The 288,358-nt window shown below is 28.9% G+C and overlaps 1 protein-coding gene and 3 long non-coding RNA genes across 7 annotated transcripts; 3 read left to right on the forward strand and 1 right to left on the reverse strand.

The window, feature by feature from the left end:
• Positions 1–22,848: 22,848 nt before the first annotated feature.
• Positions 22,849–208,291, reverse strand: LOC121129210 (patched domain-containing protein 3). 4 transcript variants are annotated; one of them, XM_040724912.2, is made up of 17 exons: positions 207,948–208,291; positions 202,077–202,149; positions 178,858–178,950; positions 173,148–173,307; positions 165,454–165,527; positions 164,982–165,167; positions 164,808–164,900; positions 164,490–164,747; positions 163,886–164,327; positions 98,663–98,920; positions 72,892–73,159; positions 72,619–72,827; positions 72,404–72,529; positions 48,104–48,256; positions 47,902–48,034; positions 44,865–44,998; positions 22,849–23,095 (listed from the first exon to the last, which is right to left on the reverse strand). In XM_040724912.2, exons 2-17 carry the CDS (start codon positions 202,139–202,141, stop codon positions 22,907–22,909), a joined length of 2,841 nt encoding a protein of 946 aa, XP_040580846.1. In that variant the 5' UTR covers positions 202,142–202,149; positions 207,948–208,291; the 3' UTR covers positions 22,849–22,906. The 4 variants fall into 4 exon arrangements, 3 of the variants coding, with proteins under 3 accessions (XP_040580846.1, XP_040580845.1, XP_040580847.1); XM_040724911.2 differs by having other exon boundaries at positions 164,808–165,167; XM_040724913.2 differs by lacking the exon at positions 98,663–98,920 and having other exon boundaries at positions 164,808–165,167.
• Positions 143,082–144,684, forward strand: LOC139907148 (uncharacterized). The gene is made up of 2 exons (XR_011783551.1): positions 143,082–143,240; positions 143,306–144,684. It is a non-coding gene; the product is annotated as an uncharacterized lncRNA (long non-coding RNA).
• On the forward strand, positions 146,860–151,073 carry LOC121129212 (uncharacterized). Its single transcript, XR_005868369.2, has 3 exons — positions 146,860–150,131; positions 150,185–150,646; positions 150,700–151,073. It is a non-coding gene; the product is annotated as an uncharacterized lncRNA (long non-coding RNA).
• Positions 208,292–209,609: 1,318 nt separating the features above from the next.
• Positions 209,610–211,441, forward strand: LOC121129211 (uncharacterized). Its single transcript, XR_005868368.1, has 2 exons — positions 209,610–209,926; positions 211,259–211,441. It is a non-coding gene; the product is annotated as an uncharacterized lncRNA (long non-coding RNA).
• Positions 211,442–288,358: the final 76,917 nt, after the last annotated feature.

A 288,358-nucleotide genomic window follows, 5' to 3' on the forward strand; every position in this document is an offset into this window, starting at 1 on the left:
ATATTCATATATAAAAAAATCGTAGAGGTTTTTTTTTGCTTCCATTTTCTTCTTATTTCATTAATACTATTACTAATACAGTTAATGATGTGATATTGTGGTGTACATTACTAGAAGTGAAGGGAATCAAGTTCGAACCACGCTTGTCGTTTGTATTTTTCTACTATATTTATATTTAGTACAAATTTAGGTACTTAGGTAAAATACGTATATAAGGGGATGCGAAGATGGGTCCAAAAACCTCACTAACCAGAGTGATGAGATTATTGATCTAGATGTTCACATAAAGGAAAATGTACAAGAAAATACTTGTCAAGAGGACTGTGACGGTTCATTCGATGAGTTCCAAAATACAATGACTGAAATCTACACTGTTATGAAAAAGGCGTAGAGAAAAAGGTTGAGACAAAACCCTGATTCTCAGAGGTGGTTGGGAGGAATAGAAATGAAAAAAAGTCATTATTCATTTAAACGTGATGGAAAGGATATGCAAAACTTGAAAAATAATTTGTTGAAGTTCTTGTTATTCGTGCAAATGAGTCTGGATAATGTTGCCTGTATAGCTAGAGATACATTAGGTGTTAATTTAATTGAGGTAAGATCTGTTACTTGTGAAATGCCCTATATACCTGAAATAACTTTGATGAAACCTCAACTGCTGAATACGCTATGAGAGAGAATAAAATTTTCCTCTATTCATTGATCTGAAGAATTTGTAAAATAATTCTTTCCTAGTAATAGTCGAATGTAGATAATTCTTGGACCGTTTAAGTAGAGACAGAAAATTCCGTATATGTCTAAAAATGTGTGGGGCTCAGTGACTTATGATGAAGTGGCAGACCAACTATCCCAATTCATAAAAGTAGAAAGTATTAAAGTGGCCCAACCTAAGTTCATGAATAACGAAGTTATGATAAATCCCCTTTTTTCCAACAATTTATCTATCTTTTATAGCAGCCCAGTACTTCTTTAAATATTATGTCAAAAGGAACCCCTAAAAATGTACCTTCATTTCTTCCTATAAATGGGGCTATTTATGAATTCAAATTTGATAGGGCGATAAAACAATTTTCTAAATGCTTTGAATTTAGACATAATTGAACCTAATCCAGTCAATTAGCTAAGGGACCAAAGGCATAGTCCCATGGATTAAAAGTAAGCTTCGGCGCCAGGCAAATGGTCACAACATACATTTCATAGAGAAGGTCAACTCCAAGGAATCGCAGACAAGATAAAGTTAATGAAACACCAAAGGAATCTACAAAACAGCACAATGAGAATGCCACTGAAAAGGAGGAGGCGATCCCACAAGATAAAATAAATAAAGCTGCAGACGATACAACTAGAGAGACTCAAGTCTGCTCTGGAAAAGAGAGGTGGAAGGACCCCTCCAATGAATTTGGGGAAGAATGTCTAAAGAGGAAGGAGAAGAGAACTGAGTAACGAAGGTGACTATCATCATACGAATTCAGGTGACAAAAGTAGAGAAAGTGATAAAGAGGAGGGGTTTGAGAAGGACAAAGATAGCACTGGGGCTGTAGATATACAAGGGAGACCTAGGAGTAAGAAAATAACCAAAAATATCTTAAACCTTGATTCACTTTCATAAAAAAAGATCAGAGTTTGTGTCTTCTATTATAGATAGTGGGTCCAAGCCTAAGATATAATTGTAATTGTACCAGTACTAAGTACACGCTGTTATTGTAGAAGTTTAATAATGTCTATCAAAGTAGGGGAAAAATTCGAACTCTTTATTATTAGAATTGTCTCACTCAATATACTGGGATGAAGAAGCAGGGAAATTATTCACGCTCTTATGAAGAAGTTGCTTTTCAAAAATGTTAGGTCTTCTGTGTCATCTTGAAAAGAAGTGTGTGATGGTGCTTACCAAAAATTATTGCAATTTCTTCAACAGAGATGGTTTAAGTATTGGTATCTAAAAAAAATTGGTGTTTCGTCTTCTAAAAAAGAATTGCGTCGTCACGGGCGTCAGTGATTGACATATGATTAATATCTCTCAAGTGGGCGATTGAATAAAAATGCTTACTCTCCTTCCAGACTATGATGAAAATACAAAAGTACTCCTTTATTATTAACGTGAGATCTGAATTTAGATTCGAAAAAAGTTAGAGAACCAAAGTCCTAACTATAAGATTCTTCAAAAAATGATTGTAGAGCTTAACCAACATTTTTAAAATGAGGAGGCCAGATGACAATATATCCTGGAGATCAAGACACAAAACATCAAGAATTGATCTTGCATTACTTTCCTTGGGCGTGTTTTTTAGGATATTGGGCGTGAATATCGACCCGAACCCTCCTCAGATCACAAATTAATGGTGATAAATTTCAGATACCAGAAATAAATTTAAAGTGCTTTATGGGTTATAAACGGCAGGATATTTGATCAATTCCTATGCCGACGGCTAAAAAACCACTTCAATTCGTACGATTGCATTTGAAGAACTGGTCTTACAATAAACAAGAAGAAAACTTCCATTCTTCGTTTGGGTTCATGGAGACAATCGGCAAAATCGTATATGGGCGGTTTTATTAATCAAAGAGCTTAAATACTCAGATTATAATTGATCAGAAATGTAGTTTCCGACGAAAATTAGTCCAAATTGAAAGGATAGATTTTGATAAAAATACATGATGGGAGATATTTGATTTTCGAAAAGCGTATATACCTTTACATTATCCTTGTATTTCCTTTAGCACTATATATAGCAGCATCGAATCCAAAATTGAGGGAAATAATTTTAAACGAAGAACAGTCTTGGTTTAAAAAACTTTTTCATGTTAGATATATCCCTTCTCTAAAACGACAGAAGAAGTACCAAGGAGGTGGCCTAGTTTTGTTGACAAAAAATGTGGCAAAAATGTATTCATTGATCTCACAAAAAGTCAAGATGCTGAATGGAAAGCACATATCTCTTCAAAAGGGGGCCTTAAGTGGATTTTGTTTGGTACAACTTTATCAAGCTATCATGTTAGGGGTATATCATTACCATTGTATATAGAAGGGAGAATTAGTTGGTGAGGTTCTCCAGTGTATGATTCGAGTACCACAGTTGACATCATCCACCAAAATTATAAAATATAGTTCTTCTTCAATCAACAGGAAGATTCAGCAATTTCGGAGTAGGAAACAGTGGAGAAGAATATTATCTCTGTCTATATTATCGTCTGCTTTCTCAGACGATAGTTTCTCAAAGGGGAAGTTATTATATCTGTTAATAAGAAGCTCCAAGTGGAACCAAGCTCATGGACCTTGGCCAGTGAAACTTAAATATTGTGAAATCACATTAGACGAACTAAAATTCCCACAAAGACGAATACTAAGATCCGTATTTGGAATCTTGGATGGTCGTAAATTTACGGCTTAGTTACAGATATCCGGAGGAGGTATTTTCTTTTATGAACAGTCTAAAGACTGTGGAAAAATTTATAACTCGGTCATCCACGCAATTGCTGAGTTCCCCCGTCTGGAAATACTATTTGTATCATGAAGAGTCTCATAAATACAAAGTCAAGTTATCAATCAGCCATTATTCTTTTTGGATTATCTGTGAGAAGGAATTCGCCTCCAAAAGCTAAGGCACTGTACTGTGGACTTTTAAATTTCAAAGTATATATTGCCAAAAAAACTCGCTTTGAGAGAGCCGATCAGAGTAGAAGATTTTGAAGGTATTTTAATAAATGCCAAAGCAAGATATGTTGCTTTTACTATCAAAATCAATGGAAAGTTATGGATGGGACTTTGCCTCTGACATAAGGTGGTTCATTACCTCAGAATCAGAACGTCACTTGAAAAATTTAAAACATATTGTAAATATTTTTTAGGAAGTATCATTGTCCTTCAGATAAGTTATAGCTGTGGAATTTTTTATTACTGTAATTTGTATTATAACTTTTAACGTGTTTTTTTTAGTATTTGTGTCCATTTTTCAATATTTTTATTTTTTTTTCCAATTTTTACTTCCAATACTGTTAAATGAACATTTATATTTTTAAAGAATTTTTAAATTAAGACGCAACAAAAAAGTACAGAGGAATTGGTGTATCTTTGGAGGTCTATTTTTAAACTTAAATATTTATTTATATTGTTATAATACCAGGTATTTAATTTAATTATTAAGTGTAGTAAAATGATGTATTTATTCTATTTCCCTGCCCGGAGATTTCTCTACGAAAAATGTTACTACGGACAGGTAAACAACAAATGTTAATATTACTTAAGATTTTGTTTATTATTATGTATTTTTTGTAAATTATAATTAGCTCTTACATTTTATAAGCAGTACACTGCTTTTGATTATTCATCCTCGTGAGACTTATGTGGTGATTTCTATATGTACAGGGTGTTGCACCCTATCTCATGAAGAATCATCAAATTATATTTACATATATTAGGTTCATAATGAAATACTTTAAAATAAATTTTTAAAAAGAAAACGATATCCCAAAATATACTTATTTTTATCAATTTCTTAAATGAAATATTCATACTAACTAGAAAGAAAAGAAAGGCTTCCGATCCATACTTTATTATTGGTACCTTTTCGTGTATAATTGTAAGGCTGATATAACATGACAGGTTTTATATTATTGTAAGAACTCTGAAATGTATAATCCGGTTTTTTTAGTAAGTTCATTTGATGCGTTCCTTTCTTGATGACCCCGATATCAATTTTAAAATACATGGTCAAAAGATATTTACCCTGACTGTGATTGTCCTGTCATTTCGAGGTGTATTCCTCCCTCTATTCAGAATACTTCGGAAATAAATCATACGATTCAATAGTCCAACATATGACTCCCGAGGTTTTACAAAGAGGATCGTTTGTCCTGGCTTTTCAGGGCAGAGTGCATTGTTAAAGCTATTGGAGTTAAGGACAGTCCAGACAAACTGAATATATTTATATCTGTACTCCCTTTACATAAAATGAGAGATATACCTCCACTTGTTCTTAATTTGTCGAATGAAATTTTAAAATTCAAGAGTCCTGAAGCAATGAGGCATCTCAACTAAAGAACCGGTTAGAAGTGTAAACTTTTATCGCTTATTGGTTAATTCCGACACATTGATTCAAGATCCTGAGGATATCTGCGTTTAGGTACCATATACAAGGCATTATCGCTGTTTACTTCATAATCATTCATTGGGTTTCTGTTTTTTAGCATGAAAGGATTCTAGTCCAGAATGCCCTTTTCAATAATTTCCGAAAAACTTAAATTGTAAATATTGTTATAAGCTTTCTTTACTTCTAGTGAATTTTCCAAAAATGTATCTTGATTGATATCTCCAGTGTTGCTGCTGGATATGTGTGTATGATATTTATGGTTAGATACTGCAGATGTTACCTGGGTATTATCCAATTTCAAAAAAAAAATTCCAGTGATTGATGTGTTAATGCAACGTTAAAAATGGTTTTCTCTCCTTCTGATATTATAATCATGACTAGGAAGTACGTATACAGACTGGACAAGGTAAATCCGGAATAGCTTTAACGGCTAATTATGAGTATTGGAGAGGTTTTGTAATAAAATATCTAATACATGTTACAAGCTAAATGTGTTGGCTTTCGAATTTAATAACAGATTTTTTGGGTATTTCGTCGTTCAAGCATGGAAATATTCAGGATAATTTCCTCATCGAAGCTCGCTGCGCGGGATACTCCGGACAGGAGATAATTTCCTTCTTCAAATATACAAAATCAACAGTTTATGGCCTAATTAAGGCCTATGATGAGGAGGGAAAGACTAAGAGAGCAGCTTATTTAACAAGATCTTATAAAATCCAAACTAAAAAGTTCGTAGCTGGATCAATTGACACTCATCCCGACATTCCAATTGCTAGGGTGAACAGGACTACAACGTGAGCAAAGGGATAATCATTGCCTTCAGGATTAACATGCAGTTCTTGTTTAGGGTCACAGCCTCAAAGCATCTGCTAACAGAGCAGAATAACGCAGATAGAATGAGCAAAAGCAAGATTCTAACTAACCAAATGAAGAGCAAAGGTGGTTATGTCACAATTATAAAAAATTTAAAAGCTATTCCAAATCTACGGAATAATTATTTTCTTTTACTAATCCTGTTATGTTAAATGTTATGAAACTCATTATTATCTTTTATGATTTTTTCCCCATTTTGTGGTTTTGTTTTGTTTGATAATTTATTGTTGTATTTCTCTAAGGGAACATTTTGTTAAGAATGAATTTTTAAATACCGTCATATACAGTAAAATATTTGACTTTTTTTAGTGAATTAATTTTTAAATAGAATGCTTATTTATCTATATATTATGTATGTAACTTCTCTAAATGAATAAAGTCAGTAAAATAAAGTTTTTGCATATTATTTTTAATAATTTATGGGACCTAAGATGTGTTCAATGATTTATCACTTTGCTATTTTATCAAATATAACGTATCAAAATTTAATGCTAGTTGAAAAAATAGCTGTTGTACAAAAAGAAGAAACATTACCTTGTGATATGTTTGATAAAACACGGAATTTACAAATCATTGAACACATCTTATACGTTTTTAATGATTAAAAACAAGATGCACTATTTTTTTAACTGTTAAATTGAATTCCGGAATATCTAATTTAATTTCTTACTTATATCATCATATTTGGGACAGTACAATTATAATTAATTAAGTTAAAATTATAATCGAAAAATACCGATTTTATTCAAACTAAAATGACTTGTACCTGACCAAAAATCGATTAAGAGACCACAAACTAATCTTAAGTCGTATTTTTGATTTTTTTTCAGCAGAAGAGTACGAGGGGTGGGGGAAATAATAACCCAAAAACTACATATAGGCATTTGTATACAGGGTGGACAAGGTAAATCTGGAATATCTTTAACGGCTAATTAGGAGACTTGTATAAGAGATAGAAAGATATTTTTTTTTTACATTTGAAAGCCACATTGAATTTAAAATGAAAATTTCATAATGAAAGCCTTCCTTCTTGATCATGATCTGTACACAGCACCTGAATACCTTCCATTCTTTGCTACCTAGTGCATATCCATGTCTATCATCGTTTTGACGATGGAGGCCTTCAAGACTTCAACTTAGGCATAATTATTCTTCTAGGTGATCATTTCTAATCTACCCCACAGTTAAAACCAACAGGCATTTAGAACCGGGCTGTTGGCTACCCAATAAAATGGAGGTCCAAGATCTGACATATTTTGTACAAAGAGCTCTTGGACAATCTTGGCCTTATGAGCAGTTGATGAGTCTTCTTGGAATATATTGGTTTCCATTAGTGACTTTATTCATCCATGGGATGGGCATGTCCTTGAGAACGTCCTTGTAGACCTCCTTGGTGAGCAAGTTTTCATCCGAAAATGAGGGATAGTATTGTACTAAGTCTCCAGCATTGTTTCACGAAGAATAATACACCCTGGGACATACATAGTCTTGTTAAGAGTAGCTGGAACAATTTGGTAATTAATTTGGATTATTCTTTTTTGGAGATTAAATTTTTTCTATTTATGAATAGAAGAATAATTAAAAAAAATTCGATCGGTCTATTTTGTATAACTTTTTATTCCTTCAATATCGACCCTTTTTTTGATAGAGCAATCAGCTATTTTAATACCTTCAAAAAGTATAATGTGGGAGAATAACTATGTTTGTATTTTTAATCCAAAAACCAAACCTTTTTTAATATTTCTTCAATTAATTCCTACATCAGAGTGTTATTGTCAGCATACGTATCAATAATATGTTTTGACGTTCCAAATCGGCTCTAAAACCTACAAACATTTTTATAATGGAACCTACCAGCAGCAAAAGGAGAGGGCTGAAGGACAAGCCTAGCGACAATAAGTCCCCACCCCTCCAGACATTTTGATATTCCTTTTACCTTTACTTAGCAAATTTATTGATTCGTTTTTGTTATTGAATCCAATTAAGAACGCTTAACTCATTGATTCTTTTTGAATATGTTAACAGTAATTTTTTTCACTTATTGAGATTAATTTGGTTCACATTAATACAACTTCCATTTACATTTTTAAACATTTTTGAAGTCCTGTAATCTAATCTTTATATCTATCAGAAATTTGGAGTAGAAATCCGCTTAGATAGTTCCAAAGTTTGGATTTGTTCCTGCTAATTCATGCTCTTTAAAACCATACAATATGCATTATCATATACGTCAATGTGACTTTGACCTTCAATACTGAAGAACTTTCTTCAAATAAAACAAAAATATTTCCTATTTAAATCTCTTATCCCAGTGAATAAACTTTTTTCATTGACACTTCTACCCTGCCCTTGTTTCATTATTCTAAAATATAGTATACGAGAAGATGAGTGAGATGATTTCTTTGTTGTTTCCTCGTCTGGTGGAATATCAGGCAGGAGCAAAATATACTCAAAATACACGAATTCTGAATAAACAATGACTATGCACTTTATCTTTTTATTATATTACTTTTTAAATATGTCGAAAGAGAACCTATTTCAAAGAAAAATACAATTTTGTGAAGTCTTCAGAAGCTCAAAACTGTCCAAATAAGTCCCTCACATGGAACATGGAACAAATCGATTTTTTAAAAAACCGATGTATTAACACTTTAATTGACACATAAATAATTTTTTCTCCCACCGAAGAAAAAAAATATAAATATATCATACAATATTTTTAACCAACTAACTGAATATTAAAGAAATAAAAATTTCAACTTTTTACAAATAAAATCATATTTTGGGACGGTATGAAAGGCTAAGAAATGGGCAATTCTTATCCAAAAATAAAAAAATTCCAAACTAAAAAGACCGCAAACTTTACCAAAGGCAGCTATTTTATTATCATCGGCAGAAAATATTATTGAGCAAGGGGAAAAAATACAAACCTGAAAACAGGACTGTCTAATTTACTTACATTGCTTATTTTTCCTACTCTTTATTATTTTTAATGCATTAGTTTGGTTTGATAGATGGAGGAAGAAATAACTGAATACTGTTTTTGTAATCAATTCGTACTTGTAAACAACAACAACATCCGATTAGATGTGTATCTCCGTTCTTCATTTATATAATGGAATCATCTCCTCTTTTATTATTGATGAGATGATTTTAACTGAGTATCTATGTTTAGTCAGCTTAAAAAAAACGAAGAGTGCACTTCTAGATACCCCTTCTGGTTTTTCTTAAAATAATAAGATAATGTGGGAAAGAACGGACCTAAAATATATCAAAAAGGGCTTACAAACGAATCAAATTATATTTACAATATATACATACAATGTATTAAGAAATTGACATCATGTTATTTTCTCATTGCCTAGTATTTATTTCATTTTGAGTTTTACCATATTATTAATATAGGATTTTCTTATATTATGGAAACTTTTTTTTCCTTTGTTCTTACCATCATACCAATGGTTAAAACTTCTTCCTTTCCTTTTGCATGCACGCCAACATTTTTTCCTTCTTTTAGAAATATATATATATATATGTTACCCGCCTAAGAAAGGAAAATATTGCAAAAGCTACTCTCGTCCATGGTTTAAAAAAAAAAGAATCTTTATAAGTGTATTTATCCGTTTAAGGAATTAGTAACTAGTATAGGGATTTAGAAAAAAATGCCCAAAACTTATTCTCACTACACAAATTATCCTCAAAAATTGGGGTTTTTATTATGTTTCATAAAGAAATTCCTTAACTTCATTGAAAAATAAAAAAAGGTGTTTTTCTTATAAGAATAAGTAAGGTTTGGTTCTTTTTATTATTTAGTTCGTGCGGAGAGTACATTTTTGTATTGAGAAGTTAAGTATAAGTTTGCTTATGAAAAAGGAAAAGTAACCATGAGGATTTGATGAGTAGTTATGATATCTTCTTTATTATTAAAACAAAATTGGTCTGTTATTCGACGCCTAAATACTCAAGAATAGTATTTAAATGAATTATAAAAACATTTTATTTTTTTGTTCTCACGCCATTCTTCGAATGATGCGTAAAACTACATTTTAAACTTTTTCCAATTTAATCTCTTTTTCTATTTTTTTCTCCTTATTTTACCTGTAAAATCCAGATTATATCCGGAAATATATTTGACACATAAGTAACGACTGACCTATTACTCTATTACATGTCATTTCAAATTATGACGGGCATATAGAATATGAAACTGACGGGAGTATTTCCAAGAACTATTCCAATTGAACATACAGGATTCTTGAGATCGAGAATATCAGAAGACTTTCCTCTCATTATCCAGAATTCCACCATCGAATTAAAAAATGAGGGAAGGACTTTCCTGTATCTTTGATTAATTTTGAGAGAGCTTTTGACTCTGTTTCACATAGTCATATACATCGGTAACTAATCAGAGACTCCTTTTCTCACGGGTTAGTACATATAATTACCACTGTCCTTCCTCAGGCTTCCTGCAAAATATAGAGAGAAGGCTCCTCCTCCTCCTAGTTGCATAGTACAAGAGGCTGTAGACAAGAAGATTGCTTGTACCCTTCCTTATTTTTACTAACAGCCAATAGCCTACACCAAGAATTTTAGAGTAATGACTAGATAATACCGGGCCTATCGTTATTATTTACTCATCTCTATTTTCCAAATTTTGAGAGGTTAAGACTAATATTTTTACATTTTTCCTTCCAGCAATGATATAGAACACATAATTAGCTGTCGATTACTAAGAAAAACATTGTTCTAGTCGCCACCATTAGCAAAAAGTACAAGAAGAGGATTAAGATAGTATTGCTCCCCTAGCGGGACTGTCGTAAAATGCCATCCCCGTGTCTTAAAGTTTTTTTAAAGGCATGGTTTGTCGATTCGAAAATGCAACAAAAAAATTGAAAAATCTGAAAACGAATTATGGTACAAACGGAAAAAGGGAGGACTTGTATTAAAACGAATTAAAAAAAAAGAATAAGGAAGAGGATTGGGGAGTTAGTCTTAGTATGTATCTTCATTATGGTTGAAGGAGGAACATATTTCTTATTATTATGTTGTGCTATCGACAATTTTTACTAAACTCTGGAGTTATTTAAAGCATTAACAAAATATTTTGAATTATAATATAAAGTATGGGTACGTTGTAGTATTTTATATATATCAATCTTAAAATGTCAAGTGTGTCAATAAATGTAGAAATATTATTGATTTTTCTTTAAATGGGATAAAATAAGTTCACTTAGTCATATTCTCCTAATTAAAAACATAAAAAAAATCATTACTTAGCGTATTATTTGCCATTGTTTTTTTAAAGATATACATAATTACAAATATGGCAGAAGATATTTCATTAAACATAAAATCTTACTGTTTATTTTGTATTAAGGTATTTTGTACCCGAAAAGAAGTTATTATCTTTATTGAAATATGTATGTATTACATATGAAAAATAAAACGAACATTCCATCTGAAAAAAATATATATATATCAATTTTTCAACTCATTATTTTATCCCTTAGGTATTATGGTTTATATAACTATAACTTTTGTTTCAACTTGCTATATTTTAAGTTTACATATTTACATAAATTAATTATTTATTCTATAATTGCAATGAAAATGAAAAAAATAAGCTCACAAAATGTAGTAAAAATGAATAAAATCATAAAAGAAGTAATAAAGAATTAGACTAAAAGTATAACTATATGATAAACAAAGGTGAAAATCCAGTGTGGAATGGGCATGTAAAAAGAAAGAAACCGAAAATCAACATGATAACCCTAACAATTCGAAGAAGGTTTTGGAGGAGAGAAAGAATAATACTCATGATGTTTCATTAATCGGCTACAATCACCTGTGACAAGAGAGGAAGGAAGAAAGGATATAAACTACAAACTAGATTTAGTTTTACTCCGATGTCGATCCCCAATTCTACTCTGAGTCCAACAATTATATCTCTGCATCAAATCCTCAGGGGTCTGCTCCGTCTTTGATGAGCACACACGAACATTCAAACAGGTTTTGAATATAATTGAATCTATTTAGGAAAGGAGGTTCACTACTCAGGAATTAAATAATAATGTCAACTGCTTAGAAAAATAAAATTCGTCCTTTATATACTACCAATTATAAATTAACAAGCCAGCTAAAAAAACAACAGATTATCTTGTATGATGATAAGAATATCATTCTTACAAAATCAATCATGATGTAGGAGAAAAAAAATCAAAGCGTTTGATAAACTATCAAAAGAAGAAAAAAACTTATTACTACGTCATAAGTAAAAGTTATCAGTATTTTGTAAAGTCCCCAGAAATATTGATTTTTTTATACAATTTTTTACCTTTAAAAAAAATTCGGAACCTAATGGCATCTGGCAGTGGCAATTATTTCTTTAATTTTGCTGTGAATTGTTTCTATTTTGAAAACATTTTGAGAATTGAGGATGGCTCCTATAAACTGTTTATTTTTATTACTGTAAGTGAACCGAAGTTTAATTGTTATTTTGCCAGGAGGAACAGGTTTTGCTGGTTCCTTCAATATAAGACTTGTTTGTAAATAGAGACGATGTTGTAATTTGATATAACAGATATATACTTTGTGGTAAACGAACACGTAAAAATTGTTGGTACTGAAGAATTGAAATAGTAGGACCCCAAATTAGTGTGAGGTTTGATAAGAAGAACAATTCATTCAAAAAATCAACTTATATAAACTTTATTTAATAGTGCCGCACACAAATTTAATGAAAGCATTATTATACGAATCATCCACAAATTTAAAACTTGATTTCTTTATTTATAATATAATATATACGTTATTAACAATTGATGCAACTAACATTTCAGGGGTAAATCTTAGATAGTATTCCTTTTTCTAGTGCATAGAATATATTAAGCACTTTGCACTAGATCAAGAATCATGATCCCGCTATTTCCGATCTAGAGATAGTTGGTATTGTAGTATCGTTTAACTACAAAATTAATATAATGAAGACAACATCATGAAAGAATGTATCGATGAGAAGTTTATATGTACAAATGTCTGGAACATTCCACATATATTACTCATATCACACAATGTATTTGTTTTTTTATTATAAATATCCCATATAAAGGAGTATATTTTTTAATTTACATTATTATTTTATCAGCCATTGTAAACGTTACTCTTTACAATCAACGTAAATAAACAATACAACTCTGCAAGTTTGCATAATTACTTAGTGTTAAAACCAGGGGTAATAAAGTTAGTCTATCGACTTATAACGAAACATTCTTTTATTTATTCTTCTTAAATAAGATAATTATTACTTTAAGTAAGTCAAATTCCTTCGAACCTTGATATTAAAAACCTGTTCGTAGTAGTATTGATATTAATATTTTTCAAAGTAGAGTAAATATTGAAAGGCCTTCACTAAATCCATATCATACCCACCACACTATAGAATCCAATGCCTTTCTTTACTCAGTACCGTGTAGAACACAGTCAGAAAATGACCTAGGCTGCAACAGTTTGTTGACCAACACTTAAAATAGTAATAGATTATAGAAGATTCAGTTTTCACATGGAATTCGACAGAGTTATGACTGATAGCAAATGATATTGAGTCAATACAAGGAAGAAAGTTATCTACAAATAGTGATGCTCGCGTCTAATTTTTCATTATTTATGTATAAAGGAAACATTGAAGAATGTAGTAAAGGCTGTTTTCAATGAGGTGACGCAGTTCTGGGAGATTGCAAATTTACCTTGTGCTGATTATGGTGATATAAATAAAAAATATAAATTAATATTTAGATAACAGAGGAATATAGAAATCGATAATCAGGGGTTAATAGACAGTTGATATATAGAAAAAAGTTATATTTTCAATGGAATGTCTCGATGAAATATTAATGTTGCATATGCAGCAGCTCTTGAAAAGTTCACAGTAGCTAAAAACGGGAGTTTTTTAAACAATCATCGATAAAAAGGAACACGGGGTTACCTAGCAGCTGTTGATCAAATATTTTATTTTGCCACACAACAGAAACTGATATTTTTTCCGTGGTAGTAGACAACTGATTTTTTAAAGAAAAATAAACAATCTCATTTGTATAAAGGATTTTTTGGAAAGATTTTGTTATTCCAATATTTAAAACCTATTGAGCTTTTTAATTCGAAGAATGATACTTATTCAATTGTTCTTGAAACAACACTGACTGTTGTTGTTTATTCATTAAATTTAAAAGTAATAATTCTTACTATTGAGTTGTATATGTCCATAGTATTAAAATATTTCAACAGTTGGAAAATATGACCTAATTGAATAAATTTTGAAGTATTTTTCTTTTGACAAAATAACTTTTAAGAATACATCATGAAAAGGGTATATTGAATTTGTATTTGTTTTATATAATATTTAGTAAAAATATTTCATTATTTATTTGCAAATGTTTAAGAAAAGAACATGCTTTTGTAACTAATTTTCTAAGATACATAATCCAAACCAGATCATCTTTTACACTATTTCCATTTACTTACAAAAAACAACAGCACAAAATTCAAATATCTCTAAATATTTTATGAAGTTTATCTTATTTAGACATACAACGGCTCTTTTTTTAAAAGTTCATTGAATACTATAGTAATTTTGTAATTTACATTAATGATTAAGAGTGTCTGATTTACTGTGTACCACTAGAAATACAACTATAATATCATAATATTAAGATTATCCTAAGCAAAGCTTGGAATTTAAGGTTCTGTCCTTGTTTGTGGTAATTTCATCATTGAAAAACTGAACATTTGGATACCTACAACTGATTTGATGCTGCAATTATACTAATTGTGACATAAAGATGACTGTAAACTGCACGTTGACGAGTAACTTGCCTAGAATACATTTAAATAATTTCAGCAAAAAGGCATACACTGTCTCATGCACTTGATTGATTTCAACTTGTCTAAATTAAAGTAATGTTTCTCCATGTCAAGTTTCAGAAGCGCCACTGTGAGACACGATAATGGAACACCTTTTATTTGTAATTAGTTTTTTTAGAAGTATAAAGTTTGACAGGACTAACAAAAAAAAGTTTAAGGATCCTCTTATGTCAAATGTTGGCATAATTATATTGGTAATGAAGATATATTTTAACTAGTTTCTTAATCTTATATATATTTATTTTATTTTTACGACTAACTACTATAATTTAATGGTTAATTTTGATTATAAGTATTATCGAACGACTTATAAATGTATATGTAAAACCATTCAGTAGTCATAGGCTTATGATATAACTCAAAACATAAATTTAATACAGACTCATTTAAAATTCGATGTAGAGCAATTTTTTAATATAAAAATCAGTTTTCATTCTATAAACAAAATTAGTAGTTGAACAAATTGGGCTTCTGTTAAATAATGCATCATGTGTACTTCTCGTTATAGAAAATATATTTACTACGGTTATACAATTGAAAGATAAAATACTGTACACTTCCTTTTTCGAAGAATATCCTCCTTTTCCTTGATGCAAGCCTCTACTCGATGGTAGGAGGGCTAGCAAGATTTCTCTATCTCAAACTTTTTCATCCTGGCGAATACCTAATCAATATATCTTTTCAGCCTTCAAATAATGTTATGTCTGTTACTACTAACCTCTTTTCAATTCGTGTCCACCCGTAGTAGTTGATAGATTTTAGATTATGAGATGAGTGTTGCCATATCTCCAAAATTTAGCAAAGAAATAATGCTGACTATTTTGTCTTTGCAGGTGTCCATCTTTCACGCACGCTCAACTAATCACAAAGCTTTCTTATAAGTTATTTAAGTACACAATCTTTTCTTTCTAACACCATCTAGTGTAAACTGATCACACTTATACAACGCAAGATACACATTACTAAAGCTATTTATTGGAAAAATAATGAATTTCCTTTTACTAACTCCATTATATTAAAATATTAACTGATATGAGCGAATTGGGTAGCTATTGAGATATGAAATTAATTTTTTTGTTAAATTATGAAATATATTGTGTGATCTATTCCAATATCAGTATTACGATACAATATTAATTGTTACTTTTCATTTCAAAAAATAAATTTCTAAAATTTATAAAAAAAGGGAAAATATTAATCATTTTTTAGAATAAGAGAAACAAGTATTGGTCGGAAATTGATTAAGATATACCCATAAGAATTTTTTTCCCAAATGTTAAATTTTTTGTTATATTTGTTGTCAAATTTTGTATTGATGAAGTTAGTTAATCAAAATTTATCTTAAATCATGAGTAATAATGTCACCCAAAAAAAAAAAAAAAAAAAATACTGAGCTATTCAACATAAAAAATAAATTTGATAAGTACGCACGTTTTCTTTTTTCTTTTGGAAGTTAAGAAAGATCCACATTATGTAATATAAGTTCCAATTTATTTGATAACTAAATAGGTATCTAACTACCAATTTATTTGATAACTTAGATGTGTATTTAAAATTCATTCTACTCAACGTAAATGAATTATTTATAAATTACATAATTATATCAAAAGACAGTAGTTCTTTTCATTCTTCAATAAAAGTGCTGATCATGGTTAATTTTTAACATAAAATTAGATTAACTTATTAAAGGAAATATTTAAAGAAATAAATTGAAAGTTGATTAAATAATTTGTAATAATATATATATATATCCCAACGAAGCCCAGAAGATTGTATAAATACTATAAGAATTAAATTCCTAACTTCTCGTTAAAAATGGTTGAAATATCGTTTACTAAAAGGTACACTTGAAGCCGTTGACAAGTATTTCAAAGACAAAAGAAATTTATACTTTTTTGCAAATAAATGCCTAAAACGACAGATCACATCATGTGGGAATGCATCTAACTACATTTGACCTACATGGGTATTATACAATTCATTGAAGAGCGACATAGTAAGAAACTTGGAAGGATAGACTTTCTGAAAACCAGTAAAAACGATAATATGGACGCCATGGTACAGTATATTTTATATAAGCTATGAACCTTAGAAGACAATGATTTAAATGGAATAATTCCTATTTTAACTTTATAGTCGAGTACACAAAAATTCCATTTTATTTGAAATATTAATTTAGTTTATTCTCACCACCTAAAAAACATTTAAACCTACAAGAAAAAAGTATTGACTTGGTAAAAAGTTTAATATTTTGGGTTATTTACTATGTAGTAGGATTGGGACAGTACGCTTTACCCAAGGTTCGGTACGACCCTTTACGGTACACGCTTCGGAACGATATAATAGTAATATGTTTTTTGAATAGAATTAATATAGTTTTTCAACTTTTAACGATATTTGATTCTTTAATAATATATTTTTTGTACGAATAAATTAGTTCTAAATATACTTAACTTCAATACAAAACATGTGTTATTCAATACAATTAGTCATGAATTTATTAATATTTCTGCAAAAAAATGAACTTGTCTACATTTTCCAGTAATAAATAAAAACGACTAGCAAGTGTTGAAAAATTGTTGTGAGATGTCGTGAAGCTAAAAATTGTTATTTAAATTAACCTTTCATCATACCACTGGGTTTTCGTAAATCAGGATGTTTTTTATTACTTTTTAAGTCATATTGTATAAAAATACGGATATTATTTGATATAAAAATATGCTTATAGGTTAAAATATTACTTACTATATAAATCTATCAATTAAAAGAATATATACATCTAACCAAAATTTTATAAAATCAAAATTTTTAATATGGGATTAAATATATACATATTAGACTGTACCGTAATAACCAAAGTTGGGAATTTGGTATCGCCTGATATTTTACATTTACATTTTTTCTCTCAAAACAACAAAATAAACATCAAACGTCCGAAAAAATGGTCCTTAATGGACGCATTTTGATTTGCAAATCTGTAAAATGTCGAAAAAAAAATGGAAATTCTGATGTTGTTTCTATAAAATTATCGATTTAGATCAAGTTACAGGATTTTAATTTTATTAAGTATTATGGGTAAAGTATATATTTTTCAACAATAATTTAACAACTTTTCTCTAACTTGCCTCATTATATGAGTATTTTAGTTCTATGTATACTGCTAATATACCAATATTGTCTTTTGGTACCGCGTATTACACGCTTTTATTTTGATATATTCCTTTATTTTTACAACTTAAATCTCGTTGTTTGATACCAAGTGTCAAATATATTAATATCAAAATACTTTCAGTCTTCATTTATGCCAATTAAAACATTCTATAGTACCAATTTTTAATTTTGGACTACAAAAACTCTCTTAATACGAACTTTAATGATCTACATATGATTGATGTCAGTTTTTCAATCACTATTATTGATTGTTTATTAACATAAATAATAACTTTTCAATAATATTGCAATTAACTTTAAAACCTTTGTAATATAAATAAAGGATTAACTGGTAAATATTTAAAACAAAGTATGCGACAAAGAAAAATAAATAACATTTTAGTTAGTAGAAGAATTAGAACATGACGTCTAAAAAGTGCTACACATCTGCTTTTCTTCTGAACTACCGAAATCAGATTTACCAACTCTTCGGACATATTGAAATGCTGTCGGCTACTTCGAAAACGTCATGTAGAACCTGCAAATAAGTACGATACTGCATCCATGATGGCTGACATTCTTCCACTTGACCTTACTACATGGAAACAAGCCAATATTAATCTTATCCCTATACTATCCTTATTATCAAGCTATAAGCAAGAAGATAAAAAATTTGGAATATCAAAAATAAGAGATGGAAGTGTTTTGGGAGATATCAGTGTACACCCATACTGTTCATCTAAACTCAATTGGGATGTTATGCCAATTACTAATATCCAGGATTGGAATAACGCCACTGAGCCTTTTATCACGGCAGTTATTCCTTAAAGTCAACTAATTAGTTTTGTCTCTTCACTGCTTCGACTTCCTAAAATACCATGCCACACACAAAGTTGTGAACGTGCAGTAAAAAAAGTAACTACCACTTCAGCTCTAGTTAATGGAGAAGAGAGACATATACAAAGAGGATATATCAGAGGAAAATTAAAATCGCGTTTGATTTTCCCAATTAATGAAACAAAAAACCATTAGAAGCTATAATTCATTCATAGTGAATAATGAAAAATGTGAAAATTTTAGAATATAAAAATATCAATAAAATAACACTAGACTTATTTTTAAGAGTTTAATCGACAGTTTTCGTAGTCCAAAATTATAAATTGGTACAATAGGGCGTTTTATTTGGCAGAAATAATGAAGACTGAAAGTATATTTGATAATAATAAATTTGACACGTGGTATCAAAAAACGAGGTTTGAGTTGTAAGAATGAAGAAATACATCAAAATAAATGTGCGTAATACGCGATACCAAAACACAATAATGATTTATTAGCAGTATGTTTGGAACTAAAATACTCATATAATGAGGAAAATTAAAGAAAAATTGTTAACTTTTTTTTGAAAAATATATATGTTTTATCTATAATACTTAATAAAATTAAAATCCTGTAACTTGATTCAAATCGATAGTTTCAAAGAAACAACATCAAAATTTCCTTTTTTTTCGACATTTAACAGATTTTCAAATCAAAACGCGTCCATGAAGGACCATTTTTCGGATGCTTGTTGGTTATTTTCTTGTTTAAAGGGCAAAATGCAAGATGAAAATATCAAGTGATACCAAATTCCCAACTTTTGTCATTACGTTACACACTAATATATATAGGTACCGTACAGCAAGAGTCGTACAGAACCGAACAACGGTACAATTAATTATGTCAGAAAATAGATAAAATTAAAAATTCTTAATTACTCTAGCAATCCATTATTAATCAACTCGTTTAAGCCCATATTCACCTACATTTAAAATAAAAAACATATTTTTTCACCTAATGTATCATATAGAAGCTGAATAAGATAAATAGTTCCAAATGATGCATATATCATGTTGAATATGTTGTGCATCAACATATAAACAAATATCAAGAAAAGAAGAATATCCTAATTCATTTGTTTTCTTCTACGACAATTTTGAGTAAATTATAGCTTTGTATTTAAATTTATGAGATGAGTTAAGATATCCCAAAATTTTAGCTATAACTTAAAATCTTTTTTTGATTGAACATAATTATATCGAAGGCGATACGGTCTTTCAAATAAAATCTATTAATTTCTTGTTTTCATATTTTGACAATTAATTTCGCAGAGTGGTTTTTGAAAGCCCCAGCTGATATATTGGTACATATGTCAAAAGCCTACATTATGCAAATTATATAAAAAAACACAAAAAAAAAAATATTATTGGGAAATGATTCTGTAATGGTTTTCTGTTGATTTTATGTTTTATGGTATATGAAATTTCATATTGGTTAACAGTTTAATAATATTACTCAATGAAATTATTCAAAATATAAGATAAATGTAGGTAATAAAATTTTCTCAATTTTTATCAATAAATACAATTTTGAAGACACTCTAGTGACTGATGTGTATCCAAAAATGTATTCATTGCCACGATTTTATCTCATTTACAGGTAATGATTTATCATTTTTTTTTATAAATAATAAATGTTGTGGTTGATTTATATATATAATTTTCAAAATTATGGTCCTTGAATAGTTTTTTAAGCTTAATTAATATATAGTTCGCATAAACAAATCGTACTATTTTTGACATTAAGACTTAAATAAACTTTATCAAGAAGAACATAGTATCTGAAGAATTTTGTAATTATAATTATACCGTATTATATCAACAACTATTTCTCAAAATTTCCTTCTTTTGCTCCAAAACATGGACTCCATTCTGGACCTGAATACTTAACCCACTTTGATGACGTGGTTAACATATCAGCCAACTTTTTATCAATGAAGACCCTCAGTGAATAAAATTATTGTATATTTGTGTAAATTTCTTTATCCATATTCTTCATGATATATGTAAACATGGATTTAAAATAGTATAAAATGTTAGGAAGAATTGCGTTACTAAAAATATACATAATCATTGCAGTTAAAAATTAGACCAACTTGAATAATTCCAATGATTTAATAACAAATATGTCTAAAAATAATATATATTTTCTTACACGGAAATGGTACTGATACTGGTGAAATGGCAACTAATTAACTGGGTCCTATCAGTGTCCCAGAGATCTTTTGAGATTATTTAATAAATATAGTTCTCTCATTTGAGATATATATATATGTATTTCTAAACTACATCCTCAAATTATTTCTAACTATCCTCAATAATATTGATATAATGATTTAAACATCTTTCCTACAGTCTTTACATGGAGAATTGAAATAGAAACAACCCCTGGAAATCTGGAATTGTGATGTAAATTTATTTTTTTCCACTACTCCCCACAGAGATTCCAATAGTTTTAAAGCTTTTATAATTTTTTTGCACATTTTAAATGACTTCCCATTAAATGAATGTGAAAATTTCATTTTCAAGCCCTAAAGGCTGGGATGTTGATTTTCTCTTTTAGATCTTATGGGGAAAACGTAATTTTCCTCCATTTAATCAGGAGTCAAAGTTTTGATGTAGGTAATGCATAGTAAGAATGTTAGGCTTCATTGCTTTAATCTCATGTTCTTGAGATGTTATAGCCTTATGGCCACGTACTGAGTCTTGTTTCCAACAGCAATCCCCTTTGTAGTATTGCTACTGAGCCTCCTGACCTTACGAAGAAGATCTACAATCCCTTACCTTTATGCCTCCATTATTGTTTTTTGTTGACTTATTTTAACTCTGTACAATGTATAAAACTGATAAATTTCTGAACATTTTTAACACAACATCGATTTCAAACAATATGTACTTATTGGATTTGAATTGGCTTGGTACGATTTGATTACACACACTGTATTCCGATACTCCAATAATAACAACATATTTAAGTAAATGCATCAAATATACGTAAAATTTATATATCAGATAAAATATTTAAATTGATTAAATTATTAGAATATTCAAAATTCTAATTCATAAAAATTTCAAAAAAAAAAAAAAATCATTATTATTATTTACTTTGATTTCATACGATTAATACTTTAATTTTACAACAACAGCATGTTAGATTAGTTTATTTGTTTATGTAAGGGGGAAAAATTCTCCCTTTATAGTAACTATTCCTAACTCTTCGAGTGTATCTAGTTGGTCGTAGTATTTACATTCATATAATAGATGGGATTTTGTTTCCTCTTGTTTCTTACAAAAAAACAAATCGTAATAGCTTCAGCTTCAAGTTTCTGGCACTCATATGCTAAGGACCTAAAAATAGATTATGAAAATTCTTACCCTTCAGTTGATCGGTTGTTTCTCCTCTTTAAACATTTTCTTTGTCCTTGAATAGTTAAAAAAACAACTACACAATTATTAAATAAGTTGAAATTACCTTCAATTTAATCATTTGGATTTTCCTAATATTGAAGACAGAAATCAAATAAACATAGGATTTAAAGTCTATTATGGAAATTAAAAACAATATATCAGGGATAAATGCATCCCAAGATTTCTCAATTATCAAAATTTGAACTAGAATAAAAATAAATATGGATATTTGTTTGGAAACATTTAATTATAATATCTCGCCACATATGTATTACTATAGCATTATTATAAATGAAAATATCCTTTAGATACTAAATTGCTTTGTGCAAAATATATACGCCCACATTTTTATAATGTTACTTTTTTAAATTAACAATTTATAAGCCATTGTTAGATAAAAATATACAACACAATATTTTTCCGCCATGAGTTTTATCTTAATTTGCAGTAAAATAAAACAATTTGAAGTTACTATTACACAATAACAATTTTTAAAAAATCTGCATTTTTACTTTTACTCTCGATTAAATGCAAATGAGTTTAGTCCATTATATAATTCAATACTTAAACATTATAAGGATATTTTATTAAAAAGTATTAAGTGTAAGTGTATTGTTCATTGTTCCTCTCCTCTGTAGATGTAGTAGCATTAGATATTTTTGATAGTTCCAGACTTTCCAAATTTTCCCTCATTACTATTTTAGAGCAGCATCCCAGAAGACTAAGTATTATTGGCAAGAGAACCATTCCATGGAAGAGTCCAAATACAACAGTTAAAAAAAAGACCTGAAAAAATAATAATATAAAAAAAAATAACTTATGGAATCGCCTTAGCTCTTAGAAAACGTGCTCGGGAGAAGTTATTCTCTTGAATTCAATGTGCGTTAGTACCCAGGTGATACTAAGAGAAATAAATATACTTTCTGTATATGGATTTTACTTAATCAGTACCACTCCATCTAACCAATTAAACGAACATTTAAAAAAAAGTATATGGACCGGCCAATGAGGCGTATAGAAGTTGCTTTACATCTTGTTTTTGATAGACCATTTATTTAAAAAAAAAAGTATTTTTAAACTACAAAGTGTAATTGAGTAACTCATTAATTCAACTTTAGAAATATACATTTAAATTGACATAATTGTTGGAAGGAGTTTATTATTCCACTTGAATTTATATTGATTCGATTTCTACAAATTTATGCAAATAGTTACCCAAACTTTAGTAAATATAATACTTCAATGACTCACTTTTTAGAACTTTTCGAAGAGTAATTATATAAAAATACATTATATATTAACGTTTAGTTTGAAATATTTGTAAAGGTATATCATAAACACAAAAAAATTTAAAATCACAAATATAGAGTTTTCAAAAGTTACTTTATGTAAAAAGAAGACTTTCAAATCAAAAAAAAAAAAAACCATTACTCGCCGGTTAGCCCTTTGGATTTGGCCTGTAGGTTTCCGTTTAAAGAAAAAAAATTGTTTGCAAGTTATTTTTTTTACAATGATTAAATTTAGATATGTTAAACATATTTTATTTGAGTTTTTGGAAATATTATTAGACTTGTAAACAAAATTAATAATGAGATAAAAATAAATTAATCCCTAAAGTATAAACTTATATAATTAAGGTTCTTGCATTAAAAAAGGTGTAGTATAAAGAAATATATTATTTTTCAATGGATGGCTTTTATATGATATATTATTTCATGTTGTTTAAGTGTGATCGGCTGAGAAAGATAAGATTTCTTACTAAAAAAGCTTACTAAACACTTTTGTGATTGTTTAACTCAGTAGTGTGTGAGCGTGCATCAAATTTAAACACCAACATAGAGACAATAAGCCATATTCTACAGTTTTTATTCGATAAAAGCAAAAAAGTGAGGCAGCTGTCTGAAAATATGAATGGACCTGATACTGTAACAGCCAATTACATGCAATTGTAATTTTGGTTGCTTCAATTCTGTTCCGATAATTTTGATGTCAAAGATGCACTACACTCTGGAAAGCCAATTGTCAAAAGGGTGGATAAAATATTGGAAATCGTCTCCACTGTTTTGATTGCCAAAAAGATAAATATTCAATGGAAAGAAAAAAAATCAAATAAAAAATTCCATTGATATAATGGATTTCATTTAACTACACTTTTTATTAGTATAAACTTCCTGTAGCTGTTCTTTCTCCTAGTTCCGTGTATGGCACCATTACAAATGTATTTTCTGTACAATTAATTTTTAACGTTTGCACGTTAACTATCAATTAGTCTCTTTCATATGAATGCATTTTTTTAATGTTATTAGATATTTACTTGAGGAAAAAAAAACCAACTCGGGGTAAGCAGTAGTCACAAAAAAAAAATTATTTAAAAAGTCAAAATGACTTTTAAAAGCTTTAGATATTTTTCTAAATTTTCTGTCGTTGGCATATCGAAATACTACAAGACAAAATTTTAAAAACATCCCTTTGCAGATTGTTCATTTCAAAAATGATTTCAACGATTTATAAGCCATAAAAATTAGTAAATTTGCGTACATTATTTGTTCAAAGCTTTATAAAAAGGTTTTATGAACATTCAAAATTTCTTTTTTACAAATAATTTTGAATCCACACTTGAATAACGATGGTATAACAACTCCCTTCCTAGACTGTTGATATCAAATATGATCCTGTATGAATTTTAAAGCTATGCTGACTAACATACCGGGCCGTGCAAAATTATTTACCGATGATGTAAATATACTTTTTAAGAGGTTTTGTGGCAACCAATCTGATTGTTTCGTATTTTTACTGTTAAAATAAACAAAAATCCTTCCTGTGAGAGCGTAACAACTTCCACATGTGAGACCGTGTCAATCAGGAAACAAAGAGGATCGAAATTGCAGCCCTCCTCCGAGCGGGAGTGCCTCATAACAACATTAAGGAACAGGTTGGGGCCTCGTTGAAGACAATTTACAACGTTTCCAAGCGCTTGGAGGCTGGGGGTGATCTCAAGCATTCCCCTGGGCTAGCAGGAAGCCCACTGTCTCAACATGGCAAGTAAAGGCAGTGTTCAAGAGGACTCCCAACAGGTCCATTGCCGACATGGCCAGAAAGATGGGAACGTCGAGATCAACTGTTTCAAGGGCATTGAAAAGGGCTGGAGGAAAGTCCCATAGCCGTACTGAACGCCCTCTGCTAACTCAACTTCAGCGAGAAGTCAGACTTGAGCGTGCCAAGAAAATCTTGAATGATATCAAGAGCTCATCTGGACGCATCATCATTTTTTTAGATGAGAAAACTTTTACGGTCGATCCTGTTTTCAACAGGCAAAATGACCGTGTTGTGAGCTTTGGAGATGTTTGGAGATCCAACGGGAAGGCCATGAAGCCGGTATGGTTCCCCACTGGCTCAGATTAACAGCGGAGGATTATGTGAAGATTCTGGCGTCCAAGGTCCTTCCGTGGATCAAATCCATAGTCGGCAACTCTCCTTGGGGTTTTCAACAAGATGGAGCACCCACCCACGCTTCCAAGAAAGCTCAGGAGTGGCTCAAGGACAACATGAACTTTTGGCCAAGGACTACTGGCCCCCTCAGAGCCCAGATCTGAACCCACTAGACTTCCCTATCAAGGCGCACGTGGAGACCAAAGCCTGCAAAAAACGACACAAGAACATAAAAGCCTTAAATGCTGCTGTCAACAAGGCCTGGGCCTCCATGGACGCCGATTACATCCAGCAAGTCTGTGGCAGCTTCAGACGTCGCCTGACCAATGTCATTGAGTCAAATGGTGGCTACATTGATTAAATTTGATCACAAGCTATTTTATTATACTACAAATGTATGAATAAATTGTTTCTCAAGTCATTCAAATGTCATTATTGTCCGCGATATGTTCTGAACAAAAATCGGTAAATAATTCTGCACGGCCCGGTAAATATTATGTTTGAGTATGCTAAGATTAATACCATAGTAACAAAGCAATCATTAACTTGCTTCAAAATATCAAAAGAATGAATTCCAATATGTTTGAGTAGATATTGCTAAACTAAATGAAAATCTGTGGATTCCAAAATGATTCCTCAGAGGTACAATAAATTATTTTAGATTAATTAATGCAGCTATGGGTCAAAACTTTGTGTATACGTTGAAATCACATCCTTTAAAAATATATTTTATTTTAAGATTAGTGTTTGGACATTAGACAATTTGTTATGGCAAAGTCAAAATGGTATCAAAAATATTACCAGCGTCGTTTTAGTGTTAACCTATATTTTATTTCCCACCCGTGTTAACATTCATTTTCTATTTAATTCATTTTTTTATCAATGTTTTAAGAAGGAATCTAACTAAAGGCCATTTATTAAAAAAAATAAAAACTGTGATGTAGGAAACTTATATTTGAAATAATTTTATGTATGTGCAACCTTTTTTTTATTCCATTCGTTACTGCTTTAGTACATGGTGTTACCATTTACAAGTAATATATATATTTTACGATGTATTTTTTTATTGGCTGTTGATGTAGCTGCACATTTCTTTTATTAAAAACATTAATTTTGATCTTTTGAACTCAAAATGAATCTAGTAAAATGGTAAACATATCCTGATCGTCAAATATTTATTAGAGAAACATTTGTAGAGATATACATAAAAAACTGTATATAGTTTGATTTCAGCATTTTTTATTTCTCTTTGTTGAGGGAAATTTAATATTTCATCAAGATCTTCTAGTAGTAGACTATTAACACAAGTAAACGAAAAAAGACTGTGGAGTGCAATGTTAAGTTTTAATACAGGGTAAGGACTCAAAATTTAGAATCCTTTTCCAGGCCGTCTAGCCTCAATTCTAAAAGTGTTTTTTTTTCTAAAAGCCACTTTTCTGAACAGGAGAAATAATTGCTTCTTGGGTGAATCAAGAGCTCAGGTCCAGAGAACCTTCGGAGCTAACACCCAGATCAGGCCATGGTCCTCGTCATCGTAGCTCCGACAGTAGCAAGATGTCTCCCTACTTCTTTAAGGCCAACGAGAAAATCAACACAGACGTCTACTCAAGGTCATCAGGTACCATGCCTTGCTAAGGTAGAAGAGCACGTTTCTCAGAGACAATTATGTGTTTACCCAAGACGGCACCCCACCACACACGTCCAAGAAGGTGCAGCATTTCTGCAAGGAGAACATGGCTGACTTCTGGCAGGAGGATTCTTGCATTAATCTTCACCCGACGTGAACCCTGTAGACTACACTGTTTATTGCGTCTTGGAGGAGAATACAAACAAAACTTCTTACTGGAAAACCGATCCCTTGAAGGCCGTGATCACAGAGAAATAGAAAAATTAATCAAGCAAATTGAGCTTCTGTTTGTCCACGTATTGAATAAAAAATATCGAAAATTGTTGAATTATCAACTTTTGCTTCAAAAGTTGGCTCGAAAAGGGCACAAAATATAAATATGTAGAAGTGAAAACGGCTTTTGAAATTTTGTAATTTTTGAGTACACACCCAGTCGTATTTTTTTTTTTTTTTTTTAATGAATATTTTATCTCTTTTATAGTATTTAGGGCAACCTTCGAGAAAAAAAAATTCATTAACCTACATTAGTTTATTCATTAAAAAAGTGTATGTTATTTTGAAATACAACAATTTAAAGGTTCAAAAACACCTAGAAAAAGATTGAGGCCTCTATGGTTCAATTATTTTTACACAAAAATGAATTTTTGCATAATAAATAATACAAATTTCATTTAAAAAGAGTGTTTTGTTCTTAAAAGTCTAATTTTAGGAGCATAACTTAATTTTCATGTAAATTACTGATTACACTATCCAACAAAATCACACTTCTTTCTTATGAACATGAGCAACATATGCTCAACTTAGTACAGTTTGCTCCTTTGATTACAAATATGGTATTATTATTTCTCTCATAGCCTCGTGGCCTTCAGAAAAAGGGCATACATTTTTTTATTTTTGGCTATGTTTAAGGTTCAAAGCTGTTTTAAGCCCTCAGTGTTGAAGACAAGGATAAATTATGTGAATATATTTTAAAGTTGAATATTCCAAAATTCTAAAACCATTCTTAAAATGTCTGCATCATACTCGAGTTATCTTTGTTTAAAGAGGAAAATAGATGCTTTTTGTTCAAATGATCATAGTTTTAAGACGAATAGAATCAAAAACCTTAAAAGTATTGCATTTGATAAAAGTATGAACTTTAATTTTTAGAAAAGACCCTCTCCAAAAACGCTCAATATCGTTGTCAATTCAAGATATGGCTACGACAATATTCCAAGGAAAAAGCTCATTTTTGAATTCATCTCATGATTAAAGTCCATAAGTATTCGTTTGTCCCAGCTAAAAGAGATAGAAACAAAGACAGAGAGAAGAAGAAAGGATATAGAAACAAAGAGAGAGAAACAGAAAAAGGGGAAAAAGAAAATATATATTATACAATTTACTATAACATTAAGCCTCATGTCTCAAACTGTATTAATGAATTATTTCAAGCTTCATGGAGACAAGAGGACTCGTTGCAAAGTGAGTAAGGGATTCCAAAAAACGGACATTCAAGGGAGTCCTCGGAGCAAATCCTTTTTCTTTTTCTTATTTTCTATTTCTTTTCTTCTTCTCTATCAAAGACTTCCATACTGATTTAATACAAGGGGAGCCAAGGTCCCAATTCCGAACTGAAGCTTCAAGTCTGGTTCGAGAAATACATGGTTTTGAGTTAGCCCGGAAAATACAATCTCTTATCTTAATTATTTCTTGGTTTATGTGACTGGAAAAGTGTGTATATCTTATTAAATGGAAGATCTTTTATAAATTGCTAATTTTCTTCAAAGAAGTTGAAAAATGAAGAGGGTAAAAAATTAAAACAAAAAGCATGTGGGCTAAGACACCCTTAAAATTTGTATCGACCAAAATTTAAGTTAAGGAATCAACCTTTATGCATTTTTTTTCTTAATTGAAACTTACAGATGACCATTAAAAAGTGTGATATCACATAATGGTGAAGGAGCACTCTTTAAGAACCCGAAGCAGCACCATAGGCCAACTTGATGCAGAAAAAGGCAGGTTGAGGTCGTTCGGGACCTTGGTGTTTCTGTACAAACCATTTAAATGTGGTGAAACTGTCACATTTCGAGGGAGAGCCTCGAAAACAAGGGCGGACGTGGAATGAAGAAAAACATTTGAGATTTACAAAAATAACCATAGGCAAAAGTCTTACGAAAAAAGGACAATCCTTCAGGAAATAAGCGACCAGATTGACATCAAATGGTCATTCAGTGTCACACGAGATTTTCAACAAGCACATGAACGAATTGCTGAAGGTCTTGCTGTACAGGCCCCAAATACAACCGAACCTTTAGGAGATTCAAAAGAAAAACCAACTTATTTTTTGTCTGTATAGGGAAAATTGGTCAATGAATGACTGAAGAAGAGTTCTTTTTTCTGACGAGTCTAGCTTTATACTTTTTTTTGGCATTCCAATAGTCAAACTAATCGCGTTAGGGGTCGTAAGAAGGAAGTTATAGTGCCGACTCCGAAAGTAAAGTTTCCCTTCAAAATTCACGTCTGAGGTCTTATGAGCTACCGTACTCTTAGTTAGCTCCATTTTATACATAGAAGACAAACTGTGACGTCTTCATACTATGTGGAGACCATACTCAAGAAGAATCTTACAACTGCGATGCAAAGGAGCCGAGAAAACGGATCGTTTCTGACACGGAAAATGTTACCAGACATGTCAAGAGCCATTTTCCAGCAAGACAGAGCTCCTGTTCATAGCTCTCACGTGACTCAAGCATAGCTTCAGGCTAACTTGGACTCATTTTGGGCAAAGAGTACATGGCTTAGCAACAGTCCGGAATTGTCTCCGAAAGAATATTTATGATTTATTGTTCAAAATAAGATAAAAAAATTCTTGCCGGCAACCAATGAAGAAACTCTGGTCCAAAATGTAAAATTTTCCCGGTAGCAAATTGCAGATGAGACTTTGGGTAAATTAATTGCTTGTATGCCCGAACCTATTAAAAAATTTATAAAATACCACAATTCCTAATTTACTTTCATTTAAGGGATTTTGAAAAAGAGTACATTAATTTTTTGACGTACTGCCTATTTATATCCTATGCTTTCAAAGTTTCATATCGAGTTATTATAAATTGCAACACTTTTTTCCTCAGATTCTACTAGAAATAAGATAAAGTTATCAGCATACAATACCGACTTTAACAGAAATTCTCGATTTGTAGTCCCCCGATTCTATTATTTAGCCTTACTTTATTCAACAAACTATTAATAGCGATAATGAAGAGGGCTGGCGATAACGAATCTTCTTGTTTGACACCTCTGTGTATTGTAAATTTGGAATTTACTCTCGGAATATCAACTCTCGACGTTGTGTTCGTAGAATACCCGAGATGATATATATACAAATTTATCTGGAAAATCATTTATGTATAGCTATTGCTTCATTGTTTTTATTTGAGGAACTGTCTGAAACTTTTTCAAAATCTATTTGGAGAGCTGCAAATTTTGTTCTGCTTGACAAACATAATATTTATCCATTGCATCTTTTATTGACTAGGGAATATCAATCAATTATCTGCCCGACATGAAGCCTTTCTGATCAGGAAAGATGATCTGCGGAAAAACATTATTTATTCTTCTATGTGGAATAACCTGTACGTATCTTGAAAGATGTATTCTGGAGATATATAAGATGGTAGTTCCCAATTTTTAAATTCCAAATGTTTTCCATAGTCTGTTCGACTTGCATAATTCGACTCGAATAACTATGTAATTTGGAATAAAACCTGCACGTTTCTACGGTTATTTCCCATAAAGAAATTTTTATGGGTGCTATTTTTTCTCAGGGAAGTGATTTTTCCAAAATGAACACTCTTCTTTAGACCCTAATATTTTATTCATAATACATAGTGATGCAAATATCATAGCTTATAAGATTTTTTTGAAATATCTATTTAAAAAATTTATGATAGTACTAGTCACTATTTATTATGAATAAGTTATAAGGGTCTAAAGAAGAATTTCGTTTTTCACCCTAAAAACACTTTTAAAAAAAAGTTTTATTTATCCTACTTTTAATTTGGGAATGGGTTTACGGATAAAAAAAGACTGAACAATAATAGTTTCGAATTATTGTAATACCAGATATTTCAGATTTCAAATGACTGAGAAAAAAACTGAAATAAGTTTTAAGTTCTGCGCTTATAGATAAATTTTATCATTGTCCTCAATTTATTCATTCAAAATCCCTCGCTTCTAATTACCTATGTGTTATCAAATGCTATAATTTACAACAAAGATAATGAATAACTCATTCATTGAAATAATAAATATTGATTCGCTAAAAAATTACTTCAACTCTTAAAAATTACTTTTTATCTAATATCTCAAACAAAAGTTAAAAACCACTATTTTTTATTAAAATCATATTGCAAATTGTATTGTAATTATGTGGTAATATTTTTTTGAATCGATACAAAGGGTTTTTTTCACAATATATCTTAATCCATATATTTTTTATAAGAACAAACTGTCGTATTAAACCTAAAGATTTTTTTTATCTTTTTCTACTAATGGATATTCTATGTGGGATGCATTGCTTCCCTAACAAATTATATTTCCTTTTTCTTTAAAAATTTATATAATTATATCTTTTCCTTTTGCATTCTTATTAACAAAGAATATAAATAATGATCAAAAACTTATTGTTAAGGTCTAAACAATTTGACCGATAGATTTGCGTGATATAGCGACTTTAGTTAAGTTTATAAATACTTTGATGCATGTATTGTAGATTATAATAAATTATATTTTTTTTCGATTTTCATGCATAAAGTTATAAAGAATATTAAATTGCATTGTCGTTTGTTTAAATTACAACCATTAGGATGATATGTGATACACGTCAATACATATTAAAATTGTACCTACTAAGAAAAATAAACATCTAGACGATGAAGAATGATGTTTGATATCATTATTCCTTTGTGTAATGTACATTAGAGTTGATCTTAAGATTTTTTTTTTTTTTGAAAAATATTACTTTGAAGGACTTAAAATGTTCCTTCAGATTAAAAAAATAGGTGCTACAAAATTGTGCATCCTCAATAAATATTTAGAGGTAACACAACGACACATATTAACTGATATTTAAATAAAACTTGCTTGTTTCCTTTTAAATATACAAAATATGTAACGATCTTTGAAGAAAGTTTGACAACTAACTCCCTTAAATCAACAATACAATATCTGAACGGTGTAACCAGTTATAGTTTGAGGATGCAGTAAACATTTCTATTAAGCTTGGCATATTTGTAGGATGTTAACTTGTACTATTTGATAGGCGAGAGTAATAAGCAGGATATAATTGCTGTCGATGTAAATTTGTTCAATTATAGAAGGATTCAATGATATTACTATAATACAAATGTGTCACATTTCAAAACGAACTAAGGTTTCATTAATTGGGATTACCTGTCTGTTAGAACAGCATTTTTAATGTATTTACCTGTCCGACAGGAAAATTTGCCTGTTCTGAACGGTGGGGCTAGTGTTAATGTAAAGCCCTTATAAGCATGTAATATTAAAACATAAACGCCATCTTGTTGGCCCTAATGAAAATAAAAGAAAATAAAGATTTGATGGGGGAACTCATTTGGATAATTTGGATCTTCCTTAATGGCACTCTTCCATGTGTAATAATACCCAAAGTCCAAGAGTAATTAACTATGCAATAAATATGATCAAAATAAAATATTTCTTGAAACTGGATGGTTAGAAGTCAGTTTGAACTTTCAAAAACAGAGAAGATAGATACATAAAAAATTGCTATATTTTTATCAATAGTTTTAATAAAATATCAGATTGAGCGTCAGAATTCCTATATAAGCGCAAGAAATGAAATATGTTATCGCAGCGATTTATATGAATACAGTAACACAGAAACTAAATGTCTAAATTAAAAAGAAATCGTTCAATATAATGGTGATTCTTAGAAGAATTAGCCACTTTATGGAAATTTGCCTCACAAGAACTAGCAACCACCAAAAACATAATTCCTACTATCAAAACAAATTATAACAAGGTTAAAAATTTTAATTTAGTAGATTATGTGACATCAAAAACCTTTTTAATAAAATGAAAATTCCAATATTTTTCTATGTGGATCTTTGGAGAAAATAAAAAGCAAAAAATGGAGTAGAAAGCATTGAGGTACCAGTGGAATTACTGAATATAATTTAGCATAATAAATTAACACAATAAATTTATGACAAACAACGACGTAAAATATCGATTCATTCTTCAAAGTGTGTCATACAAACGATATTTGTTCCATATTTCCGTAGATATACATAAGTTGATATAAGCTCTTTTCAAAATTAAGTACTTAAATTAAAAGTTTTATTATAAATAATCAATATTTTTATTTACAATAAATGTCAAAATGTGAGTACATTAAGTAAAAACGTACATTTAACTTTTTATGCCTTTTAAATAATATATATAGAGAATTTAGGGTCGTTGTGCTACCTCTAATTTTTTTTTTGATTATGTTCAAATTTTGTATTATCATTTTTATTTATCTAAAATAATATATTTAGACTTGAAGAGCACTCTTTTCCTCCAAAATTTTTATAAGAACCACTCTAATATAAGTATATACTATATTTATATCTATCCAGAGAATAAGAATTTAATATTTGATATAAAGGAACATCATGACTCAAATATAGGTCACAAATTGAAAAAAAAAAAAAAATGAATAAAAAAATTTAAATAAGAGTCTTTTTCTTTTCTTTAAAATCGACTAAAATAATATTCCCTATCTTTGTAACATTCCAAATACTTTTTGTATCCAAAACATAATTACTTAACATACCCGAAATAAACAGATATTTTCTTAATTAAATTATAAAATTTATTTTTCGATTACTGAACGGGACTTCAGCTCATACAACATTGTTGTGTTAGAAAAAGTTCGAGCACTTCTGGAACAGGTCATGTTGGCTTCCTCCTAGCCTGATTAGACTTCCCTTTCCTTCGTTATGAAGGATAGGTCGAGAGGGATACCAATTCTATCTCCAAACCCACCGAGGATGCGTTAATTGCAGCTTCCGAAACATCATGACAGAAAATATCTGAAGAATTAGTCCGTAAGAGCTGTACTTTGGCCTGTAATTAAGTACAGAAAAAACCAACTTACATAACTTTTTGTAAAAGTAGGTGTTTTTTTTAAATTAACAATTCTAATATGACATACTGTTGATCGTAGGAAAAATTGCTTAAAAACACACAACTGAATATTATTTCTTCAAAAAACAATACTTAATAATGAGATCTTGATAAATTGTAGAAGATACATAAAAACTTGCTAAAACCTCTTACTCTAAGTAGGAGGTTCATCATTGAGTCTATCCGTAGACATAACTAGGATTTCTTTTCCCAAAAAATCTCCAAATGATAAAATTATTTTCCGACCAACTTATCGAGGCCAGTAGGTATCATGAACTAATAACGTGCAGCGTAGAGGGCAAGTATGATTTTTAAAATAATTAGTCCTACTCTGTTGAAGTTTTCATAGGATGGGAATGACATCACTAACTTATTAGTCTGGGAGATCGATGTTCGAGACGAAATCTCCAAGAACACCACAGTCAAACTTACCAAGTGGGTTAATTTTGGAAATTCGTAAATTAAAATGAGCAATTGTTCATCTCCTTATCTTTCAAATATTTATTAGTGAATAATGAAGAAGTTGCCATCATTTAGCGGAAGCCTTTCTCCTTTTGACTTGTAAAAGGGTTTCCAAAGAGTTTTCGACAACAATTTCATGGCAAGATATACAAGATGTTGGAGTCTTCTCTTGTCTAAGTTTGCTGGAGTTTCCTTTATAATGCTTCCATTGATAGATTTAAAAACTTGCTTCAATGGCACAGTATTCAAAGTAATATAAAGGGAGACTGAAGGACAAAGAAAGTAATGATTAAATCTTTTATAATCTTAATAATGGTGTTAAATTGTAAAAACTTCGTTTTGGACTTCTTCTCTGAATCTTTATGCAGTGAGCTGAAGGATGGCAAATATGGCACTATTAAATATTTTTCATATAGGTAGGAGAATCAGATGATGTGCTCTCGATATCGAATTTAAATTGAATAAAGCGCTTAGACCATTTGCCGCTATTAAAATAGGCGCCTCCCTGTTTGCATCCTTGGGAGATGTCGCATCTATTATGACCGTACATGGAGGCCATTTATGAGTATAAATTTCTAATTATAGTTGCAACCATATTGATACTTACTTAATGCCAAAAAGATAAATTTGTGGCTAATGGAGTAGAAGGCATTTTGGAAACCGATAAGGACGGTAGCAAACACTTTGTTTTACTACTAGCATGGTCCATTGCGTCTTGTATTGAGAGAAAAATATCTTGTGCTTTTTTTATTCTTCCTTTTTGTAAATTTTTGTAGTACTATTATTGAAAAATAACTTCAAAAACAATTAGAGGCTAATTTCTAAGTCCAACTAAATATGGACCACCCTTTATACAATTTGTGACTGTTGTTTAACAATTAACATTGAACACCTACTACGGCTGCACATGCGCAGGTAAGACGCTTTTGGTTAATTTGCCGGCTAGTTAGAATTGTTTGGGGTCAATTAAAAAAGTATTCATCAAAGAAATATTTATTCCATAATCGTAGAAAAGGCACTTGAAGTTGTTTTTTTTTTACATTTTTTCTGGAGAGTCATGAAGAAACTGGAAAAGTCTGGAGGTGATTTTTAATCACCTGCCATACGGCAATGCAATGAGACCGTTTAACTGATTGTTACAATTTATTTTTGACTTTGGCGTCACCTGTGTTTAGCCTCTAAGTTCATCAGACCTCAATCCCATGTTCTTCTTTGTGTGGGCAAAGTTGAGTGACACATATCCTCCTTAAACACATAATCCGAGATATCAGGATATCGAAGGAATTCTGATATCTGCCAAAAGAGATTGTCATCAGTTTGATATGTTAGAGTTATTCCTGGCGATCTTGATATTTTATCGATTTGAATCTAACTGTTAATCCTCTAGTTTTGAAGTTCTTAACACTAATATCATTCGCATATATAGATTGGGCAGCAAAACGTTACTCTCCAGCCTCCTGACCTTAATGATCTCTGTCAGAAGATCGCTATGGTCCTCGTGTATGAGGACAATGCCAAGTTACCCTCCATGACCCTCCTGATAGTCCTAGGCACTGAGAAGTTGTTGGCGTAGCGATTCATCGATTTGGTGGGGTCTACGTCGATCTCCTTCTCCAAGCTGTACTTGAATTCCGGATTGCTCTTTAAATTGTGAACTAAACTTATTGCTTTCCTAGAAGGGTCTTCTCCATCATTCTTCATCTTGGCCGCTTTAAAACTAGGCTCCTGGCGCACTTCACAATATCCGAAATCCTTGCAAATTCAACTTCAGAATCTAGGAGATCTGAGATGCCCTACCTTTTGCAATTTTGCTCACTCATAATAACGAAATGAAGAAATATTTATTATAATTTGTTTATATACAAAGGTTGGCTGAACTAGAACGTCAAAAATATTAGTTAGCCTTTTACCAAGGTAAATAGAAATACAAGGTTCGACAATCATGTTTTGGTAGAACTTTCCCTGTGTTTTACCGTACCGACTGCTGGGCAAGAAATACATATTTTGACGTCATAGTGCATAACAACGGTATATTACACCATATAATACTAGAAATTATATGATTAATAGTAATAATATATATATTATATACGCTTTGACGTCCCTATTAAAAAGCGTGGTGGAAGTCAAATATCAGTCGGAAAAGCGTTTTGGTATAACCTTGTATTTCTTTTAACCTTAGTCTTATACAACTCTATTTATCTTGTAGTTTTTATTTATGTGACAATATGAGTTACATGGGGTGCGTGTGTTTGTTAAGGTTCATTTGGTAAAAGGATTTACTTGAGTTTTATTCCTTTTTATATTCCAGATATTAATTATATGTGTTTGAGGAATACAATGTCAGTTTCAGTATTGACTACTACATACCACATAATATTTAAAAGTGAATGTATTATTAATCTGGGAAACAATTTTAAAGGGAGAAAGATAAAAAATGGCTTGTCAATAAATTAAATATTACACCGTTAATAACTTTTTAAAACGAATTTATTTCAATAAAACTTTGGAAAATTAAGCATATACCCTAATGAAAATTTAATAAAAGAAACCCTAAACATCAATCACAGCTTCTTTAAATAAGCGTTTCACTAGGTTATCTCATTAATTGCATAAGTTACTATATTTTTTGGTAAGGTTTTTTTTATTTTTTTTATTGTGTTTTAGAATTTATATATTATACATTGTATTTTTCCAAACAATACAATGTATTACTTCAAGCCTAGGTACTGTATATAGGGTCGTGCACTAAAATTGGAAAGCAATTTTACATGATAAAGTTCCCGTATGAGCAAATAACAGCCGAGTTTTTCTTGCTCATATAAGAGGCTAGTTTACTAATAAAAAAACCTTTCTGCTTTTATTTTTAGTCATTTGTCCAGATAGATAAACATGTTCACTCATCATATTGAGTTTTGCTAATTTATAATTATTGAAATCAAATAATTTTAGTATCAATAATGCTAGAGCGCTATCATTGGTTCCATCTAATCGCCTGTTATTCAAAAAGTCACAAATTAATTTAGTTGGTTCTGATCGAGTAATTGGAATAACTCAAGTTCCAACTATGAAAGGGTAAAACCTTTTCATTATGAAGTAAGATGGTTACAATTGTTTTTACTTTATAGATTAATATAAATGCATATCTTGACTTGTAAGGGTTGAAATAGGAAGAAATGTCAAAAATACAATCGATTTCAAATGGTACTAGACGGTTTTATTAAGTAATTAAATTTCTAATTTTTCATTTTAAGTGTATATTCCTTGCAAAAAATACAAGACAGAGAAGAATGGAAATCGAATCCAGATAATGCAAACTATTTTATATATTGAAAATGTGTTTATTTCAAAAATATACTAATAATAAAACAATGATTAGACTGTAAAATTAAAATAATCAACTCTGTGACAGTTTATGCAAGATTAATATTTGTCTTTCGTGGGAGAATTGTGGAAGTGATTTAAAACTATGGATGCCATTTTAATATGCAATTACCATCTATGCTATTAAATAAAACCTACAACTTTGTTACAATGCATATATTCAGGATCTGGACAGAGTAAAAGTTTATTCTAATAATAGTGAACGATCTTGTTTATAATACTTTTTCACTTTCAACACTGCGAATATTCGAATAAAACACCTTCATTAAATGTATCCACAAATATTTATTGTTCAAAGATCCAAATAGGAATAACTGAAAGTTTTTAGTTGACGCTTACAAAAAATACCAATTTTTGCATCGTTTTTCCGCTAAAGATGCTGCAATAGGAAGTATGTTTGTAACAACTCTGTATTTGAAGCAATACAGAGAAGATGAACAAACTTTAACTTTCTGGTCATTTTATTATGTTTCTAGCTGAATATTTTAACCCCGTTCTTTCACCTTTTCCTTAAAGTTTCTTTAAAAATTGTAATTTAGTATTTTTAAGTAAAATGTTTTTTACATCTTTATTATCAATCTTACTTGAATAATTATAAAAATAATCTTTTTAATTGAAAGCTATTTCCTTTTGAGAATTTTACTAAATTTTATAATACAATATTACTCCTATACAGCCAATTTTGTCTTTTATTAATAAAAGTGGTTTCCTATTATTAAATTAAGAAGGAACTGAACTTAAAATGATATTGTTATAAATAAAAAGGGTTCCTTTGCTCTATATGGAAATTAATGGCGTTTATTTTCAAATTAGTAATTTTTCGAATTTAATTCAAATCATTTCTTGCTTTTGTAATACAATTAATTAAAAAAAAAAATTTAATTTATCTCTACGATGAAAAATATTTATAATAAAACTAAAAAAAAAAAAAAAAAAAAAAACAAAAAAAAAAATATATAATACAAAAATATTTTCTAGTTGATAACAATACCTATATATAACAAAATCATTTAGATAGATTGAGTTGAAATATGTGATTACGATATTAAATATTATTATTCTACCAAATGTTCCAAATTGTGACTCGACCAAAAAACAAATGTATTAATGGTCTGCTGAAAGTGATTTTCAATGTAAGCTTGCTCGAGGAACAGGAGATAAAGAGAGTTTTAAAAGGGATAACGTACTACCTTTCAAGTAGTACATTGGTTGAACCAATGTATAATTTGTTTAATTTCATAAGGGGACTGGGAAATCGACAGATTTGGAGATTATAGTAATTTGAATCTACAAAACCATAATACATGAGATCAATTAACAAGAAAAAGGAAAATAGATCATGTTAAGGAAATATTGCTCCTATAAATATTTAAAAGACTGGAGTTTTCCATGCACTGGTTCATTTACAGAACCTTACCAAATATTTTACGCTTTATAAACATAAATGGAAAACACTGTAGAGAGACGATGGTTTTTTTTTATAAAATTGAAAAATATATCTTGGAAATTTTTTTCTCAAAATGTATGCACACTAAAGGGATAAAGAGATATAGAGTTACATTAAAAACAAATCATTTTCGTTTATCTATATTGGCCCCAATAAAGAGGATATTAATTTCATTATAATAAAAATAGTGTGCGTGCTTCTTTTTTTTTCTTGGCCTAACGACATATTTACAACACATTTTATGCATTTACGTAAGTTATAATTTATAAAACAAATTTAAGAGCATATATCGATATATATTTGAAATTAAACCAATGCAGAACAATTAAAAACACCGTAAAATATTAAAACCCAAAAATGGAAATAATTTAAAAGAGAAAACAAAAATAAAATAAGTCATCTGAGTCACTTTAACACATTGCTATATAATTCTATACAGGGGATAACACCTCGGAGGTTTATGTCTCCTTGGCCCCAATCGTATATGTAATTTGCTGTGTCTTTGTTATGATGGCGTTAAAAAAATATTCTTCTCTTCCACCACTATAATGACCTAAAAACTCATCACCCCCAGTCTTGACCTTAAATGTATACATCAAAAACTGTAAAACTCTGTCATACAGATGCTTCGATATCTCACACTGTCAAAAGAGATGATCCGTCGTTTCACTAGCTAAATTGCAAAAAGGACAAGGCCCCCTCTGATCCTTATAAAACTTTGACCCCACCTCCAGTGTTCCTGAAAGTAGGCGATATTTAAACCATTTTTCAGCCGCTGACAAATATTTGTTTTTTATAGCTTTAATGCTACAGGCCGCATCTCTTTTTATTTCTCTCCTATCCAGGTTTCCAAGAAGAAGGGACATGGAATGTTTTTTTTAAAAATCTTTTAATTTCAGAGGTAGACATCAAGAAGCTCTCATCCGGAAAGGTATAAAAGACACCTCTAAATTTTCCAAATTTTGCATGAAAATTATGTTCCGCCATCTTATTTATTAGGGGTTAGAACCCAGGACATCTACTGCGATTTCTGCAGAGATTTTTTCGACTTTCGTAAGGCTCAGACATTTATTGATGCGTAGCTCCCAACCAAGAGAAAACTCCAGCATCTGGGTCACATCTCTCGCTCCTTTGCATAGATCTTTCATGCGCTTGGAATAGGAAGCTTATAGTTTATATATTCTCCCATAACTGTCACATTGATTTTTTAACAAATAGAAATATTTTTCCTCTAAGAAAATTTCGAGGGTTTCGCAGCAAAACTCTTCACTGTCCCACATTTGCCTTATTCAATAAAAATTCCACATCTCTGAGATACTCAATACAGATAAACCTCCTGTATTTATTGATCCGTGCAGCCTTTCATATATATAATAATATTCTTATTTTTCTTTAGCTGGAAGAAGGAAAAATCTATCTCATTAAATTTTTTTGTTGTTCTCTCATCATATGGAGTGACCTTCACTAAGTGGATTATTGTTAGGATGACGCAAATGTTCCATGCTTTAATTTTGTCCCACACATTTAGGTTCATGCCAATGAAAAAGGCATTCCAATTCGTCCGACAATTTCTTCTTTATTTTTCTGGCATCCTGAATTTCCCACCCAAGATCCAAGTACTTAAAATTTCCGTTCAAGTCCGGAAACTTCACCAGCATTTTCCTAAAATACCCATATAAGAACTCTGTATTTACATCATTAATCCCAATATGAATGAAAAATCTCTTAGAAGTACCATGACCCTTTTTATTCATCTTATAATATCCAAGGGGTTCCACTTAAAACCAATGTTAGATCGTCGGCCTTACAGAGACATTTTGGATGCGCTGTAATAGATGTGAAGCCTATTATTTTGTTGTCCTTCTAAATAGCTTGTATAATTTTTGTCAATACCTATGATGAACAAAATTGTAGACAAAGGGTCACCTTATCTTACTCCTCTCTTATTGATGAAGTAAGCTTTCTGATTTCCTTCATCAATAAGTGTCCTAGACCTTGCAAGAATAATTCCGACTATTCTAATAATTAGATCTCCGAATCCCTTCTTATATAGTATACGAATGATGTATTCGTGAGACACCTTGTCGAACGCTTTAGAGATTTATTAAGCTTGGCATTTTTAATTTTTTCACGTGTCAAATATTTCTCTACTTGGTTTTTATCTTCTTCTCATATTTTAAAATCATTATAAGGTTCTCATCTTAATTCTTCACAAGAAGAGGCTGTGCACATCATGCATCTTCTACATTTGACTAACTTTCGTACGTTCATAACATGAACATAGCTTGGAGTAGAAATTTTTTATCTCTCTACATATGTACTCCAGGTCATTCGATGCTATGCCATTCTTATCCATTAGATAAATATTTTTAACCTTAAATCTGATTTTTTTTCTTGTCGCACAAGAAGATTTGCTCAATTTGCTCGGAAGATCATTTTCTCACGAACATAAATCGTTTTCGTGTTCAACCATAATGATTCCGTTATTTCCCTGTGGTTTTTCGGTTATATTTTCTTTTTTTTTGACACGCCATTCAATAGTTTCTTTAATTTTCTGGTTTAATACAGCTTCATATTCCTTAATTTGTAGTCTTTTTTCGCTGCAGTTGACACAAGCATGTACGAACTCAAAGCAATTTTGACATTGGAGCCGTACAAGAGGATACCTTAAATTCACCAGGCTTCCATTAACTGGTATTATTTGAGGAAGGATATAGGGGTCTGCAATGACTTCAGATATATAGTTTGAAGTTCTCCAAATAGAGTTATAACTCTTGTATTTATCTTTAGCTTCCTGATCTTGTTTCAGGGTAAGAGTCTAGGACGTTGGCAAATTTACCTATCCATGCTTTCAAATCACTTTCCCCAACTCTTTTAAATTGATTGCCTTAATTTTCATTTTTTTCCCCTTGTCAATTTCAAAGTTTTATATCCCTTTATTTTTCATACATATAGTTTTTAATTCTCCATTCAGTCCTTCCACATCTGTGGTGTATTTTGTTAGCCGAGTTCGAATATCAGTGGACTCATTAGTATGTATGGGAGCATATCCATAAACATTCTGTACTTGTTCTCCAGCAATTTCGTCTTCTTTAAAAACAAAATTTAATGCTTTATTATAGACCGTTACATGTTTTAAGTTTATGTTGTTATAAACCCTTCCAAACAAAGTGATGATAAAAAATCCCATTTAAAAGTTGAATTCAAATTAATTTTTTTAAAACATCATTGATGTTTTTCCCTCTTAGTCAATTCTTTAGTGTCCTATATTTCAACCTTGTTATGATGATTGACAAAGAATTCATTTGAATTTTTATATGGAGTACGACTCAATTTCATTTAGAAAATTAAAAAAATGAAAATCAAATCACAAATGACAACAAAGTGCAGGATAATTTACAAGAGAATATAAAAATGAACGAGTTCGGAGACCCATTCAAAAGAATAAAGTCGGAAGAGAGAAATAAAAAAAAAGGGCTTATTCTACCTTATAAAATGAAATCCTTTGTTATAATCCTATGTCAAGGATTTTGGCATTATAGGGCTTCTCTATTATAAATATGATTATTAAAAAATGAACGGTAATCTTACAGCTCCGATGGTGAGAAAAATTTCTTTTTTGAAACCTTTTTAATCAACAGTAATATATTTTTTAACAGAGCGTGTGCGTTTTTAATAAATTTAGAACACCTTACCAGCTGACATTTAATATTTTTTCTATGTGTTAAATTTACAACTTTATGAATTAAAATAAATTAATAATGTAGAATAAGAAGAAAGTTTGAAATTGTATTATCAAATTAGAATAAAGTTGTACCATAGTACAAAAAAAAATGAAAAAAATAAATAGTGCGCTCACAATATGTATCGCTTCAAATCCTTCAAACTCCTTTACCAAGGAACAAAATCATTTTCATAACTTTATTGTAGCCTTTATTATAAAGGTGTTTTACTTCACCTGAAAATATGCTTGGATAAATTACTTCTTTAATTTAATTTTTCACACATTTTCCTTCTTTATAAATTATCGATGATCTTATTGGTTAGTCTTTTCTTAGCTATGACAATGTCAATTAGCATCAAGATACAAAGATGTCATTAGAATATATCCAGTATCAATCAACGTTTTATACCTTTATCCTCAAGAAGAGACAGAAAAAAGGTTCAAAATTAATTGATAGCTCCTCAAATACAACATTATTTCGAATTGTTGATTATTCTTTATTTTACACTATATATATAGCTTGGCAATAAATAAGATGATTTGAACAAATCAACATTCAGAACACAAAAAAGGGACATGAGTGGACAAATTAACAGTGGATCAAAACAGATTTCAGAATCTCTGGAGTATATATATAGCATAAAATATAATTTCATATCATCGGCCAATCACAGTTGGATTAGCAAAACAAACAACAAATGGCGTCGTTTTAAAAATGTAATAATAAATCATTAATTTTTCTAAGCGAAATACAATTCTTAGTTCATAAAGTAGTATTGTTTTAAAATAAAAATTAGTCTTTTTATAAAAAAAAAAATATCTGATAAGGCTTTAAAATTTTACTTGTAGTTTTTTTTTTTTTTTTGCTCAAAAGGATTTAGAAGAAACACTTTTTAGTACTTAAATTAATAATAAATGAAAAATTGTTAGAATCAACATCATATGATTGTACATATATATATATATATGTGAACCTCTTTCACAATTCTCTACTATTTTTTTTTCTTTTTCATTAGATTCTCAGCTTGAAGCATATTTGTTGAACTAGCATATCAATGAAGGGGAGAAATGTAAGTATATCGAAATGTTGGTTAGGTCTATATATATATGTATAACAACTTTCTTGCAGCAAAAACTATAACTATTTTGTTCTCTATTTGTGCATATGCTGACGTATCTAAGTACATATTAGGTATAAACAAAGATGAGTAGGGGACAAAAATCAAAAATAACATGCTTGATAAATCAAAAATGAATATTGGATCATTAAAAAAAAGGATGCAAAAATATTTACCTTGAAAAAAGTAATGAAAATATGAGACTCTGAGAAAATGAGGAGAATGAGTGCCATGAATGTTGTTGTGCCACCATTTATAATTGCAATTCCAATTGATTCCACACTTGATGCAGCTCTTTCAGCAGCATCTCCTATAGTAATAATAATATAAATAAGTTATGCACCTATACATACAAGTTATACAGGTATAAGTGGGAAATAGACAATGTATTTCAAGTTCAAGAAGTGTAGTAAAGTTTTAAGTACAGTGTTAATTTTGTATCTTCCGTATTAGATTTAGTTGCGTATAGGTTTTGTCCAGAAAAAAATATATTTGTTTAAGTTAATATAACATTTAAAAAAATGGTTCCGCCTTCGTCTTGTAATTCTCATGCAAAAACATAACAAATGCAATTAACATTAATATTATATCCCGTTTCAAGTCTTTTTAAATAAGTCGATATTCTTTGATATGTTTGTCAAGTCCTTCAATGAATTTTGAGTTTATTGTAAGTCTATAATTATTTATTTGTGAATTAAAGTTCTAAGAGAGATTTTCACTTTGATTACTCAGGTAAATATATAGAAGGCTGTCATATAATCTAGCCCTTTCATCATAATTTTTAGATTCTATGAATTCAAACAACATTTTGTTTTTGTTTGCCTTTTAAAAGTATTCAAAACTTGTTCTGAATACTTATTTTGTGTTAGAAAAGCTATTTAATGAAGTTAAGTAAACATTTATTTAAAATTTGTTGTTTTTTAAAATAGAAATATTATATATGAGTCTCTAAGATGATGTTGTCTTCAATTATGATGCAATTTGAAAATTTTGAATGGTTGTTTTTTTGTTTACAATAAATAAATTTTTTAGGATCCAAATACTCTTTTGTAAATGAAACATTTATGCTTCAAGTAAATTATTTTTGCCGTAAAAAACACTTAAAAGTGGTCTTATGGTGGTATAAAACTATTATAACCTTATACAATAACACAAATCAACAACAAAAAAAAAAAAAAAAGATTTTGACATTTATTTTTAAATATACTGCATGCCTTTGTAGATTGCGGAGTTGTCAAAATTCTGAAAAGATTCGTTTCCATCAACATCAAGGGTCTAAAAAATGGACGTTTGAATTTAATCAATATACTCTTTAGATTATCTCAAAGGAAGAAGTAGTCTCCAAAGAAGTCTAAAGCTATTGATTTTGCTTTATTAAACTCTGAGTTATTAATTGCTTGAGAGCTTATATCCTATGAGACAATATACCCTTACGAACTCAAAGCAATTTTTGTGGCATCCGCTGCTAGATATACCATCCTTTCCTTTCAAATCTCCAAAGCTGATGACACATCCTAGATCTCGGTAGCAAAAGAAGTGAAATTCTATCCATATCTATCACTCCAAACTAAAAAACTACTAAAGTCAATCCTCAGAAGTTTAAAATTTATAATCCGTACTTTTGATTGTTATTATTCATTTTGCTTTCAACTATTTTTATATAATAACAATTATGGATGTGCTTTGTTAATAACGTTTTTATTATTATTATTGATGTATTTCATTTTTTAAATCAATGGCACTTAAATTCCCCCTCTAGAATACATTGCTTGCATGAAATTCTATTTTGGGTTTTTATTTTTGATCTAGCCTCTTTGATATAAATTTTTGAAAGTCATTATATAAAAGCAATAAGTTTCAACTATAATGTTTATTTATGTATATTTATTTACGTAATTGCTTTGTACATATAAAAGAATAGCGAATAAAAAACAATATGGAATTCAAATATACAATTCTAGTATTACTTCACTAGTTGATAATATTGATAATATTCTATTTTTTTTGTTAATAAAATTTAGTTTTCTAGAATTTCCGATTTGAATTTTTCGAGTATTTTTTACCCTTTTATAGGTGTTCACCAACTTTTGAAGGTAAAAAATTCAATAATTTACATAAAAGATAGTTTATTATGTGCAAAGTTTAATTTTAACTTTAAAAATGTGGTTTATATTTGACATCCAATCTTGAGAATATACAATTTAAAGGTTTAAAAAAAATATAAAAAATAAACCACTGTACTTTAAGAGGGATGTTTAAAAAGAAATAACGTGTTGATTTTTACGCAAAAAGAAGTTATTTAAAGAATAAAAAATACGGGTTTCATTTCCAAAAGAGTACTTCGTTCTAAAAAAATCCAGTTCAGTTGTAATACTGTTTTATTTTCGATTTTGAAAAATCTATAATGCTATTGTTTATTTCGAGCATCAATATTTAGATTTTAATTTACAAAATAATATTTTTCTAAGAAAACTAGTTCAGCAGCAATATTGATTTGATTTGAACTTTTTTGAAGCAAAAATTTTTCAAAGTTAAAAGAAAATAGTTATATCCAATTGTAAAAAGTTCAATAAAGAAGGTTTTAATTTATTATTTTGTTGATAATTCTTAAATTTAAATAGAAACTTCTTGAAAATTAGATTTGATACAAAAAACGAATTATTGATTCGTGTTCAGCATTTCAAACAATAATATAATTATATAGTAATTTAGAATACACTTTTTGTTCACTTCTGTAATTAAATGAAATTATGCTGCTGCATATAATTTGGGAAAAGATTAAGCTTGGAAGTTCGAGATAAATTGAATCAAGCTTTCTGATCCCTATTATAACTAAAATATTGCATGTTGTGTACTCACAGAGTTTTAATAACTCATATAATATGCATGCATTTTACCATAACCCACATACAACAAACTAAACAAAACATGCATAAAAAATAAATAATTATTTTCTTTCTAAGATGAATTTAGTATGTGTAATTAATTTTAAACTTTTCCTGGCTCATTTTTAATAAATTATTTGGTACATTTTAAAATTGAACAATGAAATTTCTAGAAATAAAAATGTATTCATTACAGGAGGCATTTGTTCAATTTTTAAGATACAAATATTGCATATAATTAATTTTAACAAAGGAAAAGGATCCTATGGGAATACTGTTGTAACTTTCTAGATGAGAGAAAAATGTTAATTCATGGTACAATACCTACCTGATGCACATAGAAAGAAATGAGCGATATGTATGGAGTAGTCGACACATAGACCAATAGAAAGTACAATATTAACACATGCAATTGTATCTATAGTTATACCCCAGAAATGGAGAAAGCCCACAATATCAACCTGAAAATTAGAAATAAGTACATTTTTTTATTAATTTATCCTTTAGTATGTAAATGTATTAAAGCTTACAACAGTAATGATGACGTTACATAGTACTAAGAAAGAAACAAGGAGATTAGCGAGGAAAAGAGATAGGATGACAAAGACCACGATACAAGCGATGCCCATATTTCTCCAAAGTTCAAAAACAATTATTTCTTCCGTTTCCCAGATTGAATATATCTGCAATAACATATAGGATGTAAAAAAAGCCTTTAAAATTGTATTCAAATCCGATTATAAAAAAGTACAACAGAATAAAACCAAAATTCGATGACTTTGCAAAGTTACATTTAAACAACCTTTAGAGAAGTGAGTTAATAATGACTCAGCAAATAATTTTGAATGATTTGTATCTAACTTTTAAATAAATAGAAATAGCTAATTATGTTGTAAGGGTTAAAAATTCTACAGCATTTTCAAATGAGTAGGTCTTTCTATAGAAAAAAAATGAAAAGTATGAGTGAACAACTTAGGATAATTGAGTAAAGAGAACTTTAACTCATCAAAAAGTATATTGTATTACTACTTTTTTTTCTGAACTTGGTATTTGTTTAATGATGCATTATACATTATGAATTGTTCTTATAATTTCAGGATTAAAACACAATGACTAGAATAAAGTATTATCATTTTATCTAAAAAAGATGTATCTTATAAAAATAATAATAAATAAATAACATAATTTAAAGTTTTGAGACTTTAATATCACTGATACATTATTTTGCACATCATCTATTTATCGTCCTTTTTTTTTTTTTTGTTAAGAAACGACTTTAATAAAATTTCTTCTTTCTGAAAAAAACAACCATGATACTACCGTTAATCTTTTTTATTTCATAAAAGAAATCCAAAGAAACATTGATCAATTTGATTATGTACTAAAAAGCAGTTGAAGAAAAAAAAAAATTGAGGAGTTCTTAATTAAATTTTCATCCATTTTACATTAATATATACCTATGAATGTTTTTATATACTCTATGTACAAAAAGATGAATTCATATATAAAAAAAGTAATATATTATTATTACAAAAGATTAAATGAATAACGGCAGTCACGTTTTACATGTCACATAAGACATCATATATTTTGGTATCCTATTTTTTTTATACAACTACTTAAATGTAACTCAATACTACCTAATTAACAAATAATTGATTTTTTCAATGGATATCATCATTACGTTTAATATACAGTACATATGTGAACACTTGATTTTTGGAAGCCCATTATTTTTTTAAAGATAAGTTTACTACATACATATTGATTTGAGTCTATTTATAATTATGTTCCTGTTGATTTCTTTATTGCTAATGATTTTTTTTTTCATATTCACTTTATAAATATTATATTTTTGAAGCTTTTTAAAGCATAAGTACATAATTTGATTCTCTTTTGTTGTTTATATTAATTTTGACTACGTATTTCTTCTTTACAACATAAAATTATCAAAAATAAAAAAGACGGAGAAGAAAAAAATATTTTCATTTGAAAGTTAATATTAAGAAATAAATATGATGGTCAAAGAATAAAATTTGCTTAATGAAAAATTATCAATTTTCTATCCACGTTGTTTAATTAGGACTTTAGTTAGACAAGTTTATTTTGTGTCACAAAATTTAGTGGTATATTAAATAAATGAAGTACGAATGCAAACTTTGATTTTTACATATACGAGTCCGTCAGGTGTACATGAAAAGAAGTAAGCATCAGTTACTCATAAATGCTGTTTTGCGTTAGAAATATTTATAAATAATATTTTATAATATATGAACAAAGAGAAAAAAGTTAAATAATAGCTATTAACTGTATAAATTTGAAATGTTTATCAACTACAGACAAGGGTCAGTACTTATATGCTTTTCATGAATCACAGATTGATTTCTCAGAAAGCTACTCCTGTTCCCGGAGAATACTAGCTTTAAGAGACGAAATATTTTTCCCTCAATAAATCCAGATATTCCTAAACGAACTTATCGAGAAAATTTAAATCTGGGCTCAAGGGAGACCAAAAGTGTATTGGGCAAAAATCCATATTTGATTCCAACCGTTTTTGAGTATTTTTTTCGTTATGTCAAGGAAGGAGAGGAGGATTATGAAAAAGGACTAATTATTTTTTTTCTTTTCATGTTCATATTGTTTTATTATAAGTTTGTAAATTTGTTTTTAATGTACCAAGGGAGTACTAGAGGTTCTGAAATCTCGGATCTATGTATAGCGACCCTAATTAAAGTTTAACACCTTTTTGAGGTAAATTAGTGAAATTTTTTAGTCTGGAGATTGAAATTTCTCCCCATGCCAATACTAACGCAGCAAATTTCGATTTCATAATCACTTTTTTTTCAAATGGGGCATCCTTATAGATTATTCTACAATTTTGGCGGTCAAGTTTAAACTTTTTATCATCTGAGAAAATAATATCTATACCTATCGTGACTGATATATTCAAACCAAAAAAATTGATGAGGCGACATAGTTCAAAGAACAAAGCACTCAAGAAAATGTATTCATTTGAACTCAATGTGCGTATGTTGAATTCCCAGTAGTACCATAGAAAGAAATATACCTTTTGTATATAAACTTTAAAGACACTTCTTATATGAGACAATTGTAATACAATAATGTTAATGTACACTTAATCAGTGTAACTCCATCTGACCAATTAAGGGAATATATATGAAAAATAGACCCACATAATTTATTTTTTATTTTTAAAACCATTAAATTCATCACTGAATTTGTGAAAAAAATATTTTTTATCTGCTTTTTTGGTAACATTTGCTATTATTCAAGTGATTCAAAATGGCGCTTGGATGGATGAAAAACTATACTTTAGTCACCCTTAAAAAAATATAATGCTTGCTATTGTTTGTATAACGCAATTCCTCCTTGCATTTTATTTTATTATTACAAATATCTGTATAAATATTTTGTTATTTAAGAAAATAAAGAAAAAAATCAGAAAGCCCTTTCAATTTATTAAATATTAAGTTGTAAGCCTCATTCAGAGCCCTCAATTATTTTACTAGGTCTTACCAAAAACTAAACTTAATTTCTAAATTTGGATTTGCATTCACTAACTTATAGGTTGTTTTTTTGTTGGTAAACATGTCAAAAAGGATTTTATTTTTTGTTTGTTTTTGACATTTAAAAAGGCAAGACTTCTATTGTTGTACTCTGCACTTTTCTACTTTAGAAAAAAAGTGGAAAGAAAAACAATTTAATGGAAAATTACACAAAACAATTTGAAAGATAGTTTATTTTTCAAATACATTTCTTTCTGTTATGTAATATTTCTAAATAATTAACAAATGCCCTGTTTTTATGTCATCAAGGATATCCAAACTACGTCAAAAATATTCATGCAGTTTTATACAGGAGAAATATATGTTGGAATATCTAAGATGTTTGGAGTTCATGTGAGCCCTGTCACCAACATTTAAAAGAAATTTGATGCTACTCGAATCTTTAATAACAGGCAGGAGCAGTAGAAAATCCCGTACATTACATACCAAGGCCAATATCAAGGAAATAAATACAATTTTTTATCATAAATTCTCATTCGGACATCTACCTATACAACTCAGCCAAGAATGCTCTACCAGAATTAAGGTATGTAACTCAGTCCAAACTACCTGACAGTCATGATGTTAGGTTATTTTGGCTCTGAAGAAAAAGTTTTCCCTTTCATATTTATTCACATACAAAAATCTGCCCATCCAATTAGTGATTCCTCTCCTTGGGACTAGCTATTGTGTAAGTAACAATGTTTGGATGCCTGATGGTGCTCCTACACATACCAGCAATACAGTTCAAGCCTAATTGATGAAAAAATTGAATTCAAGTGGATTTTGGACGAAGGAGTTTTGGTCACCATCAAGCCCAAAGCCTGAATTCACTTGACTTCAGTATGTAACTGCATGTGGAGGATAGAGCCTGTCATACTTATCATAATAAACATCCTAAAACTTCTCCATTGCAAAGAAATGGAACAACATGTCGGGCGAGTATATCCGAAAAGTACGCTAGTCCCTTAAACCTAAATTGGATGCTAATATTGCTGTTAGTTGATGAATTTTTTCATAAATAATTGTAGTTATTAAAAAGATAAATAAAAAAACGTTAAAAAATTATTTCGTATGTTTGCCGAATATTTTTATAAGTATCACTCACAAGACATTCTTAAGCATATACTATATTTACGATGAAAAAATTTCAGAACATCAGAATCTTGTCATAGCGATGCCACTGTTGTCAACAAACATTGTAAACATGTGTACAAACATAATAAAAAATAAATTTCAGAATTGAATTTAAAATTAAAAAATAATTGTGTCTATTTGATCTGAGTAGTATGTCTTAATAAAATTTTTAGATATTGATATTACATTAACAAATTTTTTTGGTTCTATAAGTTATTTATTTGTGAGGATGGCATTCATACACAAAAAATAATTTTTTTAATAAAGTTATTCAATAAAACTTGGCATTCAACACACGTTTATATAAAAAATACATTTTACAAAAAGTATATATATTTGAATGAGAAGGTATTGTAGAACTTCTTCACTTTCAAAAATTGTCTCATAAAAATATATGAATATAATCAAAAATCATATTGACGTGATAAAAAAATTAAACTTAGTTAATATTGTCGCAGTATTTTACTTATAAAAATGTTAATTTGAAATTGAAAAATATGAAGATAAAAATTTCAAAATTTTTCCCTCGTCCCAGTATAAAATTTCCAATCCTACATTTGACGTATTGAAATACCTGTGGTGCAGTGAATTAGGTTTTTTTTTTTTCTTTTGGCTTATGTATTAGATCTGATAATTTTTTGTCCTTAATGTTATTCATACAATCATACGGAACAAAATTACAATCATTATTTTTAAAAGTTGGACCAAATATTTGTATATCTCTTCTATGTTATCGTCAGAAACATCAAAATCAATATCCGATCAAGGTACATTATGCTCATTATGTTTATAACGAAATGTATCACCAGAATGTAATTTATATAAATCTATGTTATCTAAGATTGTAGGAACCTCAGAGGGTTTTAAGCTGTAAAAGAAAAAAACTGTACAAAAGAGTAATTTTTGCATAATGGTCAGAAAAACGGGCAGTTCAAATAAAATTAATATAACTTCTGCATGATCTTGTTTTATGAACAGGTTTACTTATATGAGTTAGATTCATTAAAGTTATAAAATACTATTCGATGCACATTTTAATATATTTTACTATGTAGTTAATTATATTGTCTAAAAACTAATCCATGTATATGACCTAAATGATACCATGATGCAAAGCTAAAATATATTACTTAATCATTCGTAAAGTAAAGGAAAAATGCATTTAACGTACTGGTAGTCAATGATTGAAAATAGTTAAAGGTATTAGTTGATTAAAATAAATGTAATATTAATTGAGTAATTATTTTGTTATAGTGTCCAGAAAAGGGGTCACTATTTCTTAGTGGGTTAACTTTATATATCCAATTGCAACATTTGCATCCCTATTTAAGTATTTACTGTCATTTTTTCTGCATTCCAGATACAAATTATGTAAACATTGATGATCAAGCAATTTTTCACTTTAGTCCTGCTAATAAACTCACGTAATCTATAATTGGAGTCGTATGTCAAACAATGCTTAAAAGAGTTGAGCAATTTATTCATTTTTTTAACGAGACTGACAATAAGCTCAATTGAACATAAAGAGAAATGATTTAAGACATCCAAATAAATTTTATTCATTGTTTATCATTTTATCATCCATTTTAGTGCACATTTTTTATATATGAAATAAAATGCAATCTCTTGAAAACTCTAGGCAAAGGACTTCTAGCTGCCGCAGAGTACAGACTTCAACCCCGTAGAGACTATTTCATCTTGGCGTACGTGGAGTTTAAGACCTGTAGCAAATACCAAAACAGCACTTGCTCCCTAAAGACGTCCATCAATAAGGCCTGTCTCTCCATGAGCGCAGAGTACATTTAGAGGGTCTGCAGCAGCTTGCACCACCGCCTGGAGCTCACAATAAATTCTAAAGGAGGATTCAGTGACTAAAAAATATTCTTTGGGTGTCAATTAATAATTAATAGATAATAAACTTGTTTCCAAATTCACTCAGGATCCTGCTCTGGACTTCAATAATTTGTGTGTTAAATGGGTAAATAATAACGGTTGGATCGTTATATGAACTACTTGTGTTATGTACAAGAGCCCTTGTCCCCTAACAAAACAATGATGAACCTTTAAAAATTAAGATACTTTAATTTATAGGGCTTTGCTGATAAATTGGAAATTATTTCTATTACTATTTGTCGGCTCCCACTTTGAATTTCTTACTAAAAATTGTTTCGCTGTGACTTGCTGATTTTTTCTTTCGTATGAGACTATGTTTGCAGAGAAGGCCAAGGATTAATACAGCTGAGTACCTAAGGATCCTGAAGGATGTCTTGATACCCTGGATGGAGGAGAAGTTGAGCCTGAACAATGTGGTACTTGTGAAGAACTCTACTCCGTGCCTTGCCTCCAAGACAAATTAGTCCTTCCTATCTGAGAGGGTCCCGTTTTCCGTGTAGGGTGAAATTTTGATTAGTAATAATCCAGATTTGAACATTCTTGATTACTATCCGTGGATATCTTCAAGAACAGGTCATTAACACTCCCACAACGTTGTTAGCTCCCTAAAGGCTAACCCAAAACTGCAGTATGATCCCAGCCGGCCATCTAGACTGCAGTATATTTACGCCAAATATGACAATAGTTAATGAAACCGGAAGATCTCACATCGAATGAATCAAAACACCGTCAAAACTTGACAAATTTTCATTAGATTTGTATTAATAAATCACCATGCCATTCAATATTATAGTTTTCCAATAATAAATACTCAATTTATTTGTAATGCTCTATAGTTGCATTAGACTAGGTAATAAGCACGAGGCAATGACAAAAAAAAGATAATCTAGAGTTGAGCCCATGGCAAACTGTGACAAAGTTAACCAGTCAATATTCCTATATATTCTATATAGTCACATCATATGGGCTCATTCTATTATATTGTAAATGTCAAAGGAGCCCAAGCTGACATCCATAAAGATAAAATAATCTTTCCATTTGTTCATAAACATTTAATAGTTTTAGTCGAATTAAAAAAAAAAGAAAATTTACTTTTCTAAAATTCTACATAGAGCACTTAAAATACTTTTAGCAAGAGTTTTTTTTTTTTACTCTTGCGCATTAAGTTAAACTTGAGCTTTTATATACTTATGTACTTACACACACAATCATATATTGATGTGAAAAATAAAAGTGTTGTCATATATATATATATCTTTTTTCCCTCGAAATTTACAGTCCATTTATTTGAAATATTATCATAAATGAGGAAGGGGGGAGGAATGCTTTTAGTGAATTTCTTTTCATATTAATGTGGGAAGTCAGGAATAAACTCATACATAAACCCCAGAAATAACCTTATGGCTCATATTAATAATCAAAATGATTAATCAAAGTAGCAATAGAATGTTGCTTAAAACACTTGGAGAGATTTATGCGTACATGCATTGCTTCAGACTTAAGAAAATACAATATGATTATAACCTTCTTGTTAATGATTTAAAAGACATATAAATCTTGTGTAGTAAATTGACATATAATCTCAAATTTGTATGCTAATTCAAAATTTAAGAACCCGGCATCACAATCTGGGTTTATTAATCTAAGCAAACACCCACTATTAATTACTCCAGGGGAGAAACTATTTTATATCCACATAGATTAAAAGATCCTTTATTATTTTAAGATGAATGTTATTTAAAATCACAAATTTGAGCATACAACTCAATTTCAGATAAATTAAAACAGATAAGTATTCATTATTCAATATACCTTGAGTTGTATAACACATATTTCACAAGAAAAAAAGTTGCTAGGAAATTGCTTGTAAATACTCATCATGCGCACCTTCATCCATTGAAAGTAAAAAGACTATTCTGTAATTCTAGATATATATGTATATTGACCAACCAGGAATAAATTGAATCCTGTGCTCAGAAAGGAATTACCTTTTTAAATTTCAAATTATTTACAACTTATCATAATTATAATTAAAATATATATATGTATTTTTTTCTTTTGCCTTACCCGTATCATTAGAAGGTTAAACATTAAAAAAGTAAATCATTTTGTTATTTGTTAATGTAATTCCATTATAACTAATAAAAAATCGTTATTGGAATTGTTCATAAAAGATAGAATCGGAACCGGCATCATCTTAAATTTTGATATCGGTTCATCCAAAATTATTTCCTATCTTTGGTGTAAATTGATTTAAAATTGAATGATAAAATTCATATACGAGTATATGAATTTAAATATATAATTATTATATATTTCCCCTGCCCTAATGTTATTTTAAATGTAGAAGGCTCTCCTTTTTATAGCAGTAATTTATTTTCTCCATACAAATCATATAAAAAGCAGGTGATATTAGCAAGTTTCTTAATTCAATACTACCATATGTCTTGCTCTCTCCTTCTCTTTGCTCTTTTACACAATTCCCATTTCTAGCTATGCCATATCATCACTCAAATATCCTTGTAATATCTAGTATATGTGCCTTATATTTTCATTTCACCTTCTCTGTAATTTGAAAGAATTAATCATATACTTCCCCCATTCAATTTTATGGGAATGACATTTTTAAGTTTCTGAGCTATTATTAAGTTTCTGAATTAATTATCGAAGTTTTCAAGAATATTAGTTCTTAATATTTCTTTGCCTCAAGGATGAGTGTGAAAAGGGAAATGACAGTGTTTGTGTAAAGAACATGTCTTGTATGATTATAATTTATTAATATTCTATACTGTACATTCTACAGAATTTAATACCATTTCTCCAACGACGTGTATTTTAGGTTATGGACTTCCAAGTATAAAATATACGGGTAAAAAGAATTTAACTTGTTTATTAATGTTTATAGTAGCATACACAACAACTATTACTGGGTAAAAAATTAATTTGAATGTTTGAATAATTTAACAGCCTTGGGAAGTACTTGTATCAAGACTTGAAGGGAAGGAATAGAGGATAAAAGCATAAAACTAACCACAGTCATCATATTTAGTGAGTTATTTTTATTAAATCTCAATGTTTTTCGTATAAATATAGTTGACCCACAAAGTCACTGTGTTTTATTTTTTATTAGCAAATTAAAAGAAACATATTAGTCACAAGGTTTGGAGGCACAAAATATAAAGGTTAGTAATACTTATAAATTTTGTTTTCATGTGGTACAAATAGAATTTTGAATTTTCAAATATGAAATGTATATAAAATATCGAATATTGTGAGAGGTCTTTTTACTGAGAGACACTCGGTCACATTGCAAAAATTTCAATCGATTAAAGGACTCTGAGAGGCAAAATATATAACAATGAGAGCGGTGTGAGAGAGAAAATTAAAGGAAAATCTTTTCCACATGAGCTTATAAACGGCTTCAAAGGACCCAGCGAAAACTCTGTTTGTCATCCAAGGTTGTATGTAAACTCCAAACACTTATCTCTGCGGCGCGCTTCAACAATGTTTACCCTTCTGTAACAATAGCGGAAGTAGTCCTCAAAGAGTTTAGATTAACTCAAATACAGCCAATTTCGTGATTATTTTCTTACTTGATTAATAATAGTGTTTTTATTCTTTTTTTATTTGATGAAGAGTTTTTTATTGTTATTCATGTATTTCCTCATTATTATTTTGATGAAATGTAAAAAAAATTACTTTATTTATTGAGATAAATTAAGTTCATTAAATCAACGTTAAAACGTTTATATAAGCAAAACTTTAAAATGAGCTAAATTTAAATTTTCTTAGTGGAATAATACTACATCCTATTTTTATCAAAATATTTTTTTTAAATTGTACTACCTACTTATTTTGTTTCATTTCCTCATAATAATCAATTTTTTCGTAAAAGAAAGTTATCAATTTGATAATAGACAATAGAAAAAATACAAAATCAGTTTCGCTTCATTAACTTTAGGCTTATCTCCCCCTTTCTTGATTAATTTTCAATTTTATGTATTTGTTAAGGATTCTTGGACTAAAATTACTTTTGTCCAATATAATAAAATACTTAATCCACCTTTTAAATTAATCATAGTTATAAATAATAATCAGAAATAGATATACCTTCAATTAATATTAATGATGTTTTACTTTTTGAGATATCATAAATAAGTAAATTTCAATGTTTTTTGTTTTTTCACTGAGAAAAAAAATATATGTTTGTGCATTTAATGGACATATAAAGTTTTTTTTTCATTTACTAATCTACTTATAAATACATATAAACTTATTCCTTTACGTATTTACTTATAAATGAAAGAACCAATTTACTAAATTGGTTATTTTTCAATATATCTCTATATATTAAGAAAGTACATGCACAGAAAGGTAATTCTGGTTATTGAAGTTTTTTAGTGAAGAAAAACCTCACTAATTTTATTTAGATATATATTTCAATCCTACATCTGGTATATAAATATTGTTTTTAACTATTTTTATTACAAAAAGCAAAGACGTGAAGTGTCTACAATTTATTTAGCATATATATTTACAAAAAAAAAAAAATAATAATAATTGATATTCTTTCTAATGCAATTAAAAACAAGAATGGACATTTGGTTTAGCACAAAACTCCATCTTTATCAAATTGAGTTATCATTTTTTCAAAATATTATGGTCGATTCTGCATTTTTTTACGTTTTGTGTCATTTTGTCCTTAACCTTTTCAAAATATAATGGCCTCTTAGTGTGACCATCAATAATTTTTGTACCAAGTTTAATCAACATCGATATAAAACTCTTGCCCTAATCCGTAAGACTAACAAAAAGAAGCAAATCAATAAATAAGGCTTAACTTTATTGGCATAGTTGAAATTATTATTCTTTAAGGCTTCTGTAAATCTGGTTTTTTTTTTTTGTTCAAATCAGAATTCAACATATCCCAGAATATATTGTTGTTTTTTTTTCACTTTTTTCGCCTCATCACATGAGATAATAGTTTTTTACTTGATACACAGTCGATATACACCATTTAAAATTAAACAATATAAATTTGTAATGTTCTTTCATATCTTTTGCATTAGCAAATATTAATTAAAATGTTCAAAAAACTTTTAAAATAAATACTTTCCAAAAATTAACATTTGTAACAGTAAATAAGATTCTAAAAAATATATAATATGTTATTTTTATGCCTAAAAATCATAATATGTGACTCTCATTATCAATTTCTTGTGAATATTCATGATTTTAAATGATTTTTTTTTGTACCAAATATATACCCATCATTTTTAGTGATGCTGTGTGTAATATAAAAAATTGCAGTTAATATTACACTTGTAGTAATATGTACGCTTTGCATAAAAAACCAAAATATACGATTAAATTTTAGAAAATGCATTATTACAACAACAAAAAATTGCATTAATTCTGACAGTACGTTTCATATGCATACTAAAAACTTATGGAAATAAAATTTAGTTTGAATATAATTAGAAACATTTTTATAACTTAGGTTTTTCAAAAATCCCATTTCTCTAACAAGTAGTTATAATAAGAATACATGATATTGGATATATATTCATGTTTGACAAATTAAATGCGAGATACATTTATAAATCTTGGTCATAAAAGTTCATATACCATAACATGGATATTATATTAATTAATTAGGGGGAATAACAGTAGAAAGGGAATTTCAATTAGATTTCTATGATAAAATTATTGAATTAAAAACTGAAAATAGCCTGAAGTGGATCTGTATAATTGAATGTGTATAAAAATAGGTTATCTTAAGGAAGGAATTTTATATATATTTATTCCAAGAGTAGAAAAGGTGTTTACATTGTAAATAGAGCATTAATGTAATTAATGAATTAAAACCATAGCAAAACACTGTACAATAACATAAAGGATAGACAAATAGTATGTTAAAAACAACACTTTGTTCTTATGTGGTTAAAGAAAAGAATCAGAGAAAAATAATATTTTAACTGTTTGAGATATATGTACGTTTTTATACAGAAAGAGTTATTACAAATTATGATATTGTCGAAGGAGTTATGACCACAAAAAAAAATAACTTTTACGGGTTCTGACAGTACTCCTGAATGTTCTTTATATAAATATAGTACACCCCGAAGAAGAAAATAACTTTTTTACGTTTTAGACTCTTAGGAATGATGATATAATCGTTTTTTTTCCGTTTTTTAATACATTTTTTTAACATAGACATATAAAAAGAGTAGATAATGACTAATTGGAGCAAAGTTTACTATGTGGCATATTACTCAGCTTATAAGAGAGAATGATATTTTCACCCATTTTTTAAAGTTAAAAAAATATATGCAACTTTTGGTATCCATTACATGTCATGGTCAATTGTACTTCATCTTTAACATCCTAATATTGGCTTTGTATCAAGTTGGACCACCAACAGGGAAAGTTGGGGGGCTGTTATATTGATAAATAATAGTATTTATTGGTAGAATTAGATTAAATTATACTTTAAACAAAAATTTATGCATATTACATTTTTTTTTTGTACCGAGGTGTAATTTAATTAATATTCAGATCTGGCTGAGCACAGAAAAACGTCAATATGGATATCCTTATTTGAATACATTATACATAGTCGTAAGTAAAATCAAAACAGACATATTAAAATCATCAAAATTAGATTTGGGGATTTTAATATACAACTGTTATACTAAAGATACTTAGGGAGTTTTGAGTATCATTTCTAGATAAGATTGATAAAATATGACATGTGTGATAAACAAAAACTAATTAAACAAAACAACAACAAAAAAAAACTACTTGCATTCCTTTATACTTTTCATCATGTTTATTAAAGTGCCCTCGTTTTTTTCTGGTATGGGAGAATAACTCGGTTTTAAGATTGTTCTGAACTTGTTGAAATAATTATATTACTTGATTTATGTTCTTATTATAATTTTCAACCATTTTTGCACCTAAAGTTCAGGTCCTTCTCTACTCAGTGAAAATTAGAAAAATGAAATATGCTTCATTTTGTTAAATATGTCCCAAATCGTCCTACTAGAGTGCAAAACTTCCCTTAGCTATTACATATCTAATATTTAATATACTAATACCAATTAAGTTAGCTCCACTTAACTTTAAAAATAACCACATGTACTTCAATTTTACAAAATAAAAAGAAATAAACGATTTAAGTTAATACTTACATTTCAGAATTAAAAAAGTTACTCCTAGATTATATATTGAGAAAATGTGTAACAGCATTAGGATTGGATGTATTTGGCACCTTCAAAGAACTAGTGCTTTTTGGAGAATTTAACGAAAAACCTTTTTTGGCGAATTCCATTTTCCAAAACGGACACTTTGATGAATGACCACATTGCACAATTTGGCCAAAAAAATAATAAATATGTTTGATTATGATTGATACTGCAATACTAGGTAATTAACTTTTAGACCAACTTATCTAGATAATTATGGAGTCCAAAATGACCTCATGACAGAGGAATGTTAATCAGTACTTGACCAAAACTAAGGAGCTTAAAGATCCAACGATTGATTCATTCCGATTGTCCATTGAGTCCCACATCCTAATTACTGATTAATTGTTTGACTCCTTCTCTTTTTTGAATAATTTTTTATATTTTTAATTATTTTATTTTTTAGGGAGTTGACATGATTTTTTTTACTATGGTTTTAATAGCTGTTCCAGCAAATTGTTGAAGCCCTTATAAATAAATAAATCACTTATTAATTAATGAACGATTAATTATTACATTTCGTGACTAACAGTACATCTTTTTATCTTTTATAATCAGTGTAACATGAATGGAAATCATAAATACATAGTGTTGCAATATAAATCATCATCAAATATACTTTTTATTTCTTTGGGCAAAGTGTATATCCAGCAAAATGGTTATTCGGTAATGTGTCCGTTCGGCAAAATTGCTTTCGACAAGAAGATTTTCAGCTAATTTACCTTGGAGAGCAACTAGTACAGCACTTATTGTTGGTTTTTGCTTTGAAAGGTGTAGTATATAATATAAAACTTATACAAAATTGAAGTTTAACACTTTACCTTTGTACCAAATCTTCTCGTACACTATTTTGAAATACTAAAGATACAATTAAAGAGATAGAAAACTCAGAACTACGGGGGTGATATTAATGTGAGAAATAGAGTAGCTCTTTTGACGCACTGCTCATAAAGGAATCAAAGGTATTTTATGTAGTATGCGACAATTACATTTATGTATTTTATGATACGATTATAATAAATATCAATACCGGGCCGTGCAGAATTATTTACCGATTTTTGTTCAGAACATATCGCGGACAATAATGACATTTCGAATGACTTGAAAAACAATTATTTTTACATTTTTAGAATAATAAAATAGTTTGAGATCAAATTTAATCAATGTAGCCACCATTTGACTCAATGACACTGGTCAGGCGACGTCTGAAGCTACCACAGACTTGCTGGATGTAATCGGCGTCCATGGAGACCCAAGCCTTGTTTACAGGAGCCTTTAAGGCATTTATGTTCTTGTGTCGTTTTTTGCAGGCCTAGGTCTCCACGTGCGCCTAGATAGAGAAGTCTAGTGGGTTCAGATCTGGGCTCTGAGGGGGCCAGTATTCCTTCGGCCAAAAGTTCATGTTGTCCTTGAGCCACTCCTGATCTTTCTTGGAAGCGTGGGCGGGTGCTCCATCTTGTTGAAAACCCCAAGGAGAGTTGCCAACTATGTATTTGATCCACGGAAGGACCTTGGCTTCATGGCCTTCCTGTTGGAGGCCACGAGACCCAACATCATCACCAAAGCAGGATGCTTTGTTGTTGCCACATAGCGGTGCTTATCTTGCACATCTCCAAAGCTCACAACGCGGTCACTTTGCCTGTTGAAACAGGATCGACCGTAAAATTTTTCTCATCTGAACAAATGATGATGCGTCCAGATGAGCTCTTGATATCATTCAAGATTTTCTGGCACGCTCAAGTCTGACTTCTCGCTGACGTTCAATTAGCATAGGGCGTTCAGTACGCCTCAGGGACTTTCCTCTAGCCCTTTTCAATGCCCTTGAAACAGTTGATCTCGACGTTCCCATCTTTCTGGCCATGTCGGCAATGGACCTGTTGGGAGTCCTCTTGAACACTGCCTTTACTTGCCTTGTTGAGACAGTGGGCTTCCTGCCAGCCCAGGTGGAATGCTTGAGATCACTCCCAGCCTCCAAGGGCTTGGAAACGTTGTAAATTGTCTTCAACGAGGCCCCAACCTGTTCCTTAATGTTGTTATGAGGCACTCCCACTCGGAGGAGGGCTGCAATTTCGATCCTCTTTGTTTCCTGATTGGACATGGTCTCACGTGTGGAAGTTGTTACACTCTCACAGGAAGGATTTTTGTTTATTTTAACAGTAACAATACGAAACAATCAGATTGGTTTCCACCAAACCTCTTAAAAAGTATATTTATACCATCAGTAAATAATTTTGCACGGCCCGGTATGATTAATTATTATAATCCTGTTTTAAAAAAAATGGTTTCTACAAATAATATTTAGGCATGACAAAAAGGAAAAGTTCAGGAAATCATAACTTCTTATAAAGTTTATTCAAATATTACAATATATGAAATTACCAGGAGTAACGAACAAATAAATTTATATAATATTTGGAGATTGATATACTTACGTCAACAAAATACAAGAGACAGATAAAGTTGTTCAAACCATAAAAAGTTATTGTTTTATTTTTTCAAATGAATGTTTTGAAATCAAAAAACTTTCACAAAATCGATGTTATGTTTTACATATTTCATAATATTACTAACAATAAGTTTACACTTCTATTTTTCGATTGGGATTTATATATTTTACAAATAGTTACCTCCGCCGACAAAGTTGGTGTTCTTCCCCCTATTTTTTTTTTTTTTTTTTTTGCCCCCATCAGAATAACAATAAAAGGGACTTATTGGTTTGTATCAACTTGGTACGAAGATTATATATGATCAAAGTAAGGGGCCACAAAATTTTAATATGTCAAGATTAAGGTAATCCAAAATGTAAAAAATGCATAATCAAGCATAACTTTTTGAACAAATTGAGATATATAACTCGAGTTGATTTTTAGCAGGAGTTTTTGTGCTCTACCGAGTTCCCATTCTAGTTATGTATTTTTTTATTTTTCATCAAAAGAAAATAAATCAATAGAATAGACTATTAAACCAATTTTAAAGAAAAAATTACTTTGTGTTAAATACATCTTTTCCATACTTTGTCATTTAAACAACACTCATATCGCACTACTAGACAACATACATACAAAGTGAATAGGGGGATTACATCTAAATACATCAAAAAATTATGGATGGTAAATGTGCCAAAGTTCAATATACTGTTATACCAATAGTAAAAATGCCAAGGGTAAAAAATTTCAAAACTTTATTTATAATTATTCAGTCTTGTTTCTGATAGTAGTGGTGTGGTTGAAATTTTATGTAGCTTCAAAATAGCAGTGCCAAAAAATACATTATACATTAGGGCGGCCATTCAGGATCAATTTTTTTACTCTTCACTTGTCTTACACTTCCATTTTGTTCCCTTAATAATAAAGCTGCCAAGTGCAAAATATTTTTTATTTTAATAAATATTTCAATGTGGCTTTTTAATGTGTTTCTCTACATTGAAATATCAGTTGAAAAAAAAATTGATATCTCCAATTTGTTTGAATAATATAAAGCTATACCACCAACTTTGCTCGTAATTTTAAATTACTTTTTATAATAATAACCTAGCTGCTATACTAGTTTCTATAGTTTCCATATTTAATCTATTTATCATTAATTAGATTATTTAATATTTATTGAATTACAACGTATCTACTTTGTTTACAAAAATAATCATTATTTGATTCACTCTTCTCCTCTCCAAGTGTTTAAATTTATATTTATTCTACTTTTCAAAAAACGTCAGCACATGTTGAGAAATTAACACTTATTGAAAAGGAAAAAAGTGCACCTCTGAATGTCACTCAAAGTTTCAATTTTTTGCAAAGGAATATATTTTTATGATAGAACCAATTTGAAGGATTAGAAAATAAAAACTTGATTTTCATTCGTAAACAATAAGAGCTACCCTAATTGACATAAAATTGCACATTTTAGTAAGAATTGCAACATGTAAAATAGCTTCCTTTTTTTTGTGATGAGTAAACCATCAAAAACTGTTTACTTACATGAAATAATGATTATCCTTTCAACAATGAAATAATTCAGTAGATATTATATATCAGAAAGGTCTATTTCTAACCTTTTTTTTAATGGGGAGCATTAATAGACTTAAAATATGCACCTTGATAAAATATAATCCCTGAAAAAAAAATTTAAAACTTAAAATTTTATAGGTCACCCAAAATTTATTGTTCATTTACACTTCAAAGTCAGATAGATATTATATTTTTATTTACATGAGTAAATTATCTTTAAAAAATGTTTATGTTACTTTTTATTAAAAGATTATCTTTCATTAAAAAAAGATTAGGAGTGAAAGGAAATTTTACAATTATTTTACTCACACTCCGCATTATCGATATTTATTTTATTTTATTTAATAAGTTTAGAGTAGTTTTCTGATATATGATATAATTTATAATATGATTTTTTTTTAGAATTTTTATTTAATCCAAGATCCCTTCCGATGGTACAGGAATACTCGTAGTATTTGTTATTTCTGTTATTCATCATTGGTTATCAAGTATTTAAATTTAAATCCCATCTCCCCAGCTCTATTTATTATTGCCTTAAATCCATAATTAGAGAAAATTAATGCATCAAAATATATATAAAAGGTATTTAAGTGGAAGAGATGGAAAATAAAATTGAAGCTTTCGATGATGAAATTACTATGATTTATTCAGAACGTCTTTTAAGCAGACATTACATATTTTAGAAGATAACGTGAAAAAATCTGGATTAAGGATTAATCTTAAAAAAAACGCATAGAATGGCTGATTTTAATGATTTTTCTAATTTGAACGGTATAATTGTTACACTTAGGAAGAAAATGCTTGGAACATTCATAACTTTGGATGGAAGTGATGTCTTTGAAAACATAAAAATTATTGAGCAAAAGATTAAAAAAACAAACCTCTAAGTACGCAATTTTTCTAAACAAGATTATAGAGGCAAGAATACAAATATGGAATTCACTTATTTTATCTAAAATAACTCATATTTTGAAACTGACACCTTTTTCGGATATATAATGCCAGAAGATTGACAAAATATGTGATAATTTTTTATCACCGGAAGGAAGAAGAAACATATCTTGGACTCGTATTAATTTCCCAAAGATGTTAGGCGGGCTTAGTTTATTAAGATTGAAAGATTTTTGGAAAACGATGATTTTTACTTGGTTTTGCTAAGGATTCAATATGAAATAAAATACTGGAACAAACGTTCCTTGAAAAAATGGGCACTGCATACGAAGGAGAGAAAGGCAACGCACCATGCAAAATTATATGGATAACTAATTATATAAGGCCATTCTAGGGGGGAAATGAAGCAATTAATGGGGGATTGACGAAAAAAGGTTAAAAAAGGTTGAAAAAGAATGGAATGCCAGGAATCAGTTTAGAGAATAGCAGATTTGCATATATATCGGATACGTCAATCAAAAGGAAAATATCGTTCTAGGTAGAGATTTTTAATAAAAATTGTGAATTTACAGCAAATGAGATTTTGGAAAGATAAATAATTTTAAAAAGATTTGTTTTTAAGAGAAGATAAATTGGCCCTAGGGTTAGTTTTTTTAATTTTATGAAAATGATAGAAAACAATAGGCTGAGAATGCTTTTACTGGGTAAATAAAAACAAAATCAATTTTAAGATCAAATAAAGAAGAAGAAAGATAGGGTTGGCTTTATGCCTCGGTGGGGGAGATTATAAGAAGCCTTAATAGGATGACAGACGATTCATTATTTTGGATGAAGTACAGAGTAGTCACTAACTTACTATAATATTGAAGATTACTGTATTTAATATGTTAAAAAATTAAAACTAATGTTTTAAATATTTGCTCATAAATAGTCTCTTTATATATATATATACATATTTATTTATTTTTTACTTTGGAATATTTGATTAATTATGGACCTTTTTGAAATTTTTATTGCTTTGATATTAGTTCGTTTTCTTTATACGATACTTTTGTGTAAAAATTTCCCGAATTTAAATACTTAAGGTTCCTGAAACTTATTTGTTGCAGACTCTAAAATTGTTGTATCTAATATGTTTAACTTTACAGAAATTCAAGATCATGGTGATGTGAAAAGATAATATCAGAAAATGTGAACTAAGCTTTGATACATATTTTTACACTAACTATAGAAAACATCACAAATTCCTCTGGTTACATAAGCATTGAGTTTGAATTGATTACGAAATATATATAAAGAGAGAGAGCATAAAATGTTTTGTTCATTGAATATAGTTCATAGATATTGGAATAATAAAATATATACTCAGAGGAGGATTATCTCCAAGAAAAATATACATAAGCTTTAAGCTTGATTGAAGACCTTCAAGTTGTTTGATAATAAAATCAACACTTTTATTCTTCATATCATAATTAACTTTAAATCATTCCGTCATAATCGTATGTCGGCCATTTAATTGACATTTCTTTGTTTCTACTAGGAATGGTTAAATACTTGAATATCATGATCAGATGATTAAACAAATCAAAAAGAAAATATACAGGCTAAAATCAATTTAAAATTATGATTTTGACCGGGTAAATATTTAATTTTCGTTCTTCCAATTTTGACTTGAACATTGTTCATATACCATTGATCTGACCAGTTTTGGTGGCTGTTGTGACACGACAGAGTACTCTCAACAAATGTTTGATTTATTATTCCTCTAGAAATTTGTAAATAGCCTGAACCTACCCAGTTCCAGAGAATAACTTTAAAAATTTGGAAGCTCTGAATTTAATCAATGAAAACTACAGTGGAACATATATGTCTGTCGGATACTCATCCAAATATAGAGTAAATGTAGATTTAGGCCCAATTTTTTTTTCTAAGTTATTGTAAATTTTTATATTATGTATGCACGTCCTTTGTATCGATGATCTGCTGTTGTTAAAGTCCACAACATTTTTGATGATATACTTAAAAGTTGATACAAGTGGAAGATTGAATTTTGATATCATAACTTTGCTATGCTAACCAATGAGTCAATTCAGGCCAATGTGTCAATTCGGGCATTAAAATAGTTATTTAGTTTTTTTCCCATTTAAGAATGTAATTTATATTCTTTATCTATATCTTCCACAGTATTTTTCTTATTACTTTCATGACAAGTAATCATAATTTTCTTGAGTTCACATTGTAAACTTTTTGTAGTTATAATAACTTTTTAATAAACTATTACAAACCAGAATGAAGAATGAAAGCTGTCTAACAGTGTTGTATAATTTTCTTCCGAAAAATTTACCAATATTGCTATTTTTTAAAAAGTATATAAATAATGGACGCTGTGAATAATATATTTCCATTTTTTTTATCACTCTTATACCGTTAACAATTGATAATAAAACTTAAAAAAAAAACACTAATATTTTTAAAAGATATTTACTCTTGTAAAAATAAATTATAATATTAAATAACAAATATACATATTTTTTTTTTTTTACTAATTTCATATTGTACATTTACATTAAACAGATATAATTCTTATATTTTATCATTTTATAAAGTAAAAAATATCTATTTATTAATTCAAGTCATTAAAATATTTTTTTTAAGTACTTATGTCCATACATATTTTGTACATTTTTAGTAAAAGAAAGAAGACGGGAAAAATAAAAGGAGGAATAGGAGGGGGGAGTAGGCGCACAAACACAAGCCTTGATACCAAATATATTACCTATTCTCTCTTCTCTTTCCCACTCCCACAGACTATTCAGGGAGCGTACTAAAGTACTCCCTCACTCTTCATCTAACACAAGAGATAAACTTATAATTATTAGTTTAAAGGTCCTGGCGAAACCTGGTTTTTCGAGGGGAACTCCGAATCATCAAAGTTTTATGTATTTATCTATACCGCAACCATTTTTGGTGTGAGTCTGTGAAGGGTTCCTCATAATTACTAATGAGTCCATCTGTGCCAGCTTCATATTAAGTCCAATTCCCATCAGTCTTCTCTCTACGATTCGTGTTTGGCCCTTGTGATCCTGCCCCTTCATCAAGCCTCAACGGATATCCGTATATTTTGTAGACTTCTAAAGCTATGTTATTTTACATAACATTTTGTTGCAAGGACTGTCGTCTTAATGGCTCTCAAACACAATATATATTATTTTTATTTTGACTTCCCCCTGGAGCCGACACTGACAAATAGAGGTAATATTATATTCGTTGAGGAACTCGGTCCTACTTTTGATCCCGGCATTAAAGTTGGCAGGATCATTATTTCCCAGTAGAGGAGGAACCACTTTCAAATTCGAGTTCCAATATGATCCCATTTCTTTCCAATAGTGTCGATATTTTTGTATTGTTTTTAATAGTTCCAACGGACCCATGGTAATCCACTCAAAAAAACAACGTCCCGCATCTTTTAGGAACTTTTTTTTAAATGTTCATTGCCCAAAAAACTTTATTGGGAAATATCCTTTTCCTCCAAGTTAAGTTCTCAAGGACTTCCACACTGATTTAATGACAAGGGGAGCTAAGGTCCCTCCCAATCCTGAATTGATGCTTTACTCTGGTTCGTGAAATATATGGTTTAAAGTTACCCCACACTAGACCATCTCTTATCTTGATTATCTCTTGGTTTATTTGACTGTCAAGGAACATCTACCAAATATCTGCCCGACATGAAACATTTCTTATCAGGAGAGATGATGATATAATGTTGTGTTAGGTAGAAAGTTGAAAAAGATGACAAAATTTTCGAGAGAAAAAAATAAAATTTTTGAAAACTTCAACACTATTGAGGGACATCAAAAACATTGTCAAAATTGTTCCAAACTTAATAGCGATCATTTTTTAGCAATATGTATATTTTACGCTTATAAGTGTTCTACATTTTCAAAAAAATTGAAATGTACCAGTCTAGTATATTTACGATTACATATGACTTTTTTTGAAAAGAAAATAAATAATTCATGCTGGAAAGTCCACCACCATACATTCAAATCAAATGCTATTTTGTTTTAATAATTAAACTACGAAAAAAATTGTATAATGGTGAACTACGTACACAAGTCATTTTAAAACCCAAAGAATTTTCAACTTTTGTTGCTCACAAATCATCTTATATTGGAGAAAAATTTATATTTAAACTTTTTATTAATTTTGTATGATACTTATTATCTAATAATGTAGCAAGTAACTGATGAAGTCGCTCACTATTGTTTTCAAAAGACATGTTTTAAAAGACATTATCACTTCATATTTAATGAACATAAACAGAAATTGTATGAATTCTTTATTTATCATTATTAATTTATAAATAAAAAATTAATAAAACAGTCCTTACTTACTCATTACAGATTAGGTGATATACATGTACTTTAATGGGAAATTATAGGAAGTCAAAATCAAAAGTATATTTTCATTAAATTATATTTGTGTTCGATCTGTCTAAACAAAACTAAAAAGACTCCAGTCCCGATTAATTTTGTCAGTCCTTGTCGGTCTTTTATGGTAACTACAAAAGCTGAAATGATGTAAATACTACTGTGATAATTTCAGCTGTTGAAGTTTGATCAAAACTTCTTTCAAAGAGATGGTATACATTGAGTTTAAAGTAGGATATGTGTGGCTAGAACGTATAATAATACTCAATTATTATACTTTATAGAAATTATTAAAAATTTTCTTTCTTTTTCTTTTGTCCTAGTTAGGAGTGAAGAAAATAAAAAAACAGCTAGAACCGTAGTTTGGAAGGGCAGACTAATCCGTTCTTAGGACTGATTAATTTTGAAATAAACTAAACCAATAAGAAAAAATACCTGATTAGTATTGCCGTCTTAGGACCAATCCAACACTAGTTAATATCGATCTCTATTTATATTTAAACACTAAAGATTAATTTAAAAAATAACTAAAAAAACTGAATTCTTAAATTTTTATATATAGAATAGCATTTAGTATTTCATGCCAACCACTAAAATTTTATTGGTTTATGATAAGAAGAAAAAAGTTACAATCAAAAAGACTGTTATTTAATGCTAACTGACTCCAATAAGTAGATTTACTGCTTAAGGGAACCCTTATGATCTAACAAGTTGATTTTAATGGTTGAATATTGCTCAACATTAAGTAAATTTCAACATGAATTAGTAAATAGAGGAATTGCTTAGAATATATTCCAGTGATGTCGTATTTATAACGAATTACGTAATTGATAAGCAAGAAAAAAGAAAGAAATACGAAATAACTTATAATATTAAAGCTTTAAACCAAGTAGCAAACGAGGACCCACGTGACCAATAGCTGAAAAATGTATTGGTGCACCGAAACTTTTTTTCTTCCAAAGAGGTACGGTTTAATTAGTATTTGGAGATATAATTAAGAGTTATGATGTTATTTAATATATTTTACTTTTTAGAAGATGCACATTCAAAGTCCAGAAGACGGATCTAGCTTAACTAGAGAAGATTTTTATAATATGTAGTTATGTTTACCAAATAATTTGTTTATTCTAGTTCAAAGATTATTATGTTTATTCTGCATTATTTTTTCATATATAATTAATGCAAAAATATATTTTTTATATTAAACTATGGAGTCCAAGTCATGTTTCGAGTCCAATTTCTCACCTCTGACAATAATTGGCCATTGTATCTTAAATCCTACATTTATTATAATAATAACAATCAATCATAAATATATAATTGAAAACTCCGGCTTCTTCACTTTAATGGGATATTCAATAAAGGAAAAATCAAAGAATAAAATAATTTCTTCTTTCAAAGCAATTTTAGAGTGAGTTAGGCGTGCTTCATCGATCACTCTCTTTATCACATAACCAAGGCACTGATCCCAGCTTACAAGGTAAAAGATGTCTTTGCTACGTCGTTAGTAAGAAAAATGACAGAGTGACGTTATATGAATTGTGACATCTTGTGGGAAAATGTTAAAACACTTCACCATTGTATTTCCTCAGGCTAACGGTTGCGTTTCGTTACTTGGTTTAAGGTTTTTAATAATATGAGCGTATATAATAAGTTGCTAACCTTTGAATGAGAAAAGGAAACAGTTGAAAAATTAGCTGCCTTAATTGCGTTATCAATTGTTTTCCGAGCTTTGACATGATCTTGGAGACTAGAAAACTTCTTAAAGTCAATGCTTAGTTCCATGGCCTATAATTTAAAAACAAGCAAACTCAAGTTTTAAAAAAATAACTCATTTGCCTGCATTCTACAAGGACTAATGTTAGAGAAAAACTTACATTAATATTAGGTGCAGGTTGGTTACATCTAAGCGGAGTATCAAATCTAAAATTGACTTTATACTGTGCACCAATGCTTGAGTATAAAAAATCGGATAGGTGCACTCGAAATAAAAAAGAATCATTCTTGAAAAGAGTTGATCTCCAATGACTCACATTTTTGTCTCGTAGAATGTAGAGTTTAAAATCTGTCCACCAAACTTCTTTAGCTAAATAAAAATAATGAATTGTATCCGTAATTTATTGTTAATTGTTAGTTATTCAATTACTAACTTATAATATAGTCCTTTGAGTCCAAAAGATCCTGAAGGAATTCATCGACACTGTTCAATTTTGGAATGTCTAAAGGAGGGTCAATCCTCCCTAAATAGATATTGCTTTGCCATCCCTTGGAGACACTGTGCTTCTCTTTGATTTCAAACCATTGCACGAAATAGCTGGATGAAGGCATAAATTTCTTAATATCAAATTCTTGACGAATAGAGAAGGCTCCCCAAACGCCGAATGAGAACAAAATGAGTGATATTATAATCACGATGACCTAAAAGCAATTAAATGTATAACTATAAATTAAATGTTTTGAGAGATGTATTTTTAATCATGTGAGAACTAATATACTTAAATTTACTATAAGAAACAAAGAAGCATCAAATTACGTCTTTTTATTCCCACATTTTGTTTTAGTATAGTGAAACATGATAATTCAGAGCAGAGATAAAGTATGTAGAATGGACTTAAACAAAATGTTTCATGTTGTGTTACATGTATAAATAAGCACTCGTAACTTTGAAACAGAATATTATTCTTAGATAAAAAACCCTTAGAAATAGATAAAAAGAATTTTAAAACGGTATATTAGTCAGTTGTCAAGAAAATACTAGATGAGGTATATCTCACTGAAATTATTGCTGATATTTTTTCTTCTTGTATTAGTTCGTGAAATGAAAGTTCAGTTAAACGTGAATAAATTCAGTACACACCAACCAAAATTATATATTTATTTTTAAGAGCTAACCCATCAAATAAGTTCATAAAATTTACACGTCAAAACTAACAATAAAATAGCCACTCTATTTTTTACGACGTCAATTTTTCTACTTCTCTTCCTTTAAACAATGTTTTTAAAGACGATTGATTGAACTTGAATTAGGGATTGCTACTAGTATGAACGAACTGATTTCCAAACTATTTTTTCTTCCTTTTTTGTGGGTTGGGAGATAAACTAATATAATATAATTATTGTTTGAAAACAAATAATATTTTATTTCAATATTGGCTTAAATAAATGCATCTATAAAAATTAAATATTTCTTTTTTATTTATTTACAAAAAGTTACATATACTCATTAGAGATAAAAAAAATTATTTTATAAAAGTAATTCACACTCTATCACGTTCACACATGTGTCATTCTTTAATTAATTTAAAAGTATACTCAATAATATTATGGCTGATGTATGTTCATTTATTTATTAATATACTACCATCTTTTTTGTAGTACAAAAATGTGATAAAGAACTAAACATATTAAAATATAAATATGTGAAATAAACCAATGTATTCTAGGTACATACGAATTATTGCTATATATCAATTAAATTTCTTTGACGGGAAAAAGATAATTTTTTAATATTAAAATAGAATGCTGACCTCGATACCAATGAAAGTGAATGTGGTTTTAATTTTTGATCTCCAATAAGTATTTTTAATAACAAAGTTTATAAACATTTTTTTCACAGAGATGATTTATTGGACTCATTAGTACAGCTGTAAAAAATCCCATGTCATTTAGACTTGTCAATAATTAAATTAACATACATCGAATTACACTTTTTAAATAATATAAACTCTCTAGACTTTCATAAGATTTTGAATATGATTTTTATAAGGTTGGATCACTAACTTAACTCTTTTGTCATTGTCTATTACTAGAAACTAAAAAATTAATATTATTTGTAAATGATTAGAAGAAATTAAAAAATAAGTTTTTGTTACAATTTGTGATCCAACTTATTTTTACCCTCCAATATTGTTCAATGACAAAAAATGCGTTTTTAATATCATTTTTTACTATTGCTCAATTTGGCAGATATTTAACAGCCTCATTTATTACACAAGTGTACGGAAAAGTATCTTTTAAATTATATATTCAATGCTAATTTGTGACAAAGAGTACTATTTTGTTGCCAAATATATGCTCAATTTGGATTAATGGTGTCAATCCAGGGCTTGAAGACGTCTTGGAGAACCTGAATATTTGCATCAGAGTCTATTCTGGGCCCATTTACAGGAAAAAAGTGAGTGGCATGACTTTATAATCTGATTGGATGACACCCAAAATCATAATTGAGGCTGGAAACTTAGTTTGGGTGACTCCTAACCCTTCCTCAATTGACCCCGCAATACGCTTGTTGATTCTCCCATTGTAAAACAGATCCATAGTTAAATGCTTTTCGTCGTAGAAAACATTTTGCAGTCGACAGGGGAGGTGCTTGAGGATAGTGTTTCGTTGTAAGTACCTTCAAATCCTCTTCTGCTTCATAATGGCAGTTCAAAATTGTATGGGACGACAGACATGGCTTTAAATCTCCAGCCTCTACGATTGCGACCTATGGTCAATTGGACGACGGAAAATTCCGTACTTATAAAGTTAGTTCAAAAACCACCCATTCGGCGATCAATTCATCCCAATCGTCCTGACCAACTCATCAATATCTCTGGGTCTGTACCACAGCTCAATCTTGGGGTTTTATCCGGATTATCCAGTTTCCAGATAGTCCTTTCGATCACTCCAATGATTTCTGCATTTTTTGTGTGTGATAACCCACATCGACATAGAATAAATCAAAAATTCGCTGTCTTTAGTGTTGTTGCTTTGACATCTTAGAAAGCATAAAATGACAGCATTGAATAAGAAGAGTATGAACTGTTTTAGGAGTAAAAAGGAAATTACATAATATGAAAATTTTCTAGCTTTCCTGTATATTAGATAAATGTTGACAAATCGATAATGTTGTTAAGTATCACTTTAGTACTCATTTTCAGATACATTTAGAAGATGTTACATTAAAAAAATGAACATTTGATCTTTGACATCAAGAGACGCCATGACATACTATTTCCTTTCATTACCCTTTAATTTTTTTAAAAGAAAGAAATTATGGCATATAAATAATAAACTTATTAATTTTGTAGTTAGTTTTAGTAGTTGAGTTAAATATGAATATTCTCATAAGTACCTTAGTGGGTAATAGACTCAATTATATTTTTTTAAATTGTTAGTACTTAAATATACATTCAATATTAAATACGTATAGCTATATGTATTTACAAATTTTTCAAGAAAAGATAATATTGAAAAGTTAACAAATGAAAGCTCTTTATTTGTACGAACAGATACAACAGATACTTTTTACTTATTTTGGGTGTCTAAGATCGCAGAAGAGGAAATGTCCAAGAAAGTATACAACGAAAGCAGCCCTATGAAAAAATTCAAAAATGCACTATCTAAAAATGATATTTCAGTAAAAAAAATTATGATGAGAAAGAAAGAACTCGCAAGTCCAAAATTGATACTTTATTTTTTTCATCATCATTTACAAAAAGTTGTTGGTGGCCCTAGAAACAACTTTACCAGAACAAGAAGAGGAGACGATCGGTCTGTGTTTTCCTATAAAAACATTTCAAATTATATTGGGAAATATTATAAAAATGATAAAGCGTAGGGTCCAGATTGCATAAAAAGTAAATTTTTTACTCTTTGTGCCGAAAATGTCATCCCTTGTCTTTTAAATTTTGGAACCAATATGGAAAGGAAGGGTAAGCTTTTCCATCCCTTACCAGGGAAAAATATCCCTTATTCAAAAAAAAAAAAAAAAAATGGGAATGTAACAAAACTCAGCCATTTGGAGACCCTTGATAATTTTGAACAAATCTTATAAGATATTGTATATTGTCAGATGCTATTTCTAAGCAAATAGAACATATTCTAAATGAGAAATTGGGACCTGAGCATAAAGGTTTTCTTAAAAACAGAAACATTGCAGATGTATAGGGAAAAGTACAGTGCAATACATTGCTATTGATTTTAGCAAGGCGTTTTACCCAATTTCCCATTCATTCAGCTGTGAAGAAGTACTTACCTCGACGTTTTTTTAACCCCATACGTGATCTTATTTATAATGGAACATCAACCATATCTATTAATGGAATGCAGAGTAAACCAATTGGGTGGGGAAAGAACTGTAGAAAGGGCTGCCCACTTTCTCCTCTCCTGTTCGTTGCAGCTATGGAATTATTGACATCCAATTTATTACGTAAGTACGGAGGTTTTGGCATCTTCCTTGGTCAGAAACATCATTTAGTGGATTCGTATACTGATGATCTCACCCTCATAGTGGAGGCGAATTCAGAAGCTCAACAAATGAAGAGAATTTATGTTCTCTTTACTTTCTTGAGTACGTTTTCAGTAAAATCAGGATTGAAAATCAATGGGGACAAAACCTCAATTATCCTTTTAGGACAATGGAAACCGTTACCCTCTATGGTTATCAACACATGTAAAGTGAGCAACAATGTGAAAATTTTGGGGATTGTATGGAGCTTTGAAGGACCTTGTCCCTACAAATGGTCGAATTTAATATATTTTGCACAAAGATATTGCTATGAATGGCAAAAATTTAACTTGAAAAAAAGAATCGAACTGTATAATACCAAACTTGTCTCGCAAATAATATATGTTTTGTCCGCCGTCCCATCAGTCTATGAGAAAGCCATGAATGAGAAAGAAGTTTGACTGAATATACTTTTTCATAATAGGTATATTTTCGCATTAAAAAGACCGCGCAATCAATTAGGAGGGGGATTATCTTTAGTGGCCGATATTCTTCGAAATATATATGGGAAGATATTAGTACAAGGCCTCAATTAGAATGGAGAAGATTTGTTACGAAATCGGCAATCTATGATATTCTTATGTTTCCTTTTGTTATCTCCAATGATTCCATCAGTATAATATCTAGTGAATGGGCAGCTGTACAAAGATTTGTTTGTTCTAAGAGTCCGAGATTTGACACTAACAGTACCTTTGACATTATCCAACAGAATCAACATATAATACAATTTTTCAAAAACCTTCTGGGACCTGAAGAGCTGGAGAGGTTTGTCTTGGTTGAAAAGACCCTTAAATTTCACACACTAAAACCTGGTTCCTATTTTAATAGTGGAAGATTCCTTTTTACTCTTCAGAGAACAGCGAAAATTCACCTAACCCTGGTTCCATGGTCTCTGAAATTTCATTATGGGGCTGTGAAGTCTTCCAAATCAAAAGACTGTGTAAAAAGTATATATTGTTGTTAAGCCTGTCGGTATCTTGAGAGAAGTAAATACATTGTCACTCAAATGATGGGAGGAAATTTATTTCACAGTTACAGATCTCTAATTATATTATTGATTTCTTCAAACCATACAAAGACTTTGGAAAAATGTTCAATAATACAGTGTACGTTTTTTATGACTGTCTGGTTCTATTGATTGTCAGGATTTTTTTTGAATTGATTTGAAAGAAAAACAGTTTTATGTCTTCAAAGCTTCTTTGTTATTCGGCATTACCTGTATACAGTTAAATAACAGTGACGAAGAAAAGTACTTGAATGTTGTCATCAGTAGTGTCAAAGCCTATGTGGCACTGAGATTGACGGAAGACAAACTGGTTGAACCATCGGATATTCAAGGAATATTGATCTCTGCAGTAGCGAGGTATTCGATGTTTTCCATCAAGGTTCCACAGATGCAAGGAACAAATTGGGACTTTGCTGCCAATTAAGTGAAATTTTATCAATTGGTCTAAACTTAAGATTTTAAAATCAGACAGTTCAAAAAAACATTACCAAAAATTAAGTCAGACTGTGTAGTTGCTGTTTTAGTATGATCATTTTTTTGTTTTTGTTTTATCATTCTTATGTGTAATGACCCCCTTTTTCATACATTAAACACCTAATTGTTTTGTGTTAGTGGTTTGATTTTATTTGTTGTTATTTTTTTAGGTCCTTTGGAGGAAACAAATTTTTCTACTATAATGTTGAATGATGTTATTTATTTTAACACAATTTTCCTTTGATATATTTATATTTTTATGCGCGGATATATATAAATAAATAAAGATCTTTCTGAAGAGAAAAAAAATAAAATGAAGTTAAAGTTATAAAATGTATGTACCTATATGACAATTTGTATATATATAAAAGAGTATCTGTGTGTGTTGATGTCCTCTACACATTCCCACACCATTGATCCTAGGATGCTGAAGTTTTGCTTGAGTCCCTCTTTTGAGCTGGGACAGGCTACGACTGGGGTGCTTATGCTATACTCAAAACCCAAAAACCGTTATTTCAGCTCAAGGAGACTAAATCGCGGCTGGAGATATTTATCAATAAGGGATTGGCGTTTCGAAAACAACTATATATTACTTACTACGTTTTCTAAATTTATACAAAATTAAAAAAGTTATGGGCTAAAAAAAGAAATTGGTGAAAATTGCAACTTTGTTTATTTAAGTGAAAAAAATGAACTTCCAATGGAATATGGTATTAGTAAATGGAATAAAGTTTGTCTGGAGATTCGTATGCATATAAATTTGCCAAATAAAAATTGATGTTTAATTGAAATATCTGAATAATTTTTCAATTTTTTATTTATTTTTTCTCTCTTTTTCCATTTTTTCATCCAACGTCAATGTTCAGTTTTTTAAGAAAAAATGAAACAAAACAATGCTTTTTGCGCAAAAAGAATGCCGATGCAACGTTCAAACGCAGTATTTTCAATTTCCAGAACATATTATTACATAATTTGCAAAAATGAACCAGTTTTCGAGTGTTATTTTTTCGAAAACATTATTTTTCATAACTTTTATTTTTCTTTGCTAGTACAAATTAATATTGGTAGATTTGTGTTTCTTTTACATTTCCAATATATGTTTTAACTATTTTTTTTTGAAAAATTAGTGCAAAAAGGTTTTTTTCAATTTTTTTCGCGAATTTCGATTTGAGAATTTTTTTAAGTAAATAAAAAATGTACTTATCATCTTTTTTTAGATGCATATATGTTGGTATGTTATTTCAAGTTTATAACATCTTATTTTTTTTTATATTCATAATAATATTACTCAGGTTATAAGGGGCAATAATAACATTCATATTATAATTATTAGTTAATAGAAGTATTTTCTGAATATTTTCTCAATTAATTTGACCATTTTCAATATGATTTCCCTTTCCCTCCTTAGGATGAGCAACGCCGGGTAATCCTTTGCTAGTTATATTATATTATGTATTTTTTTTTTTAAATTATTCATTTTTGTCAATTTTAATTTGAGATATTGGAGGAAAATTTATTTTAAGGTGGACAACATTAAATAACTATTTGCAAAACATTTTTTTTTGTAAAAATACAGTCAGCTTTTCATTGTTTTTACTTTAATTTGTGGTGTGTCAATATAAAAAGAATTTTCAACACAAATCAAGAAAAAAGAAAATCACAATTAACTTTTTTAATTCATACATTTATAATTATATAATATAATACTTCATCTATCTTTAAATATATGTACATAAATACAACCCAATATCTCATAAATATATATGAGTGCATTATGAGTTTTTTATTTAAATTTGAGAGATGAGTCAAGATACATAAGTATTTTTATTATAGCTCAGAAGCTTTATTTACGATTACTACAATTTTAAAATAAAAGTTTTTTTTCTTATTTTGACACAAAGTCAAGAAATAAAAATAAAAATTTGGAGACAATATTTTTTTTCACTCTACATATATAAGTAAAAAAGAAATAAATTTATGTGTGCAAATTTTAGCAACAAAAATGAGAAAATTTATGACTTAAATAAATTAAATATTAGGCAACTGTATGTGATCAAGATAGTTGCTAAGAAATTAAATATAAAATATAATATAATTTATCTGCAAATCAAGTTATAATCATAAGTTTATAAGAAAAATACATATATACAAAATGTCTATTCAAAGAAGGATATTGATAAAACTTTATAAATACATCTAGTTATATACGGCAATAATTGAACAATTAACTATGTCATATACATTTGATAGTGGTCAACATTTTAAAGAACTGTCTGTTCCATTTTGACTCAATTTATTTAAATTGTATTTAAGCAATAAATCTTAAATTAACATATTTTCCATTAAAAAACAACAACATTATTCTGTTACTTTAAAAAAAGCTTATATTTGACATAATTTAATTTTTTAAATATTAAATATCCTTCTTTAAAATAAACTTATAAATGATTTTTTTTTCTCATTCAATTTGATTCTCTGAATACAGAATATGAATTGAAAGGTTTTTAATATCAATATAAATTTATAAAGATATATTTGAATACAATAACAATAATAGGAATCTTAATTTGAATTCCTTTTTTAAATTTTTTTTTTTTTAAATATTTTTAAATATTCCTATTTGTTTTTGCAAAAAATGTTGTTTACAAATATCTTTGGATTAACATCAACAGATATTAAGTAGACCTTTGGTATTAATAAGCTTTGAAGTTGTTTGACTTTATTTCCATAAAATTGTAAAGGAATTGTATAATATTTGTTATTAAATTGTTAAATATTCCATAATAAAACGTTAAAATAAGTAATCAATTTGTTATTTAAGGCATAAAAGAAATTGCAAATATTACACATTAAAACTCTATATATAATTGTCATATTTACTTAATTTTGCATTTTATTTCCTTAAAATTCTAACATAAATACCTTCCTGAGCATTTTAAACACTTGAACACAAGATCTTTCTTATGTGTATTTAAAAAAAGATTTTTTCTAAAATAAAAACATTAAAAAATATTTTATTTGTTTTTTAAATAAATCATGGTGAGTTGAACATTGAATATTAAAAACTGTTAAAATTCTAAGTGCAAGACGGCATAAAAAAAATATTTTAAAAAAGTACTAAAATATCTGTGTTGCCAATTGTAAGTATTTTTCATTTTCTTAAAATAATTTCTTTTATAAATGTTTCAATTATGACTATAACTTGAAGGATGAGTAATTTGGGATTTGAAGAAAAGTAAAAGATCTCAAACAAATTTTGCATTGTTTCATATAGATCGGTTGACATAACTTGATTCTAAAGAATGAAAAATCGGTCTTTTATGGGTGATATTTGATATTCCTAAATATTGGCTCTATGGAAAACATTCCAAAGACTTTAACTATAAAGCCTAACAGAACCAAGATTTATGTAACGAAGGTTACCTTAAATAGATATTCATAAATTCATATAAATTAAGTAAAATTAAACAAAAGATTGTGTGTAACAAAGGCGTTAAAAACTCTGTATTATAGTTTTGCAAATTACTTTGAGCAATGCCAAGTATACCTACTAGTATTTTAATAGTTGCAATTATATAATTCAGAATTGCTTGTGAATTATATATTATAATTGATACTATACATTTATTCCATAAAATTAGACTGCAACAAAATCAATTTCATTTCTAATTAGTTAAACTTATGATAAAAAGTAGTATACGTTTAAAATTTATGATTAATAAAAAGTACAAATATTATACTGGTAACTTCATTTTATGAGTAAATGTAGTAACATGGAGTAATAAGGGGTCAAATAAAATAAAAAATTGGTTGTAATAATATAGAAGACAACAAATCGTTAGTGTTAATCGGCGTTTTTTATTAACACACACATACGTAGCTTTTCAATACTTGAATGTTCTTTTCTCAAGAATGAAAGAATAATAATGACATTTTTATTATAATAATAATTATCCTTTTTGATAACCCAAGAAGTATACTAGTTTCTAAAGCACTACTTGGCTCAGTTCTCAACTCCTATTAAAAATACACTAAAAAATGCAGACATCCTGATGGAAAAACTTTGCTTTATTAATATAGATTTTATAACTGATGCTTAAATGTGATCAAAATCGTTGACATACTTCCTGTGACAGTTAATTATTGACTATATATCCTTGTACGTTCTATATTCACTATAATTAGTAAAATACTAATTGCGATACTTTACAAAAGTCTTGTAGTTTTGGACTCAACAATGTATCTTAATTATGTACTCTGTTAATTCCCTAGGGACGTGTATACACTCCAGAGACATTATTTATAATTTATCATATAAATTATAAATAATGTCTTTATTAATTTATAAATAGTATATTCCCTACTGTCTAAAAAATATTTTTTTTATTCTTCAACTACTATAATATATTTTAAATTTACAGATCTATTATGTAAATATTAAAAAAAAAAATTCAATTTGTTTACTGATGTATAAAGTATCATAGGTAACTACTAATAGGCAAAATAAATTTTTATAATGCTAAAATATCAATTTTAATATTTTATTGACAAAACAAAGAAAGTACTTGTCTTAGGATTTAAAGAGAATAAACAAAGGGTTAACCAAATCTTAAACAAATATTGATGTGTTTCATTGGGATCGATTGAAAGAACTTGATTAAAAAGACTGGATATTTGTTGAAAATATTTGAGACTCTTAAAAATTGACTCTATAGTAAGCTTACAAAATACTCTATATATAAAAACCTGCAAAAACTAGGATATATATAAAATCCATCTTTTGGAGTTTGATCAAATAAACTACACACATCATAAAAGTATGTTTTTTTAAATTATAACTTAGTTTTTCAATCTATTGAAACCTCCTAATCAATGTTTGTCATAAACTGATTAGTTTGAAAAGATACTCGTATCAAGTTTGATGATGATATATCGCTATACCTAGGTAATATTTAAGTTCATAGATAAGTATAAAAATATAATTGTTAAAAAATTAAATGAAGAAAATCAATCACGACAGTAAAATCAAATTCGTATTATAATTCTGTCTATATCTCATGAGATAATGAATTACACATATTTCTTTGAAATAAACAATCATAAATTTATATATGCACAAATAATAGTTTTGTAAGACGGATAACTACACATTTATTAAGAAATCAATACAATTTTATGAAAAAACTACTTCAATATATTGAAATATAATCAATATTTAAATGAGTCTAAATAAGAAAAATCCGGATTAGTTTAAACTTAATTTAAAAACAAGATGAAGGAAAAAGTGCTATAAAATTATCATTAATAAAGAGTAGAGACTTAAAATCATACATTTATTTAATATAATCCGCTCCAGCACCAATTCCTGCGCAATACTCCATCCCCCCTTTGCTGTGGCTAGTGGATTTTTCTTCTTTTTTTTTTGATAATTTAAATTTTTTTATGATACTAAAGAGGACATAACTTTATTATTTTTAATAATGACGTGTGCAACTTTTTCTTCTGTTCATAGAATTCGACTGTGAAAATTAGTTAAAGCTATATTCTTTTAGGTATCATTATTAGTTATAAATATAATATGGGACTCCCTTTGCGAACATAAAAGCTTTGTTTCATATATATTGAGCATGTTATCTTTGTTTTGTCACTTGGTTAATAATATTGGCGTGAGGTAGTTCACAAATTGTACTTCTTTCCTTTTCTGAGTATCACATTTATAGTGCGTGTTTATTAGATATGAGATAACAAATATGCTCTCAAACACATAATCTCATACTTCCAAATAATAAATCTCTCTACTTGCTCATGATAAAGTATATGATAAGATATTTCCGGACTTTATATGTATATTTGTATGTCATCATAAATATATTGTTTATTCTTCTTAATATATACCGGGTGTATAGTTGAAATGTGGACACTTATTAAAAAAGAGGATTAATAAAACACATGAGATGAAATGAAAATTTCTCTTATCAGCTGTCTCGCCAAGAGACAACTGAGTCGAGATTGCTGCTCCACTACGAGTGGAACAGACACCAACATAGATCCGAAACTTGACTAAGGCAAGTAAGCAGATCGGTGATGAGCTTTGGATTTGTTGTGCCCAATGAACTGGTGATGCCACTCATATGGTTAAAAAAAAGGTACAGACTCAACGCTACTGACTAAGTTGACATGTTGAGGACTGACTTGATTTTTCTGTATCAAAGGCTGGATCTGGACAGAAATGTGATATTACAACAAGTTGATACATCAGCACACAAAACAAAGGCTAGATAGTCCTTTCAGATACCAACATTCTGTTCTAGGAAAAAACAATGTGTCCTCTATACTTACCAGATACGAAGTCTCTTGACTTTTTCTTCTAGCAGCATGTCGAGATCAGGGCCTGCCGGAAAAGGGAATCGAATTTCTAAGCTCTCAATGTTTTTTTTTAAATTGAGCATTGGAATTCCATTACCATGAATTAATTATATTATTACTACATGTCAGAGCTTCTGGAGGCAAAATAACACCATTATCAAACTTGATAGAGTCTACATTAAAGATTAAAAATGGCAACACATGTGCCAACATCGGTACAAACTTTAATTAATGTGCCCCGCCTAGTTTCTTAAATAAAACTTTTTAAAATTACAGATTCTAAGAAATTTGAATAACGCACCCGGTACATATGTTTAATATATCTATATATTAAGCATCTTAATAAAAAAATGGAATTCTAAGGAAAATCTTTTGCATTTGTATACAACATAATATGCACATAGATATGTTATATTAAGATTAACTAAATTGGATGCAGTGATGCATTATTAATCCAAGCTCATGTTATAGTCGAAACTTTATTAATAGTATCTCAGTAAAGTATCGAAAATATTTCTGGGTAGTCAGAAAAAAATACGAACAGATTACATTCCATATTTTCTTTTCAACTTTATGCTTTTGTGCTACTAAATTTTTCTGTATTTCATAATGGACTAAATTGAAGGCATAAATAAGTAAGTTTATAGATTGGTCCAGGACTTGAGCTTGACCTTGTTATTTTTTTATTATTTTTTTATAGTGAAGTTGTTTATCGAACTCTAGAAGAGTTTTCTGAAGACAAAATATTACCTTGAAGGAGTTCTAGCCATACATTTATTTTAAGGCTGGGAGAGTGCACTAAACCCTCAGCCACGGTTGGGTACGAACCGCGGTACACTCTTCACGGTATGCAGTTCAGTATGGTATAATAATATATATATAAAGTTTTAATGGAATGGATGTAGTTTTTTAAGTTTTTTCGATATTTTATTTGAGAATAATTTATTTTCTGTAACAAGAAACAATGAATCAAAAAATATTAATAATTTTAAAGACACTAAAACGATTTTTCTCCATATGATATTTATCATCAATTTCAAATCAAGTAAATGAACAAACTTTGTACATACCAGAAATGGAGTCGCAGGGAAAAATATGAATTCTACTTCATAGTTTAATGCCAATTTTGTTCACATAATCTGTGTTACATGAACTATAGGTTAAACTGATATATCGCTAGCCTCTTTTATATTTATCTCAGCAAAGATATTAGGGTGTTTATAATTTTGATGGCTAAACCTTCCACCAATAAATAATGAAAACTAACATACCCCTACTTGAAAGTATTATCACTTCATGCAAATGTCAAAGAGATTTAATCAAATAGATAATACTATATATATATATATCATTTATACAAAATATAAATAATAGATTTTATAATGATGTCTTATAAAGAAAAATAGGCTAGTTCTTGCTCAAAATGTTTATCTCAAATGAAAAAATCCCCAATGTATGGACTACATAATATATATATGTAGAACTGCGATTCAAAAATCAAAGGAATACATTTATGTGTATGTAGGAAATTGAACTACATACTTGTTGTACATAGAGTAGAGAATCAAAGAGGCTACACGAAAATAAATTACATCCAATATGTTGGTATTGAAAGAGAAGTTTATAGATGAATTAAAATATACTCGTATGTTGTTCATCCGTTTCCTGTGTCTTCTCCCCCTCTTTCATTCCTCTGTAATTTTTTCTTTGATATTAAATACTAGTGTTGAGACTCGGGTCTTTTGCTCTCAATTTATGAACTGATCCTCTTCCCTATCCTGATTTATATGAGCTGTAAAAATATCCTTTATATAGCACATTAAACTTCCTGTAACGTTATTGTAGGTCGATGTTCAGAATTTAGAAACATATATAAATGTTTGAGAAAACGGGATCCTGGGAGAAAAACCTAGTCACTGACCTCCCGACCGTCTGGTTTCTGATTGAGAGCAAGTTCATGTTGGTGTGACGGGTACGGACTCAAACGACAAATTCCTCTCTTTTGATTTCCATATTTAACTTAAGAATATTTAAGTTCACCTAAACACCTGAGCTCATTATTGCAGCAAAAAGTTCGAACCGGATGAATTAAAAAAAGTGCATACAAAACCTCTTCAGTTTTGACTTTCAAACACCCGTTAGACGGAATGTTTAATAAGAAGGATTTTTAAATTGAAAATTGGTCCAAACCAAACTTCTTAATAGGAGCACATTTGATCTGTCCATAAAAAATATAAAAGTCTCAGACCGATTTAGAATTTTGTGACGGAACTGTAAGACTAATAAATATATATGTTTGTTAAATTAAATCTCACTTTCTTTCTTCTTTTGATCAAATACATACAAAGGTAGATAGTATACACAAAAAAATGGAAAATTCTTGTTGTTTCTTATTGCACAAGTATTTGTTTTCTTACAAATCATGTTTTAAATTGAATATATGCATTCAAATAGTACTCGTTTTTTTTTTTTTTTTTTTTTTTTTTTGAACTTGTGATAACTACCTATATGCATAAATAAATATTCATAAATAAATGATAAGAAAGTTTGCCAAATGGTTAAAAAAGGGATGTTGAATGCTATTCAGGGATTAAAGGAAAAACGCGGATACGAAAATCAATTATAACTTATTTACATTTTTAATCAATACCATTAATTTGTCAAATGCTTGGTATATTTTCATACTCTATATTCAAATATATAATAGTAATTAGTATAGTTATTGTAAAACAGATACAAAAAACAAAAAAATAATTAAGATGGTTAATAAAATAGCGAAATGAAACAGCAGCAGCTTCAAAAAGACAAACACCTATAGAACCAGGATCTAGGGTTTGAAGACTCCCCAATCTTAAGCTTATTTGAGTAACTACTTGCAACACTTTGATCACCGTAATTGTCGAATCCTTACGGAAAGTAAACACCTATTGACCTATCAGCAAAAATGATATACATAACCTTAATCATGATATAATCTGTTATGAAGTGATTCTTGCAATTCGGGACAGCACAATGAACCGATTCTTAATATGGAATCTTAACCTACCGTAAAATCAGTGAACAGATTCAAAAATTAGTTTTATTTTTTTGACAATTTTCTATGATTCATATGAATTGCATGGACGTGCTCCTTAACAATGTTTAGGTAAAAGACATTGCCTGAGCCTTATCTCGTTTGTATTCACAGATCTGTTAATAACTACAGTAAACTCAGCGTCATTTCTTCAAACTTTCCTAAACTAGTCAAATGCCTTTTGTCAAGGGTTTTAGAGTTCATCGATCCCTATTAATTTACATTATCAAATCTCCTCACAACCCTTTTCATTTTCCAATATTGGACTATTTCCAAAGACATACCGGCTAAACTTAGGACTAATAAATATTCATTATGGATATATAAAACTTTTGAAGCACTGCTTTATGTTTGTAAATAGCCATTATCTTCAGTTTGGAATTACACAACTGAAAATATCTTTGTTATTTGACTTTCCCTATAAAAAATGTTGACAACTCTAATCCTCAAATAACATTGCTACAAATTTACGAGTCAGTTTCAAAATTTAACGAAGGTAATGGAGATCCCAAGCTTGGACTAGGATTTAATTACATTTTTATTCCCACTATTTTTCATTACCAGGTTTCATTACAAAATCAAACAACAACTTTTGTTTTTATCCTATGTCTCTAAGTGTAAAAATGTCGAAGCAACAGCAAAAAAGCAACGAATGCGGGATCTTTTCTACACCAATGTCAGTGCTGAGGAGGCTGCAGATACCCCTGACACCTCCATTTGAAGTCTCTAAAACATCAATAAGTCCATTAAGGAGCTCCCCATCTTGTAAAGTTAAGAAAAGTCAAAACTTCTGTGGTAACAATACGGTTGACTTCTTCCCTGCTTCCATGTGGCCCTCTTCCAGTCTTGAACTCAATCACCTGGACCTGCTGTTTGGGGCATATAGGAGACTTTTTTTTGCATCATCTACCATACAAATTTGAATTCGCTTCGAACTCCCGTCATGACAGCAAGATATAAAATGGACAAAGCCTTCATCGTTAAGAGCTGCCAATTTGTTCGCTGATGTATCAAGGCTATTGTTACTAAGGAAGAAGAATATCTTGAATAAAAATATATCTAGATATAATATTTAAACATATTAAAATTTGATTATTATTTATCCTTAGACGATTCCATAGAAATCACGTTTTTTGTAATTAAGTCACGCTAGTTCAACTTATTCGTCGGACCCCACTCTGTATTCCATGTAATTCACATTTTACTGATTTTCTCCTCTCCCTAACCTAATTGACAAATGTATAAGGACATATCAATAATAAATGTGAATAAGATATTGGTATTTTTTTCCCGAATTGTCAAAATATTTCATTTGTACATACATAAAAAATCAAATGGAAGCATTTTTTTCGTTTATTAATAATTCTCTAGATTATATAAAGAACATTATAAAGATTCAGCGGAAATAAACAAAAATATATATGCATATATATATATATATATGTATTTTTTTTTTTTTTTTTCCAAAAAGCCCTTAATACAAATAACAAATCCCTAGGATATGAAAGAATAAGAATATGTACATACAAACATGTATATTTTTTCCCCTTAAAATTATTTGTTACTTTATTTTATTAAATATCCTTATGAATAAGATGAGAGTGGAGGGGGGAGAGAGAGAGAAGCTTTCAGTTATTGTGATTCATTTCTAATTCGGAAATGAAATTTGTTTTTATCTTTATAAAATTCAAAACAAATATCCATTATATTATAAGATTTCTATTCATATGGTATTATAACCATCCTATAAGCGGAACCAAAAATATCTTGTACATAAATTGATCAATTTTTTATATAATTTAAAAGTTTATTCATGTACCTAGAGGGTGGGGATTTTACATCCGGAGGAAGTTTAGTTACCCAGTGGCATATGTTTATAAAAGTGTACTCTTCAGATTTAGCTGACAAAACTGTAAACGAAAAAATTCAAGATCCTTGAGATGTTCTCCGAATACAAACGTTGTACAGCCATAATTGTGCGCCTCTGTGCTAGGCGCACGCTCAATGAGATTATTGAGTTTACAATGTTGTCAATATTTTTAAGGAGTTTGATGTATCGAAAGTATACTCAAATGAAAACTCATCATCGTTTTGACCTAATATATGTATAATAACTGATTATTAATTAATACAATCTACGATTTTAATAATTGGACATGTGTCCTCACAGGCTCTTTGTAGGCTGCTATTATCGAAGCAGTAAAAATTATTTCCCCATCAAGGTATGTTCGTCACCACGTTGGAGGCTGGAGATGGTTGGTTTGAGTGATTGCCTTCTCTAATGACCCCTTAATGAAGGAGAATAGTTAATGGCTGAATAAATTTAAGTAAATAAATTGTAATATACATTATATATATATATCTTTTTTTGATTGAAGCATTCATTTTTTTATAGGCTTTATTTTACAAAAATATATAACGATCATAACACCATGAAAAAATAAAATTAAGAGGGAATACGAAAATAAAGATGATAAATAAACATTCTAGTTTAAAATTTTCCCCCTCAATTAAAGCCCACCATCCCATTTGTATTCCTTTGAAACATAAAACATCCAAAAATAAATGTATCATAAAAAATATGGAAACCATTGATATAGCTGAAACAAGCACTTATTGATTAAAATTACTTTCCGAAATCAAAAATACGCATACCACCGAGTAACACATACAACTAAAAAAAAAAAAAAAGAACCAAAGAACGTTCATAATAATATTATAAAAAGATAATGTTTATCTCTTTCTTAACTACCCGGAATCTATCTATAGTCTTTGGTTTATGATGATATCTAACCGACCAAGAAGGAAAATATCGAACCAAATCCAAGGCAAATTCAAAATGCAAGGAATTCCCCCAAGGAACACGCAAGGAAAAAGTGACATATCTTGCTGCAGATGCAATAACTATTTTCTTAATTTCCGCTAATCGTAGTTCATTGCCGGATGCAAGTCGACTTGCTATAAAAGCTTTTGAACTTATTAATGCCCAATTTATCTCACAAATTTCCGTACTGGAATTGTTTTGTATGGAAATCTCGAACAAAATATGGACTTTCATATGGTTTGAAGGCAACCCCTCCAAGCCCAACAACTAAGTATTATACCTTATTAAACACAGCAGCTCCAATACCCCTTAACACTCCACGAAAGCATGTAGGACTGTATTGTATACTATACCACAATCCTTGCAAGGTGTACAGAAGGAAATATATACCGTTGAAACTTGGAACTGGGTCATAAATTTCTTCTCTTCTCTGACAATTTTTGTCGATTGCATGAGTCTTTTCTCCCTTATTGGATGGAGATCTAGTAGATCCATATATTTTGAATTGTAAGAATTTCTTTATTTATAATTCAAGATCAATTATTTTATTGTCTGATGATGGTTCTGGAAGCCTCCTTTATCCTGGACAACACGGACAAAGAACCAAAGCTAAATCAATCCTTGATTAAAGTTGCCCACTTCTCCTAGATATTGCAGTGCCTTCATTAATAACTTTTAACGCATCTACCAATTTCCGTTGAAAAATAAGTCAATTGACCATATGCTTGTTTCGATGAATATTTTGCTCTTTGTCCAAATCTACATTTAAATCCCCTATCAATATCATAGGTGTTGCATCCGTTTTCTGGTAGTTAATAAAAAGAAAGGTACATCTCCTTGGGACCATAAATATTTATTATCGCCAAAGTTGACCCGTTATGGGTCACGATGATTTTGTGCAACTCATTAGAACGTGATAATTATTTTTCACAGGTAGAGCTATCTAACTTTTTATATACTAATGATAAAACACCCTCCCCCCCCTCTTTGCTGTCATAGACAGTAAAAAACTAGTTAATGACAAAGGGAGGTAGAAAGAGAAAAAGGAACCACATGTCAGGGACACACGTGACTTAACATCTTGTAAACAGATTATATCTGGTTTCATTGAGAGTAAACGTTTCATTAAAGCATGCCGAGATTTTCGTTCTTTACCCCCTCAAATATGTAAAGAAATCCCTTTTCTAATACCCATATTACTATTGAAATCGTTACAATCAGTGACTACGAAAAAGTCACTGATTTATTATTGATTTCCCAGTTTGCAGAATAAGTTTAAAGTATTATTCATCATCTGAAGGAACCCAGACCGAATTAAACTCTAATTTTCCTCTGTCTTCATTTAAGAGTACTGAGTGAGACAATTCTATTACAATCATTCTGGTGTTTAAAGGAATTATTTTTTAATTACCATATTTTTATTCATAAAGATAGAATTAGAAATACCCCCCTCCCAAAAAAAAAAAACAAGACTATGAAACTTGAATCCCTTGATTGCTTTCCACGCCTTATATGAGAATGACCCGTGTGTCAGGCTTTTTTTAACCTATCAATAGGGAACAAGTGCGATGTTCCAATATCTTTGATAAATTACGATGTGATTTACTAGATTCTTAGGACTAACCCAACTTCTCCTTTTGCATACCTCATCAGAAAGACAAACTGACCTTGAATTGGCACAATTTGGGGGATGGAGGGCGGATCTGTTTATATTTAACAATATAATCGATATTTCTCCAAATTTCACTGTAATTTGAATACTTTACTTGTGTTTTTTTTTATCGGATTATTTTTCGGATAGTGGTTCCCTACATCACCAAATTGCTCCAAGAAGGAGACAATCTTTGATTCAGCAAACTGTTTGAAAGTATTGATAAGTGTAATGATTTTTTTTTTTTTTTTTTTTTTTTTTGTCTTGGGAAAACTTGTCTATTCCTTTCAATTTAAAAAAAAACCCTCCTCCAGTATGCCCCTCCTATTTTTAAGTTTCAACTTTTAAGGATTTTGTTGCTCATTAAGTGTACCTCTAATATCAATTAGGAACCTCGTATATATACAAGTCTGGCCCATTACAAATGTAGGGCTGGTCCCTGCAATTTCGTGTTCAAAATTCAATTAAGTATCTGTACTTTATCAATGCTGTATCTTCGTTTAAGGGACGGTGGTAAATTGCCTTAGTAGAAAGTTCAAGGAGTGATCGTTTTTATCAGGGGATTTGTCTGTTGGTTCATCGGGCACTTAACAAGAAATGAATATGAAGTACAGTTCAAAGTCGTAAGATACAAAAAAAAAACGAGGTCTAACGCACGCTCCTTTTCCAAAAGGAGGAAAAAAATAGTGATATATATCAATTAATTGGTTCCTTAGCTTGGTTCTCGGGATAACAGGGACGAATTCCAAATCACACTCCGAGATGTCCGGGTCTCAATTAAGAAAAAACAATAATTCACCGTAAATGAATAAAACCACACATAATAGTTACTATCCACTAACACTAAATACTATCAATGCAGCAGAAAGGAACACGTCTCCACGAAGTATTTACTTAAACTCTTTTTTTTATATGTTTCAGTGTCTTAAACGCAACACAATATCCGATTTGATGAAAAAAATAATTTTTGATAATTTAAAAAGAATAACAATATGATCTTATCAGGTTTAGCACATTTTGAAACAAAATAAGACTTAAAAGTCCATTCAGAAAACAAACAATTTTGTAATTTTGAATTTTCCATATTTGAATTATTTTCTTCATAAATAATGAATGAACTGTAAATGATCAGTAAAGGTTTTGATAATTTACAGTTCATAAAAAAATAAGTCCCAATGTATACTCAATCTATAACCATGTTCGATACAGAATTTAAAAAATGTAATAGACATATATATATAATTGTTTGTAATTATTTCTTTTTTATGTGCAGGCATTCCAAGACCTTCATTTTCTTGCATAGTGTAATTATTAGCATCCGTACTCCAATTATAAGTTAGTACAGAATGTAAATGTAAAATGCTATTCCACAAGAAAATTTATTAGTGTCTTTGTGGGGAAAATGTATACGAGTTTTTTAAGGGATGAAAATCATCAAGCTAGAAACAATGTCATTTAGCAAATGTTTAAAATATCAATCATCTTATACAATATAATATCTAATTCTATGTGACTAAAACCAATATTGAAAGAAAATATAAATTATTCAAATTTGTGAAAGAAAAATAATACCTTTCTTATGTTATGGAATAAAATTAAAATAATTCAAATATTGTCCAAATATCGCCAAATTTGGAATAACTGTTCTAAAGATTAAACCTCAAGACCAGAACAAAGCCCAATCATATTTTTGTTAAAACACCCTACAAATCAATCATAAGCAAAAAAAAGATGAAGTTATATGTACATTTTTGGATTAACATTGTGGTATCTATGGTGAATATATCTACTTAGTATCCTCACTTTTTATCAAAAAATAATAATACTATTTAGTCTTATTTTTCAAGAGAAAATGAAATAGGTGTAACTTGAAAGTACCTTTCAGACATTCAGTAGTATTGTACTATTTACCATTATTTATATAAAAATTTACTATTTATAACTCCTTAAAGTGTGTATTTTTCTGAAGATGGATTGGTTAAATTTGAATTAATTAAATGAGGTTACAATTCTTTAAAAAAAAAAAAAAAATGATAAACAATTTTGAGCTTTTTTTTTCTGTTTTAAAATATAGTTTGTAATAGTACATTTTCGCAAAAAATATTTTTTTTCTTTAATGCGACTTACAAACCAAATTTTATAGGAACTATAGAGTATTAAGTTTACGGGCTTTTTTAAATGTTAAAAGTACATTGATGGAGTGTTTTTTACCTTTTATTACATTTTTTGAGTCTTTGAAACCTCAGTTTTTAAGAATAAGTGTTTATTTTCTTATTCAATTTGTGCTATTGCTCCTCTTGCAAAATAAATTTCTAACTTAACTTCATTATTCTAGAGGCTATAAAGCAACCAACCTAATTTTTTTACATAATTTTTTTCTTATTTTCCTATTTTAATAAAAAAATAACACTAAATGAAAACTGAATAATAATAACAATATCATTATTGGATATAATCGTCTTTGGCTTCAATAACGGTCTCTACCCGACCTTGGAAACGGAAGTTGGTCTTGATGATATTCTCATTTAGCAAATTTCCGAATTCATCCGCATCCTATACATCAGCTCTGATTTTTTATTGCAGAAGGATCTGTTGGAGTGTTACGTTACAGTACCTCAAACAAAAATGTTTATGGGATTGAGGTCCGGTAAGCTTAGAAGCCAAATACTGTTTATACAAAGTCAAAAAAAAATAAAAATATGACAACCAGGTCAACTTTTCTTCGCAGTTACAAATGGAGAAGAGTCTTGTTCCCAGATTAACTTTCTGATAGCTTTTCAGAATAATTAAGCTCCCTGATAATGGTCCTCATCCATTTGAATGGCTCATCAAGAATAATTTTATAAAATTTGCAATGAAATCCTGATCCCTCTGGCATTCTACCTCATCTTGTGAACAAGCATGATTTTATAGCACAAAACTAAAAATATATGGTACTTAAAATTTCTAAATTTTTTTTATTGTAAATTAACCTTTATATTTACGACATTCTTTAGGCCATTTCAAGGTAATTACAATTATATTCCAATAACACAAACAATTTAAGTTACTTAATATGTTTTTGATCTAACATTAGGATATATCAATAAATCTTTGTTTAGATGGACTAATTATTGCACTAAATGTCTGGATCTACAGGGTTTTTCCTTAAGAGCACTGTAACTTTTTAAAAAATCAAACATAAACTGTTAAAAGATTTTGCCAAATTTAATTTTCTGTAGAAATTATACTCATGAATTCAATTAACTCAATTTTCCACTAATTTTTCCAATAAATTGGCCAATATTGCAGAAATTTTGCGTTTGATTTATATATGAGCACTTCTAACGCCACCGGCTGATTAATGTAAACCAATGACTTCACGTGACCCCCAAAGAAAATAATCTTAAGGCGTTCATCTCGAGGCATCTAATCAACCGGTACATTTTTATAAATAACAACCTCACCAAAATTGTTTTGTAATAAATCACCAGATCTTTCTTTGTACAAAAGATTTAAAGAAAATTTCTAATGATTCATCAAAACTAACTGTCCACATGGAACTGCTGATGAAGAGGTGACCAGCATTTTGAAAGTCATGCGAGATAGTATATTTGAATTTTCAAAGAATATCTTTTTAAAAGTATTCTAGAGATGAAACTATAGAAATATTTGAAATACTAATTATATTTCTTGTCGATATACCTCAACGTAGAGTTAAGTTCATGTGACATGGTACAATGCAAAATGTCTGTTGACTTTCAAAAGTGATATTTTGTCTCAAGATTAGGATATTTCAAACTTAAATAATATACTTTTTCTTTGTCAAAATCATTTATTTATATAATTTATTAAAAAAATCTTGATATTATAAAAATATAGAGATACAGGTTTGCGCGTCTAAAACTGAAAACTCCTTTTAATTTTACGGCGTGAGGGCTTGACGAGGGGTTCTCTTATAGACCTTAAAGCCAAGATCTTTCTTAACTAGCCGGTCCATGGTCCTTCTCCTGACGTTGAACTCCCTGGAGAGGCCGCTGACGATGACCTTGGAAATTTCAGTGAGAGTTTTTCTCCGCGCGGAAAGTTCCAAAATTGCGACTCGACGTCTCTCCATATTATCCGCTGTTACTTCACTGTTGCTATTTAGATTTTGCTGGAGTTTTGTTTATAACTAGTCAAGACCCTTGCCTCAAAGTATAAACCGGTTTCAACTCAATAAAAGCACGAATATGTGCATGGCGTAAAATTTAAAGGAGTGTTCAGTTTTAGACGCGCAAGCCTGTATACTCCTATAAAAGTTATATTTAAAAATTACAGATCCATACAAACATTTACTTCACAATAAGAGGGAAAGTTTTTTTTTTTTTTAAATTTAATAAATACTAATAATATTTTTACACTACACATAAAATATTTTCCTTTTAAGTGGTTTTACATCAATAAAAAAATATAATTACCCTACTGTTCATAGTAGGGTTCACCTTATTTTTGCCAATTAATTGTTTAGATTATAACGATTTTACAAAATTACTTTAATAGGTGGAAAACAAATTATTTACTTTTGGTTTAATTTATTTACTATTAGGTAGGTTCGTAGAATTATCAGTTTTTCTTTCTCTTCAGCAAGGTATTTTTTCCATTTGTTATTATAAAATACATATAATTAAATAGATAGAATGAAGGAAACTTGTGCTGTAAAAACATAAATAAACATTTTAGTTTAAAATTAATTTCCATTTTTATGCCCTCTTTATCCATGTTAAAAAACTTGTACCAGCTTACATAGAAATAAATCTTACTTTTTACTTAAATAATATTATCAAAAACTTAATATTATTCAAAAAACACCTAAGCAACTCAAATTTAAAAAGATATGAAAAGCACTACTCATTCTGTAGTTTATTTCTTACACTTCTTATATCGGTGAATAATTAGCCGAAAAGTACTTTTATACCGATAAAATTAATAAATTCGGAATCAGTTTAAAATAAACTATCCCTCAACTACTACTGCCATCTATATTAGTTCATCAAAGTTTATCTGGATGTATTCCGTAAATAAAATATTATATAAGAATTTTCAATGTATCAACAAATACGTGTAGCTAATCAATAACTTGTCATAATCTAGAAAAAAGCTGTATTGTAATGCTCAACGCGTCATACTAAAAAGGAAAATAAAAAAAGTACATATGTATTATTTAAGCATAGTCAATGGACGCCAAATAACTCCGAGCAATAATATGTACTCTGTCAAGTAATTTTTTTTTTTACTGTATCTGATGTTATTAATGATAAATATGAATGTATTTAATTGAAGAATTTTCGATGTATCTCTATATTTATCGCATGATTCTTTTTAAATGGATTTGTTATGGAATAATTCAGCTTTATCATTAACTAACTAGTTACAACTACTAAGGAGAAATAAAGTATTATATTTAAATTATCAATTTTATTGTTATAATTGCCAAGGACTCCAGGGATGCACTTGTGTTATGTCTATAAAGGTTAATAACAAACTTTTAGGAAGTCATTGAAAAAATAGCTTAGATAAGTTGTTGTTCTATCCTTTTCTTGGTTATATAATGCTAGAAACGTGTCATTGAAGGCTCAAGTTCAACCACTACAAATGGGGTAAAAGAACTGAGGAATTACAAAAATGAAATAAAATAAGTTCATAAGGCCTTTATGAACCATTTACCATATTTTTATGAAAAAAACCCATTTATTAGATTTCAATATGTATTTATACATAAAATAAGAGATCTGTGATATGCTAAATATTGAAATAAAATAATTCGTAAAAACATGTTATTTTATAAATTCCACAGCCGGATTTTTTATATGAGTAAATGTTTGACTATTTAACTGTAATAAGTACTATTTTTTCCATAAAAAATTTACAAATGGCCTTTTCAACTTATGTTATGCCATAGGTGTAATTTCTAAGGACTTCGACCCCATATGTAAGGGGTGCACTTGAGCCTTTGCTTACAGGTTTTTAGTTTTATATGTCTCGATTTTCACAAAAATGTAATTTGATTTTTACTTGTTAAACTGTTGTTATTGTTGAAAAAGTAGGGGGTGATATATCATATTTTAGCATTATAAGAATATATTTTTTGTATCTTTTATGTTTGATGGGTTATCCAAAAAGGATATTAATATGCATGTCAAAGAATTTTAGTGTCATATTAAACAATAAAGATCATATTACAATACATTTAAATCTACCTGGTACTATTTCGAATAAATTTGTATCTCTTTCATACCTGAAACGTCCTATGCATGATTGTCCTTGAGAAAGCGCGAATTAGTTTATTTCCAAATGAAAATTCAAAACATTTCCCATTTTCCCTTTCACTTGTATCCTCATACTGAATACAGCATGGAAAAAATCCACTTTTATTATTCAAAATTCGTTTTTGGTCCAAATAGAACCAAGCAGAGAACCAGGATATTTGGCAGAGAAATACTGCTGCAATACCAATGGCACAAGTGATGCTGAAATGACGTAGTCCTGGCAAGATCTAGAGCAAAAAAAGGGGAAAAATGAAAGAGAGGTAATAAATATATGACCATGTTTATATGTTATATGTTTATACATAGCTATGTTCCATACCATTTGTTAATAAAAAGGGAGATATAGTTTTTCTTCCTTCTAAATTAATGAAGTAGAAGTGCTTTTAATTAAACTTATTTAATTAAATAATTAGATATATGAAGAAATATGTACCCACACCACAAATATTTTTCTAATAGACTTGTGTATATTTGCTCCTTTTTTTTTCTTCCCTCTCTCTTTTATTGTTAATGCACTATAGAACAATTTGTATTGTTCAAGAGTTGAAAAAATATAGAACTTACACATACAAAGTACTTATATATATTATTTGCGCAAAATACTTTATTTTTGTCACGAAAAAAATAAGAACACAAAAATAAAAGGATCCACAAATTATCGGACTATATATTTTTTTTAAATGCGTATGAAAGTACATTAAGGTAATGTAATTTTATCCATATATTTATAAATAGAAACAGTGGTCAAGAAGTAGAGTCCTGTTAAAAAAGATTAAATACATTTAAATTCGGATTTAAGAAAAATATGTCCTTTTACAGTCAACTTTATCTCAAATACCCATTTTTAAATACATTAAGTACTTCTCATAGAAGTAACATTAAGAAATTTTTATGGCAATGAAGAATTCCCACGACGATATTTCTTTTTTATTGGTACAAATCTTAAAACAATCTTGTTATGTATGTTTTTTATAAAATCATTTCAAATTGTCTTTTAATTAATACAAATTACATATCATGAGTACCCCCCGAAATACATTTTTGCCAAAAGAGAGTATATATCTTCGATTATCTGTCAAAAAGAAGGAACTAATCAAACGCTAGTTGCCCCAAAATCAGAAGTTTCAAAATTACTTACTTTTGAAACACAATAATACAAAAATTGTGGTTTTTGTAAATACATCGGATATACGAAAAATCCTGTTATAGATAACTTTTCATCTAAAAAAAAGAACCAGTTTACTTTATCCAGATTTGACAGTAACTAGCTAATGAGAGATTTATTAATAATTTTTAATGTACTTCCATTTCTTTTGTACATATTTGTGTGAGACGCATCGTTACTTACTCAAAATGTAACTTATAATATTTGTTCTTGCCGCCTTGGCAACAGTAATGAAGGAGTCCTTGCTAAACCTGGAAACAACATTGGCTTTTTCGTTGAACACATCATACATAACAAAGTCAAAGAGGCTCAGACCACGAGAAGAATATAGTACATATATCATTATTATACATAAAAAGACTATTAATACATACATTGGATTGTGTAGGTTTGATTTTTTTTTCTTTAAATTGTCAGTCTACTTCGACTAACTAATTTCTCCAAAATATCAAAAACTTTTTTGTCAGTTGTAGATTTGTCTAAAAACTTATGTTTCATAATTATTAGTTTGTTGGACTTAAATTATTCTTTGTTAAGCTGTGTATATCTAATTAAGAAAATTGGATAAAATTTTTACCACGTCGGGTTTTTTTTTTGGAGTTGCCAAACTGAATAGCAAGTTTTCTTATTCTAAGCTGTTCCTAATATTATTTAACTTCTGAGGAGTAAATACCACATTCAGTTATATTCAAAACCTTAATCAAAATTTGTGAGTGCTCATAAAAGACCTTGAGTATTTGTTGCAAAGTTATAATTAAAATCAGAGTAGAATTGATGATCGATATCAGAGTAATTCTTCCTTCAGTTCTTGCTTACTTCCTTCTCCCACTCTTTCTTCGACATTACTGCTCGACATTTAGCTGATCTAATGAAACGTTACGACAGCTAAGCTACTCTCCTCCAAAACATTAGTAAAATGATCAGTTAACATATTGATTTTTTTTTAAATCTACCCAAAATGCTCCCACTGTGTATCCTTACTAGTGTTGCCACGATACCAATACTTTCAAAGATGAGCACACTTTTATAAACAGATATTTTAGTTTTGCCAAGATATTGGGGATTAAATTTATTTGCAAATTTAAAATCCCCACCTTGTACAGGAGCTTACAGAAGCGTCCTGACATAATTTTTATTGAGAGAGAATGTAGCTCAGGTATTCTATTATAAAAACAATTTCAGCTCTTTTTCTGGGTTTATAAAGCAAATTTTGTTTGGGGCTTATGTCATCAACAAATCATTTTTTGTGTGACTTAATGGCACTGCAAGCATCAGTTTCAGGAACAATTTATTATAATACACTCTAAATTGCATGTTTATCTTGCTTTAGTATAGGTATATGAAACAACATTAATTGCTAATAATAAATTGATAACATTTAGATATTAATATAATTACGTAATTGCTTGATTACCAATTAATTTTGAATCTTGACTCTTTCTCATAGATATGAAAAAAAAAATATATATCTATTTTTCAATTATTTGTTAAGACAATAATTAAGGACTCTCTTCTATTTTTTATTTTTTTTCAGGCACACCTTTTTATGTCAAAACTTAATTATTTAACAGTAGTCAGAGAATATTTGTACAAACTTTGATTAAAAATTTCAAAAATAGATACTAAAGAGCTTCTGCTTAAACAATATTTATACTTATGTACTATTAAGTACTATAGTAATATTGTCTGTGATAGCCTATGTTTCTATCAGCTCCAATTTAGCATTGTATTGTTGTATTATTGTGGAAATTTCTATAAAAATTACACAATGAAATCACCCTTCTTCATATTTTGGACCACCAGAAACAAGTATTGCAAGACATTCCAGTGGGGATGTTTCACCAAGAACATCTTTATACGTTTTCTTTCCTAGAGTAGTGTGAAATAATCTGTTGTATTTCCTTTGAAGCGATTTATGTAACTTTGGTAGAAGATTTTGGAGAATAATTATTCTATTTCATCTTGTAAGGGAAGCTGATACAACAAATTCATCAAGATATGCACCTCTTGTACTCAACATAACAGACATCATGTCTCTAATCTGCTTGTTACTGAGTAACAACCTATTTGAATTACAAAAAAATACCTATTTTCACAGGTAAGGACTACACTTGGGAAGTGTAAGCGTATTGTACTTGGTTTTGATGAACATCTTGATGTTGTCTCAGTGAATTCTGAGCCCTCACTAGTACCAAAGCCTTGATTGTTCTCTGAATTTTCATAACTTGAAATTTCTCCAACTTCAACAGCTAGATCATTCACTTATGAGAACATTCTACCTTTACTTGGTTCTTGGAAGCTTTTCTCATACTAGACCCTTAGTCATATGTGCTATGAATGTGATCATCAATTTTAGTTTGAAGTGTAATTGTCATTATACACGTGTATTAAGTTGAACATTTTTGAGATTAAATTATATATAATAAGAAATATGTATGTTTATGAACTTAAAAAATTATATTTCCCCAGGATGTATTTGTATCATAGCCTGCTAAATTTTGGCAATAGTTGTCACTTTTGTTTATTTAAAAAATAAACTAAAAAAATGAAGGAATGAATGAAAATAAATTAGGGAATGCGCATCATAAATTCCCAGAAAACAATGGATGAATGGAAAGAATGTGGGTGGGTTTAAACGGTTCTACGACAGTTTGCCGAAAACCTTATTGCCAAAAGCCACTTTCGCGAATGTTGAATCATTATACAATATAAGATCTTTTCTCACTCTTTGGCCATTTGGCAAACTATCCGATCGGAAATGTGGTCACTCGGTAATGTGTCAACACACGAGCTCAAGCCCGGTAAGGCGGGTACAGTACAGGGTTGTTCCACTGTTTCTGTTTCGAACAAACCTTACGGCGTAGTGCGTATATGTATTATCACATATTAACTATTATAACATTTTGGTTATTTTTTCAAAAATAAAACCTGAAGTAGTCCATTCAACAACACTCCACTCTCCTTGTGAAATAGATGATAGACCTTCGACTGCTAATAAAAACTTTTATGGCAGAAATATTATGGGATACCTACCAATCTGAGTCAAAATAAAGCATTATCCGAAAAACTGAGATAATGACTTATAAATGATAAAATGCATTTAATTTGACAAAAACTAAATGGTATGGTGGAGGGATAATATTTATAAATTTGCCAATGTTTCCAAATTAGCTTCACGATACCTCACAAATACAGGTATATATGTACAAACTGATATAACTTTTTTGACAGCTAATCAGTCTTGTTTATTACCAAAAAAATGTTGACAAGCACGTCTTTTTGTGAAAAAAAAAAGTATTAAAAAAATTATATAACCCGTTTATAATTTATATCAACCTTTATTTCTAAAAGAAGTTATTATATTTAGGAATAATTTATTTGCACAGAAAAAAATTAATTAAAGAATAAAATTTCGAAAAAAACAACTTAAAAAACTACATTAATTCGATTAAAAAAAAACCAATTTACTATTATACCGTACTGGACCGCGTGAAGGGTGTTCCTCTGTTTGTACTACTTAAACTTATATTCTCAGAAATAAATAAAACGTTTTTTTTTAAATTGTGACATGAAATTAACATAAGAAAAAGAAAAATATCCTATGCTGGATACACAGATGTTATATTAACCATTTTTCAATAATAAATTATTTAACCGATAATTGAGTAAAAATATACACAATGCGAAGCTCCTATATTTTAAACCATATAGAAATGAACTATCTGAGAAAAGTTATTTTGTAAATACTTTCTCAAATGAGTTGAAAGATATGTGTTCAAGAGTATACATAGAAATATGCACGTTTTAACTCTTCAAGGATTTTTTGTATATACCTATAATAACTCCATACGTATAGAAATTGTATACGGAGGGATTCCCTTGTGTACAAATTGTACAATGTACATAATGTGATGAGTATATTTTTTATAATTTATGACTTTAACGCATGCATATCTTTTTCCTAGTAGACAATTTGAAATGTGTTGTTTTATTTTCTGAAGTTGTTCTCATAATGATTTAATTTTTGAAGAAAGTAATCACTAGTGTGTGTGCTCATGAGACAAGGAAAGTAATACTGAAGCTTTGTTGAAAAATTAATAATTGTAAGTCTTTCTTGATCTCAGTGTAAAATTGACTATCGACATGGAAGTTAATCCTGTATATGTCCTCGCTAAATACATAGTAAGATGTGTCTTTATTTTCATGAGCTAATCGTAGCTAATCTAATAAAACGTCATTACAGCAAAGCTACTATTTTTACAAGCAATCTTCAAACTGTCAGCATTTAAATATTAGGTTTTTAATTTTACATACAGATAGGCCATATTTTATACGACTCTCTGGATAATGATCGTAGCACCTTGGTAAATGTTTCCAAAGATTTTTTAAACGTCTTCATTCATATTTTTGATATTTCTACACATAGATTTAAAATAAATAATTACGTAATAAAAAGAATAAATAAACATGGTAGTTTAAAATTAGACCAATCGACCAAGACCTAACAATAATAAATGTATCAAAAGTAATTAATTAATTAAAAACACAATGATAATGTGAAATATTATATGAATTATCATTTTTATTATTGACATTTGTATTGACACAAGTAATATAGAGATGTGTTGCTCTACGCTAAACCTACGGTTCGGTACGAACAGAGGAACACCCTTTACGCGGTCCAGTACGGTATAATAGTAAATTGGTTTTTTAAAATCGAATTAATGTATTTGCAATTATCAAACCTATAGCAACTGCCCTTTAGATTCGATCAGTATTAGGGGTTGAGTAACCTACGATTTCTCAAATACATATGTCCACTTTCACCTTTAACAATATAAGACCGAGGATTTTCACGAATAGAATCGATTAATTCCAATAGAATCCCAATCTCCCTTAATAGGATTTCAACTTCACGTATTGGTAAATCCCGAGTAACCATTCAATTCCTGTCCCCATCTACTTTTCTCTCTGCCATCTTAATTATAGAGTCAGATGTTATTCGATATTGTCATTCTTGTGAAGGAATCAAAGTTCGGAGTTTTCTTCCAAATAACCACTCTGCAGGTGATAGACCACCCCACTTTGGTGTATTCCTCCAACCTAGTATTGCCGAATTAAATTTCGACATTTCCATTTCTCAAGCATTTTGTACAAGATCTTTTATTCCTTTGACAGCTGTTTCAGCATGTCCGTTGCTTTTGGGAATAGTACGAACTTGATTTTTCTTGTTGAATTTTAAAATGATTACAGAATATTTTGAATTCTACAGAATTGTATTGAAATTCCCCATCAGTTCCCAAACGGTTTGGAATTCCAAATATCATCATGTGACCTTTTGATGCACTGACCATATTTTTGTATCGGGAGCTTTGTGAGATTGGAAAACAGAGGACCATCCGCTCTATCGATCCACATAAACTTGGAAATATTGGCCTCCATATTTGAGAATATCTGCCGACGTCGCTTCGTACGATCTTTTTACAAATTTCTTCATAATTGTCTCAACAGGTTGACTATTTCAAAATCATTTACATTTTTTACAAGTCTAAATTTTTTGACTAATGTCATTCTGAAAATTTGGTTTAAAAGTAGAGTGTTCTTACTCTTTCTTTCGCTCTTGACATCCCCAAATCGGCTTCATGGAGTCCTTTGAAAACTTTGGGACGGATCTTCCTTGGCACTATATAGCTACAAATGTCCATTAATATTAATCTTCCTCTAGCTTCTTTCTCAACGGATAAACGGTTCCACATTTATATGTAAAGATACGATAGATGGTTTGGTGGTAATTTCCTGACGTCCTTTCCCTCTAGTAATGCCTGAAATACCCTTATATAATCTTTGTCTGCTTCGTCGAACATTCCATCTAAAGCTATGTCTTCTTTAATATTTTATAACAAATGGCTTTGCATTTGTTGGCTATCTCAATTTCTTCTTTTCTTCTTCCACAGGTTTCTCAATTGGAGCTCTGCTCAATGCATCTGCGATAAAATGAGTCTTCCCCTTCGTCCATTCTATGTTGAAGATGTATAGGCTATTTTTTCTATAAATCTCTGTATAAGTGAGTTATTGATTGCTCTCATATCAGTTACATTAATAATACCAATCAACGGTTTATTATCCGTCTTGATTTAAAAATATCTTCCTAAAAGAAAGATTTTGCATTTGTCGATGACCCAAAGTATAGCAATTCATGAGTTGTGTATCTTGATTCAGTCTCACTTATAAAACTGGACCGGCAGAGTACCAATTGTTAACATCCTCCTTCTTCTTGCATAAGTGCGTATCCTAATCCATGTATTCTTGATTCATTGGTCCTTATTGTTACTTACTTCTTTAGATCATAGTGAGTGAGGATTGGTAATGTAAACAACATATTTTTACTTTTTCAAACACCTTTGAGTGTTCAGGTATGTATTGGAATACATTTTTTAACTTCATAATCCCCATAATTTACTCATAGGAAGTACAACATCCTTTGAAAACTGAGTTAATTGGTTTACTAAACCAAAAAAACTTCAAAGCTGTTAAGTATTCTTGGGGTCCGGGAATTTAATTATTGCTTCAATTTACACGGATCCACTTTAACACAGTTTTTTCCTATTATGAGACCCGCAAATTTAAGTTTATATCTTATTTGGATTCAACCTCATCCCATCTTTGTCACATCTCTTTATTACTTTATCCATGAGGTTCTTGACTTCTTCTCATGCCTCTCCATATCCCAACATATCATCGACTATTTTATGAATGTTTTTTAAACCACTCATTTCAGAGTCACCTTGGCGGCAATATTCATCTCCTGAAACGTTTAAACCCATTGGAGCTATTGTGAATTGTTTTTTCCCCAAGAAGTTGGGAATGTGGTTAAAGCTTTATTTTCTTCATCCAAGGGAACTTGCCAGTAGCCTTTAGATGCATCCAGAGTGAAAAGTATCTTTGCATTTGGGGAAATGACATTTGCTACTTGATTTGGTGTAGGAAAAGGGGGAATTGGCCTATCTACAAATTTGTTCAATCCTCTATAACCCACCACAATTATCACATCCCCCAGAGTCTTCTTAGGAACAATATGTATCTGACTTTTCCATTCTGTTGGCTTCTCAACTGATTCAATTATTCCTTGCATTTCCATTTTTCGTAGCTCAGCTAAGTCGCCTCTCTATATGCATATGGAATTAAACGTGTTACCAGAGTTTTAATTGCTTTAATTTCTCAGATATTTTTTCAAATATACATGCCTTTTCTTGCTCTTCATTGATTTTAAATTATCGTCTGTATTAAATACAAGCCGATACTTCTTTTTGATCAATACAATATGATTTTCAAAATATCTTGTATTTATTGATTGTATTGAAAAAATTGACTTTGTTTAATCATATCTGGAAAATCTCCTGGTATTACGCCTAAGTCCCTCAATAAATGCCATGAAAGTAACACTTCGTCGATATTAGGAGACACAAATCCTTTGGTGTTTACCTTGTGACCTTAAAAATTGACCATCATACTCATAGGCTTTGATCTCCTGCTAATATTATCTTGACCATTTGTCTTCAATCTATCTTCAACTTGGCTGCCCTTACAACACTTAATGAAACTAACGTCTCCATTACTCCAGTATCGGGTATTGCATTTACTTCAAATTCTTCACCCAAGGTGTTTGGCACTGGTGCAAAATTATTCGATTTAAAGCCTTAATCTCTCTTTTTTTTTAAATCATACTTCCGGGCGATCCTTTTCGACGTAGAATAGTATCGAAGTGAATCAGATATACGATACCTAATCACATCAAGGACATATTCCTAAGAGCTACCCATCAAGATATTGATTTTTATATAAAAAAGCATATCTCGAAGAGACAGATATAATTATTGCAATTAATTTTACATGCCGGTAGGTCATACTTAATACAAATCTATTATTATGGTCGTAATATATGATATACGATCCCCTATTTAGAATATACATCCTAAATAAAATACTAATTGGAAATATTTGTATGAATTTTAAATAACATAATCACATAGATAGGAAGTTATTTTTCTCCATAAGAGGTTACTACCTAACATATTTATAAGAAATGTACCTACCCACACAACATTTGGATGGAATACACCAAGCTATGTGCAAATAGAGAGTAGTGCAATATGAGCAATGAGACTATGTGTTTGCTTAGTATTTTTAGTATATGTCAGCTTTATCAGTTGTCTGTTATTTGTACTGATATTTCTTGATCATTTTTTAATACTAGCATATAGTCAGTAGTTTTTTGCTCACCATACTCAAACTAATAAATATATAATATATATAATAAACCTCCGTTCAAAAAGATCATATTTTATTTAGCATGAATAATGACGTCAATTTGACGTCAAAATTTTAAATTAAAGTTTATACTATGACTCGAGCAATATGATTTCTTAAGGAAATGGTTGTTAGGTTTTTTTTTTTTTTTTTTTTGCTCATTTTAACACTTGATAATCCATTTTTACATAGCTACAACAGCCATTCTATAGTTTTTCTTATCAGCATATGAAAATAAAACAAAGTTTTTAAAACATATTTCATTTTGTCTCCTAATAATTTTACAGCTCTAAGTACCATATATAGAAGTTATATAGATTGCTGATTGGTCATGTCTCAGATTTGATTCAAGTTGTCTTTCTCTGTAGAAGTAAGTAAATATTATTGTTTCATAATCACAGGGAATTTTTGGAGCAGATTCTCTACTTATCTTATTCTAACAATATACAAATAGCAGATGAGTTGGTAATTCCATCCTTCATAATAAAAGAGTTGTTAATGTTTTTTTTTAAATAAAGACTTCCTTAATTATTAACACAGATCCCGGGATTTTACTCTCAAGATAAATTTACTTTTGTACTTCTTAAGTTCTACTGCCTCTTCATTCTCTATTTGTCTGTTTATCTTTCTCTCTTCCCTTTTCTTCATGTGACCTGCTTATAAATGATCTTATGTTATACAATAAATTCGAAACAAAGCTTTATTCTTAAAACATTGTGATATTCTAATCCCAAATAGTCATTGATATACCTATATGTAGTATTTCCAGAAGAAATTTTTTTTTTTTAAATTAAGTTTTAGACTTTCAACTATGAAATGAGATATTTTACACTTTCTAAGTTTACTCTTCTCTGAGCTCCGAACCTCTAAAGAGAAATAGCCCATTTTCAACTTCGAAAAAAGATAATTTGAGTTCCAAACATGATAAAGATATTTTTATATAGTTTTATAATTTTTCAATGATGAGCTATGAAATTTATAAACTCATTTATCTATATCTTCAACACCAAGTGCTTAAAAAAGGTTGAAAATAAAAAAATAACCAAAATACTAAAAAATGAAGACTTTGAAGATAATAGAGAAAAAATAAGGCCATATTTGGAATCCAGGAATCAAATTTTACAAAAATAAGTGTATCTTGGTATTGTCACGTTTTTTGTATTGAACAGTTTAATTAGTTAATGTTACAATTGTTGGTATTATTATTATTATGTCAATACTGATATGTGTAAATATGATTAGAGTTTTATATTGTCGTTGTCCTTATATATTATCTGTTTCTGTTTATATTAATTCTCTTGTTGCTACCTGGTAGCGTGTATGTATATAATAACTCTTTTGTTTTTGTTGATTAAAGGAAGTCTCCGTACGAACAATTATTCTCCCGATATCTCCTTATATCATTACAATCCAACAACAATTACATGTGATAACAAAAGTCTTAATTATATTGAATATCAGATACAAGAATATAATGGAGAAAGCTTTTGAATCCTCTTTACACAAACTGACCGACATACACAGTTTGTTTCATTTCAATAGATTTGAATTTTCAGAATACTAAAGAATGCATGAAGCCAGAAAATATAATATTGAGGTTATATTGCTCCCATAGTTAGTAAAATAAATTAAGAAAAGAAAAGAAAAACAAGATTGCAATTATCTTAATAGTTCAAATTATTTAATTCCAATTTCGATTTGAAATAGAGCCTATGCCATATAAGTATGAAGTGAATATATAAGACAACAGGGAGAATATAGATTTTTGTGTGGCGATAACATAAAAGCAAGCTACGATACTTTTTATCCATATTGCGACAATATGATCATACGCGACAACATTGATATGAGTACTATAATTTATATTAATTCAAAAAATTGATAACGTCCTGTCCTTAGGAGCCGCGATTTTTACGGTTAACTGAACCTGATAAGAATTGGTTATTTGGTAACACTGATCATAAAAGATACTGAGACGTCATGATGTGAAAATTATTATAAAGCCTCACCAACTGAAATTTATATTATTGATGATATCATCATTCAATTTAAAGTTCAAATTTCGCACAATCAAATTGACTGAACTTGTAAATAATATGTTCATGTAAAAAATTTTAACGAATATCAGTCATATTATTAACTTGTTCGACAGTTGTTGAGTGTTTTAATATTGTATTTGACTCTTCGGTTTTTCATTGAAGTAAAAAACTTATAATGCGTTTTTCTCAGTTTCATCAAAAAAATCCCAGCTTGCTTTTATGTTATAGCCATACAATTTTGTATTGGCGTGAATACTTCTTCCTTTTTTTTATTAAGGGAAGGGGATAAAAAAAGGATAAAAATATAGTAATCATACAGGGGTGCTACCTGTCCGTGCCGAGAAAAGGTGTTTATTCAAAAGCAATTTCCTCTCCAACCATTTATCAGATGAAAAAAATAAAAATAAATCAGGAAGCTTGATCGATTTTAATATATTATACTTAGTAAAATCACATCCAGTCTCTATACAAGGCCAAAAGCACGAGTAGGCCTTTGCAAATTGTTCCCTTGGAAAATCCTGGAATTTCTTCTTCATTCGACTAATAAATTCGTCTTTGAGATTGCAAGGGGCTCGGTTGATTCGTCGTTCGTATCCTACACCAGAAAATCCATCAGATTCCAACGGTTTTGAAGGCCAAATGTCTGGTGAGATGAAGTCATCAAAATTGTCATGATGCCATTTCATACTTTTTTCGTAGTGTGACAAGGAGCTCCTTTAAAACCCCAAATTCCCTCCTAACCTTGTAAACGAACGTCTGACTGAGTCCCGGAGTTCAAACAATAGTAATATTATCGCTCCCAGAACATATGCCAAGTATTTTGAAAAATGAATTCATCATTTGAGTTTATTTTTTCCAACTGGTGCAAGATTGTCCTAAGTACCCGCGTTTGCCCTAGAAAGCGCACTAAAATGGTGGCATAGACAGCATGCGTGCCTTGTATATCGTTAAAATGGTCCCCAAAGAAAAATTTAATTTAAAAATTATTGTCACGTTGGCAGTCAATGCAGTCCCTTCATGAAAAATCTTTTTCAAAAATTATTGTTGCATTAGCATACATTGAAATGTTTTTAATAAATTTAAAGTAAAAAATTTAACACATATAAAACTATTTATTCATCAAAAATATGATTCATTATTATTTGCTCAATATCTAAATCAAGCTCGATTTTTGAACTGGTTCAATAGTCCTTGGTTACATGGACAGTTGAAAAATAGTACAGATCGCATTCAAATGAAATTTGTAAAAAAAATAAAATAAACTACTTAAATTTTCGAGTTTGAAATATATATTAAAAAGTAGCATGCACATAAAGGTATATTGTGCCAAGTTTTAGCGAATTTAAATCAAAACAACTTTGAGGAAATTAATCAAAATAAAAAAAGTTTCAACTATTCACACTTTATACTTCCTTAAATTGTTTATATCTATAACAAATAAGTATATACAAATGCTTGGACGTTGAACAAACTTTTTTTTGGCAAAACATAAATTAATTTTTTTATAAATTGCCATTGATTCCCATTTTCATTATGAAAAAGTTTCTAAAATATTATTGTTTTGGTGTTATATATATATTTTTTTTTCTATTTCAGAATAATGTCAAATGAGAATGAGCATAATCATTGGATGTAACTAAAAATAAATCCATAAAAGCAATTATTAACATTAATCACCTCTAGACACTATAATTTAATATTACTACTAAAATTAATATATTTAAAAAAAAAAAATTGGAATCATTTATTTTTTAAATAAAAAATAAAATTCAAATAAATAAAAACTATAGTCAACTAAGTATGACAATACGCACAAAAGGTACAAGCAAGTATAATAAAGCTTAATAACTTTTTTTTAGGTACATTTTATTCGATAAAAATTCAATCAATGAATATACAATGTTTATTAGACTAGTTATTGATTTATTTATTTTTAAATGTTGCGAGAACATTTGATCAAAACGATTAATATAAAGTATAGTCAATAAAATAATGAGTCATTCCTTTGTCCGCAAAAAATCTAAGAGACTAAAAAGTGAGTTATAATCTCATGAAAAATTTACTGCCCAAAAAGAAATGGGTGAAAAATAACACTAAAAGCATTTGCAGGCTGTGTGATGAGAAAGAAAAGGACTATTTTCATTTATTCTGGAAGTGTCATTATTCATGAAAGGGGAAAAAATGAGACTTAAACAATATTTAGGAATAAGGGGAACTTTTACTGGCTGTCAGACTTAACTAGAGCTTAAATTTTTTGAAGAAATTGGTATCTAAAATTTATAGATTTTTAATAGTTGACAAGATAAAAATGAATGCTCTATTTTAAGTCATAAATTAATTTTGGATATGTCAATATTATATTTTGATATTTTAAAACTTATGATGTTTTAAATATCTGTATTTTAAATGTTAATTTGTTTGTTTTAGGAAGAAATTATAATTTTGTTACTTTTATGTGTTGACTTAAATTAGGACTTTATTAGGATAATAAACCTAATCAATTTTATTAAGTACCAGAATTTGAAATTCTAAATTTCATAATGCTAGAAAAAAGTAATAGCATTTAAAAAAAAATTATATAATAAAAATAAAAGAATTAAAAAAATTATGCAGTTTTTTTTTTTTGTTTTTTTCCTCTCCTTTCGAAAAAAATAATAATATCATAGCTAGTCCACTGCACAGAAATAAATTAAAGTAATTTAGAATTTTAAATGTATACATTTTTATGGTAAGTAACTTTCCTAGATTTCAATAAAAATAACACAAAATGGTAAACACATAACCTTTTTCCTATATTATAATCATCATTTATAATTAAAAATATATCAAAATCTTGATATATGAGTTGCTTCACAAAGGTGATGAAAAAACTATTTAATGGACAAAGTGGGTATAAATAGCCTTTTGTGTATTTTTTTTAATGTATATAAAAGGTTAATGGAAAAAAAAACCATGAACGATAAGTTTAATTTTTTTATATTAAAATAATCCATTGGCTTTCAAAGATTCTTATTGGTAGGTTCTTAATCAAAATGTTTTTAAAGTCATTTTCATTATAAAAATCCCTTCTAGTAAAGTAATTATATACATTAATTTCGATTTAATGTCGTAGTTGACATTAATGAAATTTGACATTTAGAAATCAATCATTTTATTTTTAATGTTTCTTTCTTACAAGTTTTCAAAAACAACAATTCTAGACATACATATAATCCCCTCAATGGAAAAATATGTATCATATAAATCTAGTACAAATGGACTTTAAAAATAAATATCAAACATACATATAAATGAATGCAAAACTTTGTACATAAATAATACACCTGTTAAAAGTAAAATAACTTCCATCCAATTCATTACTGCTGTTGCTGTATCTAAAAAAATTCAAAATGTTAAAAACTCATAGAAATGGTGTAAAATATATTTGTAATAACTATCAAAATGTTACTTAACTTGTAAATTTATACAAATATTAGGAAAATATTTTTTCCCGGTTATAAAAATAATTATAGATTTTTTACTCTATATTTTCCGTTAAATTAAAATTATTAGAAAAAAATAAGACGTTAATTTAATTTAGCTATTATTTTCTTTAATAAGAAAAGAAAGAAAAAGAATCCATATTTTTCTTTGGGAAAAAGATTACTGAGAACTGCTGATAACATAAATAATAATAATACAACACTAAAGTATTGAAATTTGTATTTTAAATTTATATTTATTTCGTTGTAACATTTTTATTAGTTGAAATGTTAATTATTGTTGATTGATTATATAATAAGCGCTGCTTTACATTTATAATGTTTATTTTACGTAAATTTATTTAGGTTAAAAAATAAAAAAAAAGTTACTAAAATGAGGGGAAAAAACCCTACATTTTCTTAAATAGCTTCCTTAATTCGATTTTTTATTATGTACTAAGTATTCATATAGTTACTATTGAAAAAGGTCCCAAGAAAGAGTGAAATATATTTTTGTATACAAAAAATTGTGGTTTTTTTTTCACAAAGTCCAACTAGGAGAATTATTGGTTGTTTTACTCCAAAACTAATCATCAGTTTGTTTTGTATGTTGTAGATATCGTAATTATATCAAATAGCTAATGATAATAGATCACATAAAAAGGAGATGAGAATCTTGATACATAATTAATACAGGGAAAAAAATTACCTTAGTTAAAAATCAACATTTCTCTAGTTTAAATTCTTTTTCTTTTTAATCTCCAGTCTTTAGCAATTAACGTCAAGCATGGTTAAAGCTCACAACAATGACAAAGTAATACGATGGATTTGTATTAAGTTACAAGCTGTCTGAGAGTTGATAATGGAACTAGAGAGCCCTTACAAGTTTAATATTTTTTTTTTTTAAATGATTTTTTTTTAACTTACGAACTCTGGTTTAGGAAAGAATTAAATTCCTCACTTGATATTTTATTATCTCATTATGCTATTATCATTTTATCATAATTTCAATGTCAGCTAAAGGAATTAAGTTAATTCATTCACTTTTTATTGCACCATCAAAATAGAGTTCAATAGAGTTGAATTCATCATTTATCTAGTCGGAATTGCTGATTAAAAATGCTCAAAAAATAAAAAAATGTAACAGCATACATTTTTTCAATCTTCCGTGTATCTTTTCACATCTATGTATTTCTTTTAGTATGTTCCTAACATATTACTTTGTTGCACTAATAGTAAGTAAATAAACAACTTGTGATGTATTTTTATAACTTAAAATAGTTGAAATTTTTTTTTTTTTTCTTTTAAAATTATGAAATAGTATCATAAAATATATTTTAAATACAGAATAAGATATTGATTTATCACTAACAATTTATTGATCTTTCTTCTCTTTTCCCAAACCTACCATTTCCCTTTTCATTTTCATTGTCAAGAAAAATAAATAATATGAACACATAAAAAATATTCTTTGAAATCTCGTTGATTAATTTCACAATTTGTAAATAACTCAGCAAATAAGGAAGAAGTTATATCCCCCTTCTCCAATAATAAATGGTTACAGGAAGTCTGTGATAGATTAAGAGTGTACAAAAAAGTTGGAGCAACAATATGATAAACACAAAATAATACTATGGAATAGTTTGTTATTGACTTTTTAAACATCATTTACTTTCATTATTTTTAACCCATAAAAACCAATAATATAATCAATACTCGTATACTTATATAAATATTAAATATATTATTTACCAATGGAGAGAAACCAAACATTAGTTTATAGCTTTTCTATTATAACCTCGTTAGTAGAAGTAATAGAAAGTATATATGTATTTATAAATAATTCTTTCTTTAAGCTAGGGATACTATAAAGTAAAATTGTTTTAATGATATTTAACATTTACTAAGGGTAAGTAATATTTTCAGTTTTTCGACTAGAATATACAATACATTTACCCTTGATTATTTTTAATCTAAAAATAAATGTTTTTCATACATATCAACTGCATATTTAAACCTCTTTTGTTTTTCTCATGTGGGTTCCTCCACCCCGGGAAAAATATATTTTTAATATCTTGTTTTTACCTTATTTTTGTACCAAATTCTGTTTAAAATATTAGTTTGTCATATATTTTTCTTAATTCAATTTCTTATTTTTTAAATTCTTGAATTTATTATTGAAGTTTAAAATAAGTGCATTCTTATGGTTTATATTTAACATTGATAAATATGGCGAGATTGGTGACACAGTGCTAAAACATGTTATCTGGAAAAAAGCTTGAACTCAGGTATGTAACTTTCAATATTTGGGTAACCATACCTTTACCTTTATTGAAGCTAGGAGATTAAAATTTTGCTATCATCATAAGCATAATCTGTCATTAAATTATATATATCTATATATTAATGTACGTCTCTTATAAATACAAAAATTTTAAAATGCATTTACCAGATAATACTTTTTTGTATGCAATATATCTAAATTCAGCGCTGAACAATTATATCTAGTTTGAATTGTATAATACAGGTTATATTTTAAGTAAGTAAAAATATTTTTTGGAACTAAGACATGATAGATTTTGGTAAAAATATTTTTTTATACGAGTAATTGCAAATATTAAAGTAAAAATTTATGATAATTATATTTGTTAAAAACTAATAATATGGATTGCTCATGATTGCAGCTGATAGTCAAATTAAAATAGTGACAATTTCTTTAATTGAATACATCACTGCATTGAAGATATCATTCTTAAAGGCACAGAACATAATTTTGTACTGAATAAATTTATAGAACATTGACAATGTTGACATTTGGAAATAAAAATTGCAGAATTAAAATCTCCATCTATGGTTATCCAAAAAAAGTTATTAAACTTTTTTTTTTGCCAAAATTCTGTATAGAACATGTCTTGTTTGATATTATTTCTAGAAATAATGGAATAATAATAATATATTCTTAACTGTCTAAAAAATTTAATACATTTTTCAACATCTAAAATTTTCAGACATAAATTTATAAGTATAAAATTTAATTTAAAAAAAAATATTAAACTTATTTATAGATGATTATAGTATCATATGTAACAAATACTAAGAAACCCCCAATTTTTTATTGCTTAACATCTATTTTTATGTTGGGGTTGCTTAGTACACCAGGGACATGCTAGTGTTAGTATATGAAGGTAAGTTCTGAAAGTTACTGAAGAATGGACGGGAATTAAATATTTTATTGGATAATTATTCGTTCACAAACATAAAAAATTATATACCTACGGGTTTTCTAATATCATAAAACTTGACAAGCTAAGTTTAACTCTGTATAAAATATTTATATTGGCATAAATAAGTAATGAATTAAACAAAAGGAATACTGTATGAGCATATGAGTTTATAAAAATTTGCATACATCAAAAACAAATTATAGAAATTTTAATATATTTTCGAATAAAATTTAAAAGTCATTTGGTTGTTGACATTTGAATACTAGAAAAGTATTGATGATTTCATAAAAAATATCGTATAAAGTTTAATGGACAACTCATAAGGTATAAATTTTTATCTAGAACTAAATTTGTTTAGATTTGGTTTACAGTCGCTCTTGGAGAAGAAAATATATATTTTGTATATTGACTTCCAAAGACAATTTTTTAGTCAGATGAAGTAAAACTTACAAATAAAGTAGCAAAACGTCTTAGTGACACTAGGATTGTTGAATATTACTTCATACCCAACATCACATCCTCCATGAATAAGCCATTTTAAACAAGGTAAAATTTGCGTAGGAAGAAATTGTTGGCTACAGAATTAGGAAAAATGACAAAAAAAATGATTATTTTAATTTGTTCAGGTTTACATTTACCTAATTGATCGGTGCAAGACCATTTGTGCAACGTAAAAAAATTATCCAATTAAAATTATTATAGTTATATATTGATGTTCATAGATGACTCAGCAGCTGGTTCTACATTTTATAATTGGTATTGAACTCTATTTATAATGAATAGAAAAATTATTCTAACCAGTACTTTAATCAAAATAAAATAAAATTGTAAATCATATACGTGATTTACACATTTATGATGAGTAATTCATATATTTTAACCTAACTTCTCCTGAAATCCTAATGCAAAATCTGAATAGATGTTTGTTCATCAACCAAACGTATAAAGCCACATTATCATCCTTTTTAAATTTCCTTATAAGGTATTTGGATCAAAGTAAGGGTATCGATTAATAATTTTTGCCATAGAATCTCAGCAATTTTTAGAATAGTAATAAGTTTTTTAAATTTTAAAACTGGGGAAACATGAGCTCATTTCGAAATATTTACAAATTAAATCTAATATCCTTAATCTAATATACATATATCTGATGAAAACCCTTGATATTATTAAGGTTAGGAATGTAACTTTTATTCCTTCAACCCTTGTACATACAGGCCTGAATCTACTGTCACTGTAAAGTAATTTTCTTCCAAAAAACCAATGACCCAAAATTAAAGTGGACAAAATTGCACACACCACTGTCACTTTAGGTGGATACATTGGCATTTCATGTAATTTTCGGGCATTGATATCATCCCAGTAGTTCAGGCATTGTTTGTTTACGCGGATAGTCAAATGAAAATGTAATTTATCACTGAAATTAATACTCGTGTCGTCAGAAACGTTTCCCAATGCGTACCTTCGTGAAATGAGATCACGTTCAGAGAGCTCTTACACAATCGCCATTTTGTCACATCCTTTACAGGATATATAAATATTATTTGGTACAATGCTGACAAGATACCATTATATTCATATTCATTTCGGTACCAAAAAATTTAATAGTTCAGCCCGTCAGTACTATCAAATTAACGGTATTCCGAAAAATACAACAGAAAGTCAATTGGAGAACTCCTCTCTAAAGAAAAGAAATAAATGATCACAATTCACTTAAAAAGTTGTTAATATAATATTTTACCTTTTGATTTAATTAATAAATGAATTATGGGTATCTATGTACAACGTAAGATAGATGAACATAATTCTGTAATTTATTTCATCTGATTTATATTAATAACTTTTTCTTTTTATTTTATAAGTATGAAGCTGTATAAATATATTAATCTACGTACACAATATGTGTAAGACATGATATCCAAATTTGAAAGGCCTGTTCATCCATCAAATAAGATATCTGATTGCATTTGATCACTTTTACTAACAAGAACGAAACTGTAGCTATTTTATACAAAGGTATGAACCAAAAAAAGTACATTTATGTGAATTCATAAGTTGTTTTTTTATGTATTTCTTGAATAACTATATCTTCCTAGCTTTCTAAATAATATATGTAAAAAAAAGGAAATATCTAGAAATACATACAATATGTAGGGCTCTTAAGAATATTTAAAGTTCTTTGATGTCACTAAAAATAAATTTTAGGCATACGTATATATTATATTTTTATAATTAAAATATATGTTTGTGAGTATTGAAACGATTAAAGGTTACATAATACTTTTTTAGCTTTCATTGTATTTTAGGTATTGTGTATAATAGAAATGTATTTCTTTATCAATACAAAAAACAAATTAGTAGATAATGAAAACAGAATATACCAAATAAGAAATGAACATAAATTAATATTGAGAAATAAATCCATTAATGACTAAAAGCAAAGTTTGTTTATCTCTCTCTAGAGGCTTAATTTTTGAGAAGGAGCTTAATATCTTAGAACTGCATGATTACGTATTGTAGAAAATAACAATGTAACAAAATACATGGGTCCCTCTCAGCGGGTCATATAAAAAATTATGGTCAGTTAAACGTTTTATATAAAATTGATAGTAAAAGGATTTTACATACCTTAACCTTCTATGAGAGAGCAACCTTTATATAATGCAGTTAGTGAGCTGGGTAAACAAAAACCAAAAATTGAAATGTATTTAATTACATGATAAATTTTTTTGTATCATATATCATATATTTAATCAATCAAGCCGATAGGTAAATTAATTTACCGCTGCATATAAGCATGAATTTTTAAATCTACATGGAACATTTATTAAATAATTTTTGGTTATTTCTCTGCATTAGTACTTTACTTAATATTAAATAAAAAAAAAATTTACAAGGGCGCCGCATTATTCAAGGGGTTAGTTATAATCGGAAGTGTTTTTCAAATGAAAATTAAAGATTCTGTAATAAAGGAAATATCTCGTGAAAGATAAGGTCTACATATTAAATTTTAAATATATTTTTTTTATCCTTAATCTTGTCCTGGATCAATTTTTAAACACTTCCATTAATTTTTTACAGTGTCATTTCATTTTTGAAATTTGGTTATTAAAAGTATATTAACCTCTCCCCAGTTGCCTGAGAATACTGATTTATATGAATATATTATTTTCATAAAAGTACCTTAATGTTAATAAAATTTTAGAGACAGTTACAAAGATTTTAAGGCAAGAGAGTTGAAAAAAGTATATGAACCTGCCATTTTCTGATAGCATTTCTAATATGAAGAGTTGATCTCTTGGATGTAATAACAGCTGTATATGGAGTGAGGATTAAATGAAGGACCATATATTAAATAAGGTTGTAGTGATTCTACTTTTCAAGACTGACGACTCATGAAAGTTAGAAAATATGGGTATCTGTCTTGTTAATAATTTATCCGCTATTTGGATCCGGTTTCTATTCATTTTTTTAGAGAAGCAGTAAGCAAAAACTTGAAAGTTGACAATGTTCTTCAAAATTAAACAAAATTAACAAATCCTAAAATGTTTAGTTAAATTGAATCCAATAATTTAATAACAAATATGTATCCAATTTAAATATTTCTCCATATATGTAAATGTTACTGATACTAGCGATAGGTTAATTAATTAACTGACTCCTATGGGGGTTCCGGGATTTTTTTTTTTTACAAATATCACCTGTAATATTTTAAATATCAATTACTTTGCTAAAAAGAGTTAATAATTTTATACAATTTCGTGAAAAAAATATATCCTGATATTATCCTATATTTATTGTTTCGATAAAAATTTCTATGAAATATTCTTTACTTTATAACAATTTTGGGAATCAAATTAGTACCAATTTATTTTTAAGAGGTTACGTATATTATTTAGAATAATAGCCACAATATTAGGTATAATTTTGTACACCTTAGTTCTCAAACTGAAAAAAGAAAAATTCAAGATATCAAAAGGAAAAACAAATAAAACTTTTAAGCAAAACAGTTAAATGTATTCACTAAATTCATAGTCTAATAGATAAATAAGAATTACATATAATCAAATTTAATGTTGCCGGAGCAAATTGAAAAGTGTAAAATTTTGATTCAAAGCAAAAAGAAGGAATTTGTATCTATCTTGGAGTTTATAATATCCCAAATTACAAACAGAAAGTTAACACAATGCAGTACTAAAAGTATTATTAAAAAAGAAGTATTTTAGTATTTCTTTTTTAAAGTCTAATTAATTTTCTTAAGAATCACCGGAATTTTGAACGAAATATTTAAATTTAATTCTTTATAAATATAAAAATTTACATAACATAAGCATTGAAATACTTTGTTTTATAAAAAACCGAAAAAACACAAAAGTAAGGAATTCGATATTGCAGGATATTTATTTTTTTCAATTTTATTCATCTAAATAGGAGTTATTCTCCTATTTAGATGAATAAAGCACTTTAAAGCACCTTTTTCATCCGAAAAAGGTGCTTTAAAGTAGTAAGGAAATGTGTAAGAAAGACAAGATAGTTGTATCAGACACAAATTGAAATTCCATTTAATGAAACAAAGGAGAAATAAGAAAAGATTATTTAACTATCACTTTTTTTTTGAAATATGATAAAATTAATTTATATGTCTTGTTCAACAAATTAAAACAGAATATATCAAATTTTGTATTTCTAATAATTTACAAAAGATTGCATAAATAAGCATTATACTTTTTCCTATTTGGCATAAAGGAACTCTGAAAGTAAATTTGAAAATAATAACCATACATATGTGCGTAATAGTTGGTATTATGCGCATATTGATTTACTTGTAACATCTTTAGGACCAAAATAATTATAATGTGAGAAAATTAACAGTTTAACTGTTCAAATATTATGGAAAGCTTTACTAATAATATGTTTAAGTAAAAATATTATATCTCGATTCAATTCCATAATTTTAAAAGGAACAATACATATCTTACAAATTGTTAAATGAATATGCGTGTACAAAAGATCTTTTTTTGACGATTAAAGAAGATTTTCTTGTTTAAATCAATAAAATACCAAACAAAAATTATTCTGATTTACCAATTTCTGAACTTTTAGCAGCACAGCACAGTCTAATATACATACAGAGAGAAAAAATGATATTCATATTTTAACGTTAATAACGAACATTTTTAGCCTTATTTAAAGAAAGACAACATGACTGATTGTGTTTTTATGTTCCATTTATTTTTTTTAAAAATGATGAAGTTAAAAACTGTACAATAAAGAAAAGGAAATTAGGAGTCTTTTGAAAGAGTTATATGTAAAATAAAGTTTTTAGATATTATGTATGTAGACTGTATACTTTATACTTTGATAGGTGTATCATAATTCATTCTTGACTGTAGTTGTGGCTACATTCATAGATTCAAGTCATTCTTATGTTCATACATTATGAACTTTCCTCACAATTTATTTATAAACATGTATTTATGAAATAAAGTGACAAGCTTTCTTTTTTATAAGTTTAACGCCCCTCTTATATAATATATTTTTTTGGGATGCAATGTAGTTTTAATTATGATTTATGTACGCACTTGGTTATTGTCATAAAAAAATATCATATTTTGATGTAATTAGCTATCTTAAAAATCGTTCATCTAATAGGTGATCGAAAAGAAACGCTCATAGGACGAAGGATATCAATAAATTAGCAATCAACATTGTATTCCTTAACTCTTCCTCTTAAAAATAAAAGTTCCACCATCAACTAGTGGTAATTTTATTTACACAAAAATAAACAACAATAATAAAATAACTTTTTTTAAATTATATGTTGTGTGTCAACAGGAAAACAATTCTGATAAAAATTAATGAAAAGAAAATAATCCAATTCATTTTTTAACTTCATATACGTCTACAACCCAATGGTCTTATTTAGATCAATTAGAGGTATTGTAATCAAATTTTCAGCATGAAGTAAGATATCCAAGAGTATTAGCTATACTTTTGAACCTTTATTTTAGTTAAGGTACTAAACTCACCACTATATATACCTTTCAAGTAAAATATATCCATTTCTAAAATTACTTTTGGTGACTAATTTTTGCGTCTTTAAATACAAAAGATAAAAAGAAATGGACTATAATTTGCCAAAAAATACAATGAAATCCACAACCAATTTCGAGAAAAAGTATTCTATCTTACTTTTGTGTTGATGGACCATATATATAAGAGATATATTGATTTCAAAACTTAATCCTATCATTATGAACATTAAAAATAACATTTCAAAGTGTCAATAATCTTCAGTCCAATTTGTGTTTATATTTAAAAAGCAATGCCAAAAAAGAGTAAAAATGACTTTTTAGTGTTAAAAGTGATAAAAGGTTCTTAATCAAATAGTAATCACTACTTACAATAAAAAGACAAACGTACATAATTGTTTTTTAAAATATATATAAAGGCAAAGAAGGCAATGAACAAAAATCTACCAACTCGATATTAAAATTTTTATATAAGATTTGGAAATTATGACAGCACTCCCCTATTTGAACATGATCCGTCAAAAAAAATAGTTAAACTGTCTTGGAAGACGGAAGGTGCAATCATCATTACATGACAAGGATACTTAGGTCTGACTTGAGGAATACATATCACATCTGGATAAATTTTTTAATTAAAGCATGGCGTGATAAGCGATTATTTTCCTCCTTCGTATTTAGCTACATAATCTTTCCAATGCCCATATTTCTTTTAATATCGATATCATTAAAAAATACTATAAGCCGTCACGGTATATGTATACAAAATTCCAATATTTCCTGATAATTATCATGAAACACTCTGAGAATTGATTTTGGATTTGTAATGATTTCATTATGGACAATAATTGTTTCTTGACTTGACTGATTATAAATTTTTCTTATAATGCATCATGGCAAACAAATAAATAATAAAATATTCGACAAAACTCTTATTAATTTTAAGGGTGTTTCTTTAAAGTCAGAATCTATCTTTTTATACATCTATTAATGATTTGAACATAATTTTAAGGCAATGGCGTTCTAGTGGATCTGAATTATTTTTAAGATGTTCTGAACTTTTCTATAAATCAAATTAATTTCTTTTAGATTAGGGTCAATGTAAAAATATATAAAATGTGTTAATTTACTTTAGATACTTTTATTGGCAAATCCACTGTGTATCTCACGTTGTATAAGTGCAGTCACTTTACACCAGATGGCGTTAGAAATATAAGACTTCGTAGAAAAAAACAACTTATAAGACAGTTTAGTGTTTGTTGAACTTAGTGATGATTGTATGCACGCCAAGATGAACACCAACAGAGAGAAAATACGCGGTATTTTACAGTTTTTCTTAAATAAAGGCGAAAATGTAAGCCAGGGGGCTGAAAATTTGAATAGTGATTATTCCTGATACTATAACAGCCAATCACGCCCAATGTTGGTTTTGTCAATTCCGTTCAACTAATTTTGATATCAAAGATGTTCACGCAATTGTCAAACATGTGGCAAAAATAATGGAAATCATTGAGTCTAACCGTCATGTAAGTAATGTTTTAATTGCCAAGAAAAAAAAATGTAACAAAACCCAAAAAAATAAATTATGTATTTATTTTTAATATATGATTACTGCAAACTCTTTTGCAATAATATTTATTTTTAATTTTTTTGTTTTTTTGTAACTAGAAATATACGTGAAGATGCATTTTCTATAAGCTTCGATATGACAATTTTAAATTGAGTTAAATGCAAAAAATATACATTCAATTACATAATATGTAAAACTATTTAGTTGCAAATAACGTCATAATATGCATCAAAAGATTAATGCCATTGATGTTAGACAATATTTATATATTTAATAATAACCACTTTTATTCTTAAAAAAGAACTCATAAATTGAACCTGAAATATATATTACTAAATTTGATTTTTTTTATAAAATACAAAATTTGAACTCAAAAACAAGTTACCTATAAAAAAAGTACTTTACAATTATGCAACCTCGTTACCAATTGATAGTGATACCTCAAATGGGGTTGAGATCAATTTGCTAACCTTTTCGACGTAAGGGTGTTTAATTGAACAGAAGTCCTGCCGAATTTATATTTATTTGGAAATATAATTAATTTAGTTAGGTAAAATATATACATAAATAAACATTTTAGTTTAAAATTAAAGCGGCGAAATAAAATTACATTACAATCCTAGTAAAATTTACATAAAATACTTATAAAAACAACAAAAATTATCCATTTAAAATCAATACAATCAACCGTAAAAAAATATGGCATTCACAATAAAACTAACATAATTCATGGAAATACTATTAAAAAAAAAGCATACCTTTTCGAAAAAATTTACCATTTGTGTACTTTCAATACATTAGATACTTTATCTCAACGCTGTCCCTAATAATTCTACAATGATTTGCTTTTAATTTGCAAAAACAGTACGCGGTCTTTTAAACAATAGATCAGTGGCTCCATAATTATATAGGCCATGGAATATTAGCTCCTACTTTTTAGAACAATAGGCAATAATTATATATTAAAAGTTGCATGATATGAAGTCACTAATACATAATTTATCACCTGCAACTAGATTCTGATTTTGGTTATAGATCATTATGGTCTTCTTATATTTAATATAAGCAATAAGGTTTTAAAAAACTTATAATTTAAGTATTTTTAGATGCTTTTACTCTAATTTGGTGAAAATAGTCAATATTGACATAAGTATTAGCTAGTTAAATGTAGATCATTTATTGTGCAAAATATTAAAACAAACTTTAAAATTATAAATCCCTTTTTACAAACTGAGATTTGTGGACCTAAAATGATTTATCAAAATGGTTTGACAATAACAAACTTGATGGAGTAACTATATAAAAAATACGGAAATATAGTGTACAAAGTAATGTCTAAAATGAAATTACAGCATATTATTAACAGTTGAGACAATCTAAAACACTATAAATAATTCACGATACAAACAGTAGTCAACTAAAAAATATATTTTGTTTAATATTCCAAAATGTACGTCGAGCCGTAATGGGTACTTTTTGTATGTATAATTATTTACTAGCCATGGGTAAACCATTTAACAAAGTATTCCGTAAATTATTAATACTCCTTAGATAAGATTATTCCAAAATTAATCAATTGCATAGATTATACAATATCCAGAACAACAAGGGTTATAAAATTATAGTTTTTTTTAAAGAAAAGTTAAAATATTTACATTAAATGCAGGCTTTTAAGCGTTCCGCTATTTTGGCTTTCCGTTCAATTTTTGTTTCATTCAGCCATTATTTCCGTTCTGTTTCAGATTCCAATCATAAATACACTAGGGCAGGGCGTTATAGGGGGTTAAAACCACTTTTTGGAAATTGATAAATGTCTAGTGATAAAACTTGATACTTTCTGTTAAAAAACAGTTTGCAAAATTATAATTTTTTTATCTGTCGACACTCGATTGAAATTTTCTGTTTTATTTTTGTTAAAATGTTGACTTTTATTATATCAAGAAATATTCCATTGAAAAAAATATAAGTTATTTTTTTATGGGTCATTTCTAATCATATTGATAACTAGTTGCATATAAAGTATTTTCTATGTGAGTAACAAATAGAATTGAGAAAGATAAAGGTTTTAAAGCCAAATAAATCCAAAAAGGAATGTTTTTCTGACTTTATATAGCAATACCTGGATTTGTTTTGAAAACCTTAACTTTAGTTCTTTTTTTAATAATAATTACTAAAGCGAGTGCTGGTTTTAAGGAATACTTATCCTAGGTCACGCTTTGACGTATATAGGACGTAGATAATATAGGAGCCTTGCATTTTATCTTTATTTAGGGGCACACTCAATGCAAAGCCAGACCTGACGACAGACCTTTTCATGAGAATCAATCAAAGTAAACTGATTATTCGAATATTTTTCCCAATATGAAGAATAAAAGTAACTTATCAGTATAAGTACCCCTAATATTTTAAACTTTCTTTAATTCCAATAACACATAAATATATCCAATTCATATAAGTAGATAAAACAATATTTAAATAAACAATTATATTTTCGCAATGTATAAATATTTTATAATGGGGGTGGGAAGTGGGGGATTCAGTCACCTCTCCTGCCAATAATTTCATATTAATAACTGCAATTAAAATTTAAATAAGGTATTTTAAACAATTTAGGGCACGATTTTGAAGGACTAGTTTGAAAAGATGGAAAGTTTTTTTGAATTTCGTTATTTCAACCAAAAGCCATACTCGTCAAATTTAAAATAAATTATAATTATTAGCTTTTTAGATAACCCTCAGGGCCGATGTCACCTATAAGCCTTAAAGGCGATTGGGACCCACTTAATGAATTAAAACACTGAGGCAACCTCGAACTGTATTTATTTAATATTTCATTGAGAGTAATTTCGAAATCTGCTACACAAATTTTTATTGATAATCCGTTCAAATAACTTTTATTATATATTTTACCCTATGAGCCAAGTCGTAGCAAAGTAATAGTTATAGAAATAGCTATTAAATTTCTTTTGAAGACATTTTTTTTTTTTAAATTAATAGTTGTTTCAATGGTTACCCTAATATTGATTATTGGGTTTATTCCTAGTCCTTTTATTTTATGTTTATTAGTCTATCATCCCAAATCATACTAGGTAGAACGTGTTTGAACTTTCTTTTCTTGATTTCTCATCAATTTTATTGTTAGAAATATATGCCTTGCACCATTTTTTACAAGTATAAAAAAAGCTAATAATTCTATCACATAAGCAACGAGCTTATCCAGTATTTGTGGTAATATGTCTTAAATACTTGTTATTGGGTTATACAAAAATGTAAAACCAATTTTAGACGTCTATAGTGGAGTAATTCTCAAATGGGAGACGTGGAGAATCTCCAGGAGGTAAATGAGATTTATAAAAAATATATTTATTAACTAAATACAAAAAAAAAGTTTGTGCAGGGTAGGGAATACGTAGCTGAATGCATATTTCGAAAGGGGTATGTCAAAAAAAAGTTTTGGAAAACCGCCGGTGTATACTTTTGAAACTCTTCTAAGCAAGCTAACAATTTAAAATATTATAATTTATACACGATTACTCTTGAATTTTTCAAATTACTATGCAATCTATGCTAAAAAATGAAGTATAATAAAATAATATGAGACATAATATTTCAATCCCATTTCCTAATACACTGTACGACAACAAATCTCGACTTTGATATTGTCGGATAGGCCTCATTTGGTAACTAGGTTTCAAGATATTTAACACAATAATTCAGTGAATATTGTCGTTCAAATGAGCAACAACTGACTAAAATCGGTTTATTCATTGTCGAGATGGACGCCAAAATACAAAGTATAGCAGATTTTATCGCGCCCAGTACAGTAACTAGATAAGAAAAACTGGACCGTGGACTAGTCGAGAAACTCCAGGAACGACTTTTACCCTGCATACGCGGTAGATGAGGTTCCGTTGCATGTTCCATGGAACATTGTTCAATTTTGCGTTCCGTTCACAAGCCTGTTTCAGTACATCAGACATCAGTTGCAAAAATAATTTACCCCAATCCAAAAGGTTAAGTTTGACACCTAAAAAAGGTTTTTTTTTGTTTAAAAAATAAAAATACTTTCCGTCAACCAGGAGAGTTTTTGGCTTTATGGGCTAGATTTGAATCTTGTTGGAACAAATATATTGTCCATTCAGGGCTTCACCTAACCCCTTATAGCCTTTCAATATGCATCAGTATTCTATTTTTCCTCAGGTTAAAAATAAGGCGATGACATCTATGCTTGTTTTTATGTTGAGAAGATTGCAAAAAATCACAATAATAATATTTCTGAAATATATCACATATAATAATATTTGGGGATTTGTAATAATTTACGGATAAAAATAATTTCGAGGTTGGCGTATTTATTATTGATTTCGATTACATTTATAAGAAAGTGGATAAAATTCTAAAACATTCGTTAGTAAACTGGGATTTGTGTACTCTAAATTTTATATAATTTGTCAAAATAAATTTTATCGTCAGTACATTTTGGTATACTCCGGTTTTTTTAACTTCGGTATACTCTGCTTGTAAAAATGTAATGTGTTGGAATTATTCGAACCTTGCAGTTTTTAATAAATGTTTGGTGAATATGATTGATTTGTTCGCTTTTACGTCGTTCTTTTGCTTTTTTTTGTATTAAATTTAAGTTATACGTGAGGCTACTAATGTCATATCCATTGTGATTCTATAAATCCCAATCAACCTTACCAAAATTAATCAAAACCTTTTCAGTACCGAGAATTCGTTGATATTAATTAATATTTTACATACTTTTTTATTGCAAATGCAATGACAACGTTTTAACTATAATAATCACAAAATGTATCTTATTGATACCCAAAACTAATTATGTTAGGATTAGTTTAAAAAAATATTTATCATTTATCGATGTCTTACAATTATATTCATATAAGTATTTTTAGAATTTTAATTTATATTTACAAGTGCAAAATGGATTTAATAGTTAAAATAATTTTATAAATTCATGTTGCGTAATTATGAGACTATTCGACTGTGCATCATTTTTTAAATTTGTTTAACTTTTGGTAGTAACTTTTAACCTCACTAAAATAAATCATATTAAATAGCAAAAGATTAATTTGAAGGAAGAGTAGAATATTTAATTAATATATAGTACAAAGACAATAAATATCCATTGACAAATAGAGATTTTTAATTTTTTTTAACATTATAGCAATTTGAAAATAAAAACATTATTTTACTTAATAAGATATAACACTAATTACGTCTTAATAAGAAAGTATCTAAATAAATATACATCTACGTATATAGGTAGATGTAATGGAGTAACATAGGCTCCTTTGAAAGTTGTTTTGAATACTATCATGAATATAAGTCTAAAATTACGTTAATGAAGATGAAAATGTTAAGATTTTTATTATAGATAATCTGTACATTTATTGTCTACGAAGCGTTAATTTCCTATTCAATTAAAATTTAACATTAATGATTCCTTATAAGCACAATACCTCCAACAACTATTTGATTAAAAATATTAATAAGAAAAATAAAACCCCTTACATCTTCAAATTTTTAAGCATAATTTGGTTAGTTATTCAGCGGTAGTTTAAATTTCATATGTATTAGATAATGACTTATTTTTAATTCAAGTTTGACGTATTTTGACGTCATGCTTTCACCTTTATAATTTTCATGATGTCACTTATTAGCCAGTCCCTATCATTTATAAATGGGGGAAAAGTAAACGCATAATACATATCACATGGTTGCCTTCATTGTATATCACAGCCTTCCCACCCCTGTAAACAAAGAAGGTTCAAAATCTGTCAGTAGTTAGCCAATAACTATTTCAAACTAAGGAATTATCATTCAATAACACTGTGCAACAGCAATTTCACCCGCTAGAAAAAAAACTCAATTGATTATTTTTATTCAACACGTAGAACACGGAAATGACCATTAAAATTTTCAATAGTAGTTAGTTTGGGCTTTAAGTCTTTTTTTAAATAATATAAAAGTTAAGTCGATTGTTGGACTAATTGTAATAAGTAATTAATATTTTACAAGCAGGAAAATTAACCCAATTTAAATATGCTTCATATCCAATGTATTTGATTAGTAATTATTGATAATATTTAAATAATCTAATTGATATATTTATATTTAATTTCTGAACTCATCCGAATAAAAATCTTCTTTTTACTCAATTTTGCATGATTAAACCCATTTTGTAAGAACTGTATTCAAGATAAATTAATTAGTATTTTATCTTGAGAATGATGGAATGTTTTTTATCTATTAATAGTAATAGATTTGCTTAATAATTAATTTGCTTCTAAATAGTAATTTCATTTCGAAATATGACTAGAAATCGAAATTATACTCTAAAAACATAATTAAAAAAAAAAAAAAACTACTGCAATCAAAAAAATTTAAGATCATTTTTATGTTTTATAGTTTAAATAACAACAATAAATGTGAGTTTTAGCCGGAGTGCATTCCAAGACATGAATTTTATTGTATAGTGTTATTCTTGGGAATTCTTGGAATTGAACCAATCAACGTTGATATCACCGATGAAAGAAAAAGACGTTGACAAAAAATCTACATTACTATTTCATTTTAGTGAAGTAACGCCATAGATAAATAAATAAATAGAGGTGGAAGTTGGAAAATAGCTTGAACTCAATTCTAGCTATTAACAAAGAAGTATGATACTCTATTTGACAATTGGTTTCTTAACAATTTTTCTCCACTTAATTAAGAAATAATGACAAAAGATTAAAAAATCAAATAAGCATACGAAGATTGGTTAAACAAAATTTATGATATATTCTTCTGAAATCTAATTCCTAGCCGAATTTTAAGACAATAAATGTTGTAAATGGGAAATTTTGTCAAATATATTATATTTTATAAATATACTATTTATATGAATAATTCAAATAAAATTTGCATTCCGTTTGTATTGCTTTTCATTTAAAATCATATTCATTTGGTCTAAATAAAAAAAGAGCTATTTTTACAAAGTATATAAATAAAAAAAAAGGTAAGTCCTTCATTATATTTAAATCATTAAGAGCAAAATATGCATAATTCAATTTGAATGATAAATTGCGTATGTGTTTTGTGTTAATCTACATTCCAATTGTTAAGTTAAGGATTTTTTTGGAGAAATAATGTTGAAAAGTGTATCAATTGTACACGTAAAGACAAATAATGCTTACTGAAAGTATGACATTAAGTTATATCAGTTAAATAATCAAATCAAACTGTAGCTTGGAATATAAATTAAAAACAAGTTATGAATTAAATTAGTCTCATCTTAGCTTGTAAGTTTCTTGTCTGGTTGTTTCATTTTTATTCCTTTATATGCACTTTTTATTCTTAACATATAATTAAATTTGTTTATTATTTTTAGAAAATAATGACTATTTTATGTTTGTAAAAATATGCAATAACACTAACAAAGGATACTGTTACCAAACTTTACATTTTAAAAAAATATTGAAAATGTTTATTAGTTACTGGAATTTTATAGCTACTAGTATACAAAGTATTCTAATAATAAAATAAAATTCTTATATCCAGTGGGAAAATAACTAATGTGCACACCTATATTGTCTATCAATCGATAACCCTCCATTAGTGAACTGGGATTTTATACAGCAAAGATTTATAAAAAAAAAATTAAAAAAACATATTACTTCATTATATCCATATTTTAGGCCTACAATTATGAATGTTTAAGCCATCTCCCTTTTTGGGTATCAGAATAATTCCTCCTATAATTTTAGCTTCTGGCAGATATCCCTTCTTTCCAATAAATTTACCAATTTTATAAAGATACAGAATGACCTATCATTTCGTAAAAACATCTTTCCCCTATCCCTATTTGGCACCGAGGCCATACTGTTTTTGATTTTTTTTTTCTAATTTATTCAGATAATATTCCATTAGAAAATAAAAAGGTTATATTCCTTTTACAAAAATTCCTTCTGATAACTTTTCATTTAACTTTTGTAAGGTTTTACAAAATGCCACTGCAATTTCCTCTTTCTTTTCTTAAGTTTTACTCCCATCCTAAACTCTCTTTATTACAGGCGCTAAGTAATTATTTCTCTTAGTAAGGTTTTTAGACCTTCGACGGAGATTACTTAAATTTTCTAGACAGGGCTAAAATTCTGAAGATGTTATAGAACTCATGTTATATTTTTGTTGAATAAGTGAACCCATGTTCAAGGTACGTTCCAAATTATCGTTAAAATCAATAATAACTTTTTTTTCTTACTAATGCATCCTGTGGCAGTACTATGCATTATGCGTATGTATGTAGGAAAAACATAACTTCTTCGCAGAAAATGACGAATTTAACATATTTGATATGTTAGTTTTCATTTTATTTCATGATTTTCTATCATCGATCAAATACAATGAGATTTTCTGGGCTTTAAGAAGTTTCGAATACAAAACTCAACACCACCATTTTGTGATTTGAAGTTAGTTCAGAGTGATAAAAGGCATATATAGTGCTTTTGTAAATCATTTTTGACGCAAGAGCTTAATCAATTTTTGACGTTAACTATCATATAATTAATTACTACTATTTTTTTTGCACAGTTAGCTAACGACGATATTAAAAGGATGTTCACTTACGAAAAGTGAACTAACACTTAAAGAATAAATGATATAATCTTAAAAACGCATCTCCCTTAATGTCCATTAAGAATAATGATACATTATTTAAGTTTATTAGATGTTAAGGACTAAGAACCTCAGTCACTCCCGTTTAACTATATGTAGCCTTTTGCTATCTTTCTTTTATTTATAACTTAAAATGGTTTAGTTTTGAATACAGTAGAATTTGAAGTACAACGACTACTTTCTTCATTTTATATACTTAAATTCATGGGATATATATATGTAAAAAGTACAATATAGCACATTTGTATATAATGTTATTTCATTTTTAAAGAGAAAAGTTAATGAAAATTGGGGATGTAATATTTTCACTGAGTATTCAGTATTTTATCACTGAGTACATATATTAACAAGTATACTTGAATGAACTGGGCGAAATATTTTTAAATGAAATCATCATTATTATGACGCCACTAAATATTAGTTTGGGGAAAAAGTAATTTCATATTGTTCGCTTTATTTCAATGCTTTATAAAAAGTGTTACAATCATCTAATTTAAGCCAAATATGACCCGATCTGTTCAATAATTTGTTGCCAACGAGAATTCAACTTCATAATACCTTTTTCATAGACGCCCTTGTCCCTTTTGCCGAAAAACTCGGACAACCAACTTTTACAAGTCTCTAATGAGATCAAATTTGTAACCCCGAGCACGTTGACCATAGATGGGAACACGTCGTAGCAATTGTTTCCAGGTTCATAATGTAGAGTGACTGCATAAGAGCATCCCATCTGAGCCCCCGAAGCATCTGGTGCGTCATCAAATATGTGTGTGGTAAGGAGTACGTTTTCTTGATGATTTTTGGTTGTCTCCTACTCATCAATGCTGGCTACTTTAGTTAGATTGCCTGCTTCAAACGGTCGAGTTGTTCACATTAGATGGCAGAATTGAACAGGAAAAACATTTGCTGGAACCACTGTTGTGCAACAGGAAACAAAAGAGTATCGGCCCCGTATACATCCCAACTTGAGTGAGTCTAATAATCCACGTTTTAAACTCTCAATAGAGACTGTATCCTTTCGAACTGGAGGAAATTAGATGAGGAAAGTACGAATGTAATAAAAAATTGGGAATAAATGTTATTTTTTTAGAGTTGTCATGAATGAAAGGAAATTTATTGCTCTTTGGACCAAGTTAAATTTGTCTTTTGGTACATCAACCTGATCATTTCGGTAATATGAAAAACGATTTGATCAAAGTTGGGAATAACATTTCAATAATAACCAACTATTCCCACCAACCTACGAAGAGCTTTGGGATCCCCTGGTTTAGGGAAATTTCAGATTGTAGATATTTTTGTATGAGGTTTGATTACTTCGTGGAAATTCAATTTTGACGAAATAAAATTCACATTTTCAGTTGCAAATCTTAGGTTATACTTGGTTAAGAGTACCAAAACTTGGCGAACGTGAAGATTGTATATAGATTCAGATGTACTAAAAATGTGAATATTGCCTAAGTAAATGAATACATACGGCCAGTGACGAAATAAGGTGTCCATGAATCGTTGGAAAGTTGCACTGGCATTTTGCAGCCCAAAAGGCATGTAACGGAATTCAAACAGTCCGAAAAGAGTCGTAATAACTGTTGGTGATCCTTTCTGACGGGAATATTAAAATTTGCTGGATAAAAACCAATATTAGTAAATAATTTCATGATATATAGTTTGTAAGATAGGTGAATGGAAGTGGATATTTATAGGGGACAGCTTTAGAATCAGTCCTTGAAAATCACCTACCATTCTCCACTCGCCAGGCTTCTTTTTTTTAACAAAATGAATAGGCGCCACCCAAGCAGATTTTGAAGGAAGTATTATTTTAGACTCTATTAATGAATTTAATGTTACTTACAGATATCGAGCTTTTCTGGAGACAAACGTCTAACTTTAGAAGACATAGATGGAGCATCTCCTGTATCAATTGAGTGGTGGACGTCTTCATATATATTGATCTGATTATTCACTTGTTCTGCAGAATTCAAAGACAGTTCTAAAAGGTCCTTGACAATAGAAGACACTGAATCTACTTCGCATTTAACAGAATACATTCCCCTACGTTCATAGAGTTATCCCTTAGCTTTTATCTTGTTTTCAGGATCGAAGATCTCTCCAGATTGGCAATCTTTAACAAAGGCATAAAAACTCAGGAAATCCATATCTAGCATAGGTGAAGGTACTAAAACCACTATAAAAGTCAAGGAAATTACTGTCGTAATACTAGAATTGATAAAAAAGTAGTAATTTCAACTAAATACATCAATAGGGATATCATTTGCTGATGTTAGCTTTAGAGGTAAAGTGACGATAAGAGAGTGAGACACCAGACCATGGGGGGATGATTGAGACTGAAGCACCAGCGTCAATTAAAATTTCATTTTTATAAAGTGAGCTTCCAAATGTTAGGACAACTTTAATTAAATGTAAGCTAGACGCTGTTCAACTAACCTGGCCATCTAGTTTTCCGAATACGTGTTAGGTTAAGGGATACTAATATTGGGAGTTAAAGAAGAGCTATGAGGTGATAAGGAACGTGATGATGTTTGGATGTCAGATTTCCAAGAAAGTGACACCATGGTTTGCATTATTTCGCATTTCTTCCAAAGAAAACATGATATCTATATATTTTTGGTCTCTGATTACTATGAAAGGTTCCCAGAGTTTATGGAGACAGCAAAATATATAGAGACAGTTTTGTATCTATATTTTTTCTGTCTCCATATAGTCCGAAAACGTACCATATGGAGAATAGCAGATTATTTAAATACAACAACTAGTTCGAACTCATGGTCATATTCGCTTGCTAGATGAATTATTTAGTTCTAGTGACGCTTTCACCTTGTAACGTGTTTGCCTCGTGACATTTTCACCTTCTACCGTTTTTGTATTGAGACTGTTTAGCCTTGGATAATAATAAAGGGAATATTATTTATAATATGCTTTTTTTTTAAATAATTTTTTTCGTTGTAATTGGAGTTTTTGAGAAAATAGAAACAACAAAAAAGTAGCAAGACATAATTTTTCAAACTTTAATAGGTAGGCTTCAAAGAATATGGACGGAATCACGGATTTACTACTGCTAGGATCCGTTTCGAAGAATCCTCAGCATTCATTTGTCGTTCATTTCTTCAACAAAAGACACCGTGAAAAGATATTGAAATCGTTACTTGCATCAAAGATTGTACTCGTACCAGAGTTATAGTCATTGTTCAAGTAATGGATCTCGTGCATGATTTTTGTATATTATATATCGATTAATTATATTATAAGTGTATTTTGTTTTTGTATGTGTGCACCAACTCTGATCCTTTCAAGACCCTTGACGAGATCTGGGGATATGGCGACTGTGCACATCAAGTCATGAGAAATTAATCTTGGGTCTCTCTTCTATTCGTAGTCTATCTACAACACGAAGTCTATTCCGATTCCAATACGGAATCCGTTAAAACTTCAATCTTTGATTTGAATTGTATAATAATAATTCATATTTCATAATTGTGTTTCTTACTTTTCTTTTCTCATCTTTTTTTTCCTTTTTAGGAAAAAACGGTTCGAACTTCTAATTTTATCAAAAATGTCTCGAAATAGTGAGCAGTAATTTTTAATTGGCGGTCTCCATATAGTCCACTGTCTTCATACAGTCCAGCTACCACTATGAAAAGGTACAAGAGCAAGATGCGGTGATGATAATGTAATTTTATTTGATTCTCCCTGTGATGGAGAGAATTGAAGTGCAAATGCTTCTTTGTCTTCTTTAAATAGTATCATTGGTCAGGTAGATCTCTTAGGTTCCCTAACCAATCAGATGCTCTAGAAATTAAAACAGTAGAAATATCAGAGGAACATGTAGACATACATTTATGGCGGGTCATATCTTCAGGATCCTTCAATCTTTTTGCGATGAATTGCAGTTCCTTTAGGTAGTTTGATGGACGACCAATCATAACATTTGAAGCAATCAGCTCATCGAACATCTGTGCGGACGACGTTTCGTAGTGAGCCAAAACTCTTGAGCTTGTCATATAACTCTCCTTTACGTGTTTCTTTTCCTACTTTCAATACCACGTTAGCTGGTAGCCCAGTTATGGAATGAAATAATATTGTAGAATCTGTAGATATTTGAGAGTATAAATTGGGGCTCAAGGATGTCCAAGAAAACTCCTGGATCAACTACGTCGAATTCAGGAGCCCTCATGCCCACTTTCCTTCTCACTCCTAGGATATAGTTGCCATTAAAATAATCCCCTTATATCAATTCAATCCAGATATATAATTGTAAAATAACGCTTCCACCAATTAAGGATTGCTTAATAATACTAATGAACAATTAAGGGATATTCAGAGTTTTATAATAGATGAATCAATTAATGTAAAAAAGGAAGGCAACTTTTAGGTAAAGTGTAACTTTTGTCTATTTTCTTTCACTTTCTTCGACAAATAAAGTGGTAAATAACAAGTAAAATATATATAGCATTAAGTTTGATTATAAATCGTTGTTTTAGACTACCTAATAATTAAAAAATAAAATATTTGTTGATTTCTAGAGATATCTTGTACAATAACAAAGTCAATTTCTTTTCTTTTTTGTGGATTTCATCATAGTGAAGTAGTTCAAATATTATGGACGGAAGATTAAACTTCCATCTACCTAGACCAGTTACTAGGATTTCTCTGAAAGGGGTGGAGGTACTTTTTTAAGAAAACTTTGACATATAATTTTTTTATTATTTTAACTTTCACTACAGAAAATTATTAATTACAAAAAAACCAAAAAAACAAGCAATTTATTTTCTACAAATTTGACAGAAGCTTTTATTCACGGGATGTAATAACTCCCACAAAAACAGTCACATGCCTCCACCTACCTACTACAAGGAAATAAGATCAACACTTTGTATCATGTCAGTTGGTATATTCGTGAGTCGTAAGTAAGTTTTTACACAAACTCTCGAGGGATCTAGTCTTACATTTGTGAGAATGGGTAACAAAATTTATGAACCTTTGGACGTTTGATGCACCCTAATATATGTACCTATTTTAATCAAAAGAATTTGTTTATTAAACTTAGATTCATCATTGTATTATTTGCACATAACGTCAAATGTAATCTACAAATAAGAACATTTTTATTCAATACTCATATGACGATTGGATAATGTTTATATTACCTATTTTCATAGTTAGAGCTTGTTTTATGAATACTATAAAAATTATTTATGAATGACTTGTCAAAAGTTTGAATTATATTGATAGATTCAATGTAAAATTAAACATAACTTTAATTAATTAATTGGATAAACAAAGTGCAGACGTGATTGGTTATATTATTTTTATGTTATACATATCGTTACTTTTATTGTAGATTGCAACTTTTCCTCTGAAATAAAACATAAAAAAGGTTCGAAATCAGTGAATAATTAGCTAATTTTCCAGAACTATGTAATTATTGTTCATAAAATTTTAGGGAATTGTTCACCGCTTCACAAAAGATAAATCAAATATAACTAATCAACATTCAGAGACTAAAAATAGGTTAAGAAGTAGAAAAGTCGATAACTGACATTAAAATACTGTGTAAACTCTTATCTTAGTGAGATACGGCGGTGTATATATAGATAACATAAATACCAATTGGTTAAACACTCAATTACTGTTAGGGGAGAGTGAGAATACTTTTTACAGAGGAGACATGTTACACTGCCAATAACTTTTAAAATGTTAAGTTATCTAACCACCCTTTTCTTATACAATTGAATGTCTTTCTTTTTTTATCAAATCAGCATATAACCCGGGTTGCCTAATGCTTAAAGTTATAGAGAATTACGAAATTGAAATGTCATAGTCTAGTATGTTGTACAATTAATTAACGTGTTTGTTATATATTATTAGTTTCAATATTCAGTTCACATCAATTATTTTGATTCCAATACTATGGAGGAGACTTGTTACACCCCACTATAAATATATTATATTTAATTATGTTTTGTTTTTTGTTAAACTTCATGTTATACTTTAATTATCAATCACAGAAAATAGTGAAATATATATTTTTTTAAATTTTATTATTAACTATGGTATATTTCTGTAAATATTTTATTTGTTGATCATATAAAACGCTTACACTTTACGTTGATAGGTTTCGAAAACGACGTCATATTTGTTATTGTTTCTTTGACAGCTGTGCTCAGAAATAAATGTAGTTTTATCATAAAGCACTACATACTGGAGCAACGCTTGAAAATTATTAACATGTATTACAAAAGTGGTGAGTCTTTGATCCAAACTTTAAGAGCGTTAATGCCAATAATCGACCTGTAAAATCAACAATTCAACGTTTGGTGAAAAAATTTGAGTCCACATACACACTACATAATGTTCCTGTGCCAGTGAGACAAAGAAATGCACGAAGTGTAAAAAATATTGCTGCCGCAAGCGCAAAATGACCCAAATTTGTCTCTTACGCGCCGTTCTCAATCGTTGGCATCTCTGTGACATCGTTGTAGCGAATTTTGCGAAAAGATCTTGGCATACACCCGTATAAGATCAAGTTGACACAAGAACTGAAGCGGTTTGACCACTTCAAACGTCGGAAATTCGTAAAATGGGCTGAAGGAAAATTCGAAAATGATCCTGATTTTCAACGTAAAATCATCTTTAGCGATGAGGTACATTTTTCGCTCAATGGCTTTGTTAACAAGCAAAATATGCGCTATTGGGCCGGAAAAAACCCACATGTGATTCATGAGGCCCCATTACATCCCCAAAAAATTACTGTTTGGTGTGGATTGCATGCTGGCAGTGTCATTGGGTCGAACTTTTTCGTTGACAATCACAATCGCCACGTTACTGTGAATGGAAATCGTTACTGCGCCATGATAAACGATTTTTTTTGCCTAAATTGGAAGATATGGACTTGGACGATATGTGGTTTACACTTCACTTCACACACCGCAAATGCTACAATCGATTTATTGAAGAGTAAGTTTGGTGAGCGTCTTATCTCCAGAAATGGACCAGTCAATTGGCCGCCTCGCTCGTGCGCTTTAACGCCTCTAGACTATTTTCTTTGGGGTCACGTGATACTCTGGTCTACACCAATAATCCGTCGACGTTAGAAGAGTTCAGACCAAATATTCAACGCCAAACTGCTGCAGTTTTAGCCAATTTATGCGGAAAAGTAGTCAAAAATTGGGTTCAACGAGTGGACTTCATAAAACGTGACGTGGTGGTCATTCAAACGACATCGAATTTTATTCATAAATTAACTTGAATGTATTTTAACGGCAAATAAAGAAATCGTCGATATCTTGAACTGTTTTCGTTTTATTTAAAAAAAAAATGTGAGTGCTGTTAATGAAAAACCCTTTATATATGTAATTATATATATATACTTTATGCTGACAAACTGTAATAAAAAGTAAAATAAATGCTTGAATATAAAAAATACATGTTTCCTCCTATTTTAACATATCTAATCCTAACCTGTACCATGTATCCTCCTATCTTGTATCATGTCTCCTCCTGGTGTATCAATTATCCTACTTTTGGTTAGTTTCGAAACACCAATGAATGGCTATTAATTACTGCACTACATCAAAAAAAACTTTGGAATTATTTGTCTTAGATAACTATGTACCTATGTCATGTTGTCCGGGCGTTGAATTTTCTTTTAAATTGGGAAACTTATAACAGTTTTTTTAAAATTTGATTTTTCGTAACATGTTACCTCACTCTCACCTACTTATTAAAAACTATCATCATACCATCAATTAAGAATATCGTGAACATAATATATATTTTGTTGACAGTAATATGGTGGTTTTTTCTAAGTAAAGATAATTGAGTTTTAACTAATGTTCGTTCTTTCTTGTATTCGCTAGTGATAGGAAGAATGCTATGAATTGTAACATTAATAATTTCATAGAAGTTTTTTCCATAACTATAACATAAAAATGTATAGAGGTTGCGGGTTTTTTTCGTTGTTTTTTGTTGCGTTTTATTTTTATGAAGATTTTGGACTTACTATGCCTAAGGAATTTGTTTAATAAATTACATCCCTAAAGGAATTAAAAGTATTTTTTAAACAAAATATTAATTTGTAAATGGAAGATAATTTATGACTTGAATAAATTTAACATAAAGATGCATAAATTTTGTTAATATGCATATCAAATAGTTTTCAATAGAAATTATTTAGAAAATAATTATAATCATTCCTTAGAAACTGTAACCCATTAGTTTATATAGTATATACATATAAGTATATATAATTCAATAAAAAAATATTCAAAAAAGTAGCTCAAACAGGAAAAGGGTTAAGATGTTAATCTTATTCTATTATTATGCATCTTATAAATAATATAAAAGGATGAGTTAATAATGCATCATTTTTCCACATTATTAAACTTCGAAATGCATTTTTTTCAAATAGAAGTTGAAATGGGACAGTAATAATAATATTTTTGGATAAGAAGAATAATCGATGGAAAATTCATACTTTTTCATGTTTCTACATATATTTTGTTTGAAACATTTTTTTTTATTCCTTTCACATCATTTACTTTGTATGTATATTTGATGGTGTCCCAAGACATATAATGAAAAAATCTTGAAAATCCCCTCCCCACATTTCCTTTAATTGATTTAAGCTCCACATATAGGAATCTTTTTTCTTCTCCATAACAAGGACTTAATTTGCCAACTTGGACTGAAAGTCAATTGATGTCTTAAGGTTACGGTGAAACGGGAAATTTTCATTCAAATGAACCTTACAGATAAAGTACTTATTATAATTAATTTAAAGTCTCACTTTTTGAACAAAGTTTTAAGTTTCTTACCTCAAATTTTTTATTGTGTAATTTAAAATATCTTTAAGTGATTTAATAAAACGTGTTTTAACTCTTTCCAGTCTCAGCGAAGTAAGTAAAAAGTAATGAAGTTGAGTTGTTTAATTTTATTTCATGTTGATACTATTCTAATGTGTATTTTATCATAGAAACTATTTCAACACATACAGAGTAAGATTACATAAGATTGGAATGAAGTTTATTTTAATTTTTTAAATTGATGTTTTACGAAGAAATATTTTAATTTTTTAATGAGGGAGATGCTGAGACTCATTGTGCTTGTTTGATTTTAACTTGCAAGACAATCCTATAGTTAAAGTTCTAAGATAGTCTACAATACTTACAGGTCCCACCCTTTTATACACTCTTTAAATTAATGGACCTCTGATAATGACTAAATTGTCTACCAATTAATGAACAAACAAGTATAAAATAAATTTTATATAAATAGAAGTACAGTAACATCCGTCACAAAAAAAGTTATCTTTTTTTTTATGTACTCTTCAATCTATGGTGGTTTTCTTATAACTAATTAAAATTGTAATCAAACTCAAAATTGTTTCCTCCATAAACAAATATGGATGTTCAATTACTTAATTTAAAAAATTATTTATCTAATTGGTAAACTTATAAAATCAAATAATGGTCTAAAAACTTTTCTCAAATATACAAGTTCTTAGAGTTATATTTTATAACATTAGTGAAACCAATATGTCTATTAGTCAAAGGACTAATTTGTTTATCTGCTAAGAGTAGAAAAGCAAACCAAATCAATTCTAAATTTTATTAAAACACGTATCTATTTATATCAAGTTTGGAGATGCTTACAGAATAATTCAATAAATTAAAGGACATGTATATTCGGAGTCTGGCCGAAGTTCTTAATGAATGGAAATGGTGTTAGATAATGGAATAATTAAGTTTATATAATTTATGTTCTACTAAAATGAAATAACTGACCAGATCTTATATTTGATGACCTTAAATAGATTCAAACTTAGATCAATTTATTTATCATGTGCTCATTGATCTCGTACATCTTCTCCTCCAAACCCCCCATCAAAGGAGGTAGCCTTCCAAAGCATGAACTCGCTTACATTATATTGTTAGGTTATGCTGGTCCTGTTTATAATAAATATTTTTTAGTAATTGTTGATAATCATTTCAAAAACTTAGAAGTGTATCCTACTAAACTCTATTTCGTCTCACTCTTCTACACCATTACTAAACAGAGTATTTATTTACATTTGAATTGCCTACTAGTATTGTGTCTAATAATGATTATTGTTTTACTTCAGAAGAATTTCGGAACTATAAAATTAGGAATGGAATAAAACATATTACTTCGTTCCCTATCATCCTTCTTCTAATGGTCAGGCTGAGAATTATGTTAAACAAATAAAAAAATTATGATGAATTGGTCAAATACGTGGGACAATCGATTCTCATTGTTTAGGATGGAAGGTAATATTCCAGCTATTAGTAGGTAACTGTATATTTATTGCCATCTGTATTCTATATTTCCTTTCCCTACATGCATAATATGCTTTAGCACTACTTATCGGGGCGGACACGGGCGTTTTCCTTTCATATATAATAATTAATAATTCATTTTATATAGGGTCTAAAGCAGGGGGTGGCAACCTTTTGTAGAGTAGAGACCAAACAGTCATGTAGTGTCATGGCAGAGGGCCAAACAGCTATCACTGCGGAGTCATGGTAGAAACCGTGTTATTGAATATATAATTGATTTTCTGAGTGTTAAGAGGAAAAAAGGATTTAATATTATTTTATTTAACCAATACCCTTATTTTTTCAACAGGAATTATAACAAAAGAAATGAAATATCAACACCATTTAAAAGAAAAATCTATATTGTACTAAAAATAAAAGGAAAGTAAGAGAAATACTAAATATTTAATGAGACACTTGTTTCTGCTTATTTTGTGATATTTTCTCTATATCAGGTGAAATATATGTATATTATATAATATTTATGTACAGGAGAAAAAACTTTTATAATGGTAATGTTAAGTTTCTTAGTGCCGTTTAATGATAGTTTCTTTCATTTTGGATTAGTATGACTATATTTAGATGATTATCCATGATATGATGGCGGGCCGGTCAAAATTCAATTGCGAGACAATATGGCCCACGGGCCGGGGTTACCAAACTCTGGTCTAAAGTAAGGAAGGAAACAATGAAGAAATAATTAATACTTTTATGTGTTGTTTTTTATTACAAATATAAAGCATACCAACGAAATACATTTTTAATATATGCTGTGTCACATAATTTCTATATATGTAATTAGTATCTTAGATTTCAGAATTGAGGAGAGTGGGACAGTAGTCTGTTTCAAGAGCCTTTGTCACATATGAAAAATTTCTGATCGCATGGTGTTGTAACATTACGCACGTCGTTGCCTTTATCGCATTTCGCAACCCTTCTTCCAAAAGAAACAAAAAAAAGGAGCTCAAATCATATAGTAATTAGCCAAATCAGTCAATCATACCAACTGCTGTTAATTTCTCATGTATTCCCAGATGACAGCATCATTTTCATATTATTTCTCCACAATTTTTAAAATTAATTATTTCTACATTTATCAGAATATAAAAATCCTGTATAATATTTTATTCCATACAGTATTAAAATATTGCTTAGTAATATTTTATTATGAGCGTAGCTTTACATTTGTAATTTAAAAAAAAAATCATTTAAGTAATTAGATGGGTAGTATAAATATTATGTATATTTATAGGACGTGTGATCAACAAGAAATTGTATTCCTGTCCTTTAGGAAACGCAGCATAACTATACTGTATAACTTATCACATCGTTTATTTATCAAAAAGGATCATTTATTAACTAGCCATGACGTACCACGTGAGACGACAGAATCGACAGCTAACAACAAAATACTTTGCGAGGGAAATAATTCAGGGGGAACATAAATAAATTTAAAAAGTATATTCCTCTCTAAATTATGTTGCTTGCTCCATAGATTCAAATTTGGATTTCCAAATAATAAATTTATATAATTATATATATTATCATTCAGGAAGTTTTATTATATGACCAGAAAACGGTACCTCTCTTAATCGTTTAGTCAACAAACTAATATAAATAAACAATGTTCATGCCAAATTATAAGTAAAAATTATTTTTTTTTACAGACCAAGAAAGCATTTAATTTTCAACTACTTAATTTAAGCCAAATAGGATAAATACTAAAATAATTTAGCATATTTGTTCATAATTAGATCAAAAGCATTTCTTAACTAGACCTAAATGCGCCATTGTATTATAAGGATATAACGTCAAAAATATTCTACAAATTAGACTATTTATTACAGTTGTTGTACATACACCTATAATGTTTATATTATTTTCATCGTTAGAACTCGTTTCATCAATAGTATAAAAAAATATTTATCTTTTTTAAGAATATAATATGAATCATGAATGACAAGTAAAAACTATGAATAACATTTAATGTAAAATAAAACGTAAATTTAATTACTTAATTAGATAAACAAACTCCAGTTGTGATTGGTTATATTTATCTTATAAAAAAAACGTTATTTATAGGGTTGCTTTTATTGTAAATCGTAACTTTTCCTCAGAAAAGAAACATAACGAAGGCTGAAATCAGTTGATAATTAGTTAATTTTTCAGAACTATGTAGTTATGATTAATTAAATCTTAAGAAATTGTTGATAGATTCACAAAAAATAATTCGAAAATAACTAATTAACATTCACAATACTGAAAATAGGGGGAAAAAGTAGGAAAGTTCTTACCTGACTAAAATACTGTCTAAACTTTGATGTTAGTGAAATAAAGAGTGAAATATTGACTATAATACATATAATATTGTAGTTGACTAGGATGTACTCGTATAATATATTTTATTTCCAATTATTTTGTTAATGCTTTAAATAAATAACTCCATCATTTAGTAAAACTTGTCGATGGACAACATAATAATTATAAATATGTTCCTCCTTCAACCATAATTAAGATCCATAGTAAGGCAAACCAGCAAATCCTCTTTCTAATTTCCTTTTTTAGTTCGTATTCAATTCTACATTCTCCCCTGTTTCGTTAGCGAACATACATACATACTAGTGTTGAGACTCGGGCGAGCACTGAATTTTTTTTTTTTCGGTTCGGTCTTATGTGATTTTTTCTAAACCGATTTGGACTGATTTTTCGATCCGACCCGCAATCTTAGAACATGGACCGATTTCTTTCGGTCTCATATATTATGAAAAACCTTTTTTTTTCATAGATCAACAGACATTCATTATTTTAAAAAAAATTTCATAAGTACGCGATAAGTTTATATCAAATACTGTATACATATAAGGGACGGCTGGATAAAAATTAATCCAAGCTATATCTGTTTAAACTTCGTATAATATCATTCTACTTGAAAAAAGATAAGATGTCATGTTATAAACAATTTATCTCTAAAATCGGTGTAGACCGATTTTTTGTGGACCTAACTAGACCGAATTTTTCCTTTGGACCGATCTAAACCGAATTTTTATAGGAGACCGGTGCAGACCGAGCTTTTTTATGTGACCGAACCAAGTCAGTCCAACAAAAAATATAATGTTCTCAGACCAGTCTAGGATTTCCAGACCCAAACCTAACACTAATACATACATACGTCATCACTCATCTACTATATTATGTACGTGGCGAGTTGGCACTTGAGTAAAAATCAAGTTATCGAGAAATTCCCCTTTTATTTATTTACTTAGTAAATATTAACGGCCAAATAGTTTATAGACATATTTTTTTCCATTATGGGATTTATGTTCAAATTTGAGGGATGGGATGATATACTCAATAATATAATTTAGAGCCTTCCATTAATTAATGTACCTCTAATTGGCCCCGTTATGACCTATTGAATATAATTGGTAGTATTTATAGCCTCAAATATTTATTAAAACGGAGTTGTCATAAAAATAAAGCAAGTTAATCTGATTTAGCTTTACTCCCAGAGGAACAATATCATTAATTATTATTATCTCCGTATTATACATATAGAAATCGAGGAGACATTATATAAGGTGTGCCAATAAGAAACTTGCTATGGTTGACACTAGCTGACAACTTTTTGATGACGTAACAGCGGTGCCAATTTCAGTGTTACTCACTACTGGTACGTCAGACAAGTGTTAATTATAGATAAATACTGGAAGCCGAAGGAGAATAAAAAAGTTGTAAACTGTGTGCAAATACATTTAATTCATAGTGATGTGGATGGAGCTTTTGTAAGAATGATTCAAATGTATTAATCCTCATCCACCCATCCTTCTTGTTCCTTGGAATTAATATTTTTCCTATTTGGATATCTAATAGGCTCTCTTCAACTTTATGTTAAAAGGATCTCGCATCTTAGTATTTGTGCCTCCCTCGATGGATATCATCTCCTTTAATGGAATAATCCTGCATTTTGTAAATGCGCTTCACACCAACGTCTATGATAGTGACTTCTAACCTCTTGAATCATTGCCTCTATGCTCAAGAATACATAAATTCCTCCAGATCTTTTTCGATATCATCGTATACTTCTACATATAAGAACTATGGAGTTCTATAAAACGACAGAATAATCTACTGAAATATCCAGCGAAGAACAGGGAGAGTTCTCATCCTCGATTCACTGCTCCTTAATTGAAGTTCTTGAGTCCTTTTCTCCTTAAGTCAACTCTACTTCGTCTTCTACTCTCTGAAAACTATTTCATTGGTTAGTGTCCTTGATGCATATAATGCAGAACTATATGGATAATTATATAATCTGGAAACTTAAAGCCTCGCTAGTGATATCTTTATTACTTTTGAGTCCCTCTTGTGATTGGGAAAGAAATGGAAGATTATTATAGACTATAAAGATAATGTGCCTCTCTTTTCTAGATTGTTTTGCCTGCAAAGCATATTCTATTCTACTATTACATATAAATAGTTATTGAGAACTATTAAGTGATTATGTGTTAAAAAATTTAAGAGGGTTAACTTCTGTAGATTTTATTAGAATATTTGAATGTCGTTGGAATTTCCAAAGTTACTGACTCAGGAATCATCTTCTAAGCGCTAAATTGCTTGTTAGCATATATGAATATTACTCTCTCGAAAATCTGAGATCTTAACAAAAATAAATAAATTATTAAGTGTGTGCCGTACGAACTAATTATAATTTGTTTGATTGAAGACAATAGTTAAAATGTATCAAAATTATATGAAGACTTTTTGAGTATTAATTGACCAAATAAAAATAATTGGAATATAATTCGATATAATTTTCTTCTAAATTTAAAATTCCTATTTATGAGTACTCTATTATTTAATTTTTTTATCTTATTTATTCATTCGGTTTTATTTTAGACAAATGCTATTTCATTATTGAGGTCCTTGTCGGGCGAGTAGATACTTCAAAATCATTCCTATTATTAGTTTAATAACTATTATTGGTCTGTATTACAAACTATTCCATGCTATATAAAAAACTTTATTTCCCTAGTATTATTAAAAAATATATCATGTCCACTCATTTGGGCGTGCATCTTTTTAGCGAGGCCCTTTTCAGCGCGGATCATTTTAGCTTGCTTCTATTTGGCGTAGTATCATTTCGGCGTATCATTTATTTATGTTATATTGGAATTACTTTCAATCAAAAGGTTCATGTCATCACTAGTAGTCCAATAACAATAGAATATATTATCCACATGCTGAAACTAAGCACGCATGGAGTCATCAGATAAGGAGTAGCATTCCATTTACTTAGTATGTGGCATGTAGTATGCCTGCATAGAGTCTTGAAATAGACTCTCCTATTATACCGGAGGAGTCTTACCCAACGCAATGACCAAAAGAGGTGGGTTGAACCAACGTTTTGGAAAAGCGGAAAAGCTTTTGCTCTTATGATGTGCTGAGACTGTTCGAAGTTAAATCTCGCCCAAGATCTTAATAGGAGAAATGGAGTGCAAAGTGAGATGATAGAAGTTGATAATTTGTGGAGGAGATCCTGTTTTAGAGATTAGTCCTGTACGAGAAACAGTCTTTCGATCACTATTTGGCAAGTTGAATAGTGCTGATTTATCACCCTCAGTAGAATAGCTTAGCAAATATTGCATATCCCCATAACTAAGAACCCAAATTCATCAATAGAATAATATTTATTGTTTCTATATCTATCTTCTTCGCTTGTTTGTGGTAAATCTCCTTGTGTGGTGTTGAAGGAATAAAAGAAGTGAACAAGGCTCCATGGTCAACTCCGTGGACTAAGAAGATCCATGACGTCTTCAACTCTTATCTGAATTTAGTTAATCTATGGTGTATTAGAATAAACTCCTATATCATTTTATATACTTTTGTGCTCCGTCTCTAAGGGAGCGAGAGAATTGGCAAGACATAGTGCAATCATTTATCATTCTCACTCTGAAATTTAGTTTATATCAGTTGATCTATTTTCTCAAGTGGCATAGAACATGATTTATCCTCTCTAACGAGGAATACGAATAGAGTGACAGAAGGATGGATTAGAAACCTTCGATTAAGAAGAATGCACACTTCCATAAACTTTTCTTAAAATTGTAATCCAAATTCAAGGTATTTTTCACCTATAGTATGGAATAGGGGCTCCCCGTTATGGAAATTGCATGAAAATTGAGTGTTTATTGATCTTTTCCTCCATGATACTTTTTGTCATTCAAAATTTCTTATTTTTGTTAAATACTCACTGTTGTTGAGCTACAGAGTCATTTCTATTTGTTTATCTTCCTTTTAGATCTAATTTCTTGATTATCCATCTTACAGATTGAAGATATGAACCTCGTACTTCATTCTTTAACTCATGTCTTAAATTATTTCCTCCTTTACTAAACTTATTTAACTTTCTCTGCAATCAACTATATCATTCAGTTTTTACTATGTCTATCATTGACTTAAAGAGTGGCATCGCTAGCCCCAAAAGTTTCTTCGGCACCCCCAAAATTTTATCATATATAAAATAAAACAATTTATATAAGTATTGTATTAAGGTGTTGATAATTTTTGGGGCGAAGTCCCCCAAAGGATGAAAGCTAGGAACACTCCTAAACTTAGGTAAATCATACTTAAACTCTACAATAATCTTTTACTGATTCTGACTCTTCTAGGATTTAGTGTTTGATACAATGTATTGGGGAAAATGGATACTTAAGACTCTTCTTGAATTTGTTTATGACTCGAGAGTAATTATACACAGATTTGTCAAAACATATTCCAAACACAGAGTGTGCTTTTCTTAAGCTTGTTCTTAAAAAAGAAAAGTTTAGTATGGTATTGAAGGGTGAAAGAAGCGAACAAGACTCGATGGTCAACTCCGTAGATTAAGAAGATCCCTGACGTCTTCAACTCTTACCTTAATTTAGTTGATCTATGGTATATTAGAATAAACTCCTATATTATTTTATATACTTCGTGTGCACTGCCTCTAAGGGATGTTACGTTCAAAGATGAGACCCCGTACTTCATTCTTTAACACTAGCCTTATATTATCTTCTCCAACACTAAACTCCTTTAACTTTCTCTTCAGTCAACTGTATCATTCAGTTTTTTCATCTCGATTATTGACTTCGGTATATCATATTTAAACTCTATAATTTTTTTTTTTTCATTCTGACTCTTCTAGGATTTGGTGCTTGATACAATATGGTCGGAAAATTAATGCTTTGAACTCTTGTTGAATTTATTTATAACTCAAGAATACTTATACATAGACTCGTCAAAAGCGTATTCTAATACAGAACAAACTTATTAAACTTGTTCTCTGAAAAAAGTGCTCAAGAGCCTTGCGCTCTTATTGTAAATTTACCTTAAATGCCCCAATATACTTATTAATCTTCCTTAGTATAAAAATGAACTATTCCGAAAATTGTCAATGAAATAAATGGGATTAAATGTATGCTGTGGAATTGTATAGATTTAGAATTACATTTCTAAATTAGAACAGAAGATAATTAACTAAATGAAATTATAGTAACACAAAAATTAATTATATAATGTTATTTGTTCTTGGTAATCCCTGTGCCACTCTATCGTACATATTCCAGAGAGCTGGTGGATGCTTAGCAACTCTTCTGGCTAAACCGTATGGTCTACCTATGTATATTTCTTCAAAATAGTCTGCAACGACTCGCAGTTCGCCAGGAAAAGTATTTGTCAGCTCTTGAAAGGCTCCTGGAACCTGGTCCAGAGGTAAAAAAGCCAAAGAAAGTAGTTTTTTTTGCTTTTAATCGAAAATCCTCGCTAGTTATGTATGTTTGCCTCAGTCCAGAAGTTTGGATATGTCACCAAAGGGATTGCCCCAAATGAAAGAAGCAACCAAGTAATTTTGTTATTGGAAACGCATCCTGTGTTGCTTTTATAGTTGTCTGTTCAAAATCTGTCAGGATGCTTTTAGGATAGAAGACTCGGCCATGACAACTAAGGAAAAGTCCATTCCAGAATCTTCTATAAGTCTCATGGGACTTGTTGGGAAGTAATCCATTGAGACATGGAATTACTGCCCCCATAACAAGTACATGGACAGTGAAAAGTTGGTAAAATATAGTAGGACAGACTTTAAATGTCCCATCCACGAACCAATGCTTATATTTGGTCATTAAGTCCAACTTTTTTGTTGTGCCAAATATTATAATTCGATGTTCATCATGAATCATACAGGAGAAATTGTTCTCCAGCGTTCGTTTTTTGAAATTCCTCTGGATATTTTTGTATCTTATTGATTCCTTCAACTTTATTTTTATAGAAAAATGCTATTTAATTATTGTAATTGTAGACATACGAGTTATCAAAATTATTACTGTTATCAGTTGTAGAACTATTATATGGGTATGTGCATCAAACTGTTCAAACAATATGAATATAGGTATGCTTTAGAAAATTTTATTTCCTGAGTATCATCTAAATATTTGCAAAAATATATATCTCTAAAGAAATAATAGTCAAAATCACAAGGCTTACTTAAGACATCATATTCAGTTATGTTAGCAAAATTATTATATTAAGTTCTATATTTACTATATTCAGCATAAATGACAAATTAAGTTTTCTCCACTATTTTGATGACTTTTTTATCACAAAAATATACCTAGTATTAAAAAATAATATTTATTCCTAACTAAAGAAAATATATTGAAAATATTCATAAATGACGAGGATGCCGTCGATCAAAGTTACATTGTAACTAAAAGTAGACTAACATATTAATAAAAGTTTTTGTAGAATAATCGCGTTATACACAATTTGGTACGTCCAAGGTATTTACCTAGACTAGATCAGATCTATCCCTTCTGAGTGAAGATTAAGAATATTAATGCCATTAATGTATCTGTAGATTTAAAGATATTGTTGTTACATCAATTGAAATTTTTAGTCAAACTCATAATAGAGAATCTTAGAAAATTATATATGAAATATATTATGAATAAAAAACGAAATGCTTGTAGTTATATTTGATAGCCAGTTACAATGGACCTACTCGTTAAATAAGGAATAAATAGCAAGAATACATGTAGTGATATCTTAAGCTCGATTAGTATGGAGAAAATAACGGATAACTCATAAATAGGGAATTAAATTTTGAGGAATATATTTTATGTTTTAATTTATTTGTCCAATCAAATAGTATTATTATTTTGTTACATTTTAACTATTGTCTTCAATACAACACACTATAATTAGTTCTTATGGAAAACATTTAGTTATTATCTATAATAAATTTATTAGTGTGGAGATCCTAGATCTTTGCAAGAGTAATATTCCAATATGGTGAGAAGCTGTTTAGAAAAGGATTCCCGACTTAATAAGTTTGGGAATTGCAACGACATTCAGATATTCCAATTGAAGTATGCGTAATTCACTTATATTTTTTTAAAACACATATTTACTTAAAAGTTCCCAATAACAATTTATATGTAATAATATAACAGAATAGAATTATCTTTCACATGTTTTCCAATGACAAAATAGACTCAAAAGTAATAAAGAAATCAAGGGTGAACTTGAAGTGTTCAGGTTATATAATTAGCCCTAAAGACCGCACATCCCAAACTCCATCTTATAAATTGAATTATATATTTGTGATAGATATGAATGACTTCAGCATTTCAGGACACTGAAGGACTCTTATCAATGAATGTTTTCTTAGAGTAAGAGACGAATCAGAGTTGAATTAAGGAGGAATGGACTCAATAATTTCATTGAATGAGCTGTGGATGGAGGATGATTATTCTGTGTGTATTCCTCACTGAGTTTTTTAGTCGATCATTCTGTCTTTTCATGAAACTCCTTAGTTCTTAAAGAAGTATAAGATGATTCCTTACAAGGAATTGTTGTGTTCTTGAGCATAGAGGCGATGATTCACAAGATCAAAAGTCACTATCAAAGATCTTGATGTGAAGGGATATCTGCACAATAAACGATCCATCCATTAAAGGAGACAAGATCCCTTGAACAGAACATGAAGTTGAAGCAAGGATCAGAAGGCAAAAGACTAGATATCCAAAAATAATTATATTAATTATTAAGAATGGAAACGATGATCCAGTATAACCGAATGCTTCGTAGGAACGATGCAACTAACTTCGTTTGTTTATTTTTCTTTCGATGTTAGGAATACAACGGCAATTACTGCCATTTTCTAGCTAAAATTGGAACAAAATTTGGAATATTTTGACTAGATTTTGGAAATTAAGTAACGTAAAATAGATATAACTTTAGTTAAGGTTATCAATATTGTATTAATGTATTCATCATAAATAAGGAATATTTTGATGGGGTTAAAAAGAGCCATGCGGAAAAGCAGCACGCTGAAAAGAAGCTGTGCTGTAATAAGTGCACCCAAAAGAGCCCTGCTGAAAAAAATCACGCTGAAATATATGACTGTCAAAATATAGCTCTCTCTAGAGAGAATAGTCAAAATCACAAGGCCAAATTGTCTCATTTAAGGCATCATATTCGGTTATTTAAGAAAGATAATTACATTGAACTCTATATTTATTATATTCAAGATAAATTACAAATTAAGATCTTATTGTTAATTTATGTTTTTCAATTGAGCATCCATATTTAGTGCATAATATCCACTTATTATTAATTTATTATTGAATTTCTTCAGCATACTGATGGCTATATTTATTTGAAAATGTATGGTCTGAACTTTTTTTTATATTCACAACAACTTTTAATCTTTTAGCGTAAAACCTCCCCCTGTGGACATTTTTCAATGTGACCTTGATCTTGACCTTTGCCTCTTACTGTGACCATATATAATCTTAGTAGCAAGTTTGATCAAAATCGAGCATTAACTTTAATTATTATATTATATTTTATTAAAATCCATTATACTAAAATTTTGTATCATTTGTAGGGCTTTACCGGAATTCAAATTTTCGTAAAAATTTACGTTTTTCCATAATTAAACTGATTGCTTAAAATAATAAAAAAATGAATATTGAAAGGTATTTTATCATTAAAATCAATGATCCAAAATATAGAAAAATAATATAAGTAAATTATAGATTATAATGCACGACAAAACTCAGAATTTAAACATATTTTTGTGTCCAAAATTTGGCATTTTTGCTCGAGATTGCAATCTATTTCTTATAAAGCCATCTCTAGAACTAACGTTATTTTTACTTTGTGAAGCATCTGTTACCAGTTTAACACATCTTTCCACTGATTGCGTGTGGCAAGGAAAATCAACAATTTCTAATTTCTTATTTTTGCCCATTATTTGAAGGTCCTCATTAGAAATACTTCAAAGAACCGGTGGTGTTGTAACTTGACATTCGTGCCACACAATACACTCGGTGTAGTCCCTTGCAAAAAAGTTTACTTTTGGTGGTTTAAATATTCTGATTTTAGTGCTAATTTCAGTTCCCCTAGCTATTATTATTATTCATAATGCCAACTCCCGAATGTGGTCCCGCTCATCAAACAACATAATGACAAGTAGGTTTTGTGGGTGCACAACAAAAACAACATTTCTTTCAATAACAGGGACAGACCTAAGATTTTCTGGTAAAAATCTAGAGCAAACAATCAGTTCAAAAAATGTTCAGGTCCATCCTTAAAATATGTTTTTTGCTTGATTAGGAACCACTCCGCAGTGTAAATTTTAAGCACGTAGTTGACAAGAACTTGAAAGATTTTTTGATGTATTATGACTACTTGCATAAAGTTTGTGTAAACGATTAGCTGTAATAAGTCATCTTGAGTGTTTTGTGTTGAAACGGATTGACATATTTTATACAGATATTTATGATATGCACTTAATTCATCAACAACATTCTTCGGCAAGTTAGGCGAATTACCAGTCACCGCAGAAAAAGGAACGACAATTTCATTTTCACAGCCAGCCAATCATTTTACAATTGGTCCAAAATATTATTTAGGACACAAAGTACCAACATTTAAACTCAAAAATAAATGACTAAGGGATAAATCATTGCCATAAAAAGGCATCATTGTAACGGTCTCTCTAAATATTGAATCAAGCCACCTTTCCAACCAGTGTTAGTTGAAGTTCCGTTACATCCAACGGAAATTATACAATCTAAATTCCAACCTTGTCCCTCTAATAAATTTGTTATCGAAGTAAAAATGGCCCTACTTATAACACGACTTAGGTCCGGTAAAACTGAGATGTGGTCTTCTATAACTTCTTTGCGATGGTAACGATCCCCTATTATCTTATTTATCTGAGTTTTGTCTTTTTTTCCATCAAAGTAAATACTTTTAATGACAACTCCTTCAAAAGCTTTTGAAGCTTCTATGCAAGCTTTACATACAGCTCTGTGCATTTTGTTTCTATCAATGACCAGAGTTGAATTTTTGACATAAACTAAGACAAAGACAGGGGAAACTGTAAATGCAACAGTAGCAACATATCAAGTCGATAAACCATATTTATCACAGACCTTCGCAACTACTGGCAACGGCAAATAATTTCGATTTGCCGTTGAATTCGATGGTGTTTCTGTCGGGGAAGCCTTTATTATTAGACACGTTTTCGAAAAAATACACTCTCTAAATCATTATGGAAATTTTTGAGACAAAATCCGATCCTTTAGTAAACATAAATGTTTTATCTCTCTCATTGACTATAATCCTGCCTCTGACGTTATATATGGTCACAATAAGAGGCCCTTACATTTTGAAAGGTCAAAGTCGGCGTCCAAGGTTAAGGTAACAGAAAAAATGACCATAAGCGGAGGTTTTGCGCTCTACCGAGTGTCCATTCTTGTTTTAATCCTAAAATAACTCACAAAATTTATTTATGTATTATTTTAGATATACAGTTTAAATATGTGAAGACGTAAATTTTTACGAAACTTTGAAGAGCGGTAGAGCCCTCCAAATGTTGCACAATTATTATTTTTTTTCTAATATTTTCGTAATTTGTGTAAAATTACAGCTTTTTTGATACCTCTTGTGTTTGCATAGCTCAAAAAAATACATTCACGGGACACCCTAATGTACACCTGTTTTATAAATTTTATACTAAAATAAATTGCTAATCGGCGTGACAGACGGACAATCAAACATACAACTATAATATTATAAAGGGTGATTCAAAACGAGCGGTTTTTGGATTGTAGAAATAAAACACATAAAATATTATATTATGGTCAAAACTTTATTATGAACCGAAAAAAGAATCCTTTACAATTATTTCTAGAAAATAATCCCCTTCATATGTTGGCCGCAACTGGCCTTTAAATGGTCCATTCTTTCGCGCCGATTTTCGATGACGCGTTCGAACATTGTGACCGGAATCTCACGAATAACTTGCTCAATATTTGCTTCCAATGCTTCAATCGTCGCTGGTTTATCAACATAGACTTTTGCTTTTACTTAGCCCCAAAGAAAAAAGTCCAAAGGTGTGATTCACCGTACCAAAACGTGAAATTAATTGCTCACCAAAATGATGTCCCAATAAGTCCATTGTTACGCGCACTGTGTGGCAAGTGTCAACGTCTTGTTGGAACCAAATATCGTGGAGACCATGCGCTTCAATTTGAGGTACCAAAAAGTATGTTACTATGGCGTGATAACATTCGCCGTTGACAGTAACGTGTTGGCTACACTCTCGGCTACGGTCGTAACATTTTCTACGCTGCGAGTTGTACGTGGCCTACCAGACGACGGGACATCCCAGCAAGTTGCTGCCCCTTCAAATTTTTCGATTATTCTGCGAATTGTGGAAGGTCGATTATATGGACCATAAGTTGGGCGTAATTTGCGAAAAACTACTTTCACAGAACGCTGATTTTCATAGCACAATTGAACAATTTGTACACGTTGTTGTGGCGTATATCTTTCCATGAAGAAACAATATTGAGTAAAAATGACGTATGAATTTGAAAGAACTCGCGCGGGCCTGTCAAAAAATCCCTACTGGAAAAAACCGCTCGTTTTGAATCACCCTTTACTATAGTAGATGGTGTAAAAAAAATGAAAGGGAAAAAATGTCAAGGAAAAAATGGTAAGGGAAAAAATGGCAAGATAAAAAAAAGGAAAAGTGTTTAAATGGGAAAAATGGCAAGATTCTTTTAAACTGATATAATATCTATCACCAATATAATAAGAGAAAAGAAAAATAAACAAACACGACAGTGGTTCCAACGGAAGGAGTGCTAATCACTTAATTCTCCGTTATTAATTACAATATCATTAGACATGATTGACTATTCATATTGGAAAAGACTCTTAAATTGACGGACAAGCATTTGCAAAATACTAGGTAAGAGTAGCGATTTTCACTTTGTTATGATCCAGGATGTATCAGAAGAAGAGTGGAGCGACAAAACACTGAGAGGATTCGGACAGGTAGTCAAAGGTCGAGTCGTTTAAGAGTGTCAGGAAACTGTAAAGCTCAGTACAGTTGGAGAAATCTGAAATTGCAATAGAACGATGGTCTTCGTCTCTTCATAAACCTTTTTCTTGCCCAAAGAGAACGAAACAGGCTGCATTACGTAGTTATCTAAAGGACTGAATTCTCAAAGTTGTTTATCTAGGACTGTGAATTCATACTTCCAATGTATCAAGCCAAGTATGAGAACCATAAAAAGTGACTTATGGGTTCTTTCAACTAATTTTTAAGTGTATTTTTCTAGTATGATACTATGACATTTGAATATGTAACTACGTTTGTAATAAATAATAATGGTCTTCAGTGATATTTATCAAAGAATATGAATATTATAACTCTATATATTCATTCATTTCAATTTAGAATGAGAATACAGCTCCAACTTCATTAACTTGTAAAACAAATATTAATGTAAATTACTTTGTCAATGTTTAATTCCATCAATTAATTTTTTTTTTGAATAAATGTAAATACATATTTTATGACAACAGAAACGGCTCAAAAAAAATATATTCAACACTCATGTAATTATCTAATTTGGTTAATTTATGTACGTATAGTTAGAACCAACTCTATGGGAAGGTTTCAGGTCCTCAAAGATTTCAGGTACCTTATATTTCCCTTAACTACATTGTATTTTAAAAGTTTGGCATTTGTGAAACTGTTGTGTCTATTTAACTCAGGTTTACCTTTCAATTACAGAGAAATACAATCTTTTTTATTTCTTTTGATAATGTTCAGTATTATTCCACTTCTGGTGATCATAAATACACTAATATTTTTTCAAAGGTCCTTAAGAAGTTCGTATTATAAATAACATATTCATCATCAAATTAGTAATTTCAATCGTTATTTTCGGCTTATGGATGTTTGAAAAATACGTAACTTTCAAGTAATTTAGATCTTATTCCATGGGAAAAAATCATACAAGTTACATCTATCAATTTGTGATAAAATAAATATATTTACTTAGGATTATCACAGCATGAATATGATATATTAGTTATTATTTTAATGCTGAAACATATCAAACATAAAAGATACTAACATTGGATAAGTGAAGCGACACATTTTTAATTTAGAAGTGATCGATCATATGCTTAGATCGATCTTCATTAATTAAAGACAGAAATACTTCCATGTTCTCTAAGAGTTAGTACAAAAGAAGGGATCCGAGATACTTTATCCTCAACAGGAGATGCTTGAATTTCAATTTCTACGGGAACTGTGGTTATGAGGGTGGCTGTTCTCAGGATCACCCATTTCGAAATTTGTAGTCATCCTCCCCTTGCACCAAGATATTCGATGGGCACGTCTCCACCTTATCTTGGATTTCGTAGCTATTTGTTTCGCACTTTTCTAACGACTCGACCTTTGACTACCTGCCCGAATCCTCTCAGTGGTTTGTCGCTCCACTCTTCTTCTGATACATCCTGGATCATAACAAAGTGAAAATCGCTACTCTTGCCTAGTATTTTGCAAATGCTTGTCCGTCAATCTAAGAATCTTGTCCAATATGAATAGTCAATCATGTCTAATGATATTGTAATTAATAACGGAGAATTAAGTAATTACCACTCTTTCCATTGGAACCACTGTCGTGTTTGTGTATTTTTCTTTTCTATTATTATATTGGTGATAGATATTATATCAGTTTAAAAGAATCTTGCCATTTTTTCCATTTAGAACTTATAGTAGATACAAAGAATACTTGCTTATCCGCGTGACATATTATAGTACGTGTACCTAAGTCTGGTTTCATTCTGGTTAGACCAGAATTCCTGGCATCTGTAGGGCAAGTTTGTTTTTTCAGAAATAAAGTGAAATAAAAAAGGGAGAACGTAAATATGTTAAATACGAATTAAAACAGGGAACTATGAAGAGGATTTGAGAGTTTGCCATAGTATGTATTAATAAAATAATTCGAAATAAGATCTATAATACGGGTACATCCTAGTCTACTATAATATAATATTATAGTAACTTGATTTACTAATTTAGTGGAGTTAAAGCACTTGTTATTAAATCACTTAATGACATTTCGAATTGCACAATAAAAACTTTGTGCAAAAAGGGAGTATCACTAAAAAATACTGAAAATAAGTACCTTATTTGTAAGTTTCATTTGAATGAGAATTTCCCGTTCTACTGTACCCTTGTTACATCAATTGCCTTTAATTTCAAGTTGACAAATGAAATTATTGTTCTAGAGAAGAAAAAAGTGTATAGCATAGATAAATTTTTAAAAAAATGGGGGAAGGGTATAATTTTCAATAATTTTTCTTTATTTATCTTGGGACATTTATGAAGAAACATGAAACTGTATGAATTTTCCATGGTTTATTTTTCTAATCCAAAAATATTATTATTGCTTTCCCATATAATCTTCTATATCAAAAATTGCATTTGGAAGTTATATAAAGAGGGAGAAATGATGCATTATTAACTCATTCTTTTCTATTAGCTATAAGTTGCATGATAATAGAATAATATTAACATCTTAACCCTTTTCCTGCTTGAGCTAATTTTCGAATATTTTTTATTGAATTATATTAGCTTATATGTATATAGTATATATAAATTAATGGGTACAGTTCCTAAGGAATTATTATAATTTTTGTGAAAAACTATTTGATTTACATGTTTATTTATATACTTTTCTATTAATACATTATCTTCCTATAAGAAATTAATATTTTTTTTTAGGTAATGACTTTTCATCCCTTTAGGGATGTAATTAAAAAAACCATTCCTTGATTATACGTACAAATAGTGAGTCAAAAATCTTTTTAAAATAAAACGCAACAAAAAATGTGAACAAAAAACAACGCAACCTCGCAATACTTTTTATATATTGGAAAAAGAAAACACTTCTAGAAATTATGAACGTTCTAATTTATAGAATCGTCTATTCACTAGCGAATACCTGAAAAAATGAACATAAGATAAATACTCCATTACTATTACACAGTAAAAACTAATCATAATATCATCAAATAAACATATAATATGTTCACTTTATTCTTTATTGACCGAATTATGATAGTTTTTGATAAGTAAATGTAATTGAGTATTTACCTTGTAAGTATTTTCTTTATCTATTCTTGGACGTACCCGATTTATATATATATATTTCGAATTATTTTATTAATACGTATTAACACAAACTCGCTAATCATCTTCCTGATTCCCTTTTCTAATTCGTATTTAATATATCTACGGTTTTTTTACTTCGTTTTTTAGATTTTTAATTTTTTTGTTGCATTTTCGAATTTACAATCCATACTTAAAGACAACAACTTTGAGACACAGGAATTGATTTTGTTTTATTAAAAAAATATTAACTTATTAGCGAAAAACAAACTTGCCTACCAGAGACGAGGACCACTACCACCACTGGTCCCACCAGAATGAAACATAGCCTCAAGTACGTAAACCAGTATTCTGAACAACTTATATTTTATGTTTAAGACATGTATCTGTCTCTGTTTTTGAAATAAATGCCCAGTTTATGGGTACATACTAACACAATTTAATCAAGTTGAAATGTGTTGCTTTCATTAACAATAAGGATATGCAATTACTTCGTTTAAAAAAAATATATTATCTTAAGGATCAATTTTATCCTCTTTATTTTTATCCCAGCATCTTATCTTTGTTCAGGGGGTAGAGGAAGTGTTTCCATGTTTAGGAGGGGGGGACAGATCCATAAAAATATAATTTGCTCTTTCATTGTTAAGAATAATTATTACCCCTTCAAATTTTGGAAGAATTAAATTGCTGTTCTAAATTATAAGAAAATGAAAATTTCATATTTAATGGAAAAATACAATTTTATTTACTCTTCTTTTCATCAAATTATGAACATTTTATTAAAATTTTTGAAACAACACTACTTGAAATGAAACACTGATACTATTATCATGGTTTTGTTAAATTCATTATAAATAAAAATATAAAAAAAGTTGTTTGTTAAAATAAATGAGTATAACAATTTTTTTTAGGGTTTAAAAAAATTGAAGTACCTAAGCTACTTCTTGTTATTTTCATTTCCTCCAAAAAATTTATCATCTCATTACCATCCCCAAATTATGAATATATTAGGTCAACGTATGTGGTTCATCAACATTAAGTAAGCTAGAATGATTTCCCCTAAAAATTATTATGTATAACATTTTTCTCCGCTGCTGAACTGGGATATTATTGACTCTGATATTTAAAAAAATGGTTTTTATTCTTTTGAATCTACATTTTATCGCCAATACTGTTCAGTATCTCCTGAAACATCAAATCTGATTTTATGCATTTCTTTATTTATCTTAAAAATGTCTTGCTTAGTTTATTCGTATATTTAGCAATTTAAAAAAAGGTTTAGTGAGTTTAATTAATAGTTTTACAAAACAGTCATTATTATTTTTTCTTCTTGATTTTTTAGGATAATATTTTGTTCAAAATGAGGACTGTCGTAAGTTAAAATAAGAAAATTTACCATTTTATTTGATATTTACAAGTAAAAAAAGGATGGATTAGTAAAAAAAATGATACAAAATATCAGAACGTAGATAAAATAATCGTTCAACTGTTTATCATGGAATAAATTAGGTTAGATTTAAGGGGTTATTTTTTACTAACCACGTTATATAAAGGATGTTCACTAACGGAAGGTTTTACATATTAGTCTGATAAATCCTTTGAGAGGCCTTAATTCATAATTTTTTTTAAATCGTTGAAATTTTTAGCCGACCAAGTAATTGTCAAAACTTTTCCTTAAGCTAAACAAATTAATATTCAATTAAATTTGAATCTCTTCAATTCGAATTTTTTGTACCATTTAAATGTATTATATCATCAGAAATTATAAGTATACTCCTGAAACATCCAATCCGAATGAATGATACTTTCTTGTCGTTATTATCATGTATTTCAAGCAATTATTTGTATATTTTGCAATTATAAGTAATGGTTTGGTGAATTTGATGAATTTGTTTCCTTTAATGTTTCTATTTTATTTATTGTGAGACACACTTTTTCGACAAATAATTATATTATGTATATTATCTTCAGTTGTTTTTGTCAGAGGACTCTATATAATTTAAAGTGGCTAACTCTGGTAGATACTTTAACATGCCAAAACTTCAAAGTAAGTCAAATATTTCCTCCGGCTGGATTAAAAAGGTCGCTGTTACACGTTGTTTAAATGTAATATAACGGGATATTTTATCATCATATTTTACAACCGGATCAAAATTTATGAATATTTACTTGATACTCAAAAACACACACAGACACACAAAACAAATATTTGAACTAAATTTTTATCGAAAGGAAATTATAATACTTTAAAAATATTATATTTTCAAATTATATAATTTTTTATGAAGATGCCAAAATAATTTTGTTTAGATTAATTTTAATAAAAGATGTATTCATATCAATACACAGATATAAATAAGTACGTAAAATACAATTGATATTATTACATTATTATCGGGATATGAAGCAGTGAAACAAAAAATAAATATAACTAAATATTTTTTTCCCAGTTCATAAGTAGAAAACATGTTATAAATTGCCTTCTTGATACATTATTTATTCATATAAATACTTTTCCTAAAACATAACTTTTTTCACATAATGAATCAAATAGTTGCAGAATAAAGTTTCAAAAATGAGTCCCATGTGATATGTTTGGCTATCAAGCTGTAGTTCGATGATTTATTATAATCTATCTCATGAGAAAAATTGACAAACATTTTCACTTTGTTTTAATATGCCATTTGATGTGTTGTTTTTTTCTTTTTTTTCATGTAACTATGTCATTCTTTTATGACAAGTTATTGTTTGAATTGGATTGCAAAAAAATCATACATATTTATGTGACTATTTTTTTAAAAGATGGAATGTACATAAATGCTACATATATTACTTGACTTACTGTAATACCTCCGATTCCAAAGGCAAAAATATCCGTTAGCGAAGTGATTGTGATCGTTACTCCTGCATCTTTCATAGTTTCAGCCATCATTTCTTCCAAGGTTTTTATACTTTGATCGGTTGAACATTCTTTTTTATTCTGTTCTAAAATGTTATACCAACATTGAACAATGATAAACATGTCATCAATCCCAATTCCCAAATATAAAAATGGGAGCATTGCAAAAACAGGTGAATATTTTAATCCCATTGCAGAAATAATTCCTAGACTTACAACCATTCCTAGTAAGATTGAGAATAGTCCGGCAATCGTTGCAAAAAAACGAACTTCCACACAATTTAAACGTCCCAACATGATAACCGTATAAATACACATGATGAAAAAACCTCCAGTCAGACGGATTCCATCAAAAAATATTGATTTTTTGGTTATGTCGTTAAAACTTGAATAATGAACAATGGGACTAATTTTACAAATTATATAAACAATTTTTTTTTTTTTTGATAAATTTTGAATACATTTTATGTTTTCTTTAAATATAAAATTTATTTCTAATTTTAATTCAAAATTAATCATATTCAAACTTTGTTTCAAAGCTTCTCACCTTCTTGCAGATACTCCAAAAGCTGAGATGTTCTCAGTTGATGCATTCAAAAAAATATCGACAAACTTCAACTCCCATTCAAGACTTTCCTTATTCACAAATTCATCAGTCAGTCCAATCACTTCACTTACATTCTCAAGATTAACTTGAGTAAACCATACGGAATTTAGAGTTGAAGCAGACACAACATGCCCAGTTTCATTTCGAATGATGGAACCCATGTAGTTATCATAGTTTGTTTTATACCCATATACAGGGCTAAAGAAAATGCATACATTAGGATATAAATAAATGAACGTCCTTAAAATGATAATTTACCTATTTTGTATTCTGTTTATAGCCTGAACAATACGATCCTTTGTAAGCCTTTTTATTCGTCTCCGGTCAAATTTCCATATTTCCAAAAGAGACCTTTCGAAACAGCGATCATTAAGAGTTTCTACAAAGTCGCAGTAGACCTTAGGACTTAGTATTTTCAATAGTTTTTCGTACCTTGAACCATTCTTACTTTCATTTTCATATTCTAAAAATGCATCATCATAGTCTATTTCGGTTTTTTCATTTTGTGGAACAACATTATCATCAGATATAAAGAGATCATCCACACGATCAAAAGTTGTATTCTTATCGTTTGTGAGGACTTTGTTTCTTTCCAGAAATACATTCGCAACAGGAACTCTATATTATGTAATTAGATAAATTAAATGAATCAATTGATGAATTAAATATAAAAGTCAATTTAAAATTTATGTATTACTTAGTTAGGAAACTCATTGGTATAGTTTAAATAAATAAAAAGTTATCTGTATCAAATTGTAGAATTTTTTGGTGTCTTATATGATTCATTTTGCAGAACAGTTAAAACTACTTTTATTTTTGAAATTACTTTAATAGTAGAGTATTAGGCTCTTTTGGAAATATATTTGACTACCATATCATAGTTAAAAAATTGCACATTATGTACTTAAAACAAAGATCCTTCCATCTTGTATTATGTCCCGCAGAAATCTGTTCCACTTTTTCATGTATGTCCAATAGCTGAAATAGAATTCAAATGTATGAGTTTACCAAAAATTTTATGCTAATATCAATAAAATATGAATAAAGTAAAAACTTATTTAATTACTCTGTTACCCAAAAAATAATTATGCCTTGCAGTCTTTCATCTTAATTCTAAACAAAGTATGAAATAACACAAGAGTATTCGAAGGAGTGGGAATGCTCAAACATTTTAAAGTCGAGTTTCTCACAAGTTTAATTATATAAATGAGTTTGATTTGCAAATTTAACAAAAAATTCTTAGTCAACCCGGTTCTAGAATAATTTGGGAGTTTTTTTTTTTTTTTTTGCCAAATTATATAATTTTGTTTAATTGTGGCACGTATGGTTGGGGCTAACTCTATCAGAAAGTTTGAGGCCCTTGACAATTTCAAATAAAGATTCGCACTACATTCAAATCCCATGCTACTGTGCGGTGTTTATAAAAGGATAATTAATGAATATAATAAAAAAAAAATATTTTTCTGCAAAATTAAATTAGTTTATTTACCTATATGATATATATAACATATAAATGATTTATTATAATATCATTTTATATTGAATTAAATCATTTATTAGACAAAAGTACCAAATGGTTATTTCAGCGAAATGCCCACTCACATCAGTACGGACATAAATTCCTGGGCTTATAACAAAAATTGCGGTATTTCTTTAAATTCATTTTCAGTTATTAACAACCTTTCAAAGACAGCAGTTACAATTTCATCATAGTCTGTTTTTTTAGTTTGTGAGTTATTGTGACTTTTGTAATATCCAAAATAATGAATCAAAAACAATTTCGTGTTTTAATATTACACTGCTTCTAGATAAGAAAAAATATCGTTCAAGCTAAACAATGGAATAAAAAAATAATAATAATTGAAAAAAAAAAGCCAATAACAAACAAAAAGAAAACGTATTTTATTTGTTAATTCTGAAACTTTTCAGGCCATAGGGTTATATCTAAAGGATCTTTGATTTTTTCTTTAATTATATTTAAAACAAGTAATATTTATAGAAAATAAAGATAATATTGTTTCATTTGATGATTAATTATTATCATCTATCAGTATGATTACTCTTATATTGAGTGTTTATATTCTTAAGAGTGGGCAAACATTTATATATTATAATTGAGTGCGATAATGTGAATACTTCATTAGAATAAATTTTTTAACCAACTACATCCATTTAAGCATCAAAGACATAATAACATGCAACAAGAGAGTTATTTGTTGGAATGTAGGTAATGATAATTTTAAAATAGGTTACTTTATTTATTATTTTAGAATTATGAGTTTTAAGCGATTTTTTGGGCAAAATGAACAACAAAAGAGCGCTACAATTTAAAAAAATGATCACCAAAAATATTTTTTTCAGTAAAATGTTTGTTTCTGATCAATATTAGTAGTATTAAATATACTAAGTGAACTTTTAACGTCCACATTTGTAGTTGGCAAAAATTTGAATTTGATGATGTCTTTAGAAGTCTTAGAATGGAGGCATCTCATCATCACTATCAAATGATTTTACGTCCAACCTTCTGGACCAATGAAAGGTAAGGATTTCTGTAAATGATGGAACTTATTTTTCTCTGAAGTATTTCCCACCACCTTTCCTCTTAATAGTATTTTGAGCTTTTTTTAGTTAGCTTCAGGATATATATTCAGATAATCATAAATGGTCATTCCTTCTGTGTCAATTTTATTAATAGCTTTCAATGAAAATAGCAGATTAGCTTTGATGAAAGACAAATTGCTTCCAATAGAATAGTTTCAACAATTTATACGTCTCTCGTGTATCTAACTGCAAATTGTGGCACCATAAATTGCTAATCTATATTTATTTGTTCAATTAGATTATCTGATTTTTTTATGACAAAAATAGCATTTTATTACATGTATAATTACATTGTATTTGCAAGGAACACAATTACTCCTACAATGTTATCAATAACAAAAATCAAAACTAACATAAAACTTACATATATACCTATAAAGTATATATATAGTTCAATAACATTCAATAAAATGTTTTACATTAATAGATATTTTCTTAAAACGAAGTAGACAATCAAATCCTTTGATCCACTTTATTTACAAAAATCAATTGAATCAAGTTTTATGAAAATACAAAGTATTTTTACTATAAATATATTTATAGTAAAAACTAAACAGTTGACTTTGAGGAATGACTACCATGATAAAAGGCTCAATAGCCTTGTTCCAATCTTGGATATTAATAAATGAAGTAGCATCTCAATTGAGTTTAGGTGAACAGTATGGCCGTACACTAATATCTCCCAAATCCCTTCCATTTCTTATTTTTGATATCCCAAACTTTATATCTTCTAAGAGCTTGATACTAAAAATAGTATACCAGTCTCAGAGTGCATTGTCTACAAATTTCATGGTGATCCTATTTACTTTTTTTTAAATCTTTAATTTTTTAATGATTGAAGCTTCAATGGTGCAGATAGGGATAGTAAGAAAATTAAAATTTGTTCGTCTCCATGTGGGAAAACTTCACCTATCATAGATTACCAAAAGAGGATATTTAGTTATTCTCGTCATGCTTGGAACTAAAATACTCATAATTTGAGGCAACTTAAAAAAACTGGGTAAAATATTGTTGAAAAATATATATGTCATCTATAATATTTGATAATATAAAAATCCTGTAACTGTACTCAAATCGATAATAAATAAAAAAAGAAACTAACTTCCAAATTTCATTCTTTTTGACATTTTACAGTGTTATTCAAATCAAAACACGTTCATGAAATACAATTTTTTCGGACGTGTGAGTGTTATTTTCTTGTTTAGAAGAATAAAATGCAAAAATAAAATATATCCTGCGATACCGAATTACCAACTTTTGTCATTACGATACAGTCTAATAATATATACGAGTATATATAGAGCTGAGGATCGTCTCTATTTTTCAGCTCGCCAGTTTTTTTGGAATTGGTAATATGGAGAATTAATTTTTTTATAGGCGGCTATCGTTATTATTTAACTCCTTAGTTGTAAACTTTATTTGCTACTACAATGAATTATATTAAAGATCTGATTATACATTCGGGTATAACAATAAAAGATGAAGAGTAACCATGATGATTTGTTTCAGAGTTATAATAGTAAGTCATTGATGGACACAGAGTAGAATTTAGGATTGACATTGGAAGACTTCTTGCGAATGTTTATTTCCTTGAACCCCTCCTCCCTTGTCAAAACTGATAGTAGTTAATATAATGAAACTTCATTGTTCTCCTCTAAAACATTCTCCAAATTGTCGGAGTTGATTTTCAGGTTCTTTTTTTACATGAACAAAATGGACACGTTTTTCATCACTATGTATAAAATTAATTCAATTCTTACTCATAAAGAAATTTAAACTCGCAACTATTATTATTATTTATTTTTTTTCAACATTCTTTATTTGGTTAATATATTATATAGAACATACATATATAAATAAATAAACCGGAGCAATTGCGTAAAAAATTACATACACAAACATTATAGTTTATACTTAATGCTCCGGGGTAGAATTTCAACTAAATAACAATCTTATAAAAAACAAGAGTAAACATGCAAATTAAAAATTAAGATGCATATTTATTAAAAAATTTTAAAACCCTTTTTAAAATACTTCGATGATTCCGTGAAGTTGATGGAAGGTACCGGATTTCTTCCCCTGCAAAATTCCATGATTCACATCCTGATTTAGGAATTTTCATTGTGAGAGAGACATATCGGGTTGAAGCTGCCAAGATGATACATCTCAACTCATCTTCCCGGATAGGCGGATAGTTAGTTAGTCGGCTGGCGATGAGAGTTTTACAATTAAGAATTTAACCCTTCTTCTTTGAAATTCCAAAAAGAACAAGACCTTTAACATATTTTTCTTCCCCATGCGCAGCCCTTTTAGATTTATAGATACAAAATATTTTAGGATATAGTCCAAAAAATTAAGGCAGTCCAAAAACGCATGAAGTGTGTTATTATATATTTTCACTCAGTCCTTGCAGGGTCTAGTATATTTAATACAATCTGTGGAGATTTGTAACTGCACGGTAAACTTTTTATCATCATTTATTCCCTCAGAGAAAACACAATTTTTCTTTTTCAACCCATAGGGAGGCCCAAACACTTACTATGCAGCTCCCAGAGTCCATTCACAGCTGCATCAAAATTTAGGGGGACCATCTTAACGTGCCACGGGCATGGCATTCAATAATATTTTGAAGAATGAACAAGTGGAATTCTTATTCTACTATCGTTGAACAATTCTTACGGATTTAAATTATGAACAGTAAAAATATCTCGTGTGGTTGCACGCTCTTCTAAAATTGAGGGGTCCTTTAAATTTCTAAAAAATAACTTTTTATTATTATTTTGCCGCATTATATCAATGGTTGAGTCATTTTTAAATTCAGGGGTGAACATCCAAATTATTCTCTGAGCTGAGCCAAACTAGAGAGATCAAAAATGTAATTTTGTTGGTCAGATTAGTCCCCATCATAAGCCAAATATGTACAGTTCTCGGTTTGTTATATTTCTTCTCCATTCTACTGCTGAATTTCTTGAAATATCCACAAAATTTTTTTAGTAAATTTTCGGGACAATATGAGATAGTTGGACTACTCCACCACCTATATGGGATTTAGGTCTTTCCATGGCTTCGGTATAATTCTTATAAAACAAACAATTAAACCATTTGTCTCCTTCTAAAATAGCTTTTTCAGCTAGTTGCGGACTTGATGTAGCCTTACATAAAATTAAAGGTATTACCAAATTGTTATAAAAGTCAACTCTTTTTTGAAGGTTGAATCTTTTCCAAAAAGAAATTCTTTTGTTGACGAAGGTCCGAAGTTCGTTCCAGTTATCTTCATGAATACCACTGCTATTCCGTTGGATACCCAAAATTTCCACCATCATTCTAACTTTGCAACTTCCGACTTTAAGATCCTCTTCAGGCTTCCAGGAGCCCAAAGGTAAAATAGAGGTCTTATTTTTATTCACAGTCAACCCTCTTTTTTCTTTAAACTTCCGAATATAATTAAGCAAGACTTTTATTCTGGCAATTAGCTGAGACTCAGAATTAGCTTCTACGGTTAAAGTTACATCATCTGCATACCAATCAATAATATGCTGAGCTCCCTCAAAGCTAATCCCAAAGCCTCTGTATCTCTTTGTAACACCTAAAACGAGTTCTGCGATTGCAGCTATGAAAAGAAGTGGAGCCGAGGGCATCCTGGGCAGATTTAAGTTCCGTTATATAGCAGGGTATTAACGGGGGTTAAAAAAACGTTTCGGAAGTAACTTTTTTACAGATCTAAGAATGTTACTATTTAACTACTATCTGATTTAGCCAGTATTTGTTATTAGGGTAACCATAAAATTATAGAGAATACTATTTAGTTATCATACTCAACAAAGAATTCCATAGTCTTAAGATAACTTTGTAAGAAATGTACAAAGTTTCTTTATGAAAAATGAAAATAATTTTATGAAAATAAATTAGCTTCGGAGAAATGGGAATAAAGTATAGATAATAAATGATCCGTTAATGTAATTGATGTAATCAAAAAGTCAACAACATAGGAAAATTGATAGCTAGCATATTAAAGAAAAGAGTAACAGATCCGTTAATACTTTAATTAAAAATCTAAGGTTACATATGAAATTTTGCTATGGTAGGGACATCATGGAAGTCTATCAATGTTATTTTGTTTTCCTTTTCCCCCACTTGAGGCTTATATCCTTTTTCTTATAAATAGTTTATATATTATAGTTTTTAGATGCATAATTTGTAGTTATATACATTCTTAATTCTTTTAGAATGAAAAAAATTAAACTATATCCGTGGATGTCATGGATTTTTTTAGGTATTTAAAAATGATAAATTATAAAAAAATAATTGTTAAGATTGAAATTTGAAATGAAAAGAATAAAAGGAACACAAATTTTGCTGAAATTTGTAGTTTGACTCTTAAAAAGGTGTAAGCATATATATATTTAATTTGAGTGGGCCTTATTTTACTCTGAAATATTTTTTTTTTAGATGGGATTTGTGTTTACTGAATTAATACCCTTTTTAATATTAGCTACCAGCATTAAGAATTTGGTAGAGAAAATGAAATACGACTATAAAGAAAAGAAATCAAAATTTACAATATAATTAGTGTTGGTAAAATACTATAATTATATTTAAATTCATATATATTTATGTATTATGCATTTTGAAATCAATTTACACCATAAAGGGGCAAGAATGTTTGATTAAGAGAGAGATTTTAACAGCTAAACGACTTATTAAATAATGAAAAAAAAAAAAAAAAAAAGAGTACACGTATTAATCGTTTTTCATTTTCTAATAGTTTAACTTAGTTTTTTCTTATTTCTTATGTTTCAGAAATTGAAATGACTTAGTTTAAATGTTGGATTTCAAAATTTTATACACAAAATTCATCGTTTTGTGGCATTTCTTCTTAAAAACATCAAAATTGAGGGTTGACGTTATTTTTAGAGACAAAAAATGAAATAATTATTCACAAAATGAAATATCTATTTACGAGTCCAATATTTCATTAGAAGTTAATTTTTTTTTGTACCTGAAAAAACATAATTTCAATTTAACCGATTTATTTTATTGTCGATTATTTTTTATTTTTTTAATCAATTTAGAAAACATTTTTATTAGTATAGTTGTTTTTAAGAGGCCAATCACTTTTTGATTTATAACTTAATCCCCTTCCTAGTCTACTTGTGCTCCAAAAATAATTATTCTGTTTTGGCTATGGCATAATACCTCCATAAAAAAAATATCACCCTTAACGTGTGTGGGCACACACAAACTTTTCTATGTATTTTTATCGTTTATTCCAGAAATTTAATTTTATTTTTGGGAACAAACGATTAAATTGATAACTGTAACTTTTTTTAAGCCACTTTAAATGAAATAATGATGTTTTGTTTGATTTGTTTAGTAATCTCAAAATTTTCCTTGCTTTCATTTTTGATAGAATAACTTATTTTATTGTAGAGTCCAATTTATAAAGTATGGACAATTTTTTTTTGAATTTTTCTTTTGCATTTTTGCATTTGGTAGCATGAAAAGTGTAATTTATTGAAGCTTGTTTTTACTATCCCAAACTACTCCTAGCTGCAAACTTGCAAAAGATGTTGTTTTTAAAAGTCAATCATCCGTCTTCTATTTTGACTCTAAAAACTCAAACCTGTAGTTTGAATCTTATGTATTAAAGCTAAACTATGGAACCATCTTTTATCATTGTGTTTCTTTATTCAAACGTGAGATAATTAATAACATACAATATAAATTATCTACTCCTATAACATAAAAACTATTAATTAATTATTCATTTCCGTATTCATATAATACAAAGATACCGGATATTATATATAAATATCAACATTTGAATGCATTGAGTATTAATATAGTTATCTCCTATACATATGTTTTAGTAAAAATATGAAATTCTATAAATTTAATACTTTAACAAAATATTTACATATATGTACATTAAAGTAATCAGTTTTATGTGATCAAATATTAATGAAATAATGTAGATAGAAAGTTATAGATAGTTACCAAAAGTAATGCCTCAGGTGTTAAAATATTTCCGCTCAAAGACAACAGTGAAATAATTTGAACTCTGTAGTTTGTCGGGAAGTTCTCTTCAATCCATTTCTTATTGGAGATAAATTCAGAATTCTGAGGTATCCAGAGTTTTTCCATTTTATACTCAAAACTATATATTAAAAAAGTAGATCATGAAATGAACGTGATATAGAATAATATTATGAATTTTAAAAATAGAATCTTCAATTTTGTACATACTTATGTAGAGTTTTAAATCATTTTTGACTGTAAGTCAGTAACTAGACTAAAATATACATAATGGGCATTCACAATCCACGTTCCCTCTTGAAAATGATCAAGTCTATCCTCTACTTTATTATAGGGGGCAAAGGGTGTCATTTATAAGACTGGAAAAATCATTTTTATTTAAATAAAATATTATCTTATAAAAATAATGTCATTTGATTTTTATAGCAAAAAAATCATGTGAAAAGTCTGGATGAAAATATATTTTTTCTTCAGTGGAATAACAAAAAAACACGTATTTTTAGGGAGGGAGTGACAAAAAGAGCCACGTAAGTCCACATATTGGAGGGTAGTGGGTTATAATTATGTTAAAAAATAAGTACGATGTAAAGAATGACAATTTTGTTATTCAATAAAAGTTAATACGCCCTATTACTTAACCAGTGACAGTTTCAAAGATATTCCATATTATAAGACAATAAGGTATAATCAAGGTTAATAGAAATACAAGGTTATACCATAACGTGTCTACGACTGATGTTTGACTTCTACCGCGCTTTTAATATTGAGGTCATGAAGTTGACCCATGAAAGCTAGAATGTGGTATGGAAATCAAGTTATGGATCTTTGAATTTTCTAATGTGTAATAAATTTCAGAATATCAAGGGCTCTGTAAATGAGAATATTAGGATTATTACTAGACGTATAAATTGATATGTACTCATTTGTATTTCTTGTAAATTTATTCTATTCCAAGAAAAAAAGGATATGTTTTAAGAAATTATGATTTTTTTTTTTTTTTTTGAAGCACTTCATTGGTTTTATTAAAATTTATACTCCTAATTATCCTAATTTATATTTCCATTACCTTGCTATTCTACACTTTTTTTGAATTGTCTTATATTTAGATGGTTGAAATTTCAAAGAGCTATTAAAAAAATGATTTTTTGTGTCGTTATGTAACAATTGATAAAACATCGATCAATAATTACATGCTTGAATCAAAAAATTTGTAAGCTAATTGAACAGCAGCTGGTGGAAGTTGTTCACAAAACTGGCGTCACTAAAACAACTGAAACCCCTAAACTAATGGCCAGAATACAATAAAACTTTGACACATATTGTTTGAAGGTTAGTACTTTCTGGAAATGAGGTAGTCTTGTCAACAATTACACTGTTCAATTTTCTCTTTCTACCTATATATTGGAAATCACGTAAGCAAAAATTTGAAATTCAGTTATGGCAACCTTTTTAAGAATAAGGAAAGACTAAGTGAAACAACATAATGAGAAGAATAAAATATTGGAGTAAGACAATTTTTGCTTTTGTCTCAATATTTGAATAAAGTTTGTCTCTTATGGAGATTTCATGGATGAGAGAGGAGGATGTAGAAGGAATCGGAGTTGTTCCATGGACTAAGGAATAATGCCACGATAAAAAAAATGCTGAGCCTTAGATAGTGAAATGTGATTCTTCACTCTACGGATCGACTCCAAGTACCTTTATTTCGAATACTCCAAGAGAGACTAACTCACAACCTCCTCTCTCCAATAATATATTCATTGCTTCGTGTGGTATCTCTTCACTTAGCAAGTAATTTTATAATAATTGAATTTCACCTTTTCGCTTGAACATTACACAATTTTGAGATGGAAAAAGAAGGTATGACGTGTAGACAAACAGTGTACCCCGTCATCAATGTTGCCATACACGCGTCAGACCGTGGACTTATTGAGTAATGTTTTATATTTATAATTAAACAGAAGTATTTGAAACTTCATAACTCTTAAAAATTTGCCAATCCTTTCGATAGGATAAAATACATCAAAACTAAATTAAATATCATTTACTTATGGTTCAGTTGACATATTATATTTGTACAAATCTTATTGTATTGAATAGTTTTTTTATACATTTAAGTTATGAACCAATATGTATATATTGTATCCGATATGAAACCAAATATATCATAATGTAATCCATTATCCACTAATGAGGAATTACTTTATAAAGAAACCATTGAGTGATGCATTTGCTCACATACTTCAATGCACTTTATGTACCTGATGAAAAAATAATAATTGCCGTAATAACCTCTTGTTTAGGTACATCGATATATTCAATGGTTTTTTTTAGTAGGGGGAAGTTATTAATTATATATTAGCATCTATGGGGTGTTGCATGGAAAAATGGGACTCCTATTAATTCTTTCAACTCCATGTTGTGCAAACCAATTTAAAAGCTTCAAACAGCTTTAGAACTACTGAGTGTATGTTTGTTTTCCTGCATTGCACGTCACTCCCAAAAAGGGGCTTTCCTGTAGTGAGCATGAAAAAACGTTGTCAGAATCAAAAATGGCTGTAGTGGTCTGAAAAAAGATTATATGAGAGCCAAGAAAGAGGAAATCTAAGCCAATCTGCAGAAGTGAATGACATTTATTGCAAGAGACTTGGGGGTCTCAAAGTATCGACGTCAAGTACTCTATAAAAGGAAGTCTTTTCGTTCTGGCCGAATTTATAATCAAGGATTTGCTGTATCTGCTACCTCAAGATAACTGCCCTAAAGGCCTCCTTCAATGAGCACAGGGAAGGCATGAGCGAAGAGTGCAGCCTTTACACTCTGCATTAAGTAGGGCGACAATAAAATCATTTATTTTTTTATTTTTTTGAAAAGTACATATATAGGTTAAATTAAAAAATGGTTCCTCATTGTACAAAAAACACTTAAGAAAAGTTTCAATAGTTTTGAAATTTTTTTAAGAAGTATTTCAACGGTCCTAAAAAATGAAAATTTACATTTTTAATGAAAAAACTGAGTATTTCCTTGAATACTGTCCATATACTTCAAATTAAAGTTTTTTTGTAAGAACAATAAATCGAGCTTTCTAAATTTACAATAAAATATATTTTTATTCAATTTTAACATATAAATCCAGTAATTAAAATCTAGGTCACACTAGTCGAAGATGGTACCTACAAATCATTTGGATAATAAATGAACAAGTACTTACTTTATTTATAGTTACATATTTAGACACAAGATTTATTTCTTCAAATTATTTCCTTTTTTAAGTAAATTTATTTTGTAATCAGTATATTTATATTTTGTTATAATATGATAGATGTAAATAATTTCTTATTGTAAGTTTTAGACAAATGCTAATGACTTTTTTAAGTATTTCTCGTGTTGGGGTAGATCCTTCGATGGTCTTCTTATGACTTGTAGAAGACATTGAAGTTGTGACTCGTCATTTGTTATTAACCCACTATATTTTGTGATGAGCGCCTCTTTTAGCAAGATGATTGTAGACTTAGAAAGAAAAACTTTTTTCTGATGCCTCCATGTAGTCTTCCCTACCATTCCAAAGTACTTGGATCAACTTCTAAAAAAACTATCAGGCTGCTTAAAAATTTCCTGATTTTTTTTTTTTTTTTTTACTTTTCGTGACAAATTTTATTATAAAAACGATTTTTTGTATAAAATCATTGAACTAAGCATTTTTCCTTTTTTTAGTTAAACTTACCCTATCATCGAAGAAAGCAAGGCGAACGAGTTCCTCCGACAAATAACATAAACGTTTGAAAAATTTGCAAGACGCAGATTTGTAAATATATCTATTAATTGAAGAATATTCAATAAACAATCATTAGACTGAGATCGTTCAAAGAGAATTGGAGGCCTGAGATACATTGACCCAAGTTTTGATACATACCCTTACAATGAAAACACAAACATCACGTAATCCTCGTTCTTCTTTGTAGTCAATTTGAATTCTAATCTAAATATCCAAATCTTGAGACAATATATCACTTTTGAAAATCAAGAGATATCGTGCATTGTACCAGGCGATATGAACTTAACTCCATACTCAGGGGCATTGCCAAGAAATATAATTAATATATTTAGTTCTATTTTTGTCTCTTCAATATATTTTTTAAGATTCTCTTTTGAAAATTCAATAGTACTATCTCGTATGCCTTCCAAAAGACTGGTACCCTCTTTATCTGTAGTTCCATGCTCATCAAAGGAATATCTGGGGACTATGTGGCACCCATAAAATCTTGGAAAACAGTTCCATTAACTAATTCCATTATATGGTGCCTTCATACAAATGGCAGAAGCTTTTTGCCTAGTAATTTTTCAGGTAGAACACTTATAGTGTCAAACCACATTACTTTTTTTTTTACTAAATATGTATGTATGTATGTACTCGTTGTTCAATTTAAAACTCACTCATAATTTATTTGATACATCTCAATAGTTGGGTTGTGATATGCTAAAGAAATAAAAAAAGAAACTAAATTTCAATCAACTTCAATTGACGTTATTTTGATCATTTAAGTATTATTTTTGTTGAAATAATTATAAAATAAATTTTATTGTAAATTTAAAAAGGTCAATTTATTGTTCTTACAAAAAAAAACTTTAATTTGAAGTATATTGACAGTATTCAAGAAAATGCTTGGTTTTAAATTTTCAAAGCTTTAGGGGCGATGAGCTACCTCTAAATTTTTTTCAAAAATGTTGAAACCTTTCTTAAATATTTTTTGCACAATTAAAAACCATTTTTTCGACTAAACTATTTTCTTTTCGAAAAGCATTGTCACTCTAGCCTGGAGATCATCACTGTCTAGGCCTCTACCTATTTGTTATTGAAAAATATGCTATTGAAATTATAATTGAAAAGTGTCTTAATGCCCAAGATGCACGTAGTGTTAATGGATCTCTTTCCCTTTTGAAAATTATTAATAATTTCAACATATCATTTATAGGGGTAGAGTTATTGTTATTTTTAAATTATGGAGGTTTGATGATAAATTTATATATATTTCAAGGAAAAAAGTCAGTTAAATATTATATTCTATATTTGAAAAATACTTAAAAAAACAATAATCTAAAAGTTTTTATGGATAATCGCTTTGCTACATTTCAATTTGAATTATTCACATTTTTTGGGATCAAATTCTAAAGTATGTTTAACATTATTTTGGACATTTTTAAACGTTTTGGTGTGGAATGACACACATTTTCTTTGTTTTTCCGTCATATAGTTTAATTAGGATTATTACGTTGTTTGCAAATTAATTGTTACTCATGGAAATACCTGAGTGACCAATATAGTATATAACATGTAAAAGCACATTACATGAAAAACTCTTATTCATTTATTAACAGAGAAAAATATTTTTTTAATGGGGATTACATACATAAATTGATGAATAAAATTTTTTTAAACTGTTATAAGTACATACCTGTATATGTTTGTCCACAAAATAATGAAATTTCTTTCATAATCAACACAAGTTCTTGTTTGTACTTATTATACTAAAATTTAACTACACGCATAAAAACCAACATAATTATCTGCATAATCATATTTTACTCTGTGCATTAAAAGATTAAAGATATTGTACAAAGTATATTTGTATATTTTTAAATAATATTTTACTAAAACAAAAATATTAATATTTACCTTAATCTTAGAAATCCAATACTTGAAAGCAGTGCAATAATAAGGACGCTAAAGATGACGAACAATGGATATCGCGAAATAAATATTCCCCATCTAGATTGATAACGATAAATTAGTAACTTTTTTTTTCATATATGGTTTGACAAAATTAAATCAGCATTATTAATGTCGGCTATTTTGAGGGGGCCTAAGTAACCAGGTTTTATACAATTAAAAACTTTTTTTATTAATATCAAGGCAAACGGAGAACGTTTTCCTTGTATTCGGATGTTAAAATTGGACCAACAAAAAAAAAGGATATAAAACTTTACTATCTATCAAAAATATTTATCTCCAATGTCTAGAATTATTTTATACAAAAATGTATTAAATATAAGTTATTACCTTACTATAAATTCGTATATACGTAGTGTAAGCAAAAAATTAACTGTTATATTTGAATGGATCTAATATTTTTTACTTACTGTATCTTACTTTAATAGTCCGAAATCTATACAAAACAAAATTAAGTGTACAAATCTAGCACCTTCATACGTTTTTTCAACACAAATTACTTTGATTTGACTCAAATATCACTATTAATCAATAACATAGCAAATTGATCTTTTATTCCATAAAACCAGTTAATAGAATTTCATGAAGATTTATGGGAAATTTGTTCATTTTTCCTAGTAAACATATGCATTATGAGCCTCAAATATAGCATTGCCTTCAACTATGATGCAATTTGAAACGTGAATGAAGGCGTTCTAAACGAACCCTAAAATTGATTTCGTTCATGCCCTGTTTAGTTTTTGTTTTCATTCCTTTAAAAACAATCCAAATATTAAAATATCTTCTTGATGGTGGAATTCAAATTAGTGTTTCTCAAAATGTAATACGAAAGGGTTATAGTAATGATGTCTTATAAAAAAAGACATACATAAAATATATCTTTTGATATTTTTATTTAATGGAAATCTATTTGTTTAGAAAAAAATACTTTTTAAATTTACTAAATCAATGTTTTAGGAGACATCTTTTCAAATAATCAGTTATTATTTTTAGTTTCGACTTAATCATAATATTAATTATTTAGTAAGACAAATTTTGATCCTTATCATAATATTATTATCATATCATCTTTAGCACAACTTCTCCATCGGACGGCTTTTGCGTCTGATTCGCATGTAAAAGATTAAAGACTGAGGATCTATTTCTTCTTTTTAATTAAAAAAAAATACATGTAGTAATAATTATTAATTATGGATTTATTACTTTTTCAAATTATTGGGTTACAAATTTCAAGGGTTCACTACGAATGATTTTTGAATATTAAGGGAACCGTAAACAACTGGCTAAATAAAGTTTATTATAATATTCAAACAATTGGGCCAGAGAAAGTTCTTTATAACCTTGACATATCTTACTAGAGCGTGTGTGTAAAATAAATATTATAAAATTAATTAGATTATATGTATAACAAGATATGTGCATCAAAGAAGGGTCATCATGCTAATATAATTTTCTAATGTGTTTACTAAAAGTGGTATGGGACAGCTACTTCTCTGTTTATGTTCATAAATTAATAGTAGGAAGTCTGTTATGATGCACTTCAACTTCCTATTTTCTTCCAGTGCCGGGGCATCATTATGAGCCAGTCACTCTCCGAAATCATCATTCCAAAATCACTCAACAGTAAACCTTCTCATGACTTTCGAAATAGAGCCACCCTAGGGCAACTATTGAATAGAAGACAAGATGACTTTACTTCGATTTTACAAAATGTACAATATTTCTCGAGTGGGTTCGTTGTCTTATTATTTGTTAATAAGGACCCTGTAGCTAATTTATAGCGAAACCACTTTTGTTTTGAGTCTGTGAAGGGATTTTGAAGAATGCATCCTGTATTATCTAGAATAAGGTGGTCGGGGGAGATACCTAAATAATCCAGACTTTTTTTTATTAATTATGACGGGTTATTCTCCATGACTCTTCCAGAAAATAATCTCCTGACTGCTGATGATCAATGTCCACAGAACAATAATACCCGGTGTGTAGGGCCCCAATTTCAGGTAGTCCCAATGTGTGTTACGACGTTGCTTAATTGCAACAACTCTCACCTAGAAGTTGTGGGAAGTCAAGGAGGGTTTCCTACCCTTTAGTTGTCCGAATGAGGTAAGTTGATCTGATATATATATAGTTCTTTATCCCTATGTATTCTTACATTATAATTTAGGGGCTCGTATGGACCTAATATAGGAAGGACGGGCGGGAAAACAAAATTCCATGAGCACACCATGTAAGCCCAAAAAGAGTCCAAAGTCTTAATTGTTTTTGTGAGTTCTAATGATCCCATATGATTTCTTTAGTTCAGTTGATATTTTGTCCACTTTGAAGAAATTTTTTAATCCTTAGAGAACCAAAGGTCTTTGCTTTTCACCAGCCTTAAAAATCACGAGTATTTTAAGGATTTACATAGGGATTCAGTGTTAAAGCATCCTAGCCCCCAATCGTGAATGAAGGCCTAAATTCTGTATTTTGATATGTACGTTCTTATTTTACTCCAGAAGAAGTCATCACGAATACGATCTATTTTTAGATATGCGCCTTCGTTATATGGAATGAATCTCACCAGATGTATAACCTTTGGAATAATAAATGTATTCCAAACCTTGACTTTATCAAGAATAATGAGCTAGAGGGATGAATAAAAAATTTTAAATTTTGTAATGAGTTGTACCTCGTTTCTTTCTATAACAGAATCTCCAACTGAGACGTCAATTTTTAAGCCTAAAAGAGAGGAGAATTGCAAAACCTTCAGATGTGGAATACTAGTTCAGAATACTTCCTTCTCAGACGTAAGGACCTCCGTTTTGTCGCGATTCACTCTTAGGCATGATTCATCTTTAAATTTATCAAGTGTTTGCAATGTTGTAATTAGAAGGTGAAGCTACCTGGAGTATCCTCAAGGATAAGTGTGAGGTCGTTGGCATACCACAATGATTTGTTTAGATAACTGGGACCTTTAATTTGGTCATTACTCATTCATTATCATTAGGCTTTTGGCCACCAGTAAGAATAAGGAAGGGAACAAACAATCTCCTAGTCTATAGCCTCTTGTATTATGTAACCAGGAGGAGTACCCTTCTATCTCTATTTTGCAGGGAGCTCGACGAAGGACATTGGCAATCATATGGAAGAACCGGGGAGGACATGTATCTCTGATTAGTTGCGAAGTACTTAACTATGATAAACCGAGTCAAACGCTTTTTCAAAATCTATAAAAGATACAGCAAAGCCTTTTTTCTCATTTACTAGGACATTCAGTTTCCAAAAAAAAAAATTATCGGGCAACCTGATACAAATTTGGCTAGGATGGGGGAATGATCCGATAGATACGAAGAGATCACTTTGAAATCCATCATATTTTTAGCAATGATTAGAAAAGCTAACATATAATCAATTTCTAAAGACGCCGTAATTGAACGCACCCCTTTTTGGATTCCTTATGATGTTAAGAGCTCTCCTGGCATCCACCTGTTTATAATTTCACTCAAAAAGGCTCCAGAGTCCCCATTTGGACATAGATGGCAAAAAATCTAGTTCGAGCTCCTATGAAATCTATGTCGATAATTACAAAATTACCCCTTGGGTCTGCGTATACTAGAATTTGATTTAACCATTCCTTGACTAATACCACGACTCCTCTTGAAGGATGAGAGGTTAAATATTGAGATTTGAACAGAAATAATGTTTGAGTTTTTGGCAATACATTAGGCAGGACATTGCCCAAGCGAGTATTAATTACAGCTAATACGTCAGGGAGATGTAATGTACTCAAATACTGGAATATCTTCTTAGTACGAGACTGTTTGGCTATGGAGTTAACGAAATAAATCCAAGCTTATTGAATTTAATGAACTATTTTGCTTAAACGTTATTCCTTTGTTTTTCCTTTTGATTTCTTGATTTTTTTTCTCTTAAATTTGAGAAGTGAGATGTACAACAGTAGCTACAAAATTATATATAAAATTGTGGTTATTATCTCATACAATATTCGCAACATCTTCAAAAACTGATTTGTACTAATTTGATTGCTATGTTTTGCATAAATTAGAGTATTTCGTTTAAATTTTTATCAAAATATAAATTTATTGTTTTTACTATAAGAATAACAAATTATATCTTGTTGAAACTCATTTTGTTAAAAATATTTTTAAATAAGGATCCATTTTTTCTCAATGTCTTAAATTTTTTAAGTATTTCTAGCAGTTTAATTGATATTTACGGCTGCAAAATTGTTGGAACAGCTACAAAATGATACAAATTTTAAAATTATTTTTTTAGTTCATCATGTACTTAAATAGGTTTTTTATTTTTAGTATTTGTATTTTTCCGCACTAACCGCGTTATAAAATGAATGCTCACTAACGTAGGGTTAAAGTAATAAATATGATAAAAAATGATTAATTACTGTTGTGCTTTTTTTACAATAAAGTAAAAGCGATAACCGATTTATGAATTTTGTGGTTATTAACTAATTATAATTTATTTGTATCCTTTTTATAGTTCTCTTCCAATCTTGTAAATGCATCAGAGAAAGATTAAAAATGAGAGTACGTTGCCATAGTTGAATTAAAACCATTCGATTGAGTATAGTATATTATATTAACTATAAATATTGCTTTTAAGACATCATCATTTATATAAAGATTGATCAGGCTATGTTTTTATTTTCAAAATAATTATAAGCAGTACTGCTATTTACTAACATTATAATTTAAAAAAAATAATAATACTAACGTCATTGTATTAGGGTGGCCAGAACAATTCATGTTTTTCTTTCATTTGTCTAACTCATCCATTTTTTTCTCTTTATACCGAATAAAATTTCTCTATGCAAAACATTTTTGAGTTTAATTAATATTTAATGGTAAAAATTCGAAATATCCCATTTTGTCTAAATATATTGTGTTCCATTACCAACTATGTCGGTAGGCATAAATACATTTTACTGGTTTGGTAGTTTTTGTATATATACTTTACTAGAAGGTACATTGTCTACAAAACACTCTTCTTTTTTTTTCTTAGTTGTAACATTTTAATCATTTTCTTGTGCTTAAAGTAAAACGTCAGTAAATGTTGAAAAATTTACAATTTTAGCCGAAAGTTTATGACATTGAGCTGATCCTCAATGTCACACAAATATAATCACATTATATTTCTTGCACTATTTTAACTATTTATAAATAAAAAATACCTTTTCTACTATATTTGTAAATTTAACACAATTGCATTTTTACATTTATATAATTTTCTATATTATATTTACATTTTTTCAGTATACATAATTGTCTTCTACTATTTTAAGACCATTAGAAAATTTAGGAACTCAAGTTCTCCATTCAAGCGAGTAAAAATTAACTATTACTTTTTTCGATCCAAATATATAAATCACGGAATTTGTAACAACCAAATATAAAACTTACACTAGCCAATGTCTTGAACTAACTTAAGTGGTATATAGCCAAGACGTTTGATCAATTTTATCTACTCTAAATTACATTTTAATATAATACTAGCAGTAGTATCCCAAATTGGCCATAATTATTAGGGGTCGACGAACAGACAAACATATTTAATTAATATAGAGCAAACTCCCCCTACGAATACTCAAGGTTCCTTTCCATTTTTCATAAGCACACTCACTCGTAGTTACTCAATACCTAAATGTTTCTTAGATTAAGTATCTACACATTCCTTGGATACACTCAAAATGACTACAAATTCAAACATCCATATATATAAACTTTGTTTTATTAATAAAGATAATGTGTTTCCTTTAGATTAGATTAGATATGAGCTTTAGCTACACAAACTAGTTTTTAAAAATGATTCCTCACTTGATAAATTAACAGACATACAGATAAATATACAAAAAAAAAAAAAAATTTTTTTTTGATATAGATACTTCTGAATCAGTTAATTTATTTTTAGTATTGTTAATTAGTATGTTTCCGTTAATAGAGCTCAGAATTAATAAATTTAAATTGAATTTTAATTAGAATGCATATTTGGGAGTTAAATATGTTTTTTTTTTCTAATCCTCCCTTAAATATGTTTTTTTTTCTATGCCTCCCCTTAACATAAAGTTAACACTAGAACGACGGTGGTGGTATAGCACCTCCCATTGTGGTATGCTGGTAATAAAAATGATTCAACTCTTTTGTGCAGAACAAATTTGTATGTTTGAAAAAAAAAAATTTAATGCCAAATTTTAAAAAGATTTTATGAACAATATTCTGAATTTCTTTTTCATAAATAACAATAAATGACCGTGGTAACCATCCAGCCTTTTGTAGACTGCAGTATCAAAAATGATCTTACCAAATTTTAAAACTACGTTGGCCCACAAAATAATAATGTTAGATCTTAATCTGTTAAGATATTGATGCAATGCATCAAAAGAATAAATTTTGATCTGTCTGTGTATATATTTGAACAAATTAAATAGGTGGGTGCTAAAATGATTCCACCCTCTACTGAGGGAGCATGATCCGTTTTGGGATAGTTAAAATTAATAATTTGGTCAGGACGTAGTGTTCACATACTTAACAAAATAATCAACATAAAAAATATTTTACGACAAAGTCCAGATGGCGAAATTTATATTTTCAAAAATTATAACACAGAATGATTAAATTTAATAGATACAAATCGATATTAAGAAAAAACTAATTCCATCTAATGAAACTACAAATAACAGAGGTATCAAAAAGTTAATCTCTTTTTATTTTGTCAAAATACTTCATATTTATACAGTATTTGTTTATGTTTTACATGTGTCTCATGAGAGATAAGCGAATATGAAATTATCATTAAATAACTATTTTTTTCAAACGTATATTTAAAAATCTGACTTTATAATTAACATAATTATCTTTTACTAACTACAAACCAAAACCAAAAGCGCCGAATGAAAGTTTTTTAACCATATGAAGGGTCGATTTAAACAAATTAATAAATTTTAGAGGATCTGCTGTATGTGGAGGGGGGGGGGGATGAGGGAAGAAAAGGAAAAAGAAGATGGAAATTATATCTTACACGCGCCAAATTAGTTTTTTTCAATTATAACTTGTATTATGTATTTAAATTTCACTCTATGTATGGGCATTGATTAAAATTTTTGGAACTTTTCATATTTTTTGATTGAAATGTTTGTTTTTTTTTTGGTTTATTTTTTCCAGATTGGAATATGGATAATGTAATGAACATGATATTTACCATTGACATATATTGCTATAACTTTGTATCTTTCTTAAAAATAAATAGGTGTTATTGGAACTAAAAAAGAAAAAAAAAAGATTTTCAAATCATTTTGTTTAGTTTAGACTACTTTTATGTGTTTTTCCTAAGTTGAATAACAACATTTGGAACAAATCAATTCGAAACCCAGTATCTCAAGAAAAGCCAATATTCCTTATTTATAATAGCATTCATAACTTTAAAAACATACTTAACTGCTTTCAAAGAAGAAAGAAATTAAAATGTCCAAAATTTATGGACCTCGAAATATTATTTCCGAATTTCTATCATCCCATCGAATTATACAAAATGAAAGAAACAAAGTTAATGCTTTGTTCCCATCTTCACTTGAAAAAACAAATGTTCTACTTGCGGATTCTATATTGGAGCATTGAATTATTACTTGTTAAATAATCCTGAATGGTCAGACACCAAAAACTTCTTAACTTTAATTAGAAAATATTGGAATATTGTAAATAGCAGGGCACCAAGTGCTGGCAACCGTAAATGTAATTCTTCTAAGGCACCATTAACTTTAAACCATGATAGTTATGAGTTTTTAAAGAATTTTTTGGCGTGGTTAACTCAGTGGAAAATGTAACGCAAAGATCACAGATGGGATTAACATCGGAAACATTTGCAGCTCTTGAGCTCTCAACTAAGTCACTTATTGGAATAACTTTATATTTAATTCAAGAATGATGTAGTTTTAAATATGTTCTTCTTGGACAATTCTAAAGTGATTTTCTTGAAGCAAGATTTAGCTGGCATAGGCAGTTATCGGGTTCTAATTACTTTCTTTCAGTACGTCAGATTTTTGAAGCTGAAAAAAAGATACGAATTCTATCTCTTGCCCGATTTGATTCTTTCAATATGAATCAAATCAAGCAAATTGGCAATGATAAAGATGTATCATTTGAAGCTCAAAATTAGTATTCCAAGGATTTAGATAGTACCCTTAATTTTCTTTAAGACTGTGAAGTCAGTACAGAAGAAGAAGATAGTGATGAAGCTCTCATTTTTTATATATCTGGATTTATCTAGATCTCTTTCAAAAAAATTTGAAATGTGATAGCTGCTGTCCGATGCTAGTTTCTTCGAAGGATACTCCTACTATATTAGTTGAAAGTTCAACTAAGGATGAACTGAACAAAAGAAGATCTAATTTTCTTGATTTGGTCAATCGAAGCGGACTATACACTCCATCCGATCTTACTTTTACCATGGGACAATAGGCTAGGAGAATTTTTAATCAGATATCAAATAATAATGAAGTAAATTATATTCTAATGGAAAATAATAATCCTGGATTTCTCTTTAGTGAAATATGTTACGTTTTAGTTAAAGATTCTAGTTTTTCTAGCTTACTAACAAGTAAATGTTTCAATGGTCATTTGTCTCAAGATGTTTTCAAATCTTTTTCGGGGAAAATGTTCAATATTTTTCCCAAAAATTATACTAAAGAAATTAATAATTAATATTGCAAAGCGGCCAACAAATTCCAAAAGAATTAATGAGTAAAAGAAAATGTAAAAAATTATCGTCAGCAAGGGCTTAAATATTTCGTTATATTTATTATTTTTTTTCTGAGTTATTTATTATAATAATTGTTACATTTATTATTTTTGTTCTGAGTTATTTATTATAATAATTGTTAATATTATTATTTGTATTAAAAAATATGAGGAATACCAATCTTTGCTGACATTTGTATATTCACTTTTTTTGAAACGTTAAACACAATATATTTAGCCCCTATATTACTCTTATTTATTATTGTATACATAAAATAAAAGTTGACTCATATGGGAAAAGGAAAAATGCCGCCTTTATTCCAAGTATTTAGAATTCCATGGTTAGACATTGTTTAAATATTAAATAATGTTTTACGACAAAGTTATAATAATACTATCATCGTTTTAGTATTTAAAAAAAGTTAGTCAATAATTGTAAAATTAAATTATAATTCATCCGTCTTTTTGTTTGTCTCTCTTTAATTTCAGTTGTTTTTTGAAACGCCAATCACTTTTTGATTTATAACTTAACCCCCTATCTAGTCTCCTTAAGCTGCAAAAAAACGGTTATTGTTTTTCGGGTATAATATAAGCCCCCCTTATATGATCTCCAAAAAAATCGACATCCGCGTCTTAGCTTGACCAGGTTCAAAAGAGGGCCCATGCAAAATTTTAGCCTCCTAAGTTCAACGGTGTGGGCACTTATGAAGAACAGACACGCATAATATCTTTTGAATTATACAGATTATAATCCTTTTTTATATTTATTCTTTTCGCCATCGCCGCAACTACCATCATATGGAATTTAACTATGCATTTATTCGCTAATGCATACCTCTCATTATTTTACTATTAGCCTATACTTTAACGGATACTCTGATAGTTTTATTCCAATAAATGCCCTAACGCTCTCTTTAATTGAAGTTCTAACACTTTTTATTATTTTTTTTGAAAATAGCTATAAATGTAAATAAACTTAGATTTTTAAATACCAAATATAATTTCTATATAAACATTTTGTCATATAGTAATTGAAGATTTAGAACAAAAGAAAATATTATGAATTTATTAAAATATGTAAACACTTGATTAAGTGATAAACAAATGTAATCGAAGATTTTTGTAGAAAAAAACTGGTCCTTGGAAATCAATAATGTACCTTGTTTTTATTCAAAGTCTAGTTTTTATCATCTTAATTGAATTTAACTAAACTCAAATGTTCACTTTATGACACAAAAAAGAATAATTGAGAAAAATTAAACTGTTTATTGTCATATAGTAAAAGTTGAGTTGATATAACCTAACTTTTTCAAAACTCTATAACTTTATTTATCTTGCATTGATTGGTACCTCTCTTAAGTTTTTTTCCTGGATATGTTATTACATTTATAAAACTAATGGATGAAAGTTACGACCTTGCTCTGTAAAAACAACTTTCGAGGAATAGCCTAAATAATTTGATGAACTTTTTTTACATTAGTCTCTTTATCATCCAAGTATTTTATATAGAATATTAATTTTCAAAAGTCCTTAATAATATTTTGCCTCTTACCAAATACAAAAATAATCAATTTTATTATTTCAAAGATTGTATTCTCATGAGAACCTCAAGATGGATATTGAGAAAGATGCTTAAAAGTAAGTACATGTACCTTGTATAAGTTAAATTATATGAAAATAATAACTTAAAGTATACGAGTATACTTAGGTAATGTAAACTTTATTCATAAATTTGATTATTTTAAATGTTACTTAGGTTATGGAGGTAGATTTATACTATTGTCAGATTTAATGTTCTAAAATCTCAAAGAAAAGAGTAATTTAGAAAGACATATAAAACAGAAAGGCTAGTCAACACAAAATCAAAGTAGGATATTTTTTATCTCTTAAAAATGAGTGGGGATTTTATTTCTTTGTATTCTTCAACTCATTGTTAATTTCGTCAATAAATGTGTTTTTTTTTTTAAATCTGGTTTACTAGGTGAAGACGAAACACAACAATTTATTTTGTTCGATTAAGTTATATTTTTTGTTCTTACGAAATAAGTACGGGATTATATGTGACGAAGGCGGAACGAAATGAAGTAAACCGGAGTTTACTTTTTAAACTATTTATTTAAGAGGGTTATAAAATACACTAATTCTGGATGGAATTCTGTTAAGCTGTTATTTTGAGAATTTTTCCAATTTTTGTAAACTTTCCTCAAATAACATAATATATCTAATTCTACAACAACAAACCACTAGAGGTCACACAAAAATTATTTTATTCATGACAAAAAAAAAAAAAAAAAAAAAAACCTTTCCGTATTATCAAACACATTGATTGAATATTTGTTCGATTTGATAGAATCACAATTTTTAAGGTTTTAACTCTATACAAGTGAACCCAATTTGTTATTTCGCAGTTATTTATGATTGATTGTTCGCGTTTAGTTTTTGTTCAATTTGTTTCCTATCAGTTTTCGAGCATTTTTTATCATAAATTATTTTATTAAAATATTTATAAAATTATAAAAATCAAGTAACAAACTCTCATGGTCGTTTTTTCTATCTTGGAAGATATATTTAATAAATTTTTTTCATAATTTAGAAAAGTTATTAATAGTTCAATACCATTAATAAATAATAATACATAAGAATTGGAAACGTAAAATAAAAATTATTTTCGCGATACTGTTTCCAATTCCGATTCCAGAAAAAAAAAACACAATTCCCGATTCCGATTATCCGTCCCATCACTAGTTTTTAATACGACAACCTGGTCTTATTAATTAAATATGTATTAGACTTACCCATATTTAAATTGATATTACATCATCTTAATTCAGTCGAACGGCAACCAACGTCATGGTCAGAGTTGGTGGTTTCATTTAAAACTCAACAAGTCTTTACATATAATATATATATAAATATTTTGAGCAAATATTTAGATCGATATTTAACCGTGTACATACATATTGTAGTTAATAAAAAATGGAACTCCCTATTGCAGAAAAAGCCTACCTAATCGATTTCTACAACGAACATGTTGTTTTTCATTATGCTTTATAGTTTTTTTATAAGATCAATTTTAAGTAAGAACCATCCATATCAATTTTTATTTTATGCGACAAGTCATAAATATACGTACTATGACAATCAATATTCATGTAAATACCTTTAAAATGCATTAGCTAAAAATATTTCAGAAGAAATGATTATGATTAAGTTAGTTAAAATCCTATTATCGATTTCAAAGAAGAAGAGATCTACATAGATATATATAAAACATAAAAAAATATTTTATAAAATTGAAAGTAGTGAGTAAGAAGCATAATTATATTTAAATTTGATAAAATTGTAGTCTAAAGATTTAAAATTGTATTTATGCTTGTCTGATATTATATAAAAATAAGTTGGCATATATAGATAAGTTGTATTACATTTTGACCAGCATCCAGTATTTGAACCAAAAGGAATAAATCTTGAATAAATGTAATTTTTTTTCCATATCGATATGCTAATAACTAATATTTTAACATTTTTTTATTATGAAAAATTATCAAAAATATGGCTTTCAACCTTTATTTAAAAAATATATATATATTCAAATGATCAATAAATGTTGATTGTACTCCATTTATAAGTTATATTATGAATATACATATATAATTTTTATATATTTTGCAAAAAAATAATCAGTAGGCTACAAAAAAAGAATGTTTGGGTTATAAATGAAATTATTATGTTTCTTCTGGTACACAAATCAGCGATACAACATTTCAATCAAGAAACAAAAAAGGAGTTGTAATTGTTGTCTTTAGTATAATTTTGGTAATAGCTATTGATGTGACCTTTCATAAATATTGTAATGAATATATTAATCCAGGCTCGTAGGCAACCCAACGGGGCAAAAGGAATAAAAGACAGGTGACAGAGATGTGAGCCGACGTACGGGTAAAAAGGGAGTGACCATGTAAAAAATTAAAATATAAACTTGATTGTATAAAATTTTTAAAAAGGTACAAAATGTTTAAACAAATATACAGAAAAAGACACCGACAACTATCCTTTTTAAAACTGTGTTACTTTTTTGGTTTTTTTTTAAACTCTACTTTTAAAAAAAATTTTTTTTTTTAAATAATAATTGTGTATTACTCAAAAGAGGAAAGTAGAATATTATAAATATGAAAAGTAATGACCACAATAAAAAAGTAGAATCAATGCACAAATTCCTCATTGGCTCGTTCAATTTTTATTGTTTATTTCCATTAAAATTAAAGTTAAGCCTCAAGTTCAAAGGATATATATTTTTAAAAGCAAAAACTATTTCATTCTATGCTACAGTAAATACTTAATTCATATTTACTCGGAATTATGATATGAAAAAAAAATATTTTTCTCGAACAATAGACGAGACACAAATTTGAAAAAAGCTCCAAACCTGTAATATCTTGTAATGGGATAATCTTTGAAAAATAATCTTATTGGGAATGGGAAAAAATCCAGGAAAGTATTCATGTTAGGAATTGAGAAACAAAGGATTTTCAGCATATACAAATTTGTACCCCCTCCCCCATTTTAAACAACAAAAGAGTTGTCTCTGCTCCTTATATCTTCTATATTATAACACATTATAATTAAACATATGGTATATGCATCTCTATTATATTTTACAATAATAATAAATATTTTATTTGCATCATATAGTCGTTTAAAATCGATTTTTATTACTTTAGTTCACTTTTTATAGCATTTTCAATCTAAATAATGACAGTATTTATTTACTATATGTAATCTAATATATTTTTATAGTTATGAACAGACTATTTATATAAATTTTTTTCTTTTCATTCGATTTACATATCCTTTATATTTTAATTTTAGAAAAATATATGTAATTGTATTTCATGTAATATTCGATTTAATTTAAAAATAAAGGTACATATGTATGTTAAGGAAACCAATTATGGTAGATGATAGAAAAATAGTGAAATAATAAGTTGTCAACCAAACTTATTTAATCTGGGATCTTATACAGCCTACAGTTTATAAATATACTTATTTACAAATAACAGTTAATTTACAGTTATAAAAAATAGTAAAAAAAAACACAAAATACCTTAACAAGTAAGGATATATGAAAGAATGGCTCCGATTACAATACTCCATTTTACTGTGTGTCTAAAAACGACAGAATATTATGTCTACCCAGCCTATGATCAAAGTTGATCCCAGTCATTCATGAACCCACTCCCTTGTAGTTACTTAAATCCTCAATATCATCTCCTCAAGAATGAAATAATAATTATGACAGCTATTGAAAATAAATAAAAAACACATTTTAGATCTGCAACTAATTTTTTCCCCAAAGGAATACATCCTTAGAATTTACAATTAGTTATATACTTTATGCAGAAATAAATAAATTTACAAAAACAACGAACAATCCATGTTGTCAACATAATTGTTACTATCATATTCAAATGAACTACTTTCAATCGTTTAGAAAAGTTGTTTTAAAAACTTTCAATTACTTTTATTTCCTTTTGTCACATTTTTTTTTCTTTGATCTCATTACGTAAATTGTAAGAATAACATATATTTTTTTATTGTCAAAAATCATACTTATGACGCTTTCTTTCAACAGAGATTCCTTGAAAAGAAAGTATATCTTTATACAGTTTACAATTTAATAATATACATTCCTTTTACAAAAATATTTGTAAATTCCGTTTACGACAAATAAATATTATTCACATTTATCTTCATAAAATAGCTATCATTTTGAAATCAAAGCAACTATAATGTTTTGTAAATACACTTATTTTCCTAACATATTAATTTTGGACAAATTGAAATTCCACCAAAAATATATTTTATACTTCTTTTGCAATTCTAAACATTACAATCGTAAATGTGGCAAGTCATTAATGTTGTTTCGTTTAACCTTGTTCGACAAAATGTACCCTAAAATAAGTTTATAAACTTATAAACTTATATACTTCACAAAACTTTCCAAATATCATTGTAAAAGTAAGTTTAATTAATAAATGATCAATTACCAAAGTTTTTATTAAAAAAAAATTTATCTTTTATTTATAAGCATAGAAGATAAACATGATGCTACGTCAAGCTTCACACTTTGACGAAGAGCAACCCACAGATTTTTAAGCCATAAATTTCATGAAGTTTAGGATAGCCTTCATAAAATGCACCTTAGACTAATATATGGAAACAAATATTGTCCAAGGTCCTCTTCCAAGGAGAAGGAAAATTCTCATTGCTAGTGCAATCTATCTATACAACTTGAAAATGAGAGGATAGGATAAAATGGACTTTATATATATACAGGGAGCGGGGATCAAATTTTCGCCTACTTTAAACCTTGATAACTTGAAGACGACATTATCAAATAAAAAACCGGTTACCAAATAGGAAAGCTATTTTCATCAGCTGACGTAGTTCAGTTAGCATCATGCCGTCATCATATGAGGAGATAAAGACCTATAAGTGGAACGAGGAGCTTTCGAGGTCCGCCGTAGTCATGGCATTGATTAATAATGGAGGTGAAATCTCCAATTCAACGATTGCTTCAACCTTAAGAGTGATTTTACGGACTGTTCAGTGTATCCGTAAGAAGCTAGAGGACACCTCGGATGTTGATGCCACCATAAAGAGGGCACCCAAGGAGGAGGGCGCCGACAGGAAGGTCAGGGACACCGACTTTGTCGACAAGGTAAAAAAGATGGTTGAGGATTACCCTACCAGGTCCATGAAGGCCGGAGACAGGCCCTGGGTGTGGCAACAGGACTCAGCACCCTGTCATGTGTCCAAAATCTCCATGCAGTGATTAACCGAGAACTGTTATGACGTCGTAACCAAGGATTTGTGGCCTCCTAACTCCCCCGACCTTAATCCTTTGGACTATTTTGTCTGGGGCTATGTCGAGAAACATACCAACAGACATCCCTATAGCACCAAGGCCAGCCTGATTGACTCCATCAAGGAGGTATTCGGCAACATGGACAATGCGGCCGGTTCAGAGGCCGTTATTGATGCCAACGGTGATTATATCGAATGAATGGCTATATACCTATATGCTCGTCATAGTTTTGATTTTCAATAAAAAAGTTAAAAAATGTATATTTTGTGATGTTATTTGTAGAAAAATATTTCCCCGCTCCCTGTATATAGTCCATAACATTCGTGGGAAAAAATTGTATTTTCCAATAACTAGACTTTTGATTTATATATGTATTATTAAATCTTGGATATTAGGAAGAGAAGGAGGTTACAATAGCGTCTTATTATCATTTAAACGTCAAGTTGCTAAAGAAATACTGACAAAGTATGGCAAAAACCAAAATATGTGGGTAGACTTAGATCAATATTGATAACTTCTAGTGAACATGAACGATTCGATAATATAGCTCATCAAAAATTTGATCATTCATTTTGACGTAGCCGCAAGTTGCGTAATAGCTTTACTATATTTATGTTTACAAAATACAAGATGCTTTTATATCACAAATGTTCTCAAGACTATTACACACAAAAAAATCTCTTTTTTTTTATATTTAGAATATTTGTAATATTGTTAATGCCCATTTTTAATAATAATAATAATTATCAACCTTGTTCTTTTTTATATATTTATGAAACAAAACAGAAAATCATAACAACATATCCATATTACTTAATTTCTGGTGCTATTCATTGCATTTATTCAAAACCCAAAATGATAGATATACGAGTTGTGTTCTAGCACAATTTTTTTTTTTCTTTATTTATTTTGCAATTACGCATATTGGGAAGGATTTAATACTATATACACGAATTTAAATAAAAAACTGAAAAAAATTATAAGTTTGGGCTTAATGGTGTAATGAAGTACGTAATTGTACATCCCCCCTCCCTTCTGATACTAAAATAAACCCAACCCAAGTTATCATCCCAATATCATACAATAAATAAATTAACCTTAAACTAACTTGGGATTTGTTTAGAACTAAATACATTTATTACTCATTTTATTATTTCTTATCTTATATATACAAACATAAAATTTGAATTTTCCTCCTCCTCCCCCGTTTTTTTTCTGCCTAGCAACAGTTTGTATTATTTATTCTACTATTAAAAATTAAAAGGAAAGCACTTAATTCGTCTTGGATTGCTACAATTCAAATGAACTCTTATGATAATATAATATGTTCAATAAAGCCAAATAGTGACATAATATAAGTAATTTGACATATTACTCAGATAATATTTTGAAGTACCTATGGCCCATAATCATTCTATAGAAGCATTGGATATTACGCATAATACTAAATTTATTTGGAGGTTAAGTGATTTTAAAGTAGTTGGTGTATGTATTAAGCAATATTTACTTTAGGCAAGTTAGGAATAGGTTAGTTTATTGACATGGGGTTGAACAGGGCTTAATTTACAAAGGTTATTATAATAAACTTGCTTTTTGTAATTTAAAAAAACATCAACAAAAAAATTATTAATCATAAATTTGGTTTAGCTACATAATGAGAGGAATGTTACTTAGTTATCTGTTGATTGTTTCGATTATTTATTATATGTGCAATTTGTTGGGTTTTCTTCAAAACATGCATAACTGTGGGAGTATCCCCGTACACAATACTTGTTTAGCAGTAGTCTGACGAACATAAACTTTTTTTTATCAAACCCAGGAGGCTACCAATTTTTTTTTCTTTTTGCATTCTTGTGTTTTTTAATTATTGTTCTGGAATAAACATAAGTTACGAAGAAAATTACTTATTTGACCATCAGCATTTTGTGTACAAATGCGTTATACAAAAATATATTTTTGAATCTTCCTCCTTCCCCTCCTCCTACTTTTCTGCCTAGCAACATTTTTTGTTCTACACTCTACTATTAAAAATTAGAAGGGAAGGGGAGATTGCATTAACCAGTTAATTCGTCTTGGATTGTTGCAATTCAAATGAACACTTATGATAATTTAATCTGCTCAATCGAGCCAAATAGTGACATTGTTTAAGTAATTTGACATATTACTTTGGTAATATTTCTTCTTGATTACTTAATACAACATCATCTTTCTATATTGCATGGGGGTACAAACATCGATACATTTCAAAACAAACATCACATCACACTTTCATTATGCGTATGTGGAACGGGCAGGCTCATACTAGTCACAATATTACTACAAAAACATACTTGACTATAGATAAGCTAAAAATAAAATACCCTTTTTCACATAATTCAATAAGTACTCTTCACATGAAACCCTTTATTAATGGAAATATATTATTTAATAACTCATTGTTTTTAATTATTTCATCATTTTTTAGATAGAAACTCTTTTTTACGTGTCTTGGATCTGTACGAAATCTATATATTGATATTAATTCGACCTGAACCTGCATTTATTTTTTCCCCTAATCTAGGAATAGTTCATACTTGTAATACACATTTGGACAATACTACCTATATATAAGCTGTAATATTCTTTTAATAGGAAGAGTTAATACTAATTTATTACAAAAAAAAAAAATTTCTTGCCCCCAAGCCAAATAATGTATCGTTTTCAGGAGTTTTACAAAGTTTTTTTTGGATGCACTTAAACTTTTAATAAAATAAATAGGTATCTTTATATTTCTAAAATACATAATTTACTATGTTTCGCAGATTAAAGATGAAGAATAGCTTTACTGGTTTAAAAATGTATTTTCTTTAGCAATAGGATTTAATTCTTAAAGAGTGTCTTGAATTGGGTTATAAGCAGGAATGAGAATATCAAATGAATGAGCTTTTGGAAATTTCTTACTTCATAAATGTTAAAATGACATTGACATAAATTTGACAACTTTTTTATTAATTAAAAGTTAAAACCTTTCCACGTGGTGTTGATAAAGGTCTGTATACGAAGGTTGAAACTACCTACTTGATACTTCTCTCAGGAACCGTATTTCAAGAAAGGTTAATGTCTTCTTTCATTAAATCCAAATTTGGGTTAGGAGTAGAATTGGAATCCCTTTCGACGATGCTCGTCCAGAAATAGTCAAGCACGTTGTGATCAGGGGATGAGAGAGGCCATATATATAAAAGATTTTTAGGCACCTTTCATTCATTTTGCTAACCACTTGATAAACATAGAACGGATCAACATTTTTTCGGATCCAAGTCGGTTTGGATCATTAGAACCAAATATCAAAATTAATTTAAGTACTTTTGTAGGATAGATTTATTGTTACTTCATGCTATGATTTGTTTCCATCTTTTTCAATTATCGTAACAATAAGATATTGTCGTATTTATTGAAAACATGTACTTTTAATAGGACACATTTGAAACTTTATGAAAAGGGCTGAAATATAATTTTTTATGAAAGATTTGATTTTTGTAGATTATTTTCAGAAAAATAACATGATCAATCTTTTTTTCCCTAAGAGATATTTATTTTTCCATAAAGGAATTGCTATCTGTATATTCATAGTGTTTTATAGTGTTCAGGGGGTTTATAAAAATATAAAAAATATAATTGGTCACAATATTTTTGATGCTGTATACATGTATTTTGTAAATGTTGTAGTAGGTGCAAGTTATAATTTAAATGTTTCATAACGTTTTTTTAATTGTAGCCCAATTTTCCATCTAATTATAATTGGATTTATTTAAAAATATTGTTTACCCATTTATATTTGTTTTGCGAGTAATGAAACTATTGTATTTTAATTTCATCATTGAACATTTACCAATTAGTAATTAAACTATTGAATTAACGAAAAGCGTTGTAATATGTATATCTGTGTGGTAATTATATTAATATGATTATTCTATATCATATGAAGCAAAGTATGTTGGTCTGTCTGTGGATGACTAATTCTTGAATAATAGTCTTATTATTTAAATTTGAGGGATGAGTGAAGATACCCACAACTATAATTATAATTCAGAACCTTTATTTGTTATAAGAGCCTTACATATATTTCTATTATTATTTTTTTTTTTTGTGAAATTTTTTGTGTATTTTAAGTGCAATTTGTGATGCTTTCAAAGTGTTAATAAGAATAATTTCTATTAAAATTGAAAAATATTCGTTGAAGAAAAAAAATGTAATCCACGCTCAACTTTGGGATAAATAATTCTAGTTTGCTTTTTTGTTGACGGGCCACATATGTTCATACAATGAGTATATCTCATAATACAACTATAATTTTATTTTTTACAAGAGAATCATTACATTTAAATCGAAATATTATAGTATTTAGAAAATGAATAGAATTCCCATTTGAGCATTGATTCGAAAGAAAAAAATAACAAATTTGGATAGTGGTATTACAATAACTGACTTTATATAACATTATTAGTCGAAGTTCATAAATTTTGTTCTTTATCTACTAGGTATGCGCCTATGAAATGAGACTTTCGGCTATTGGTGCCTAGGTGTCACCAGTTAGACATTATAAACCAGTCCAAAGATTTGGATGCTTATTTCTACATGTGTCAACAATATTTTATTCATTGTTTGCATAGTTTCATTCAACAACACACATTTTTCGCTCGTAAAAATGTCTAATTTTGTCCCTACAAACTACGATGTGCGTACATAATTTATTTTTGTTACCAATTGAAGAAGAACGTTTCTTAAGCCCAACAAATGCATCACATGCATGTGGAAGCTTACGGCGGACATGATCTAAGTAGAGAACAGTGCTTCTGGTGATGACAAAAATCCAAATTGGTGATTTGATGCGTGGCCAGCCACCGAAAAAGTTTAAAGACTCCGAATTACAAGCATTACACGATGAAAATGATGGTCAAACAGAAGACCAGCTCGCATAACAATTAGGTGTTAACTGTCGTACCAAATTGGCCGATTTGAACCATGATATACGCGAAAAACGTCAAAAATATGAAGCCAGACAACACAAGGTAATTTTCCTTGATGACAACGTACCACCGCATTTCTCTATAGCCACCCGCCAGCTTGTTGAATCGTACAACTGAGAACCTCTTGCTCATGCAACTTACTCACCAGACCTGGTGCCTTCCGATTATTACCTGTTTGCATCGATGTGCCACGCACTTAATGATTTACTCTTCGATTAACACGCTGAAGCCAAAAAATGGATCGATGGCTAGTTTGCAGCCAAAGATGAAAAATTTTTTTGGAAGGCATCCATAATTGCCTGAAAGATGGGGAAAATATGTGGCTAGCAAAGGCGCATACTTTGAAAATTCAATTTGTAACCATTTTTTCAAAATAAATGTTCAATTTTTTTTTAATGTCTCATTTCATAGGCGCATACCTTGTATATTATTAAAGATAAGTTTGTTTGTGTTTATATATTTCTGAGGAAGACCTATTTTTAACAAAGGGGGTTCATAGATCAAGCTTAGCGCTGCATATTTAAAAGAAGAAAAAAATAAGCATATATATTTTAGGTTATAAATCCAAATAATTTTTTATGCTTGTGAGTTTTGTTGTTGTTGGCAACTTGAAAATGTTTTTTTTTTTTTAATTTTATCTAGCTGTTATCATTATTAAAGATAAAACATCGAAGTATTGAGTAACTACGTGTAAGTTTACTCAAAAAAATACTACACTGAGAATTTGTTAGAGTGTTATCTTCTATATTAATTAAGCAAATTATATTATAAACGCAGTTTGTCTGTTCATCTATAGCAAATAACTCCGACAATTACTGAGTACTACGGTTAGTTACAAAAAAGAACGCTTTAATACTGATTTTTGAAGCAGGTGTATATTTTCGAGTCCTTATGATAATTATAAGGTAATATTTTATCCAATTTACTAAACCAAATATATTTGTAGAATTATATATTCTATTAACTATGTTTACATTAAGTTTTTTTAATATATTTTATAACTATTCCACTTACTGAAAGTGTTAGAAATCAAACCTTTTTTTGCTTAAATGTATAACAGAAATCAAATAAATACTAATTTAATAAAATATTACTATCAAAGTTATTTTATACTTAACTACATCTATGACAAAAATTGGAAATAATACTCTGATAATAGTCTATAAATCAGTTCTTTCACTTAAATGATGGAGAGTAAATATCAAATAAACTTCTTATTTTCGCATGGACTTCAACACCATTATGTAGAGGATGATTGACGAATGATCCAAAGATGTTGGTCAGGCTACAATTAAGTAAAGAAAGATCATGCCCAATTGGATATTATCTTTCTTTGAATAGTATGATCTTTTCCCTGTGATACGGCGCCAGTCTCTGAAGCCTTGATTACAAACTAATAAAAGTAATGCTCGACCCACGGAGTCAAAGTCAATTTGTGCATCTCCAGAATCTATTTAACTGTTTTTTATAAATATATGATACTTAATGCAATATTTCATATTGCTTCAAGAACCTTGTCTTTATTTCCAATTCCCAAGTGCATTCATATACATATATATATATATATATATATCAATTTGTTTATGTCACTGTGTGTATAGGGAATAAAAAAAAAGGAAGAGAAACGTATCATATTGCTACAGTACTAACTTTTAAACACTTTGGTACTTAGTTGAGGATAATTAATTATTTTTTATCGTCAGACAAGATTCATCATGTTTAATTTAAATTTCAAATGTTTTTACCAAGGAAGGCGTGGGGCAGCTACTATGTACTCTGTTTATATTAGCAAATCTGTTATTACGAAGTCTAACTTCATTTTTTCATACACGGTCGGGTCCATCATTATGAGCCGGACCTCTCAGAGATGTTAACTCCAAACGCGTTAAACTTTAAAAACCTTATGCTGCCTTACAAAGGAAACCACCTTAGGGCAGCTATAGAATAGATGGTGAGAGCACTCAACTTCGATTTTACAAAAGGTTCAATATTTCTCTAGTAGAGTTGAGGTATTATTATTTCTAAATTAAGAGCCTGTAGCTAATTTATAGCAAAACCACTTTGGGTTAGAGGATGGTATTTTGTAGAATACATACTGCATGTTATATTCTAAAGTGGTTGGGGAAATGATCCAGATATGTTTTTATTAAATATCTCGGATTATTCTCAAGTAACCTTTCAGAAACTGTTCTCATAACTCTGTTAATACTCAAAGTAGCCAGAGCTATAATACCCTGAGTGTAAGGTCCCAATACCATATAGTCCCGATGTGTGTCATATTGTTACTTAATTGCACAACCTACCCCCAAGAAGCCTTAGGATGTCATAAAAGGTATTTCTAGTTATCTTTTATCATGTAACCTGTCATTATAATTTAGGGGTTTGCACACACATAAAATCTATCGAAATTAAATACAATTAATTTTATCTTGGATATATAAAATTATAATAAAATTTACTATGAGCTATATTTATTTTTACCTCGGTATGTATATATAAATTAATGTTTGGATTGAAACATACATATTAGCAATAAGTTCTTACCTATAAAAAGCTTTTTTCAAAGAGTCTAATAAGATATTTTTTCTCATGCAGTGCTGATGTCCCATAATGTTATCTGTAAGTTAAAAAAGTATAAAATACAATCAGGTTAAATACGTTATAAAGATAAGGTTTTTGTACTATTTAAAATAGTTCATATACAACTTTTGCAAAAAATATTTTTATTAACCTAAATAAACACATGATCACTTATTTATGTTGCAATAAAAATCATAAATAATAACTTTAAAATATTATATTTTGCACAAAATAATCTTTGAAGAAATTATTTTCTTTATTTTTCATAAGACATAAAAAAGTAAAAACAATTTTTTGGTCAGATTTGTTACTACAAATAAGTACTTGAGATCGGTCTTGGCATCATCTTAGCTTCGATTTAAAGTGTTTGTTTGATCTGGATTTTTGAGGAATCATATACATATAAAATTAAATGTGTGTGTGTGTCTTTTATTGGTGTCCACACCGTTGGGCCTATGAGGATAAAACTTCGTATTGTTATGTATTTTAATACTGATCAGGTTAAGAGTGGGTTGCTAATTTTTTTAATACCCAAACCCCACACACACACAAAAAGAGCTCAAGGAGAGACTAAATAGGGAATTGAACTCTAAATCTAGAAGTGATTAGCTTTAAAAAAAAAAAAGTACGACTAAGGAAGTTTTTAGAAAATAAATTCAAATCAAAAAAGTAATTTGCAAAATAAGAAACTTTTTTTTTTTGGCCGAAAAAAAAAAAAGCAGGAAGACGATGGAATATTGGATTTGTAGACACAATAAAGTTTCCAAAAAATTGTCTGTAAATATATTAAAACATAAAAATTGATATTTAACTTAATATTAGTCATTTTTTGAATAATTTGTCATTTCGTTTCATTTTTCACTTTTTTTTTATCAAACATCAATTTTCAATTTTTAGGAAGAAATGCCACAAAACGATTTATCTTAGGCATAAAATACTAAAAATTTAACAATATAATATATTCTATTTCCAGAACATTTTATTTAATAATTTTTGCAACATTTGCAAAAATGAAACAATTATCGAGTGTTATTTTTTTGACGACATTATTCTTCATAACTTTTTTGTTTTTGCTCCCACGAATTTTTTTTTTTAAATGTCCATAAATTTTAATACTACTTTTTTCGCAAAATAAGTGCAAAAAAGTTTTTTATCGATTTTTTGACAAAAATTAGAGATGGACTTCTTATCTAGACAATTTTTTTTTTTTTTGCATTGATGTTGTTACGTTTTTTTAAGTCTATAACACTTTTTTTTTAAATTCACAATAATACATTTTATATAATAAACTCTTATCCAAGCAACACCGTGTAACCTATTGCTGATCAATATATTATAAAATATTTAATTGACAAGTAAGTTATGAATTCCTATTCTATAAAGAAGGTATTTTGTAAATATGTAAAATTTAAATAATTTTTAAACCATTCAATCCCTTATAATATATGAAAGTATTTTTTGTTGAATGATAATTTTTTATGTCTCTAGAAACATACTGACATTATACAAATTAATTTTTTTTAAATATAGCTCATCTCTTATACTAAGAAAATAATGGGACACTTATGTCCATTCAGGTGGGAAAATAGTTGTTTAACTTAAACAAATTTAAGTATATTTTTATTTCGTGTTGATTAGTTATTTCAAATACTTATATTTCAGATCCTATTTGACAAAACAATTATAGGTTATAGAATTGCAAACAATTTGTTTTAATTTAAGATAAATACCCAAATATTTATACTATTTTCTAGAATGAATTATAATATAATTTACAACTCATATTTTTAGAAGCAATTTCTATCCTTTTGAAAACAAAATATACAACAATACCTTTTTCTTTACTAAATTTCTCTTGTACAATACAAACATTTATATCTATATTTAAAGAATAATTAGGGCTTCTGAATTATTTGATACGAAGGCGTAAAAATTATAGAATATTTGTCATTTATAGGTTTATTACACTTGGATGATTTGGGATTAAGGAAAAATAAGAAGTCACTATATTACTAACAAAATTGGAAAGATCAATCATTAAAATGAGAGAGGATTGATGACACATTTACTAGACAATACTATCTTGATCCAATGGAACCCTTGATAAATTTATTTTAAAAGGCTATAAAATATTTATTTTTTTAGGTTTTCATATTATATTACATATGTATTTCAAACTTGATTTATAGGATTTAAAAAAAAATTAACTAATTCTAAGCTTAGATATTTTGAAAATATTAAGGTTTATCTTTCAAAAGAAATGAAGATATTTATTCTAAAGTGTAATAACCGCTGGTAATCAAATGTTTTATAAGGGGATAAATCATTAACCAATAAGGAATACATCTAAATAATGTAGATATTAAATTAATAACTATGATTGAGTTTGTAAAAGTGGTTCCTGCAGGTTTTTTCTCTAACCCATCTTTAGTTCTCCGCTAGACTTTTTACTTCAATATTTGTCTCATTCATATGAATGAGTTGTCTTACAAGGAGGTTTTCAGTAATTTGGTGTGCAAAGAGAGAGGATCAGGGACTTAAACGACTAATTTTCGTTGCTGATTAAGTAGATGAATCACATAGTATTTTATTTTATTTTTGTGTTTTCAAAAGTATTAATTCAAAATACTAGCAAAGTTGAGGGTCTGGAAGCATGAAGTCAAATACAGTACAAGCATTTATCATCTGTTGTACAGAGTGGGGACTCTAAGCTTGCTTTCATATCGTTTCAAATAATAATGAGTTAAAACTAATGAAATTAAAGGACTTTAGTCAACAGGCTACTCAATTTCGTTTGAAGTCCTTTATAAACTAGTTGTCCTTGGCCGGATAATGATAATTATTATTCAGGGAGTTGAATTATCTTTCTGTAATACGGCGTAACTAACTGTTGCCTTGTTTAAAAACTAATATAAGTAAACAACATTCATGCCCTATTAATGAAATATCTCAGGGGTTTTGTATATACTATCAGCCATGTATACAGAGTACATTGTATATCGTACATCCTGTTGAAGGTATATCATATTCAAGTCCATATTTTTTATCTAAAAATTACAATATTGTCATATAAATAAAATTTTGCAGGCTTTTCAAAAGCAACATTGTGCGTGTATACAGGGTGCATTGTATAAAGTGATCCAGTATGTATATCAATTTCCGAATTCAGTATAAAGAAGAAAAAAAGACTAAAATACACAGGGAGCCTTGTATAATATTAATTTCGATCTTTATCAAAATTAATATACATTTACATTATATGTTAATGGTTGTATAAAATATACAGCGCTGCAATATAAAAATGAATTAAATCCTACAATTGTTTAATTCAACTCATTTTAAAAAAGAAACAAAAAAGTGTGATATACTGTACATAAAATTTTAAAAAAATAATGTGACTTGAGATGAGGTTTAGAAACGAGCCAAAGTACCCTTTGGCTCAATAAATCATTTTTTTTTTAATTCTTAAGAAGTCGTCATTATTTTTTTTTTTTTTTGAGGAGGGAACAACTCAGTATTGAGTAGCAACAAGGGAGTGTGAGCATGAAAAACGGAGATTAAGACAGAAGATTTTTTAGTTATCTTTTATAATATTAAATCAAAGTTTTTTCAGCTCGTCTACGCCAAATAAATCCGGACAAGGCATGTTACTACATCTATTATCATAATATGAATATTTTAGGAATGAACTTTTTGGAGAAACAAAGGCAAATAAACTTCTTTCCAATAACTGACGTCATCACTCGCTATAAAAATGGAGGACAAATACTCATTTTTTACTATCACATGGAAACAAAGTTTTTCTCATTCTGGAATATCACTGTATGTGTATACATGCACATTTATAAATATATTATTACGAAAATATTTTGTTGTACTTTTATTTCCACATAATAACAAAAAACTTTTATTAAAAATAACTTTTATTTTCCTTTATCCCTTTTCTCATGAAATTCAACACAAATTTAGATTTGATGATAATTGAATAATAAAACTGCAATTCTACATGATATTTTAGCATTGTTTTAAAGATAAAAATACATTTTCATTAATGAAACAGTCGAAAATGTATAACAAATAACTTTCAATTCTTATTTAATTTGCAATCCGTCAAAATGTCAAAAGAGTTAAAAGAAGATTTGGTTTTTTTAAGGCAAGATAAACAAACTTTTATAAAAAAATTATAAGGTGGGAAAATATTTTTTGATAAAAAAAGTATTTTTTCTTTAATAAATAAATAAACTGCAATTTCTTAAACATATTTTGTTTTTAGATTTTGTCATTATACCAATTTTTTTTTACATTTAAAGTTATATTTATTTATATCAAATAAACATTATAATGAATAATAGTAATTATGAACAATAGTGTCATGGATAATTAAGCAATGATTAATATTTCAACTTATAAAAATGTTAATAGGACCACTATTTAAAAAAAAAATGTAGTTATATATATTTAGTCAGTATTCCATTTTCATTGAAACACATTATAACTATCTGTAAACCATATTTAGGGATAATTTACCAACAGCATGCTTTAATTTTATGGAAAATTAAATTTATTTAGGTATAAATCTATCTGTTTTTATTCCAGATTAGTGTTCTGAACGCTGACCTGCTTAACCTTGCTAATTCGGATAAATTTTAATTATTGGAAAGAAACACAATTGACAATCTATTATTTATTCTATAACCTATTTATCTGTATATTTAAGGAAAAGCTGAGAGATGCAAGGAAGATCCACTTTGAAATATACATATTGCTGTACATTTTTAAATGACTCCACTTGGCAGATCGATCATGCCAAACAAAAATATGTGGAACATTTAAAACAGAGATTTCTTCAAATAAGTTTAGCTCAGCTACATAATAAATTCAATAAAGCTATGTTTATCTGTGTGTATGTATATATTCCTGAATTTATGAAAAATACTCACTGTATAAATATAGTTCCCATTGATATTTATCATATTTTTGAAATAACATTGTTGTATTATTACTGAAATATTGCAGGCGTGTTCATTTATATAAGGAGAATTGTTTCTGTTAGTTTTTGTTATTGCTCTCTGATGTATTTATAATATACCAGTAAAATCCTTAGGCAAAGGTGTTTTTGTGTATCCAAATTTATATATCAGAAATTGTACCTAAGTAATAATGAAATAAATTTCTTCTTGATATAGGCTGGCATAAAAATAAGAAAAAAAAATTAATCTCCAGATTCAATTTAAACTTAAACTTTTTAAAAGAAAAAGAAGTACATTGTGTTATTGGAATATTCAGGAATTGGTAAAAATCTTCTTTTCAAATTCAATACGGAAATATTTAAGAAACATTGGATAGATAGGGCATTTCATGACTTAATAAAATATAAATTTTATGTTATCTTTCGTCAACTTCTTTTAGAAATTATTTGTGTCTACGTAGTTCAAGAAACGAACCCAGATTTCAATTGTAAAAAGTACAAAACATGGTTTGCAAGGCCTCAAGGTAGTTTAGTTTACAATGTATTTAACAATTATTTTTAATAAACAGTAACAAACTTAATACTATGTAATGACTACTATACAGTTGAGCCCAAAACTATTCGTGCCCTCACAAAAATATAATTAGATGTTCATGTTGTTGATCAACTAACTCATTTACAATATTCCTAGTCAATCAAAAACTACTCCATTATAATAATTTATTCATTTTTTGTAGTAAATTAACAAAATATCATTTTCGGCGTGTTATTAGTATTCATATCCAAAGAGAAAAAATACTTAATATTTTTTGAGATGGATTCTGGCTTTCTACAAAATATTGAATACGCTTGGGATAAGTACTTACCAAATTGATGCAAACACTGGAATCGATTTTGGCCCACTCTTCTTGCCAGAATCTCCAAAGGTCATCATCGAGAGTTGTTGGATGTCTTTTCCACACTGCTTTCTTCAATGTATTCCATAGATTCTCAATAGGGTTTAGATTAGGATTTTAGACTGACCATTGTATTTTTTTTTTTAAATTATCTAGCCATTTATTCTTCTACACATAATATTGAATCATATGAGTTGACAAAAATTTAGTAATACGGTTAAAAGCACATAGGAAGAAAATATAACAATAATTAACATTCTATATTATATTTGAAATAATTATTAATCCCTCCCTTCCCCTCTTCAATATACATATATATATAACATATTAAAACCGGTAGATCTGATAGGCAAGCTACCACGTGACTAAAGAAGAGAAGATTAGGACCCAGTTCTCATAAATAATTATCCATAAACACCATTAGTTAAAACTGTTGAAGCACCCTTAATTGTCCGTCAATGAAATCATCGAGACCTGTCGTCCTTATTTTAGATTCCATAGTCCGGGTGAAGTATAAAGTACAAATAACTCTTGCGATGACTGCATCACCCTTTAGGTGAGCCCGAGTCGTCAGTGGCATAGCCACTGCCCAATCTTCGTTTTTTAGTTCTATTCCGAGTGGATCCCTAATTTTCTGTTCTGTTTTCTGTTCCTTGCAGGCATCAATCACTCTACTGCATTCATAAAAAAGATGAAAGGATGACTCCTTGCGATCCTGACAGAAAGAGCAGAGCCTCTCCGTTTAATCTTTTTTCGACTTTTTGGTGAACAATGTTGACGTAGCGAGAAGAGATCTTAGCCATCTCTCTCTTGAATCGTTGAATTGGTTTCTCATGACCGATCTCCATCCCATTTTATCGATCCCCGTATTCGTCTTATTCAGCTTTTGGAGTCGTTTGGAAACTAAAAGAATGGGGGTTTTTGATACTTTCATTTTCACGAGCTCCTTTTGAACATATTGTATATTAAGAGCCTCCAACGCAATATAAAATGGGGTGTGTGGACTTCCTTTTTATATATATATATGTCGCATGGAAATGATACGGTTAGCCGTAACAAAATTTAAAGAAGACAGCCATAGGAAGGAGTTAATTTACCCTGAGTAGACAATTCCCGAATGCTTTATTAGCTCATCTCTACTTTTGAAGAGGTCATTAAAGATTACAGGCTCATTATCTCCCAACGGTGGCAGAGTAGCCAACAAAAAGGAATTCCTAGAAGACAATAGCCCTTTCCAGTAAGTCTCATTCTTGTTTATGGTTGAAAAAAGCTCTCCTGGACCCATTCCTTTAAAATAATAGCCTGTGTTGTTCTTAAAATAATTTCTTATTCTTTTAGCCCAGAAATCCGGACTCAACCTTAATCGTCTAAGCCAGGAATAGTTTAAGGACTTCCACTGTATTTAGGTATTACATAATCCAACCCCCAGTCCCTAACTGGAGTATGAAGTATTTTTTCCGATATATAAGGTGTTTTTTTCATTCCAGATGCACTGTCTTTTATCATGGTAATGTCTTCTCTAATTTCTTCTGTGAAAGGGATGAATCGAAGAAGATAGACTATCCTTGCAAATATATTTGCATTCCAAGTCGTAACTTTTTATAAGAAATTGAACTCAAATTTACGGTAAAATGTTGTATATTTAGTTATTTGTAAAATAACTTCATGATAAATTTTTTTATGCCTTCTTCTTCTGTCGAGGACACATGGATTCCTAGCAACTTTGTTGAGGTCGTATATAAAATTTTTGGATACGCTTGCAGCAAATAATCTTCAGCTGTTGTAATTATATGGGAACTTTGGACATTAATCGATAGGCCAGAGTCTTTTTTGAAGTCATCCAGTTTCTCAAGGAGTTCGCAAATCAACTTTTTCAGTGCGGTAGAGTCACCTGATAAAAATACTGTAACGTCATCGGCGTATAGCATGCATTTTATGTTTAAATCTTGGTACTCATATCCATTTATCAACTTGTTGGAGTTAATTTGTTCATATGAGCTATTTACAGTTATTATAAAAACAGTTGGTCGAAGTATGTCACGTTGTGTAATAGTGATACGTTTGATTAAATTTACATTAATTTATATGTTTTTATCACCTGTAAATTTGAAAGAGATGATGGGATCTCCCTATTTTATTTACACGTTAAAAACAAATGAATTAGTTGTCTTCTAGAGACTCACGCGAACACATGTGTCTCATATAATAAAACTTCACAAATACTCCTTTTTTAAATTCACATCATTAACCACTGAATAGTTTAACTAGAAAGAGTAATATTAGATCACTAAAATTTGTAACAAATATTTAATCATATCAGTTTATGTTCGCGCAATATAAGTCTTCCAAAAATGTCATTTTTTGGAATTCGATAAAATAATATTCTACCTATCATTTACTTTTCATGTATGGATAGTTCAAATTTTTTATAGTTGTTTTAATATTTCTATAGTATTGGGAATAATTTTTGAAAATTTAGCTTTGTTTCGATAAAAAATGCAAAAGTTATGCCAGTTTAAAATCGTAGGGACACTTTTGTCCTACTGGGTTTGAAAATTATAGTTTCCTTTTTTTTTTATCAAATTTAAAAAATGTCTTCAGGAATAGACTTTGTATTTTTTGTTTTTTGTTCATTTAGAATTTCGAGTATTCATATTAAAGTTTTATTAGTAGCCATATTAGCAAGTAAAAAATCAAAAAAATGTTGGACATTTACCGAAGTTTAAACAAAAAAACGAAACTGTGCAAGCAAAAATATAGAAAATCTAACTGGTTATTTTAACTCATAAGAATTATACATAATAAAAAACTACCGTTCACACCCAAGGGTGTCCATCAAATTCCGGCGAACTTATTGAAGTTATTTAAAAAAATATTTCTTATTATTTATAATTTGATCAAAAAGATCAAGAATTGACTATAATTATCTTTCATTTTCTTTTCAATTACTGAAAGAGTTAAACCAAAGACTTCGTATACTATAGGATAATAACTCATTGGTTAAACCTTCAGTGAGTTTGATTGGCTTTAAAGATATATCTACATTGATAGTTAATAGAACAAACTAAAATTTCAAGAAAAAGGCTACACATGTATTACATTGCTGAGCATAAGGATACATTTTTTTTAATGTTTGTATCTTCATAATAACATAATTTCTGCTGTTCTTTCAACCAATATTCCTGATTTATCTTCATTATTATATATTAAGTTTTTACCTGCGCTTTACCAAATATTTAGGAAGTTTCTATAAATTAATAAATTTTTTTCTTTTTTTTTAGTTGAGGTTTTGTAAAAATAAATATGGGGGTATTGCGTTATAATTGACCTTGGATGCTAAAATTAATAAACAAGAGAGAAAGAGGAATGAAGAAGAATATATACAAAGAATTTAATAGCCACTAATTCTCATAAGAAATTATAAATACATTTTTAATTAATAAATTCTTATTGGATTTATCAAATTCCGTTTTTCTTTTAAAGAAATATAATTAAAGTTAATAGGTATATTAGATATAATATAACATTTAAATATATTAGACATTCATTTATAACTTGGGGGAATGTTAAGCTCCAATAGGCTAAAAATCGTATTGCATTTGGGTAAAAAGTAATGATTGTTAAATTTTGAAAATGTTTTAAAGTTCACCCAATGGCCTTAAAGTTTTGAAAACTGACGTTTTTTTTCGAAAATTTTGTCTTCTTCTTTTATGATCTTCCAACCACAAGCAAATATCAATGAGTTCTTATACTAGTATAGTATAAGAACTCATTTCAAATATGATTAAATGTATTTTATTACTTTGTTTACATTGTTAAATTATTTATTAAAAAAATATTTATATTACTTATTTGTTCAATTAGTTTCTTTGATTTTAAATGGAATAGGTGTGAAGGATATTTTTGTGACCTGTTAATAAAAGTGCACATTGTCTATTTTTTTTAATCAAAGAGTAATATTGACAAATCTTTATTGTAAAAAATACAGAATATATTCAAAGGGACTTTGATCTTTCAAATTTTATTTAAGATTTATTTTTATTAGTTCATTTAGTTACAGTAAGTCATCGAATTTCTTTAAAAAATCCAACATTTATTTCCTTAAATAATCTTTTTTTTTTAAATGAAGCTAAAATACGACCAAATTATTGATTACTAAAACAATTTGAGTGTTGTTAATATTGAAACAATTACTAACAGTCTTCTTAGTTAATTTAATTTTTGTTAAATTGGGAAATATCTTCGATGGACCTTGACTACTTTTAATAAATACTGTTTCTGCTCTTGATCATTTTTAATTAAGGAGTTGAATTCTTTTATGAGAGCAAACCCCCCCCTTTCAACGGAATCCTGAACACATGTTAAGTTGTTAATGATTGAACATGCTGCCTTATAATCATTTCTTGAACTGAATGTTTCAAAATCAGCTGGAAGGAAAATAATCGTTATGCTTAAACATTTAAAAAAGTTCAGGATGCTTTATGATCATATTTTGCTAATGATAGTTTCCAAATATTATTTAAGTTTACTTTTATTCGTTTTGGAATATTTGATGGATTAATGGACCCCTTCGAATTTATAATTGATTTGGCCATAGTTCGTTTTTTTATAATTATACTTTTGGATAAAAAAATGCCAAGCCTATATTTTCTTTGTTTAAATACCTAAGGTGCATGGAATACTTTTTTGTTGCATTTTCTGATACTGCTGGATGTGTATTTTTCAAAATTTTAAAGCTTCAAGATCTTTGAAAGGAGAAGATATAACATCAACAGTTGTTATCTATATTCCAATATATATTTTTGCCATAACAATATAAATATTACGAATTCCTCTTATTTCACTACCAATGAGTTTGAAATGTTTTTGCAACATATAAATCTTGGGAGCGTACGATGTCCTGCTCATTCAACGAGCATGGTACAATTAAGTATTTATCTCGAAGATAATTACAAACAATAAAAATGATAATAAGTTCTTACAACTTTTTATAATCATTTCTTACTTAAACACTGGACAAGTTATATAATCATATCTGCTTGTGGTTGGAAAAGAAGAATAGAATTTTTTTTAAATGTCATCTTTTTTACTTAAATGCATATTTTTAAGCTTAACATTTCCAATAAAAAAGTTAGAAATGGATAAGCCTAATTTATAAGTCACTAAATTAAAAAATTGAATTTTTTTCATACGACTTTAATAAAATTTGGTACGACAGTTTTCCTGTTTTAGAGACACTCAAAAAGGAGAGTTTTGATCTATAACTCAATTCGACTATGATTTATGAGCTTCTTCTTATGATGAATTTGATCAAAAATTATTTTGAAGACCTAGGGGCGGGGGAGGTTCTACAACCCTTTCAGCAAACTTCTTGAGGACGCCTCCGTAAACTCTTATGTAGATTTAGCTATTATATGGAATTAATTAAATAACTTTTTGAGAAAGTTGAATTTGTCTTAACAGATCAAACAGCTCACAACTTCAATGTGGATGAATTTGTCGCTAATTGTTTAAACTCTGAACAAAATCCTGTCCACCTCTTTTGCAATGTTCACCCAACTTGTATGCTCAATTGAAGTAGAACTCTTGGAATAGGCAGGTTAAATTTCTATTTATTTTTCAATATAACAACATCAAGGGTCAATGAAAAAGACTTAGACTGTATGCTTAATGAACCATGACCTTAATCACAAGTCTTGTGAATTGGATATCTGCAATTCACCAAAATTAAATAAGTAAGTCAATCTGAAGGATAAACAATGCATTCATTTGTCCCTGACATACACTATTGCTCTGTCCTATAAAGAAGATGTTGCATCTTATCTTCTCAAGTATGAAAATGTAACTAATCAGGTAGCTTGTATAGTAAGATACTTTATCGACTTAGAATTCCAGAAAGTTATATTTTGTCATTAGGCCACATCTGCTTGAGCATTTTCTTTCTTTTACTACATCCCCAAAAACAAATTACAACAAAAATATTTGGGTGTTCCAAAACTTACAGAAGGAATTATTAGATATAGATCCTGTACTTTTGCTACTAGCAGAGGAACCAGCATTCAAGTTTGTTCCCTAGGATAGCCTCCATAACTGAAAGTATTAAGAAAGAGGTTGTAATACTATAATTGATGTAGCAAGTTCATTCTAACCTGAAGTACTTTAGATGATTTGGCCAAAGATTTTAAAATCAGAAAAGTGACATTTTTGTTTTGGTAAATATGATGAGCCTGCTTAACAATTAGTCATTCATATGAACCACCAAAAGTACAAAGACATGATCCATGCAAAGTTAGACCAGAAACATGTTATAATTTTTTAACTTATTCACCTAAATTATATTAAAGTTTAATTTATTTAGCATTGGGATATGACACTTGTTTTCATAACATTGGATATCTCCCTCATTTTTCACAAATTTGATGTAAGGGGTGATCATCCGGGCGATGCTTATTTTCATCATTATGCTTAAAAAATTAGAAAAAAAATGATAAAAACACATTTATTTTAAAACGGAGACTTTAGACATAAAATAAAAGTTGTTCGGAATTTATAGTTACGTATTTCAAGCTATGTTTAATTCTGAACAGACCATATTCCTTGTCTCTGGCGGGCAAGTTTGATTTTTTACAGATAAGCTCATTTTTTTCATTAAACAAGATCGATTCCCTGTGTCTCAAAGGCTTTTTAAGGGTATGCATTCTCGATTCGAAAATTCACAAAAAAAGTTAAAAATCCAAAAAACGAATTATTGCACTAACAGAAAAAGGGAGAACGTATATTAAATACGAATTAAAAAAGTGAATTATGAAGAAAATGAGCAAGTTACTCTTATCTTGAATCTTCATTATGGTTGAAGAAGGAAAATGACAAGTTAGCAGTGGTAATGACACTTAATAAATCACAGGGTCAAACATTTATAAAAATTACTTTATATTTACAAAAAACAGTATTTTACATATTGCCTTTTCAAGAGGATGAAAAGAGGGTTCAAGTTTGATTATATGTACATCAAATGGAGAGAAATAACAAAAAATGTTGTATACAAGGAGGTTTTACAATAGAAATTTATCTATTATATAATTATAGTTCATAGTAAATCGTTGAATTTAAGAAATTTAACATAAATAAGGTAGATAGAAATAAAATCTTTCCAATTTTTCATTGGCTATCTTTAAGATAGCGTGTTCGTACTTGTAGTTATTAATATAAATAGGTTTATTATAATATATATATATAATGATAATGTGTTTTCATTGGGGGAGGGTGGGGGGTGAAGGGGCTCTAGTCCAAAGGAACCAATGATACCTCTGTTGATCCTTATATAATTAAATATTTGTAGAAAAGTAAACATACATACGAGGTTAAGAAAATAGAGAAGGAGATATATGTAATGAATATAAGTAAATGAGCAAACTTGAGAGGGTAGGTACGGGGGAGTTAACCTGTATTGATTCATTATTTTGTAGTATTTTTGAACTCAAATAGACTGTTTCCATATTTTAGAGGGGGCCTTATATGAAATTGGAATTAATGCTCTCACCCCCTATTGATAGCTATTGAGCTATGACACTAAATTTTGTTATAGTTATATTATAAAAATATTGTTGATCTCGATCTTACATCTTTTAATTTTGATACAAAAATTATCAGAAAAAATAGAAAATAGATTCAAATGGAAAATGACTTGGGAAATCTAAAAGTTAAATTTATTCATAAATATATAATACGTTTTCACATTTAATGATTTTTAGAGGTATAATGCCTGTAAAAGTTAAATAATTATGCTGTTTTTAAATAATTAACAAAAAATACTAGTCAAGATATACAAGAATTTCCTATTTTATTACATTTTAATTGTTTAATTAATTGCTATCCGCATTTTTTTTTCTTTAGTAATCATAATTGGCTTCTTGCTCAAAATCATTCAGTTATACACTATACTTTATCAATTGGGTCGTAAATATGTAACAAGAATATTGTTATTGTTCCATTTGAATAGTCGTATGTTTTGATATTTTTCTTTATTCATATACAATTTGAACCATTTTAAAGAATTACGTATAATTTAATTATTTTAACAGGATCAATATATTATAGAATTATGATTATTGTCAAATCCATTTATACACATGTTTAAATTATGGAAAAAACGATTCATGAAATAAAGTAAAATGTCATTACAGCATGGCCGAAAAATATATTTATATATATTAGTCATCTGTAAAAAAGATGTTGAATAAATGTGCCAAATCGACAAGAAAATATAAAATTGATTTATTTACTTTCTTCTATGATAAAGTTTAATCTATTGATCATATGAAATTACTTTTTTATTATTTCCCGGTATTTCATTAATACATAATGTTAAATATATTTAAATGATTTTGTGTGTTGTGCCTTATGAAATTCCAAAATAATGAACCACAAAATTAGAACTGAACATATTAAATAGTTTTTTTGTGTTGAAATGTACTTTTAAATTTTTATTCTTCATATTCTTTCCTTGAATGAATGAAACTTTAAAAAAAGACCTGAAATCTAAATTTTGTCCTCTAAATGAATGTTTTGTAAGATATTGTGAAATCTAGTGGAATATTTTTAATTACTCAAAATTTTAAGAAAGTCCCATTACCTATTAAGTATCTTATTAGGGTTTTTTACATATCCCAATCTCAGTAAAGCTCCAAGTACTAATCTAAATTTCATAACAAGTACTATATAAAACAGTTTTCTGGTGATTTTCTCAATGAAATCTTCATACTAAATACGGTCCTTAGAGGACAAATATGCAATTTGGCTGATATTATTTTCCATTATTAATGGCATATCTTTCTCTTTGCATTGAAATAAATATCCGACGATTTATCTCGAAAAATGACAGTTTTCTTTGAATATCAAAATTATATATCTTATAGGAAACCCCTATATAAAAAAGTTATTGCAAAATCTCAACATTTGGTAGTAAGATTTATACGAATAAAAAAAAGTTTGTCTTCAAAGATTCATTTTTATATTTCAGAGACACATGAGTGATAAGTTTTCGTATCTTTTAAAAAAATGCTTGTATTTTATATAATCCATAGATTAGTAATTTTATAGAGTATAAAATGATTGGATTGATTAATGCACTTTTTTCGAAGCTTGTTTTATTTTTAAATTGGTTCTTTCCATTATCTATCTTGATATGAGTATCAAGCCCATATATTGTTGAAGAGGTTTTAATTTTTTTCACGTTCTTAAATTTTTAATTTATTTCAGTAAAATTACAAAGAGCCAAAAATAACAGCTTTTCAGTAATCATCGTTTTTAATTTTTATAATATTCCTTCTCTTGATATATAGGGTTGATCTTATCAAGTGGTACATTGGGGTATATATTTTAATATTTTTAATGAAGAATGAATTTGTTCAAAATCACAGAGGAGGACAACAAGACATCTTATCTTAATGTGATTGTGCTGAACAGTTAAAATACATTAAGTTTTTCTAATACTGTTTGTTTACAGATAATTTCAAAAACATTTTTTTAATAGAACCATATATTTTGCTCTCCTTTTATCCTTGCATACTAAAAAAAGTCACCATTCCAACTTGTTATTAATTTTTAACGATAAATTAATTTTATTCTAATATATTTCATAGATTTTTTTACATAAATAAATTTGTATCGGGAAGAATATTATAACTAATAATTTTGTTTTAAATATTTTAATAGATGTAGGTACTTCTGGATATTTTTTTTAAATTCTTAAAAAAGTGGATTTTTTAAATAATATTGGACCTTGTATATTGGGCTCTAGCTCCAAACTTGGTGATAAGCTTGGTGACATCCATTGCATTAATTATCATATTTTGAATTTCAGAATTAACTCCGTGCCAGTAAATGGTACTTCTTGCTCGTTCTTTTTACCATTCCTTGATGGGATACGAGTAAATTTTGTAATTTTGTTCCTATGGAATTACGATTCTTCTATTATCCACTGTTATCAATTTTTCGAATATAGTTAATTCGTTTCGGAAATCCCAATAAATCTTTATTTCATCGGGTAACTTTCTAATATTTTTCCCGATTCTGTTGATAACATATTTTAATAAAAGTTTTGATAACTTTTATTATCTTTAGCATACTCTTTCAACTTTTCTAATCTCTTGTCTCTTATTTATCCTCTATCGGTCTGATCACCAAGAATAATTCTTATTAGTATATATCTTGTTTCCCAAACTGTACCAAATTTTTTCCCGGTTTCCATTTCACTGTAAAATTATATCTCATTTGAGTCCGTTCTTTTATTTCTCTCAGTCACGGATTCTCTATATCATCTAACGTTTTCTTATTCATGATAATAACTATAGCTTTATGGTCGATTTCTATCACAAAGTAAATATAAATTGAGCTTTTTTGTGACCCAATAAATACACATAATTTCCATAGTTGTTGTCACATAATTTTCTTCCCATTTACTCAACCATCTTGAATTAGCTTCGATCAAATTTCATTTTCCATTTCCATCTATCTGCTTCATGGCATAATCAAAACCCTTTTTTTCACTGCATCAGCCTCCAATACAGCCATTCTTCCTGGAACAAAGTGACTCTTCTGAGGCAGTTTCCCTATACACTTCTTTAACTTTAAATACGCTTCTTCTTGCTCTCTTGTCCATGTAAATTATTTTTTTCTACATAATAATGGACGAAATGGCATAGCAAATATCTTTATAAAATTCCTTCATTTGATTGATCATCCCCAAAAATGAACGCAGTTCAAAAATGTTTAATGGAGTAAGGAACTTTTCTAAAGCTTTTGTCTTTTTAGGGTCGATGTTTATACTTTCTTCTCTAACAAACTCTATCAATATATTCTACTTCTTTTTTGCCAAATTTAATATTTCAACCCTCATTATATGATCTTTTCAGTTTTTGTCGTATATCATAATATCGTCTACCAGTTTCTTCATGTTGTTAAGGCTACTGTAGGCTGGCCCATCATTTGAATAAAAAAATCCCTCGGTGCGTTTAATCCCCTCTGCTATTTTTTGAACATATATCTTCCCAAACATTTAATAAACGTCGTTAATTCCTGACTATCACGATCCAATGGTATCTCTCAATATTCCTTTATGGTGGCAAAAATATTAAAGTATTTATCACACAATGATATATTGGAAATAATATCCATAGGACTAGTCAGGCTAAGCCCCCCATACCCCCCAACATTGGGTGTATTGGCCTCCCACAAATTTATTTAACTTTGTGAGATCTACAGTAATTGTAGTAATTCTTATACCTCCTCTTTTCTTTCCAACTACGACAAGAGGGTGACACCATTCTGTCGGCTTGTTTCCCAGTTGTGTAATAATACCTATTTTTACCATATCATCCAATTCTTTTTTAGTTGCCTCTCTTTGTGCAAAAGTTATAGTTCTTGCACTATACAATTTAATCTTTATACTTATTTTTATTGGTTCGCACTTAATCTTTTTCAATGGCTATATCATTTGGTGAGAACATTTTGATATTTTGCAGTTAAATTTTTCCGTACTTTTTCAATCTTATCCGATGTATGACTCTTTTCTCCATTTACCTTACCAATCTCTATAGCATCACGATTCATCAAACAATCTGAATCTAATTGTGCAGACTAATCCTCAGGTAATATTTTCAATTCATTAAAGGTGATTACTTCTTCCACTTCTTCCGATCCAACGCTGATGTTAAGATTAATCTTTCCTAATATCCTGAACAAACTTACGATTGCTCCACTAATACAGTTAACTATAGATTTTTTCAACATCTTTTGAGTAATACTCATCCTCTGAAGGAATTGTTCATCGGTTGTAGTCATTTGACATCCTGAATCTAGTACGGCCTGGTAACTTCCCCTAGTGATTCCATCTTTGTTTTTTACTTTTACCTGAACCACAGGAGATTTTTCAAAATTTCTCAATTGTTATACTATGTGATTATTTTTTATTTGTTAAAGGATTCTTCTTTTCTACAAATTCTTGAGTACCCGAAATGGTCAATTTTTATACAAATTCTACATTCTTTTACCCATGCAGGACACTGTCTTCTAAGATGATTTTGTGAACAAAATCTGCATTCGACTATTATCTTCATTTCTCAATGTGTATGCGTTTTGCTTTTCGTTGTATTCTTCCATATTGTACTCTTATCCTTGGTCTCATTAAATAGTCTTTGACTATTTAACTATCTATTTAACAGCTATTTTGCTTAAGCTTTGGTCATCATTTTTAGTAATTTCTTCAGCTCTATATATATCAACGATTTTTTGAAGTCTGCTTTCAATCTCTTAATGACCATAAGCTTCATTCTTGTTTCTTCTTGTCTAAGTCTAACAATCAATTCTACCCTAATATTTTATCTCCTTGTTACCACATTTATCATTCAATTCTGCACAACTAGAATTTATATATATTCTGTGAGATTCATGTATCCCTGTAATAATTCAGGCTGTTTTAAGGAATTTTAGCAGAATTTGGTATATCTCTAGCAACATTTTCTTCACCTCCAGCCAATTAATATTTTTCTCTCTATTTATAAACTTTCCACAAGCTTGTGGAACTCCTCACTGTCTTTAATCATATACGTTGTTTCCACTAATTGATCCTCTGCTTCACTTTTCAATTCCAGTAGCTCAATTACATCATCCAATGCCCCTAGTTTTAATAGCGACTCCTGATGATTTATATTCAGGCCTCCCAAGGTGTTTGATCGTCGCGCATAATTTATCCATATAATATCTCTTCTAGTAAAATTCTTGGTTAAACTTAATTCTTCCGAATATTCTGAAGCACTTTTTTAAATGCTCTCGACTGCACCATGTTGTATATGAACTGTACGTATTTATTATACACTTGATAATACATTTTCATAGGTAGATATTTCCACTATAGATGTTGGAATATCTATGATACATAAAACATTCTAAATATAACTTTTAAATTATTGTTTTTTTTTTTTCTTAACAGCAAGGTCCTTATTTATGAATATTTAAATGCACAAAAATAACTATATATGAAAGGACATTTGTGTTATTATGGAAAACATCATTTTATATTATAGTTAAAAATAAATTTCCTTCTTAAAGACCTAACAACTCAAAACAATCAACCAATAAATAAGAACTTTTGTATAACCACATATACATAATCAAATACTCTTACCCAATGTACTTAACAGAAAAAAACAATAGCAAAACATCTCAAATAAATAAAACATTAAACGAAAAAGCCAACTCAATCCGTATTTTCTTTCCTATACTTCTTATATCGGCGAATAATCACCATAAAAATACATTCATACTATAGTGATATTGATGGAAAATATCTAATTAATTTGGTGTAATAATTCAACGATGATAATTCAAAATCTAAAATATATTTGGAAATACAAAATCCTTTATAATTTTTAAAAGTGGACAGGAAACAAAAGCGTGTTTGACATCGTTATATATTCTTCCATAATCTTTACAATTTAGAAAAAACTAATTTACTTTGTCGATATCTGAAATTGTGAGGTGAACTTCCTACCATTATTGATACATTTCAGAGAACGAATATTTCTCTTCTCCCGTGTTTGAGGAAGATTTAAGCTTCTTCTGTATTCCTTAGTGATGAGACACGCAACAGAAGATTTCAAATCTTCAGAATTGAATTTCAGATTCAGGGTGTAAGCGGAACAGTTTACTGATTTTTGCAGGGGTTAGTAAAATCTTCCAGCATTCAGAATCGATTTGTGATCCATATCATGAAATGTAAGAACGTCCTACTTGATGGCAATCGTTTCCAACTCTGTCGGTTGTTTTTGGAGGTTCTTAAAGAATTATTTCCTGTTTTTATTTTAACAGACTACATCTATTGTACTATTGGAGTCAAACACAGGTAATTTACAACATATGATTTTTTTTTTGTGCAGCTCCCCAGTTCATGACGTGCAATGGTACTGCATCGATGGAATATTCCGTACAAAACATCAACATCTTAGACGAATGACTCATTGATGAATTTCCTTCATTCCAACTAAGGTTTGGTCAGTAGATATATTTTTCCTTTTATATTGTAAGGTCCATAAGCTTTGTCATCTCAGTAAAACTTATAGATATAGTAGTCCAATATATTATCATATGTAAAGATAGAACAAGATGCCACTTTTTTTGGTCTAGGAAATCCACTCTTTGAATATCCCAATATTCCTTGATAATCATCCTGAACCACTTTGAGAATTGATTTCGGATTTTACTTTACTATAATATTTTCAATTATTTTAGGATAAATTCTTGTTTTCATCGATACATGTTTTAATCTCTTATAAGGATTTATTTCGTGAGTTACCTTCTTCTTCATCTCTTCTTCGGCAATTTTGGCAATCCCGAATGTATTCATAGTAATTCTGAAGTTAGCATACGGACAAATAAGAATAATTTATTCATGATTTCTTCTATATTTTCCTCTAATTGTTTAACTCTTTTCCTCTTCTCACTAATAAAAGTAAGAGTTGTGTCCCGAATAATTTTATTGAAGACACTGTTAATAATCTGTTACAGGATAGAGTATGATCGTAGAGAAATTTTCAATCTATTATTTAATTTTATTTTAAATTCTTCTAAACCAATGAGGCAATAAGGAATCCTTAAAGTTTTGTTCACAGGAGCTGATAAAAATTCTAAATTTACCATCTTGTGGTCAGAAGAAGGTTTGAATCGAAATGACATTTTTTTATTATAAGAGCATAAGCATCAAAGAAAGATCGATCCTTGATGACTGCTTCCCCTTCCTCCAAGAGAACATGTCATCATCCTTATTTAATTTCATAATTACATCAACTAGATTACTAGGATGAGTTAATTTTCTGAGTATTCGGATATACGTATGGTCTTTTATAAATATCAACATTGAGGTCGCCAATTAAAACAAAGGTGAAAGAATTCCTTTTTATATTATTGATTAAAAAAGTGGGATTACTTTACATTAGGCCCATACACATTTACGATATTAAATTTAAATACACCAGACGATACTAGGGTTTGGTGTCACTCACTCTTATTGGAGTATTCTTTAACAAATCTTGATTTCCCCTCTGACCTAGCAAAAAAATGATTATCCCTCGAAGTGGGCTGCATCCAGTATAGTGCATTTTGAAATCGAAGGGAAGGTATACTGTATATGAACTTAAACAAAAGGAAGACACTTTAGATCGTATATCCTGTAAGCATGTTACTTGTGGTTGTAGAGCGAGAATCCTTTTCATCATAGCATGTATGTTCTCCGTTCTCTCCCTCCTCCGGTGCTTAATGAAACTATTCTTTTAATAACCATATTCCTTCTAATGTCATATGACTTGACTGCTTTTGAAGCTCATCAAAATGCCTCATGTTAAAAAACAACAAATAAAATAAACAATAAAATTATCTCCATTATTACAATTATAATTTTTTCACAACTTTATATAAGGCTCAGTACCACTATAAGTGTGTTTTTAATAGACATTTATAATAATTTTATTTTATTTAACTTAGCAAAATAAATTACATTGTATAAAAGTCATTTATCCTATGTTATAATAAAAAAAAATCACTTTCTCCATATTTTTTAAAGTCATTTGTATGAATAAATTTCACATTTAATTTAATATGCACCTATAAATTAAAATAGTTCTAGGAGTATTCACATTGAACAGTTTTGCCTTAAATGTGTCCATCTTGTACGTATTCACCTTGTGATATATTTATATAAATATGATATATCAGCATACTTCATTAACTTATCAGTTATCCCAATCATAGATTTTGATGTGCTAACTTTGATCCTCAAAATTTGCTTTCCTCCATGTGCCTTGGGAGTGAATTATTCTTGCAATCTCGTGTGTTTATATTTTGTGATTTTATGTAACCATTAACCATCTCCCTATTACTGTGAGGATTTTGGGTCCTAACAAATGGAAGAAAATCATAATTTCAAGACCCTTCCCCCAATAAAGTATTATTTTTAGTGGTTGATAAATAGTAAATACAATAGCACAATTGATCTGTAGAGTTGTCGAGCTCTGAGATTTTAATATGATAAAAAAATCTTCACAGTTTGAGTTTTAAAGTTGGAATATCATTTGATAATATAATACCAACTATAATTATTATAACATAGCCCATTTCAAACTCATAAGAACTGAAAGAGTACATAACTAGGATTACACATTGAACATCGGCGACTCTGAAATTCCAAGGAACTTAAGCATATCCTACAATTGTTCAGCTAATCTTCCTTAGACATCAAAGGAATCTTCTCTGCGTGATGCTAGAACCTGAGATATCTCTGGGCAAGAATTAAAAAAATTGTGTCGGACAATAACATCTTTCATCAAAGTTCCTTATCTCATGGGATTTAAAAGAATAAAATCATCAATTTCCATTTTGAATAATGACAAATTGTTGATCAGTGAACTATTTCGGATACTCAAACAATCACAAACACTACATTGACCTCCAAAATGCATATAAAAAGTATGTGTGAAGGTGTATAATTTATAGATGAACTGTCAGAAATCCCTTTCCATTGGAAAATAAAATAAATTGTATTACATTTAACCTTTACTTTAATATTAAAAAAACTGTATTTAATATTTTAAAGTAAATCAATCAATAATAACAATTTCTTAAAATATATAACTTGGGGCATAATTCAGAATAATTTATTGATTCCAGTTTATATAAATTCAACTGTCAATGTATAGGAGAAAGAGAAGAAAAAAAAAAGTTTTCAATTTAATAAGAGTTTCCTTAATATCACTAAGGGCATTTGAAAATGTATTTCATGATGATTTGTATATGGAGTCATTGAATGCATATTGAACATCTTTTGGTTAGGTATGATCAATTTGCTGTAATCAATTGAAAGGTTGAATAGGAAGTATATAAGAGATCTTTAAGATTTATTGTATCCTTTATTTTAGATATAACTTATTGTATCGAACATTCGTGAATATTTTGTAATGATATAGGCGTTAGGAACTTCATGTTATCATTTGTTTTCTTTTTTTGAGCCTATTTATTAATTAATATTATCTATTTTCAAAAAGATTGTCGTTACAATATAAATTATAAAAAAAGTGAGGGTCATACCTTTACATGGTCACCGATAGCATGGAAATTATAGTACAAATTACTTCTTGATTTACAGAATATACAAAATTTATCATGAACAGTACAAATACAGTATGTTCAAAAATTGATGGTGGTATTAAAAATGTCCGTTTTATTGTAAAAAAATAAATCTGGTCGGAATAAAATGAAATATGACTAATACAATCATTAGGCAATATTGACTTTTTTCTGATGCAATAATTTTCGATGATTGCATCATACATCAGTATAAAATGACTCAGGAAACACCATAGAATGTTAGTTGAAATTTAATATCCGAAATGGTGAGAGATCACTCTTTGGAGACCAGGACCAAAGCTATTGGCATGATATAGGGTGAATCAAGCCAGAGAGACGTTACTCAAAGGTTACAGATTCTTCTAAGGACCATTGAGAAATGGTGTAAGAAAAGGAAGGATGGACAAACCCTTGCAAACCAGAAGGGTCGAGGAAGGAAGAAAAAAATTAGCAAAGTTCCCGAACTGATGATTTCAAAATCTTTGACCAAAAAGAGGCAATCCACAAGGAAACTTGCAGCAAGGTTGACTTCAAAGGGCTATCCAATATCCAAGTCATCTGTCCACAACTACCTGAGGCACTCTTTGAATGCTTTGCCATACAAGCTCGTCTGCACCCCAAACTTTTAGAAAACCAAAGGAAGGCCCGGCTTCAATTCTGTCGTGAGCAGAAACACTGGACTGCAGATGACTGGAAATATATCTTCTTCAGTGATGAAAGTCCATATGAGCTATTTCATGCCCCAAATCCCCAAACAGATCGGGGTTGGGCAAGGGATAAGGGAGATGTGGAACCCACTCCAACTGTGAAATTTCCTCTGAAAATTCAGGGTTGGGTCTTTATCAGCCACCAGGCAGTGCCAGATCTTCATCTGATTCCACGAAACCAAACTGTGACAGCTGAGTACTACGTAAAGGAGATCCTCAGCAAGTCTCTGATGTCGGCTTTATCTCGTACTGAAGAAACTGGACCTCCTTTGAAGAGGAAAATGTTGCCTGACACATCAAGAGCCATTTTCCAGCAGGATGATGCCCCTGCTCACCACTCCAAAAAGACACAAAAGTGGTGTTCAGATAAATTGGATTCCTGCCAACAGTCCTCATTGTCTCCCATTGAAAATTTGTGAGCCTTGGTCCAGAGGGAACTCAATGAAAATGCGCCAGCAATTTCAGAGGATGAATTATAAAAAAAAACTGACAAAAACTTGGGTAAAAATTTATCTACATACTTTGAATAATTTATATGAAGGGATGTCCCAACGCATATTGGGAAGTAAATAAAGTTTTTCGCCAAAAAAAAAATCACTTGTTTAGGTTCTTTCTTGATTTTTTTAAAAAAACCACCATCAATTTTTGGAAATACTCTACATAGGTATTTGTCAAAAAAACAGAAAGAAAAATGAAGTAAAAATTGATATTAGCACCCCTCCATATAAATATTTTCCAGATGCCAATGTCAAGTTTAAAGATTATATGATATAATCAATAATTGTTTAATAAGATTTTTTCAAATATATCTAAATATATTAGTACATGACCAATGTTTGAACATCAAAATATCGAAAAACCATGTTGGCTTTTCTAATATAACGATATTTTAGGCACAATAGAGGATATTGTTTGATCATTATTTATTACAATGACTCTGATAAGTAAGAAATATAATTATCCTTTGAGAAGAGTAGTAAATGATTGTATTTTCTAAATATTTTTTTGATTTTAGCCATTAATTGGACCATTTTCAATGTGATTTCCCTCTCCCTCCTCAGTCCCAGCAACGCCGGGTAACCCTTTACTAGTACAATATATGAGTCAATTCATGAAACATTTTTAACAGGAATTAGATTTTACTAAATGTAGCTATATGGGAATATTGAAAGTAGACTAGCTTAAAAATGAAATTTAAGATCGTTAGACCAATCCATTACTGAGTTTTGAGGTCTTAATGATTAAAAAATTAGCCTTTCGATTAATATTTGGTTTGTGATATATTGAAAAAAAAATGCAATTATAGACTAGTCTAATACATCATTCAAGAGCTATCAGTTAGCCTAACCAAACTTATCTTATATTTCTTTTTGTTCTGTTATGAAAAAAAGTAAACCATGACCTTAAAGCATTGGATTTTTATTTTATAAATCATACTGTTACTCATAATTCCATGAATTTTCTACTGGACAGTGTTTATCAATTATAAAGATTATATCTTTATATTATAATTACTGATCCAAGATATCATTTTCGAACTAATCTCCAGTTAACAATAACACACAGTAAATTTTAATCAAATACGTTTTTTGCAAAAATTGATCATTTAAGGTTAATTAATAAGTTATGAGCGTTTTTTCTAGTCGCCATTAGTGAGTTATATCTCACAATTAAACATTGTATAAAAAAGACGAAGCTTAAAATATCACCTATTTTAATTAAACCAATCATATTGATTATTATAAGCGATTGCAAATAATGTATGGTTGTCATAAATCGTACGGCACACTTGAACTTGCCTCAAGATACACCGTTCGGGAACCACTTTCCATCAGCAATTAATATTATCTGATTTGCTTGTGATAATGTTAATTCTATCAATTTAATCATTGTTCTTAATAGTAATTTGAATATTTAGCAGAATTGCCATTAGATATAATCGAGAGCGAATGTTCATTTCTGATTTATATATATATTCGTCTGAATAATAGATAATTACTTAATTTATTTATTATCGTTTTAAGGTTAGAAAATATTTTACAAAACTGATATTAGAATAAAATCTAATTCATATAAGCGTTTTCCCTCATGGTTTTTAGACGTATTTTCCATGAACATCCTGACGCATCCTTGGCAATTAGGAAGAGAAGAAAAACAACTACTAAAATTATACATTAAGATGAGTATGTAATGCATTCATTCACCATCACTTTAAAAAAAATTAAATATATAAAATATGGTCATATCAATTTGTAAATAAAAGAGATACTTAATTAAAATGGCTCTATATCAATTCATCAGAAGAAAAAAATACGAGAATATCCCTCCACAAGGACGCCAACAAAATAATAATAAAATAACAAAAAAACAAAAAAGAAAAGAAACAAAATACTCTTCGATTGTACCATTGAAGTACTTGGTAAAAAGGAAAGAATAATTACCAATAAATATGCTCAAATTCAACTAAAGCCGTGAAGGAAAAAACGCAATGTATTCTTCTCTGTTGCAAAGTACTTCATTAATAGAACAGATCAATCTAGAACAAAATTAAACGAGGATTTGATCGATTTTAACATTAATAATAGCACACCCTCAGTGAAAAAGACTCATTTTTATGTTGCACTTCTGAAAGTACTACTCATCTATATAGAGTTAAATTTTGGTATTAATTTGAACTAATTTGATGACATTTTGAAAAAATCGTGATAAAATCTATTAAAAATGGAAGCAGAAAAATAATCTTTGAAATGTGATTGGAACTTGGAACCATTTTTTTCTTTTTTACGTGTTGAAAAAAAAGTTATAAATTCCATTGTGAATTTGGAAAATGTGGGAAAGAGGTAACAGCGACTGAAAGGTCGAAACTCAATTTACGACGTCATTTAGAGTCTCGCCATTGTACAGAAGTACTTGAAACATTTGAAAAAATCATTTAATCCCATGAAAGGGAGAAAAAGTTTAAATCTTTTTTTGAAACCAAAGGTTCAAGTTCTAGAGCTCACATTTCTCAAAACTATTTAAATTTGTTAATAACTGAATTTATCATTAAATCTAAGTCATCTCAGCCGTCAACTTTAGTGAGGGATGAACATTTTAATAGACTCATTCAAGAAATTTGTACAAGCTTAAATGTCCTTTCTTAGGAAACACTAATGAAAAATATTGATCATCAATTTATTAACATGAAGGAAAAAATGAAACAAACTTTCTCAATTATTAACTGTTTCCGTTTAACAGCAGATTTTTGGTCAGATGCAAAGCGTGGCTATATTGATGTAGCTTGCCATTGAATAAAACTGGATTTTTCTCGTGGTCATGCAGTATTAGCATGCTCTAGATTAAAAGGCAGCTACACTCATGATAAAATTGCTGAAGCATTAAAAACCATTATTTTCGACTATCTATGGCTTGCAAAATAAGTGCAATTGAGGAATCATTACTGACAATGCAAGAAATTTCATTTGGTGTTTTGAAAATTGTGGAATCCAAGATGATGAAAAAGAAGAAGAAAATGATTTCCTGGATGAAGATGTCAAATTTTTTTAATTAACACCTGACTTTATAAAAGATTCAGAATTTCGCCGACCAATGATTTAAGATGTGCTGCTCACTGTATGAATTTGGTATCACCGAAAGAGTTAGATTCAGCTTTCAAAGATCTTGTGTTTAAAAAATTATTTAACAAAGCTTTTGGAAAATGTCAATCACTTTGGAACAAATAAAGTGATAGTATTACTGCAGCTGAAACAATTAAAGATATTATAGGGAAACTTCGGAGAGTCCCAAATGAGACAAGGTGGAATGGAAAATTTGATGGTGTTTTGGACATTTCCAGACCTCTTGAAAAAAGTAGTGATAAACTTCATAAGTTATTTGACAATCTTGGATTGATGTATTTCACCAAAGCAGAGATAGACTTAATTAATGAATACATTTTGTGTTTTAAGGATTTTGGAGCTGCCATAGATATATTGCAAGGTGAGAAGAATATATTTCTTGGCTAGATTTTGCCTTCACTTTCAGTGGTGAGAAAAAAACTGAAAATTGTGATGCCCAGTCTTAAATTTTGCAAGCTTTATTAGCTGGAATTGGAGAAAGATTTGAACACCTTTTTAAGGATAAGATCCACTTGTTAGCTACAGCTACTCATCCATTATTTAAAGATTTTGAATACTTTACTGATTCTCCAAAATTTAAAGAATATATGAAAAAAGTCTTAGTGGATGAGGTTAGCCTTCTCGTCCAAAATGAGATTGTTAGAGAAAATCCTGAGGATTTAGTAGAAATTGAGTCAACATCAGGCTTCCTTCCAATAAAGAAAAATGCAAAAGAAATCAAACTGCCGCTGAAATTATAGAAAGTTTTATGAATTTTGAAGACAACTCTTACCCAAAAATTCAAATAAAACAAAATAATACAACACTGCCGTCCTCAGCTGCCGTTGAACGAGTATTTTCTAAAGGTGGTCAAATATTTAAAGATAGATACCAAAGTTTAAACGACAAAAATTTTGGAAAAAAATTACTTTTGTCAATGAATAATATTTCATAGTTAAACCATTGTATTAATCATTTCATGGATATTTTTATTTTAAATATAAGTTTAGATCTTTAAGTTTTATTTATTCTTGTACCTAATTTGTCTTTTTCTTGAGATAAATTTTTGCAATTTATTTGCAATCATAAAATAAGTACGTTACATAATGCCAATTTACGGAGAGGGAATATCTTGCCGAAGGTGTGCGCGAAAGTTTAGAAGTGTTTCAGGGACCCTTGTAGAAATGCTGAATGTTTATTACTTAAATTGGGAAAATCAATTTGATGAAATTTATATTTAATGAAGATAAATTCTTAATCTTTCACCCAGTTTTTTTTTTTTTTTTTTCAATCCGTTGCTTCGTTTAATAGCACATTTCGATAGAAAATAAGTAATTTCAAGATAGCTTTCAAAATTATAGATAAAGTTCAATGGATCAAATAAAAGTTAAAATATAAATTTATTTTTCTAGTATTTGATAAAATTTTTATAAAATCTGGTTATACGACGTACATCAATTTTAACCCGACATATTATTTAACAGATTTTGGTGTAAGTTATAACATTTAACACTACGAAAAAATGGCGTAAAATTCCCATGATAAATTGGTCATAACTTCCTTAATATTGAAGCTAGAGATATGATTTTAGCATCAAAATGTCTTTTTTACCATGACCTATTAGATAGCACAGGTTTAAAAGGGGAAAAAATGAATTGGATTTTTTTTGTAACATCCATACATAAAGAGTTGTCAAGTGCAAATACGAGCTAAAAAATAAGCACCGCTCATTTTTCATTGACCAGGAGTGGGAGCGCGCTCATTGCTTTACAGAACGAGTGGGGCTCGCTCACAAAATTAGTCACTGAGTGGGAGCGCGCTCAGGATTTCTTGAGCGGACTAACGCTCTGAAGTTTGGTCGTTCCCATGAATTCATATCTTTTAATTTGGATATCTTAGCCACACGCCTCCTACTTTAAGGTTTATATTGAGGGATTTGGTAGCTTAGGACGAGGTTCTCATGTCTCGCTCGATTGATTTCATCGACTTATAATGAGAGGTTGTTCATTGTACCAATGCCCTTTAAATCACTGTGTGTGACAGCAAATTCCACCTCGTAAATTATCGCCCGTAGGCTCAAGATTACACTAGTTGCTCTGTATCTGGTCTAGAATGATCCCACGCTCCAAATACTACTGTAAGAATTGAGAACTGAGGAGGACTAGAGGCAGAGTATTCGACTAAAAAGTCCCTGGAAAGAGTTCTCATCCACCACCAGCAGCCCTTTTTTACTGAAACTCTCGAGTCAATTCCTACTAAAGTCAATATTGTCTCCTATTCCACGATTTTTAATTTTTTTTATTCCTTCGGTATCCTTGATGTAAAAAATGAACAAATAACTTATCTTTATTCCACTTATATTAATTTAATTTATAAAACCACGTATAGTCTGTAGTCTAAACAATAATTATATATCCGAGACTAGAGATTTTTAACCTCAGTCCTGGCTCTATTATTACTTATCTTGGCATTGAAAATAGAGTTAGACGATCTTGGACTCTCAAAAATAACGTGATAATATAAAAGTTTATTTTGCTATTATAATTAATAAGAACTGATGTGTGAGATAAAATATAAGTGACTTTTTAGCTTCTATATAATTCCATTGAAAAACTGAATACTATTGCAATTACAAAACTTAGTGAATCAAGAATCATCTACTTAATTATTAACCCTTATTTTTTTTTTTTTTTTGACCTGACTATATTATATTATAATGTGAAAAACGTGTCTTAGAAGTAATAGATCGCATTTTTTTTTTGAATTATTTTATTTCTAACTATAAATTAATCATTACCACTTAAAGTTTTTTCTGCTGCAAAATTATGCTAAAATTTACACACACTTACCAGCAGGACTGTTTCATTTGTAAAAAAATACAATTCGAAACATTTTAGTTAAATATTTGATAAAAATATTTTTTTTTATTATGTTGCCTAAGGAAAACCATTTGTGGGTTAAATTGATTGTCACTAATTTGGAATATTACCCTCGTAAGAAAATTGCATTTACTCACAAATAAATTATTTACCAACTATAATTTAATATTTAACATAACAGTTAATTAAGTGTATTTATTATAAGTTGTTTTATAGAAAAAAAAAAAAATTAAAAATGAAACAAAATAACGATTGATTTATTGGGCAAAATAAAATGCAGTTTTTGTTTAGTTTTTTTATATGTTTTAGTATTTTGACCTAATTTTGTTTTGTTTACTGTTCTGCTATTATTAAATTTTTTTAGTTTTTATTTTATATTGATAATTCCAAAACTTTCTCCTCGAATGACACATATAAATATAGTTTTAAATATTTTTAACTAAATTAATAAATTTCAGAGTCCCAAAAGAGCCATTCCTGTCCTGCTGTTGTCAATATTTATTATAAATTAAAGTATTTTATGTTATATCAACTTAAATTAAACGTAAAATTTTAAGTTCAAAATCCCTCCTATTCCTTGTTTCACAGTTAAGGACTCTTAATTTATATTTTTAAGTAAATAATAATTATTTCAATATTTTAACGTGAAAATGAATGACAAAATGCAAGTTTGTTCGTTTGCAACATTGTATTTTATGTTTTATGAAGTCCAACCAAATTGTCAGCCCTTAAAGTGCAGAAGTTTTACATGTAAGAATATTTGAAAATCTGAAATTTTTTTTAAATGTAATTTGAAGATAGACATTTGCATAGATATTTGTAAAAATCAATAATATTAATATATTTAAGCAGACACACTTGTTCATCAGCCAATGAAACAAGCATTTAATATAATTAACATCTATTTTTTTAAAATTCATTTTATGAATAGTGTTTATTCCTGGTCGTCAGAAAATGTAAATTTATTGTAAAAATAAATATTGAATTTTTTAAAATTCTATTTCCTCTAGTTTAAGGCAAAAATCAGTATATGTAATTTATTAGTAGATTTTATGTACAGTAAATTTAAAAAATAATTGTTCCTCATATTTACTTTAGTTTAACTCTCCGTTTCTTTCCCGGTGTCTCTAGAAAATCATTTTTTCCCCGAGTGTGTGTCTTCTTATTGACATGTTTTTTGCTCACACATCAGCACCAATTCCTGATTCATCTTCATTACTCATCATCTAGTTTTATATAAATTGCATTTATATCTGTGTATATTCCGTTAGTAATAAATATATCTCTGCAAAATTAATCTTACTTTTCTTATTAATGCCATCTTATCTTTTTTCATTAAATAAAGTAAGTCGCTTATTTAACTAATTGTAGTGAGTAATTAATATGTTATCGGCACAGAAATTATTCCCAATTTAAATATACTACATATCCTACGTATTGAATTTGTCTTTAATACAGATTTAGTTATCTAATCGACATATTTATATCTAATTTCTGAACAATTTTTATACAACCTTACTTTTATTTATTTTGCCATTAGAAAATCAAAAGTTGAACATAAAAAAACAAATAAAAAAAAAACAATCAAAATCCAAAGATTTTTGGCAGTGAATCTTTTTAAGTTGTAATATAAGGGTTATTCTTTAATTTAAACTATATTATAGGCAATTGGAGAAATATTATTTTCCAAATGCGATCATTCATTTTACTTGATTTTTGTATGATTATACACATTTGTTAACTAATATAAGATAATAAATCATTAATCATTTATATGCTGCAATGTTTATATCTGTTGATTTTTACTCTTTTTTATATCTAAATTATTATTTCAGTTCGAAATATGCCCTGAATCTAAATTATACTCTAAAAACAATTTATTTTTTAAAAGAGGATATCAAGGCCTAACCTATATTGGCTTAAGGTTTTAATCGTTAATTTATAGATTTACGGCTTAAGTAACAATACCTAATGTTGGTTTCAGCCTGCGGGCATAAATACTATTCCATAATGTTATTCTTGTATTTCCTTTTGATTTTTATATTTATTTTCCACAAAACCTCAATCACAAATAACATTACTATCAATAATTAAGAATAAAACCTAGTATATTTGAGAATAAACTAAGAAAATTCAAATATATAATAATTAAGACAAATTAGAAAATTATGTAAAGAAGGAACAAAAACAGGCAAAAAACAATCAAACCCATACGTTTTTTAATTCTGTAAGTTTGAAAAACTCTAGATATGTAAACAATACATATTTTAGTATTGTATTAAATATTTTGTCTTATAGATTTAGCCCAACTTTATATATTTTTTTAATATTTGGAATTCACATTTTCTTTTCAATATTTGCTTGCCTGAGAGTACAATGATACTTAAAGACTTTGTACATCAAATGTTTTTATTTAATGATGTAAAGCCTATCTTCATCTTTTGGTAAGGAAACTCTTAAGAAAATAAATGTTATGTCAAAGTAAGTTGTTATTTATTATATTTATGTAACTTCAATGTATCTTATACATTTATTTCTGTACAAAAATTGAAATTTGAATCGGGGGAATAAAATGTTTTAAGAAATGAGATAAAAGACATTTTTATTTTAAGAAAGAAATATCACCTTGAAAATCTTGGTGTTGTGTTACTTTATTTTATGAGAATGTTTATCCAGGTTTTTTATTATTCTAACAAGATGTTATAATATTAAGGTTTAGATATCACGTCTTTTTTGAAGAAAAGTTTAAGACATGTAATTATAATTGACGTTGCATTATATTATGTAATCAACCTTTTATTAATTATTTATTCAATAAAGTTGAAAAAAATCAAAATTGCAACTGAACTAAAACTTCTGGAACAAATAATCCTTTGTAAATTAAACCAGTACTGTTTACACTTCATATAACTTCTTTTGCTATACTTTTTTGTTGAAAAATTGAGGTGTTTTTATTTAAAAAACCTCATAAATTATAATAGTTTTTTATATAAAAAAATCAATTTCTCAAGATTGGATGATGGCATATATAATATTCATACATATTAGTAATCACTAATATACATAACATTTTCCATAAAGAAAACTAAATTTTCATGTGAAATATGTTGTTTGTACATTCTCAAAAGTTGGCTCGAACCTTTAAAAAGATAAAATTTAAAAAAATTAGTTCAAAAATTTTCAAAAGCCAAATTTGACACATAAAAACAAATTTGTATTCAAAATTCTATTATAATTGATTTTGGAAAGTTTTTTTTTTCAACCAAAAACATATTTTATCAAAAAATAGGATTTTTATTTCCTTTATAATCAAATGAAAATGTGCAAATACTTTCTGTAAGGTAGAAAGGTCAAAAAGTTTAGCAGCTATTGTACTTAAAGATAGTGCAATGTTCATACAACTTGGTTTAATCTTCCATTACTTTCTAATTGTCTCTACAAAGTTTAAAATTTAAGGAAACAACGTAAAAAAAAATTATTTACATGCTTTTTTTGCTCCTCTTTCAACATAAATTCATGATTTATTTTTTCTTTAATTTAAAAAAAATAATTCCTGCTGTTATTATCAATTATTATTATTATTTTTGGTTTTTCTGATCAAGCATTATATTATAGTCAACCCTGAATGATGAAATTAAAAACGGATATCAATTATGCCTTTGTTCATGTCGTAAAAAGAAAATACTAATCATGCAAGGGTAGAATAACTATAAATAAATAGCAGGAGCATGATAGCACCAAAGAATATCTTTATAAATAGTTTATATATATATTATAATTAACAAATGTTTGAAAAAATTTCACAAATGCTCATCAAGTGAATAAAAATATGATACATCTATTTATATGATTAGATTTAAAAAAACTACATTAAATTCAAGAACATTGTAGAAATGATTTTCGTGTTTACTTGGTATAACAATGTGCAAATAATATTTTTATTGAAAAATACTCGAATACACATAAATAATGGAAAAACCTCAATAAATCTTTCACGTGCTGATTCTGAAGGAAAACTAGGAGTAGGTTAAAATTAAAAAAGAATTAATATTTTATATAATAATCAATCTTTTGTATTAGTGAATATCATGACTGTTTTATTAGAAACATTCAACTATAAATGTACTTTTAAAAGAAACATAGAGTTGAACACCACAACATAGACTTGAGAGGTTTCGTTTTAAATGTTGCAATTTTTTTTGATTTACAATAATTAAAAAATTCCAAAATAGTTTGATGATAATTATTTGGGAAGATATATTTCAATATATCACCGGAATTCATAATTTATTGTCTTATCGTTCTAATATAAGAATGTAATCTATATTTATTTTTCGGCTTTTGATCTTTCAACAACTTACACTCCCTTACATTACCACCACAACAACTTATTAAGGTTAATTAGTTAAACTGATGTTACTTATATTTTTTTTGTTGAAAAATATTACTACTATTTTAAAAGGATTAACATTTAATGTTTTTCATAAAGAGAGATATATTTTAGTAACTGTCATCCTTGTGAGATTATTGAGATAAATGTATGACTAATGAATATTTCAAAAATTGAAATGAATATGGTAACTGTTGTTAGAACTTTATATCTGATTATACGAATTAACAGTTTTTCACAAAATGAAACTTTGAAATTTTTTCTAAGTCATGAATAACACACGGGTTTTTCCCATTCATAATTATTAACAAAATAAATCCATGGGTTTGTATGATTAGCATTTTCTTTTTACGACATGAACAAATACATTAATCATGGAATTATTGCTAAATGTACTTAATACATTCAATATCTGGAAAGTTCATTCAAACCTAATTTATAAATATATTTATATTTATGTATGTCAGTTAATATTTTTGAAGCTCTTTTTACTCATCGAGAATAAATTCGCACAAAGTTAAATTATCTTTCAAATTGTTTTATTTTTTAGGTAATCATTTCATATTTTTGTCACAAAATATTATTTGGTTATATTTTTACGTTGTATATAGTTGGTTTGAAGACAAATTGTGCAAAATGACATGTTTAACTAAATATATCTAGTGTTTTGTAATGAAGTTTAGGAATTACTTTTATAAATAATATATTGCTAAAAATTGATTTACCCATTTTCTACAAAAATGAAGTGAATTGTCTATTTCGAATTTATGGCAAAATATAAAATATTTTAAAATGATATTTCTCTTATTTAAATTAAAATATTCATCAAAACTAATTTTTAATATAATATCGTTTGTGTTTAGTAAGTAAATTCAGTAGAACTGTGTATTTAGAATGATTATAATTGATAACCTTGTTAAACTAAAAAAGATAATCAAATATTTATAGCATTGGATTACAAATAAGCCTTAGAGGCCCAGTTACTTTTCTTTTGGTTATCAATGGAATCGTATATACAAAATTAAAAACTATAATTCAAAATAATTTTTACAAGAATAAAATAAAGCTAGTAACGTTAGTGTAATTTTATTTAATTTTTAAGTAATTTCGTAATATAACTTTACAATGTAATAATTGTTTCAACAGTTGCAAGATTTGTGTTTAAAGTTTTCTTCCTAATTCCAAGCTTGTGAAAAGTTATCCTACGATTATTCTTTTGTATCGATCAGACAGTTTTATCACTACAGAAGACCGTTAATTTGTAGCTCCAGTTCAAAATGTTTATCTTCATAAATGTAATCATGAAATGATTTTGTTTCAACTTATATGAAAAACAATCATATATACAACAAAACGTTTAAAGAACTTGTCAAATGATGAGACCAAAACAACACATATAATTTGAAACCGGTTATCATTTCTATATATGATTTGAGATCCGGGGTTTCTAAATTTTTTTACCATAATTTATCCCATGAAATATTTTTTTTTAAATGTTACATCAACTAAAACATACAACATAAATATATATGATCCAATGACAGGTTTCTCAACGTTTATCCTTTTTCATTCATTCATTAATCTTCAGAAATGTTTTCGCTCGTTCTTTATTTTCTCAAATGGTCAATGTTAGTCGTTTATTCATTCATTTTTTCCCATTTATTCGTTCATTTTTGAACTTTGTAATACCCATGAATTAATTTTTCCGAAATATAACCATTTAGGTAGCCTGGTTTAAGAGGTCACTTGCACTCATCTCTCGTTTTTTTAGTTTCTCATGCATAAATGTTTTATTTAGGTTTGACTTTGTTTGTATTTTGGGCTTAATTATTAAAATGTATTTTTTCCTAATAATATTATTTAAGTTTATAGTGTAATATTCACTTAAGTATTTAATATTTAAGAAGTAATTTTTTTTTTTAACTTTATAAAAAATAAACACTTAAATCATGAATCGTGAGAGACTAATAACTATTAATTATCGGTCGGTACATTATCTGTAGATGAAGAGCTTATTTATTTCCCTTTTGTTGTTGTTGTAGATTTTTTGTCGGTCCCCTCTTTCCCTTGATACCTTTAGGTAAATCCAATTAATACTTATACCAAAAAAAAAGAAGGCGTGAAAAATATGGGAAATTCTTAGGTTTTTTTTTATGTCACTTTAAATAGTAGTAGATTGTGGTCAATTTGTGTATTTATTCAATATTAATAATAATAATGTACAATACAATTAGAAAAGTGAAATTTTTGTATAGCTTAAAGTACATAATCAATATTTCTAATGAAATCAATCATCATTTTTATCCTCGTAATTCAATTTGGAATCCTTTTTTACTCTTTAGTTTTTATTATAATAATTTTTTTTACTTCTTTTTGAATATTATCATTTACTTAAGAAACTAATTTTTATGCCATGCACTTGAAAATTTGACAGAAATATCAAATTAAGATAATTCATGATATTCAACTTCAAAAAATTACAGGAAGTATATGTTTTCTGCTATCATTTTTAAAATATAATAATTAATGAAAATATAATTTTGGATTTTTTTTGTTGACAAAATAATTTTCCTTAATATCGTTGTTTTTAATTTCTGAAAATATTAAAGAACAAAACATTTACACTGAGAAAAGAATACACTCAAGTGAAAATTTTTATACTTCAATACCTTGTAACTGCTACGGCATTCTGGAACAAAATAATTATTCGCCATATCGATGGAGTAAGACCCGTGAGTTTAAACTTATAAATATTTCCTGAAATAATATTAATCCCCCACATGAGATGGCCATTAGGAAAGCTTTGTTGGTACTTCAATTTCTTAACTCATTTAGGGTCGCCTTCTTTTTGTTTTAAGATCGGACTTGATAGACTATTACTGATGCCAAGTCATCATCATCAATTAAATGAGGTTAATAAAATTCATTTTATAGATATAATTTTTTATTTATTTTTACTGTTATTAAAAAATTAATCCTATTCTAAAGATTCGCCTAAAACTCGGGAAAAAATGGAAAGTGTATCAAATCATTATTTTTTAAAAAGGTTTTCTTGTAATTGGTTGGTATTGTCCAATGCATACATCTTTTAGAATAGTTTAGTGCGACTTGAATCACATGGAAAGTGGAGGAACCAAAAATATGCTATTACATTTTTCATAAATGAAATAACCTTATTTATAAATGACAAAACATTATTTATTACCCTTCCTTGACCCTAATATGACTGGTTTGTTCGTACATAATCTGAGGCGAACTAATTTGGGCCCTCCAAGACTATAATACTTAATTTGTTTACATGTATCCCCTTGAATTGGGTTGATATTTCACTACATTCACCATCTTATTTTAACCTATTACTACCTTATGTTCTTAAAAGTATATTTTCATTATTATGATTCAATATAAAGTGGTAGGAACTTATGGAATAAAGCAAATGATGGATAATAATGATAGAAATATTGTGTCTATTTATTCAAAATCCATAACTCCTATCAGCTTCGCAAAAATTGTCGATAAAATAAGGTAATATTCCATATTGTATTAATCCATGTATCTATCTCATTTAACAATAAAAAAAAACTAACAATTTTCAATTTTTCTTTTATGTAAATCTAAATAGGATAAATATATTAATATGATAAGACTTAAAAATTTAAAAACAAAAAGGACGCCTAAATTCAAGTTTGAACTTATTGTGTACTTAATAGATTTCCCATTATGTCTCTAAAAAATAGTTTTTTAATAATTATTATTTCAAATGATCATTTTTGTAGCTGTTTTTCTTCCCCAATTATCAAAATATTTAATTTCGGACTTATTTCCAGTAATTAGAAGGTAAGCCTTTCGTCTGAACTGTCTTTTTGGGATATTATACGAAAAAAACCAAATAAAATTGATATTTTACGATTAAAATTTTGTATTGAGTCAAATATTACTAATTTAGTGCATGATTGAATAGGAAATATATATAAACATTTTTTTTTTATTAACAGGAATTATTCTAGCTCGAAGTGAAATTTAATTTTTGATAAAAAAGAACAGCATATTAAAGTATTGATGCTTAAATTCAAATGTAAAGGTTTGATGGAAGTAATGGGTTAAATGAAATCTAGATTTCTATGAAAATTTTTGCAAGACAAATTTAAAAATTATTGGCTATGCAGAAAATTATAATCTTACATAACTTAGAATACCTATTTTATACATAACTATTCCATAGCCCACTAATTTATAAATGGTGTTATATGAGAAATTTCATAGAAAATAATAAATGTACACAGTACTATTTTTCAATATATATTCATTTTATTTTATAGACCATAAAGGATAATTATAACCATTATGAAGAAAAAAATAGTAATAACTTTTGAAAAAAATAGTATTACAACAACTCTTTGAGACAATAAGAAAATGAAAAACGAATTGAACATCTTTCATTTTTTCCCATTCATTCGTACAAGAATGAAAGCGTGTTTCTAGATCATTTTTCTTTTCAGTCTTTAAGCCTGTCCATTGATCCCAACATATATACTAAAAATATAATAATAATAATAACATGACCCAAAAAATGAAGATTCAGATTCCTTTTTTCAATCCCTTTTATATAATTTTATTAATTTGTTTTTAAATAAAATTTATACAATATTATGTCAATTTAATAACAAATTAATCAAGAAACAAATAATGCGACAAAACATCAACAACTCTCAAGTAACTTTATTTTAGGTCTCAATTTGTATTTTAATAAGTGTTAGGATCGTTAATTCATGGATATCTTGCTTTCATTTTAAGTATTGAATATATTCTTAATATTAAATATTCCAATAATTTGAGAGAATGATATAACCGGATTTCGAGTTTTTCTCCTCCCTTAGGAGGAGAAAATAATTAGAGTTACGAATATATTCATTGAGTTGTATAAAATATGATATATATAAAAAAGACTAAAAAATAACACAGTAACACTGACAGCTTGAAGAATGTTTCAGTGAAGTAAAGCTAAGCTGTCATGACGTTTCATTAGATTAGTTGCGAGCAGCTATGAGAAAAGAAAGACAAACTCAAGTATCACTCCGTATCAAGCAAGTATGCAGAAATAAATTAAATTTTTTTTACTCTGTGTGTAACAAAGATGTATACTTTTAACTCCTAAACAAATGCTTCTTGTTACTCTTCATAATTAATGAACGCACATACTCGTGGTGAGACTTTATACTAAGGTATTCACTTGTCAAAAATCAAATAATAATGATAACTGCTTAAAAAATAAATAAAACATATTTAGTTCCATTGGATAACAAAACAAAAATCTTGCACGCGAAAAAATAATATTTTATATAACTTTATGTATGTATTTCAAAGCCACAATTTTTTCTCCAATAAAACAAATCATAAAATCACATTTCCTTATGTTATAATTTTATCGAATCCCAATTCAGTCAATTTTCATGAAATCATGAAAGAAACATATGTAGTACTACTCTTAATAGATTTACGATGTTTTTATTCGCAGTATAGATTTCCGAATTTGTCCATTGAAAATTTATAAAAATACATTTTTTCCCTTAGTCCCTATTTTTAATTGAAAGTCATTCATTAGAAAAATATTCGTCAGATAATTCCGTGAATTTTTTTTCTGCCTCACAATAATGTACTAAGTCTTACAAAGCAAATAATGTGCTTAGTAACTAAAAATACTAAATTAATAAGATATTAATTTTATGCCTGGCTTTCATAAGAAGGTAGTTCTTATGAATAAGTTTATTGACAATTCAACGTAATTGTTTATGTAAGAATTTTGTTTGATGCCTTTATTAACAATTATCCTTCAATACAACATCATTTTTTGGGTATTATGTAATCTAAAAATGTTTTGTTATTAAAGAAACAAATGTGTTGTTGCATTACTTTAATTCCTTTGTTTTAAAATGTTGTCTTGTGTCGAAGGATCTTCTGTCTAATTTGATCTTTAATTTATTTTTTAAAATATTTATTAACACTATTTAAAAAAAAATATTTCTTTTAAGTGTTTGGCCATCTGATACACAAAAAATACTGAGTAATAAAATACAAATGTTTCTTATTACAATAATTTAAAAAAATACAAAAAACTATTTTTTTGCATTTGTCCTTTTGTAAAAAAAATATCCATTTAATAAAAATAACAGTTTTTAGTGATTAAACTTTCTTGCAGTAAATACTTTTTATAAATGGTTCCAAATTCCGCAAACTTCACAACCTCATAATGAAATTTGATATACCATGGCATCAGTGGTAGGTGTATTTTCGATGTTCTCTGAAGAGCAAAAATAACTATTCCACTATATAATAATTTTAAGTTTTAGATGGTGAAGCGTAAGGTTTTTTTTTTTTAACATAGCAATGTTCTCAAGCGCCTTAGGTTCTTGACGAAGTTTATACTATGTTCGTTTTTGTTGGATTATATCAATAGTACAATTATTGTCAAATCTCGAAGTCCTGGACCAAACAACTCTTTGTACAGCTACACATTCACTAGATTTCACACTTATGGAATAATTGGAGATAACAGAAGCAAATATAGGAATATCATAGATTCACGATGTCGTGATAAAACTTCCCCATTCTCATATAGGTCTTTTATAAATATCCGCATATAACTTTCCATATATCTTTGGCAGTATACCTGCCAATAAAGACAATCGCCCCCCCCCCCCTTCCAAATTACATGAAGGGTATTTTTAAGGTGGAAATCTATACTATATGGAAAAATATTTTCCGCCAAAATTCTTCATCTTTCATGAAATTCTCAGTCTTTGAAACTAAGTTCTTCTTTTATGATTGAAGATAATTTGAGGAAGATGAATCTCTGTCTCATGACCTATTCATGTCCGTAGATTATTTCTCACACTATTCTTACAAAAGGGTGTCAAACACAATCTCGCAAAGGAACTCTTCCATCATTAAAAAGGACCCCTCATCTTTTATTGAAGTAGAAGACGAAAAATTGGGAGAGATAGACCTCTTTGAGTTTATAAAACACTAGAATAAATAACACTATCACAGATCCTTGAGTCTCTGTTAAATAAAATTAAGAGTAGGTGATGAAAACAAAACACAATTTTTGTATTGAATCATAATAAACATTCAATTTTTTTTTGGATTCATAATGGTTAATCCTTTTCTAAATAAAATAAATGAAGATTTCTGTATATTCTACCAATGGTCTTTTTAAGACATTAAGACACCGCAATAAACATATCATATCTATTGAAATCAACATTGAGTAATAAAAAACAAAACCGGATAGGATTAAAATAAAGAGTGAAACCCAAAACGAGAGACGAGTATGCATAGTCATGCAATTAAATGTATTTTTGGACTTACCCGTTTTTATGCAGTTGATATACTGAAGAGTGTCTATTATTTTTATAAACTGTTGCCATTATTATTTAATTCCTGAAGAGTGAAGTTCCTTTTTTTTTGTATTCAACTATATTCCAAATCAGATTGAAATTTGTGTATGCTCATAAAGAGTAGAATTAAGAATTTGTTACAGAGCTATAATTGTAGGTTGTTTTTTTGTGACTCAGAGTAAAATTAAGATTCGGTATCGGAGTAATTATTCAATTGGCCTTTGTTTATTTCATTTACCCGTTTTGTCACAGCCGCTTGTAGCTGATTTAATAAAACGTCACGACCAATAAGCTGTTCTCCTCCAAAATTTTCTTCAAATTGTCACGTTACCATTTTCATCTTATTTTTTTTTTTTTTTACAAGCCCAAAATGCACCCAATTTGCGTCACGAACTATTTATATACATAATTAATTTATGAAATGAAGCTCATAAGATAAGAAAACTGATCTAAACTGGCTCTTCCATCGAATCACTTGTAAAGAACATCCAAAGAGGTCTATTTTTTATTTATTGAAGTTATCACTTGTTACTTACCAATGACATAAGAAATAAATGAAAGGGATCACGTAAAAAAATATATCATAAATAATCATTTTAGTTTACCATAACTATCCTTCTTTGAATCATTATACACATATTACACATCAAAAACAACTCATAAAATTCGCCAATCAACATAATTTGGAAAATACATACAATCACACAACAAAAACCAGAACATTATCAAATAAGACTAAAATACAAATACTTTTCTGGCATCGATGGGTAATACTAAAGGACTCAAGGGACAGAGTAGACACTCAGTAGAAGAAGATCATTTTTTTTCCTTCTCTTTCCTAATTGGTTTAAAATTATCAGCTGGCATAACGTCTATTTTAAAGGATTTAATGGCAATTTATGTACTACTTTGTGGACTTAATTTAATTATTCATCATAATTACCCTATACTTATAAATTGCAATATATTTTTCATAATGGTAAGGTGTAGTGCAGTGTATTGTAATAATAGATGAACTTTGAGTAAAAAGTCTCCAGACTTATTGTGTCATTTTCGAAAAGACAATTAAAGGAAGCTGTGGGTCAATGCCATACAACGTACGAATTGTACTCCCGCCAAAGATTCAAGAGTTTGCCAAGTAATATAATAAACTGTTTTTCAATTTGTGAGGGATGTGAAAAGTAAATTGTTGTTTGTATAAAGATGCCTTTAGCTCCATCTTCTAATTATGCTTACTTAATTTTTTTTATTTAGGCTCACTTTGAAGTACCAATATTTCTGCATAAGTCTCCAGAAGGAAGGGGGCGTTCGGTACATAATGCACTTCCTACTTTATTTGAACATTCTAAGATAAAAAATAAACAAAGGCTCCCGTTTACCCGAAAAAAAAAAAAAAGAAAGTTTGCATGACATTCTGCAACACATGTCTTGATTATGGGTCACATTTAACTTGTACAATTAATTATTAAAATGTATTTTTTCCTAATAATATTATTTAAGTTTATAGTGTAATATTCACTTAAGTATTTAATATTTAAGAAGTAATTTTTTTTTTAACTTTATAAAAAATAAACACTTAAATCATGAATCGTGAGAGACTAATAACTATTAATTATCGGTCGGTACATTATCTGTAGATGAAGAGCTTATTTATTTCCCTTGTATTTTTGTTGTTGTTGTAGATTTTTTGTCGGTCCCCTCTTTCCCTTGATACCTTTAGGTAAATCCAATGAATACTTATACCAAAAAAAAGAAGGCGTGAAAAATATGGGAAATTCTTAGGTTTTTTTTTATGTCACTTTAAATAATAGTAGATTGTGGTCAATTTGTGTATTTATTCAATATTAATAATAATAATGTACAATACAATTAGAAAAGTTAAATTTTTGTATAGCTTAAAGTACATAATCAATATTTCTAATGAAATCAATCATCATTTTTATCCTCGTAATTCAATTTGGAATCCTTTTTTACTCTTTAGTTTTTGTTATAATAATTTTTTTACTTCTTTTTGAATATTATCATTTACTTAAGAAACTAATTTTTATGCCATGCACTTGAAAATTTGACAGAAATATCAAATTAAGATCATTCATGATATTCAACTTCAAAAAATTACAGGAAGTATATGTTTTCTGCTATCATTTTTAAAATATAATAATTAATGAAAATATAATTTTGGATTTTTTTTGTTGACAAAATAATTTTCCTTAATATCGTTGTTTTTAATTTCTGAAAATATTAAAGAACAAAACATTTACACTGAGAAAAGAATACACTCAAGTGAAAATTTTTATACTTCAATACCTTGTAACTGCTACGGCATTCTGGAACAAAATAATTATTCGCCATATCGATGGAGTTCAATACAAGGCACTTATAATAAACTTTAGAGCAGGGATGTGCAACGTCCATGATAAAGAGGGCCACATGAACACGCATTCCAAATAACCGGATATGACATGCACTACAAATGATTTTCAATAAGAACACATATTAAATGTATTTACATCTGCATGTTTATTGCACCAAAATCAAAACATACCATTGAAATTGGTGAAGGATACTCTTCTTCCCATTTTGGCTGAAAAGTACGATTTTCTCGGTAAATTTTACTTTTTTGCAGCTGTTAGTAGCCTTGGCTCTTTAATTTTTTCTTTTCTTTTGAGAAAAGTAGCCTGGACCACGCTGTTGTTTGCGTATAGCGCCCTCTATCGGTTAACATATTAATTACAAGTTGTTTTAAAAAAAAAATTATTAATGATCAAATTGTGGACGGTTCTGAGTGAGGACGAGGGCCGTGTGCGGATCCCAGGCAGCAAGTTGCCCATCCCTGTTTTAGACCAATGAGAAAAGTCAACAACAATCTTACATTTTTTTTATAGACCTAGATATTTGGAAGTATACAGGCAGTGTAGCAAAACGTTAATTTATGTTTATTTTCTTATAACTATGAAAAAGTTTATTGATTATTTTTTGATATTCCGTTTCTTCTTTCCTTTTTACATAAACAACCTATACTAATGATTTAGTTTTTTTATCATCATGAGCGAGCAACTATCAAAAAGGCAGCGCATATCAGATCTCCTAGAGTTGATATCATGAAGATTACGGACATTTCTTATGTATTCTAGCAGCTTGGTTTTTAAGTTGGCCAAGATGAAAAAAAAAAAAAAACCTCTCCAGGATATCAAGAAGTGGAGGGCAGAATCAGATAGTAAGCCTACTATAAGGTGCTTTGGTACACCATCTTGCCATGGCTGAAGACCAACCACCCGGAGGGTAACTACATAAACTCGGGACGGCGCCTAAATTTAATTCATTTCTCCTTCACCCCATGATGTACTTTGAATGTAGGAGTTTTCGCGGCGCTTCTTATTCTGTCTTTTTAAGATATTATTGGTAAAACCAATCAGCAATTACATCAGCACCCTATTTCCATCTTGATCCAGAGGTTTTTGGAATATTCATAGAGATGAAGAATATCTCACAATACCTAAGGGTTCATAATTTGTAATTATCTTCCAAATAAAGGCTTTGAAATTCAACGACGCTAATTCCAACGCCTTCCTCTTTTCCTGGGGATCCAAAAGTCCAAACTAAACTGGTGCTTTTATAAACTTTGATTCTAGGTGAGCCATTCCCTTTATGTTTAAAAAAACAACAACTTTAAAGTCTATTAATAGTTACCAAATTCAACTATTCAATCTTAAGAACACTGATTTAGGGAAAAGAAACGTAATATAAAGAGTAAATAAATTACATTGTAAGATATTGTATTAGCTATATGACATATTATTTAACTATTATAAAAAAATATTTTGTATCTTATATACTATAACTTTTACAGAGTCCAAAATTTTTAACCTTCTTTTTATGTATGTAAATACATTAAATTTCTTTCATCTTTGTATTTTTATTGTGGCCTAAATTTGTCTCCTATGACACATAATTACTCATGACATACTTCCTGACTATATATCATGTTTTTACTTTGAGAATGAACATACTCGTATATGGAATAAAAGTGTATGTATATAATAAAAAATATAAGAATATACTGAGTGATCCCTAATTACAAGTGAGGATAAAAGTTCCATTAGTCATAAAAAGTAGTGAATAAAGGGGGGCAGGGGAAGTTGGTTGGTTGGTTGGTTGGAGGGAGCACAAAAAATAAAAATTGAACATGAATCCATAGTAATTTTTAACCCTTTGATTTATTCTCATATTTTATTTCTATTTTTCTAGTATATGTAAATATTTAATACGACGTTTCTTTATACAAGAAAAAATTCCCCTTAAGAACCAGATATGGTAAATTTATAGATATTACTTTATAATATGTACATCTACAATATGGGGCATTATGAATTAAGAAATCAAATTTTTTTATATATAGTAATATTTTTAATGTAAATATGAAAGTTGATCATTTAATTTCAAATATTTGCTTATTTATTTTAATTATGAGACTTTTGACGTAAAAATAATATCAAAATAAAAAGTATATATTTTTTGGATATAGATTTTCCAAGTAAAAATTTAAGTATTTATTGTACCAACTATAAAATATTATCGTAAAAAGTATTTAATTTGATCACTAATGCTCTTAGTATCATATGTAACAAATAGTAAGGTCATATTATTTATATAAATAATAAAAGGGGTTATGTAAGCATATTTAAAAAGCAAATAAAGTTTCTGAATAAGACAAAACGCAGGATGAGGTGCATGAAAAAATTAAATTCACTTTTAAACAAACAAAGGCTAATATTTGAATTTGAAGAATCGGGGCTTAAAATGATCCTAGGGAAAAAAACGAAGAGTTAAGCTTTACAATGTTTTGGTCAGTAAATCTCTTTTATTGATAAGAAAATTCAAGTTAGTCCCATAATACAAATATTCAAATTGTAAAATACTAATCCAGTAATTGTTGGATAATAATTTTATGCATCAAAATTAAATACATGATTAAATTATTCATATTCTAATAGAATTAAACTTTGAATAATAATAAAAATATTTAATGTTTTTTTAACTAGTTGATTTTTAAATATTTCAATCGGCCACTAAAATCAATAACTAAAAAGTATTGAGAAATTAAAATTAGTTGATATTATGCCCAAATATATAATTTTAAAGGTACTGAATGGCACATTTAACCCCCGTTTAAAAATAATATATGTATAATTAAAATAACTTTTATAATATCTCTTAAATTATTTACAATCAAATTTACAATATTCAAAAAAATAAATTGCAACTAAAATATTTATACATTTTCAGTTGGAAAGTTTTAAATTATAAAAAACGTTATATTAAATTTTTTTAAAGTAAAATATGTATATATATTTCTTTTTTTTAAAAGCATTATAAGTAGAAGAGACAAACGAAAGTTGTAACAAACCCTTTTTTCAAACTACAAAATATACATTACAATTATATAATATAGTTCAGCTTATAGTAGTCAATAGAAACAAGTCGTGCAATTTTTAATTTATTTATAACTAATTTTTTAATTTTACACTTCATAATAAACCAAAAACCAAGAATTGTTGCAACTAACCCCAGCCTCCCTTACTAGATTAAATAAAACTATTTCTTAGTTATTTTTCTTAGCATTTTGTTCCTAAAAACTATTTGAATATATTCTACTTACTTATAAATATAATTTAAAGAATAGCCTTTGCACATAAATTTGTCAGCATAATAATTACATTAAAGGAAAATAATTATTATAAATTCTTTTGATGTAGCAAATTTTATATTTTTGTTTGATTTTATTATTATGAACAGGTTTTTTTAGTAAGTGTATTATGTGTTTACATGTGAGTTGTATACTTTTTGTTTGAATTTATTATGGAAAATATATATTTTAAAAGGAACAATAACAAATAAATATATGTTAATGTTGATTTTTGATAAGAATTAAGTGCTAAAAATAATAATTGTTTATTCATTACAAATAAACAATAATATTTTTAGTATGTTGAATGGTTCTCGCAAAGGTATTCACACAAGTTATTTCTTAAGTATTCTGACTTAAATCTCATAGTCAAACTTTATATACAAGTTGTTGTAGAGAGTTCGTAGCGAAATAAGCATTACTAGATTTACGAACAAGAAGTATATTTGAGGTTTTCCTATGAAAGGATCAATTTACATCTAAATCCGTTTCCACTGATCTGAAAAATTATTGAGTTTGATAATTTATCAAAGAAACAATATTTAACATCTGATTTGTTAGTTTCGAAAAAATGTAAAACCCATTTTACATTAAATAGCTACATCATTCTTAATTGCTGAATTGAAAAAAAAGAAAAGAAAAAAAAGATCCACACCAAGGAACGGTAACATTATCGAGTCAATTTGAATTTTGCAATTGCAATCAAAACGTAACAATATTTTTCTTTCGAGATTAAAATAAATCATGCAGATAAAATAAAACAGGTTTTAAGAGAGAAACTGTTTAGGATTAAACTTGTCAATAGTTTAATCCTTATAAAAACTTATTTTATTGATAACTTTAATCCTAAACAGTGTTGTAAAATCAAATTCAATTTTAGCCCAATTTTTTAAATTCAAGATGATTTTTAAGCACTTTGGAAAAAAAAAAAATAACAATAATCAGTCCAAACCACCCCACCCCGAAAATTACTTTTTTCATCTCGTGTCAATGTGTATTTTTTTTTAATAAATTTTCAAAGCAATTTTATACTTAAAACAATAGTTATATAGCATTTTAAGTTTATAAAATACAGTTTTTCAGGTCATATAAGAGGTCAAGGTTTCAAAAAAGACAACTGCTTCTAATTCAATCTTATGCTGTGTTTTCAGTATCAGTTTTCAAGGGGCGTTTTTGAATTATATAGCCATTTCAAAATTACTTTTTTACAACTTTCTCTATTTGTAAAGGGATTCAATTTTAAAGTTATGTTTCTGAACTTCGGATGTTTGAATTTTAAAGTAATGTTGTTGAATTTCAAAAGTGTGATTAAAGTTCTTTTTCTCAAGCGATACATAAGATTTTAATCCTTATTTTTTATTTCGAAGACAAACAAATTGTAGCCCAACAAAATTCTTCCTATACTCAAATGATCAGAACCACTGTACTTTCCTTCGATTGGCAACATCCACTAATGTTTGTACAAAAAGAATAGTCCTTAAAATGAAGGAACTTTATCTTGATTTGAAAATAATAAATCCTTGAGATATCACATATATTTTCCAGGCTGCAAGTCTTTCTACTAATTCCTACATTATTGTATTATTAATTTCTCTTCTTAAACTAAAATAATGATTCCATCGACAGAGAACATAAGTTTTTGGTTTTGAAGATTTTGATATGATCAGAAAATTGATAATATCTAACAAACAAGAGTTCAAAAATGTATTAAATGATTTCTTAGACAAAGTAATGAGGGTATCAATAAATATAATGTCAGTGGCCCATGATGGTGATCTCTATATGATGTTGAAACTATAATCAAATGACAACTTTTGTTTGGTATTATTATCTTTCTCCTGGAAATTGAAAGAAGAATAAAAATCAACTGGAACCCATCAATCATTCTGAATCATGCTCAAAGTGTTATATTTTATAAAATTGTTAATATTAGGCAATTTACTTGCAATGATAAATATGACTAAAAGAAAAGTATTGACTAAATTAGTCATAATTTCTTGTATTTAAATGGTTTATTTTACAGTATAAATATGTTCATCTTCACTCATATTTAATATGGATGCAATCTCGCAAATGGTTTTATATAGCTACATCAATCCAAATATATATATTACGAATATTAAAAATACTCGTTATGGTATTTGCATGGAAGCCTTCAGCAATATTGAATTATTTTTCTACGACATTAATTATATATTTCTTCTCTTACTTCAAATACAGTTTCCCTTATTATCCGTTGTCCAATTATATGTAGATTTATTTTTGGCATTCCACTTAACGATAATTTCTATTACTTTAGCCACTTACAACAAACTTTTTGATTCGATGTGGAGGTGGTTTAGATCATTTGAGTATCCAGAGTATTTCGTTGGACTACAAATCACTTTTCTTAATAACTAATCCTTTTTTGTGACATTTGACCTTAAAACTGTAGTTTATAAACTTAAAATGTTATTTAGCTATTGCTTTAAGAATAAAAAGGATTATTTGAGTGCGTCCATCGTGAGTTTCTTCTTATTACATTGACAATAGATTTAAAAAATTCGCATTTATGTGTGAAAAAGTAATTTGGGGGGGGGGCGGATTTTTTTCTCATCTGTCTTCTCATTACATGCATTAAGTAAATAAAAAAATAACAATAATATACACTCAAAACCAATGAAAACCCTTATAATTGAGAATATTAAATTTGAGAGTGTTACAATAAAATTATTACTATTTTTTTTACTCTTCTAATTATTACAATATATATACTTTTAATAAAATGACATGTTTTTGCATAAATATAGTAGAACATGACTAATGAGTGGTTTGCAATAAAATAACATTCCTACTTCTCTCCCTTGCTCTCAAATTACTCGGTAGCAATAAAAGAGATTAATAAGAACTAGTAGTAAATACTTAAAACTTAAAATGACCGTAATATTTTAAATTATCTATTTATAAAATCATCGAGGCAAGACATTTTTAAGACTTTGCCTGTCGTTAGGTTGAGATATATTTTGCATAAAATTTTCGTTACGACAGAGTTTACTTGTAGGTGAGTAATTGTTATGGGTGCATATCCACAAGCCAATTTTCTTTCTTAATTTCTATTCCATACTCCTCTTCCATTTTTGTTTCCACATGTTCCCTCACAAGTTCAATTCTTCTACATTCGTAGAACAGTTGAAAGGAAGATTCAATATAATTCTTACAGAAAGAGTAGAGTTTATCAGCTTCACTTTTCTTGACTTGTTAGTGAAGATTTTGGAGGTTGCAAAACGATATCTCAACCTTTTTTACTAAGAGTTGATGAACAGATTCCTTAAGACGGACTTCTATCCCAATTTTCCAATGTCTGAGTTAGACCAACCCAGGTTCTGGAGACGTTTGGAGACTACGAGGACCGGAGGGGTAAGACTCTGGGTTTTCTCTATCTCTCTCCTTTTTATTTATCAAGACATCGACCAGAACAGTAGAACAACTACTCCAAGAAAAGTATTAGTAATTAAAAAATGTTTTTGTTTGTGTGTGGGTCTTTCATAATTTATATAATTCTCCATTGAGGCTGACAATTTTTAGATATATATTATTTATTAATATAGATTAACAGTTAGGCACTTTATCTTGTAGTTGAATGGAAAAAATGGGTCAAATGTTGTTTTTTTGAACAATTAAATCTTGTGATGAAAAAGGGACAAGACCTTAGATATTCGCTTGAAATGTTAGTTAATTGTTTAATGTGGAAACAAACCAGCCCAACTCTTTACAAACAACTTCAAATGCAAGGAATTCTAATAATACCCCATGTGTCCCTTTTGATGAGAGTTTTTCTCGAGTGGTTACTATCAGTATTGGCATTAATGATGCCACCATTAAATACATGAAATGTAGAAGTGAAAATTTGAATCCAATACTAACAAATAAGTGTCTATTATTTGGCGAAATTGACACATCAATGCAACTATATTTAAGGTACATTTGATAGATTGAATGAAAATTTTGTGCCCTCAAAAACTATCTTAAAATTTATGATTAAAAGTTCATGTGAGAAGTACAGTACAAACATCAAATTTGTATTCGAAGAATTACTTTCCGGTTTGACATTGAGCTATTCACTCTTCAAAAGGATAATGTTGGAAAAGTTTTCTTATTTTTGATTCACCCATAATTTTAAAAACTTATGCGATAATTTCGTCAATAGATGAGTTTTGGAATGTCCTAAATTCTGTGGAATAGAAATTGGATCTCCAAAGTTTGAATATCTTTAGTCTCTATACAACATTGAAGTCGGAAAGTCAATATGCTCACAAGTTGACTGATGTCGAAGTGCAATAAAAAAAATGTTAGCTGATTCTCTGTTCTATCACAGCATTATTGATGCCCTGGTGATGTACTCTAAAATCCACCCCATTTTCTTGAAATAATCCCTTTTCTAAAGTTGATTCGTAATTATTGGAATATAGGGAATGTGAGATCACCCGTCACTGGATATAGGAATCGGAAAACCTCAAAATACCACACAATAATATGGACAATGAACAAATCAAATTTTGTTTGAAGAACAGCATGGAAGGGGAAAAAATATTCGAGTGAAGTCACTTATCTAAATCTTTATGTGAACATAAGTGATATTAAGGAAGTGTTGGTTAAAGAAAACCCAACCCATAATAAGAAAAATTCGATAAAGCTGACGTTAGATGCTGATAGTTTAATGGAATGTGATGAACTTGATTCAAATGTATTATTTTTTATAAGTGGGTATGTAACTCGAAACCTCAATAAATCTGTGTCATGCAACTGTTTTCAATCCAAATTTGGTTCACTTACAGAATTTACCAATATTAATTTTGAAGAAGGATTTATGGATGATAAGTCTCAAACAGTCAAAGATTCTTTCATCAATATGCTAAATCGAGGAGGCCTTGTATATCCTTCAGATTCTATTAATTTTATCTGGCAAACCTTTTCTTCTTTGTATTGTCATTAATCAAATGTTTTCTTTCCTTTTAAACTTTGACTTAGCTCCAAGGTTCACTTTTATGATCCTATTCACGATTGTTGCTGACATACCCATGTTCCTAGCTATCCCTCTGATTGTATGCTGGTGATTCCGTACAATCCGATCCTGGACAGACTTCATGACAACATTTTTAAGAATATACCTCTTTCTTCCTTGTCCAGGCTTTCTAGAAACCTTTTTTACGAATTTAATAGGGACTTTTACTTCATTAAACAAATGTTATGTTTATGAAAAAATTCTTGCTGATATTCATGGGAAATGTATCGTATGAAAACATTAGAACCACAAGTTTTCTTTTCGCTTCCATTTCGGCCATCTTGTTAATAGAAAAAATATAAACAAACCTGAAAGTACATTCTAATCATGTAACTACATCAATAAAAAAGGCCTGCTTTCATATATTAAACTAATTTGATTACAAGTAACTGTTGATTTATATAATAAACATGTAGTACGTAAGTTTATGGGTTCTTTCTTAGTATAACTTAATGAGCTAAATAATTAAATGAAGCTTATGTTATAAAATAATTAAATGCAGGATTTCCTCTAAGTGTAAAGCCCAGAGAAATACAGAGAAATAAATCCTAATTAAACTCATTTACATTTATATATAGCATAATTAGTACATTCAAATTCTCGGTACTTTTTGATCGAATGTACCTGAGGGAACTATTACTTATAATGGCGTCAACCATGTTTTCCTTATCCTACTCAGAGTATTTTTCTATTCAATGAGGCTATTTGTATTCAGTTTATTTTTGATACATACAACTATTAATATAGCTATTGAATGAAGAAATGAAGTAATAAAATAGTTGGAAGAGTGTAATTCTTATTGTAGCATTTATCAATAGAAAAATTAATCTTTAATACCGTCTCAAGATTAACCCGAGAATCATTCCATCTTACTCCACATCCACAGGGGAGAAAATGTTTCATTCAATAGATTTGGTTCATAAGGAGGAGCAATATCCTTATTTGGTATGACCTCAAGATACAAGAAAATGTTTCTATAAGTAGGGAACAAAATATAATAAACCTGAAATACGAGTATGGATGATAAAATAATAAAGTTATTTTTATTTCTAAGTCATAAACAGGGTAGAACAATTTAACGTATATTTTGTTGAAACTCTACAAGATATTCGTAAGAGAGACCTGGTATAGTAGTTTCACAAGACGTATTTCATTCTGAAAAGTTACAAGTATGACTTTTGAAGGAAATACATTATTTTTATATATAATAATCATCACTCTTTGGCACCTTAGGAATTTTTTTCTCTTGAAAATTTAACAGTTTTATTTTAAGATATTTTGCTAGTTTTAGAAGTACAGCCATAGTCAACTTGTAAATTTATCTCTGCTTAATACTGTTTAACATACATTTTTGATTGGTATTTATGAAAAAGATCGTGATTATCTTTTCCAGCATTAATTTCCCAAGTTTTTAAATTGTCTTACAAGGGACAATTTATAAATAAAATTTATTGATTTGAAAGAAAATTTTAGTGATATCTCAAAATGGACATCTTGCGAGGAACCAACTAAACTTGGACAAAATGTATCTCGTGATTGTATTTTCTTTTGAAAAAAATTAAACGAATGAGCGCTTGAATATATTCAAACCCTGTAATGCTATTGATATGGATACTGTTTAAAGATGAGATTAAAACATATGTTCAAAACTCCCTTCATTTTTACATAGAGACAAAATCAGCACAATACAATTTCATCATTTTCTAGAAAATACACCACTTAAAAAGGAACGACAATGTGTTGGTCGTTCATGCAAGTCAATCATGCGAAGCCAATGGAAGAAATGTGATGTAACTCTGATTATCTCATGTTTTGAATGCAATTACAAAACAGATAATTATACAAGGTAATTTAATAAAGCGTAAAATTAAATACACCATGTAAATAGTTCATGTTTTTGACAAATAATCAATAAAATTAAAAACTTAATTTTATACCATTACAGCATATCTTCACCAAGTCCAAAGGTTAGAATGACTCCATTTGAGAAAAGTATGAGAATCATTGAGTTTGAATCTGTAGAGTTAATCATTGGGGCACAATTTTAAGACTGGTTCCTGGATGTGAATCCAAAGAAGAAGTACCTACTTTTTGTATACTATAATGAAGAAGACAATAAAACTGTGATTACAGAGAGCATGGATAGGGTTTCTCGAATCGGTCCTTACATTTTCGGCCCTGGATACTTCCGGGGGAAATAGAGCAAATATACTGATTTACTATGATCTTATTTTGACAAGAAGTTCGGTTTTTGAGGCTATAGAGGGTTGAGCGGAATTGAAAGGATTTAACAACTTCTGATGAAGGGTATAACTGGGGATACATAGGATTAACAGTTGATCTCTCTCTCTCTACGGTCTGCATTTATGAAAGAAAAAAAGTAGTGAGTTTATATGTAAATATCATTATGATTCATTTATTACAAAAATGGGGAATGAACATTATCATACTTCATAGATTTTCAAACTTTATTTTCAATCTGATACATATTGATTATATAGCTTATAAATTATTACTCGTTTTTGTAAAATTCATGATGATAATATATGTAATTATACATTGTAGTAAATTAGAAATGGGAAATAAATAGCTAGATAATTATTAAAAAGTAAATAAATTGTAAGCATAATATGTAATTTTTTTTGGTAAAGAAAGTATATTTTTTATTCAATGAATAAATGTTTAGGTATTATAATAGTGTTGCAGTTAATATTTCAGCATCATATTCACATAAGCCTTTCAAATTTCACTTACACACTTCAAATGAACTCTATTCACTTCATTTTAAAAATGAGGCGATAATATAAGGAAAAATAAAATATTAAAAAACAAACAAACTATGAATATAAGAGTTGATATGCTACATTCAATACGCCTGTGAAATTGTATATATATCCCTAGATTAATATGTATCAGATCAAAAATGACTATATCAATTAAATTCATACAGATAGACAGACAAACTTTGTTTTAAATTAAATTTTTTGTTTTTTAAATCATACTACACGCTATTATTTTTTTCCCTATAATTTTTGATAATATTAAAACAATTTTAAATAATATGCAAAAAAACTGTATGTAAGCATTTTCATTTAATGATACTTTAAGAATATAATAAAAATTTGAAAAGGGGAAATATGTACATAAGTATGCTAAAAACACAATGCTTTAGAATCTACTTAATTTCCAAGATATATTATGTAAAATGATACATAAAATAACCATGTTTCTCATAAAATGAGATCATATTTACAAATGTATACATATGTTTTACATCAAGTATTAAAAAAATGTGAGCAAACATTTGTGGTACACGTTGGGTATCAACACAAAATCAAACATAAATAATTTTTCCCAAAATTAAGTTCAAAATTACACTTGTATTCTTATATCTCGAATTATATCCAATCTCAATAATGCTATTATTGTTATTACCCTTTTGAAAATGTGTTAAAAACTGCATTTAAATAGTCAAAATTAATCGTTACAATAAAATGATTTAATTTTTTGAAAACCCATTTCGGGAATAAAATAAATTTTTGTCATTAAATTATGGTTTAAACTATTTTTAACATTTTTGAGTATCTTAATCCGTCCCATAATTTTGATTTCAAAGACTATTTATTATTTACTCAAATATGTATAGAAAATATTGGGTTATATGTATATATGAAGTAAATAATAATGTGGGATTTTCTACTCTTCGTTATTTTTGTGCGAGATTATTTTTATATTGACGCACCACAAATACTCTTCATCATTTTTACTCCATGTTTTTGGAAAAATATGTAAAACTTAAATGTATTCATAATTGCAATTTCATATTTACATTTAACTTTTAATCATACAACATTAGTTTCTAAGTACCCATTGATTGCCGCACTCCCTTTTCCTGTGAATAATATTTAATGGTGTAGAATTTTGAAAAAATATTTACTCTAAAAAAACAAAACAAAAAACGAATTCAAATTTAATCCAATTAAATATTCAAAAAATAATTCTAGCTTGCTTTTATGCTCCCGGCTCACACATCTTATCTATGAAGCTGTTTTTGTCTGTTTACTTTGTTTAATTTAGAGTAGCTTAATCTATGTACTATTAAAAAAAATAATATTTAATTACTCTCTTGAGCATTCCAAAACCTCATATAGGTACCATAATTTTTTTTTATAATTGTTTTCTTTTATTTTTGAAATTCAGGGCTTAGATTTAACAAAGAAGCTAAACGTGATAGTCATCAAATTTAAATTAAACTAAAACGAGAGGGAATTTCCAGGAGTTACTCAATGGTGAAAAAATGAATATAAACAAGGACATACGAGTAAGTGGTTTTTGAGGTCAAGCTTTTAAGAATATATCATCTTTCTTTAGTTGAATAAGGGTTTTTAGACATTGAATTAATTATATTTGTAATTATCGATAATTCTGAGAAATTTGCATTATTATCTCTTAGATATACATTCTCAAGAAATATATGCATGTATTCTTAATCTGCATTTATTTTTGTGGGTAAAATAAATGCAATCAAGTAATAATACTAACAGAAGAAAGTTTCGATTTGATAATTTTTTTAAAGGTCAAGAGATAAATGAAATAGAACTGGCTTCAATTTTAAGAATTGGAAGGAATCAAATATTCTTTTTTTTTAAATACCATCTTACTAAAATTAATCAATTAGGATCAAATGGACGAATCCGTACTTTATAACTCATATTTTTTATCCAAATCAATTTTTCTCTAACAAGCCGGTCGTTTCGATCAAGTAAACATTAACCAATAAGTGATAAAGCAAGATCCAAACAAAACACAATAATTGTGTTAAATCCCCGAAAAAATGTATTCAGGGATATGGGTATGGGACTAGGTACTTTCGCCTTAAAATATTTTGCATCTGGACATCTTGCCTTAATCCATTTCGCCTTAGGACATTTTGCTTTGAAACCATTTTACCCGAAGGATATTTTTCCTTTTAATGTAAATAAATATTTATGTAATTGTCCGAACATTTCACTAGATATATACTATTGAAATTTTACTATTTAAAAAGCTCGAACCAGAGAAAAAATAGTTAATAAAATCAGTATATCAAGAAAAATAAAATACACAAACAGGAGAATGATTCGAACGGAAGAAGTTCTAATCACAGCTCCGTTATGAATTATCATTAGATTTGATATATTATTAAGAAAAGACTCATGGATTGACAAACTAGCATAGTATGAGGAAAGAGAATACCTCTATCATTATTCTAACAGATAAAAATCATTTAAAGTATTTTATAAAATTCACATTTTATATTTTGATTAAAAAATTGAAAGGAAACATTAATTTCAACCAAGAATAAACAATCAAGACGTAGAAACTTAATTTATTAATATTTTAAGGGGAGAAAAAAGGATTTTATGGCAAAATGTCCTCCAGGAAAATTGTTGAAGGCAAAATGTCCTGAGGAAAAATTGTTTAAGACGATAGTTATGAAAATCATTTGGGTATATCTAATCATTTGCAAAATAATTTTGTAATGCTATTGAATGGGAAACTATTTTGATTACAGCCTATATTTAGTTGAACTTCTGAATGAACTTTACTATTCAATATAAATGTTTTAAGTATTGAGATTTAATTAAATTTTATATATATATATCTTCTTCAATTATTTGTAATGTAATATTTTTGGATAAAGACTCCCAAAAACCTCTTGAAAAAATATAAATTTCACTTTGAAAAAATTGCAACTATCGTAAAGAACAACTTTTTTTTCATGTTTGAAACTAATTTAAATCTAAAATGCCATAAAAAGAATGATTAGATTTAAATTTTAATACCATGAAGTTTACACCTATAAAAACTTTCAAAAACATCTTATCTTTTAAGCAAATTACAGTTAATGGAGCATGATTATATTTTGTAAATGACTAAATTAATGCTTTATTATAAAAAGAAAGGTCTTATACGATATATAAGTTTGAAAATGCTTTAAAAATCTATGAATTAATTATATATACTTTTTTTTAATGAAATAATGTAAAAATATGTCTACAGTAAAACCATAGTTAGCATTAGTCTACATACAAAATTAATACTTTGACAGGTAATGTTTTGAGTGCCACGTTTATTGATATATTTTTCATGAAGTGATAATGAAAAAATCTATAAGAATTATACACTATAATGATCAAAAAAAGGTATTTCCAACGAAATTATAGATAAAAAATCCGGATGTTATTGTTTACATAACAATATAATCATTAAAATATTCACTTTAAACTGAACAAATCAATTTTTTTCATTTCCGCCCAAATGTTAAAATTTTTGAATGGTTCACAAGTTTATATTTTTTATAAAATATATATAATAGTTTGACAGAATATATTTGTATATTTTACAAACAAAAATACTTATGATATTGATTTACTTTAAATATCAATATTCATTGGGTTATGAATTTTATTTACACTACATATTTGTAAAACATTGAAGTACCTTTTATATATTATGTATCGTACATTTATCGGAATGAATACTTTTTCAAATATTTGCATTGTGTTTTAACCATGAATTCCATGGATTTAATCTTAATTAACTATGAAAAATATATTAAACTTATCATTGTAAATTCTTTAAATGTAAATATTGACGTTCATTTAATACTTTGCTCATTTTTATATATATATACATATAAGTATGGCTACTTTAAAAAAAATATAAAGACTGTGACTGTTTCCATTCAGATTGGAGTCGGTTGGAAAATAGTTCGATGAATTTTCGTAGTATGGAATTCCTTTGCAGAGAAATACCGATCAAAACATGGACTTTCATGTGATTTGAAGGTAAACCCAGTAAGCTCAACAATACCAATTATACCTTAATAAATATTACAGATATGATACCACTTGCCAATCCTCAGAAGAATGTAGGACTGAATTGTAGACCCTCCCACAGTCATTTTAATGTGTACTGAAGAACATACACCTAGTGTATAAATTTATTATCTTCTCTAATAACTTTAGTAGATAGCATAATTATTTTACCCATATTGGTGGCAGATCTAGTAGATCCATATATGTTGTACATGTTACCTCTGCATGAGAATCAATAATAGTGTTATATGTTATCTTTAAATCCCATTATATTGGGCATAAATGCAGTTTGGCCAATCTAAGTGGCAGATATCAAAATTTCCCCGTATTTGTCGAGTAGTTTCATTGGTTTTTGTGTTATGAATTGTTAAAATTTGTTTACTTATAGCTTTAGTTTCCAGTTTTTGGCCTCTTTTCGTTCAGTCCAAAAAAGTTCCTTCTTTATATTTTGCCTTATAAGGCCTATTGTGGAGCTCCAGTTAAATGTTATAGATGCCTGTTATACTATTTATAAAAATTTCTACAAGAGGGAGATAAGGCACATAATGTAGAATTTGATAGATTCGTTCCAATCAAGTTAAAAAATAACTATAGGAGATCTGTTATGACCACTTCTTTACTAGGTCATTAATGAAAGTTTGCAAATAAACAGTGTAATTTTCAAACTTATCATCATTTGTTAATTAACCAAGTATATGGGTTCTATTATTCAAGCGCAAAATGAACAATAGAACACTTGTGTACAAATGATACAAAAAAGTTTATTATATAATTTAATATACTTTTTTAGGAGGATTGTGAACACAAAATAATAATAATTCATAACTCATTATTATTTTTTGCTTTGTCATTGATGACAATGCCATTATCATGGTATTAAATGTTTTACACTGTTCTTAGTTATAATTGAGAATATTTTCTTATGGAGTTTTTAAAAATTATGATATCGTTCTATAAAACAGAAATTTGTAATCGATTGGTCAAAATCGAAGAATGTAGATAAAGAGTAAGAAATATATATACATTTTTTTAAAATGAAGGTAAAAATATTAATATTTAACCACAAGTGAGTTTTATTTTTTTTAATACAACAATTTGTTCATCCTAATTCGAAAATTAAGCTGTCTTCAAAAAAGTTAGTGATATACGAAGTACACTTACAGTGTCTACTTATTTATTGTCTTTAGTTGAATAGGAAGGATCCATTTTTATTGGATGACATCGAATATATTGATGACTGATGATGTGTAGTTCTAAATAACTTATTCTGTTAAAATATCGTTTGACTTAATTATATTTTAAAAGTAATTTCATCTAGAAAATTCATACAGGGTGGGGCAGCAAAACGTGGAGTCAAAAGTTGTTTAAAAAAATGCTTCATTTTATTCTCAGTAACTAAATATGACCACCTTCACCATCATTCAAGCCTTTACACGTATCCGGCAGACCTTGAAGGTTTGATGACAAACACCTAAGACAAGTTGTCCCATAGAGCCACTATGGCACCCTAAAGTGAGTCCACATTTGGCTGTGGTGTTTTGTTGATTTCCCTCTCCAAAGGGGCCAATACAGAAAAGTTCAACAGGTATAAATTTGGCGTAGAAGAGGGACATCTTCTTGCCTTTTTAGCTCTTGAGCCTCCTAACCTCTCATTTCCTCTTCAGAAGGTGTCTTAGGGTCCTCATCTAGAAAATACATATCACAAGTCGCCCTTCACAACCCTTTTTATGGTCTTACCTGCCGCCGAAAAGTTGTTAAGAAGGTGATTCATTGATTTGGTGGGGTCCTCCTTGATCTTCTTCTCCAAGGTGGACAGGAACTCTGGACCCCTCTTTAAATTATGCCCTTTACTTGCTGCTTTCCTGGAGAGTTCTTATTCATCATCTTGGCCACATTGACAACCGAGCTCCTTGAGCACTTTACCATGTCCATAACACTCGCCACCTCAACTTCAACATCTCAGACATTGAAAATGTACTCCATTTTTGCTTTTTGCTCACTTATAATGACAAGATAGATAATGGTTTATTTTAGTTTGTTTATACGCCTAGAATGGCTGAACCAGAATTTCAAAAAAAATCCTATATTAATGAGGAAATTAACAATAATTAACAGTCCACGTTTTTCTACCCAACCCTGTACGGAAACCATAACCAAATGTATAATAATGTACTTAATAATCTGTTCGTAATACTGACATACTACACTTCTAACGTTATAAAAAGTTCACTAACTATGAGTTATCGAAGACATATTGGGGTCCAAACTTCATTTTTTCGAGCTAATAAAAAAATAGAAAATTCTACATAAATAACAATTTTCTCAAAAAAGACCAGATAATTTTTTTTAAACTCTCAAAATCGATAAATATTGACATAAAAAACTATTAAATAGTCTTAAAAAGTTTTGAGAACGATTTTGACAAAAAAAGATCATGTTTTTACATGCGTAAACATGAGACTTAAGACAGCAATATTTATTAATCAAGACCTATGTTGTAGATCATGGGGTTTTATCAGACCTACATTAGCAAATTGGGATATTCTGTTCCCAAATTTTAATAAACAGTCTTTTATCATTTTAATTTTATTGACAGAACTATTAATAATTCATCTGAAATGTTTATTCCAAATTACAACTTTTGTGTATAAATGTCTAATCAAGTAATTATTCGTATTTTTGCAATCATTAATCAAGGTTTGGTGAATTTACTTAGTTGTTTTTTTTGCACATAACTATTTAAATATGAGGCTTAGAGAACACCACAAATGTTGCTATTTTAAAAGTTTTATTCATCTTATTTAAATGTGATAAGTACTAATTTAGGAAATTGATAAACTAAAAAACTGACAGCAATGCAAATTTGTCAGTTTGTCTGCAAAATTATTTCGAAATTACAGAAAAGAAATGTTAATGTACATTTTTTTAAACAAACAATAGAACAATTTTGCTATAGCACCCAACTTCACAGATAGCTGGTATTAAAAATGATCTAATCAAAGTTTCAAAACTTTTCTGGCCAACAGAAGAAGAATATTTGAGTTTGTCCGGTTTAAACAGTTACAATGCAAGTATTAACTTGCAGCTAAACATAATTAGAAGGAATTCCCCTATGTCTGAGTAACATATTTAAACAGGTGAAAATCGATGGTTACAAAAATGATTCCATTGTAGTATAAACTATTTTAGGGATAATTATAAAGTAATAACGTTGTATTTTTATGATAAACAATTCTATTTTTTTTTTTTTTTTGGGGAATAGGGCTTCAATATACGATGATATTAAATAGCATAGTCAAAATAGTATCAAAAATAAAACAATCGTTGTTCTAGTTTTAAAATAGTAAATATTTAATAGGAATTTTTATTAAAATGTTTGAACAATAATAACACATTATATCTTCTTGAGACACTTTAAAAAGAATAAAGTGTTTTTTCTCACAAGTATTTTTTGTAATATTATTAATATGTACGAGTACAAAATGAAGGAGAGAGTTTAAAAAAACAAACAAACAACGTACAACCTAAAATTATGCATGACTATTATACATTTTGTGAAAAATATCAATAATAAGCTAAATAATTATTTAATTGTTATGATGCGATAAAATAAGTTTTTAAGATAAATATAAGGCAATCATAAAGTATTTTACAATGAAAAATAGAGATTATAGATGCTTTACGGACGTCAAATAAATTTTCATAAAAACAAAACTTTGTTTAACTTTATAAAGCTGAAATAGGGTTAAACAATGATTTTTTTTAGTTATGTGTTAAATACTTTTTTTATAGCGGTATGTTAAAAAAACTAAAAACACACACATGATATAAGTATTTCTCGGAGACATTCATTTATAAATAATTAAAAATAAAATGTATAAATTAATCAATTTCCATATCACATTTATTTGATTTATCTTTGATTCTAATGAAATAGTATTACTCAATGTATAAAATTACAAGTAATTTTTTATAATATATATGGAATTTTGTAAAATATCATCTTTCCATATTTAAAAAAATAAAGAGGAATATGTTATTGTAAAGTTTGTAGTTTTAAATTATACTATCATGTCGAAAATAATAGAAAGTGGAGAACAAAATTATAAATAAAAAAATAAGTAGATGGGATTATCACGATGGGATTTTGACGAACTTAAAGAACCACAACTCTTAGATCAGTGAAAGGACCTGCTCTTATAGGGAGACTACATCTCTAACAAAACCTTTTAATTATTTTTAGTCATCTTTGTCAAAGAAATCATGGATTCACATCTTTCCAAGAGTACCAGAAGTTTACTAACTCCCTTCCGCGTTGTAACCCTAGCCAACTTTTATAAGTATATTTTTTTTTCAATTCAATCTATAATCTCATTAGTATTGCTATTAATGAGGTTTTATATTTATTTTGAAAAATGTACATTTTTATTATTATTTAATCCAGACCAATGTCGTAACAGGAAGGCGAGCAGTGCATCATTTTTTCTTCTCTATGCTCAACTTGAGGTGAAAAAGAGTACACGATGAGAAGATTAATTCCCCCACCCCCTCTTAACAAACAGAGATGTTGCATGGATTTTTGAATTTATGTGATAATAATTCAGGTTCCAAGTAACAAAATGAAATTCCCTACTCTCGTATCTCCACGAGGATATGCAGAAGTTATTCTTTCTACCCTGAAGATGTCATCTACACTATTCAACCTTAGTTTGTAGAATTTTGTTCCTAACTTACTCTTATGACCTGCCCATCTGTTTCTAGTCACATTTTTTCATCACCTATGGTTACATAAATATTATGTCAATAAGATAATTTCATATTTTCTATTGAACTTATTCTTGATCAGCATAGTCTAGAAATCATTGTTGATCTTTATCAAGTAAACCAAGAAAAGTTCAGAACTTTCAATATAATTTCAGCATGTGCTGATCCCAATCCTTCTATTCGTATAATTATACGACATCTAGAAATGTACATAGGTTATTGATTGGCCTCATATTTTTTAAGGTCTTTATTTTACAAAATATAATACAAAAATACATAATTAACATTGTATGCAGTTTAAAATAAGTTTCCAAAGACACAGACCTCTTTAGTTACGAACATCCACTAAATATATATACAATAAATAAACATTAAAAAATAAGATTAATAAAAAATCCCAACATAAAAAAAAACATAAAATACACAAAAAGTAAAAAATCTAAAACTAAGTATCTAGGATTTGCCTATTTTTATGTCTATTAAATTTCTTGATAATGTGATTTAATATTTTTATGTATTTAATTGAGTTTTCCTGAATATTTCGTATAATATTCAGAATTAAATTGAACGTCAATGTATCTTCTTAAGGTATTTTCAAGACGTGTATCGTGACGCAACTGCAATAAGTATGCCACTTAACTCCTTGTAATCAGTTGGTTCCTTTAATGTCAACTTTTTTGCAATATAATACTTTGAGTTAAGTAAGTCAAAAACGATTACTTTAGCCTTCTCTGAAGGAATTAACTTATTTTTCAGAAGCCCCAAAAAAATTATGGCCGAGATATGGTTTGGCATGGTGTTTATATGCCCTTCTAAGCTCCATTCAACAAACTTCCTCAATAACAGAAAAAGTGACCCTCAGCAAAAGCATAAAAAACAGAATTAAACATCTTACCTCAGTCTTTGCAATAATCATTAAATGTCTTTGCAATAATCATTAAATTGGCCAAGGAGTCAGGTATACAACCCCAACGCTAGCCACATGAAATTTACGGCGAGTGAATTTCCTGTCATTGGACCTCCAACCAACATCCGGGTTCATTTTAAATAAGAAAAACATTTTTTTATTATATGCATAACTTTTTATTGAATAAGAGATATTTTCAACAAACCTTGATGGCTTCGGTTGATAATTTTTTAAAGGAATCCATTTTCATTGGCCAAGGAGTCAGCATGTTATTTATTGATGTTTCTTACTTTCATTTTAAAATAGAAAAAAAAATCTTCCCAATGGAATCAGTTATAAAATATCATCAAATTTTACATAATTAAAGACTGGCTGGCTGGGAAATTACATAATTAAGGTTACCAACGCATTTTTTTCCATTTGATTATTGGAGGAAAGTTTTCATTCTTACTTTCCCCTGTTTTATAATCACTTGAGAGAAAATGTCTATTGTCGATTTTGAGTAAAAAGCCGATGTGGTTCAATCAACATAATTCAAAATTGAAACTGCCCCAAATAAAATGTTGTTAAACGAAGTATTTTCAAAATTGGACCAAGACTGCGAATTTGTCATTTTTTTTTCGTTATAATACAACAGAATAAATTAACAGGTCAACTAGATTCCAGGAAACCACCCTAGTACACACGCTCAAATAAAAATTTTTATAAACTTAAAATGTTATATAACTATTGTTTTAAGAATAAAAAATAACTTTTAACCCACTTTAATGATACTCGACATTCGATCCCTGGAACTATTTGTTTTGTCTTTGCGATAAAGTATGGCCTTGCAGTCAAAAGTATAAAACGACAATACTATAAATTAGTAAGTGGACTCCGATATATTACACTGACGTTGGAGGTTACATAATACGAGATAGTTAAGCAATTCTTCGGATTTAGTGGAACAGACACGCATTCATGGGTGAAAAAGTTATTTTTGGCGATAGGGGGAGTTTGTCCGATTTTTTTAAATTTTTCAGAATGCTTAAAAATTATTTTGCATCCGTTAATAACTATTGTTTTAAGAATAAAAAGCTTTAAAATTGATTTTGCTTTGCATTTTCATGAAAAACGACAATTAACACCTGACGTTGGAGGTTTCTCTAAGCAACTTCCAGACAGATTCATTTCAATGTTTAATACTGGCTCAATTTGCTTGTCTAAAACTCCAACTAACTGCTTAATAATGCACAGTTATGGCCTCCAATCAATGAAGTCCGTCTGTTACCTTTGTTGAATAAGAGCAATTCTTCTCTTAGTCAACACTTTTGGATGACGCCTGTCTTTCTCCATAGATTTACCAATAAATGTTAAATAAGGCAGAGTTTCCAATTATTCCATCTGGTCCACAAGTAATATTTGATTTAAATTTCTTGTCTATAAAATTTCCAATAATGTATTCAGCAAAGATTGTGACCTGTGTATCCTTGCATAGCGAAGTTATTTTTTTCCTCACCTACAATATTTTGAAAACATTCATGACAATAGTGTAAGATATCCTCTTTTTCCATCCCTTATTATTAACTTAACCCCTGTTGTTGGAGGACCAAATTTTCTTCCCAGTTTTTTAAGCCAAAGACTGAAGTTTAATTCCTGTTCAATTTTTCTATTCTTCTCTTCATCAACTATAGCATGAATTATTAAAGTATTGAATGTATCTGCCACATATGACCTGACAAAAGGAGAACCTTTTTGTCAGAATAACATCCAAGTTATCATTAAATTTTCTGTTTGCTTCTCTTCTTCGTGTGAAAAAATTTCTGGTAGTCACTTGAATAGTATTGATAAGTCTAGAAACTATCGTAGAAGCAGATAATACACGATCAAAATTTGTTCTAACCCTGCGTTGAAGACTTAGCTGAAAATTTTCGTCATTCAAGATCCAGCAAGGTATTTTGTATTGTTTCATTTTATAATCATGCTTGATATCCCATTGTAAGATCTTGTGGTCAGATGAGTGCTCTGGGAGTTATTTTGCGTTCGTTGTTTTATCAGTAAAGCTAGATAAATACTGCACCATTTTATAAATAAAATAAACTTTTGCACAATACTGAAACAAGTAAATAAATTTACAATTAAGTAAGAAAATTATGGTTAAGTACGGTTGGTTTTGGAAGTATAAATCATGTCTACATGTTCATACAACTGCTTGAATATTCATGAATTATACACATAAAAGTATTTAATAAATTACTGTTAATTTTAAATACATTCATAAGCCTATTCAATGTAATAAAAATCTATTGCTTCAACTTGCAAGCGCTTGTTACTCCTAAAAATACTACTAACAGTATTGCGTTTTTTTTTATTGGATTGTTTGTCCTACTTTACCTATTGGTTCAGCAAGTCAAAACAATATGGCTTTGTTTGTAGTTATATCAAAATATTAAATAAAGTACAGGTATTTTATTTCCTTAGTCTAATATTACCATTCAGCATATACATATGTTTATAAACACAAATAAAAATATATAATACCTTTAATTGGTCAAATGAAGTTGCATTGATTAAGTATAGGTAATCATCAGAGTTTTATAATTACTTTATATGACTTAGAAATTGCCATTTTAAGTCCAAATATATGATATATATTTCTTTTTTGGGAGCAATCGTGAATCAAACCTACGCACATTGAGTTTAGGATAATAATTTCTCCTTAGTGCGTTGTCCATTGAGCTATATATAAACTGAGAACTTATTAGACAATGTGTTGAGCTAAAGAAACTCCCATATTTACTAAAAAATGGACTAACTCAAACTTTTGTCCCATTAAGTTTTTAAAGCTTATTGGAATGTTGCTTCATCAATAAGTTCATGGCTACGAGCAGAAAAAATAAATAATATTTTTTTTTGACAATTTTTTTTGTTTTTTTAGAATGTTGACAAAAATTCAATTATTTTTAAAATCGATTTTCTTCTAAATTAAAAATCTGTTTTTAATAGAAACTAATCCTAAATGAAATGACTATTATTCAATATAATCGCCTTTGGCGTAAATAACGGTCTACACTTGACCTTGGAAATGAGAGCCAGTCTTGATTACAGTCTCCTTTGGCAGATTCTGGAATTCCTCATGGATCTTGGGCATCAGCTTAGATTTTGGGTTTTAGGAAGATGAGTTTGAGTATCGCTCAACTGCACTCCACACTAAGAAGTCAATGGGATTGAGGTCCATTGAGCTTGGAGAACAAACACTGGGACCAACAAAGTGAAAAAAACTAAAATAAAAACATTTTGACAACTAGGTAAACGTTTTCTTTACAGTGCGGAATTGAGAAGAGTCTTGTTGTCATCTCCAGACTCTTCCTGTTCCCTCCTGAGTAAAAGGGACTGCCCATATTTATTAAGTTTTTGCAATCTCATAATTGTCGTGTCTGACAAGAGACCCAATATGGACACTTTGCCTATTCCACGATTTTGCAATAAACATTTCGTTAATTGATACCATACATTTTAACTGACACCAAATACTACATACAAAGTCATCTTTGCGCAGGCAGAGTTCGTTGTTGGTAAGTTTTCATATTTTGCGATGAAGATGTTAAAAAAGTTGTATAGTAAATAAATACCCATTGAGTCCGGGAGGTGCAGTAAAGTGTCTGGTAATTTATGTGTTAAACTTTGTAAAAAAATAATGACTTACTTTAACAAAAAGCAGATTACAAAGTTAATAACGATTCTGAAACTTTAGATAACTTTTTAAATATTTATATACTTACATCTCACTCACCACTTTTAAATGTAACTCAATTAGCAATCAGTACAAAAAAGGAATACTATTTTTAAAATTGAGTTAGTTTATAGACAAGGATTGATTAATAATTAGAGGTGAGAAAATTACAATATTTCATTTTTTTTTATTAAACCTCCTCTAATGAACATCTTTTTTATAACTCAGTATGTAAAATTGTGCAAAAGAAATCTAAAAAATATTTACTTACATAATAACTTGTTGATTTAATAGTAACGTCATTTAAACGTGATATCATTTCATTGTTTTTTCCAATCATTTTGTGCCCGTAAATATCAATTTCAAAAATACTTCTATGAATATATTTACTTAATTTAAGATAATCAAACAACATGATTTATGGATTTCAACAAATTATAATTTCTTATTTTTTTAGTAATATAAATATTCATTACTATACACAAATTAGTACCTATCAGTTTTTGATAAGGGTGTGTTAGTAATATAAAATGATAACTACAATATTTATAAATACACTTTATTACTCATATGCAAAAAAAAATCAAGAAATTCTAAGGCAATACTTTCAATCAAGACAGTTAATTACAATCACAAAACCTCTATTAACAATTACTAAATATATTATCAAATCCTACAATAAAACATTGTCAAGATAAATAAATAATAGTATAAAATTGAATCTAATGTTTCAGGTGAATAGTGAAAACTAATAGCTACTAAATATAAATTGAAAGGAATTAAAAGCATTTAAATCTCGAGATGTATAAAATCTTAGATTATTTACTTAAGGTTAATGAAGTTATTCCTTTTCAGAATTTAGTAATATTTTGAATAATAACAAGAATTTTAAATCGTATTTAACATTTTTAGAAATTTAAATGCAGCTTATTCCAGTGAATCGTGAACGAAACTTTGGAAAGATTTTATTGACAATAGAAAAAAATATAAGGATTTTTAGTAATATCCAATAGTAGTAGAATAAAAACTAAATTTTTTTGTAAAATACATTTCTTCCTTAGACCAAGGAAAAGTCAGATGGAGACCAAAACAAGTTGTTTGTCAGCGCTTCTTCACTCGGAAATAAGTTATCACGAGATAGCATTATTTCCTTCTCCAAGGGTCTCATTACTATAGTTAAAAAAAACTAAGAACGATAAAAATATTATAGTTAAAAAGCCTAAGGACGATAAAAAAAAACGTTGATATAAATGGAAAAAAGAAAGCGTGCTTCTGAGACTGTTGTGTCTCAGTGTTGTGGGTTTCAAAATCTGGGAAGACATGTACATGCAGATTATGCAGACAGTCATTTCCCTACTTGAAAGCAACCTACCCCAAAGCCAATTATGCTTTCAGTAAGATTCCGCACCAGTGGTGTTAAGACAGCCTCTTGAATTTTTAGACCTGATCAATGTAGACTTTATCTTCACCAGACTGCGACCCTCTTAACTATGAGATCTGGAGAACCATCGAAAGGAAGCCCTGTACCTCTTTCCATGTGCTCAAAAGGTAACCACTGAGGAGTGAACTGACATGTTAGATGAATACTTGAGCCTGCAGCTCCAGAAGAGATGGTCAGTAGTCTGTCTAGCTTTATTACAAAAGGGGCAAATACTCCACTCGTCAATAAATAATTTAGCTCCTATCTCCAACGTTCCTGAGAATAACTGATATATGAAACATCTCCTGATCTTTGACGTAGAAACCATCGAAGCTTTGATCCTGGCCTTTCGACACCCGTAAAATGATCTAACCTTGATCTGAAGGAAGGTCAGCCATTTTATCAATAAGTGAAGTTGACCATCGAATGCCCGCCGCAAAATCGGCGGAGACAGTTTGCACTTCCGGGAAATTAAAGGGTCCCCCTATGGGCAGCTCCCAACCGAGACACAATTCAAACTTCATAGTAACATCTATGCACCTTTTACATAAATATTGCATTCGTTTAGAGCAAGCTTCTCCAGAATATTTTTACAACTAGCATAGGGGTTACCCATAAAAAGGCTTGTCTCTCTTTCAGGAAGTCATACAGAATAACAGAAGTTCTTCGCTATTCCCCATCTTTCTAAGCCAAAAAAAGTGCAGAACTTCCATATTTCTGAGACGCTCATCACAGAAAGTTCTCTACTATTCAGTGGACCGTAAAGCTTATCATAGAAGATGTTCCTTCTCCTTTTCGCTTGGAAAATGAGCTCTCCATAGAAGATATATTTTTCAGAGTGTCCTCATTGTATGGCGTTACTCTTAGAGGATAAAACACTTTTAGAACAACGTAAAAGTTCCTTGCAGATATTTTGTCCCACATATTGAGGTTGAAATTCGTGAAGAAAGAGTTAGCATTATTAAACCACCGGACGATCTCCTCATTATTCTTTTGACAACCCTCATTCCCCACCCAGACTCCAAGGAGTTTGATGTTTCTTGTGGTACGAAAGTTTGGCTATCTTTTTTCAATCAGTCCTCTATAAGTGCTCAATATCTCTGTTTTTCTTGGATTAATATTTAATCCAGAAGTTAAAGAGAACTTTCTGAGTAAGGTCATAGTTCTTCTGATTGACTTCATATTTTCGAAAGGGCTCCCGCCAAAGACCAAAGTTAAGTCGTCAGCATAGCAGATGCATTTAGAATGTGATGGGATCACAAAAAATCCCACGACTTGGTCGTCTTGCTGAATACTTTTGAAGAAATCTGTCAATCCCTACGTTTAACAGCAATGTTGTCTTACCCTTCCTCTATTCTTAAAAATGAACCTTGATTCCCATACCTCACAATGGTACGGAAACCCTCTATCATTACTCCGACCATTCAAATTATTCAAGCCGAATCCTTTCTAATATAGTGTACGAATGATGAACTCATGAGATAGCATGTCAAAAGATTTGGCAAAATCTAGAGTGATCACAGAGATTTTATGGGATGATTAGAGTAAAATATGTAAAGAAAAGGGAATGACGTCCATAAGTTTACTTTTCAGAAATCCGTACTGTGCATATATGCGTTTGTGGAACTACTTATACTGTTAAGTCAAAACAAAGGAGACAATTTTGTATATAGAGTTGTGCATGGTTAAAAATCGGTAGTAAATGGTAATCCATGGTTTTTTATATATTCTTAATTTAAAAAAATTATTATATTAGAGATAAGTAAATTGATTGAATAAAAATATTATTAATACATTCCTATATATTTGATATAGTTCTATAGACTCTATAGTCTTTCATTTGAAATGAGTACTCAACAAATGTTCTTTTTATAGATAAGTATGCATGTTTACAGATATAGTAAGAGAGTAATAAATTTTCAGAGTAGATATTATCTTGTAAGAAATGCAAACATATTTGTGGGTAGTAACAAACCATTTGGAAATAACTACTAGACGTTTCATTATTTTTTACAGGATACAAAGATAAGATAGTATTAATATTTATTTGTTAATATTCAATGTCTGCTCTCAAACTAAATCTTTGTAAATATATATTTTACCTTATCAAAATTAAAACAATAGTTTTCAAACTTTTTACGTGTTGTATCTATCACCTGAGTATATATTAAGGTCAATCGATTATTTAAAACTTTTCAATATTAACCATTTTCGACAAAATTTTATGAACGATTTGGAATAATATATTTATAAATTTTATATTCTGTAGATCATATTCTTTTTTAAATTGAACATTACTTGGATACTTTGAAGAAAATAATTTCTAAGAAGAAATAAGACTAAATTAATATAATTGATATATGTTCAATATTTAAGTTTAAGTTTGAAGAAAAATCAATACAAATTATTCAAAGATGAACACACACCTTCCATAGAAGACTCATGTCTTATATATTTAGAAAGCAAAGGTTGCTTGTTTGTATGTAAATACTTCGAATAGTCATTTTTGAGTTTAAATTTGGATACTTGATCTAAAAAGTAAGAATACACTCGAGCTGTGCATCATATTAAAAAAGAAAAGGAAAGTGAGTACAAACTTATACAGTTGTATAAAAAGGAACTTCGATAAAACTCTAAAATACATCATGTAAAAAGTCAAAACGTAGAACAAACAAAACGTACAGGGTGTATCATATAAATTGAGAAAATATAAAAGGCTTATTACACACGAACTGGATGAGGAAAAAAACAATACATTTTTAATTATTTGAAAGCTGCATTAAACGACATTCAATTAATTATCACGACATGCGCCTTTCTTGATAAACTCGGCCGTACGGAGCGGGAAGCTTTGCAGCCTCAACCTTGTGCAGACCCACTTTGCCAAAGTGTACTGTTTCTGGTTTGCACTTTTAATTTAAATTCCCTGATGGATGGATGTAGTAGTCCAAGGAAGAAATTACATCTTCCAACAAGACAGTGTATCGGCCCATAAGGCAAAAAAAGGCTGGATATCTCAGACACAAAATGTCCTCATTTTTGGAGCCCAGATTTTATGCCTGCAAACAGCCTGGACCTGAACCCATGCGATTCTATCTCTGGGGGAGGGCCGAGCATAAGGGCTGTGTCAAAGTATCATTGGACTCTGGAGACCAAAAATAAGTCAATTCCCCGTACAAAGTCAAAGTTGGATCCGCACGAAGTCGCCCAGCCCTACCAAAGCTTCCGGTGACGTGTGGCTGAGGTTATCAAGAAAGACATATCAAATTTTATTATCTTAAATCATATTGATTAACTAATATTTTGATATGTATATTTCCAAGTCTAAAAAGCAACAAATGCCTGAGAGATTTCCAATAAAACCCCCAAATGTCATAGATTTGAGAAAGAAAATGTGAAAAGAGTTTAAGTCAGATTCATTGATGCAAAAAAAGAAAAATAAATAATCCTATAATACAACACACAAACCAACTTTTCTATTTCAGGATTTTATGTTTTTTTCTTTTTCGGTACATCGTCTCAAGTGAAGCGTATTTACATTTAATGTTACAGGTTACATTTATCTACTTATACGTATAAGTTGTCTCGTAAATAAGTAGCAACTCTTTTGTGTATATCTGTATTTGGTACTCAAAGTTTAAGTACGCTCCTACTCATAAATACATTCCTGCTCCTATAATGAGTGTTTTGTTTATAAAAAAGTAAAAGTAGTATTTTATGCAATAACATGACTAGCATTATTATAAATATAAAAGCTGTTTTAGAAACGTATCATAATATTTTGATTTTCAATAATGGACACAAAAAGTCATTTATATTATAAAAAGTGTATCCAAAATTTCTTTTAACCCTTTGTTAGTGAAAATTCTTTTTATAACACGTTTTGTGAACTGAGTTATTTCCAGAAAAAAATAAAAATAATAACGTATTTATGCCATGATAAACAGTTGACCGATTATCATATTTACATCATTTAAAATTTGCATCATTGCTTTAACTATTCCAACCCTTTTACACTCGTAAATATAAATTAAAATGCTGAAAATAATTGATTCAATACAAGTCGTCTGGAAAACATCAACCCATATTTTAAAATATACTTCATAACATGTGTCTGTAGTTATTACAAGATATAATGTGTTAACATTGATAAAAAAAATTTTAAAATATTATTTGTTTCATGCAAATTTTGTCAATCAAACATGATGACTGTATTTACTGCGCTAGATTGAAGAGTACTGGTCTGTTTTCAAGTGCTTAAATCTTTGTGATGTTGATGAATTGGAGTAACTGGAATTGGTGCTAGAAAGACAAATAGTGAGATCGCGCTTTTAAATAACCTCTCTATGAATATTGTAAATTTTGTACAAGTTTTTCATAAGTTTATAGAGCCTGTGGGGTTGTTGATGCGTACTTTGATATAAAATAGATGGGCCCACAAGCACAGCAGTTACTCTCACAGCGATAATCTGATGGACACCATCCAGGATCTCATCAATAAAGACCTTGGACAGCCCCTGAAGAGTCACTCTTGTGAACAAAATAGTGAAGGATGACATTTTCTACAAGAATGAGTCTCTACAGAGTAGGGCAGCAAAACCTGGACTCGAGAGATGGATTTAAAAATATATCAATAATTTTATAATTTCAATAATAGGCAAAAAAAAAAAAAAAAAAAAAAAAAATTACTTTAAATGTCGACAAGGTTTGTGCAAAACTTTTTTTTTGGTCAACATGGCCACTTTCATTATCCATCACACCCTTTACACGTCACCTGGCCTTCAGGCGAATCACACATGATGACTGTATTTACTGCGTTAGATTGAAAAGTACTGGTCTGTTTTCAAGTGCTTAAATCTTTGTCATGTTGATGAATTGGAGTAACTGGAATTGGTGCTAGAAGGACAAATAGTGGGATTGCGCTTTGAAATAACCTCTCTATGAACATTGTTCATACAAGAGTTGATGACAAACACCTCTGACACATTGCCCCATACAGCCAACATGGAGGACTTTAGTGATTCCATTTTTGGGCGTGCGGTACTATTGGGTTCCCTCTCCAAAGTATCCCATAGAAAAAAGTACAGTGGGTTCAAATGTGGTGAAGAATGGGCCTACAACTGTATACTATCGGAGTGATTACTTTTGGGACTTGGTGGACGTGTGAGAGGTGGCACCTTACTGAGTCCACACGTAGTTACCCTCCGGGTAGTTGGTCTTCATCCATGGCAAGATGGTGTACCTGAGCACGTTATGTTAAGCATCCTGCCCGATTTTCTGTCTAGCCTTAAAAAATAACAGATACATCTTCTTTCCATCAGAGGCCAAAACGCCAAGAACTATTTTTTGGGCCGGATATTTGGTTTGGTAATCACATATACTTTTGTTTCATCAAGCCAGGGGTAGTTCCGGCGGGTGTGGAATTGATCAACTGTGAAAATCTTAGAGTCCAAGAAATTTTTCACAATTGACCCATTTGCCTTGATCCATGTGAGGATTTTCTGGCACCTCTAGAGCTTCCTTTCATGGCCTCTGGCAGAAGGTGTCTTGGGGTCCTAGTGAAAGAAACTAATTCCAAGTTGTTCTTTATAACCCTCCTGATACTCCTAGGGCCAACAGAGAAGTCATTGGCGAGGCAATTCGTCGACTTAGTGTGGTCCTCCTATATATTCTTATCCAAACTTAACAAGAACTTCGTAACCCTCTTTAAATTATGCCTTCCAATTCCAGCATCCTGGAGAAGCTTTCTTCATTTTTTTCTATCTTGGCCAACTTAAAAAACATGATCCTAAAACACTTAACAATGACAAAAATCTTAATCACATCAACCCAACCATCTAGGAGATTTGAGATGCGATGCCTTTTTTCTTGTTGCTCGATCATTATGAAGAAATGAATAAATGATTAGTATAGTTTAATTATGTAAAAAGAATGGCGGAAACAGAATATCAAAAATAATCATTAAACCTTTTTATAGTAATGAGAAAATAAACATTAATTAACAGTCCAAGTGTTGCTGCTCTACCCCCTATATTTTTTAGCTTTAGATATAAATAGAAATCTTATTAATTATAAATAATCATTTTTTCAAGGGAATCTTTTCTACAGTTAAGCACTTCAAAATACTATTCTATGTTACATACAAATATATTTTTTACATACATTACACGTAAATTTTTCTTTTACTCTTGAAAAAAAAAAGGAATCTCTTTTAACTTTTATATCGTTGAGGAAGATGATTCCTCCGAGGTTTCATTGAATAGTAATGAAGTAAAATCTCGAATATTACCATAAATCTTTAAGTTTTAAAAAAATGTTCTAACGAGATGGCATTTCAAAAGATTGAGAGACACCTTTTTTATGAATTTTTGACCCTTTATTTTGTTTTGCATATTATGGATGTAGAAGATGCAAAAATTTAATAAGTTAATATTTAATAGTGCAAAGAAACCAGTAAACGGGCATTGACGACAATGTCTTGATACACAGAACGAACTTGCAATTAGTTCGACCATATCGACTCCTTCTTCCGGTTTATTTTTATACACAAAAACTTCACTATCACTATAAAAAAATATAAAGTCCTATAATATTAAGTTAATATGTATATTACAACTAATATATTTATTTTATACTAGGTTCCTTCACCATTTGCCACAGGTTATATACATCATACCCCATCCTATATTGAAATAATCACCATACTGTCCTTTGATTTTATTTACGATAAAGATTTTGTTTTTTTACTTAATTAATAAAATAGAGTAAAATGGATAAAATCCCAAATCAAAATAAATTTTGCAGTGACGATTTCTCTGAATGAAGTTCTTTATCATTTGAAATATAAATTATCATAAATCATCTTTGTTACAATTAGATATCTCCTGTGTCAGGGGTATTCCAATAAAACTTCCCCACCAATATTGTCTTTAATATGATTGATTATGATTAATTGTGTCAGCATGCAATAGTATTTCTCCAACTACAGACTCTCTTCTATCTTTCAGACCATCTATATTTTAAGCTGAATATTTGGTTCAAATTAGACCCTTATCTAATACTAAGGTACTCTTCTTTTTAGCATGCATTCTGAAGACTCTTCCCCATCTTTAAGGGTATCCACGTTTTCAGTTGAATCTTCATTCTGACTTAGAGCTCCTTCTTATACGGAGCGAAGCTACTCTTCTCATTTTATCATTTAACAATGTCTTAGCAATGACTTACTAGAGGATGTTAGCATTACTTTAAGTTGTTACATACATGTATGGCATGGCCAAGAGCAAAACATTTTTGGCATTGTAACATGGCTCCTCTAAATTTCAACTTAATAAGTCAACCCTGAATAGCAACAATCTCTGGTATAGTGATAGGATCTGTCATAATTTCCATTCCTCCATCCCTCCAAACGTCCTTATAGTCCTTGTATTTTGTATCAACAATTTTGTTGGTAAGATTCTTTCGTGTGTAAATATTAGTAGTGATCTAAAATTTCCTCAGACTTTCTTAACAACTCTCAATTCATGGTCTCTTATTAAAGTGTTTAAAATTGTAATCAACACTTTTTTCTTATTAATGAGACTGATCTTCAACCCCAACAAGATTTTCATCATCATTTTTTACCATTAAAGGGTATACTCTCTGTAAATCCTCTAGTCATACTCTTAGATCAATAGGGTTTTTGAGTAAAATCCAGCTTGGATGAAAACAAAGGTGGGATTTGCACCTTCTAATTTATGTTCCTTAAACTCGCAGAGTATGACCATGTGGTAAACATCAATATGTTTGAAACCCTTGAATTAAATAAGTGTCCATCCATATCATATTCTATGAATATGACTAATATTTTACGTTTAAATCTCTTGTCCCAATCAAGAGTTTTATCTGAATTCGAATTTAAATATTTATCTTACTTGAGAGTTAGCAAGTATAGTACGCGAAGAGCTCCCTTCTCCGGTAGTTAATCAGGTGGACGCCCTCTCATTATCAAAAAGTACTTAGCCAATAAATGAAATGATATTATTGATTTATCTTTTAATGGCGTAAGGGATGAAGAAACCAATTCTTTACTAATCTATGGTGAATCTTCTTTGACGACAAAAACCAATTGATGTTATCCTCAAGTGCCCAAATGAGTCGAAAAGAAACGTTAAGATGTTTAAAAACATCCAGGCGATAAAAAGAATAAGTAAAAATCCTTCGATTCACACAAAATTATATTTCACTCGACACAAAAAAAGGACATTAATGGATTGCCAATGCCTTGGCATTTGAAAATGGAACTAACGGCGGCAAATATAGATGAGGTGAAGAAATTATGCTATAGAGTTTTAGATGCTCTTGTGCTATCGGAGTCTTTGCAAAGTTGAAATTTAAAATCTCTTTCTAGTACATCAGATGGTAAGAAGTTCACAGGACAATTTAGAATATCCTCGGGATGTATTTATTTCAATTCGCCCTGTAAAGACTGCGGTATTCTATTTAACTCTGCGAGTTTGTTTTGCTCAATTAGAAGGGAGTTACAGACAGATCAGTCTTGTGTGAGGTCATTCGTAATTTTACAAAGTTCAAATCTTTTTGGTTTTTTTTTGTTATTCTAGTCATTTTTTGTTTATTTTGTGGTTGCTTATTAACATTAAAAAACTTATTCTTGGCTTATTGGTTAGTTATCCTTTTAAGCGTTTGTATTGGAGTGCATTGATATATTTTGTGGTTATTTTTTTCCAGGAAAGTAATTTTAAACTAAAATGTTTATTTATATCTATATGATGCAACTTTTCTGGATGAATAAAGAAAAAAATATAGGACATCCTTGTCACAACCAGTAGATACATAATCTAGTAATTTGTTTATTTCTGTGCATATCATAGGTGTAGATATATAAAAAATTAATATAAGTTGATTTGTTAGGAGGTAACGTGTGACACTAACATGAATAATGATTTCTAGTTTTACATAAAACATTAAGAAAAGTTTGAACTATCTGAAAAATATTTAGAAATAACTCAACAGCCCTATATTTTTAAAGAAAAATCGGAGTATTTGCTTGAATACTGTCCATATACCTCAAATTAAAGCTTTCTCGTAAAAGCAATAAATTGAGCTTACTGAATTTTCAATAAAGTTCATTTAATAATAATTTCAAAGAAAGAATATATATATATTTTCAAAATAATGTCAAGTGAAGTTGATTAGAATTTAGGTTCAGGTCCGTTTTTTAATCTCTTTAGCATATTGCAAACCAACTATTGAGCTGATAAATATGAAAATTTACAATTACGTTTAATTTACATTAAATTCAACGAAAAAATTTAAATTTTTAGTCACCATGACCTTAGCAACCTTTTTATTACCTTTTCATGGAATATGCCATAAAACCAGCAATAATCCTTGTCGATGATGGAATCTAAAAGAAAATGTACCATTTGGATACATTTTTGTTCTTTTTTCTTGATGATGTATCAAATAAATTATGACTTGTACCTCTGTATTGCAAGAAAACAAATACTTCTTCTTAGGCTAGTGAGGAAAAGGACGAAAAGGGTTGGAGTTGATAAAAACCTTGCAGCAAAAGACTAGCGAGTTTTTTTTTAAGCAAGAGAGGAAGCAAGACGGAACTTAATCAAACAATTTTCAATGATTCCAAATCTTAATAGAACAGAAAAAATTGTTCAATTATCTTTGTTAATTTGAGGAAAAGGAATTTCTAAACTATTATCGGTGGACAAACTTTCATCTGAGACAGGAGAAGAACAAGCCAATGTTGTATTTAAAGCAATTAAAGAATGGGATATTAGAAACAAAATAAATGCAATGGGTTTTCACACTACAGGTTCAAATACTGGCAAGAATAGTGCAACTTGTGTTCTACTTAAAAAAACCAGGAAAAACTTATACTACCATTTGCTTGTAGACACCATATAATAGAATTATATATTAGAACTGTTTTCCATGAGTGTATGGTTGCTACATCGTAACCAGATATTCCTTTGGTCATCAATCATCAAAACTAACTATAAACTTGGAACTACAGATGAAAAGGCGGTCCAGTCTTTTTTAATTGCATACGAGATTGTACTATAGAATATGCAAAAATAATCTTAAAAATATATTTTTCAAGCGACAAAAATTGAGATATATTGATTATTGATATCTTGACGATGCCCCTGAGCATGGAGTTAGTTCATGTCACCTGGTTCAATGCACATGCCCGCTGGCTTTCAAAAGTGATATATAGTCTCTAGATTTGGATATTTAGACTAGGGAATTCAAATTTACTCCAAAGGAAGAACGAGGATTACGTGATGTTTTTCGTTTTCATAGTAATAATATAAATCAAAAACTTGGGTCAATGGATGTCAGTCCTCCAATGCTCCTTTGAACGACCTCAGTCTAGTGAATTTGTTAATCGAATATTCTTCAAATAATAGAATATTTCAAAATCTGCCTCATGCAAATTTCCAAACATTTATAGTATTTGTCGGAGGAACTCTTTGGACTCGCTCTCTTCTATAATAAAGTAAGTTTAAATACAAAAGAAAAATGCTTAGCACTCTCAATGTTTAGCACAGGAGGCCAAAAAAATTAACCAATGATTTTATAAATAAAAATATTGAAGACTTGCGTTATTAACAACTGACAAATCACAACTTCTATAAGTCGTGGAAGACCTCCGAAAGATCGACCCCAACACCAACAAGAAAATACTTGCAAAAAGTCATTAGCATTTGGCTAAAACTTACAATAAGAAATTATTATATTATAAGAAAATATAAATATACTGATTTGAAAATAAATTTACTTAATAAATTAAATGATTTGAACAGAATAAATCTTGTGTCTAAATACGTAAATATAAATAATGAATGTATTTGCTCATTAATTTGATATAAATTTAAAAAAAAAAGAACAAAATGTATGCAAATGATATATTTTTTTGTGGGTACTGTATTCGACTAGGATTGCTTAGATTTTTATTTCCGGGGTTGTTTGTTAAAAGTGATTTAAAAAGGTCACTTTTCGCGAAAAGGTCATAAAAAGGTAATTTAGGTCATGGTAACTAAAAAGTTGTCCCTCAAGAAAGTGTTCTTACCACCTCCGAACATTTTTTTAAAAAGTAGTCATGTATTTAGATGAATCTGATAGTTTGTATTTGACAATGTAAATTTCATAATCCCAATAATCCCCACACATCATTGGTATTTTTAAAGAAAAAACAGCAAATCAGAGAACAAAACAATTGTTCTGAAGTTATCTTTAAGAATTGACACTCCACATTTCAACTCATTGCAAGTAAGAGCTTTGGTGCTTAAAAGAGCAAAATATTTTGTCCATTTTTCAAATGAATTAACTTTTTCGGCATGTTGAACAAAAAAGGTTGCTTTTAAGGTATTTAACCATGTGGTACCATATGGTACCTAAACTGTCGATGATTAACAGTTAATGAGGATGAACCTACTTGTCCAAAAGAGTTGCACCTTTCTGATTTCCTTTAAAGTACTTTTAACTCCTATGTATGCAAATTCTAACCTCATTGTCAGATCTACAAAATGTACATTTTATTACGATTTACAAAAAAACAGAAAAAAACAATTTACTTTTCCTACTTTTATTTTGAATGAATATAGTGTTACTTATAATTTGATACAAATTTTTGGATCTCCTTAAAAAAAAGCAAAAAAAAAGAAGATAAATATTTTTCGTTTTAGGTACATATACTCATTCTATCGAACTCTACAGATTATTCTCTATGAATAATATTTTAGACTTGATCTCAGAAATTAACAATGAACACATTGATTTTATTGGACCTCCAGACGTCAATGATATCACAGATGAGGATTTTGATGATGGAAGAATTGTTTGAGTTGTTTTCCAGTAAAAATATTCTCCACCCTATGAAAATCGAAATGAGTAATACTCAATCAATTATCTGAACTAAAAGTTTTCATTGTTATATTGATACTGAGTGGCTATAATCCTCTTCAAAGAACCCATATGTTCTGTTCTAGTCTATTGATTTTTTTAATCAACCTGCTTCTAATGTGATGAGGCGAGACAAATTTCACAATATCAAAAATGTATAAATTTCAATACAAGTAATTTGGATATTTCTCGATACACAAAACTTTGACTTCTTATCTATCACCTACAAGAAAAAGTTTATTCTTTATCTTGTACAAACGAGAACTAATTCCCACGAATACATTATTAACAAGCCATATTTGGTTATTTGTTTTGCTGCATTTAATTTTTGATAACTTTTTTGAAAGAAAAAAAAAACTACGATTTTTCTTTATTGGCATTTTACTGTAATGAAAAGAATACATTATTGGCCTATCATTTAATTTTTGCTTTAAAGAGAAAGAGGATATGATGGAACTGGTTTCGACGTTCGAACCGTCTTGAAGAAATTTATTCCTGAAAATTAGACTATCCATGTTTAAAATGGATAAATAATATTTGGATTCTATCACATGAATCTGTGAGGAGACAAAGTTCCATGCTACTCGATGGAAAGATAACACTGTTGTTACCGTTGCATCGACCAAGAATCAAGTGTCTTTTCGATACTTGAAAGAGATAGTTTTATTTTATTTCTCTACAAATATAAAATTTCATTTTATGGAGCAAATTCATGATGCTGTTAGTGTTATTTATAGTTTCAAACCCTTTTCAAGCTATTTACATATTTCTGAATAATTAGTGCAAGTTGTTATATTAAAACTAATATCTATTTTCATAATTACGTATATATACGTATCTCAGATGATTTATACAAAGTTACAAAGTGAAAACTTATGTATTCAAGACATGAATGAAGTACATAATATATAGTTAAAAATGTGCTATATACAGATGTACATTAGGATACAACAAATGACCTAACTATGCATAAATAGCCAGTGCCTTTGCGATGTTGCTACTTTTGACAAATAATGTGTATGTTAAGTTTAAAATAATTTAATTTTAATAAAAAAAGACTGCAAAAATAATTTGAAATCTTAGGATTAACCGTGTTTTTAACAAAAATCCTTGAATATTACAAATATTTTAGTTCAATTAATAAAACCAATCCAAACTAGTGAGGAGAGGGATTGAGTTGGTTCATAGCTAAAGTTTTAATAAATGTAAAGGGTTCCTACTTCTAAGTGTTATCGTAGAAAAGCGTCGTTAAAACTATGATACAATTAATATTTCTTTTCATGCTTGATTTTATTTTGTTTCCGAAACAATTACAAATTTGAGTAACTTGTAAATTACGATGGATTCAGCATATGGACAATTAGATGATTTTGAATTTAATGAAGAGCAGAGATGTTGCATCGTTACGATAGCTTGGGTGAACTCATAGGGAAAATAACGAATAGAGACATTGCTTATACACTTGGATTAAAATTAAGATTCATCTTAAGGATCAGGAAGAGTTAAGATATATGGAGCACCCTGACTCAATCATCAATAAGAAGTTGAATTCAAAGGAGAACAGGAGAAAGACATGGACGATAGCTTCACCATGAGGGTAGAGGCTGTCATTTTGGAGGATCCCAGCAGGTCAATAGCCAGCTTGGTCAGGGAATTTGAGTTTAACTGGAAAACAATAGCAAGATGTATAAAGGATTTACGTTGCTGGACAAGTTATTTGTTGTCTTGTTCGACTTCATCTCTAAAAATACAAGGCCCCCAGCTCTCCCGATTTTAATCCAATGTATTACATTTTCTCGTGCGTGTTGGAGTAAATTACCAATAGATGTGCCTACAAGACAAAGACCTCCCTAATCAACAGCATCAAGGAGAAGTACAGTGAGAGGGACCAGGGAATATTGGAGGCCGTCAAAGCTCGCTTTAGAGACCGAGTGTAGGCTGTGGTGAAGGCTGAGGATGGCTACATCGAATAAATTGTAATTTGAATTATATAACGTTTGTTGCCAGTTTTTGGAAATATATTGATTTTGTGCCGAAATATACTAATTTTTGTGATTTTGTTGGGAGGGCGACAAATAGAAGATACATTCAGAGATTTGATTCAAAGTAGAGCTTGGGTGATATTTGTTATAACTTATAAGTGTCTATAATGGATACTGATAGTATTCATGGTTTTAATACCAGAGTTTATTCTATAGCTTATGAAATCTCAATCTGTGTCTGAAGATAAATTCTATTTACCTGTTTATATATTACCCACTTTGATGATGATGTGAAGGGTCCAATTAATCTGAGCATGTATACAATAGATACATTCCGTGTCAATCAGTTCTCATTACCAGTGTTCAAAATCATATGTGAACAAATCAAAGAGATATATGGTTGTGGTGGGATTCTTCTAGTTGCAATTAGAATATAACAATGACAGTGTCTACTTTATTACAAATTAAAATAAGTTGTAACGTAAATCGAAAAGTTAGTCTACTCAAAAATAAAAAAAAGACGTCGAGCTAAGAATGTAGAAATGATTTCATGTTTTTGGATAAGTCATAAAAATCATGGATACATGACGTTCTCCAACAAACGAAAATAATGTTGTAATATCAATTATGGAGGATGGATGACCTTATTTCAAATTATTTTATGCCAAACTAATGAAATAGACAAATAATTTCTAAATTTTACAAGAGTTTGAAAGATGAGAAAAAAAAATATATAAACAAGTCCACGAACAATTCCTGTTTTCTGTGTAGATGATCATACGACAAAATGGCATGATTCTACAGTTAATTAATAAAAAAAATGATATTTACTAGTAAGACCATACCAGACTTTTGAAGGCTAGGACATCAGCATTTGTGCCTCATCATATTCTGAAAGATCCTCTACTTTAACAGCATTGCAAATGCTTGAGTCTGTCTCCAGCACAAAATACTTCACCAACAAGAAAAAATGTTGAGAAAACGGGGAGAAATCCAAACCTCTCTGTGAATATGAAACTAATATACCGGGTGGTCCATTGAAATCTGAATCCTTATATGCCAAACTTCATCCTAGCTTTCAGGTTGTACAGATGAAGTAATGTATGTGCCAAAATATAGTTAAAACTCTACTGCACCTGCGTTTTTAGGCACAAAGGAACCCTTTTAATATTCTATAATACTAATAGATTACTTATAAATTATTATATTATACAAGATATTATTAATAGGAAGACGCGTTATGCAGATAAGCTGCTGTGCCCGAGGCAAGTTAAGTGTATCCGCCGCCCCTTCCCTAAGCGCCAAGAAACCTTCATAATATCTCAAAATAGACCCCGGCCCTCAGGTTGTATAGGTAAAGTACCTGGTCTCAAGATAGTTTAAACTGCACTGCCATCCCATTTTCTGTTATACGATAATGTAACAGTAAAATAAAAACAAATAATTGTCAGTAAAATGTTAAAGGCATATCAAAAATACAATTTACCCAAAAAATTGTTTGGTCCAGATTTTTACTGAAAATAGTTAGAAAAAGATTAATTGTTTAAAATACAATAAAGAAACCGAATTCTTGAATTATTTTTAATAAAGAAATTATGATTCAATTTAGAATGATTTTATATCAATAAGTTTAAAATAAAAATTTCACAATCTTTCTATGAGAGAAAATCAACAGTTAGGGTAAAACATAGAAGGATTAGATTACTTTATTAAATTTTTTGGGGCATTTCATATACGCTAATGTACATATATGAGGGCTGGTTCATTAATAAACGAAAGTTAATTAAATCAGAACGAACGTCTCTTATTTACCTTTTTCATTAAAATAAACTATGTGTACCTAAGAAAAGTATGTCAGGTAACCAAATATGTAAACATAAAAACATTTCAATTAATAGACTTAAACGAGTTTGTACACGTGATTAAATTCATTTGTTAATTTAGAG

This window comes from Lepeophtheirus salmonis, chromosome 14 (genome assembly GCF_016086655.4).
Source record: "Lepeophtheirus salmonis chromosome 14, UVic_Lsal_1.4, whole genome shotgun sequence".
NCBI classification, from domain to species: domain Eukaryota; kingdom Metazoa; phylum Arthropoda; class Copepoda; order Siphonostomatoida; family Caligidae; genus Lepeophtheirus; species Lepeophtheirus salmonis.

Coding starts and splice junctions, on each gene's coding strand:
- LOC121129210 (XM_040724911.2), bottom strand. CDS start 202,141: ATGGGACATCAGCACTGCATGAGAAAAAATATCTTATTAGACTCTTTG. Junction 165,528..173,147: donor CACCTGAGGCATTACTTTTG/GTAACTATCTAT, acceptor ATTCTATTTCAG/CTATTGGACATACATGAAAA. Junction 72,828..72,891: donor CTCAAAGGACTATATTATAA/GTTAGTAATTGA, acceptor ATTTTTATTTAG/CTAAAGAAGTTTGGTGGACA.